Source organism: Phycodurus eques, chromosome 9 (genome assembly GCF_024500275.1).
Source record: "Phycodurus eques isolate BA_2022a chromosome 9, UOR_Pequ_1.1, whole genome shotgun sequence".
NCBI classification, from domain to species: domain Eukaryota; kingdom Metazoa; phylum Chordata; class Actinopteri; order Syngnathiformes; family Syngnathidae; genus Phycodurus; species Phycodurus eques.
Window position 1 is genome coordinate 27,337,814 of NC_084533.1, and position 216,397 is coordinate 27,554,210.

A 216,397-nucleotide genomic window follows, 5' to 3' on the forward strand; every position below is an offset into this window, starting at 1 on the left:
TGCTGGCCCTTTTCCGTCCGGGGGAACATAGTTTCTGTCTTTATTTGCTTTGCTCCCCCACACAAAAACATCACTCGCGTAGAATACAGTACAATAGAATGGAATTGAACAAAGCCTTTATTAGTACTGCAAAAGGGTGCATTATGCTTTCACAGTCGTGGGAAGTAGCAGCATTCATGTGACTTTTGTTTTTGGTTTTTTTCCCAGGAAAATATGACATTTCAACTGTACAAATTATAACCCGACCCTTAATTTATTTTTATTTTTATAAAAAAAAGAAAATATATTTCTCCCTATTGTTGAAAAATAATTTATTTCTTGAAAAGCTGTGTCTTTATCCTTGAAGAAAGGTGACTATTGTTTTTGTGTTGTCTTTTTCCCCTGGAAAGAATCTTGTTTCTTGAAACATGTTGTCATTCGTCATTAAAATCAAACACTTTTGTTTCGTTTAAAAATGGTCATCCTAATTCTCCAATCAATTTGACTCTTACCTTAAAAAAAACAAAAAAACAAGACATTCTGATACACGTTCCCACCCAATGTTTTTGAGTATGAGGTCGCACGAACCGATTTCGACAGTGTTAAATGCTTTTTGCGGCGTTTTTTTACAATGTTTTTGTGCACAACATGCAGACCCTTCCCTGCGATTCCTCTTTCGGCTCCTCTCTCCATCTTTCTTTCCCTTTTGTTGTTATCTTGCTGGCCATTTTCCGCCTCCCCGGCAACTCCGTCCCGGCTTTGTAAATTGTCATATTTGTCTTGGGTTCTTACAGCGCGGCGGTTAACACGCACGCTGGATGTCGCCCAGCAACACATCAAGAGCACACACGCTCAGAGCATCTTTCAATTTCACACCGGGGAAGAAAATAAAAAAAATAAATCAATAAAAAACATCGAGCATCTGAGGGCATACACACTTCTGAAATGACAAATGTGCTCAAACTACCTATAATTGCGTGTTATTGTTATTACTGATATTCATCTATGTGAAGACACTGATCATGTTAATGGCTTCTCACAATAATGATCAATAATGATTGAACAAAGTCGGAAATATGCAACACTTTTGTTTTCTCTCTCAATCTTTGCATGTGTTTACATTTTCAGATGATTTGTCAGGAAAGCACAATTTCCCATCACTGGCGAGCTATTTTTAGAACAGGCCCGTGGCAGACTCACGTGGTCCGTGGGGCACCGCGGGCACCGTGCTGGCGAGTCCTGGACTGAGGTCTTGAGAGTAGGACTATTTTCTCCTGTAAATTTTTTTTTTTTTTTTTTTTTTTTAATTTATTCTCCAAAAGCTTTAACTGGAAAATTTCCACTTCACTCAAGAAAAAATATATAACTTTTTCTTGAAAAATACAACATTCTTGAGAAAAGAGGACTTTTCTCACAAAAAAGGAAAACTGTTTCTCTTGAAGAAAAAAATCATTTTTGACTAAAAAAGAAGACCTTTCCCGTTTGGGGAAAAAATAGATTGTTTTTTTTCTGTCAAAATTCCATTCATATTCTTGGGAAAATGCAACGTCTTGATTTTTTTTTTTTTTTAAATATATCTGTCTTGAAAAATCCTACTTCATGAGAAAATGTGTCCCCCCCCCCCCTAAAATTCATTTTTATTTTATTTTTTTCTGAAAAATTCCCGGCCTTTCCGCATGACCAAGCGACGGTCTTCCCTTTCTTCTAAAATCCAAGCAGCTCCGAGCAATCCCGAAAAAAGATGGTGCTCATGTTGTCGCTTTGCGGTGTTTATGTCAACGAGGGGCCACTGCGAGGCACTTTGTCGCCCGATTCGCTGCGCTCCGAAGCAAGTGATCGACAACGAGCGTTGACATATGACCTCCACTTTTCCGGCGAGCAAATAATTGCGAGCGGCGGATCCCGGCTCGGCGTCTTCACGTCTTTCACAAACACCATCTGCGCCTGGTAGGTGGCGAGCGTTGCGCTGATTGGGACGTCAAATGAATCCCATTTAGGCGTCGACAGACGCAGCACGAGGCCGCCGCCGCCGCCGCTTCACTCGCTCCCGTTTGTCACTCTCCTCCTCTTCCTCCTCTGCGTTCTTCATCGCGCTGCATTCATGACACAATCAGAAGGGGGGGGAATTGTCTTTGTGCCAGAAAAGTTTTGGAAATTTCAAGATTGAATTGACTCTTTGAATTACTTCGATGCACAATTCTTTCCAAAATATGCTTTCCTCACTGGAAATAATGGAAGTACAAATCATTTGTAACAGGTGTAGCGTATATGGGTTAAATTAAAATGTAATTAATTTAGGAGAAAAGAATGGGCTGGAAGCGAAGCTGCAATTTTGGGTTTTTTTCTCGAACCCAAACACACACAAACAATTTCCCATTTGGGGATTTGGGGAGAGGTCGTTGCGAAAAATTTCCAAAATTTGGAACCCTAATCCAGGCTTGAAACGGCAACGCAAGATTTAAAACCCTACTATGAAACCGTAATCTGGGCTAAAATCATAATTTGAAACCCTAACGCTGGCAGGAACCCGTCATTTAAAAGCCTCACCCTTGTTTGAAACCTTAACACAGGCTTGAAATCCTAAATTGAAACACTAACCCAGGCTTCAAACAAGAATTTTAAACCCTAACCCTATAGTTTGGAACCCTACTTTAAACCCTAACTGTTGTTCAAAATCCTAAACCAGCCTTGAAAATCTACTTTGACACCCTAAACCTATTTTGAAAATATAATTTGAAAGCCTAATCCTGACTTGAAACCATAAATCTTGTTTGACACCCTCACCCTGTCTTGAAAAACAACTTTGAAACCCTCACCATTGTCTGAAACCCAAACACAGGTTTGAAACCCTAATCCTGATTTGAAACCATAATTTGAAACCCTAATCCAGGTTTGAAACCAGAATTTCAAATCCTAATGCTTGTTTGAAACCATAATTTCAAACCCTAATCCTGTTTTGAAACCATCCTTTCAAACCCTAATCCTGGTTTGAAACCATAATTTCAAACCCTAAACCTGGTTTGAAACCATAATTCAAAACCCTAATCCTGGTTTGAAACCATAATTATAAATCCTAATGCTTGTTTGAAACCATAATTTCAAACCCTAATCCTGTTTTGAAACCATCATTTCAAACCCTAATCCTATCTTGAAACCATACTTTGAAACCCTAATGCTTGTTTGAAACCCATCCATGGCTTGCAACCCCCCCCCCAAAAATAAATAAATAAATAAATACATAATTATATATATATATATATATATATATATATATATATATATATATATATTAAGAATAAATCCTTTCCATTATATCACAATTTTTAAATTGGAAAGGTTTGAGCTAAATAAAAATTGTGCATAATAACAATAACATGTATACTTGAATTATAGTTCCAGTAGGTCTATCCCTTGATGCTCAGAGGAAACAATTGTCAGATAAGCATCTATTAAAACATTTTTTTTTTTTTTTTTTTTTGTCAGAGTCAAACATAACATTTCATCAACATAACAAGCGAGGGAACAAAGGATGGAGCCTTCCTTAAAATCATCCAATAGACTTGCAGAGAGGAGCACGCGCACGCACGCGGTGGCGTGGAGCTGAAGATTCCATTTATTTGATGAACGAGGCTTGTTTTCTTTTCCCTCTCTGAGAAAAAGAGAAAAAGACGACGACGACGAGACCATCTTTAATCTGCAACCCTCACCTTTGACATTTGCTCACACACGCGCACGGCATGTCACATTACATGTGTGTGCACGTGAAATATGACGTGGCGCTAAAATGCAAACTGGCAGTGATGGGAACAGAACGACATGGCAGCCATAAACCATGTGACCTGGATTTAACCAACGCGGAGCAGTGCAGTGCGTTCAAAGTTGTTTTAGATCGTAAATATAGTGTGTTCAATAGTAAACCGTGCATTAAATAGTAAAAATAACGTGTTCGAAAGTCAACGGAGTGGGGTGTAGTTTCGTCGACAGCGCATCTGCGGCGGGCATTTTTGTTTGCCAATTTGGCAGACCGGTCTGCGCCAAGATGGGCGACGCGACGAGGGCGGGTCCAATTTGGTGACGGAAGGTCAGTCGAAACTTGGGCCCGCTCGGAACACGACTAAATATGTGAACGGCGGAAATGTCCGCATCATTTTAAACGTCAATATGGAAAACTACGCGCGATATGAATATGGAAAAAAAAAAAAAAAAAAGAAATCCACAATGCACTGACTCCCCCAAGAGGTGAACCGCGATCTATTGTGGGAAAACACCGTATACTATACATATAACTAGCCCAAGTACGGTGTTAAATAGTACAAACAATACGTTAAATGCGGGATTCAACAAATAATCATCATCACGAACTATTACGAGCTATTACAGCTTCGGTATGCGGCCACATTAATTGCATCTGAAAACAATTTTGATGCTACCCTGTGATGTTGTCATTACCATGGCAGCGCAATCTTCATCTGCAACAGCTACGACGACGCACACTAAGAGGGGCTTCCAAATTTGCTCCGCTAAGACTCCCAATGTTTTGATTCCGGCTAAGTGAAGTACCGGCAAGCTAATTAGTCCCCGTCTCCCACCTAATTTGCAACAAATAAACAGACATTTCCTTCTGGTGCCGACCAAGCGGGATACTCTTTTTTTCTTGGTCACGGAGATGATGACAGAGATTCCCCAAAGGGCTCTCAATAGTTGACTGCTGGTGGTGAAGAAATATTTCACAGGATGGGGAAGGGGAATCTTTGCCGTCAAACTAGTGCGCGCTCACTCAAAACAGGAAGTCCTTTCAAAATAAAAGCATCCAAATATCAAACAGGAAGTTACTCTTAATTGATTGTAAACAACGCAATAAGTACCAAATAGATGACTGCTTTGCAACTTAAGAAGTTCCCTTGGGGTTATTGGCATATACTGTATATTGCTTTATTTCGGCCAAATTTACATTGGTACCTTGAGATACTAGCGAGACCATTTTTTCCCCCTCTTGATACGAGCCGTCGACTTGCGAGCAAAACTTTGTGGAACCACCGCCGTATGGTGGCAGTGAAGTCATCTCAGCTCAGCTCAGGAAGTGCATCCTCTGCTGGGCCTTTTTGAGGACGGAGTTGAGGTTGATCGCCCACTTCAAGTCCACGAACAGGATCCTCGCGTAGGTGTTCTAGGATGAAGTGCAGTAATTTTGCCTTCAAGTCCGCTAAGAGCAACCTGAACCCAAGTTATTTTTCTTTTCTTTTTTTTTCCCCCCATCGTCACAGTGAAAAAAAAAAAAAAAAAAAAAAAAACGCTGTTTGCATCCTCATCGTGCCACACAATGGGTAGCCTGGCCGGACGCTAAGTAGCTTAGCGACGAGGCGCACGCCGAAGCGAACGGAGGCGGCGAAGTCCCTGAAGCGGCCTTGGATTTGCAAACAGGCAAATGAGGCAAAGAAGTGACCTGAAAAGGCGTATTAAAAACAGTAATCCTGCTCGAAAGGAGCTACCGTGCACGATAAAAATAAACCGGGATTTGAAATAATCCAGAAACAGTCCGCGTCACGTTCACATTGTATGGGTCATGTCAGTAATGCGATTGCTTGTCTGACTAGTCGCTAACGATCGCCGCCACCTCGCACAAATCGAAATAATCCGATCTTCTGCCGCCTCCACTGTTCATTTGATCAACAACTCTACGGATTTGCAATTACGTCCAGGTGAACGGTCTCCGACAGCCGATGGACGCCCGTGAAAAGTTGGCGTCTTCACCGAACTGGACGACGTTAAGGTCTCGCTCCCCGCAGGCGAGAAACGAGAGCGTGGGCCTGATGTTGTCATTATCGCACTTCCGTCCGTCTTCATTCAGCTTCACACATTTAATGCCACCCTGCACAGGAATATAATTAAGAAGATTTGGGGGTCGCACGGAGGCCCCGGCTGATGATCGGCTGGACTGAACCGTCTGTTTGACCTGACAACAACAAGTCCTCATGCGTCATGTACATGTATGTCAAAGACAATTTAGTCTTAAATCAATCTAATGTACTTTTTTTTTGGGGAAACATCAAAGACGAGGTAGTCTTCCAAGAACCCAATCTCCGCGTTTTGTCAAACATCGACGGCAATTTGTTTTTCGACGAACCCAACGTTCGAGGAAACCTCATCTCATCGGAACTCGGCGTACGTTTTCTGCCCACATCAACGACGATGTAGTCTTCGCCAACGCGAGCAATTGTTCTGGTAAACATCAAACATGAGTTTCATCAGAAAACGTTTCGGCCTTCAGGTCTGATCACATATGCGTCGCTTGTTTCGTCCGCTGATCAATACTCACCACTGATAGGCCAGCTCATTGATTAGCCCCGGGGTAGACTTTCCATGTCGCAGCCACTGATCTGACATGAGTTACATCCACAGGTGGACGCGTGGGTGCGTTAAGTAAGATAAGATAAGATAATGCGTGAATGATCTCCAGATCTACACCGCCCAAAAACTGTTATAACACACAAAAAGACAAAAAAAAAAAAAAAAAAAGGAAAAATTGAAAAAGAAATACGCAAATAGGTGAATCCGCAGGTGGCGAGTCTGTGGGGTCAACTGTTTAGCGTTAAGTTATTCAAATATGTAAGTATATACGGTATATAAACACAAGCCTAAACATCAAATATTGTAATATTTGGTGACATTTGAGATGTTTAAGGCTGCTGCGATGACTTTGCCCCGAGGCCTTCGGGGACGACCGTCCATCTCCCGGTTGGCCTGAGAACGCTTCGGGATCCCCTCGGAACGGTTGGACGAAGTGGCCGGGGGGATAAGCGGAAGAAGACGGATGGATAATTAAAGTGAGACTTTTGTCGGGTTGTTTTTTTTTTTCCCAATTGTTCAAGCAGAAAAAAAATATTCACTGAGCTTTTTTGCTTTAGGTTGAAATGCTAGATGGCAAGATTTCTGTTTCTGTGGCTTTTGGATCAACGTTACACTTGCACACACACACACACACACACACACACACACACAAACACAAGTCTGATCGGGGATGGCTTACCTTTTGTCAAATCCCCGCACGGTTAAACTGAAGGCTTAACTCTGCAGATCTTCCAGTGGAAAGCAATAAAAAAAAAGTGGAGTTGTTGTAGCGGCTTGCAGAAAAAGCAGCGAGTCACACCGTGGAGGCAAAGTGACATTTATCGTGTGTCTCTGGATAACAACGCAAGTGCTCCTTTGAGACCTTCCTGGATTTTTGTCCTCAGCACACATTAGGGTTGGAACAACAACAACAACAAAAAAGGCAAAATAGGGATTCAAGCCAAGGTCAGGGTTTCAAGCAAATGTTTGGGTCTTAAACTAAGGCTTCAAGGCAGGGTTAGGTTTTCGAACAACTGTTAGGTGTCAAGACTGGGTGACGTTTCTTATATGATGGTTTCAAGACAGGATTCGGCTTCCAAATTGGGGTTTGGATTCCAAATTAGGGTTTCAAGACTGGGTCAGTGTTTCAAGTAAGGGACAAATTTCCGAAATGAAACATATTATTACAACTCATACTATGCTCGCGAGTGATGTACTGTACTTTAGTATTCCCAATTGATAAGAAATATAACGTCCTTCTTCTGGATATTTTATTTTCCTTCTGTTACCATCTAGTGGTATAAACTTGAACTGCAGGCACTCGCTAATTGGCTTACATTTCGATGTGCTTGTCTGTGATTGGTCCGTGTTCCATGTGTCTTGAGAAACATGCTCCGAGAAACACACTGATTGGCCATTTTTCTAGATTTAAAAAGGTTTAGATTTTCGATGTGCAGTATTAAATATTAAATCTAAATATAAAGTAGACTATTAGAAGCGAATGTGTTTAAAATAAGAAAAAAAATCCCTCAGGTTGAGCGAGGAAGTAATCGAGGACTCTTCGCGTGTTGGCAGTTTCTTTTCGGAAGAGAATAGCAAACGGACCGACGCGTTCATGGACTTTGCGAGTCGGCTATTTTGAAGAGTTGGGAGAGATATTTTGTGTCGAAATGGCGAGTTTTGGAGCGTTTGCGGGCTGTGTGTGCCTCCTCGCGGCCGCGCTACGGCTGGTGTGCGGCGACATTACGGACGGCAACCCGGAGCACCTTAAACGAGAACACTCGTTGATGAAACCCTACCAAGGTAGGAAGTCGTCAACTTTAGCTCGCTTGAATTCAAGTCTTTCTGTTTACAACTCCGGACATAGTTTTAAAACACTCCTCCCAACCCCCCAGATAGATATTATTTACTGGTTACACTAATTTGGCAGCGACTTCTTTAAGCTACCGTGTAGTTAACTAACAATTACGGTGTTGCTTTCCACTCATTTTTCCCCACTTGAAATTGTCTTAATAGAGTCCGATAAAACCGCCCTGCAATTTCCTTTAAGTCCATTAAGCAACATGAAGGGAATTCTGTCAAGTGAGATATTAGCCATTAGAAAATGAACTCGTGCAGTAGGACAAAAAAAAAAAAAAAAAAGGAAACATACCCCTGACAAAATTAGACCAAGAGAAATGATTTCAGAACATTTTCTACAATTAATGCCACCTATAACCTGTACAACTTCATTGAAGAAGAAAAAAGGTTTTCGTATAAATCAAACAGTTTTGATGGTGTCGTTGCACAAGTGTCCACGCCCACAAAATCCTGGCCTTTGAAAGGGGGTGTGCAGACTTGTAATATCCAACTGGAACAGCTGAGGATGGCCATCACTATGGCAACCAACCCCGTCACATTTTGGTGACCACCAACGCATTTTCCCTCATTTTGTCCTGATAATACCGCCGGCTCGCTCCACTCTGGTTGTCGTCGCCACGGTAACAAGTATATCCGGTCGCATTTGAGTTGACAAGATAAAGCCCAATGATCGTAAAAACGGGATAGGGAATACAGGATTTTATTGCAGTAGTCTGCAGTAGTCAGTCGTGAAAGAGCAAATTTGTGTTATAGTCTGATCCGGGCAATACGTGTTGCCTGTCTCAGACGTGTTGTCTGTACCACACCGCTGTTTTTTTTTTGTTTGTTTTTTCTTTGGCCATCAGATATTTACAGTACTACGTCGAAAGACACGCGACAAGGCTAAAAATAAACGAGCTTTTGGATTCAAATATAATGTGTACGAAGGCGACGCGGAGAAAATGCTCTTTTGCGGAGCCGATCGATGACATCATTGATCGGATCGGAGAATTATGACATTAAAGCCGATCAGCATAAAATGTTAAATATTGGCCGATACCGATCACCCCCAGCAAATCGGTGTAAAGTCTAGTTTTTACCGGTTCATATTTGGGTTAGGGTTTCAAATTAGCAATTCAAGCCCAGGTTAGGGTTTTAAACTAGAATTTCAAGGCATGTTCATTGTTTCAGATTACACTTTTAAAACAGGTTAGGGTTTTAAACAAAGGTAAGGGTTTCAAATTATGGTTTTAGATATGATTCTGGCGTCAAGTAAGGGTTGTCTCAAAAGTAGGGTTTCAAGACAGGATTAATGGTTCAAATCAAGGTTGCAAGAGAAGAGTGAGGCTTTCTGGTTAAGAGTTTAAATTATGGTTTCCACCCAAGGTCAGGGTTTCAAAGACATTTTAGGATTTCAAAGTAGGGTTTCAAGACAAGAGTTATGGTTTCAAATGTTGTTGTATTCACTCGCCTGCTGTGTGTTAGGCGTGGGCAGCAGCCCGTCGAGCCAGTGGGACTTCTCGGGGAGCACGTTGGTGACCAGCTCGTACGTGCGACTAACTCCGGATGAGAAAAGCAAGCAGGGATCCATCTGGAATACTGTGGTGAGCACCTTTTTCTCATTACATTGGATGTTGCCAAATGATAGCCCAATCATTTTTGTGATGACCCGCCACTCATTAAACGTTCTATATTGTGTCTATGTATAATATAAACTGTCATCAATAAAGCTTTATTTTCAGTGCCTAAAAGGTTTGAAGTCACCTGTGTCATGTACGGCTGTATTAATCAAATATATTTTCTCCATGAACGGCAGTCCGCGTTGAAAATGTTTTGCGGTGTCTTGCTGTGCAGCCGTGTTACCTGAAAGACTGGGAGATGCACGTCCACTTCAAAATCCACGGGCTGGGCAAGAAGAATCTCCACGGCGACGGCATTGCTCTCTGGTACACAAAAGACAGACTGCATCCTGGTAAGCACGGCTTTTGGAATCACACTTTTTGTGGAAATCGAAGGGAAGTGTAATGATCATAATGATAATGTAAATGTAAACATTCAGGAACATTGTGGTCATACAATTGTGCACGATGATGGGCAAAATGATTTGGATAAATATTGTACTCACGATTAATAACCATGATTATTCGCCATGTTAGGGAAAACATCTGTATTTTTATTGCACTACTTTTCAACAAACAAAATGGAAACCGTTTTACTGTCGGCTTTTGTTTGTTTTAGCTGAGACACAAATGTTCTTGACAGTAAAAAAAAAAAAAAAAAAAAAATGTCCTGACAAAATATCCAGAATGTTGTCCGTGGCGTCTGTGCATTTTTATATGGTGTATGTATAATGTGTATGGAAAATAATTGCAAGTGGGTATCACATATTTCTTGTCCATTTTCTGACATTTGTTCAAATGGTTGAACAGATTAGGTGTGTTACCTTGCTTCGCTGTGCTTCTCTCGACATGACTCGCGCGCTCGACACTTATTCCACCGCATGACTGACTACTGAGGCTCCCGCTGCAGGGTGCGCACTGCGCTGGCTTATTATTCAGGCAGCTTAACGAAGCTTCAACCGAGCGTTCGCCCCCTGGTGGTTGGCTGACGACTGGTTGAGAAAGGGCCTCAAGTTCATATGTCGACCATCCGGCTCGTCTAATCGTGGAAGCCAATATTGGAATCACAATTAAAATTCGCATACTGCTGTGTCACGCTCTCTGCCTCCGTCTTAGGCTCGGTGTTTGGGAACCAGGATCAGTTTCTGGGCCTGTCCATTTTCCTGGACACCTTCCGCAATGACCAGCAAGGCATGGACGTAAGTTTACACCGCACGGCTCCCCGCCATTGATCGCCTCCTCTGTCCTCAGGGCCCGTCTTCTCCGACCACGCCGTCTTCCACGGGCTGGCAGTGTTTATCGATACGTACTCGAACGATGACTCAGTTGACGTGAGTGCTGACCTTCTCGTCAGCATGCTTTCGCCGGTTCCATTTTTTCCGTTAAAACGTCATTCCGTTTTCCCCCTCATTTTATGTTCACGTTAACCATTTCGGTTCGACGCGGCCATTTTAGAGCTGTTTCCAGAGGTCCTTTAAGGACCTTTTGGTGGTGAACTATTTGTGACGCATTTGGTTGTCTCTCATGAGTCGACCCACGGAAAACTTCTCATGAAGCCATGCCTGGGAAAAAAACAAAACAACAGAAAGCCAGGGCTATTTCCAGGGGTCCTTGAAAGACCCTGCCCTCAGGGGTTGACATTATATCCAACCACCGCCAAATTCGCGTACACCATCCCTCTCCTGCCCACACTGGCAGCCTGACGGTGAAAAAGATAGCAAGAAAGGTTTTATAGGGCGTATTTCTGCCTTTTACCGTTGTGTAATTTTCATCTTTTTGCGAACTAAATAAAGATATATATGCAACTGTTAACACCCACGTCATGTGTGTCTTTGTGGGGGGGGGGAAAGACACTTTACATGGTGGTGTAGCTACAAGAAACAAATGACTGGAGGCGTTGCCTTTTAACATCAGCTGTATTTTTTTTTTTTAATTTTAAAGCCAAAGCATATATGTACAGTGCTATGAAAAAGTATTTGCCCCCTTCTCAAATTCATTTTTTTTTATTTGCATAGCTTCCCCACTTTATGTTTAGGATCATCAAACGTGTAAATATCAGACAAAGATAATCCATGTAAACATAAAATGCAGTTGTTTTAAATGGTGATTTTATTTATTAAAGCAAAACATCTGTTCAAAGCTAAAAAAATAAAATAAAATAAAATAAATAAATGCCCCCCTTTTTAAATTGTGAATTAACTGTGGCTAAATAAATTTTTGGGGGGGAAAGCTGAGTTCATTTTCAAAGACCACATCCAAGCCTGATGACCTCCAGAACTTCTCAATCAAGAAATCACATAAATAGAACCTGTCTGACAAAATGAAGTTGGCCAAACGATCTATCCCAAATATTCTATGGACTGACGAGACGAAAGTTAAACTTTTCGGAAGGTGTCTGTCTTGTTACATTTGCCGTAAGTGTAACTCACCATTTAAAAAAAAAAAAAAAAAAAAAATATCATACCAGTGGTCAAACGTGATGGTCTTGGGCTGCTTTGCTCCTTCAGGACCTGGACAACTTGTTGCCAGTTATAGAAAATGCTGGATTTCAGTTGTTGCTGCTGAGGATGGCTCAACCAATTATGTTTAGTGGGCAATAATGTTTAATTTATTATTTTTTAACACAGGGCTAGGTAGCTTTGAGTTATTTTTTTCTGTAATAAATAAAATCACCATCTAAAAACTGCATTGTATGTTTACTTGGGTTATGTTTGACTGATATTTACATGTTTGATTAGGTTAAACATTTAAGTGGGGCAACTATGCAAAAAAACCAAACATTTATACACACATAAAAGCTGGGTGTTTTGGTTTGAAGCGTTTTTAGTTTTTTTTTGCATGGTGTCTGGGGCTCATGTTTCTTTAACCATAGCTTTTTTAATGTTGCAACCTCATCTCAGCATTCTCTCTCACTTTTTACATGAATTTCAATTCCCCATATATTTTTTTTAACATTATTGAACTCTGTGTGCTCCTTGCTATCTTCAGCGTTCCTTCCCGTACGTTTCGGCCATGGTGAACAACGGCTCGGTGAGCTACGACCACGGCAAAGACGGACGCTCGTCGGAGCTGGGAGGCTGCTCGGCCGAAATCCGCAACCGAGAGTTTGACACCTACCTCGCCATCCGCTACTCCAAAGGGAGACTCACTGTATGTACTGAATGACAAATGCTTTCTGGTGAAACATGGCGGTAGAGTGTGTCGACGCGGTGTCGCCGCCCCGCAGGTGATGATGGATGTGGATGACAAGAACGAGTGGAAGGAATGCATCGACATCGGAGGCGTTCGTCTTCCCACGGGATATTTCTTTGGCGCCTCGGCGGCCACTGGAGATCTTTCTGGTTTGTCACGTTTTAACAATTCCATCAACGAGAATATAGTCGTAGGATTACAAGGATGAAAAATAGTAGCACTATGAGGAAAAAAATGCGTACCTGTAATAAGAATAGAATGTTTCTGGAATAATGGCGTAATATTACAAGAAAAAAAAAAACATTGGCGTGAGAAAAAGTGGCAATTTTTCCGGATTGCCATAATATTGCAAGAAAATAATATTAAAAAAAAAAAAAAAAGTGGAAAATGTAATATTACAGCAAAATGATTGTAAGAAAAAAAGCTGAAATAGTACAATTGTTTTTGTTTGAGAAATTAATACACAATCCCATTTTGAGAAAAAATAGTGACACAAAATTATAACATAAGGAAAAATGTGCAATGCCACAAAAATGAAGTTAGAATATTACAAGAAAAAGAATAACTTGACAAAAATAATAACATGACAAAAAGAACTCACATCACAAAAAGTAGTTGTAATACAAGAACAAAAAAAGCAACACAAAATCGTAACATTACAGGAAAAAGTCACTATGAAAAAAACATGCAATTATGGGGAAGAAAATAAACATAACGAGAAAAAAAGTTCCTGTGACTCATTTTGCCATTTTAGATTTTGGTTGGGTACCTAATAAAGTGGCCGGCGTGTCGTTAACTTCTCGCCTCCGTTTGGTAGACAACCATGACATCATCTCAATGAAGCTGTACCAGCTGATGGTGGAGTACACGTCTGAGGAGGAGAACCTGGACTGGACCAAGATCGAGCCAAGCGTCAGCCTGCTCAAGTCGCCCAAAGGTTTGGTCGGGGGCGGGATCTTAAAATAAATAGAAGCTCAGATGGTCTTTTTTTCCCGCAAAAATATCCAATTTTTATCAGCGGAGACACGCTTTGAATCGTAGCCGCTAAAAAAAAAAATGGTCTTGACAAGTAAACCCGAATTAAGCGATGAAAATCGATGAAACGCCCATATTTGGCGCAATAGCAAAATTTCTTTCAAGGGGAAGCAAACTCACAAATTTTGGGGGCAAGAATACGTGAATGCGCAAACCAAAAAAAACCTCAAAAGAATTGTGGGTTTACTTAGCTTTTAAATGGGCAACGCGCTTTCCTCTGCAGACAACATTGATGACCCGACGGGCAATTTCCGCGGCACGCCGCTGACGGGCTGGAAGGTGTTCCTGCTGCTGCTGTGCGCGCTGCTGGGCATCGTGGTGTGCGGCGTGGTGGGCGCCGTGGTCTTCCAGAAGCGGCAGGAGCGAAACAAGAGGTTCTACTGACAACCCGGAGGAGCAGAGGAACGCCCGTCGAACGCAGCGGGGCGCTGGTGATTGACTCTTGAAGCACATTTTAATGTGAATCTTTTTTTCCTTTTTTTTTTTTTTTAATTTCTTTTTTGGGGTGGGGGGTCTAAAGATTGTACAAATGTTCTGGATGGAAGCACTGCATGTTGTGCTGCCATTTTTAATGGCATCCTGGTTGCCATGGCAACAGCACAACCTTCCGCGCCGTGATTTTGATATTTCTTTTTGTTTTTGGTTGTCACTCATCTGTGCTCTCAAACTGGAAACCCGCGTCCTCAAAGTCAGCTGGTTGCCTTCGACTTTGAGCCAAAATGGCCGTCTTTCAAAAAGCATCGTAAACAGTAAACAAGGCTTTTAATTGTTCACCAGGACATAAAACCACTCTTGAATGTGTCGAAAACGTGTGCTGACTGCGCTCTAAAATGCGGTTTAAACAAGCGCAACATTGACCCGCTCAAAATGCAACGTTTGCATTCAACTTTGAGCCGAAATAGCTGTCTTTCTCTCTGTACGTGTTCAAATGTAGTAAATGGGGCTTTTAATTGTTCACCTGGATACCTTTAAATAATCTCAAGAGGGTGCTGGTGGCAATTTAAAATGGGATTTAAATGAGCATTAACTTGTTTGTTGACGCTAAACAACACTGACCCACTCAAAATGAGTCATTTGTTGTCAACTTGGAGCCAAAATGGCCCTCTCTCCAAGTTCAAAGCGACTAAACGGGGCTTCAAATTGTTCAGAACATGTAAAACCACCTTTGAACATAGTCGAAAGTGTGCTGGCGGTGATCGAAAATGAGATTTGAATCATCTCAGCATTGTTTTGTGTTCTCTGAAGTGAAGTGAACAGAACTTTTGAATTCTTTCCTGGGACATAAAACCACATTTAAACATTAAAAAGTGTCCCGATTACGCTCTAAAATAACTTCTAAACAAGCAAAGCATTGTTAAACAGCTTTGATGCGCTCAAAACATGACATTTGTGCGCTCCCTGAGGCATGAAACCACATTTTAATATGTGCAAAAGTGTGCCGGCGGCGATCTAAAATACGATTTAAGAAAGCTCAGCATTGTTTGTTGACAGATGGCCTCAATTTGAGCCGTTGGACAAATTGTTCATCTATGGTGTTCTGGTTAAATAACGAGGGGTTTGTCATGGTTTCCCAGGACTTAAAAACAACGTGTTCAAAAGTGCGCTGGCTGCGATCGAAAATGAGATTTTTCTTGAGGCTAAACCTTCCAAATGAGCCTTTGACTTTTGAGTAATTGCCCACAGGGACTTCAAACCACCACCCAAAATCGAAACAGGATTATATCGTCTCAAAATTGACCTTCACGGGCGTGGTATATTTCAACTTGATTTAAGGTGCGAGAAGAAGAAATGAGCATTGCACTCCACGAGTGTAAACAAGTGAGTGTTATGAGCGTAATCTCTGGTGAAAAGCGTGCGGAAATATGATGACGGAGTTAGTGAATTGAATTGGGTGGCTTTGTACGGTGTGTTTGTTTGGTTACCATATGTGTCTTTGAGGGGAAATGAAATGTTAGTTGGCTTCAAAAAAATGAAAGTTATTTGGCTTCATCTTGTCGTTTTCACGTGCAGCCGGGAGGCTCTGTTGCAATATCGCCCCCTTTAGGTTCTCACCAGAATGCACTGAGGATAGGAAAAGAAGGATTAAAAACTCAATGAAACACTTGGTGACATTGTTGTACTGTCATTTTTTTGGGGGGGGGGTGTTACACTTCTGTGTTTGTCGATTTGTTCTTTGAGTTAGCCAACAAAAGCCACCAGCTCTTCTGAATGATACTTGTGAAGTAATGGTAAGCTCTCGTTAGCCCAAATGCTAACACGATGCATAGTTAGTAGAAACGTACTTATGACGGCTCGTTATAATGAAGTGTAAATGTAGGTACATTACTACTAAAAACTACCATCAGTTGATTTATTGGCCACTAAAAATGGTAAAACTATGAAAGCTAACTGTAAATGAATGGTATGCTCATTTAGCCTTAACTTTCATTATTGTGATTTTTTTTTTTTTTTTTTGGGGTGGGCCTTTGTGGCATTTGTAATATGAGTATTTGTCCACGTGATGGCGATGTAGTTCGCAGAATGTAGAGTATATGCGCGTTCACTTCCGAGCCTGCTTTTCTATTTCTTTTTTCTTTTTCTTTTTTAATTCGAATAAATGAACAGTACTGACTTTCTTCTCAATGACACATGTCTGTGTTTTTCTACAGTCACCTGGTGGTACATACATGTGGTCATGTCATCTTCGGTCAGCAGATCGTCAAGGTGCGTTCAAGATGCTGCGAACTTTCATAGTTTTATGATTTTAAAACATTGGGTTGATAATTGATCATTTTTGGGAGACCTTTAAATGGCAACATTTTGCGAAGGGATGCCGTTCCATTTTTCACAGAGCAGTCACCTTGACTTACATGTCATGTGTGTCGAATATTTTGAACATCCCAGGAAGTTCATCACCATAATAAGTTTGTTTGGAACATTTGCCATGGGAAATAACAATAATCATCATTTATCATTTAGCAAAGGTCAACGTTTATTCTTTTTTTTTTATCATTTACAAATTTCCAAGTAGTAATATTTCTTTTCATATATTATTTTTTGCCAATTCAACAAGTAAAAATAAGAAATAATATTGAACAGCTATATTGTATGATTTCACAATAGCAACCTATTTTTGTCATTTGTATTTGTATATAAACTAAAACAGGTGGAATATTCTTGGCCACATATTTTACCATGGTTCATTATTTTTATTAAAATTACCACCATCCGTACTATTACTACTAATGCTAATAATAATAATAATGATAATTTAATAATTTTTTATGAAAGCAGGCGCATAAAAGCCTAAAAAATGAAAAGCGTAGGCTGGTTGCTGGAGGAAAATGTACAGTGTTGGTTGAAAAGGAGCTCAGAAGAAAAATCATAAAAAGTCGTTTATTTTGTCTCGCTGAAAATTTAGAAAATGCTCTTTACTCAAAACTGACTTACAATAAGTATAGTATAAAATGTTTTCACTGGAAATAAGATAAATTCACTAAGTAAGATTTGAGTTTTTGCAGTGCATATTTTTTTACCTACCTTCTATTTCTTTTCCTTACCTCATACAAGACGATACGTTAGCGCCGCGCTATACTACGTTAGCGCCGCGCTATACTACGTTAGCTTTTTTTCAAAAAGTTTTTTTTTTTTTTTTTTTTTTACCACCAATTAAAAGTGAAAATAGCCAATAATTGGTTTGGATTTGCCGACTAGCTCAGATCTCCCTGAGACGCTAACTTGTCATTTTGATCTGTTTACTCCCTCGTTTTTAGCCCCGACGCCGTCATCAAAACGTCTTTGAAGGTGGCTTAATCGTGGCGGCGGTGGCATTTTGGCGTGAACAAAGTACTCCCCCCCCCCCGCGCGGGAAGCTACTCGTCGGGTCTGAGCCGATGTTAATTTGGCATCATGCAAAATGCTTTGCAATTGTTGATGTCTGATTAGCATCAACTCTTGAGAGGCAGCGATACTAAGCCATTTTTATTCCGAAAAAAATTCAACCAAAGAGTGACGGTTTTTTTCCCCACATCCAACAAATGATCACAACACAGGAGTAAATTGGAGCAAATTGTGCTTGTTGCTTTTTTTTCTTCTTCTTTTCTTTTTCGCTGTTATTCACGTGTTAGCAAAGCTGCTTATTGACCGCCATGTGTGACAGTCATCAATAAGGCGCAATTTACATATTGTCAGCACACAAAGCATCCTGATACACGCAGACTATGCAAGTTTTACACAGGCCAAAACTGAAAAGTTGTCCCATTGTGACAGTCTGCACCTTGAAACATAAACAAGGAACTCATTTGACCCCAAATCTGCCGTCTCGAAAAGACGCTAAAACCGACACCTCCAAACAGACACGCCCACAGATACGATACGGGGTGTGTTCGGAAATGCACGCTCTGCGACACTCCGGACCTTTTACAGATATCGATATGACGGCCCCATGAGGACGTCATGATTCTCGGTGCGCAGCGAAAATGTACCTTATTCGATATACATTCGTAACGTTAGCCATTACATATATTGGAATGAAATTATACTTTTTTTTCACAACCCCTTTTTTACCGGTATACATTCATATAATGTGATTATTTTTTCTTCCCCCTTTTCCTTACACCTATGTATAATACGCTCCATCATTCTTTTTGTATAATTTTTTGGGGAGAAAATGTGGACTGCCAAAACGTTTTGGAAGGTGTGTGTTACATCTGGTGTAAATGTAATACAGCATTTCAGGAAAAAGAGCATCATACCAACGGTCAAACGTGGTGGTAGTGTGATGGTGTGAGGCTGCTTTGCTCCTTCAGGACCTGGATGACTCGCTGTGATCGATGGAATTCTGCTCTTTAACAGAAAATCCTGAAGGAGAATGTTCGATGCCACAGTTTATGGCATCGAGCTGAAGCGCACCAAGGCCCTGCAGCAGGATAACGATCCAAAACATACCAACAAGTCAACTTCTGAATGGCTTCAAAAAACAAAATGAAGGTTCTTCAATTAAAATAAATGTCCACAGCATTGTATGTACGAGGAAATATCAGTTGGGAAAGGGCGATTTAGGGGGGGGTGTATTATACTCGAGAAATTACGGGAGTGATAAAACGAAATGTACAATATTGTGCATGTGTGCGCGTGCATGCATGTTTCCTGTGACACGCTGTTCTCTCTCTCTCTCTCTCTCTCTCTCTCACACACACACACACACACACACACACACACACACACACACACACACACACACACACACGCGCACACCAGAATTGGCCAATCATATACTACTTCCTGCTTCATCTACCATCTATCTATTATCCCAAAGCACACACACGCTCTATTTGATTATATTTGAATGATCATTTTGATATTTCTGTAGTCATTCTGTGTCCCCTCACAGCCACTGGGGGCGTGGTCTTAAAGGATTGATCTGATTTGTTGTGATGTGTATACTTTTTTTGTACTTTTGAATTCAGGATAATCTCATCATTTAAATACAGCATTTTTTTTTTGACTTTTTTTTTTTTTTTTTTTTTTTTTTTTGCTGGAATGTTTGGGGTGTTATTTCACCTGGAGAGCTTTTATTGTGGTGGGCGGTTTCCTCCCTGTGAGCCCGCAATTTGTTTTCATTATGAAGTGAACGTGGCCGTTGCGGATTGACGTGACGCCAACGGTGTTCGTTTGCTCCTGCAGTGCCCTTCATATTTTTAATTGTCCTCTTTCGTCTAATCTCTCCATCTCGCAGGATTTCTTTCACCCCCTTAAAAGTCTCTTTCAGTCGAGCACGTTTCGCACAATACTTTTGTTTAAAAGAACCCCTCCTGTGAATTGTGATGTTGTTTTCTTGTAAAATAAAGGGCCAATTAATTACTGCTCAAAATTCATAACACGAAGCACCACGTTGCTCCTTGAAACACATTCAAAGTCGGCACTTTATTTTCCCACAATGCTTTGGGAAACCGTAGCACTCGTGCCGCTTTTCCATGACAAGTTCCAGAACGGCCGAGCCCTGCTCTGCCTTCTTGTCGCTGTGTTTCATCTTCATTTGAAAGTGCCCAGCGTGTATGTACGTTCGTGTACATTCTGGTCACAAGCTTTGCGTTTTCATCAGCATGGGGTTGGAGCGAGGCTGGTTGGGCGTCGAACCGAGCACCAAACCCTGGGGAACGCCCTGGGACAGAGTAGCAATACAGGAGCGTGCAGTTGTTCATGCAGCTGAACTGGTGTCGGTTAGTCAAATAGCATTTTAGCCTGGAAACATATGTTGGTTAACCCCCCAAATTCCTCTTGGATCAGCGTCACCCATCCGGCGTTGTGATGCATTAACAGTCGGAAAGGCTCCCAGGAGTCACTTCGACTCTGTTCGGGGCCCGCGAGCAATCCCGCAGCTCGGCCCCTCGCTGTCTGTCCAGAGCGCCACCAGATTCCCTCTCTGTGGGCGCCTGCTTCATTTTTCTTTTCATCCCCGCGTGGAATGTAATCAATTCCATTCTCAGGTGGCATGGAATGGATTTGATCCCTCAGGTGGAATGTAAGCAATTTTATTCCCCTGTGCGGAATGCAATCAATTGTCGCACAATTCGCCTCAACGTGGCGCTTCCATCGCGTGCGCTCTCTGAAGAAATATGATCCGGTGTTGGCTGCAGGTCACAGCAGTGTTTGCCAACCTTTGTTGATCTTTCGTGTTGGAAACATTTCACGGCACACCGCCAAACAAAATGTCCCAAAAAGTACGATACTCGTGAATATTCTGACACAGTTTCAAATGTGGGCCTTTGTAGTCGTACACAAATCTATTCTATTGTGTGATTGGAAAACCGGTGGCTCATGGTTAATTGCAGCTTCGGGCGTCTAGTGGACGAGTATGTCATTGTTGTGCCTGTCGCTACATGTCGCTGGCATAGGTAGATTTACAAAGATGCATTATTTGTAGTATGTCAAGATGAAGTGGAACTGCATTTCTTGTCTCCGCCACGTTTCGCTCAGTACTCATTTCACTTCCCCACATTGAAGTCATTTCGCTTTTCCAATTTCAAGCCCATGTTTCCATTTTTGGTGCAGTTTAGATTCTGTGTCACTGTGTTTGTTGCCTGTTTTGTATTCGAAACTTGTGTAGTTAAGAATCTGTTGCCTTGTTTTTGTCTGTGTTGATTTATAGTATAAATAGTATTTGTGCTCTTTTGTGTTATTCTCTCTCTAGTGTTTTCCGTCACGGCTGACTTCTTTTGTTACTGATTTGCTGCGCCTCCGCTGCATTTCTTTCCATTTGTATTTTGCCTGTTTGAGTTCCTTTCGGCATCGAGATCCCATCGTGCTTCGCCCATCCACTTTAATTTTCACCCTTCATAGTATTTTCTTTTTTCTTCTCTTTATTTTCCTTCTGTTGATGTTGTGTTTTCTTATTTGTCTTGCTGATGTTGTCGCGCTCCCTCGGTTGAATGAAATGACCGTTTTTGAAGTTCGGGCTGGCTCTCCTTTGGCGTATACACAATCGTAAACAAACCGGCTAACAATAAACAAGCTAGACTAATTGCCACCTGGCGAGCTAATTAACTAACATGACTAATGAACTGGCTAACAAATAACTCACGTATAACCAACTTGATTGTTTGCAACAGCCAAATTACTTGCCAACTACCTCACGTACAAATAACATTTGTACCATTGTCTAAAAATGTAAATGGAAAAAAAGAGAGCTTTTGCATAATTTGTATTTAATTATTTATGATTGTAGTGTTGATTTATGATTGTTTTTTTTCCAATTGCCGTTTGTTTGATATACAGCACTTTGTTAAAGCTGCAGTTGTTAAAATGCTATCTAGAGTTAAGTCAAACGGAGCTAACATTTCGAGTGTAACACATGACCTAACCTGCCTGCTAGCTAACATATCCCCATATTTGTTGTAGTAGCATACAACGAAAATGGGGATATTGGGATTTTGGGTGAAAGCTTACGATGAACCAATGATGCACTTTTACCTTTACAGGTGAACTTCATTTAAACTTGTCCAAACCTTTGAACGTGCGTCCAACTGTTTGATGTTTCAGTGCTTTTTGCACAACTTAGTGCCCCCTCAGAAGGTTTTCCATCAGTTTTTGATCCTTAAATTTCTAAGGATCTGCACTTATATGGCTATGGCTCTTACCATCTCAACCATCTGTTTTGCAACGTGCTGATCGCGCTCTGAGACACTCCAAGTTGGGCTAGCAGTGTTAGCTTAGCATTACTGTCGAGCTACGTGGTGAAGGTGAAAGCAGTGGCAGTGTGGCGGTAACAGCTTGGGATCCATCAGGATTTGAACTTCCTGGAGGCTCTTCCCTCCTCAGGCTCACCTGCTGCCGTGGCTTCCTGCCCACCTTCTGTTGGGGTTTATTTCTGGAGCTACCACCACCTTCCTCCCACCTCCTCCTCTTCCTCTTTCCTCCCTCTGCCCACCTTGGACCATTAGGTATTTCGGCAGGGATTCCTTTCAGGACCCTTCTTCCCTCCCCTTTCGACCTTCGCTATGGAATCTTCTCCAGTTCATTTCGCACTGTTTGTCAGTGTCACGCCATCCGCCATCTTTGTTTTGTGATCTCCTTCTTTGGGACACCCACCGTGCGTAACTTGGAAAGGTGTGCATAGCTGCCAAAGAGGTGTGACTCATTGAAATCTGAGGCTGGCTGTAAACCATGGAGTGTGGAGTTCTCCTTTGACGTGAATGCCATTGAGATCCATTTGGGGGGAGAAAAAGAATATATATATACATATATATATATATATATATATATATATATATATATATATATATATATATGTATATATATATATATATATATGTATATATATATTCCAAACAGGTGTTTGATGAGCATTCCTCAACTTTTTCGCCACCTGTCCCAGCTTTTTTGGAACGTGTTTCAGCCATAAAATTCTAAGTTCATGAATATTTCCTCAAAACAATAAAGTTGATCAGTTTGAACATGAAATATCTTGTCTTTGTAGTGTATTCAATTAAATATAGGTCGAACATGATTTGCAAATCATTGGAGTCGGTTTTTATTTATGTTTAACACAGCGTCCCAACTTCATTGGAATTGGGGTTGTAGAATGACAGATATTTGTGGAAATGACGGCTTTGAGATAGCTAACAGAAGAGCATATCCAGGCCAAGGGAGGACCGCGGAGTGTCTCACCCCTCCTGCAGTCCTTCTCCACAGGTCCATGTGTCGTCTCTCTGCATGGGAATATTGGACACGACCCACTCGGGCAGCTTCCCTTCGCCTTCTGTCGCAGCGCTAAAGGGCAAGTTACAACATTCTGTACGTTTTATTTTCAATAGCGATGCCTGATATTGTTGCAATTAAGCGTAGTAGTATAGACTATCCCGTTATCATCTTAACGCGAATGAATTTAGATTTGGATATCACGTTTGTATTTACAGGTAATTTAATATCATTTAATTATATAATCAATACTTTCATTCATTTGATTCCATTTTAGTTGTTTTTTATATTTGTCTTAATTGATAATAATTCAAAATCAACTGGTTTCATTAAAGTTAATGTATGGGACGTGGACTAAGATATTTTTTTAGCACCCCTACAAAAAACATCTATGCCTTTGTTGTCACCGTCCAATCAAAAGTAGGTGTCATTATTTGTTTTTATTTAAAAAAATCTTAAAAATGGTGTTTTTGAGTTGGTTTCTTTGTTTGTGTGCAGGATTACGCAAAAGCAAGTGTGGCTCAAGTTTCGGTGGAGATCCGGATAAAGGTACCAATTAAGGATTTTCCTTGTTTATTTTAATGTTTTTTTTTTTTCCTCCTCTCGCCTTGCACAATAGAAATGAACAAAAACAGTAGAAATAATCCATTCAAATGCATGTGCAATGCACATGTCAGGGGATGAATGCGATCGCTCCTCTCGCCACTTATTCACGACAACCGCCACCTTGCGCATTCGAAATAATCAGGGCTAATCCAACGGCCAAGTGTGAGTATTCCAGGATCAGGCCTTCTTATCTTGACGATTCATCATAATGATTTGTCACCCCTACCCCACTCCCTTCTTTAAACCTCTCGCCTCGTTCTTATCTGATGTTGAACACCCAACAGCGCCCGAGTGCTTTGCCTCGGTCGATGTAGATAAGGCCGAGCAGAGCCCACGTCTTTATTGGCATGCGCGCATACTTGCATACAGTGAGCTGACGAGATACCAGCACCGCCCTCATTACTCCGCCTCCAGGCCACGCACTTTGTTTTGCAGTGTTGACACTACACACACACTACACGAACTTTAGCGCTATTGCTAGATTGAGTCCAAACTCGACTGGCCAAGCAGCTGTTGACCTGGAATCAGAATCAGAATCATCTTTGTTTGGCCAAGTATGTCCAAAAAACACACAAGGAATTGATGTACAAATCTGCAATTTGTACATCAGGATCAGGATGATCTTTATTGCAGCGGGAAATTCGTTTTGGATGCGACAGTGTTGTTCCACTTGCATACATTCCAACACAACAGGAGATGGCTACAAATATTTTCGCATAATAGACAACAGATAACATAAACAACAGGCGCAATCCATAAAAGAAACAATGAGATAGTGTGGACCATAAATGTCTCTAAAAAAAAAAAAAAAAAAAAAAAAAAAAAAAATCCTTGTTCTAAACGGCAAAGCAGACATAGTAAGAACAGCCGATAAATAATGCTTTGGAATAAAACAGCGACAGCAATAAGAATGAAAAAAAAATCAATCCAGTAGAATATGAACTAAGCACCTTAATAAAGCAGTTCTACAGAGTGAAAACAGTGGAACCCGTTAGAATGAGCTATTAAATCGTAAAATATCAGATGGCAGTGACTAGATCTCTCCTTGAAACAGTTTCATTCGGGTCTCGGGTTTTCGGAGGTTATTTGTTTAACAGCAAGACAGATTTTTCTATCAGAAAAACAAGGTCAATCATAAATAAACTGGGTATAACACTTACAACTGTATAGCTACTTTTACACCCACCCCCACCCTGTACACAGTGGTACCTCGGTAAAACAGATCCCGATATAATGGATATCGGATAAACCGGACCGTCGGGACTGAACAGTGTGTCCAAAAATAGTTTCCATTTGCCAATTAAAATGCCGGTTAGTTCCAGAATTGGCCGCTGTTGTTTACTGGTGCTGTGGCGCAATGCAGGCAGAGAACGGGACTGACGTCTTTCCAGGTCACAGATATAGAAAAATCCAAATCCAATTCCAAACCACTTGCCTCCCGTGACTACGTGGCGGCCATTTTGATTGTGGGGCATTGACGTGGCGGCCGTGTCATGATGGATTGAGCTATTGTCTGTTGTACATAGACTCGCAGCGCTGAGAGAGAGAGCGACATGTCGACAGTGTTAAGTGTCTGGACTCTGGAACATGCTATTTTTGGCACAGTAACATTTTTGGAACTAGGAAGCACACTAATTCCTCGCGGCTCATGAAAGTGACTCGGCTACGATGAGTTATATACGTCAACAATATCACCATGACCAAGCACCCCAGTGTGGTAAATTTGGAAAAAAAATTGCTTTTTGTAAGATTTATTTAGGCCACGAAAAAAAACCTACAAAACAATCATTCTGTACTGTCCAGCAATATGGGTGGATATGGCCTCAAAAAAAGAAGTGCTTTAATATAACGGACAATCGGCTATATCGGACGACCACCCCCGACCCACCCCGAACCCCCGACCTGATGAGTCCCTTCTTGAAGTTCGACTGTACCTAGTTTTTCGGGATACAAGCCATCTGTTGGTCGATTTATTTGCCTTGTGGGGCAAAATTTGAGTAATGAGTGAACTTCAAATACGGCCCCGCACAAGTGACATGAAGAACAATGATGGAGCAATTATCGCCCTAACCCTAGGTGCTCACAAACGGAGCGGCATAACCGGCCAACCCGATTCCAGCTCATTCATTAATGGATGGAATGGTTTTGAAGTCCATTTTCTCAAATGCTCTAAATGGCAGCATTATTTGAGTGCTCAAAATGGCAGCATTATTTGACAAAATTGCTGGATAATGCTCTGTGAATAACTCCATAAAATACGAAGGACACAGTCGTTCATGCTAATACAAAAAGCTGAACAACTATAACACGGTTATTACACTGTTATTAGACACCTTCCTAAATGATGACGTTTCAATTCAATATATAATCCACAATATTGTCATAAGGAAAATATAAATATGGACACGACACCATAAGGGTAGGAATGGTGTTGAAGGTTTGTTTGTTTTTTACCATGCACTCAAAATGTTATAAAACAAATAACAGAATTGTTTTGTTTAAAAATATGACAAAACACATGTGTAAACAAACAAGTGGTACACAGAACAAATGTTTTGCGTCCTACTGAATTTCAATGTTACTATACAATTATAACAATGATGTAACGCATTTTTTTTATTTTTGCCATTTTTCATTCATTCATCAGCCTTCACTCATCCTTCATGATGAGTTATCAATCCAACTTATAATATGCCTTTTAAAACATTTATTCACCCATGTGGCGCCTACAGTCATAGTAGTTAAATGTTGGCAAGTTGCACAAAGGTCAAACCAGGCCGCTCTGTTTACGTTCTTCCTGGAAATGTTGATAGGGGTCTCAGAATGTTGTGCCAAGATATATATAATCTGGTTTCCAACATTTATTCATTTGGATTGCTTGGAGAGATGAGACAGCAGAGCGAATCGTGATTTCCGTCTTCTCGCTCACCCTCTTTAGATTGTTTACGTTAGCCGTCCTCAAACCGAGAGGGCTAACGACGTCGTTTAAGGTAAATCAGGTCAGAATCTGTTTGGGGGGGGAATTAAAAAAAACCCACAATTGCTTCCCCTCCCTCGTTGCACACAACACAATCACGACCATTTTAGAACATTGCTAGTTACTCGTGTCATTTTAGAAGCAACACAAAATTTGCTCGTCATGAGCGGACCCACCAAAAAGTCTCAAGAAACCATGCACACAAAGTCATACGTTTTGATTTGAATTGGCCATTTTGGTGGCGGAATTTCATGACTCGCAAGAGAAAACGAACCAAATCATAGCAACTCACCTCCAAACCTCCTGAAGCTCTTCATATTTATTCATCTGTGTTTAAATACAAATCCAGTTACTGCAGTTCAACAGACTCATCATTTTTTGGGACTATTTTTTTCTCCGCTAGATTGACACTCCAAATACTTCAATTGTAAAATGTTGTTTGGCAACACAGTATGTTCTTTACCGTGTAGGCAAAATGTTCGTGTACAAGAGTCCCTCTGGAATTCCAGGTGTTGTAATTAGGAAAATCAAAAACATGCTCCTCCTGGAATTTGACGGCATTTTGCATCAATAAAAATAACAACGATAATAATAACTAAAAAGCAGCAGTTCACACAGTCGAGTCCTGGCTGAGACCCGGAGGCCTGCAGACGTGAGGAGAGGGGGGCAGATTTGACAATCTGGGCAAAAGGTGTGTGTGTGTGTGTGTCTGTGTGTGTGTGCGTGTGTGTGTGCGTGCGTGTGCGTGCGTGTCATAGAGGAGGGCCCGGGTGAGAAAAGGGTGGAGATGAGAGCGCTCCTGAGCGAGTGTCATCTTGCGTTGCATGTGAAACCAGTCAGAAGTTGTCCTCAACAGAGGCAAACACTTGCAACTTCATTTTCTAAACATCTTTTTCTTTTTTTTTTTTTTTTTTATTTGTAGTTGCAATTTTTTATTTTTATTTTTATTTTTCCCACGGAATTCGACGTGAACAAATCAAACATGGGCGTATGCCGCTTGCACTGGATTTCGGAAGTTGGCGAGGTGTGAGAGGAAGGAGGAAGGAAGGAAGGCGACTTTGACATCAGGTAGCGTTCGCTTACATCTTGGACAAAAAGTATTGGGACAAAAGGTATTGGGACGCAGCTGCTTTGTTTCTTCGCTAGTTTGTCGGGCATGTTCGGAGGAGGAGTTAAGCGTGAAAGAACGCCTCCGTCGTCACTGATGCGCTCCAAACCTCAAGTCCTCCCTGAAGAGTGACAGCACATTTCCTGTAGCTGTCCCAATACTTTTGGAAATGTATCATGGTGGCTATTGTAGCTCACTTTGCTTATGATAGGCAGAATGACATTCATTATATTTTGATTTTGTGTTCAAATTCAGTCCCCAAAGCCAGTGGCTTCTGGCAACATGACATTTGGTTGGCATGTCTGTCAGTAGTAGACCCATAAAAATACTACGTCGATTTATTTTGGCCATTTCCGGGGGTCCTTCAAAGACAAACGTGTTGAATCCGGTCTCACTTAGGAACATGAAATTTGGTAGATGTGTCTATCATGAGTAACCCCACAAAAAAGTCGCAAGAACTCCTGGCAGAATACGCACAGAAATGCTGCCTTTTTAGTTCAAAGCCGCCATGTTGGGGTTATTTTGGCCATTTCCGGGGGTCCTTCAAAGACAAACGTGTTGAATCCGGTCTCACTTAGGAACATGAAATTTGGTAGATGTGTCTATCATGAGTAACCCCACAAAAAAGTCGCAAGAACTCCTGGCAGAATACGCACAGAAATGCTGCCTTTTTAGTTCAAAGCCGCCATGTTGGGGTTATTTTGGCCATTTCCGGGGGTCCTTCAAAGACAAACGTGTTGAATCCGGTCTCACTTAGGAACATGATATTTAGTAGATGTTTCTATCATGAGTAGGCCCACAAAAAAAAAATCTCAAGAAGCCATGCCAGAAAGAAACAGGAAGTCTGCCATTTTGGTTTGAAGCGGCCATATTGGGCTACGTTTGCTATTTCGGGATCCTTCAAAGTCAAACTTGTCCAATACAGTTTGACTGGAGACAATGAATGTTGGTTTCACATCGGTACTTGCAAGTTACTACGACATATCTATCGTGAGTAAACCCACAAAATGTATCATGCCCCAAAAGACACTGTAAGTCTCTCATTTTTGGTTTGAAGCTCCTATTTTGGGAGTATTTTTTGGCTATTTTAGCAGCAGCAAACAGGTTCAGCCTGGAGATGTTTGTATCGTGTGTTACTAAAAAAAAAAAAAAACAACAACAAAAAAACTTTGCCATCTTTAGCAATGTGTTGAGCAGACTTCTTACGTTGAGTGAGTATAAATATTTTCAAGTTATGAACCCCATTCCCCGCTTAACTGAGCGCTCTCGGTTCCCAAACCGGCAGCAGGCAGCAACAAAAGCAGATAACGCTGTCCTGATTGTCACTATACACGAGCCAGGGTGTACTTGTCTTTTCTCCTTCTCCTTCTCACGTTCAGTAATTATTATTAACTCTGCGGCCCACTTGATTCCTCAGAAAGATTCTGTCCTTGACATGAAGGGCCCTTCCGCAGCGTTGAGCAGCGCTCATTTTCTGGTAGTTGTTTCAGCCAGAGTGCGGGATCCTCTTCTGGTGGGGAAGGCTGATGAATGTGACCGTTAAACTGATGGACTCTCAGGATCCAACGCTTCATCATCCTCAGGGCGAGAGTGGCTTTCCCCCCGGGTCCATCCCTGGCCTCGTTCTGAGGACCAATGCGTACCGTGAGACGGTGTTACTTTTCTACGCGCTAACATAAATGCATTCCCTCGAGGAACGTATCTTCGTTCAATTTTGACGCCTCGGTTGACAGACAGCAGTGCGACTGCGTCTGGCTCTTAACGTTGACATTCGGTGTCACTGTGAAAAAGGTTGACACTTTTAGCAGTTTTCCTCTCGCCTTTGCCGCTGCGCTGGAGTGACGCTGCTTCGTTTTCCTCACAACTGCGCCGACAAGTCGCTATTGCTACGTCTTCCTGAATCAAGTCTGCACATGCGCAGTAAGAAGATGGAATAGTCCATTTGCATGAGTGGAGGGGGGGGGGGGGGGGCAGTAGAAGCAATTATGAAGGAGTCAGCATAATAATTGAAAAATAAAAACGAGGTGATCAATTTACCCGGTAAGAACGGCGATGTTGGGCCAGGTGGTTGCAGCCGTCTACGTATTGGACCCGTCCGTTAACTACGTTTTCTCAGAATGAGATGCACAATTCCAAACTTTTGTTGCTAACCGGAGTTGAATAATCCAGCCAAGAAACTGAGCGGCGGTGCATGTGAACACATTTTTGCCAGACTATTTGGTCATGCCTCTTGTCTCTACGGTCTCTGATTGGCTATTCTTGTCGCACCGTGCCCAGTTGTAAAATATGAATTGAAATGAAATGAGTGGAATAGAAATGCTAATGCTAAAAGTCACTGCGCTAATATCCTTCTCTGCGGTGAAAACATCCAAAAAACAGCAACACAGGCACATAACCGCCTTCATAACATGACTTTACGTCTCTGGACGAGGAAGGCTAATGCTAAAAACAACACTAACCGCAAGGTAATGTGCTTCTCTTTAGCTGTGATGAAAACTCAAAAGCTCATGACTTTTTCCAGACTTGCTTTGCTTTGTTTGGGGCACAGATGCGGGATTATGGTTTGAAGTCATCACGCAAATTTGCCCAATTTAGTATCGGAGGTGTGAAATTTAACACCGTACGCCAAGCTCCTTTGTATCGGAAGCAATTGTCGTCATCACTGCCGTCACAGACCACAGAGAATTATTATTTTTTTTCTTTTTCTTTTTCAAATGTACTTTTGAACAAAACCCTTTTGTCATTTTGGTCTTTTTTTAAAGATCGTCTCCTGAAAGAGTAAAAAAAAAAAAAAAAAAAAAAAGAGACTCCTTTATTACTAATAACATAAAAGTAAATAATCACAGTTTTTGTTGTCGTAACGCTTGTATAACCAAAGGGGGATGTGGCATCGGACAGACGGCGATAATGTTCAAATGACTTAATCGGCCGCTCTCACGAGTAGACGGCCTCGTTAATGGCGTCTGATAACGAGCCCGTCTGGAGGGGGCGGGGACGTAAAAGGAGACACGGATATTTCTTAATATGCATTTTCTATGAAAAGTAGCACAAATGCATCTTAGTGTCTTCAGAGTTCTTTTTTTTATTTGTATTATTATTATTATTTTACAAACACTGAATTCACACAATAGCAGACAGAAAAATACATCTTTTTTTTTTTTCTTTCCTGCGATTTTAATGAATATGTATGAATTTTTGACAGTGTCGGAACTATTGCACGTGTGTACCGTTGTTACAGTTGTATAAAGATGACATTGTAATGAGTGTCATTTTGTAATTAATAGCTCTAAATTCACGGCGGATTACAACAGTATCTTACAGTATTTTTTTTTTAAATTTTAAAACACTGTTAAATAATTATCACTCACAAGTAGATGAACAGTCAATGCTCAGTTAACATGAACAAATTGTAATTTGACTGTATAATCATTGATTACAATTTAATAACAAATCACAAAACAAGTCGATGTACTGTTCAATTACGGTGACATACTGCAATAATCCATAATACGGTCGTATACTGTTGAAATAAAGTACGGTGGATGCGCTGTTGGATTACTGTGTCGATGCTGTCGTCCAAAAATAAAGTACAACGCTGTTAAAATGGAACTACGGCTAATGAACTGACAAGTAATATTTTCACCCAAATTCTTCAGCGGCGCAGATTCGAGAAAGTGACTTCAATTTGATCGTTCGCTTTGGAACTGACATTTTCATAAGTGTTAGTCGATGGCTTACGTTTCGCGCTTGCGTTTAGAGGAGCGGCTTGTTACAAATGTCCCCCCCCAAAGGCAACAAACCGCCGCGGATGACTGACGTGTTTGTGTGGGCTCTCTGTGTCTGCATGTGTGAGTGCGGCGAGAAGCACTTTAACGTTTTAAAGCGCCAACAAGCCCCGCACCACAAACTCCCACCCTTAAAGTCGGCTTTAAAGGATTTACACGCGCTCCGCAACGATGCAATACATGCTAAGTGTGTTAAGTCGTTTATAATTGTTTACCAACGACTTGCAAAGCGTTGGTGACATTATTAACTATGTATCATCCTTTTAAAAGGGCACACTTATATAGTGTTTATAAACGTGCTATTCCCTAATTTGTTAGTGCTTAAGACATAAAATGCGGTAATAGGTGTGGCATAACAATGTTTTATGCAGTGAGCTCACGTTGAAAATGGAAGTCTATAACAAAATATTTGTAACAGTTATCAAGTGTGCATAAACTAAAGGGTTTATAAATGGTCTATGAATGATTTATAATTGTGTTATTACCTAGTTTGTGAAGGCAACAGATGTTTTGACGGGCACGCACAGGGAACGATTTAAACTCGTATCTCAAGGCACCACTGTAGTTTATAACCATTTTTAATAGCATAATTATTAAGCATGTACGAATAGTTTAAAGGGTACCTTTGTAGTTTGTAACTATCTATTAGTGACTTACAAACTGTTTATAACATCATTATTAAGAATGTATTAACCCTTTATAAATGTGTTACTAACTAGTTTGATAAGCAGACAGATCTAAAAGTGACCTTTTTTTTTTTTGTAGTTTATAACTGTTTATTATTGATTTACAACATAGTTACCACGCATGTATAAACCCTTTATATGGTACCCTGTAATGACCCGCTCATAAACACTTTGCAGATCCCAGTTCTGCTTATAAGCCCTTTTAACAACATCGCTACAGGCTAACAAACTCCCTGTGGAATGTTACCAATGTCAGGGAGCCCCGGCAGGACGCGTGACATGTTTCTGAAATGGATTCACCCGGGAAGCTGTTGGGGGGGAAAGTTGAAAGGTCAGAGGCATCGGGCCGCCTGAGGAGATGCGAGAGAAACTCGTAAAGCTGCTAGACTCTTTAGTTATTGATGTATTTATTTATTTTGCCTCCGCCAGGGAGGACAAGTTGGAGCGCAGAGGAGGACGTAAAAAAAACAAAAACAGGTGCGCCAATTTGGGAAGTGTTCAAAGCAGATAGCATTCTTGTCATGAATGAACCATTGTTTCCTTCTTCAAATTGAAAAGCCAAATGAGCCAGATAACTCATCTTTTGCCACGTTTCACTTTTATTGCGCTGAACCTGAGCAAGAATTCCATTCGATTTTTAGTAACAGGCTGGTGACAGGCTTCTCATTCAACTCCACTGCAGCCATTTGGCAGCATTCGATCACAATCGGAAGCATCTTTATTTGCCAAGTATGTCAAAAAACACACACAAGGAATGTGCTCAATGGTCCCGTTACTGTTTCATACCTTTCACCAGACATTAAACGCTGCTGCGCGCCCCGCTCCTCCCCCTCCCTCCTCCGGGCTGTAATGGAGGTTCGAGGTATCGCCACGAGGACGGATTAGGCAACAAATTGAAAACACAAAAACAATCATGAATTCCATTTGAGGCTAATGAACGCTGTCGGCCACGTAACGGAGCCGCATCAGCAGACTTGTTAGCGCCTGCATTCACACGCACACACACACCAACGCACAAACGCACTCACTCGCCATGGGGGAGAGGGGGGGGGGGGGTTAGATTTGCTCATGTTTGTCCACTTATTCCACGCCGGACCATTTAGTCCGCTTTAGAGTAAACGGTGTAAATCGTCATTGCACCTCGACGCCTGTTTCAGTTTTGTGTTTTACGGCGAGCCGCCAAACTTTGCAGCCATACTCCGCCCACACGCGATGGCGAAAACTTCAACCCTCGCAATTTAGCGTCGTCTATCTGTCGACTATGAATCTCGAGGAGGAATTTGTCTTCCCAGGACGCCTTGAAGTGTCCAAAATGACCCTAAAAATGGTTGTTTTCAACCAAAATGTGAGACTTTTTTGGTCGATCAACTCCATTTCCAGGAGTACCTACCTACCAAATTTCATGTTAGTCAATGAAACCGGCTTCAGTGGCTAAATTGAAAACAAACAAACAAATCCGTGCGGCGCTACCAAGCCAACTCTGGGGGTTTCGCGCCTGCAATGCCTTGCTAGACATTTTCCAAAGCAATTGGTGAGCATTAAAGGATGGGGAAAGTCCTCGAAAAAGTCGATGGATTTGGCCAAACAACAATAACAACAAAGCAATTCCTCCTGCTTGCTCGAACGCTAAAAATGTATGGTTAGTTGTTGTGGCAGTGGGAGATTTTCACTTCCTCAGACGTAAATCCGACCGCAATGATGATTGATTGGGAGAATTTGGGCTTTCGGGGCCTGCGGGGGATGAAACACACACAACGCACACACAAGCACACACACCCTCAGGGAGCAACCTGCAGCTACTTGTCGAGCCGGATCGCGTTTCGCCATAGCCCTCATTCTTCCCAGGAACGTCACAAGAGGACCCGCAGCACTTCTGTCACTTTGCTCTGCCCCTAAAAATGTACAAATGGATGTGATTTTTTTTCTTTTTTCTTTGAAATTGCCTTTGCGAAGGTCAAATGAATGCTGCTGCTTCTTCTCCTCCGCCGAGGAGCCCAAATGAAACCGAAATCCAGCCCAGCAGGTTGCGGGTCCTGAAACCTCATCTCCTGTGTTCGGACTTGCCGCGTACAAAATGAATTCCAGTCATGAGTCAGGGAACGCTGTATACTTTACACAATCTAAGTCTTTCAAACGCTGGCTTTAGGCGCACTACACATATCGTACGTAGCCAAGAACTTTTTACGTTTTGCAATTTCTCTTCCTTCAGCGAGCGACGCTGAAATGGAAAACAATTGGAGTCGGCGAGTCTTCGTCCCGCGCAGCTCCCGACACGTTGCGATGGAAAAACTGCGACCGCGTATCGGCTTTTGAGGCTCCGCAAGCAAGCTACTGTCATGTATTCTTTTTTTTCATTGAACCATAAAAACGTTTCGTCACCAAAATGCACACGGACATCCCAACATACGTCCACTGCAACCCCTGAAAATATCCGAACTATCGCCCCGATATTTTGGGTTTCATGGGCGTTAAAGTGTAAGGCGGAGCGCGCACACTGCGCGCGTCACGAATTGAGCTTGTCGGAGTGTTGGAGGCAAAAGGTTATGGAACCAAATGCAGGGAAGCGGGGAGGCAAGATGCTCGTGCAGGAGTCTACAAAAAAACAAAAGGCAAATAAGGCACTTGGAACGATCACAAAAGAATGAACAAAGTTTAAAAAGTAACAAGCAAACACTGGGAATAAACGTCCCACAAAATGAAACGGTATGACAGGATAACCGTCACTGACAACGACAACGGTACGACACAGAAAACGGGGAACTCAATGCAAATAAACTGACGCGACAACGAGGCACACCTGGACAAGACACGAGCGGCTGGAGGCGGCCGATTGGTAGACACGAGCTTAACGAGAGCAGGTGGGAACGGAAACTCTAACGAGCAAGACGACATGAAACAAAACCGAACAATCTACACGACAAAAACACAGATGATGGCAGCGCAAACATAATAGACATTATTCATTTCAAGAATATAAATATTGTATCTGCGGAAGAAACATGCAGCCTTTCGATCTTGAGGCGACGCAACGCTTCAGTGCTCGCAGCGCGAGGGAAGAGGCGGAGCTTTTCTTCTTCGTCGCTCCTCAGACAGATAAGCGTTGAAGACAGTTCATAGATTTGGTCTCATGTTATTTGCAGCACTTTAAATTGGTAAACAATGCATACACTTGACAGACCAACAGTATCGATTTGTGAGAAAATATTTCATTGGCCATGAGAGTTCGGGACATATGGGGTTTTCCGCCTGACAGCGATGACATGAAAAAATAAATAAAGTTGAAATTGTAAAAGACAACGGATTGACTGTTGCATCTGAGACGTCGCGATGCCGTTCACCGCCGATTCCGATTTGATTTGCAGCGAAATGGTGCCAAGTAGTTCCGTTGGTTTCGGTCGCGTTGCTCGCTGTGCGGCGGGCCTTAGAGTGTACCGCCATCCATCGTTGCACCCCTTAGCAAGTCTACGTTTACTGTTTGTGGTTTCCCAGTTATAACCAGCCGAGTGCAACCCTAACTAAAAAGCGGCCCGCTATGAAAACAAGCTCGACACCCCTGGAAATGGTGCGCGCATCAACTGATTGGTGTCTGCGCGTTACCTAAACTAAGAGTGATGCCGTGTTGAGATGACAACGATGCCTAAAATCTCACGGGCCCCGAAACCCAAACAGTGGCCCAGAGCGTGCTAATCTGATCCCGCATCAGCAGCGCGTTGCCTCCGCGCCGCAGATAAAACACCCGCAGCATTATTATCGCTGTCATCGTCGTCATCGCCGTCAACCTCCGCCGGAGCCTCCGGTGCCGGCGTCCGACCCGGACGGGCCGAGCGCCTGCGTGGCAGCCGGGCGAGCGTTTTGCGGAATCCCGTCGGGATGCTTCGATAAGACACGATAGCGCCGTTGGCTTCCATCTCCACTGCTCGCTTGTCTCCGCGCAAAGGCAAAAAGACATCGTTTTCCTTTTCTGTTTTTCCAGCGCTGATCGCAGACGGTGGCGTTGCTGTGCTGGGAACGTTTCGGCGCCGATGAGCGGTCAGGCCTGCCAGCCAGGCGGCCGGTGAGACTTGTAGCTCAGTTCAATTTTATTCAATGTCACAAAAGATTTCTTGCAAACTGCAAGTTTCCCCCTTCAAAGAAATCCCCCTGGAGTCGAGTCACACTTTTACAGCTTCCTCTGCCGTGCCCCAATACACTCCTGGAAGGATTCTTCCTGGATCTTTCTTAGCGCTTTCGTCGCTGCCATCTTGATGTATTCCACGTCTTCAAAACGGGCCCCCCTCGATGACCCTCTTGAGCTTCGGAAAGAGCCAAAACGTCACATGGCGCCAGGTCGGGCGCGGAGAGAGTTTGCTCCAGCACGGTGACGTTCTTCTTGTGGGATGCTCAGGACATTGGGAGTCCACATCGAAGGGGAAAGTAGTTTGTCGCGGTGGTTTGGGTTTGAATTTCTGACACGCCTCGTTTAGAGACACTGCATTAAAAAAAAAAAAAATCCTCCCACCCGCTTTAAAACCATGTAAACTTATTAAAACACATTTGGTCATGTATTTGAACGCACGCACAAAAACAAATAGCAAGCATAAAATGTGCTGTCGGGAAAATACTGGATGGATTGTTGGGTCTGTGTTATACATGCACAGTATGTGCGTGGCGGGGTGGCGTGTGAGCTGTGGCCAACAGCAGCCCCTGCCTGAATGTGCTCATTGTCCGTGTATGTTTTACTGTTCAATGAATGGCTGAAAAGAGCATCGACTGTGGCTCTCCTTTCTTACTTGCAGATAAAGATAAATACATAAAAACAACAAAACAAATAAAATAAATAAAACACCTTATTCAGTGAAATGCGGCATGTGTTTAGCCTTGGCATTAGATTCCCACGGAAATGAGTTCTGTGATGATCGAGCAGGAATCCTCTCAGATGCAACTTTTTGCTGACATCGCAGATGTCAGTGGAATAATTAGATTCTTAAGATTTGAAGGCAGGGGGGGCTTCAATGTTCAACTTGTGTCTTCAATGCCCCAAGGCAACTTTTGTCCTTTTGCTAAATTGCGCTTGCTCAGAGCGAGTCAGAACAAGACTCGTGGCGTTGTGGCGCTGTGTTTGATTTGGTTGCCTTTGGCGGACTGGAGGTGCAGGGGGCAACAGATTTAGGTGTGTGTTTTTACGTGCTGACACACAAGTTGAATCGCGATGCAATGACGATTCAACATTTATGACCAGAGGTTCTTGATTGGATAATTTCCCCCCAAGTGTCAGGAAGTGGAAAACCCTCTTGAAATGACCAGTGTCACTAGGTAGGCTTGACTATTCTGTTACAAACCGTGGAATTGAATTAAGGGACCCAAAAGCAGACTCGACACAACAGTAGCGTACAAAAAGGTTTAATGACAAAAAGATACACATTAAAAAAAAAAAAAAAAAGTACATGCAAAAGGTGACAAAAACAAATGCTACGAATACAAGAAATGAACTAAAAAGATGGACGGAGCCACAGCCAAAGTGACGACGCCAGGAACTAAATTAACAGAACAGAATCTATTCTACACAAGATTAGAAAAACTACAAACTAGCAAAACAAAGAAAAAACGGTATTTATGAAGAAAACCGGATTTAACGAAGTAAGGACTACTAGTAGCAAAACACGGGAACAGGAAATGCGAAAGGCTATCGGAGCAAACAATGTGATTTAGTAACCGTCCTTGTGCTTCTGCTGCACCTAACTACCCTTGCTGATAGTCACAGGTGTGCCACAGGAGGCTCCGCCCACGAGTAATCACCTCGGAAACTGTAGACATTGAAAAAAGCCGAGCACAGAAGCAGAGAACAGGAACATCACACTATCATGAGTAGTCCATGCAAAAAAAATCCATAGTTTAAGGCCATTTTGGACCATTTTTAGGTGTCCTCCAAAGACTAACTTTGTTTGATTGCAACCAAATTTAAACGACGTTCTTGACGAATGGGCAACACTAAATTGTGGGGCGGCGGGGGAATATATTTTTTTGTGATTGCATATGGACTATAGCATTGTGGCTAAAAAATGACGTTTGTCACTGATGTGAGATGAAAGAAGTCCAACTTTTACTTCTGGATGATGTGTGTGACATGCTACGAGTCGGCTTAATTTTTGCACAAAGACGTGTTTTATCGTCAAACATATTTGAGAATGCAGTTAAATGGTGTCCATCTACTATGAAAGAGATCCTTTATCTCTTTGTGTTTTGTGTTTCCTCTTCAGACAAAGGAGAATCAAAATGCTACTCCCTTTGTCACTGCCAGCCTTGCTAATATTAGCTGCAGTTCTGCTAAATGCGGCACAATGTGAGGGAACGGTGGCAGAACTCAAAGCCGGCTCCCCGCTGAGATTCACACACCACCTCTACAACGCCACCATCGACGAGAACTCCGGCACGGGGTCGTATGTGGAGACGCCGGTGAAGATGGGCGTGGAGATGACAGATGCATTCTGGGAAATCAAATATGCGGTTGTCTCCGGGGACGACGGCGGCTTTTTCCAAGCGGAGGACTTCAGGGTGGGAGATTTTTGCTTCCTGAGGATCAAAACTCAACATGCGGCGCTCCTGAACAGGGAAGTGAGGGACACCTACACGCTGACCGTGGAGGCCACGGAGAACACTCAGGAACTCCAAGCCAAGACCAAAGTCTTAGTCCAGATCCTGGACACAAACGACCTCAAGCCTCTTTTTGACCCATCCTCATACAGCGTGGCCATCAAGGAAGATGCTCCACTTCAGTCCAGTCTGGTCAGGGTTAGCGCAGCGGACGCAGACACGGGCAGCAATGCCGAGTTCTACTACTCCTTCACCGTCAGATCGCATCCATTTGTGGTGGACCCTTTCAGTGGCACCATCAGCCTCTTGAAGAAACTCAACCACACCCGCAGCGAGCGATACGAGCTCACTGTGTTAGCAGAGGACAGAACCAAGAAGATCGCTGGTGTTCAGAAATTCGGCAATGTCGCCAAGGTGAGTGTGAAGGTGCAAAAAGCTGCTGCGCCATCGCCGGCCATTAAACTTCCCGCCGAGCCGTCTATCTCCGTAAACGGCACGGTGACGATCAGTGTACGCGTCGAGGCGGGCCTCAAGCCTGTCGCATCTCTCCGCATCGTTGCCGGTGATCCTCACAAGTACTTTGAGGTCATCCCTGAGGGATCGCAGGGATGCCACTTCCAAGTAGTCTCAACCAAGAAGATCATCTGGTCACAAAGTCCCTTTGGGCTAAATCTGTCCCTACAAGCTCAAGACATCAGCTCCCCCAGTTTGACATCCCCCATTACTAAAATCCACGTTCCCGCCTTTCATTACCGCCCCATGTCGTTCTTGGAAGACACCTACAATGTTGTCCTCAGTGAGATGTCTCCGCCGAAAACCTTCGTTGCGAAGGTTTCAGTTGATTCAGTCAATGTTACGTACAGTGTTAAAACAAATCCAGACAGCTCTAAATTCAAGATGCATCCCAAAAGTGGGGTCATCGTTACCAGGGAGACGTTTGACTACGAGGGTCAGAATCGCTACGAGTTTGACGTGCTGGCCAATGAAGGTGAGGCTGAGGCTCACGTTGTGGTCGATATCGCAGACGAGAACGACAACAGTCCAGAGTTCACGCTTACCTCCTATCTGGCCACGGTGGATGAAAACAGCCCCGTCGGCAGCGACATTGTGAAAGTAGAAGCGACAGACAAGGATGACGGGAAATACGGCTTTGTGACTTATGCCATCGCCAACGCAGACAACCAGCCATTCGCAATAGACCCCTTTACTGGCGTCATCTCCGCTACAGAGCACTTGGACTACGAGCTAATGAAGCGCTGGTACCACCTGAGGGTTTGGGCTTCAGACAGCGGCGAGCCGTTCAGTCGGGTCAGCGAGAGCTTTGTGACGATCACTCTCAACAACGTCAACGACAATGAGCCTCTTTTTGAGCGGGTGGGCTGTAATGTCACCGTACCCCCAGATCTTGCTGTCGGACGCACAGTCGTCGAGCTGTCGGCCATCGACTTGGACGAGCTGCAGCAGCTGCGCTACGTCATTGAGTCGGGCAACGAGCTCCAGATATTTGCTATCAACTCCGTTTCGGCCGAGGTCACCCTGAAGCGAGCAATTCCGCCAGGTGTACATTCATTTGATTTAAGAGTCGTAGCCTCCGATGGTGAGCACCGCTCAGAGGCATCAGTTGTCCGGGTGACAGTCACCAGCAGGGGCGATGAGTTAATAATTAGCTGTCACGAAAAATACCTTTTCAAACAGCTCACCGAAAAACTGATCGAGTCAATCAAACCCATCTGGACTGACAACGAGGAAGATTCCTTCTCCGATATTCACATCACAAACAGACACTCCCCCAAATTTGACACCGACATTCCCAGCTCTCTGGATCTTGCCGAGGATTACCCGTTGAACTCCACGGTGGTCCACTTGGATGCGTTGGACTACGACACGGGCTTCAATGGCATGGTCGCATACGCCATCTCAAGTGGAAATGAGGATGGCTGCTTCACCGTCGACACCTTCTCTGGCGACCTTCGTCTAGTTTGTCCGCTCGACCGAGAGAGTAAAGAGTTCTACGTTCTGAATATCACTGCCTATGATCAGGGAGCCCCGCAAAGGTCAGCGTGGAAGTTCCTCGCGGTGAATGTCCTGGACGTCAACGACAATCCGCCGCTTTTCGATCAGCCTAGATGTGTGATTCGCATCCCCGAAAACACCGACGTGGACTCAGTTATTTTTACAGCACGCGCAACCGATCTCGACGCGGATGTGAGCGGGAACGTCAAGTACACCCTCCTGACGTCCACTGTCGTGTTTCGGATTGACGAGGTGACAGGCGAGGTGGTGATCACAGCTCCTTTGGATCGAGAAAGCTCACCCAGGCACGACCTCTGGATAGAAGCCAGGGATCAGTCCAAACTCAATCCCCCAATGGTCTCCACCCTCCACCTCACGGTAGTGCTTCAGGACATCAACGACAACCCACCTATATTTTTAACAAAGGTCTACAGAGTCAAAGTTCCTGAGGATGTACCGGTGGGAACCTTACTGGTCTGGGTGGAGAGCTTGGACTCTGATCTTGGAGGCGGTGGCCTCGTCACCTACAACCTTAAGAACACAGAGAGCGGGATCTTCCGTTTGGAATCCTCCACCGGTGCCTTGACTCTGGAGAGGGAACTGGACTTTGAACGACGCCCGTCATACAATCTCACCGTTCGCGCCGTCGATCACGGTTTCCCGCGATCTCTCTCGTCGTCCTGCTTTGTGGAGATCCAGGTGTTGGATGTCAACGAGAACCTCCACCGGCCGCTTTTTTCTGAGTTTGTGTATGAGGCCGTGGTGATGGAAGGCGCTGCGGCGGGGACAGCGGTGCTCACTGTGACGGCCTCGGACAAGGACGTGGGCAGAGACGGCGTCATCCGGTACCGCATCCACGACGGTTCTGGTCTTGGAGTGTTCGCGATTGAAGAGGAAACAGGTAAGACAGGATAGAAGAAGGGTTGAAATGGTTTACTGATAAACCGTGATCACATTTCTAATGATTACTATTGACGAGAAGAGCATGTTAAACAGCATGGTTAGCACGTTTGCCTCACAGTCGACAGGTTCTGGGTTTGAACCCTGCTGCGTCGAATTTGCCTGTTTCCCCTGTTCTTGTGTGGGTTTTTACGATGACTTCTTACCATATTCTAAATATGTAAGTATAATACTTATATATGTACATTAGCTTCATTGACAAATCCAAATTGTCCATAGGTTGGCATGTGAACGCACAGAAAGTCTGCCATTTTGCCACGAAGCACCTACTTTAGGCTCCATTTGGCTGTTGCCAAGAAACAACGACAAACTTTCCGAGCCGTTTTCGCTAATCAACATGATATGCGGTTGGCATGTCTGTCATGAGGAGACACACACAAAAAAATCTCAAGAAGCCATGGCTGAAAAGACAGGTTTGCCATTTTGGTCATTTGCAGGAGTCGTTCAGAAACAAATATTCACTTACCAACATGAAATTTGGTAGACAAGTCCATCATGAGTAAACCGGCAGTGAAGTCCCAAGAAGCCATGCCTGAAAAGACACAGGAATTTTTTTCTTTCTTATAATAATGAAAAATATTGGTTGACTTCTGCATTGGCATCTGTGAAACTCCAGGAACTCATTTACAATATAATGTATAGCAGGCTACTTTTCTGTCCTCAAGGACATCATGCCGAAATGGCGGGATGACACACAACAGAGGCATTGGACGAGGTGCTTCGGCGTTATTTCCATCAGTGGATATCTTTTTTTTTCTTCCACGCAGAGCAACCCCTGCAACCCCTCAACAAATCACCGCACATTCCATTAGCCTGCTGCTGCACTTACGGCTCAGATAAAATCAGGGCAAATTGGGGGGGGGGAAACAGTTTGTCAGTGTTGTTTCCCTGCTTGAGACACTAAAATGGCTCAATTGTGTCGAAAATGTCTTGATTTTGCATTTTTTTAAGACCCCGTGACTCTTTGAAGTTTCAATAGAACTTGACAACAAACCCAAGAGGAAAGTTTGTCCGATGCGACTGCGTCGTGTGGAATGACACAGTTTCGCTTTATACACTAGACTGGTTACTATGACAGCCGGCGGCAGCGCTAGGCCATTGCAACTCGGCTAACGGCTTCTATTTGAGGAAGCGGAGCCCTGAGTGCGGGGGGGGAAATGACTGTAAAGCATTTTCACCAGCAGAGGCAGCACTTCACACACTCCACTTCGTGTCGGTCACCACGATGATCGGGAGTAGCTAGGGCAATTGCCACTAGATAAACGGCTTCAGCGTCCAGAAGCGGAGCCCAGAGTATGGGCGGATGACGCGAGTGCCCGTTTAAGACAAAAAAATACAAAAATCTTTCACTCTGGGAGGCAGCACTTCATAGACTTCTGCCGCCACTCATACATCAACAACTTCACTGAACAATCAAGTATGTGCCACTTATCAAAATCTAATGCTAATTTGTGCATTGAACAGAACTCAATGCAGCTCTGCTTACCTTATATGTTCATTTTAGTGTTTGATTTTACTGGAGTACCTACTGTCAGTGACGTGAAACTGACTCCAGCAATTCAAATACGGCTGTGTACGCCATACGACGTGTCCGCAGGTGTGATCCGGAGCACTCGGCCGCCGGACCGGGAAAAAGTTCCCCGCTACTGGCTCTCCGTGGCTGGCCACCGACCTGGGTACCGAGCCCCGGGCCTCGCGGACGCACGTCTACGTAGACGTGCTGGACGTTAACGACAACCCCCCGGAGCTTTCCCAGCCCGTCTACTTCGCGGCCGTCCCGGAGAACGCGGACACCGTCACGCCCGTCGCCCTGGTGGTGGCCTCGGACGCTGACGCATCCTCACAGGGGCGACTTTCTTTCCACATGACAGAGTCGCATCGGACGTACTTTGCCGTTGATCACCAAACAGGTTAGTGACATATTCGACTGGCTGCATAGCTTTATCCGGAACCTGTTTGAATTTAGCCTAGTTTGGCTTTTTAATGGATTCAACTGATTATGCGGACGGCTACATACCCTGCACCGATCAGGCCTAGTTTGTCTGTTCAAAGAATTCAGCTGACTATGTGGTCGGACGCGGAGCGTCGTCCGCAACCCGCGCTGATCTGGCCTAACTTTATGTTTGGAAAACGTCGTCCTGAAATAAATTCTGTCTAATTTCTGTGCCTGCGGTTCACAATTTGCCAGTCTGCAATTCGGTGGGTGAAATAATTGCCTTTTGTTCAGAGGATTGAAGTGCGTGCAGAGAAATGAGCCGTTGAGGACTACAGTGGGCTAACTCCATTTTTGGCATATGGCTGCAATAATAACTGCTTCTGGATACTTTTCATAGAAATAGTTTTTTCCTCAGGTTTTAGTTTATTCCAACTATCGGTCTAATTAATCAGCATTTCATGAATGATGAAAAATAACATTCACCGGTACTAACATGCAGATGCACCGTGACCCAAGCCAAAGCACTACTTGTTGCACTGACGAATCAGGAAAAATCATGAGTGTATTAATGGACTCCATTCATTTGTGCACTCATTTTAATCATTAACAAAATGGCGTTATCCCACTCTGGTTCTCAGTAGCTCAAATATGAAATAAGGTTGATAGCATCACCCAACATTCCATTTATGGCTTTTTAAGGACACATCAGTAAAATTAACAATCTGCATCCGCTGATTTCCTGGTTTTCCCGTTGACAAATTGCTGGTGAAATTAAATCTCCTGAGATAAAAGAACAGCGGCAGGCTGCGACATGCCGGCACATCTGTTTAGTGTGCCAGCATGCAGGCGGCATAAAAAAGAAACTAGATGCCAGTTTAAAGAGGCTCACGCAGGAATGTGCACCATTTAGAGAGATTGATTGATTGATTTGGTCTGGATGTCACGCAAACGTTTTGGCTTATAGGCTACCAAAAAACAGAAGATGAAAATCAGTGTCGTGTGCATAACAGACCAGCAGTCGTAGCGTCGTAGGAATACAAAGATTTGTTTTTAGTTGTGTTCCTTGCAAAAGAGGAGAAATTGCATGGTCCAGACGCGTGAATGCAGTATGCGAGGCCCTGCGAATAACACAGCAGTGTGTTATTCGGGGGACCACAAACATCGAGCGCCGCCATGTTCGGTAGATTTTGAGGTCATCCGTGCTCTTATATATACACAGAGCCGTCAACGGTCGGGCTCTGTCCTACTTTGAAGGATCCGGTGTCCTTTGATTGGCCTGTTAGGTCACCGCGTTGTGCCGACGGGCTTTTTTTTCATGGCTGTCACACAAGATTAAAAACAAGAAAATATATAGGCAGTCCAGTGCCCCCAGAATTGCAGAATGCACTTCCTTTTCAGCGAATAGCTGCCTCCTCTGTCCACATTTTGAAAAGCAGTAAAAAAAAAAAAAAAAAACAGACAAGCAAAAACATTTGTTTAGGCCTGATTGTTACATTGGGACCCGCAAAATATACAAAAAACATCCATCCATTATCTGTACCACTTCTCCTCACGCGGGTCGCGGGCATGCTGGAGCCTAACCCAGTTATCTTCGGGCGGGAGGCGGGGTACACCCTGAACCGGTCGCCAGTCAATCGCTGGCCGCACAGAAACAAGCAACCTTTCGCACTCACATTCACACCTACGGGCAATTTAGAGTCTTCAGTCCACCTGCCACGCATGTTTTTGGGATGTGGGAGGAAACCCACGTAGGCACGGGGAGGACACGCAAACTCCACACGGGCGGGGCCGGGATCCAAACCCCCGGTCCCCACAACTGTGAGGCAGATGTGCTGACCGGTCGCCCACCGTGCCGGCTGTCATTTTTTTTCAAGACAAACAAAAAAACAGCATACAGCATTACTCACAGGTATACTCGTCTTCTCTTTGCTCCGTGGAATACAGCGGTGCCTTGAGATTCGAGTGACCCGACTTCCGGGTTTTCCGAGACACAAGCCGTCATCCGGCCGAATCGCTCGATACCAGCGTTGTATGAAGTTTGCTGTCAAAGTCGACGTCAAACAAAGAGAATTACACTTTGTGCACTGAAAACAACTTTCTCCTAGCTTAATGCTAACGCGTAATGAGAAACAGCGTCGACGTAGTCTCTCCAGCGTGACCTGGCTCGTCCGCGTTTTCATAAAGTAAAATGTTAGTGTTCTATTTTTCTTATTCAATAAGACTTTTGAGAAATATTTAGTTAACGGCATTTCCATTCATTTGAATGTCAAGGATGATTTGAGATGTGGGTTTTGAGTTGTGTGGGGTTGGGCTAGTTTCTATTTTACAAAAAAAAAAAAAAAAAAGGCCGAGCGACTTTTTGTGGCATTATTAGAGACTTGCGGAGACTGACAGAGACTCAACCCAGAGCAGACGTTCACGCCTCCGCAGCCATGCTGCAAATGAAGCTAACGGTGTAGCACGTTTGCGACTCGTTTTCACACGTTTGCATTTGGTGGAGTGCAAAAAGCCACCGACATGTAAATGGGCAGGGAAAATTGGAGAGGTTTTTTTTTTTTTTTTTTTTTTTCTTCTCTCTCTCCAGTTTCTGTTGACAGAATGTCACTTGTTCGCTCCCGGCAGCAGCGGGGAGCTGACTAATAATAATAATGGTAAGAAGAATTAAGTCCTTAAGTGGACTCACTGCAAGTCTGAACAGCAGAGGTCGAGTTGGAGGCCGGCGAGGTGTGCCGCGCCTGTTGAACGCAACGCGTTCTTTTGAAATGTCACTCTTGGATGGAAGCAAGGTGTTGAGAAATGGGGACAAAGTGCAGGCGCTCGTGTCGCTGCACGTTCTCCTATTAGGGGATGCCACATGGAGGTGAACGTGAACTTTGACGTGTTTCAGGCCGCCGCGCTGTGGCTACAAGCTGCTACAAGCTGCAGCGAATCCGCGCACATAGCTCTGTTGTTTGTCCGCAGCCTCGGGACGCTAAGCAGCAGCTTTGCATACAAGAGTTCGGAGGGGGGTGCAAACGTTGAGCAGGTGTTGAAAGAGAGGAAACTCCTTGTTGCGGTTGCATTTTATCCTCTGCTAAACCACAGGAATATCTTATAGACTCAGCACATTTTATTTTTTTTTATATTACAAATTAGTATAGAGTAGAACCTCATTTTAGTTTATTGTTTTCGTAAATTTCTAAATATCATTTCTATTCGTCTATTATTATTATTATTATTATTATTATCAGTAAAATGTTCTTCTTTTTTTGGTCTGCATGTTCATATATGGTTTATGTCAAGATGTGTATAAAACATGCTTTAGAGAGAAATACAACATGCATTTTTTATTAATTCATTACATTTTATTTTTCAAACATTTATTATTTTATTTATTTTGTATGAATACATTTGATTTATTTGTGTGTATTTACTTTATTCTTTATTCTTATTGAAGGGGCAGTAACCTCAACTAAAGATGTCCAAAATTTCCGTTATATTTTAAATCTGCATATCGTCTTTATCTGATGCCGTTTACCGAAACGTCGGACACGGTTGCGGTTCCTACCGATCCATTTTACAAACCGAGCTTCCTCAAACGTGCCGTAAACAAGGCAGCGAGCTACCGTATTTGTGATGTCACTCCCGGTCTGCCGCCGATGGCGTTTTCTCCCAACACGGCATGACGTGCACATTGATTCATTCTTCCATGTCATTCTCATTCCACAAATGCAATATTCATCAGAGTTTGACTAATGCCGGGGACATACAATGTATTTTTGAACATATCATTTTGGGGTTTCGTTCCCTTTTAAATAACAAAAAAAAAATAACAATCATTTAAAATGTCAAATGGAATCTATACATGCATACAATACATACAGTGATACCTCTAACGACAAGCATTTTTATTATCGTACAGTCTATATTTGAATTACCTTATCAAATGGGAACCTTTATGGTCAAACACAAAATATTTTTAAATGATTTTGTTGATTGAAAAATAATATTAGTAATAAAAGACTTATCCCCCCCCCCCCCACCCCCCAAAATAAAAAAAAAATTAATAAAAAAAAGTAAAAGCACTTTAATAGCTCATTTATTTTTCAAAAATAACACTATCACAGCAGAGCTGATATGATAAGTGCATGGATAAAATTAAAGTAAAATTGAGTATGTCAAAATTATACTCTATTTTACTCTGTACTATACTAAATGATGTATTAAGCTATACTTGGTAAAGAACGGCAGGGTTGAAAGGTGGGCTTTCCAACCGCACTTCACCGATTAAATCCTATTTACGTGCATTTGTTCCACACTTATGTGTTCAAGGTGTATTTTTCACTTCTAAGAAAGCGTCACACTCTGTGTGAAGTCCCCAAATGGGGAAAATAGGCGACAACAAAACACTGTGATTAATAGGATGATAACGAGCTTTTCATCGTCCTACGATTTCAACTCTTTGCAGCGGCCGTGACAATTGGCGGATGCTGAAAGAGTTTCAAGACGTTGTTAGCATGCGAATGCCGTGTAATGGGTGTCTTTGCGCGACCGCGCACACCGCGCCGCGTCATTTGCATACATTGCTTATGAACGTGGAAACTCTGCATGCTTGGCCAAAAAGATTCCATCTTTAAAAGACATGACAGCGGACTTCCAATAGTCTGCATCCAGCGATCTGCATTTCCATCACTGAGGTTGAAAATGATTTTAATTTTGTGAAAATAACAGAATACATAAAATCAAACAAATAACCGGTTAGCACAGCTGTCTCACAGTCGTGAGGACCGGGGTTCAAATCCCGGCCCCGCCTCTGTGGAGTTTGCATGTTGTCCCCGTGCCTCCGTGGGTTTTCTCCGGTTTCCTCCCACATCCCCAAAACAAGTGTGCTAGGTTCATCAAAGACTCTAAATTGCCCGTAGGTGTGAATGTGCGTGCGAATGGTCGTTTGTTTACATGTGCCCTGCGATTGGCTGGCGACCAGTTCAGGGTGTATCCCGCCTCTCGCCCAAAGAGGCTCCAGCACGCCCGCGACCCGCGTGAGGATAAGCGGTCAAGCACATGGATGAATGGATAAATAAAACATTGCCAACCAGACCATACATTCACTATACGCATAATAAGCTACTCCCGATGGGGTACGATTCACTCCCATTACAATGCATTAAGTTACGATTCCGTCAAAAAAAACACATTTATGATGATGAATGATGACGTGACGCAATGAATTGTTTCACATTTAAGATATGACTTGCTCCAAATATAAATGATTCACTCCAATTACGATACGATTCACTCCAATTAATGTGCGATGCGATGAGTCAGTTCAATTAGACAGTATGTCACTCCAATTACAATATAATTCAAGCTCATTTGCGACACCATTTTCTCCAAGGATGAAAAAGTTCCATTTACTCCAGTGAGGATGTGACGTGTTGAGTCAGTCCAATTACATTACTATCTAATTTACAGTATGACTTGCTCCAAATATAAATGAGTGAATCGTAATTGTTCAGTCGTTGTTATACGAGTCACTCCAATTCCAGTGCGGTGAGTCAGTCCAACTACAATATGATTCAATTTAAATTTATGACACGATTTAGTCCAATTATGCTACAAAACATTTCAGTCCAATTACGATAGGATTCACTCCAGTCAATGTATGATACATTATGATCCACTCCATTTACAATATAATTCAATTCAATTAAGACATGATTCAATTATGGTACGGCATGATTTGATGCCATTTGCTCAAATTATGATGTCATTCACTCCTAGTATGATGTGATCTAATTCACTTCAATTACGATGCAATATGATAAGCTGTGTGTTAGATTTGTTGATAAGATAAAGCTTATCACCAAAAAGACATGATTAATGCAATAGTTCTATTCTGATAACCTTTATGACACGAATACGGTACAAATGTTTACAAATGCCATATGATTCAATCCAATGACGATATGATTCCATCTAATGAATGATATGATTGACTCCAGATACCGCACGATTCACTCCAATTACGATGCCATTCACTCTAATTATAATGTGATACAATTCACTACAATTATTACAATGCAATCTAATAAGCTGCATTCCGAGTACACTATGGTTCAATTCAACGACTATATGCTTCACTTCAATTAAGATGCGATTTAATAGGTTTTACGATAAGATTTAGTCCAATTGCCATGCAATAAGATACACTACAGTTAGGATGTGATGCGTTATGAAACAATTTACCCAAATTAGGATATGATCCACTCCAGTTATGATGGAATGTGAAAATAATTTGATATCAATTCTTAGTATCATTCGTTCAACAATATCATTCGTTCATAGTTGGTATAAAGCCTCTCCGAATGCGATACAGTTCCCGGCGATCAGCTGCTCTGACGTCCACTTGTTGAATGTTGACTCGTCAAGTCGCTCAATAAAGATGAGCGTCTTTGACAAGTCAACATCCGAGTGACAGTGAAGGCATCGTGCGCGACAACACAACAAAAGCTTTCCCAGACTGGCTTTGTTTGTCTTCACGGGGCGTTCACTGGCCCAGTGAAAGCTGCTAATGACTAAAACACACTCGCTTAATGCGCCCACCTGTCCTCACGATAGCCGCCCGAGAGGGGTTGACATTAGGGTTTGTTTGTTTTGCTGTGAAAGTGCATTCATCAATGCCATCGAGGGTTAAAGCTCCCTGATTGTCTCTCAAGATGGCAACGAGATGGGTGTGCTGTACACAGACCGGGCACGAAGGGGTTTCAGGCATTTTTGGTCATTTCCAAGGATCTTACCTAAGTGAACGCTTACTTAAAATTGTGGTGGGTTTGGGGAGGCTGGAACAGATTGACGGCATTTAAAAAAAATATCCGAAATGGATTGGATGCACAGCGCTCAACTCGGTTTTATTTCGAGAGCACCTGGAAAAACAACCAAACGTTGTACACCGAAAGTGCTGTACATAAATAAAAATCAATCGTAAAGCATAAGACAAGCGTACATAGAATAATTTAAAAACGATCAAACTGTAACAAAGTAAAAAAAAAAAAAAAAAATTCAATCAATAAATAATTCATTTTATTTAGTGATGGCTGTCAAGCTACTCAAGTAGTTAAAAGAAATCAAGCAATACGGGAAAAAAAACAGAATATAAAAAATCAATAAAAATGTTAAAGTGAGTAGGCAGTTCGGAATAGGTGTGTCTGGTGTCTTGTTTGGATTTGAAGAGGGTTTTGACTCAGATGAAGCCTCGTGAGGCATCGTAACACTTCAGCCGATTGGTTTCGATCCTTGAAACTCGGTGCGCACGCGAAACCACCTGCTGGCCAAGTGTATAATCACAGGCAGCTGGAGCTTATCCACATGTGTGACACATATTGCATTTTGTCGTCTGTTTTTGGCTCTTGTGAATGACAAAACGATGTTTGACCAAATCATTTCTCAACATAAATGTCACCATTGTTTAGTCCTAGTTTGGCGAAACTAGCTAAGCCGAAGCCCGTGCAGCAGACATGGACGCTGCCATTTGATTTCTCTACTCCCGCAGACAATCTTAAATCGAGCGTCCCTGCAAAAAACGCAAGAAACCTCCATTGACTTAATCCTTTATTTTATTTGTTTGACTTTGTTTGTCCTTCAAACCTTTTAATGCATAAATAATGTCTTTTGTGACGTTATGATGGAAAATGCATCGAACAAAATGTGATGAGCAAACTAAAAACTTGCCTTTGTTGTCATTGGCATTTTATCACACGCTCAGGAAAAGTGTCGTTAACACACGCAAGCATTGATTCCGTGTGTGTGTTTGCACAGGTCTCATCAGCACGGTGAGAGCGTTGGATCGTGAGGATAAAGCAGAGCACAGTATCGAGGTGAGACGGCAGCACCTTTTACGTCACATGCAAGAGCTATTCTTCATTTCCTCATCCCGCTTCGCTGTTATTTTCATGTATGTTATGATCCGCGCTCCATACGATACTCAAATCGATCTCTGAACCCGACTTTCTGGGATGGGGGAAGCCTGCTTTCATGGACATGGACATCTTGGAAATGGGAGTGAGCCCAGTGTTGCACTGACAATCAAGAAAAGTGCTGCTTGCAAAATGAACTGGCCCATACCTGTCGAAATTGGAACTCAACCTTGATTTAGATCAGTATTCATCGAAAACCTATTTCTTTTCTCTATTAATTTCTGCCCTTAATTTAATAATGACCGGAATGGAGTTAACCCCCTCTAGTTCTCACTGGCTGATATATTCTACGTATGCTACAAGTCACTCCAAATAGATGACTGATTCCAATTTTAATATGGTAATATTCGCTCCAAGAATGATATGATTCGCTATATATATACGATGTAATTGACTCCCAAGTGTGATAAATGTTCACTCTTTGATATATGATTCAAGGCAACATTGGTATGATTCACTCAAACTACAATACGATGCGATCATATTATGATATAAAATGATTAACTCCAATCATTCAATGATCCATCGTGATGATACGATGCACTCCAGATACGATATGATTCACTCCAAGTACGATGCGATGCGATTCGCTCCGATTACAATACAATTTCCTTCAAGTGCCACTACGACCACAAATACGACGCGATACAATTCACCAAATTTTGATACGATTCACTTGCTATACCCCATCCATTGTATGGTCAGGTCATCGTGTCTGACAACGGTTCTCCGTCGCTGCGCTCCACCGCCACCGTGGTGGTCCGCGTGCTGGATGACAACGACAACCGGCCCAAGTTCACGGACAAACTTTTCCACGTCAAGCTGCCCGCGCAGCGTCGGCAGGACGGCCGCGTGGAAGTCTGTCGAATGATCGCTAGTGACGACGACGAGGGATCCAACGCCGAAGTGATGTACAAGCTACAAGACGACCACGACGGCAGTTTCCAAATCGACCCGTTGACCGGTGTGGTGACGTCGCTTGGAGACTTCTGGCCCGCGAATTACACCATTCTCACGGTAGTTTAAGCTTGAAATTGAAAATCCGTGCGTTAACAACATATAGAAAACCCTGACAATGGGTTAGGGACCAAGCCCCAACGTAGTAATTGATACCACCTCAATTGTTTTTATTTAAAATTGCCTTTATTCAAAAATGTGTACCCCAAACGACAACCCCAATCCCAATGACGTCGGGACGTTGCGTTGAACATACATAAAAACGGAATACAATGATTTGCAAATCACGTTCAACCTACTAGACTGGCCCGCCTGCAGTCCAGACCCGTCTCCCATTGAAAATGTCTGGCGCATTATGAAGCGTAAAATACGACAACGGAGACCCCGGACTGTTGAGCAGCTGAAGCTTGGACATGATTTGCAAATCATTGTATTCTGTTTTTATTGATGTTTAACACAACTTTCCCAACTTCCTTGGAATTGGGGTTGTATGACCCCGAATATCATTTCAAACTCATTTTAATCTATCTTGTTAAAAAAAAAAAAAAAGTCCGAGGTGTGGAACAAAACAAAGCATTTCCAGCGAAATGCGCAAGTAACAAAGTAAAACAAAATGTGTAAAAAAATATATATAAATAATTCCAACAAACTGTACTAATTGAGGGAAATAGAGCAAATTTTGTACAAATAAATAAATCAAAAGATATAAACGAAAAAAGAACATCCAACAAACTGCATACAAACACAGCAAACTGTGGGAAAAAAAATAGAAAGGAAATGACATCAAAATGTGTAAATAAATAAATAAAAAGTCTAACAAATAGCGTAATCAAGAAAAGTAAAACTAAATGTGTAAAAAAAAAAACACAAAAGGAAGTCCTACAGAGGGTGTAAGAAACAAGGAAAGTACAACAAAAGATGTCAAATCAAAAAAGAGAAAGAGAAAAGTATTTTAAAAAGTCTTAGAAAATATATAGAGTATGTTGATAATATTGACTGTATATGCTAATTGACTAGCATACATGAGTCAGCACACATTAGGCTTAGAACGTGATGACGTCTCTAATATGGCGAGCATTTGCGACACATTTTCCAGATTAAAGCGACGGACGCGGGCAGCCCGTCGCTGTCGTCTGCGGCGAGGCTGGACATCGAGTGGGCGTCGCCCGAGCCCCCCTCCGTTGAGCCCCTAGCCTTCGATGAGCCCCACTTCACCTTCGCCGTCATGGAAACGGAGCCCGTCACTCACATGGTGGGCATCATCATGACGGAGACCTATCGGCTGCGCTGGTTCCGCATCGTAGGTAAGGGATCGTGTCTCGTGCCTCGCAATCTCTTCCGGGTGCGTGGGCGAGCTTTGACCCCGCGGAGTTGACTTATTAGAGTTTTCTGTTTTTATGGCGAGTCATCAAACTAAGGGCAATGTTACTCAACGTACAATTGCAAGGAATTTAGGGATTTCATCATCTACGGTCCATAATATCATCAAAAGGTTCAAAGAATCTGGAGAACTCACCGCATGTAAGCGACTAGGCCGAAAACCAACATTGAATGCCCGTGACCTTCGATCCCTCAGCACTGCGTCAAAAACCGATCTCACCACGTGGGCTCAGGAACACTTCAGAAAAGCAATGTCAGTAAATACAGTTCGGCGCAACTTGAAACTCTACTATGCAAAGCAAAAGCCATTTATCAACAATACCCAGAAACGCCGCCGCCTTCTCAGGCATTCCAGTCTGTGGGCTTAAAACAGTCTTGCAGCTCGTCGCCGACCTCCTAACGACCCTTGTCGTCACAGGAAGCCTTTGAATTGCAGGAACATATTGACTTATGAACGAATAAGAGATTGTGGTCCGATGATCCAAGGTGGGGGCAGTGGTGCAGCACGGTATGCATCCCTTCTGTTCGCCTACAGCAAGTCCAAAGTTTTATGGTCCCCAGTTGAGCAGCGCACATACTGCTGAAAGGTTGGTAGAATTGAGTCCAGCCCGCGGTGATTAAAATGATAATAAGAGCCTCCGAGTGGAGGCTCTGTTACCTAGCAACAGCTGTGCGAATTGTATCACACACAGTACAGTACGTAAAAAGCCATGATAATCGTGGAAATCACTTTCCATATTTACTTTCTTCTTCCAGATTTCTTGACCAGTTGAAACCATTTTTGGCCAACTTTAAACTCTTCACTTCCCCCAAATAACTATTCCCAAACTCCAATTCCAATGAAGTTGGGACGTTGCGTAAAATGTAAATAAAAGCACAGCACAATGATTTGCAAATCTTCAATCTATATTCACTTGAAAGACAAGATGTTAAAAAGACAAGATGTTTCATCTTCAAACTAATATATTTGATTGAACCGAGGACACCAATTGTTGAAGCTTTGTCGGTGGAATTCTGTCTCCTTCTTGCTTGATGGACAACTTCCGTTGCTCAACTTTCCCAGCCTTTGGTTGCCTGTCCCAGCGTTTTGGAAACATGATCCACAAAGTCAATATCAAAGTCCTCAGCTTTCCCATGATGAACATATTTGCTCAACTTGCTTGTTATTCAGGACAACCGCCACCTTGCACAATAGACATAAACAGAATGACGAGAAATAATCCACAGTATAAAAAAAAAATAATAATAATAAATAACACAAATGTAGAAAGTCCATTGCATGCTAATTTACGCACGGGCACACGGGGGAACGCAGTATACATGCCATCATTCCTCTTCCCAGTTTTTCACGATAACTGCCAGTTTACACATTTGAAATAAACTGAAAACTCGAACTAGAATCTACAACGTATAACGAGTCAATGGCGCGCTTGTCAACTGAAGGGACGTGCGTCTACGCAGTGTACATGGGACGGCTCTCCTCACCTGTTATTTAGCCTAACCGAAATGAACAGGCTGAATAGAAATAATCCACAGAGTGAAGAAAAAGGTCATCGTATAAGAAATCTCTTCTAACTGGTGTGGGGTGTTTGTCGTCTTGCTGGGTGTCAGGCGGCGACGAGGAGAAGGACTTTGACATCCAGAGGAACTCGGGCACCATCTCCATCGCCCGCCGCCTGGACGCCGCCCGCCGCTCCAACTACAACCTGACGGTGCAGGTCACCGACGGCCACCACAGCTCCGCCGTGCAGGTCGGAATGTGTAAATACACTCGGTTTGCAGTGCTGTTTGAAAAACATCCCAGCTTGATCTCAAAGCGTTCCAGTCAGATGGGAACAAAAAGCAACAAAGAAAAATGCTGCTGATGCAGTAAGCTACGTTTGGTTTTCAATTATCAAACAGTAATTTGACTTTTTAGATGTAATCAAATGGTTAGGGTTAGTTGGTTTGGGCAGTGGCCCTCAATATTTGTGACCCCCAAAGGTCCTTTCCACGATCAGACGAGATCGGGCATTCTCACAGTACCCTGTTTATTCAAGGATTTTGTGGGTTTTTTTTTGTCAATGCAATTATAATGGGTGTCAATGACCTGCTGATTTTTGCTATTCACAGTCCGGCCCGGTCGCTATCCTTGGCGAATAGCGGCGGTCCATTGTATTTGCATCGCGGGGTTGGGTGTTTCGGTCGTTCCGCTGCCGAAGTGTCCTCGGGCAAAATTGCTCCCAGCGGGCTCGGGTGGCAGCAGCCGCTCGCCGGTGTAACGAATGCGTGCGTGAATGGGTGAACGCGAGCCTCTGTAAAGCGCTTTCAGCCTCTGTAAAGCGCTCCGTTGTGTACGTGAGGCTCTCAGCGCACGAGGTGGCCGTCCGCCACGTGACAGGTGCGCCCAAATTGAAAAATGTTTTCCGTCTCTATGTGTTTAGGTCGGGTCAGCGCGTGCATACCAGGACTCCATGTCGGCGATGCACGGACGGCCTGTGACTAGGTCACTGAGCCTTCTGCTGCGAATGCAATTTTCAACTTTCACGGCCATTTTGTCAGCTGCGAGAGCCTATAATAATACGGGTATGTTCATTGTTCGCCGCTAAGGGAAAAGTGGGGAGAGAAAATCTGAAATTCAAGGAAGAATGCACTTGAAAAATGTGCATTCATTCTCCCTCCAGCCAGCACAATATGCCAGGAGACTATAGCTGTATGAGACCAAGTATAGGCATTTCCTTCAAATTCAAAGGTAAAAACAACAAAATACGCTGAAATTGTCACTTCAAGCTGCAAAAATGAATCTCGTCACATCTGTCACACAACAACAAAATCTCACTTTGAGTGCCATATGTTTTGAGTGAGCACAAGAAGCCGTTCTCAGATGCAGAAATAATGGAAGACTGCATGGAGACAATGTTTGAAGGCAAGCAAAAAGAGGAAATGACAGCTGAAATGAAGCAAATCCCTCTCTCTCAGATTCCACAGCAAACTCTAAAGTACTGGCTGTTGATCTATTTAAGCAGCGGTGTGATGGAATAAAACATACGGAGTCATGAATTGACTTATTCATGGCTTTCTACAACTGCGAACGAGTCGGCCGACGCCACTGATAAAGCGCAGCTGTTGGAGTTTGCGAGGTATTATCATGTTTCAAAAAGGGACTTTGTTGGCCAGGCCAAAATGAAAATGACTTTTATTTAGGTTTGTGTTTTGGTTTGGAATAGTATAGATATATATATAGATATATATATAGATATATATAATAAATAGGATCGTCTTTTCTCAAATTGAATTTAAAATTGAGTTCTTGTAGGCTGAAATGTGTACATTTTTATGCAGGCACCGATGACCAGACAAAACTTCTCTTTTTTCTTTTTTCTTTTTTTTTTATCAGCGCATGAACGTCAAATGGACAAAAAAAAATCAATAAGATGTGCAAATTCAGATATTGCCCAACAATATCACTTTAACTAAAACGATAATAAATTCAATCTTTGAATAAAATAGCAAAGAAAGGAAAATTCAGCCATAAGTAATTTTGTTACTTTAAAAAAAACAAAAAAACTGCTTCTGTGTGGGGCTCTGGATACTTTGTGTGACTGTCGGGCTCTATTTTATTGGTGAAACGGCGAGAAATGTTGCTGGTGGCCGGATTGGTCAAGTGACCGTACGCGAGGCACAAACGTCTTTGACAAAACAAAACAAATAGCGCGAGCAATAATAGACAAATACAAACTAGTGAGCGGAACGTATCCAAATGAATGAAGTAAAAGTAGCACGACCTTCTACGTAACCTTCGTAGAAGGTTGTGAATTCCCAGTTTTATCCAATGCATCGTACATTGTGTAAAGCACTCGGTGTTACATTTTAATGTCTGAAAGTGTGTGTGCTATATAAATCAAGTCTGACTGATTGAAGTTGAAGTTAGAGGCCCAGAGAAAAATGTGAGGACATGAAGAAAAACTTGGAGGATGTTTTTTTTGTTTATTTGACACTTTTACACTTGAATGCTTTCTCACTTGAAGAGAGCGCAAGAGAGAAAACAATGTCTGTGATTGTCTGTATTGCTGAGTCATCGTGATAATAAGCCACCACCTCTATGATATGGTTTCATCTCCTCCATATTGGTTGTCACTCCTTTAATCTTGCTACTCTTTGTCTTTTTATGTTGCTGTTTTCCCCCGCATCCGCAGGCCTACGTCCGCGTTCTGGACATAAACGAACATCGACCCGTCTTCCTCAAGTCGCATTATGAGGTGTGTGCGCGCGTAGGATTATTCTTCATGGAAATAAAAAGTAAAAGAAGCCTTTTGTAACTGAGTCAAAGTTTAAGACTTGTTAATAAGCATGTGATAACATGTAGCGAGATAGCAAAATGGTCAGGGTTTAGGATCAGGGGGCTGAGGTTTTGGTTTTGGAGTTTAGGTTCAGGGATCCGTCCATCCATACATCCATTTTCTGTCCCCCTTATACTCATGCCGGCTATCGTCGGGCAAGAGGCGGGGAACACCCAGAACTGGTCGCCAGCCAATCGCAGGGCGGATTGGATTAATGGTTGTGGTAAATCCGGTGGGGTTCGGGTTTCAGGTTAGGATTAGGGTTACCGTAATTTCTCGTGTGTAAAACGATGTCGAATATAATACACTCCCCCAAAATTGACCCAAAAGTCACGAAACCCCTTGAAACTATGAATAATGCGCTCTAGCGATTTTTGACACATTTTTGGGAAGTAAAAATTTGCATTATACACAAGAAAGTACGGTAGTTGGTTAGGATGAGGGATTAGGGTTAGGATTAGATTTAAAGGGGCGAGAGGTTTTGGGTGCATGTTAGAGTGTAGATTTATGAGTTAAGGTAATAGTTAGGACCATAGTTACGTGTTTGGGGGTTAGAGATTTTGGGTTAGGGTTAGTTTTATGGTTAAGGTTTAGATTAATGGGTTAGGATTAAAGTTGGAGGGTAGAGGTTTTGTTTCGGGTTAGAGGGCAAGGCTTTTTTGTTTTGGGTAAGGGATTAGGATTTAGACGTAGTGGGTTAGAATTTAGGGTTGGTGGGGTAGGAGTTTTGGTTTTGCAGGCCGACCCGCAACGGTTTCAACTTTAAGGTCCCAGTGTCGTTTTCCCGACTGACTCGTCGCGGTGTCTGTCAGGTGAGGGTCCCCGAGGACACGGCGGCGTGGAAGGACATCCTGCACGTGGTGGCGCGCGACGCTGACGCCAACAGCAAGCTGATCTTCTCCATCCACAGCAGCCTGCACCCTCACAGCCACAAACTCTTCCACCTGGACCCCAAGAGCGGCGTCCTGGCCACCACTGACAAGCTGGACTATGAGACCATCCCTCTACACACGCTTGTCGTCATGGTAACGCCTACACGCTTACACTAGGCTGCAAATGAGTTGCTTTTGGGAGATATAAGGCTGTCCACCCTCATAGGTTTTACACTTAAACATCCCCAATGGGTTCTCAGTAGGGTTGAGGTCAGGGAATGATGATGTGGTGTGTTTATATATGCAGCCCCGAATCACAAAAGAGTCTCAATGGGTTTTACAGGCCTATAGTTCACATCTACGACATCCCCTGGTCTAGACGCGGCATATGTGCAAGGAAAATCTCGGGGACAACCCATTTAGCTAAAATAATAATAATAATAATAATAATAATAAAATAAACCTTAAAAAAGGATGACAACTGGAGGATCCCGTTTCTAGAGCTTGCAATGGATACAGAGTGGGCAACATTTTATCACGTTACAATGTTATACAATGTGAGTTAAAACCGCATGAGCGTTGATTTCATGGAATGAAGCGCTCCAGGTCGACAACTCCAGGGAAGTGGCTTTCCTCGCATTTTTTCCTAGTCGGTCGATGTAATCCTTACAGCAATAGCCTCACTTCGATCATCAGCACCTAGCCCAGAGGTCGGCTTCCCATTACAATCAAAGAATGTATTGAAAACAATCAAAAATATTTTAAGTCATACAATGAATAAGTTGCATGAGTCAATGAATACAGTGAAGCTATTTAGATAATAGCTATATTCTATGCGTGTTGCTTTATTTTCCACTTTGCGTCGGTCCATCTTAGATGAGCTCGAGCCCAGAGAAGCCGGCGGCGTTTCTGGGTGTTGTTGATAAATGGCTTTTGCTTTGCATAGTAGAGTTTCAAGTTGCACTTACGGACGTAGCGCCCAACTGTATTTACTGACATTGCTTTTCTGAAGTGTTCCTGAGCCCATCCGGTGATATCCTTTACACACTGATGTCGGTTTTTGATGCAGTGCAGGCGGCATCAAAACCGACATCAGGGATCGAAGGTCACGGGCCTTCAATGTCGGTTTTGGGCCTCGCCGCTTACATGCGGTGATTTCTCCAGATTCTCTGAACCTTTTGATGACATTATGGACCGTAGATGATGACATCCCTAAATTCCTTGCAATTGTACGTTGAGGAACATTGTCCTTAAACTGTTGGACTATTTTCTCACGCACTTGTTCGCAAAGAGGTGAACCTCGCCCCATCTTTGCTTGTGAATGACTGAGCAATTCAGGGAAGCTCCTTTTGGTCACCTGTGGGATGTTCCAAACAAGTGTTTGATGCGCATTCGTCAACTTTCCTTTTTTGCCACCTGTCCCAGCTTTTTTGGAACGTGTTGCAGCCATAAAATTCTAAGTTCATGATTATTTCCTCAAAACAATCAACTTTATCCGTTTGAACATGAAATATCTTGTCTTTGTAGTGTACTCAATTCAATATAGGTTGAACATGATTTGCAAATCATTGTATTCTGTTTTGATTTATATTTAACACAACGTCCCAACTTCATTGGAATTGGGGTTGTAGAATCCAACGGTTGACTGCCACCAATGGAATATACAGTGGCTATTTAACAGCTGCCCTCAATTGCATGCGTTTGCCTGACAGAAAACTTCGCTAAATACGCCTTCGTCCAACCTAGTTTCTCTCTAAGTAACACCCAAATTATTTGACAGTACGATGACATTTGATGTCCCATTTTAGGTGCGCGACCAGGAGATCCCGGTCAAGAGGAACTTTGCCAAGGTGATGGTGCACGTGGAGGACTGCAACGACCACGCGCCCGCCTTCCTCAGCACCCGCTACGAGGCCGCCGTCTCCAACGTGGCACCTGCTGGCTCCGAGGTGGTGCGCGTTAAGGCCCTGGACGGCGACGCGGGCAGCAATGCCGATATTGCCTACTCCCTGCATTCCGGTGAGTGAGAAAAGGCTTGTTTTTCTTACATGTACACGGGTACCTTGACTTATCAGTGCCCCAATTTATGAGTTTTTCCCAGTCACTTGGTCGATTTCTTTTTCTTTGCTTTGTGTTTCGAGCCACAATTTGAGTTACAACCAGTTGAAAAAGTGAGAGTAAAGGGGGAAAAAAATGGAGCAGTACGAAATAAGAGCACTCGCATGGAGCTGCTGTAGGCCACAACTCACGCCCAGACGCTCACATGTTGACAAGCCAACTCAAGCTCCTGTCACTCGTTAGCCACGCCCCTGTAAAGGCACACATCCAACGCACAAATGCTACAGTAACACAATCATTACACTATATTAAAAACAGTATTTGTTTACATTTAAATTGTTCTATCGTGGTTTTTGCACAATGCTGTGCTATATTTCTTCATCAAGAAACAAGTAGCAAAAACAATTCTGCTGTTTTTTGGATTGATCTAATACTGTGAACATTGGGACTTAAAAACAATGTCTGTACGGTCGGCGGTGTCAGGTGACCGCAGACTTAGATGGGCACGTACCATTTTATTCAAAAATGAGTGATTGTTTTTATGATATTAAATTTGCGATTGAACATTGGAATTTTGGGGCGTTCCAAAGGTAATTGGTCATTTACCATTTGCATGCATTTGATATTGGAAACGACTACCCGTTTCATTTTCTTGAGCAAATAAAATACATAAAAAGAACCTGTTAGTGAATTATAGGCCATCTGAACGCTCTAGGACCTTTAATGGCATTTCAATTCAATTCAATGGGGAAAATTAATGACAAACAATAAACATAAGTCCAAGGTACTACTGTATTTACATTTCCCCCCGCCATCAAACGTCAGCCACTTAAGAGCTCCGCTGTAGCAGAGTGCTAAAAGACGGCATGATGACACCCCAAAGGGTCTCGCCAGAGTGCTTCTCGATTCCTTCTCCCCGCTGCTCATTTTATGTTTGGGATTTGCTGGGCTCAGACCAGCTCACCGTAGCTGTTTTATTGTTTCATTTGCGCTCCACAGAGAATGTCACGGAACAAATACCTCCCAGTTTTGGCCGGGGATTTGTCTGTGATCCCAGAGCGCAGTGAAAAAAAATAAAGAGCCTACCTGGGTGTGATTTATGTGTTAGTTCCTGCACAAAACCTTCATCTGCTGCTGAGGTTATTGTTCATGCAGCATTTTCTGCTAAATAAAAAAAGGAGAAACAATTCGCGGGGAGTGGGAAGCGTATGGAGTCGCTTTACAATCAAGTGATTGATGAGCGTGCATCAATACCGATTGTAAAGCAGTTCAATTGTAGCGTAGCGGCGCACCATCACTCGCCCTTTCTTCTCAATAATCTCCCAAATTTACCCCAACAAGCTAACAATTGACCATCAACAAAAGTGTTGTTGAATGTGAAATTGAGGCTGCAAGAAATACAGTGAGCACCTATTTGCAGTTCATTTTTTCGTCAATTCACCTTTTCATGTATTTTTATGCTTTCTGTGATGCCCTATGATGCCACAAAATGGGGCCACTGGCGAATAGGAAAGTAGTAATTCATGTCAAGGACGTATTGTTGAAGTGATACATCTCGATTGACACTGAGATATTTGTATGTCAGGGAGAAGCTAAATTGTTAATGGAAGTTATGGTGAGTCATCGCTGCATGTACACAAGTACTTCCGGTGTGTTTTTTCAAAATTAAATATTCGGCAAACCATTTTTAAAGGATAATGTCATACATTTAGGTTTGAAATCATATGAAACTGTTTTGGGATCGTAGTTTGTTGCCTATTTTTTTCTGATTGAACTCACCCCAGCACTGGCATTCCATTCTCTCCTTTCACACAGCCACTGTCGCACTTCTGTTCCACTTGTGGTAGTACCTCAGACGCTGGAAAATATGTGGTTTAACCACCGCTTTTGTGTCAGTACCTTTCACACAGACAAAGGCCCGGAAAAAGCCAGCTTACGACCCAAAGTGTCAGAGGCAAAACGGTCGTCACCTCGGTCCCGGGTTTCCGCTATCCCCTTTCACACAGCCGCTTCTGTTATCCCTCTGATACTACCTCAGAATCTGCGTAAATTTGTGTGAAGACCATCGATCTTTTCACATGTAATGACAACACAGGAAAAATCCTACTTTGACACTTTCTTTTCTTTCTCCCGGCAGGAAATATCAACAACATCTTCTCCATCGATCAGGTCCTGGGCTCCATCAGCGTGTCCAAACCTTTGGACCTTCAGCACCAGGACCCGTTCCACCTGACGGTGAAGGCCACCGACCAGGGCTTCCCTCAGCGCAGCGACATCTGCTCCGTCCACATCCACGTCCGCATCTCTGACTACACCCCGCCTGTCTTCCACGATGAGGAATATCTGGCAGAAATCAGCGAGCTGAGCGGCTTGGGAACACACGTGGTCACCGTCTCTGCTTTCAGCCCAGCCGCGGTGCATTACGGGATCGAAAGCGGCAACCCTAACGGAACATTTTACATTGACCGATATACTGGCTTGATAACAATCGGAAAGCAGCTGGATTTTGAGACCTGCGCCTCCTACACGCTCAACGTTTCGGCGTCCACCAGTTCCGACGCTGTGTCCAGGACGGCAGTTTTCATCTACGTGATGGATGAGAATGATAACACCCCCACATTTGCGCGGGGCGAGTACACGGGACGGATAAGTGAGGAGGCACATGTCAATGCCCTTGTGATGTCGGAAGAAAACATGCCTTTGGTTGTCGAGGCTTCAGATGCGGACCGAGATGCAAACGCGCTGCTCGTCTACGAGATCCTGGAAAAGGAGGCCGGGAAAATGTTCAGGATCGACGTCAGCACGGGTGCAATCTCGCTAGCGGCGTCACTAGACTTTGAAAGCGTTGCTGAGTATCGCTTCAGCGTGCAGGTGAGGGACTCGGGGGAACCGTTGTTGTATGCAGCGCAGCCCGTCAAAGTCACCGTGCACGTCTCGGATGTGAACGACTACCCGCCACAGTTCACTGCTGCCTCCTACGAGTCGTCCGTCCTCTTCCCACCGGTCCTGGGCACGGAGGTGGCGAGGGTGGCGGCCCCCGACGCTGACTCAGCAGTCTCGTACAGCATCGCTGAAGGGAATCTCCACAGCACCTTTTCCATTCATCCCACCGCTGGAGTCATCACCGTTAGCAATGTGTCGACGTTTAAGCCATCTTACCAGCTGGTAGTCACCGCCTCAGATGGCCTTCACAGAGATTCCGCCTTTGTCAGGGTGAACATGACCAATGTCACCAAGAGTGGTCTGAACCTCCAGCAAAAAACATATTCGGTGAGTGTTTCAGAAAACCTGAACAGTGTGAAAACGTTAGTGGCACTCAAACCGATAGGGTGTTACCTAAACGAGCCTCTTTCGTACTCCCTTTTGAATCCTGTGGGGAAATTTGCAATCTCCAAAACTTCCGGCGTCATGGAGACCACTGGCGTGCCGTTTGACCGCGAGGACACAGACGCCTATGACGTGGTGGTGATGCTACAAGACACAAGAACTCCGCCAAGGACGGCTACCGCTCTGGTCAAAGTCTTTATAGACGACGTCAATGACAATTCGCCTGTGTTCCTCAACCTGCCATTCTCGATGACGATAGCTGAGGACGCGGAACCGGGAGATGTATTATACCAGGCCACCGCCAGGGACAGAGATCTGGGTGAAAATGGATCCATCGTATACTCCCTGGAGGATGATTATGACCTCTTCAGGATCGATCCAGACATAGGTGACATCTCCCTTAAGAGGCCTCTTGATTTTGACGCCCTGAGCAAATACATGCTGACCATCCTGGCGGTGGATGAGGGAGATCCTGGTCACATGACTGAGGCACAGCTCAGTATTCAAATCAGGAACCGGACTAACCCAGTTTTCCAAACGCTTTCGTACCCTCTGAAAGTCCCTGAAACTGTTCCCCCCTTCACGACTATCTTGCACGTACAGGCCAGTAACCCCGAAGGCTATCGCCTGATTTACAACCTGGTGGAGGAAAATGCCTCCAAGCACTTTCATATCGACTTCACGACGGGTGCGTTGACGGTCACCAACCCGCTCGACTATGAGAGCCAGACCCTGCACGTGCTGACTGTGCGAGCCACCGATTCTGTGAGTGGTGCCTTTTCTGAGGCGTCTATCGAAGTGGAAGTCGAAGATATGAACGATAACGCCCCCTTCTTCTCCCAGGAAAAGTACACGGCCAGCATTGCGGAGGGGCTTCCCGTTGGCTCCTCAGTTCTGCAGCTGTCCGCCTCCGACTTGGACTCTGGCAGGAATAAAGAGTTTACGTTTCACATGATGAGAATGGAAGGCAACGAAAGCGATTTCTTCGACGTAGACCATCAGAGCGGATTGATTTTCACGAAGCAAGTGCTGGACCACGAAAGCGCAGATCACTTCCAGTTGAAAATTCAAGTCGTCGACAACGGCACCGTCGCCCTCAGCAGTGAGGCTGTGATCTTGGTAACTGTCACCGACGTCAACGACAATCCCCCGGACTTTGTCAGCTCTCATTTCCAAGCTTCGCTGGACGAGTCAGCAAAGTGCGGCCACATCGTCATCAAGATTCAAGCGTCCGATCCGGACGTCGCAGACGCCAACCGCCTCAAGTACAAAATCCTCTCAGGCAACGAAGGCCGCTACTTCAACATTAATGAGTCTTCTGGGATCATATCCTTCTCCAACATCTGCAAGAGGAACCTGGATCCGTACTACAACCTTACAGTGGCAGTGTCGGACGGCGTGTTCCAGAAGAGTGCGCCGATCAACATCGACATGATCAGCAGCAACAGACACAGCCCATACTTCCGACAGAGCACCTATGAGGCGGAGCTTACTGAGAACGCCGAGGCAGGTACCCGCGTGATCCGGCTGGCCGCCATTGACCCCGACGATGGGCCTTACGGCAGTGTGGACTACACCATCATAAACAAGCTGGCGGACGAGAAGTTCGCCATTGATGCTAATGGGCAGATTGTCACCACACAACCACTAGACAGAGAAAACCCAGACCAGAGGGTAATCGCCATCAAAGTGATGGCAAAGGACGGCGGCGGTAAAGTGGCCTTTTGCACTGTGAAGATCATCCTGGCGGATGACAATGACAACGTCCCGCAGTTCAAAACATCCGAGTACCACGTCGCCATTCAATCAACTCTGAACAAAGGCTCGCCTGTTATTCAAATCATGGCGTACGACGCAGACGACGGCAAAAACGCCGACATCACCTACACCGTAGATGAAGTGGGAGGGGCGACGGAGGACATCATCGAGATCAACCCGTTCACCGGTGTGGTTAATGTCAAGGAAAGCCTGCTTGGCATGGAGAACAGGATCTTCAACTTCAAGGTAAAGGCCCGTGACGGTAGCCTGCCATTCTACAACTCCACCGTCCCCTTGCGGGTCAAAGTGCTCCCCCCCGAGATTCCTCTGCCTAAGTTTGTAGAGCCTCTGTACACATTCTCCACCGCTGAGGACACCCCCGTCGGTACGGAAATTGGTTCGGTGAAAGCCGACTCAAACTTACCGCTCATTTACAGCCTGGTCGACGGCAACACAGTGGAGAGCAACAGAGACAAAGTGTTCAGCTTGGACAAAGAAAGTGGGACATTGCTGCTGGAGAAGACCGTGGACCACGAGAGGACCAAGTGGTACCACATCGACGTGCTAGCTCAGGGTAACCACAATGGCACGGACGTGGCCTCGCTGGTGTCGGTCAGCATCCAGGTGCGAGACGTCAATGACAACCAACCGGTGTTTGACGCCAACCCGTACAGGGCATACCTGGCGGAGAACATGCCCGCCGGAACCACCGTCATTCAGGTGACCGCTAATGACCCGGACACAGACACCAACGGTCTGGTCACCTACAGCCTGGAGTCGCTAGCCGACGACGACGTCAACATCAATGACTTGTTCTCCATCGACGGTGATACGGGCTGGATTGTGACGGTGCGCGAGGCCGACTGCGAGGCTTCCAGGTTGCACCGTTTCCACGTGCTGGCCACCGACCACGGTGGCGACGCCAAGCTGTCGTCCAGTGTCCTGGTGGAGGTGACGGTGACAGATGAAAACGACAGCCCGCCGGCATTCTCAGAGGACGCCTACCACGGCTCAGTGGCAGAGAACAGCCGCCCAGGCGAGGTCATTGTCTCAATGACGACCACTGACGAAGACGTGTCGCTGGAGAACCGCCTTGTGACGTGCTACATAACAGGTGTGTATTTTTTTTATATATATATATATTTGTACTTCAAACTAGAAGTTTACATCCGCTATATAAAACTGTCTGACATTAAATCAGGCTAAAGGTTTCCTGTTTTAGGTCAATTAGGATTACCAAAATGATTTCTATTTGCTAAATGACAAAATAATGAGACAGATTCTTTTTACCCAATTTTTCATTACTTTTTTTCAAAATCAGAAGTTCACATGGATTTCATTCGTATTTGGTACCATTCCCTTTAAACTGTATGACTTGGGTCAAAGATTTTGTCGATCCTTCGACAAGCTTCTCTCAATAATTGGCACTCATTTTTATGCGATGGTCCGGTTCGATCAGGTTCCGCCGACCGCATCATGCAGTATGCGACAGGCCTTAGCTGATTCCTTTTGACTTGCCCATGCTGTTACACAAAGAAGCAACGTGTTTCAGGTGATCCTAGTTCAAAGACATCCACGCGTATGGCCCTTAATGAACTCAAATGCAGTCAATAAAACTGCCAAAGCTTTTGAAGAAATGACAACATCACCTGGGTTTTCTCAAAATGGTTTAAAGGCATGGTAATCTTACTGTATATAAACGTCTGACTTTCAGGAAAGTAATCAAAACTCACCTAAAAATATCATTCTCTCAAATAATTTTTGTTCAACCTAATTGACCTAAAACAGGAAAAGTTCAGACTGATTTCATGTCAAAGAGAGAGGGAACAAAAGGTGTCATTTTTTATAGCGTATGTATACATCTTGTTTCAACTGTTTACAACAAAAACACCCGCCTCGAACCCAAAGTCAGCTGGGATAGGGGATAGGCTCCAGCACACCTGAGACCCTCGTGAGGATAAGCGGTACAGAAAATGGCTGGATGGAAAACAATATAATAACATAGCCAATATCATAGGAAGAGATTGTGTCACTAAACCTGGATAGTGTTTATAAGATCAATCCGCGGCTGTTACTCTTACATTGTGCAGTTGTACCTCATGCCGCATCTGTCGGGGACTTTTTCCGTGTGTCATTCTAGCATCCCACTGACGATTCGCTGACTTCCTGTTCCGATCATGAGGCCAATAGAAAATCCCCGTTAATCGCCTCCTCACTGAGCGCCGATGTGATTTTTATGAGTTCCCGATGAATCACAAAAGACGAGCACTGACAAGCGAGACGCGGGACGTGAATACCAACCGTGTCCCCCGCAGCCAACGACAACAACAACAAAGTCTCACATTAATGCAAATCCTCTGTATTCCCCCCCGCCGCATGCTCCCAGACAGTCCAATGTGCTCGAAAGGGAGCTCACTGTCAAAACACACTTTTTGAAAACGCGTAACCTGGGCAACATCGGAGCTGGAATTATTCATGAAGGCGAAGGTGTTCAAACACTCGCTATTAAATTGTTTGGTCATCATGTGACTCATTCGCCAGTTCATTACCAATACAGAGCGTACAGATCAACATCCAAACACTTTAATATTCGCCGTTCTTTGAGGTAAGAGTTTTTCCCCACACTCAAGCAAGAAGAGCGAGTTCAAACATTAAGGTTGAGGTTAAGGTTCGTCAGTAACAAGGTGAAAATGGAGTTGCGACAAACCACATGGAGTTGCATATCAAATTAAAGCCTGTGATGAAAGATTTCTAGATCTGTCATTATTTTGGCAATATTACCGCGTATGTCGACGCGATTAGAAAAATTTTTAAAAACTCATTGCTTATTAAACCACAACGCAAATGCAACACTCAACCGTGTCAACAACAAGGGCTAAAACAACAAACCACATGGAGTTGCAAATCGAATTAAAGCCAACCAAAGCAAAGCAACCATTAACCGTGACTACAGCCAAGTCTCTTTGATTGAGAAGCAATAGGGAACAAATTTACATGAATAATAAATGTCAGCGGAATCTAAACAAGCTTGCAGAGGGGCAAACAGCTTGAAAAATATTCATGATATGTATGTTTTTCATTCATTAATGCACTAGTGCTCCTAAAGGAGAGTGGAATGTGGGAGAAGGAACAAAGGCTTCCACAACACCCCTTAAGTGCAATGACATTTCAATAACATTATTATTTCCTGGACATTATTCGTAACATCATTCACTGCTATACAAGTGAAAACATGGAAACACATATAGATGTAGTTGAGCAGCCTTAACAGTAAAAATGTAAAAATGAATATATGTGATCGCTAACCACCACCTCGCACAATAGAAATAAACAAACCCACTTGAAATAATCCACAAAGTCTTGCATGCTGCTGCGTTATTCACGGTTTCACAGGTTATTCTAATTGTCGGCCGCAGATGGAGACCTGCTGGGCCAGTTTGCCGTGATCCATCGTGATGAGGGCGAGTGGGGTTTAATCGCCAAAGAGCCGCTGGACCGCGAGGCCAACGCTGCCTACGCACTCACCATCACAGCCACTGACGGAAAATTCCAGACGCCCATCAGCGTGCACGTGGACGTACTGGACCACAATGACAACACGCCGCAGTGCAAACAGGTCATAATTTCACCACATTTTTAGCATTCCTCTGTATCCATGTATCAACATCAGGTGCTCAGCTACAGTATATACTGTATGCGTTAAGGGAGGAACAATATTGTATCCCGATATACATGAATAATATCCCTTTGGCTTGGACCTTATAGCAATATCTCGATTGTGTATTACTGTCAGGGTTCAGTGTCAATGTCAACATTAGCTATTCATAATCTCAATATCACAATATTGTGTGGTAACAAATTATGTTCTAGTCTCGATACGCCAGCATCTGGTATCCATTCCGTCGCTGGCTGAGAGCTAACTACTGTAAATGCGTGTGTTGTAGTTGGGATGTTACTGTACTGTATATTGATATCAGAATACATCATCAAGGGTTGGGTCAATACTGTATTTTGACATCACGAGTCACGTTACATACTTGAATATAATATCGATTGAGAATGTCGACAGTATTATGAGTAAAGGATTTGCAATATACTGTCCATTGATATTTTGATATATCCTATCGTGTGAAACAATACTGTATCTTGATATCATTATACATAGTATTGTTTCCATATACAGTATTTGACAAGGTGGGGAAAAAATAGCATCACGATGTAGCCTTATCTCTCAGTGAATAGTATCGATTCTCGCTGATCAGGTGTCAATACGCCGGCTGGTCGATATCATTCTGTTTTGAGGGTGAGACAATACTGTAGCTCGTGTTGTTATATCTTCGGACAGGCACAGTATCGATATGTTAACATCAGCTAACAATACTCTCACTAGCCAATATCTAATTATGTGTCAAGGGTGGAACAATACCCTATATTAGTATCATGATACATCGTATCGAAGTATGTGCCGGGAGTGGGACAAAATATCGATTGTCACGATGTATCGTTACCTCATAGGGTATGGTAACGATATGTCAGCTTTAGCTATCGATACACTGGCTGGCTGAAATATACTGTGTTTGCTCAGGGTGGGGAATACTGTATCTCGATATTATGATACATCTAATGGTATCAAAAAATGTTCAAGGGGTGGGACAATACTATCTTAAAATCACAATATAATGTTTCAAACTATGTGCTTGTGGTGGAACAAAATATCAATATCACAGTGAATCGTTACATTTCAGGGAACTGCATCGTGTGTGCTAACAGTCACCATGTTGTGTTTTTAGCTCGTGTATTCGGAGGATCTGATGGAGAATTCTCCGCCCAGCACGTTTGTGTTGAAGGTGTCGGCATCAGATGCCGATGAGGGCCCGAATGCTCAGATCTCCTTTAGCACGCACGGTCCCGACGCAGACCAGTTCCATTTGGATCGCGTCACCGGTATGTACCGCCACAGAGACCAGACTCAGCTATTTTGGTAAGGCTAACATCAAACATGCTAGCTAGTCTGGTCAACCAAAAGCATTTATTGACTATTGGTAAATGTTAGCTAAACTTAGTAAGGCTAACATTCCAATTTGTCCTGGTGAAACTATCATCAAATATATTGGTTAGCCCTGGTAAGGCTAAAATCAAACGTAGAGGCCAGGTAAGGATAACGTCAAACATGCAAGTTAGTGCTATTAAGCTAGTAAGGTTGGACCAAGTCATTGCTTTGCAAGTCACAAGTCAGTCCCAAGGCTTTGGCCTCATGTTCCGAGTCAAATCTCAAGTCAAGACATGCAAGTACCGAGCGAGTCAAGTCGCAAATCGTACACTTTGAGTTTTGAGTCCTTTGGAGTCATTTCACCAACAAAATAACAATATATTTGAATATATATAAAAAAAATTAATTAATATATATATATATATATATTATGTACTGCATTTATATATTTAATATATTTTAAAATCCATAGTTATTTATCAAAACAAATTTGATAAACAAGTGCATTGAACCTTTATAAGAAAACTAGGGGGCTGATCAAAATGTTTGCACCTTCATAACCAATTGTCAAGGGGGGGGGGGGGGGCGTAGTTTATTGTCCCTTCAAAACCAATTGATAGTAAGTTTTTTTTCACTTATTCTAGGAAAATGCTAAGCTATGACTTACTTTTCTCACATTATTTCTGAAGTGACATTGAACAGACCTGTCACAAATAAGAATTTGCATCCAGTAGTGCTGCAATTAATATTCGATTATTCCACGGACAATTATATCAAAATAATCAAGTGTAAGGATAAAATATATTTTTGCTTGGTTAAAGAGCAATTATGAATACACGAGAAAAGAAATTCTTCTGCAATTTCAAACACAAATATGACTATATTTAAAACTAAACTAAACTTGGCATTTCTTCAAACACATAAGGCATTAATTGAAAAAAAAAAGAGGAAGGCAAGTTTATAATCTTGTTATAGAGATACAATTTTATCTTGTTGTGGTATCTCAGGCGGAACACAAGGGGGCATGATGTAAAATATTATGTCAAGAATAGGCAAGAAGAATGTCGTTTAATTTCAAATAGATGCTAGCTGTGTGCTGATCGATTGGTAAATAAAGTGAATCAAAAAAGCATTACAGTACAAGACTGATTCTTGAGAACACTACACTGACTAAACCAGACTGGAATATAAAGGAAGCCCGGACAGCGCCCGGCCGGCCCGCCGTGTAACCATTTGCGGGATCGCTCACAAAGCTAGCTGCTAATGCTAACAAAAAATACGCGCGATTCCCACACTGCAGTGTGGAGGTTTTTTTTCTTTTTGCAATAATTAACGTCCTTATTGTAACGTTAAATGTCCTTGTCACATTTAGTGTTGATTTATTTTTTTCCAAGTCAAGTTGTAAGTCTTTTTAACATATTGTCAAGTTGAGTCAAAAGTCATCAAATTCACGACTCAAGCCTGACTCGAGTCCAAGTCGTGGCTCGAGTCCACATCTTTGCTCGTTACGCTATTTAGTCCAGGTGTTAGTCCAACTAGTTAGCCTTATGCAACTATCATAAACAAGCTACTTAACAATAATCTTCCCCTGTCCAGGCGAGCTGTTCACCTTGGCCGTGCTGGACCGTGAGTTAGTGTCGGAGTACAAGATGGTGGCACGCGCGACAGACGGCGGCGGGCTGTCCTGCCAGGCGGACATCTTAGTAAGGGTGCTGGACATGAACGACAACGCTCCGCTCTTCTCGTCCAGCCATTACCGCGTCAGCGTGTATGACAATACTACCAAGAGCACACCCATCTCGGCCGTCTACGCCCACGACATAGACACAGGTACAACCGTAGTGATATCAACATGTGAATCCGTATTGGAATCTATTTTCTTGGTATCGCAATGTATGGAATTGTCTCTTTTTTGTATCCTGTGCTGTTCAGCTGCATGGTCACGATGGTCAAAATGGTGGCGTTGTATCCCTTTTATGTCGGAACAGTTTTGCTGTGTCACAGGGGAGTTTAAAATACTCCCTTTGTGTTTTTTTTTTATCTTGTAATGTTTGCTGGAAATGCAGCAGGACGACAGAAGGACAGAACAGACAAGGGCAATAGGTGTACAAACCAGAGCAGAGCAAAAGATGACCGATCTGACTGCAAGTCATGTTACAAAGGAAAAGACACGGGAAGTCTGCCATTTTGGTTCAACGTTACCATTTTAAATTCAGCCACAAAAAAATGGGTGGTAAAAAAAGTCTTAAAATGCCACGCCCGAAACGTTACAGGAAGTCTACCATTTTGGTTAAAAGTTCCATGTTTGGCTCAGTTACACCCAAATGGTTTATTCTGTCTTGTCAAATACCCTCTCTGGATCGCTAATCCAGTATGTTGTATCTCTCATGGCACAGTAACAATATGGCAACATCAGGTGTTGATACACTCACTTGCCACTGAAATTGTTTTTCGATATCACTACAGTGGATATGGTTTTCGGTATATGGCCCGTAAATGGCCCAAATCATCCTCAAATGGTTGTTTTAAAACCAAATGGCAAACTATGATTCTATTATTCCTCCTGAATCCAGTGCATATCCTTCTCCTGCAGGGCTAAACTCAGAGGTGCGGTATTCCCTGCTGGAGGGCGATGGCGGTTACTTCTCCCTGGACGAGTTTTCCGGCATCCTGCGTCTGGAGCGAGCAATCAGCCACGAAACGCCGCCACGCTTCCAGCTGAAGGTGAAGGCATCGGACGGCGGCCCGCTTCGCCCGCTCCACTCGGTGGCCGCGCTCACGGTGGACGTGGTGTCCCTAAATGACTACCGGCCCGTCTTTCCCAACGCCGAGTACGCCGCCCTAGTCCCCGAGTCGCTGGCCGTCGGCTCTCAGGTGCTCAGCGTGTCGGCGCTTGATGGGGACGCCTCGGTGATGTACCGCATCGCCTCTGGGGACGAGGACGGACACTTCTCGTTGGACTCCAAAACAGGTACCACTGTTTTTTTTTAACGATTTTTAGATGGCCTTAAACTGCTAACGTTTATAGCATGTCAAATTCATCAAAAAGTGACACATTTTCACACATACTTATTCAATTGGAAAATTCAGCCCGTGGAGTCAGTTCCCTTGGCTTTGTTACTCTCTGAACATGACTCAGCCGCAACATTTTCAGAAAAATTCAACCCTCGAATCTATGCCCAAAAAGACACAGAAAGTCTGCCATTTTGTTTCGAAGCAACCGTTGGAGGCTCAATTGGTCAGTCGTGCCCAACCTGATTTTCGTCTTCATTCCGCCTCCGAAGTCAGTTTCACTTTGCAACAATTTGGTGGGCATGTCTATAATCAGTAGACCCACAAAAAAGTCTCAATAAACTATGCCTGGAAAGGCAGAGGATGAGGATCATTTGAGTTCAAAGCAGTTATAATAGTTTTGGATCTTGTTAGTTGTTAGTTTTGGCTTGCCATAAAACATAAAAATCTTAACATGTCCTTAGCATTAGGGGTTATAGCGCCACCTGTTGCATGAGGCAGCCTTCAAGCGGGGAAGAAAGTTGTTTGGGGAAAAGAAAAAAAAAACGTGACTGAAACGTGCTGTTCGGCGTGAGGAATCCAACCAAGCGATGAATAAAGTTGCTTGTTTTTGGAGTTGCGATGCAGTCGAGTTGCCTTGCAGCAGAAAAACAAGCGGGAATGAATTCACGCTAGGATCCATATTTGTCCCCCCAAGGCGGCCTCAGGCTGTGTGTCTGCTCTCATGTTTTGGCCCATTGATTTATGCTAATATTCCGGTGTGTAATATCAAATCTTCATTTATATTTGTGCTTAAATGCAACATACAGCAGTCATTACAATCAGGTTTCTTTCATCCTTTTTCTTCCTTTTGCTTTCTTCCATTTGAAACTGTCATACAAGTGTAAAAACACATACAAAAGTCTTTTTTGTCACCACGGCTGTCTGTTCTGTTGTCGTACTAGAGCGGCTCCAACGACCGGAGACAAATTCCTCGTGTGTTTTTGACAAATTCGCAAGTTCGGCAAATAAAAGATGGTTTTTGAATCCCTTTTTATAACAGTGTAGCTTCACTTTGATAGCAAGCGCTTCCACGTTGAAATGACACGTTGCTTCCCAGAAGAAGCCAAAGAAAAACACACGCAAGTGGAAGTAGTTCTTTGTGACTTGCTGAACTGAGCTCTCGCATGACTCAATCAGAACATTTTCCGAAAAATGCAGCCCTCGAAGCCAGTTTCTCTTAGCAACACGAAATTTGGTAGGCAGATCCATTATAAGTAAACCCACAAAAAAGTCTCTCAAAACAATGCCCAAAAAGACAGAGGAGGATGTCCCCATTTTGATTTTAACTACCTAAGCTATTTTCCACTCAATTGGCCTCGTTGCGCCCAACCAGATCAAATCAAATCAAACCCCAAAGCCATGTGTTTCCCTTAGCAACATGAAATTTGGTTGTCATGTCATGAGAAGACCCACATAAAAAGGTCCCTGCCAACCTTTGCGAGGGTTTTCATAGTTTTTCTCAAAACCTTACAGTGCTTCTGCTACATTCTGAAAGAGTCAGAGTCCAAATTTTACTGTTGCTTTCCCCCCCCCCCCCCCCCCCCCACTGGTATCCATGTCTTCAAGCCAGTCACTAAATGTTTTATTGTTTTGAGCTTCAACTTGTGTCTACTTTGGAGTCAAGCTCCGAAGTTTGTGTTTTGACTCGCTGCCCTCCGGACGCTTCCTAACTTTGGCTCTCCAAAAAAAAATCGTTAAAGGCCTCATCGATCGCCACGCTACGCACTCGCTCTCACTATCTGAGGGCAGCCGTCAAGTTTGGACAGCGCAGATGCGGCGATAAGGAGTTGGAAGAGAGAATCGGTGGGAATACGCCAGCTTCTGCAAGGTTGGCTGGAATCTCAATGAACTCTGACGAGATTATTTTTATTTATGAGGCCACGTACAAAAAAAAAAAAAAAGCAACTGAACTCAACATAGTCCAACCTCGGGCAGGAGGAGGGCGGTTTTTCATTGTCCTTGACTGTTTTGTTCCAAGTTCCAAGTTGTTCCAAGTTAGTGTTGCCGTAACCATGGCAACAGAGTTGCTGAAGCCAAACACGCACACCAGCTATGTGATATACAACAGCAATTCTTAAACGTTTCGGGTCCAGGGACCCTTTACAGATCTGAATTATTTCCCCAAGGACCCCCTCATTATCCTAACGCCAATTCAACAAAATACAAAGCATACCCCAAAATGACATGGGAATTAAAAAGCTGCCTATTTTTGAGAAAGGTTATAGTTACCTACACAAATTATTTTAGAATAAAACATGTTTTAATGTTCTGAGACTTACAGGTGCCGTATTTTGCTAAACCAATTGTTTCTACAACCCCAATTCCAATGAAGTTGGGACGTTGTGTTAAACATAAGTAAAAAACAGAATGCAATGATTTGCAAATCAGGTTCAACCAATATTTAATTGAATATACTACAAATACAATATATTTAATGTTTAATGTTTTTAGCAAATAATCATGAACTTCAAATTTGATGGCTGCAACACGTTCCCAAAAAGCTGGGACAGGTGGCGAAAAAGACTGAGAACGTTGAGGAATGCTCATCGAACATCTGTTTGGAGCATCCCACAGGTGAACAGGCTCCTTGGGAACAGGTGGGTGCCATGATTGGGTAGAAAAGGAGCTTCCCTGAATTCACAAGCAAAGATGGGCTGAGGTTTGCCTCTTTGTGAACAAGTGCGTAAGAAAATAGTCCAACACTTTAAGGACAATGTTCCTCAATGTACAATTGCAAGGAATTTAGGGATTTCATCATCTACAGTCCATAATATCATCAAAAGGTTCAGAGAATTTTGAGAAATCACTGCATGTAAGCGGCAAGGCCGAAAACCAATATTGAATCCCCGTGACCTTCGATCCCTCAGGCGGCACTGCATCAAAAACCGACATTAGTGTGTAAAGGATATCACCACATGGGCTCAGGAAGACTTCAGAAAACCAATGTCAGTAAATACAGTTCGGCGCTACATCCGTAAGTGCAACTTGAAACTCTACTATGCAAAGCAAAAGCCATTTATCAACAACACCCAGAAACGCCGCCGGCTTCTCTGAGCCCGAGCTCATCTAAGATGGAATGACGAAAAGTGTTCTGTGGTCCGACGAGCCCACATTTCAAATTGTTTTTGGAAATTGTGGACGTCGTGTCCTCCGGGCCAAAGAGGAAAAGAACCATCCGGACTGTTATGGACACAAAGTTCAAAAGCCAGCATCTGTGATGGTATGGCGCTGTGTTAGTGCCAATGGCATGAGTAACTTACACATCTGTGAAGGCAGCATTAATGCTGAAAGGTACATACAGGTTTTGGAGAAACATATGCTGCCATCCAAGCAATGTCTTTTTCACGCACGCCCCTGCTTATTTCAGCAGGACAATCCCAAACCACATTCTGCACGTGTTACAACAGCGTGGCTTCGTATTAAAAGGTAAAAGAGGAGTACCCGTGACTCTTCCTGCACACATTTAACAATTTCACGCAAAATGAAAGCAAACCTCGCCGCGTCTCGCAGAGGCCGACACGCAAACTCGAACAAGTTGCAACATTTTGCATCCACCAACACGTAAAATAATTGCTTTATGCCCACAAAAGTGAGCGCTGTAATATGATTTACTTCTTTTACTAGCAAGCACTTTTCACACTTCTTTCATTTCAATGTTTTAAATTGTACCAAGGCCTCATTAAAGCTCAAACCTTCGTCTCTAATGCTCCCACGGCTGTAAAAAAAAAAAAAAAAATGTTTATTCATGAGCCAACATAGAGGCGTGTTCCTCTACTTTTATTTAAAGGAAACTCCATCCATTTTCTGTACTGCTTAAGTGCATCAGGATTGCGGATGCGCTGCAGCGTTTCCCACTTGGTTTCGTGCACAGGACGGGGTAAACCCCAGACTTGTTGCCAGTCAATCGCAGTTCATTTATCGACAAACATTGAGGAAACAGAAATGGTTCTCAACTGCTGTCACCCTGGGACCAGCATTTCCCTGTTGTTGCAAAGTCGTGGCCCACTTTTAAGTTCATTAACACATAAGTTAAGAACAATAAAGATGTTTTTGTCTTGATGTTTTATTGTTTTTTGTTTGTTTGTTTGAAAATAGCCTCGGAAAACACATGTACGAGATACAGTTTTCTATTTTTAACGCTGTTTCAAATGAGTTTGACGTACCACCCAAACCATATTGCTAGCCAAGACGTCCGCTAGCTAGAGGCGGAGCGACACTGTGTTTGTTTACAGAGTAAACTAGTGGCTAGAATGCAAGGACGTAACATTCCCTGTCGATTATATTCGGTGAGGGAACTTGGTACACCTCTATACTGTACAGAAAAAAATCTCAATACGAATACAGTACATATAATTTTTTACGAGCTGTCCTTGACACACCCGAAATGGATCCACGAGCCTCTTTTGGGTCTCTACCCACCAGTTGAGAATCACCCATCAATGAACTTAACATGCATGTGTTTGGAACGTGGAAGCAAGTCGGCGCGCTCCGATTGAGCGAAGTGAGGCTGCAAACCGCGGACTTCCCTTTAAAACGGACAGACAATATTATGGTAAATTAAGACGAAAAAAAATGTCACTGAAATTTGCTTTTTGGTGCCATGCTTAATGTCATGTGCCGCGCTTGTGTGTTTTTGTTTTTTTCTTTGAGTAACGACGTGCTAACACGGCCTCTGTGCCGCTTTGCGGGCATTAACAACGAGATGAATTTGCGTGGCAAATGCAAGTGTTTTGGCTGACTTCTATTAAGGGGGAAACTGATGGTAAGGAACGCCTTTGATAGGAAGGGAGAGAAGAAGAGAGTCCCTGCAAGGCACGGAATGGATGCCGGAGGAATAGAGAAAGACAGAGAAATAACAAGAAAACCAAAACAAAGGAAGCTGTAAAACAAACACAGGTCAACTGAATATTTTATGAGGACATGAAGACCCAATATCTTTGAAGATAGCTGGGATAGGCTCTAGCATGCCCGCGACCCTAGTGAGGAGAAGCGGTACAGAAAATGGATGGATGGATGTCATCTCAATTAATTTCAATAAATATATGTATATATAATTTACTTTAAACGTCAACTGCGATGAAGCGCATGTTGACATCCATAATAATAAAAAAATGGAGAACAACATCGACTGACTTCATCCGTCGCGTTGGCGTGACAACGTGATTTATGGGGTGGGCGTGGCGGGGGGAGGGGGGGTAAATGAACACAGCGAGCGGCTCGGGCATCCATCCATTCTCCGGCGCTGATGACGACTGTCATTCCGCATGAAAAACGTTTGGCATGCAAATGCTACAGGCGCCCAAGTTTGCCACCGCCGTCGTCTCACACACGTGTGGCACAGGTGGCCATTAAAATGTTTAAAACAACACGTGGATGTTGATGCTGCTTCTGTAGATAACCTGCACAACTTAACTGAAAAAAACAACAACACAGATCGTCAAGTAGGGACGTAAAAATAAACAACAATCATGAGGTTGCATAAGTGTGCACACCCTGTTATAACTGGGATTTGGCTGTGTTCAGAATTAACCAATTACATTTTAAACTCAAGCCAGCACACACCTGTCACCATTTAAGGTGCCTCTGATTAGCCCCAAATAAATTTAATTTCGGCTTTTCAAAACAGTTTTTTTGTTTTGCTTTCTAGTAGAAACCTGAATGTTGAAAATGCGATTGTTGAATTCTGAACACAGCCATATAGCATATAGAGAGGGTGTGCGCACTTGTGCAACGACATTATTTTTAGTTGATTATTTTTACTTACGCTGTTAAAAAGATTTTTTTTTTAATCAATGGAGTTGTACAGGTTATAGGTCACATTAATGGTGGAAAATGTTTTGAATTAATTTGTTTTGGTCTCTTTTTTTTTATATATCACAAAAACCTGCCATTTGAACAGAGGTGTGTAGATTTCTTATATCCATAGTAGATAGATTAGGGTCTGAATGTGAATGCCATGTGAAATGATGTTGAGAAGCAAAAATTCCAGAATTCAGGAATGCAACACTTTCTATTTCATTTTATTTTACTTGATGTTATACTCTCCCAAGGGGAAATTCATTTTTTAAAATCTATTTTATACATTTATCTCATTAAATAATTGATTTATTCTGTTACTAGTTGCAAGAAAAAATACATGTATATTTTGCAGCATTTTATTTCATTAAATCATTGGTTAATTCATTGTAATTCAATTCATTCTTAATAATAAAGTGACATCGTCTGTCCTTCTTGCGGAAAAATTCCAATACTTTATTTTATTTGGTGAATGATAAGAGATGAATGGCGCTAAGCTAAAATGCTAGATAATAGAATTGAAAGTAGTAGTTTAACATTCTTAATTATAAAGAAATGTTCACCACTTTATACTAAAATGAAATAAGGGTAAATTACAGCAAAATTACTCAAAAGTTTAACAAATTAATGCACAAATAAAATTTGGTGTCTGCAGGCGTGTTGACCTTAGCCGCCCCGCTGGACTTCGAGGTGTCCCGGGAGTTCTATCTGTCGGTGGAGGGCAGCCGAGGCCGCTCATCGTTGGCCGACGTCACCATGGTGGTGGTCACCGTGAGGGACATCAACGACAACGCTCCCGTCTTCGGCCGTGGCGACTACAGCGCCGAGATATCCGAGGAGCGAGTCCCGGGAAGCCTGGTGATCAAGGTAGGCCTGAAGAAACACCCGACGCACATCCAGTACAGTAGGCCTGTGTTAGCTTGTTAGCTTAGCTCGCTAACAGACCATCGCCGACCAGCTCGCTAGCATGTGTATGTTCATAGTTTGTTTTTTGGCTAATGAGCTAACAGCAGCATGGCATTTGTGCTATATGAATGGGAAAACAAATATTCATTTGGGCATAATAAAAGTGATGTCATAAAACCCGGAAATGTATAAATTAATTAATTTGGCCACTATAAAAAGGACAGTAACTCACTTGCTAGCTTTATTCGGTCGTGTTGCCCTTTGATCAGAGGTGGCAAAAGTACTCACATTGCGTACCTAAGCGGAAGCACAAATACTTGTGTAAAAAAGTGCTAAAAGTGAAGTACTGATTCAACGTGTACTTAAGTGAAACTGCACAAAGCGTGCACTGTACGCAACGTGCACTGTAGCATGACTTTCTCGTATTGGAGTGTTACTATAACTCTAAATGTTATCGGTGAGAAGTTTTATAATTTAGACTATACCATCAATTCCAAATCAAAAAGTGGCGATACATTTAGCTTTCGAGCAGAAGTGTCGCTATTCCGCGTAGCCGCTTGCCCACTTGTTAGCAAATAAGCAATGAGTACAAAAGTAACAAGTCCCAAAAAAAATGTCTGACTGTCCATTATATCCTCTACCCGTTTTGATAACTTGGCACAAACAATTCTCTGCACGCAAAATAAAATCTTTCATTAAAGCTATGGTTGGCTCGACAATTATGCTATGAAAACCACATAGTTCCATAGCTTCGCAAATCTTGTGAACTGAGTAATGAAAAATGCTAAATGAGCCTATGATAACAACTGGGAAAAGAAATGCACCTGACTAGTGTGTTTTTCAGATTAGTACATTGAACTAGCGCACACTTATCCCGCCTGAGCTGTCACGTCGGTCGTGTGAGGGAGATAAAGCGGCAATAACACAGCTCAGTGCCTCGCTGATGGTGGCGTAATCACACGCTATCCTGTTTGACATTTTTCTGCTGACGACTCGCTGCCGCGCACCTTTCGCGCTTTTTGCGTGCTTGTCTTGTGCACTCCACACAACACCTCAACAACGTCTATTTGATACTAATATGTAGCCACGTGCTTTGAATTTTTGAACAACCTCTGCATTTCATCCACCTTCTCCTACTTGATTCGAGTTTTCTCTTTTTCCCTGGATTAACTAGCATTTGCGTAGCCGTCACTCCTGCAAGCTAACAAGCGCCTCACTTTGCTCCAAGAATGCAAATGATTTTATACTTTTTCATTTGATGCTTTTTACACTCCGAGGTTCAACTATTAGTTTAGCTTTAGCATCTGCTCCATGCTCCTTGTGAGTGTTGTCATTTTGTAGTTGTGTATTTGACTGGTTGTCCCATTTAGTAAACGTCTTAATGTGCATCGGCGACTTCTTCTTCTTCACTCTACCCGAGCAGTGGCGTACCAAAAGCGAACATGCAACTCACATTTTGACTCGCAACTCATAGCAAAAAAAAAAAAAAAATAACCAAACAACAGCACGTAACACCAAAACTCAGAAGTTAGTTCACTCCTAAGTCAAGGTATCACTTTTCAGGTACATCGCAATAAATTAGATTAAAGTCCAAATTTTATTTAGTTAGGTCGTTCAATTCAAAAAAGTGAAACTCATAGATGGATAGATAGACGGACAGACAGACACACACACGCCCAGACACACACACGCCCAGAGTTCAAAACAATGAAAATAATTTTGAATGTAGAAATAAGGCAGAAATGTTCCCTCTGTTTTTCTATACTGTGCCCTCTGATTGGCTGAGGACCAGTCAAGCGTGTCCTCCCCCGTTTAAAGTCAGCTGGGATAGGCTCCAGCTCACCCACAACCAATTAGGACAAGCACTATAGAAAATGGATGGATGGGTGAATTATGTTATTAAACAGCTCATGAATATTTAGCTTGAAATGTTGTGTATGTGGTTTCGGTATGTTTGTTTGATAAACGATGGATGGATGTTTGTATGCGTGTGTGCAGCTGTCCCTTGCGCCAAGACAGATGTCTGAGGGAGATGAATAAGATAAACCTTGAAACACATTTAATCTGTTTTTCCATCCAACAATTGCCTGACTCTGAATCGCTGAATGTTGCGCTTGAACAGGTGACAGATTTGCGGTATCTGGGGATTACTTTCGACTCTCAGATGAATTTTAACAGCCACGTTAAAAGGATTGGTCCAACTGTTAGGTCTCATCTTTTTTGTTTTAGAATGATTAGAAACTGCCTGACAAGTATAACTGTGCTTTTATGCTTTTAAATTCAATGGTACTTTCACACTTTTCTTATGGTTCAGTAGCCTGGTCTCAAACAAAAACCTGAGAGTGTCTTTAAAAAACAACAACAACAACAACAAACCTGAAAAATCAGACACCATCACTGCCATGTCTTAAACAAATTCGATGTATAAAGTTTTTCTTGTTCCCTTTATAATCAACTGTTTGAGCTAGTTATTCCTGTCAAAGTCCCCCTCGAGACGGGTGTTGCAAATTAGCATTCGCTCTAAACGATATGATGACACAAATGAGACTTGCATGGGATTCCTGTTCTCACTTGTCAATGTTTTTGTATTTGTCCCTGTAAAAATAGACACAAAAAATAAAAAAATAAAAATCTCCCTCTCTCCTCCATTTTAGGTGACAGCCAGCGACCGAGACGGTCCGCCCAGCAACAACCTGCTGCGTTTCTCCATCGTGAGCGGCGACCCTCTGCGCCAGTTCGCCATCGACCCTCGAAGCGGCGAGATCAGCGTCTGCGCCGGCCTGGATCGAGAAGAGGTCAGTGTGATGCCCGCGTGATGTCATACGTCACAGCATATCATGGCAATCACCAGACACTGTGAAAACATTTTAGCTTCAAATAAGAAATGCCATCATTTTATTAGGCTTTACACAATCGGGATTTTTGGGGCCGATCACCGATCCGCGAGTTTAAAAAAACGATAACCGATCACAAGATGGAAGAACGTGTCTATTTAAATGACCTGTTAACTTACTGTATAAACTTGTGTACTTTATAATACAGTCGGCGCGATCCGCTCTTGTTGTCGTCGCCACGGAAACGAGTGTATCCGGTCGCATTTGAGTTGACAAAATAAAGCCCAATGATCATAAAAAAACAGGATGCTGTGGTATTGGAATACAAGATTTTATTGCAGTCGTCCGACAGTACAATTATGAAAGAGCAAATTTGTCTTTGTAGTCTGATCCGGCGGGCATTACGTGTTGCCTGTCTCCGACGTGTTGTCTGTCCCACACCGCTGAGTTTTTTTTTTTTTTTTTTTTTAAATAACTTCTTTGGCCGTCAGATATTTACAGTACTATATCAAAAGACACGCGACAAGGATAGAAGTCAACTAGCTTGTGGATTCAAATATGCTGTGCACGATGGCGACGCGGAGTCAATGTCTTTTGCGGAGTCATCGATCGGAGCGACGAATTATGACATTAAAGCCGATCAGCATAAAATGCTCATTATCAGGCGATACCGATCAGGCCGATAAAATCGGTGTTATAAATACATTACAAAATCGGTTGTTATAAATACATTAGTTCAAGACTTCAGTTTTGAGGCTAGCTATTGTATGTTTACTTGTTTTAAGAAATCTTGCCGTTTTATTGGCAGATAATTTTGCTTGTATAAGGTTAGTAATATATTTCTCATTTTATTAGCTGTATTTCTTTTTTTTTGTTTTTGTTTTTTTTGCAGTAAGGGAGGTAGGTAAAATATTTCAGAATTCTCGACATGTACCTTTTTGCTTTGAAGTAGTTCTAAAACGACTTGCAGACAATTCTGATGACAGCCACCTGTGACATCAAAAGCTTTTTTACCCGAGATTTACATTTTTCATTCAAATATATTTTTAATTTACTGTGAATAATGCCGATGCTACTTGCCTTTAAATAAAAATGTCTTCAAATATTTTGGTCACTTTTTCAACTTTTAACTTCGAAATACCATAGAATGCGTGGAACGGTGGAATTACTTGTATTATTATTATTATCTAAACTGGGAAATATATTCAATGACCAAATGATTGGAGGAGCTTCCGGTGATGCCATGACATTATAGAGTAAAACATTTACGTTGTCTGTGAAACATTGTGATGCTAGTAGCTGTGAATTCGTTAATTGCGGAATGCGTTCTGGTATTTTGCTAACTTTCTCAACTTCTGACGATGTGAAACTTTCCGTGATGAACTCCTTTAACGATCTTATCTTTGATCTTTTCATGGAAGAAAGTCCAACGTTTGGGATCTAATGAGAAAAGCAACTTAGCTGACCCAAAATGTGAGCGGAATGGACAACAGAAAAACAACAACAACAACAACATGATTGTGAATGTGTTAGTACAGCTAACTAATGCTTACGCACAAGCACATTTATTATGTAATCGACTGTGTTATTATGTAATTAGGCGGGATAAACTCATTCTGCTGTTACATAAATGGTATATTTGTGTCTCTTATGTCCGTCCGGCATCCAGCGTCCTCATTACTCGCTGACAGTGCAAGCCGCCGACGAAGGCGACCCGCCGCTTTCCTCCGCCGTCCTCGTCACCATCACGGTCGCCGACGCCAATGACAACCCGCCGGTTTTCTCCCAGGTCCAGCACAGTCTGCTTTTACAGGTGAGACCACCTTCCGACCTATTAGCCAATCAAAAAGCTGAAGAAAGTCATTTGTGGAAAAGACACAACACGAAGATCTGTGAGAGTTCTCTATTTCACACCGCCTGTACAAAGTGGGATTTTTCCACCTGTGAAGGAATGGGGGTACCAAGTTTCCTGCCAGTATTCCGATCTTTGGAGGCAGCATCTTGGTGCCTGTGTGAAAGGCATTTCCGGAAAGCTCGAATTGGGGTTTAACATAAGTTTAACATAAGACACAAACCTCTCCCGTTCTGTGGTGTCCAATGACAGGGAATGGGGAGACCAAGTAGTATTCAACAGAAGGTAAAGACAATATCCCATATTTACTAGGTACATTTTCTGGTTTGGCTGTGATGCAGCCACAAGGAAGGATCTCTTTTGAAAGGCACCAATGTTTTACCCAAAACTCTTTTGTCCGAAGACGTTCAAATTCAAGTGGTTTCTTCAAGAGAGGCTATTCTGCATGCCAGGAAACCTTCCGTGTCTTTAAAGCTGATTTTACGCCACCTCCCCTCGAGAGGAAAGACACAAAATTACCTGTCCATCTGCCACTTTTACCCACGCAAGCTGTCAAGTCAGACAGACGCTTGTCTTAAAAGTGTTTCCTGCCAGTCACGAAACGTCCGCGTCCGTCTGCCGCACCCGGTCTTCAACTAAAACCTGGAGTGACAAAAACGTTTCTGTCTTTCAGATGCTAGTAGCATCTGTGGAATGCCTTTTTTAACGCTGAAATTCTCCTGAAGAAATGCCTTTTCCAGGTGTGTTTCACTTTTACCAGCTTTAAACAGCTTTAAAATATACCTAATATTTTCATGTCTCTGCAGTAATGATGCGTTTGTCCTTGGTGCTGCTCATTCACCTCGAACAGCGCGCAGATTTATTTATTTATTTAGCGCATTGATTTATTTATTTTTTGTTTTTTATATATATATATATATAATATTATATATTATATATATATATATATATATATATTTCCTTCCGTAAACATGGCGCCTCCTGTTTGTGTGCACGTGCGACGCGACGTCCTGTTTTGTGCGCATGCGTGTGATGTCAAGGACTCGTTCCGTCCACAGTAGAAGTCACATTTGTTTTTGTGACGTGAATGACTACATAAAAAGTAATTCCGAATTGGGCATCAGGCCTCGTAAGGATGTCCCCATCCAACTTTTTCACTTCCTGTCCGATACCGATATTGCAGCCTTGAGTTTTGGCCAATACCGATATCGGTCCGATCCGATTTCATCAATATAATTTATAAAGCGTTTGTGTAGCAATATTCATTATTTTGAGAGTTATAAGTGCCACAAGTTCGATGCTAATTTTCTTTCGCTCGTAAATGGTGTTTCTCATTCTTGTGTTAGCTTTGAGCTCGCAATTTCTGTGCACATAAACGAAGAAAGAATCTTTGTCTGTGGTTTATTTGAACTTTCAATAGGTATAATTCTTTTATATCTGTTTAGTTTTACAGACTGGCGTGTCAATAACCTTAAGCAAGCAACATTCACTATTTCTGCTTGCTACTATGTTAGCACCTTAGCATCCTGTTGTGGGATCTGCATGCCATCCCGGTGCTGCTGTATAGACGTGCTGGAACGCAGCGTGGAATGGACACCCCTAATGCCCTGCAGTGTGAACGTAGTCCAAGTTTGACGACCCACCCTAAAACAGGAAACTTCACCATGTCAGAGCTTGACAAACCTCTCTTTCTTTTGTTATTTTTGTGCAGGAGGGCGAGGCAGTGGGCAGCGGTGTCCTGCAGCTTGTGGTGACCGACAAGGACACACCCCGCAACGGACCGCCCTTCACCTTCCACATCGTCAGCGGCAACGAGGACCGCCGCTTCCACCTGGACCAGGGCGGCCTACTGTCACTGTCAGCCCCGCTCAGGAGGACGAGCCGAGCACAGCGCCGCCTCAAGATTCAGGCAAGAGCCGGGAACGTTTGCCCTCAATTTTTGACACAGCCGCCGTACAGTATTTCAGTATTTTTTATATTTAAAAAGTATCACATCTGCTATAATAACATATCACGCTGGTGTCAACGCACTGTAATCCCAGTCTGGAGATAAAAGGCAGGTTTGATGATGATGATGATGATTGGGTTGCTGTCTCCACACTACTAATGAGCTGATTGTCATTGTCGGGCTGCCAAAACACAGCTGCCCTTTGCCAAGGGGAGAGGGACGGCACGAAAAGGTGACAAAAGGTTGATTTGGCCAACTCAACACTTCAAGCCACATTAACACTCACCGCAACATACGAGGCATATTTCAGATATTTGAGATGTATGGAAGCGAGGCAGTGAGGTCACCGGTCGGGATGAAAACATCAGGATTCGCAGTCGGGCGAGCGAAGACTTTTGAGTTTCAACCTGCTAAAAAAGGTAATGATTTACCGACACTTTATCAGGAGATTATATCGGAGAAGAGGATCTGTCATTTTCCACAGCGTGGCCACGATTGAGGCGAGCCGCACACTTGCAAAAAAGTCTTTAAGCCGAAACCAGAGCATTCTTTTGTAACACGTATTGTTTTATTAATTTCCCATCTCAATGTACACATTTCGTGATGCCATAAACCGCTGACATCGCCTTTAAACTTCGACACAGTGCATCTGGAGAGTATTGACAGTGCATCATTTATTCCGCATTTTGTTATGTTACAGCCTTATTCTGAAAAGGATTCAATTTCTTTTTCCTTAAACCTAAGAAATCACATCTACATAACTATTCACAACCGTTGCCACAAAGTTTGAAATTGTCCTGTAAAACTGTTGAACCATGGGCTCTGCATACTTACTGTATGTACATGTGATTTCTCAGTTTTTTAGTCTTAATAAATTTGCAAAGACTTAAAAAAAACCTACTTTTTTGCTGTTTTCATTATGTGGTGTTGTGTGTCGAATTTTAAAGGGGGGAAATTAATTTGTTTTAGAATAAGCCTGGAACAGGACAAAACCGAAAAAGTGTAAAAAAACAAAAACAAAAACATTTTTTAAAAAGGTGACGTGCTGTGAATGTGTTCCAGATGCACTGTACTTAGGGTGCACGATTTTGGGGAAAAAATAACATTGCCATTTATTTTTTTAAACCTGGGATATATATTGCGATGTGAAATAATACAGGATCAGTGTTGGGGAAGTCACCCACATAACAGCAGCATGAGGAAGAATCCAGGAGAAGGTCAGCTTTGACGGGCAGTGTGAAAGGGGATAATGAGAAGTTTAGGGATTGGTTGAGAAACCTTGAACCTTTACAAATCTTGATTGCAACTATTACAGTGATGGATTCAGATTTGCTATGAAATTGCGACATTTTCAATTTTAATTGCCGTCTCCATACTAGACAGAAAAGGGCTCTTTCAACTAGAAGCAATGTGCTGCCTGACTACTCACTTGTCACGTCCACTGAGAAGAAACACAAACCTGAGGGGTTAGTGGCCTTAAAGGGGACATGTTACAGAAAAGTGCAGGGATCGAAGAAGAAGAATACATAATCTATTGCGAAGGAATTTTGTAGACCGATTAGCTCTGGCTCATGGACCCCCAGGAGTCCAGGCACTCCAATTTGAGAACCAAGTCAAACCAAATCATTATGTTCTGTTTTTATTTACATTTTACACAATGTCCCAACTTCATTGGAATTGGGGTTTGTACTCTGTGAAAAGAAAGTGTTGTTGGATGCGCAGACTGGAATCATGCAGCCGCGTTTGTCCAAAGATTCACGCTTGCTGGCTGCCACGGTAATGCAAAGCCACATTGGCGTGCCCTGCAGTAGAGGAGGCCAGGTGAGCGTTTGCATGAGACAGGACAGTCCCCCCAAAACTGTCTGATCTGGACACTGGCTGTTTAGAGAGGCTCAAAAGTAGAATTGTTGATCTTTGGGCTATTTTGATGCACAGACAATTATCAAGACCTCTTGTAACTGTTGTAATTGGAGTAAAAATGTCATTGTTTCCTTTAGTTGTTTTTGCTGCACTATGATAGAGTTTTGTGTAATAATGTGACTTTACGTTCTGACAGGTGACGGACAGCGGTCACCCTCCGCTCTCCTCCATCTGCGCGGTCACCATCAACGTGACCGAGCAGAGCAAATACCCACCCTCCGTGGTCCCCCTGGAGGTCTTCATCACCACCTTCGGGGGCCTTTTTGCCAACCGCCTCATTGGCCGGCTCCACGGCTCCGACCAGGACCCCCAGGACGCTCTGGCCTACACGCTGGTCTCCGAGGACCCCGTCGGGCGCCGCTTCTCCGTGGACCGGGCTGACGGTAAAATCTGGACGGATGAGAACCTGGAGGAGGGTTCCTACACACTCAACGTCAGCGTGACGGACAGCAGGTTTAGCGTCTGGACGGCGGTGAAGGTCCACGTGTGGTCGGCCACTCAGGGGGCGCTGGACTCGGGCATGACCCTGCGGCTGCCCGGTATCTCCCCGGAGGAATTTCTGGCCGATCATTGGCGAGGCCTCCAGCGTAGCCTGGCACAAGCGCTGAGCTTCCCCCGACAAGAGCTGCACCTGGCTAGCCTGCAGATGCTACCCAACAGTCCCGACTCTGGAGGTTCTGCTGGTCTGGAGGCCTCAGAATGGAGTCGTCCGGCCACTACTGACCAACAAACTAGCAGGTGATCCTCAGCAACTCCATTTGAATCTCCTATCACGGAGGTTTTCCAACTGGGTCCCTGGTCTGCAAACTATAACTTGGGGCTCTGCAAAATACAGTAATTTGCAATAAATTCTGTTGTAACATTTTTAAAATGTGAATGCCTACATATGGGGATAGGTGCAGCAATAAAACAAATTCTTAGCTTTGGGTCCTTGGAAAGACTCAAAAAGTTTGAGAACCCACGTCCAATAAGATCAGAATTCATATCTCATATTGTCCGTTTTAGGCATCCTGTCGGACATCGAGGACTCTCTGGGCCTGGACGTCGTCCAGTTGAGCCACAACGGCTGTCTTGGTACCGGATGTCCGCCGAGGAGCTGCAGGAACGCCATCCACATGCCAGGAGACACCATGAGCCACTTCAGCACCGCCAGACTGGCCTACATCACGCCGCGACACCGCTGGGAGAGCGTCTGTCCGTGTAACGGTATGTCTGTCAGTCGTAAGCCAAATGGAAGGAAGTCACATCGGGAAGCTAGCACTTTAGTAGCTTCAAGACAACAAAATAACCAGTACAATAGAATGATCATAACAAAATAGTTGTGCAATAGTTAGTCGGTCGATGGGCAGAGGTTTGGTTGGTTGGTTCGTTGGTTGGTCGGTCAGGTCAGTCAGTCAGTCAGTCAGTCACTCACTCAGTCGGCTTGCTGGTTGTTTAGTTGTTAGTCGGTTGTGTGGATATTTCATTGGTTGGTTGCTCGGTTGGTCTGTCTGTTGCTTGGTTGGTTAGTCATTCAGTTAGTCAATCAGTCAGTGCCTTAGTTAGCTGGTTGGTTGGAATGGTAGTTGGTTGGTCTGTTGTTGGTTCAGCACTTAGTATGGTAGTTAGTTAGAAGTTTGGTTGGTCGGTCTGGCCTTAAATGAATTACTTATTAAGTTATAGTTGTTTGGTTGGTTGCTGAGGTAGTCAGCTCGTTGATCTGTTGGTCTGTTAGTTATTTAGTTGGTTGGTTGGTCAACTAGTTAATTAGCTCGTTCATTCGTTAGGCAGGTGTGCAGTTGGTCGGTCGGTCTATGAGTTAGTTGTTTAGCTCATTGATGAATACAATCGACTTTCAATGAACTTTGTTGAAGCGTGGGCCAAGGAAGAAGCCATTTTGGTAGAGCTTGCTGTATGTTGTTGTCGTTGTTGTTATCATGTGCATTGCTGCCACCCACAGGACTGGGGTGGAATCACATGGCACGACATCAGGCGGACGTGTTTTGGATTCTTTTGTCTTGCAGGTCAAACTGTAGCAGTGACATTGTGTAAATGCGCTCATGCATTTGTGGTAAATGGGCACGTCTGTCCGCTTCCAGCCTTGATTAGATGTTCCTCACGGAATGAGAAGACGACAACCTCGAGATACTGTACATGTCGTTGCATTCTGCTCCACGAACAGTCGGCGCCTAACTTTTATTTGTTGGCCGTCTGGCGACAAGAAAAGCCTCTTCCGCCTGCCAGATGCGTCAAAGCCAACGATAGCGCCGGTTATGGGGGTGTTGATTTGTGTGGGCATTCCTGCCAGGATTAGCGGCAGTGCGGTTAGAATAAATGTCAGCCGGAGGTTCCTCGAGATAGAACGGCGTTATCCGCTTGTTTTGGAACGAAAGCGTATTTTGACTCAAGCGTCTTAAGAGACTGAAGAGAGATGATAAAACAATCAGGAAGGCGTCAGTTCACATCCTGCCTTTTATTCAACAGCCATGAGCAGTTACTACCTTCTTTTATTACGTCCACTTGAGGAAAACTGTATCTGTATTTTCCGTATTCAACTTGACCTTGACCTTGACCGCTTCCACCCGACAGCTTTCGTGATGCTCCTCAGATCGACCGTCAATACAAACCGAACGCAAACACTGTGTGTGTGTGTGCGTGCGTGCGTGCGTGCATGTGTCACGGTTGACGTCATTTGACATCAGTCAGTCGGAATTCCGACAGTACTTTGGATCCACGACGCTCCGTTAGGACGCGCTAGCTTTTGATGCTGTTTTTTGATGCTCATCAGTAGACCGAGGAAGCAGACTAACGATCAACGCGAATGATCACAAACGCAAACCGACTCCCCTCCGCTTAACGCACATAGTCCGTTGATGTGCCCGTCCGTCACAGTGACTCATCTGGTCGCTCGTCTCTCATTATCGATGTGGACGTTCTGACTTTGAGCCGGCGGCATTTTTGTCTTTCAGCTTTTGGAATGTTAAAAACAAAAAACTTCAAAGGTGCTTTCTCTTTGTTTTTGAGCTCCGCCTCAGTGCCGCGTGTCAGACAGAAGCTAGATCAGAATTGACGCTCGTTTGACGTTTCGTTTCATCTGCGCACGCCGCTGCCGTCTTGAATGCCAACAGGATCCACGCGCACTTGTTGCGCTTTTAAGTGGAAAGGCCTCCGCTCGGATGATATTAGCATCTGTTGTTGGCGTGTGACCATTCAACAAATGCTTGAAACTAGGATGAATCTGCATTTAAAAACTCTCATTTCAAACCCTAACCGTGACTTGGAACCTTAACCAATGTTTGTAGACCTAATTTGAAACCTTAAGCCAGGCTTGAAACCCTAATTTCAAACCCTCACTTGAAACCTTTTTTTCAAACCCTAACCCTTATTCTAAACCCTAATCTGTCTTGAAAGGCAAATTTGAAACCCTTAACTGAAACCCAAGCCTTGACTTGTAACAGTAATTTGAAACCCTAACCATGGCTGGAAACCTAACCCTTCCTTAAAACCCTAATTTCAAGTCCTCCTTTAAAACCCAAAGCCGGGCTTCAAACCATTATTTATCAGCCAATTTGACTGGCCTTGGTCTCAGTACATCTTCATGTGTTTTTTGTCTCAGAATCGGCACTAAGGTTCAAAGACGAGGGCTACCTCAAGTATATCCACGGCATGGATGAGGACCAGCAGGACTTCGCTGTCTCCCTGAGCTTCAGGACCTTCCAGCAAGATGGTCTCCTCATGCTGGCCAACGGCACCGACTGGGGAAGCTTGCAGGTAATCCACCAAGTCTTTTGGCCACCGTAGTCTACGTAACCACGCCTGAAAAGACACACAAAGTCGGCCATTTTAAAGCAGTTCAATTAGTCTCAGTTGGATGAGTTCCAACTTGATAAAATCAAATTCAGCCCCCGAAGACAAATTCAATTTGGCAACGTGATATTTGGCAGACACTTCTATTATGAGTAGACCCAGAAAAAAGTCTCATTAAGGCATGCTTGGAAAGGCACAGTAAATCCACTATTTTGGCTTTTGCATTGCAGCTCTATTAGCCTCAGGTGGCCCAGTTGCAACTGGATTAAAACAACAAATTCAGCCCCCGAAGACAAGCTTCACTTAGCAACATGATATTTGGCCGACATGTTTATCATGAGTAAAACCACAAAAAAGTCTCAAGAAGCCATGCCTGAAAAGACACAGGAAGTCCGACATGTTGGTTTAAAGAAGCCCTGTTAGCCTGAGTTGTCTCAGTTCCAACTGGATTTAAAAACCATAAAAAACGTCCCCTGAAGACAGTTTCATTGAACAATATGACATTTGGCCGACATGTCCATCATTAGTGGAACCACTACCAAGTCCCAACAATCCATGATTGTAAAAACACAGGAAGTCTTTCAATTTGGTTTGAAACATGGATTTTCAGCTTATTTGTCTCAGTTGCACTCAACGGGATTTAAAAAAATATTCAGCCCCTGAGGCCAGTTTCACTCAGCGACATGAAATTCAGTTGACATGTCCGTCATGAGCAGAGGTGCCGCAAATGGGCAAGCAAGCCAGGCAATTGCCTAGGGCACCGAGCTGAAGGGGCTCCCGGGTGACGGCTGACATTGGCCCATTATCAATGACAAAGCACCGCGTAACACCGCGCAATGTGTCATTGTCGAGAACTCCTGCTAGCTGATGCTGGCTGGTGGGCCCCGCCTTCGCGAGAGGGCTGAGATTTGTCCATATCGACAACAATCAACGTAAGCAGACGCTACAATGACACGTGGGGAGTCTGAGAGCTCCCTCATGCGCCCCCAACTAGCAGGCTTGGCGAAAATGAATAAATCCACAGACAACAAAATGAAGCCAACTTATCATCAGGGCAAGCAAAGAGGGAGAAAAATAAATAATAAAAGAAAAGAGGATGATGAAAAGAAAGTAGTGTGATTGTTTTTCTATTACATGACAAAAATAGTGATGCCCGTTTGTCCCACCACAAGCATCAGAAAGGTTTAATGATAATGCTAACATTAAGTTTAATGATAATAGCTAACATTAAGTTAACAGCAGACCGGCTTATAAAAGAGTTGAGACCAAACAATATACAGTATACAGTATCTGTATGAATTTGTTTCACCTGTGTACTAGACAGCCGGATAGTACTGAACGGTGAAACATTGTCGTAGAAGTTATTGTGTGCGAGCGGAGCATGACGGTAAAGTTTGAAAAAGTTGATAACTCATCCAAAGTAAAGTTGTAAGGTAAAGTTGATAACTCATCCAAAAAAAACACAAAATTCTAATAACTCCATGAGGAAAATTTAAGCATCGAAAACATTCAATTTGGTAGTATTTTTTATAAAATGATCAGACAGAAAAACAAGCCATGCCCGAAAAGACTCAATTATCTTTGTGATTTTAGAAGACGACAGCAAATGACTTATTGACAGTGCGCCTGAATGACACCCGCTTGCCAGCCTTGTGACGGCGTTCCCCAAAAGAAGCATATTGAGACTTTTGAAGGTGATCTGATGAGGAAAAAGTCGCCCAAAAAAGAAAAAAAGTTTGCCTTCAATTGAATACGCTCCCGAGCTCGGCACAACAATGCGCCCGTCTGCTCGAGCGGCAGAACGGTTGGCATTGTACACGGTGGCCATGAATAATTCTCTGAGCAGATGAAGTGCCGCGTGATGCCGCCCCTCACGGGGGCTTGTCGCACGCTGGCAGAATGTACAATCACCTTGATTCTAGGAGGGGGGGGGAAACCTCAAAAGGACACCTCATCCCGGAACTGCAGCGCCGCACTCCTGGGTGTTGGATCCGCGTTAAGAAGGCTTCATAGGGAGTGGGATGAACTTCATAGAGAATTTGTAAAGATGGTCATCTGTAGACTCCCACCTCGGGTTTGGGAAGGTTTTGACAAAATCGACACACTCAAGTTTATAACAATGTGTTGGAACATTTCAACAAATAAGCAAACAAAAAAAATGGATGTTACATGCCGAAACTTTCATTTCAGCTGTTCAATGCACCTTAAAAATGGATTCACGCTGCCTCTCAAAGCCGTGTCGGTGTGTGACAGAGCACATAGAACGCCAATTGGAAAGTTTCTCAGTGAATTTTGTCGCTCGGGTTAGCTTGCACGGGAAAACAATGCAAATCCGTGACTTTTTAAACAGTGAAGCAGGAATATGCGTCAATCATATCAGAGCTTTTAATTGGCCCAAAGCTAAGGTGGGGAGTAAAACTGGTTTGTAATGTTTGTTTTATTTGTGCGCTGGTCCAACTATCGAGGTATGCAATTTTTACAAATCACAAAAGGCATAATATTTGATGACAAATTACATAGCGGACCCCGACTTACAGGCCGAAGAACCCCAGGGGTACGGGGCCCCCAGTTTGAGAACGTCTGATCAAATGTATCTGATGCCGAGAAGCCGCACTAACCGTGTGAACGCAGCCGACGTCCTACTTTGCAGAGTTCCGTGCGAAAGGCACAGGCGAGTGAATGCATGCAACGAGTCCCTTTCATTGACAGTCACGGTGCGGGCGTCTTGTTTTTTTTTGTGACGTTTTCCGAGCCGCACGCGGGGAGGGCCTCCCGGCGTTGCGATTGGGAACCAACTGTGCCAGCAAATGGGAGTGCTCGCTGTCAAGATGGCTGCCGTGCATGCCAATGACCTTCAACCCCGTTGGCTGTTTTTTTTTTTATTTATTATTATTACAGGCAAATATTAAGTGAGTTCAACAATGCTTTTTTTTTTTTTTTCATCACAGTGGCGCTTCGTGTGTGTGTGTGTGTCAGTCAGTGAGTGGAAAAACTAGACTTTACACCGCAGGCCGATAATTAGCATTTTATGCTGATCGGCCTTCATGTCATAATTCGCCGATACAATCAATGACGTAATTGATCGGCTCCGCAAAAGACATTGACTCCGCGTCGCCATCGTGCACAGTATATTTGAATCCAAAAGCAAGTTTATTTTTAGCCTCGTCGCGTGTCTTTTGTTGTAGTACCGTAAATATCTGACGGCCAATAAAGTTATTAAAAAAACCATGTCGCCGAGGAACATATTTTATAATTGGAAAATCTCACGGCACACCAACAAACAAAAATGTCACAAAAAGTGGATAGATGAATGACTGTATTTACTTCCTGCCATCTAATAGAAGACCACTCATTTGTTCTGTCTGTCACTATGCCTCACTGGCATAAACAGAGGAACAAAGAGACATTATTTATTGTAAATATACTTTTTAGAGCAATTAAGTACACAAGCATATGCAGTAAATGAACAGGTCATTTAAATCGACACATTCCTTCATCTTGGGATCGGATCGATGCTCGGTTCTCATTTTCTTTTCCAACTCGCTGATCGGCCCCAAAAATCCTGATCGTGTAAAGCCGATGAAAAACCCACAAGTGTCGCAGTTACGCTTCCCTCGCAGTTACGCATTGGAGCCGCGGGTCGTTGACTTATGAAGTTGCGAACACAAGAGTTTTTCTGGTCCCTCCGGAGCGCGGGGGCGGTCTCGATGCCACGCTCCGTGTTGGCTGCTGCTGAATGCTGATGCTGTAAATCCTCCTGGCAACGGAGATGACACCCAGTGATGTCAAATAGATTACGAGGCAAAGTCGCCTCGTGTTCCGCCGCCAGCACTTGTTGGGCGTCTTTGCAGCGCCGCGCCTGCAACACAAAGACCCGCTGTGCCCCTTGCCAACGCGCTCCAACCGACCTGCCCCTCCCCGCCGTAGTGTCGTTCAATCCAGTGGCGCACATGGGCCGAAATCTTGACTTAAAAATCATTTAGTCTGAAGTAGACAACTTTATAAAAATCCAACATGCAATGAACCGAATGCATTTGTCTAATTAGCAAAGAAAATATAGAGTTTGCAACTAAGTAGACATGTTCTGAAAACAATAATGTAGTTTTCCACAAACCTAACAAACATTTTTACAAACATCAAAAACAATTTAGTGTGACCCTTGCGTAAACTTCTGCAATATCAAAGATTTAGTCGAACAGAGTTTTGTAATTAAAGATATAGAGAACCTTGTATATATTTTGCAAACATCAGACAATTTCGTCTGCGACAAACCTCACATACTTTTCCTACTAAAAATCAAAGAAAATGGAGTCGTGTAAAAGTTTTTGTGAACATGAAAGATGCAACAAACCAAGTGCAACAATATAAAAATAAAGACAATATAGTCTGCAACCAACCAAGCATACATTTTATATGAACTTGACCGAACATAAACATCTTGACAAACATCAAAGACAATTTAGTTTGCAATGACCAAGCATACATTTTCTGTAAATCTCAAAGAAATGTTTATCCTATGTAGAAATGTTGTCATCATCAAAGATGCAATAAACCTTTTGTATTTTTTTTAAGTCTCAAAGACTTCTTAAGAGTCGAATTTTTTTTTTTTTTAATATCAAAGAATATGTCATCTCTCAAAGACAATTTAGTCTTCCACGGACCTCTCCTATCATTTTTGTAAACATAAACAACAAAGTTGTGTTCCATAAACCTAACAAAAAAGTAGGAAAAGTGCGTGAGAAAATAGTCCAACAGTTTAAGGACAATGTTCCTCAATGTACAATTGCAAGGAATTGAGGGATTTCATCATCTACGGTCCATAATGTCATCAAAAGGTTCAGAGAATCTGGAGAAATCACCGCATGTAAGCGGCGAGGCCGAAAACCAACATTGAATGGCATTGACAATTTAAAGTGCCACAAATGGTGTCTTTTCCGTAAACACGAACGTCTTCCACGAACCCAAACGCAAAGTAAACACTGCGTCTTTCATCGGTCAGCGATAAAACAACACGATACAACAACATCAAGCGATGCGTGAAAGGCGGGAGAAGATTTGTCTGTGGGAATCAGGAGAGAAAACGAACATCAATAAAACATCACAGCAATGCACTCGTCCTCTTTCTCTTTCCTCGCTCTCTCTCTCTCTCTCTCTCTCTCTCTCTCTCTCTCTCTCTCTCTCTCTCTCTTGCTGCTCCTGCAATAAAAAGCGCCGAGTTTGCACAAAAGCTAAGAGGCTCGCCGATGCCCAGCAAAAAGCTCATCGTGAGCCGACGGCCAACGCAAACGCAGACTCCCGTCTTGTTAATGTTCGCTTGTTTTCCCCTACGCCGACGCAAACATCCGGGGGTCGACGTGACTCCGCTCCGACTCGATGCCGATGACGTGTCGGCGTCGTTTTTGAGTTCACAGTGGGAGGAAGTCGATGGATTAGTCACCATAAACCAATTACTTATGGACGCGTTTCTAAAGAGAAGTGACAATGAAGAACAAACAAGGGAGTTCGGGACCGGCGTCAAATGTGAAAAATGTAAAAAAGAAGAAAAAAAAAAAAAACACATTTGGTTTTCAGGTTTGTACAAATTAGAAAATAGAGTTTGAAAAAGTCTTTGATGTTTATAATGACAAGAAATAGAAGAAATGAATAGACGTTTAACTGGAATCCATCATCTACATCATCTTTACAAAAAGTCTGCATTCACGTTTCGTGTTCGCAAAATTCAAGGAAATGGAGACGAGATCGTCTTTCACTTTTATAGAAATGAAGAAATGAAAGACTAAGTTTATTTTTGGTCAATCGCCATCAGCGCTCAAGACGCTATATCACGGGTGTCAAACTCAAGGCCCGGGGCCCAGATCCGCCACATCATGTAACGTGGCCTGTGAAAGCAAATCCTGTGCGTCGACTTCCTGCTAAAATACCAAAATTACAAATTGTCTTAACCTTTACCGGTAATAACGTTGGAAAATTGCAAACCTGTTTTGTTACCAGTCCCACTTTTAAAATAGATTGAATAATAGTTGAAGAAACTGGTTATCCATCAATTTGATGTGTATTTGTAATAATACGGGGCCATTATACATTTTCAGTACAGCTGCAACCAACAATTATTTTATTTATCAATTAATCTACTGATTTCTTGGGGGGATAAATCAATGCAAAAATAAACAGTAATAAAGTAAAAAATAATTTCCATTCCTTCATTCCAAAACAGGACAATATTTCAAATTGACAGTGTAGAAAATGCATCAACATCAATTGAGTATGTTTCAGTTACTGGTTTGGTGCAAAACAACAGTCGGAAAATGTTGATCGGTGTTTTCAAAAGTAAAAGCAGATGTTTGGAAATACTTATTATGACGAAAGACAAAGATAAGCAGTCTGCTTTCATGGAGGACTACAGCAATCTGAGACTATTTACTGTTTGAGAGGCTGACATTTTGATGATTTGGACAATTCTAAGCTAAACAAGGTCTCTAAACGATTAATCGATGATCGAAATAGTTGTCCATTATTGTGATAACCTATTATTTCTCGATTGATTGATTTAATTGTTGAAGCTCTAATTTACAGTCTATGTTTTTTTTTCCTTTCCAAAAAATAAAGTGCATGTGTAAAGTGCAACTGTGATGGCAGCAGGTGAAATTAATAGAATGTTCGCGGCAACGCGCGAGGCCTGTGAATGCGTGCGCAAACGTGAAAATGAAAGTCACACCGGCGTGGTGACTCGTCGTCCGCTGCGCTGAACGGCATCGAGGTCGGAGCTTCATCGTCGTAGCAACCAAGACGATGCTTTAGGATCATCTCCGTCGTTCCACGAGCGACCCTTCATGACGAGACTCACTTCCAAGATCTCACCTGTATCAACATCTTTTACGATAAACAGCAATGTTTGGGTGCAACGAACTTCCACTTTTTGTAAGGTTAAAATAAAAATGTGGTCGTCACCAAAACCTAATGTACTTTTTTTTTTTTTTGTAAACATCAAAAACAAGTTAGCGTCTTCATTTATTTTTTGGAAGCATCAAAACAATTCAAAGCTCTTCAATCAACCTAAAGTGCGTTTTTGTAAACGTCAAAGAAAATTAGTTTTCACAACCTCGCTTTTTTTTCCTCCCCAGACTAATTTCGCCGAGTGATCGGCCACACATGAAAACTAGTTGCCGAAGTCCACACCGTGCGAGACTTGAGTCGGGTTCGGCAGGGTGGGGGTTTGCAAAACTCAAAGACCGTTTGGAGTCCTCTGCCACACAAACTCTCTTGCCGGGTTTGGTCTTTCGTCCTCAGGTGAGCGGCGGCCGTCTTCACTTCTCCTTCAGCTGCGGCGGGCCGCCTCCGTCCCGGCTGGCCCCGGCCTCCCCCGCGGTGTCGGACGGCCTCTGGCACCGCGTCCTTCTGGAGGTGAGCGCCGCGTCCTTGAGGCTCACCTTGGACCGCCGGCCGGCCGCCTCCGCCGACCTGCCGTCGCCGTGCCGCCTGATGCGCTCCGGCGGGGTCTTGCTCTTCGCCGGGCGCCGATTCCGCGGCTGCCTGGAGCACCTGGAGCTCGACGGGGAGCCGATCGGAGCGGGGGACGCGTCGGAGTGGTCGGGTCTGGGCAGGAGGCGGGCGTTTGGGGTCTACGAGTGCTGCGGTAGGGCGGGACCCTGCGACGACAACCCCTGCCGGAACGGAGGCACCTGCCACGAGGACGGAAGCGGAGGTGAGCGTGTGCCCGCCTGCGGTGGCTTTCCCGCAGAGATCTGTGAGAGAGCCTCCCCTCCCGTTCTGCCTGGGTCACCCCTCAACGCAGCAACCTGCTATGACTGCGGTCGAATTCCACACCTCAATCCCCGCTTTTCTAGAATTCGCTTATTTACAGGCCCCCATTGCACTGGGGCTGCTACTATTGAATCTTTTTAGAATCTACTCTCCTATTGATTATTGATCGAATAATCAAATAATAATTGCTGCCCCACTATCACAAAAAACAACTTTTTTACTGCAAAAATGCATTTTATTCTCAAGTTGGTACTGAGTGTTTGGTATAAATTTGGTGTATAGAATTTGAGACAGCTCAATGCTAGATGGTTAGCAATCACAGTTAGCAGTAGCATGCTAGCAATTACCATTTTAGGTCCAAAAAATGCTAACTACCATTCAACTTATTCATACTTATCATGTTATATGTGCATTATACATCTAACAGTGTCTTTGAAATCACTTAGAAATGCTCCTTTGTCATTTCTAGCAAAGTGTATCATTGGCACGACGCTGCGTCCGTCTGCTATTAATGTCCGTGTGAAACATGGGTTGCTCCGGCGGAAATAAACAACGCAACACATTTTTTTTTGGGGGGGCGGGGGGCGCTGTTTTCGATGTCGGCTGAGCTGAGTTGACCATTTTATACTGACTCCGTAGCCCCTTTCCCACTGGCTGTCAAAGCTTCTTTGCCGCGTCGCTGGTCCGTGTGAAAGGTACAGACAGTAGTATCAGAGGCAGATGAGGAACTGTACAGTATGTAAGGGAATTCTAGTAGCTGAGTCGTTGTGTGAAAATCTGTCGTGGTTTCTACCTGTGGTATGTGGTGTGAAAGTGCAAAAAAAAGTCATGTCGGAGTGAAGAAAAACACCTATTCTTCTATTCTATTCCATCCTTCTTTTCTATTTTTCGTGCCGAGCGACCGCCGGCCATTTAGCAATTTGTCCGTCTCGTTACCGCAGCGCAGGAAAATAGAAGATGACAAAGAAGGTGTTCAAGAAAGAGACTCTTCAGGTCGGAGTCCCGTGCTGACCCTCATTAGCATTTTGGTTTATCGCTAATTGGCGAGCGCTGGGTTTCTTCTTAGCAAAGATAGCAGCTCAGCTCGCTTTGCAATTCAGAGCAGAGCCGATAAAGATCTCGTCTGAAATGCTCAACTTTGACACTCTGTGGCCGTGTGTGTGTGCGTGTGTGTGTCCTGTCGGTGTGAAGACAAACGCAACACAACAAAGAAATCTCTTAAGCGCTTTGTGTTGCTTTACCTGTTAGCGTGTACGGGGTGTGTGTGCGCGTGTGTTTATTAATGATACTTTCCTAGTGTTACTGTGATGTCACTTTACTTATGTTACTAGTCTTGCTTTACCAGTGTCACTGTGTCTTACTTGTGTTACTTCATTATTTAACCAGTGTTTCTTTACTAATGTCACCGTATTCGTGTCACTTTACTCGTATTGTTGTTAGGTTTCCAGTGTTACTTTAATTGTACTTAATTAGTGATATTTTATTGTTGCTACCTTAATTTTCCTTTGCTCGTGCTTTCGTGTTACTGCCCTTGTGTTGCTTCGCCAGTATTGCTTTATGGGTGTTACTTTGCCAGTGTCACGTATGAGTGTTAGTTTTCAAGTGTTACTTGCATTTACTACTTTATAGTGTGACTGAAGTATTTTGCTACTGTTGCTTTTCCAATATGACTTTATTAGTGTGACTTAATTTATCACTTGACTTCTTTCAGTGATGGTTTACTTGTACTATGTCAATGTGACTTTATCAGTGATATTTTTCTCATGTTACTTAAATAGCGATTTACTGTTACTTACTAGTGTTACTTTACCTGTGCCAGTTATTACTGTTATGTTCTAAATGTTACTTTAATGATGCTTCACTAGTGCTACTGTGTTAGTTTTTTTCCATTTCTTCCTCTAATCATGTTAGTTTGACGTCACATTGTTAGTGTCGTGTTACTTTAGTCTTACTTTACAAGTGTTAAATTACAAGTGTGACTTTAGTGTAGTTTACTTCAGCGTTACATTACTAGTGTCGCTTTCGTGTTTCATGACTAGTTACTAGTGCTCAACTCGTATATGGTTCCAATATGATGGCAGAATAGCAGGAGGTTTTTCTTTGTCGTATGGTTTTCTGTCTCTCTCCATGTTGTCGATCTTCCCGCTGGTATTGATCATCTTCTTATCGCTTTTTTTTTTTTTTTTTCATTGTACAGTGTTGCGCTGCAGGTGCGCAGGCTTGTTCCACGGCACCCGTTGCGAGCGGGAAGACAACCCGTGCGCCTCCCATCCGTGCACCCGCGGCCGCGTTTGCGTGCCCAAGGAGCAAGGATACATGTGCAACTGCTCGACGGAAAATGCCGACGCTAGGTAAACTTCTTCTCGATCCAAACACCAGCTTGGATTTTGGAAATCTTCTAGAAATCCGATGTGCCGTGTGCTGCTGTTCCACTCCAGTCCTGTAGGCGTCGGTAATAAAAATCATTAATAATCAACAAAGTAACTAACTAAAGGGCCTATCTCACTGGCGGAGAGGTCGCCGAGACTGCCGAGGGTGTTCAGTCGCGGCGATGTCTGGGAGACGTACAGGTGCTGCCCACCGCCCATTTAAGAGCTCGACAGCAAAAGAAAAGAGTACTTAACGTCACAAATAATTTCTTAGTGACCCAAGTATTCAAGGGGCGAAGCGTCCCGAAGTTTCGCCGCCGGAGCACGGACCCGTGACAATCCTCGAAAAATCAAAATAAAAAATACTGGCGCGATCGTTTTGACATGGCACTTTTGTGACGTTGAGCTACATGAAGCTTTTTCTCTATAGTGAGTGTATCGAGGAGTCTCCAAAAGTTGTGTGGTATTCCTTTACTTTAAGTAGACTCTGTTTGTTTGTTCTTGTGATTTAAATGAAGATCAGACCACACTTTATGACCAATTTATGCCGAAATGTTCAAAATATTTTTTCCTTTTTCCTCCCACTGTATAAGAAGCTGTTCCTCCTCTATTTATGATCTATGCTGCATATACTAAATATTCTGGATAAAAAAATGATCTGCTCATGCTAGCCATGTGAACGGCAGGCATGTAGTAAATATTCAGGCAATATTCAATCTCTTAATCACATGATGGTCTGCACTTCATTAATGCTAACCACAGAGCATCACGTTTGTGTGTGTGTGTGCGTAGATTCGTATGTGTGTGTGTGTGTGCGTGTGTTAAACGAACCCGGCGACCGCTATTCGGCGACGTGATCGGAATGGAGGCCGTCGACTTTTCCCCTCGACAACCTCTCCGAGGGCTAATGTGCCGCTCCCGCCTCGTAATGCTTTTCCTAGCGACTCCCTCACTTGTGCCGCCAACGCGGAGAGGTTGAAAGGTCGATCGCGGGGCGAGCTGACAGGCGACCTCGCTTAGTGACCTCCTCGGGCACTTCAAGTGAGAGCAGAGAGGGGAAGACGTTCAGGACGGACCGACGGACCCGATGTCTGTCAGGCTACTCAACTAGTCGTGACAAATGGACTCCGTGCACGCAACACTTGGGCGGTTGGCGTACACCAGTGCGCTCACGTCTGGTCGCCAGGCAAACGCTTAGTGACAACATGAGAAAACGTCTCGAAACTCAAAACCCCGTCGACACCGAACATAACGGCACGCCGCGGTGTTGGTCGGACATGAAAGGATAGCTCTATTTAAAATAACAAAAACCTGAAATTTCGACCTTGAAGAGTAGCGACACTGAAGCCACGTTATCACACGTTTAAAGATCGAGGTTATTTTTCCCGACCCGGTAGATCAACACAAACGGACACTGGGAACTCGTACCTAACCGAAACTGTGTTGCTTCGCATACGGTCCCCCAGCAACAGCTTTATGTGGAATGTTCACGAAGCCACACCCACAAAACACAGCCTGGCCAATCACGTTTTGGCCAAAGTCAACTCACATGTGACCACGAACATGATAAGAATTGAATTGTTTCAAATGTTACTGTAGTTAATTTCATTTTATGTAACTTTATATCCCTTTATTTTATATTTCTGCAAACAAATTCAGCAGCAAGAGGCTAACCCTGAACTGGATCACAATGTAAATAAAATGTAGTTAGTTAGTTAGTTGGACGGTAAAGTGGTAAATTAGATATAATTAGTAATAATCAGTAATTCAGCAGTGTGTTTGGAGGTTGGTTAGTTAGTTTTGTTGACCGGTTGGTAAACGGTCCCTTAGACATTGGTTGAATGTTAATTAGTTGGTTAGTTAGTTGGAACTTCACTTATTGCATTGCTTATACAGTCTGTTTGTAGGTTGGTTAGTTATGTAGTTAGTCTGTTAGTTGGTTGGTTAGTTAACCGGTCTGTTCGTCAAACGACTACATCGCCAAATCAACCTTGCAGCACTCGTCCACAAGGACACACACATGCAAACACATGCAGGTTAAAAATGTTCTTGTAATGGCCTGAGACACACACACACACACACACACACACACACACACACACATACCAGTTTAAAAAATCTGATACCAGTATTCTACCAGTTGACCGAGTCATTGAATGCCTCCAGTGGGAAGTGTTGGATGTTGTCGGCATGCACAGCGTGGAATTTCGCCCGGGCCCAAAGCGTCAAGAGCCTGATTACGATGCGACATCACTCGCCCGCACGCCGGAGCCGCCTCAGATTGACACGCCAATGGTCGATGGAGCCATGCGCGATCCCGTCTGTAATAGCACGTTAGCGGCGGGGAGCCGAGTGCAAACGGAGGAAACGCGCGAAGGACTTTTGTAATTGTTATTATCATTTTGAATATTAGCGGTTTGCCGTTGCGTTTAAGAATCGCCAGATTGTCGAGTTTCCCGCAGCGTTCAAGAGAGAAGAAGAAGACTTGACAGCCTGCTTCGTGTCGTGCATTGAGACATTTCCTCAATGAAATGGAGTTGTTTCTCGCCGAGAGCAATAAATTCATCTTTCATTTGAATAATGATGACTGACTAAGGTGTTAACATTTTTTCGAATGACCCTTTTCGCACAATCTCCACAAGGACTTCTCTTTTCTCTGCTCTGTCAGCAACATGGGGAGACATTCTTTGTTTTATTTTATTTTGTAATTGTATGAAATGATAATTTTTCAATGTTTTCATGTATTTCTTTTTGTTCTCTGTCTGGGAAGCCCAATTGGAGCCTCAGCCTGGCTTCAGACAGGACTCCAAACCAAGCAGGGTTCCAAGCAAACCGAGCTTGCTTGGAACCCAAGTGTGAAACCTTCACTAACGGTGCTTGAAGTCCTACTGCGAATGTCTAAATCCTTCCCTCGGACTTGAAAGCGTCCCTCTGGCGAAATATTTTGTGCCGGTGACTTCATTGCGCACATCCGCAAGACGTGATCGCGTAACATTTTTAGGGGGGCCCGGCTTAAGGTAGACCGAGCGTTGATTTCGCTTCCCCTCCTTCCCGGTCACGCAGGTGTCACGACGGCGCCGACGTGTGCTCTCCCGACCCGTGTCCCGGCGGTTTCCTGTGCCGAGACTCTTCCGGATCCTTCCACTGCGACCCTCTGCCGCAGGTCAGTCCTCGATCGGGTCCTCGCGGGGACGAGCGAGCTTAACGGCGGCGGTCTGCCGCAGGTGTTGCCGGCGGTGGGCTACGTGGAGATGATGGAGATCGGCGCCGGCGTGCTGTGCCTGCTGCTGCTGGTGGCCGTCTTCGTTTGCGGGCGGAAGCGCTACGTCCGGCAGAAGAAGCGCAAGAACGAGAACGACGCCGACGGGTAACGCGACGCTCGTCTTTACATCATTTACGTCCCGCTTGGCCGTCGCTACTCTGTTGAATTCAACACGCGACAGACCATAATAAGAAGAGAGACGCTCTTTGTATTGATTTTTAAGCAAATAGAGGCAAAACTAGCTGACAAGCGTGGGAGGAGTCAGTTAGCTGGTCAGTTATTTAGTTCACTAGTTGGTTCATTGACCATTCATTAAATCAGTCAATTAGTTAGTGAGTCAGTTAGTCAGTTGGCTGGTTGATTTGCAAGTTAGTTAATCAGTCATTTAGCTAGTTATAGTTATTTTATTATTTACTCCATTTTCAAGAAAAGTCCATCCATCCATTTTCTCGGTTAGTTAAATATTTTGTTGGTTAGTTAGTCAGTCAGTGACTTGATCAGTCGGTTGGTGATTCAGTCGTTATCCGCTCAGTTGGTGGGTTGTTCTGTTAGTTAGTTAGTCACTTAGCTTGGATGTTTGTTTGCTCGTTTGCTCATTGGTTGATGAGTCATTTGTTAAGCTAGTCAATACTGGGTTCAATGGTAAGTCAGTAAGTAAGTCAGTTGCTTTGTCAGTTTGTCAGTTGGTTGGCTCGTAGGTTAGTCAACGAGTCATTTGGTACGTTGGGGATTCCGAGCAGATGCCCGGTGTTGGTACTGCTGGTAGCGGTGGACTACCAGCGCGCATTCCTCAAGTTGGCTATCCGACATACAGTACGTCCACATTGTAAAATGTTAATATTCCACGCGGATGACACGCGAACCCGTTTTTCAGCTACTCGTCGTCCAAGAGCCCGAAAGGTCGCCATCGGAACGGCGGCCACACGGAGCTGAGCTGCATGACGTCGTCCGCCGACGACCTCGACCGCTCGCCCTTCCGTTCGCTGCGTCCCGGCGGCCGAGCGCCGGCCGTCAAGTCGCACGGACCGGCGGTCTGCAGCGTGGCCCCCAACCTGCCCGCCAGACCCCCGTCCTGCTCCGACAACGACTCGGTCAAGAAGACCCACTGGGACCTTGACTATGAAGGTAAGTGTGTATGTGTGGGCGGGCGTGCGTGCGGGCGTGCGTGTGTGCTACACCTCCATCTTGTCATGAAAAATCATATACATACTGGACATAAAGCACAGATGTATTGGGACACATTCCGGCTCGTTAAAAAAATGTAATCAAATAAAGAATTTCAATAACTTAAGCATTGGAAAAAAAAATCCATAAATTACATATATTATAAATTATGATTATAAAAATGATAAAAATATAATTACATGATACAATTATTATACAATTCATCATTAATGAATGAATGATAGTATTTACAACATTTGTTTTATCTATATTAGATTAATAAGAAAATAGCAATCATGATCTTTTTCTTTTATTCATTCATATATTTGTATTCATATATTATAGTTACATTTTGTACTTAAAAGGAGCATTGAATCTAAGAATTTCATTAATGAATACATGAATACATGATATATAATCAATCAATCAATCGGGACTAAGAAAAAATAATAAGACGACAATAGAAAGGTCAGTGTTTCAGACATGTATGAATTCATAATACAGTACACAAGTACATAATATATATATATATATATATATATATATATATATAATAAATGAGTATTTTAAAAAAAGGACAAGAAACAAAAGGGGAATACAAAATGAGAAGAGTGGGTTTGGTATGACACACATTAATTTGAAAAAATTACCTAAAATACAATGATGTTTGTAAAATAACCGGTAAAAGACTAAATACATACAAATGCATAAAAGAAAAGGGAAAATAAAACATGAGAATGAATGCTGAATCCATTAATCACATACAAAGTTAACTCTTATATTCATAAAATGACCATATTTGGTCATACATAAATTCACTATTAGTACTGCACGTAGGCAGGACAGTATCTACTCGTACAGTTCGAAGGTTGTTGTTGTTGTTGGTGTTCATGTTTACTTCTTATTCAACGAGCGTGTCAAAAAATAATGTTCTTGCTGACTTGTATTTCTTCGTACGACTTTAACATCAAAGCCAGCTGTCGCAAACGGGAAGTTTGAGGTAAAAGCCAAAGTGAAAGTGCGACGATGCCGTCCGTCACCGGACGCGTTTGGACGCTCGTTACGATTTATATTCCACGGCGACAACTTACGACTTTCCCTTTTTTTTGATGCATAACTCGAGAGCCGAATTGCAGGCGAGGTCAGCAGCTGCCGTTGTGCCGTCTGTTTACCCCACCAAATGGAAATACCAACGCTTCATTTGCAAAATGCAACACACAAAATGCACTTTTTATGAGGCCTTCGGACTCTTTTGGAGACGCGCGTTACACTTAATACTTTCGACTGAGTGCACAACAACAAACACAAACGAGTACTTTTCTGACGAAACACAGCAATGGCGCGAATAGCCGAAACATGGCCGCGTTAAAGCAAAGCGGACGTAATAATAAGAACAACGACAATCAAAGCCCTCAAAAGACGATTTACGTAATAATATTAAGGGCAACAACGAAAGCGCTCAAAAAGGCGATCCAGTTTCTGTTTTCATCATAATCATAATAGGATGAAGAATCAAACCCCCCAAAGGATGATTTAGTCGCCAGAGTAATCAGTATAGCAATTAAAGCCCCACAAAAGGGAATCTAGCAGCCAAAATAATTAGAACAATAACAATTAAAGCCGTCTATAACAACATCAATTATAATTAAAGTGCCCCAAAAGCGATTTAGTTGCCAGAGGAATCACAATTAAAGCCCTAGGAAAAAATGTGTGCTATAATAACAGTAAGAATAAGACGTAAAGCACTCAAAAGAGCAATTTAGTTTCTGGAATAATAACACGCATTCAAGGCCCATTTACATACCAGAAGAATCCAAATGAAGACCTTCAAGAACTTGCCGGGAGAATCCAAATAACACTTCAAGGTTCCAAAAAGGCAATTTAGCAGCTAAACAAGGTGATTGAATTGCCTGAAGAACAACAACCAAAGTCCTGAAAATGGCCAGATTCATAATCATATTTGCAATGAAATCTCCCTCAAAGTTGAATTGATTACTGTAGAAATCACGAGACTAACGACGAAAGCCATAATTATCGGAGCGTTGACGTTTGTGCGTGCTGTGTCTTCAGTTTATCCCGCTGATCCCGACTACTTCGGGCGCCCCGTGGCCGCCGCCCAGGAGTTCCCTCAGTTTGACATCGTGGAGGACGTCTACACGTCGTCCGCCGTGTCGGACTCGCGGCGTAGCTCTCGCTTCGGCGGCTTCCCGTTCCCGCTGGAGCGCTCGGACCGCCGCGCCCCGCTGCCGCCGTGCTACGGCAACGGGAACCTGGACCGCTTCCTGGACCCCGACGGCGTCCCGCTGCCGCGAACCCGGTGTTCCGACGCGTACGCCGAGACCGGCTACTGCCCGGCGAAGCACGCCGGCGGCTCGGACGACGACGCGGCGGGCTATAAGCGGCTCGGCGTCCGGCTCGGCGTGTCCGGGTCGCCCTACGCCGAGCGGGCGGGGACGCCGCCCAATGTCGCCCGCCCGCAGACGCGCCCCAGCGGGACCGGCGAGCGCAGCTACGACGGCGCCAGCCTGCTGGAGAGCGACTACGGCAGCTGCGAGGAAGTCATGTTTTAAGACAGCTTGTTACGGGATTCCGAGGCGGGACGGCGTCACGGCAGCTTGACGGGACAACCTGGATGTTTTGTTTTGAAACAACCTTTCCTTTGTCAGACTTTTCCCGACCAGCAAATCCGGTCCCGAGCTCATCATTCAATGTCCTGTCAAAACTGACAGGAAGGGGGAATTCAGCGAGTTGAAACTGGCAGGAAGTTCAAATTGACAGGACACTGACAGGAAGTTGACGCTGACAGGAAAGGGACACTCACAGGAAGTGGAAACTGACAGGAAGTGAACGCTGACGAGTTGAAACTGACAGGAATTGACAGGAAGTGGACACTGACACCAAGTGAAAACTAACAGGAAGTGCTCACTAAGAGCAAGTAGAAACTGACAGGAAGTTGAAATTGACAGGAAGTGGACACTGACAGAAGGTTGAAACTGACACAAAGTGGAAAGTGACAGGAAGTGGACGCTGAATGGCATAATAACAAAACGAGGCGTCGCCGACATTTTGTTCTGAGTACTGCCGCGAGCTGCCGTTGCCATGACGGCGGGCGGCTCGTTACGAAATGTCCCGTCCACGATGTCGTCAGCATTTCGAATTAGGAGGCTGGATCCTCCGAACAAGAAACAAAATGGATGTCGAAAAGTTTCTCCAATGAAGTGTTAACGTCCGACTGATTCTCTCGTACAAAAACAATGTCTTAGGTTTTTATTTTGACGTTTGACAGGTTAGCATTATCATTAAACCGCATTTTCTCCTTGTGTCCTTTCACATTAAAAGACTCTATGAAGATTTGAACATGCAGTAATAATTTCAAAATAAGAGTACCCATTTTCATGACAACATTAATTTCCTGCTCCTATGAGTCAGACTGACTTGGTAAACGAAAGCTTGATCTTTTATTTTGAAATCCCAGATGTACTCGCTTGCACCGAATTTTCACAGCGCACCGGAAACTGTTTCGAAAGTGAATTTTAGTGTTGTCATTTCTCAGCAATTGTTTGGTGTCCTTTCACTACAAGAGCTTTGAATCAAAAATGTCAAATTCCTGTTCAGTAAAACGGCTGAGTCTTTTATTTTGAAATCCCAGATGCACTTCCTTTGTCCCAATAGCAGAAGTTTCACAACAGGAGCTTCAAACTGAGAGCGGCAACTCACTTTTATCGTTGTCGTTTCTCTGCAACTGGTGTCCCTTCACATTAAAAGCAAAGATGGAGCCGCAATCCGGATTTCAGAATAAAAGCATTTTTCCTTACATCCGCATGTATTTCGCACTTTTTTGGGACGGAAATGTGTTTTGCGATGATGTGAAGTGTTGTTTTGTGGATAAACGTGTATCATTGTTGTTTTGTGATATTGTGTTGAATGTTTATTTTGTTCCAATCACACATCAGAAAGTTTATTTTTGTAATGTTTCTTCGCTGTGAGATTTTTACTACTTTGATGTACACACCAAATATGAATATAGAAATAAAAGCATCATTACATCATCTGACTCGATCAACATGTTTGTGTGTGAGTCTCTAACGCTGGAACAATTTCACTTCTTCCATAGTTCTGGACTTAAAAATGAAAAACTAACTCACCTAACTCACGCTAATGAGTGTGTGTCTGTGTGTCAAAGAAGCTGCACACGTTCCGTGCGAGTAACATTTGATGAGACATCAAACCGCGTCCATTATTTCGACACCTCAGGTGTGGTCATCATTATCCATTTAAAGAGGCCAACCCGTGTTTGTGCGTGTGTTGAGTTAACGATGTCGGCGCTGGAGGCGTTTCTCATAGTTCATCTTGAATGGAAACTGGGATTAAAAAGTGCAAGTTTCAAGTTGACGTGTGTGACTGTTGCCTTCACATCAGAGGAGCATCATTGCCATACATGGGGGGGGAAAAACATTTCTCAAGAAGAAAAGTTTTTTTTCCAAGGATAAAATTCGGGGGAAATCTCGAAAAAAAAGACTTTACACAGCACAAAAAAAAAGAGAATGAAATTATATTTTTTTTTCTAGGAAAAACAAAGTCATATTTTTTTGGGTTGGGGGAAGTCATTTTTATTTTTCTCAAGAATAAAGTTGGATTGTTTTGAGTAAAAAGAGAAAACGTTGACACGAGGGGCGTAAATGACAATGCAGTCATTAAATCAAGGGGAAAATACTATTGTATTTCTTTCATGAATAAAACAAAACTTTTATGAGATTAAAGTTGTAAATTTGAGTATTGCATTAAAAAAAAAGTTTTATGTTGGAAATTGTTGGAAAAAGTTTTATGTTGGAAATTTTTTTTTTTTTTTTTTGGGGGGGGGAGGAAGACATTTTTGAGAAAAATGGAGGAAGGGAAGGAATTAGACGAGAAATATTACTATATTCTCCTCAGATTTTTCCTGTAAGATTTTCTTTAACTATTTCATGCTGATCCAGTAAAACAGAAAGCACGTCCTAATTTGCATATTCATGAGGTGTCATGAAGGCAGAACGCGCCGACGAGGCGATGTTCAAGTGCGCACATGCAGACGCACGCGCTCACGCGCACACACATTTGTTCAGGGTTGAGCACACACACGCATTCCTGGAAAACCACTCGAGTTTCAGCAGGAGCAGAAGTGCAGTCGTGTTGGTGTTTGTGCGCGCGCATAGTCAACGTGCGTCGCGCGAAGACGGCAGGTCGGCGTCCGTAGGCCGTAACGAGCCGAGAGATGACAGGAGTGGGTGTCAAAGGTCAGGAAACAGCTATTTTCCTGCGCTAGTTACGTGTTCGCGAAATGTGGCCACAAAATGCTTGATGCTACATTCATCCGTTTTGGGCGGAGTCAGGCCGGTGAAGTGCGACATGCCTCACTTGCTTCCATGCTAAATATAACACAATACGCGACGTTCCATATCAGCGCTTCGCAAACCTTTTACGCCAAGTAGCACACCTAAAAAAAAAAAAATACGATACAGACTTCGACAGCTGAGGAGCACTGATTAAATTTAATCTCAAACACATTTGGTTTGGCGGTTTATCCGGATTAGCACGTTGTCGGTGAATGTTCTCGTCATCTGACAAATCTTCTAATGGCCACGATATTCGACCTCGTGTTACACTTCGAGGACATTTCGGGAAACCGATTCCCCATCATTCTCACAGCGTACAATCGCGACGTCGTATTGGCTGCCGTACGGAGAGCAAATTGTGGGCAACGTTTGCAACCGGCACGTCCGCCGCAAACACGAGAGCGTTCGTGACGGTGTTCCCTATTACGCAACCAGTGTCGTGCTTTTGTTTAACTCCCAACTAATTATCATTAGTACGAATGTACATTTCTATTCTATTCAGTAAGCACTTTAGAGAGTGTACTGCCCAAAGGAATCGGTCAAGGGTAACAACAGCCCATAATCTAATAGCTGGCTGCCAATACTGTAATCAAATAACATAATAACTTACATTATTGGCATGATAAATATATATATATATATAGAGTATATTCGCAAATGTAATAACTGAGCCCGTAGCGTAATATTACATTACGTTATGGGCCTATTCCATTTTAAAAAGGGGAAATATATTATGTTACAGGCCGTTATTATGTTATGGGCTTCCACTCGTTTAATATTTCTGACGGGGTTTGGCGTTTTTCCTTGCCCTCTTCGGTTTGTCGTCCATCTGTGTCAGCTGCGAGCTTGAGGCCGACACGGGAGTGGATTTGGAGCGGCGCTCCCTCCCACTCCCACAGATATCGATCCCGTTCCATCCTAATCCCCAGCCAGAATTCGACGGAACCCCGCAAAACCTTCCGGTCACGTTGGCTCCCGCTCCCGCTCCTGCCCAATCCCGTGATCCATTGTGAAATTCACTCACACGCCGCGGGAATCCCCAAAAATGTCAGCCTCAACTGTGAAGCCTTTCAACACTCTTGTGATTAGGAGAATTCTGAATGAACTTGACAGGAGAGCGCACTCGTGCTGAGGATTGGGCGGGAAAAGAGAGGCGCCGTGCCACGAGAGAGAGAGAGAGAGAGAGAGAGAGAGAGAGAGAGACGGGAAGCTAAAAGGCTGGCGCACTAATTCACACGCTCACACGGGGACCACTTGGCGGGGGGGAAACCAAGGCGCGCCAACATGACACGGGGGGACATAAGCGAGTGCGCCGCGCACGTGCGCCGGGGCTCGATCGTGTGACACCTCCACCGCGAGGCACCTCCACCACCGCCTCCACCGCGATGTCCCCACAAGACGCGTAAAAAGATTCCCAAAGGTTTTCCAGCTCCGCCATGTCGAGGCTGCTGGGGCCGCGGCACTACCCGCAGCCGATGGCCGCCCAGCGGCAGCAGTCGGCGGGCGCGTGGCACCCCGCCGCACTGGGGGCCGCGCTGGGGCCGCGCAACTCCACGGCGGCGCCGGGGGCCCCGCAGCAGCATCGGGCGTTCCCCTGGGCGGTGAGCGTCCTGGCCGGCGTGCTGATCGTCACCATCGTGGTGGACGTGGTCGGCAATCTGCTCGTCATCCTGTCCGTCTTCAGGAACAGGAAACTCAGGAAAACAGGTACGCGCGTGCGTGCTTTCATTACTTTTGCTCCCCGACCATTTTACTAGTATTGCTGATGTTTTTTTTTTAATTTGCTCTACTATACTGTAAGTAGTTTTTTCAACTACTTTTACTTCTATTATTTTGCTACCATTTTACTCGTATTATTTAATTTTCAATAATATTTTATTTTGACTACTTTTTATTATTATTCTTATCTTGTTTTATATCTTTTGCTACTATCTTCTACTTCTAACATTTTTTCTAGTATGATTTATTATTTGATTTATTATTATTATCTTTTCTTATCTTTCCATGTTTTTATTTAACTATTTTTACTAGTATTATTTGAATTCCCAATTTCTATTTTTTTTTGCCAATATTCTTTTTTTATTCTTTACATATTTCCTTGTACAGTTACATGTACCAATATTTCTTGTTTTACTCGTATTCCTTGTGATTTAATGTATTATTTTTACATGTACTTTTTAACTACATTTAGTTTTTTAATACATTTTGTTACCACTGCTTTTTCCATCCTTTCTTTTTATTTAATTTACTATCTTTACATTTCCTATCTTTACAATTCCCTGTTTTTAATAGATTCTTTTCATTTCATTTACTATTTTACACATTTTTATCATCCATTGTATTTATTATTTTACACATTTTTATCATCCTTTTATTTTAAAAAATTTTTACGAAAATAATTATTCTTTTTCATAAATATTACTACTACTATTACTACTTAAGTATGATTTATATGTTTACCATTTTCCTATTTTTTTTTATATAAATATTGTGTTTTTTATTACTTTGACTAATATTGTTTTTATTGTTCCTATTTTTACTAGTATTTTTTTCTTTTGGCCTTATTTACATGTATTTTGATTTTTGCTACTTCTATTTGTTTTGTTTTTTTGTAGTATTATTTTTTACTAATTTTAGTCCACATTTTTTACATTTATTATTTTTTTTAATTTAAACCTTTTTTTACTAGGATTATTTTGTATTTTTACGAGAAAATTTATTTACTTTGACTATTATTAGTAATATAGTATTTTCACTTCTTCGACCAGTATCATTTTTTTCACTATTTTTACTTGTATTATTTTCTTACTTTAACTATTGTTTTTTTTTTTTACTTGTAGAATTTTATATTTTTTTTTAATCAATTTTGTACAACTTTTACTAGTATTATTTTAAATCTATTATTTTCAAACTATTTTTAAGAGTGTTGATTTTTGTTTTGATCCGAGTATACTTTTTTGTTTGTATTATGAATAAAATAAAAAAAACGTCAACACTTCGCTTTGCTCTTGGTGACTTGAAAACATTCTTTCCATTTTCAGTAACATTTTATTTTTGTATACTATTTATTCTATTACGTTTGTGATGCTTTGATGCTTTTTTTCCATTTGAAGGTCGTTAAGGGGCTTTCTTTATTGTTGCTTTTAATGTATTTCTGTGAAGTCCAATACATTGAAAAGCACTCCCAAAAAGAAATGTCTTATTATTATTGTATAATAATAATATATAATAATACAATTATATTATTGTAATAATAATAATAACAAGTTTAAATAATGAACATCATTTTATTTAATTGACCAAGAAATTGCCATTTTGTGCTAAATAGCTACTCATCACATTGTCGTAGGAAACAAAATAAATCACACTCCCCGACGACGAGGCAGATCATTGATCACAAAGCGACACTCACTCACGGTGCCGGTGCCGCTCGGCATGCTGGGTATTCCAGCGTGAAGTTCCTCCGACGCGACAATATCGAAGACGACATCTCAGACATGTCGTCATGCTCGACGAGCACCTATGTAAAAAAAAAAAAAAAAAAAAAAGAATTTTTTTTTTTTTATGGCACGTGAATGTTGTGTGTGTGTGTGTGTTTGATAGCAGGGATATACCGTATATCAACACTATTGAACACAATCAAAGAAAATGGAGGCTTTTTCAGTTCACGTTGGATGCCTTTATAGAGAAGAAGGTTCCGGGTTGGAATCTGGCCTATGTGTAGCCTGACTCCAGGTACTTTCATCTCCTCTAAAGTGTCTCTGAATGTCATTTGAGTGGTGTTTTTTTGTTTGTTTGTTTTTTTTTGTCGGTACGTGTCAGCACTGTGATTGACAACTGACGGGCGCGGGGTGTCAAAAGCTCCGGGCCGTCGGCGTTGGAGGATGAGCGTGTGATGGCTTGATGGCGCTCATTAAGCGCCACCTTCCCCGTGACACCAAACAAAATGAGCGAATGGGTGAAAAGGGATGTTTTGCCGTCCAGCTGAATAAACACACAATCACCTTTTATTGTCACGAACTTGCATGCTTGCACACGAAACTTGTTCTGCGCATTTAACCCGTCACAGTGAACACGTACACACGTCAGTGGAACACACTGGAGCGGCTGAAGCGCCCGGGCGGCATTTCGGGGTATCGGCGTCTTGCTCGAGGTCGCCGCGGCCGTGAGTCCGGGGGATGGTCCGGTCGGGGCCTCGAACCTAGGTCCCCCGCGGTGGCAGGCGATGAGCTTAACCATTGGGCCGCACCTTGCTGTCGCCCAGGCAACGGGACTCAGAAATATCAAAGGACATCTCATTTTAGTTTGTAGAAAAATGTTTTGTCAAAAGTGTCCGAGGACCGATACGTGACAACGCCATTACGTCTTGCAATTTGAAGGAGAATTGTTGAAGTTGAATCCAATATGTTTCCAAACGCAAACATTTACTGAACCTGGAAAAAAAGACAAAAGCTGATAAAAAGTCAAAACCTATAGCAGACGCAACGTCAAAAGGATAAGGTCAAAACTGAAGGACAATAGGAGATACACAAAATGGAATCAAAAATCAAGTCGATGAAGGAATAAATAAGTGTCTGAATAAATAATACATGAATCGGTTAAAAGCGAAACCAAACAAGTGAGGAGTTTGGAGCCTCCTTTTAAAAACATCAACAGACCCTGCGGTCCCGATGTCCTCTGGCGGGGGCCGTTCCAAAGGAATAATTGAAAGCACTCTCGGCGCCTGCGAGGGCCGATACGATCGAAGCGTATCAGGTCGATAGGATGGGCCGAGACCTTAAAGACCACCCTTAAAATCCATCCCGAAACGCTCACGCGGCGATCTTAAAAGCGGCGTCGTATGTTTTCCGCCGTCTGCTCTTCGTCAGCACACGAGCAGCTGAGCGGTGAAGCGGTTGCACAGCGGAGATCTTCTTTTTGGGGAGGACTTTGCCAGATAAGCGCGTACACCAGCACCTCCGTGTTCACCGGAGTTGAAAACGGGCGGACTACGGCTATATTCTTAGAAGGATTCAAAACGCAAAATCCAAATCTTCGTGACATGACCGGTCGGTCACCAGCACGGCCGCCACACTCTACCGGACGTCTCGCGACGCTCTCGGAATTCCGAAGCGGGAATTCCATAACCGCCTCGTGCTAGCCACCCACGTACATAACCGCCTTGCTACCGACTTCCGGTACCTAGCTACCCGCCCAGCTAGCTATCGTCCTCCTGCGGCTACCAATCCAGCGCCGCACAGCTTTCTAACCTCCCTCCTTACCCGTCTATCAACCCGTTCGCATACATAAGCGGCTGCCCGCCCACCTACCGACCTCCTGGTGCCGCCTCCCACCCATATTCCTTGCTAACGATCCAGCCACTTTTCGACATCGGTGCACGTTTACACATGCAGGTGATAATGCTTGTTGTCGTTGAGGTGAATACATGCACTTCTGAAAGTCCAGTGAAGCAATCACTTATATTGGAGCATGTGACATCCAGAATGTTGTATTGGACAAATGCTACTCAAAAACATCTGACACAACTTCGAGGCCCCTCCTGCTGGCTGACGTGCGTGATAACTTCTTCATTCTCTCCGGCTTTCGGGGTCTCGCGTGCGCGGCTGCGTTTTATATTTTCTCTCGAGACGTACAGTGCACACGTGTTCATTTGCTCTTCATACCTGGTTGCTCTCAGCTGTTTCGAACGCAGTTCCGGCGAGACTTGACTGAAAACGGTACTGGAGCACCAGTCGCTTAGCGTGACATTTAACGTTAGCTTGGCGCCGGTTTAGCGTGGCTCCGTGGTCCTCTTCTGTTAATTTCTCCTAATCCTCCTTTCGCGACAACGGTACTTGTTCGCTTATTCGCCGCTGTGGAGCGCCGCGTTATTCGCCGCTTTTTGAGGAGCGCCGTGTTCGCCACGGTAGCGGCTAGCAGCTAGCCCGCCACAGCCGCGGAGCTGCCTGTCAGATTTTTTTCTTTTTACACAGGGGCAAATGTGATGACCTCATAACATTAGGGTGATTGGTTGGTAGAGTCCAAATCTTATGTCAGCCAATCACTTGCTGCGGCACTTTAACACCAAGCGTGTGTTAGCCAAACTCGAGGTTAACTGATGGCGCACGTCGTCTCGTCCGCTCGGGATTGCGGACCGTTTGCGACTTCCGCGTAACGTCGGAACACGTGGCAACTGCCCGGGACGAAACTCGAGCAACACGTGGCATCGCTGTATGCAAATGGGTCACCGTCGTTCGCAACCGAGCGATTTCTCCCGACCGCCGGCCGACATTTTCGTCATTCCGACACGCTGGAAGCCGAAAGCGAAATGTGTGACGGTGCGTGAACCGGGCCGGGAGGCGAGGAGCAGATTAGTTTGCGGAGCACGGCGACGTCGGCGGGATAAAGGCACCGCAGGGGTGGCGATCAGGAACATTCCGGGAAAACATCTGCCGCTTACAGCAGGAGATTAGCATATGGCTCGGGGGTGAGCGTGAGTTGAATGTTAATGGAAGGGTTTTCCCGGAATGAACCGACACAACGAGCCGGGAGACGTGCGAGTTTTCACACCACGGCGGGCCCGGCTTTCCGCGATCCCCTTTAACGCGGACCCGCGAGCTTTCTAGTGAAGCCGCGCGATTTCAAGGCCCGACCGCATGCGGGCTTCCAAATTTGTGGAAGAGGTGAGAGGACAACTAACTGCGTGAAGGGAACTGACTGAACCCGGTTTTCTACCCCAATTCGAAACCCTAACCCTTGTTTGAAAACTTAACCCTGGCTTTGAACCTTACCTTGACACGCTAGCCGAGACTTGAAAGCCGAATTAAAACCGTAACCCAAACTTGAAGTGAACTATTTTGAAACTTGAACCCTGTCTTGAAACCCGGATATCGAAACCAAAGCTTTCTTGAGACCCAAATTTGAAACCCTAACCTCAGCTTGAAACTCAAATTCAAAACACTAACCCTTCCTTGAAACCATAATAAGAAACCTTAACTTTCAACTCTAACGCTGTCTCGAAACCCGAACCCAGACTTGAAATCTTCATTTGAAACCTTAAACCAGTGTTGAAACCCTACTTTGCCCATTAGCCCTGACTTGAAAGCACAATTTGAAACCCTAGCTGTGTCCTGGAACCCTCATTTGAAGCGCAAATCCTTGCTTGAAGCCCCAACCGGTGTTTGAAACGGGCCAGCACGGAATGCAGCGCTATCGGGCGCGGATCTCCACGGTGAAGCGCGTGCGAGCGTCTCGCGTCGCTCAGAAGTATCGGAGCGGTCTCGCCGGCACGGAGTCGCAAGCCTCGTTTCTTTTCCGGCTTGGACCTTAATTTGGAAGCCCAGTTTGCAATCCTAACCCCGGTTTGAAACCCTAATTGCAAACCCTAACCTTTGTTCGGAACCCCGTCCATCTTAAAACCCGAATTTGAAACGGCAAGCCAGGCCCGAAACCTTAACGATGTTGAAACTCGATTGGAAACCATTTTTTTCCCCCCCTCGGCCCTCCCGCTCTAGGAAACGCGTTTGTGGTGAGCCTGGCCCTGGCCGACCTCGTGGTGGCGGTGTACCCGTACCCGCTGGTGCTGACGGCCATCTTCCACGACGGCTGGATCGCGGGATACCTTCACTGCCAGGTGAGATGGCGCCCCAAAAAAAAAATGTTTCAAAAAAAAAAAGGACGACGTCTCTCGTCTCCACTGACTGAGGGTGAAATCCGAGTCTGTTTCCGTTGAACCCAAAGTTTCGATTCCGTCTGCGAATGGCAACAGCTGCAAACGCAGCCGGCGTCGTACCTTCTGCCGTCTCGTGGGAGAATTTCTTCTTCTTCTGCCCGTCACTCACTTTATGTCGCTGGCATGCGCGGACGACGGCGATGACACAGTTGAAAGCAGATATTTACGTACAGTATATAAAAAGACATACGCTTTTTCTTTTTTTCTTTTTCTCTTTTTTTCTTTTTCTCTTTTTTTCGTCTAAAATGTAATCCGACTAAACGTTTCCCGTTTTAGGTCACTTAGGATTACCAAAATTATTTCTATTTGCTAAATACAAGAACAAGGAGCTTTTTTTGTTTGTTTGTTTTGTTTTTTGAGGGGGGGGCGGGGAAACAATTTTTCCTGACTTTCTTCAAAGTGGGAAGTTAAACACGCAGTAAGATTACGATGCTATTGCTCGTACGATGCTACTTTTTGGTAACGCTCATTGACTTAAAGCAGGAAAAGTTGGATGTCGCTTCAGACTGTGAGATGGGAAGAAAAAAGAAAAAGCAGGTTTCGATAATGCAGACATCTGGTTTGGAAATAGGATTTAAACCTTAGCCCCATTTGAAACCCTATCTTGGCTTGTAAGCCCAACCCTTGTTTGAAACCCTAACCCTGGCTATGATTCAGACCTCGAAACCCTAATGTGAAACCCAGTCGCTGTCTTGAAACTCTCATTTCAAACGTGAACCCTTGTCAAAAACCTCAACCCTGGCTCCAAACCCGAGTTTGAAATCCTAAACCTTGTTTGAACCCTTAACCCTTCCTCGAAACCCTAACTGCAAACCAAACCTTGTTTTAAACCCTAACCATGGCTTGAAACCCCTCATTTGAAACACTAACGCTAGCTTGAAGCCCTAACCCTTGTTTGAAGCCTAATTTGAAACCTTAACCATTCTTTTTTTTTTTTGATTCGAAACCCTTACCGGAAGCCTTAAGCCTGCCACAAAGCCGTAACGCTCGTTCGAACACGAGCTTGAAACCCGACCCCTCGTTCGAAGCCTTCGCGCCGGCTAGAAAAGCCCGAGTCGGCCGCGGTAAAGCGTCGACCCCGCCTAACTCGGAAACCCCGCCCGGCAGGTGAGCGGCTTCCTGATGGGCCTGAGCGTGATCGGCTCCATCTTCAACATCACGGGCATCGCCGTCAACCGCTACTGCTACATCTGCCACAGCCTGCGCTACGACCGGCTGTTCTCGGGCGCCAACACCGTGTGCTACGTGGCGCTGGTGTGGGCGCTGACCGTGCTGGCCGTGGCGCCCAACTGGTTCGTGGACTCGCTGCAGTACGACCCGCGCGTCTACTCGTGCACCTTCGCCCAGTCGGCCAGCTCGGCGTACACCATCGCCGTGGTGGCGGTCCACTTCGTGCTCCCCATCGCCATCGTCAGCTACTGCTACCTGCGCATCTGGACGCTGGTCATCCGCGTGCGGCGCCGCGTCAAACCCGACTCGCGGGCCAAGCTCAAGCCGCACGACCCGCGCAACTTCCTCACCATGTTCGTGGTGTTCGTGCTGTTCGCCGTGTGCTGGGCGCCGCTCAACCTCATCGGCCTGGCGGTGGCGCTGGACCCCCGGCTGGGCCGCGCCATCCCCGAGTGGCTCTTCACCGCCAGCTACTTCATGGCTTACTTCAACAGCTGCCTCAACGCCGTCGTCTACGGCGCGCTCAACCACAACTTCAGGGAGGAGTACAAGCGCATCGTGCTCGTCGTCTTCAAGTTCCACTGTTGAGGGGGGAGGGGCCTCTTCGGAGGTCAGGCGGGGGCGGGGAGGCCGGCGTTCGGGCGGCCCGACTAAAACGCCGCAGGCGAGATGGAGTCACGCTCGTGATTATAAATACCAGCGAACTGTGACGTTTTCTGCTCCATCGTTCCCATCCGACGGGAGCTATCAAAATGGCGGGAGCACATTGTTGGTGCTCTTCCAAACGATGACATCATCATCATCAAGGTTCATTTGGAAATTGGGGGGGGGGGGGGAGAAAAAGATAGTTAGACTTCTGCTATCTGATGCTGCATTCAGACAGTAGGAAAATAGAAAATTAGGGCTCCGTAAACTCGACTTACTTCGCGGTTGGACTGGTAGTTAACATTTCCCACGTTATTTACATATTTCCCACAAGCCTCACTCGTCACGTTTTGCATATCAAATGCTGCAGTCAAGGAAACCGGCAAACTTGAAGTAGTATGTGCTACTCCGCTAAAAAAAAAACAAAAAAAAGGCAACAAACGAGATATGAAAATATTTTCCACATTCACTACACTTCGCACTTGCTGCTATCTGATTGATGCTGCATTGAAGGAAACCGCTTCGATATAGAAGATGACATAAAGTAGACTTACTGGTTGCACTGGGATGTGAAATTTAACAAAACATTGTTGACGTTCACTGTTTCCCGCGAGCTTGCATATCTGATGCTGCATTCAAGGACACTGGGAAAGCATGTCGTTGACTCTACTGCAGCCATAAAAGACGAGAAACTATATTTATTGGTTTTACTAGTAGTGGTAACAAAAATATATATATTTTTTAATATATATATATATATATATATATATATAAAATACATTTCTGAAGATTGAATGCTTTCAGTGGAAAATGTCCAATTTCACAGCCATCTCAAATGTAACAGACACAACACTGGCAAAAGTAATGGGACACAGCTCTTCATCAATGGTTAATCGATCAGAAGTGCCATTAGTCATGAGTTGTCAGACTCCAATCACTTTCTGGTATCAGATGATGCCGCATTCATCTAAACTGGGAAATACGGCCACGGGAAGCGATTTATATCCAGAAACAAACTATCATAGTCGTTTGAAGGGTGTTGCAGCCTTTCCAATTTCCCAGTCTTCACGAAAGCAGCACGGCAACAGACACTAAATGAACAAAGGTATTGGAACACAACTCAGCTAATTGCAGGTAGTTACTAATCAATCAGATGTTGGTTTAGACATTTGAACACTTAAAAAAAAAAAAAAAAAAAAAAAACACGTCAGTCAGCCCTGAATTTATGTTTACCTTTGACTGAAAGGGAAACATATTTGAAGGTTTGGCTCTAAAAGTGTCAAATTTCCCAGCCGTCCCGACTGCAGCATGTCTCAAATGCTACGTGGACAAAAGTATTGGGATGCAGCACTTCAATGATGAATGCTGAATCACAAGTTCATCAGTGCATCGTCCTGTAACCTTTTTTGTTCCATAAAGGCATGCTGGGAGGAATTTGGGGTGAAAGAACATGCACACAAAAAACAAGAAACAAATAAGAAAATACCCACTGATCCAGACACTAGAAAAAAATAATAACCACATTTTCTTCACTTCTTGTTGGTGTTCCAATGATTTTTTTCCTTTTTGATCCCATCATCCTCCTCAAGGGTTTTCACCTTTGACAACGTTTTGCTCACCAAAAGGTGCAAAAATGTATTGGGTTTTGCTTCGTTTGCCGACGATCATTACGTTCACGCCGACTCTGAATGTGAGACACGAGGACCCAGGGTGCTCCTCCTCCTACCGACCAGTTAATTGGTTCCGACTGCCATTTTGTCAGTGAAATAACAAGGGGCCAGACATTAGTGTGACTCATATCCCACACATACACTTGATTGCCATCACAACATGGTGACCACATCACTGTGTTGGATCAAATCTGAAGGATGCGTATTTATCATCTGCTTCTATTGTGTGTGAGTACACGTAAAATGTATGGTTTTTTTCTTTTCTTTTCTAAACAAACTACTGTCAGGGCTCTGTTCACAGTACTCTATAGCTTTTCCACCGACTGGAACTTCACCCAAGAACTCAGATCTTTTCAGGAACCATTTTCCAAATGGAGTTTTGGGGTCATTTACTGCTAGGTGGGGTCGAGAAGACCCTGCTGTGGGAGGTCCACAAACCTTAGGGGTGGGGTCTTCAGTGCCGAATTTGATGGGACCCTTTTAGTTCCAGGAACTACAGAGACACAGAGCTAAAAGCTTCCAGAATTTGAGGTGGAAAAGCAGCATCGACGACATATTGGAGCGGTCACCATGGAAACAAGTGTCTGTGCTTTTACATAATCAGGAAAAAACAAGCCTCAAATTTGGTCCAGAATGTGAATTTAAAAAAAGAAAAAAGAAAAAAAAAAAAAGGGAGGGGGGGGGGGGTGGTGGTTAATACGATTGTTGATGTGACGTTTGTAAATGAATATTTTTAAAAATGTTACTCTGTTGTGATGCTCCCTCTGCCAAACACACTGTGAAAAATGTTCGGAATGATGCAAACATGTTTATTTTGTTGACGTGATGGTTTGAAACGTTTTTGTTGACAAGTTTTGTTGAAATGCTTTGGTTCACATTTTTTGTCACGCTGAAAAGTGTTTTGTTGACATGCAGGAAGATGTTTTCATTCAAAAAAATTTGACATTTTGGTTGACATATTTTTGTTACATGATGAACCATGTTTTAAGTGTTTTTGTTGACATACAGCAACATGTTATCATTATTTTTTGGACGTTTTAGTTGACATTTGTTGACATGCTGGAACATATTTTTGTGAACATTTTTTTACATTTTTGTTGAAATTGTATTGACATTTTGTTTAAATGCTGAAAAAAATATTTTGGTTGACGTTTCACTTGACATGTTTTGTTGAGGAGTTGAAACATGTTTTAGTTGACAAAAAGATGAAAGATATTTTTGCCGATTCTTGAGTGACATGCTTTGGTCGACAGTTTTGTGGATTTGCTAAAGCAGGTTTATGTTTTGTTGTCATGTCAAATGTGCACAAAAGATTTATGTCATGTCATAAATGTCAAAAGCACAATTTCCCAACTAGATTATGAAACTCCATACGATACCTCACTACTACCTTAACATTTTTACACAACTTTACTTTTGCACTTTTCAGTGAGCAGCTGGCCAATGTTTTACGCTTTGTTTCTGCGGACCGACAAGCACACAATACACACTACACACAGTACTACATACACACGATACAAAAGATGTGCGCAGTACACACCACTCAACTATATGACATACTGACATGACACACAATACACATTTGACAAAAAAATGGGGGCCAAATGGTTGTTAAATGAGTTGTAACCCATTTCGTTTTGTCTCCTCGTCGCCTTCAAATGACCTCGTGACAGCAGTGTTGTCAAAAAGCCTCAAAAGATGGAAAATGTGAAGAATTTTCTGTTGGTGGTGCGTTCAAGGAGCATGGGCCAGCTGAATGTGGGACGCATCACATGACCTTCTTTGCACATCGCCATGGAGACCGCTCCCGCTGAATGTTTTCGTCATGTTGCTAAATAATGCTAACGGAGACGAGCTAATAAAGAGTTCACTGTGACAACGAGCCTGTGTGCCGCCTCGTGTTCTTTCATTGATTTGAGACCCAACTTTCCGCTATTGTCTTTCACACAGCCGCTTACATATTGGTGCTTTTCACACAAAACAACCGCAGAAATTTAACGTGAGACTAGGGGAGGGGGGGGGGGGGGAATAATAAATAAATAACTACACAAAGTTTGTACCAAGAAGCCCCGCCGCCACAAAAAAAAATAAAAGGTCCGTCCGGAACCATGTTTGCGCCACCGGACCAACCCATGTTTCACACGATCATTTATTACAGACGAAAACTGTGTTGGGCTACTGGTAAACTTTGCCAAAAATGACAGTGGAGCGTCTGTAAGTGATTTTTAAGACACTGTTTGATGTGCAATGTACATATAACATGAGAAGTATGCGTGAGCTGAATGGTAGTTAACGTTTTTTGACCTAAAATGGTCATCGCTAGCGTGCTAATGCTAATCGCGATTGCTAACAGTTTAGCATTTAGCTGTCTAGTGACAGTCCTGTGAGACATTTACATCTGATCTTTTGTGTGTTTTATACCAATTATGGTAAAGAAAAGAAAAACACATCCTTGAGATGCTCACTGAGCTAAAATGTCACGAGACTTGCTGATGTGACACATGATCGAAGAAGACAAAAGACAATGATGATGGAAAGACGAATAAACAAAGAAGAATCATACCTTTGAACTTTGAGGCCTTTTCCCACAGAATTGTTTAGTTGTGAACACCAACATTTTTACAAAGTCTTAAAAAACAGATTCAAATGCACTTTTTGTTTTCAATGTTCTTTATTGTTGGCAGGGAGTTATGAGTGGAAATGGAAATGTACAAACAATTTGCATTTGTCTTCAGAAATAAAACTAAGTTCAACACTTAACACTGATGCGTTACACTTGATTGTGATTTATGGTCACCACGTGACGTTTGTCTTAAGCGAGCTGGACACGCAAATGAATGAAAAGTTTGAAAGTCCCTCAGTTACAATGTGGTTACGATGCATGGACGTGATCCAGCATCTTTTTATATATATCCAACATATGGTTCTCACTTTGTGTATATATATATATATATATATATATATATATATATTACACACACGATAAATTGTAAATGACAGTCTTGTGAACATCTAAAAAGATGTGCCGCTTTAATTAAAAAAATAAATGTTTTTAGTACACACTTTTTTTTTCAGTTAAAAGACAATGCAAAAGTGAACATAATAAAAAATGGAGTATTAAGGACAAAAAGAGTTGATAGAATTTGGTCATTGCAGGGTTGTCTTTGATTGGATTTAATAATCCAGTGATCCACCAGTGGGACCCTAATCCTAAACCCAAAATTTAACTCAAATTTAATTCCTGAACCTAACCCTAAATCCTCACCCAACAGTCTAGTAAATCGTGGGGGAGCTAACAATGTGTGATATCAAGTGTATTGACAGAAAACTAAAATGTGGCTGAACGGCAGTGAGCTCAACATTCATTTTGGAATTTGTAACATCTGGAAGATGCGAAAATTTGCTAAAGTGCATTTTTTGATGTTTTCAAATGAATCTCCTCGTGCTGTTCAATTCATGTGTGTTAAATGAATTAAAGGGAAAAAATATCTTTGGTAAACACTGTCAACAAAATGGCCGCTGGTTTCAACTTTGTTTTAAACTGGTCCCGCTGATAAACTCAAAGCACAACCATCTTTTTGCGGTTAAAATACATGCTAGAATGATGGTGTGTCTTTTCTGTCCATTTTTTCGTGCTGTTTTACTGCATAAGGCATTAAAATCAAAGTGCAACTTGAATTTTGTTTATCGGGTCATGGCAAAAAACAAAAATAAAAAGGTCAAAGGTACTAACAAGCGTGTCGGTAAAAACAAAACTTGTTGAGGTAGTTTGACTAAGTGTCAACAAACTCAAATGTAAAAAGAAGCGAGCACCTACCTGACGGACTGAGTAGCGTACAACATGGCGGACACACACACACACACACACACACACACACACACACACACGTACTGCACGGTGATGCTGAATAAAAACACCTGGCCCTCAATAAAATGTCTCGGCGGCGTGGCTACTGGAGCTCGCGTTTGAGCGCGTTGCGGGTGACGATCTGCTCGATGGCCACGTAGGTGCCGGTCAGGAAGCCCACCAGGCCCACCAGGCTGATGGCCAGGTTTTTGGCGAGCGACGCTGGCGACAAGCCCTCGCCCTGGAAGGTGAGCACCTGCAGGATGGGCGGGAAGATGAGCGCCAGGAAGCTGCTGCTGACCGAGCCCACCAGCGAGATGACCAGGTCCAGCTCCGGGATCAGGATGGCGAGGGCGCCTGGCCACCACAAAAACAAAAACCAAAATATTTAAATGATCTTTGTGTATACAAAAGTGCTCTGCTCTCACAAGTCTGCATCGATTATTATTGATTGGACACGACAAGTTGTGTGTTCTTATTGAATGGGTGAAGGAAAAAGTGAGTTCTCCTCTCCCACACGCACGTATATACACACACACACACACACACACACACACACACAGCCATTATCAGCGTCTGACAAAAGAGCTTTTGAACACAATCAATGGCAGGCTGCTGCCTAATTAACCCGAGGGACAACGCCAAGGTCGACTTTCATGTGACAGCGAGCAAAGGAGTCACCCGGCTGTGGAAGGATGCTCTTCAAAACACATTTAAGACTTTCCGAGGCGGGAGCGGAGGGGCCTGGGGAATTGGGGGCCGCCGGGCCTACCCCAGGAGACGAAGCCCAGCTTTCAAGTCAAAGCGTTCAAGTGTAAGAGGGCGGCTAAAAGGCTCGGTCGCCGTCCCCCTGGAGGCGACACTGGCACAATTTGTCCATGCAAGTGACTTTCATGGTACAGAAACAAAGGAAGAAAAGTCGACTGTTTTCTTTTTCTTTCCCGTCCTCCTGCTGGCATCTCAGAGAAGAAGACCACTTAACGCTAATGATGCAACGCTAATGGATGCATGATGTTATGGAAAGTCATCCAACCTCGTCTACAGGCCACATCTCACAGGTCCTCTGTGGTTGTGATAGCTGGCTAAAGCTAACACTAGCGGTGAAAGTAAAATAGAGATGCGCTGTGGTTACGCTAGCAGGCTAAAGGTTACGGTGTATGTAAATCAGAGGTGAGCTGTGGTCCTGGAAGTTAGCTAATGCTAACAGTACATGTAAAATAGAGGAGTGCTGTGGTCATGCTTGCTGACTAAAACTTATGGTGTATGTAAATTAGAGATGCCATTTTGTTGTGGTGTATTTTTTTCTCTTTTTTAAAAAACAAAAATAAAGGTGCACTGTGGCCATGGTAGGTGGCTAAAGCTAACTGTAAATAACTGTGGAAATTAGAAGCTGTGCTAATGGTGTATGCAAAAATGTGTGCTGTAGTTGTGCTAGCTGGCTAAAGATAGGCCTAACTGTGTATGTAAAATAGAGGTGCAGTAGTTAGTAGTTGCACCGACAGGCTAAACCTAATGCTGTGCATAAAATAGGTGTGCCGAGGTATATACACGTGTGTGTGTATATTATATTTATATATATATATATATATATATATACACACACACACACACGTATATATCTATACAAGCGCGCATATAGACACACGTATATACACACACATATACGTGTATGTGTGTATATACGTGTGTAAGCACATACACACGTATATACATATACACATATATATACATACATATACAGACATACACACATATATATACACACACACATATACATATATATATATATACATATGTACATATTTTTATAACTAATACTGTATCTGTTATTTCCTTGTATGTGTCTGACCAAAACATTAATAAATAAATACGACTAAGTGTGGCCATTGCTACTTGAGACATTTACCCATGTAAAACCAGGGCAGCATAAAAAAAATTGCTAAATTTGATTTTTTTTCCTTTCCCAAGTGTCTTTACCATTATTGATCAATTTATATGAAAATGACCCATATAATGTATGTGCGAGAAAAGAAAGCAGGATTGGATGCAGAGGATGGTTTACCTTGGATTGCAAACAGCGCACTTGTGCGGCGTGATTGCCACAAATTGTACGACTCTGAGCATGACAAATAAAGATGTTTTGCTGCTTGTTTAGCCTGCTTTTCATGAATAAATCCATACAAATATCGCCGGGATGATGATTTTGAAATAATTGCCATCTACCATGGGGGCGGAAATGGGACAGCGTGGAGTTCGTTGGAGTGTGTGATCAAGATTTGCGAGGAAATTATAGGAAAACCTTGCACCAGAACATGGGGAAAAACATTTGTAAAAAACAGGACCTTTATTGTAGCGCTGTTTCTCCAGCTGAGGTCCTGTAACTTGGGGGTCCGCAAAATAATTTCCATTAAATTATGATGTATAATTTTTTTTTAAAAAGTGCATACCTATATATGAGGGCTGGCATTTGAATGAAACAAACCAATTCCTCATCCCTACCTTTGCTTTGGGCCAATTAGAGTTGCTGCTTTTTTTGCTTCCATCAACTAAAAAGATTCAAGACAGGCGAGCAACTTGTTCGTGAAAATTTTGAAATATTCAGCTTCTTTGCCTTGAGAATCTCCAACTTGGGAGGGTACAAAACATTTCAAATACACGTTAAGACAAATTATTTATGTTGTTACATGGACAATGTGCAACATGTAACAGAATTTTTTATGATTAAAAAAAAATGCATGTTAGGTTTTGTGAAGACTAAATTGCTGTCGTCGTTAACAAAAACGTTCCTTGAAGAGTGAATGTCTCTGATGTTTTAGAAACATAATTAAACAGACTGATTTTTTTTTTAATTTATTTTTATTTTTTTAACAAACACCCCTAGGTTGGGTTATTATTTATTTATTTTTTGTTACATTTTTCTCTCGTAAGCTGGGACAACTAGTGTTCCCACAAGGTTTACGTCTATAACAATCACAGAAAGTGGACTAGTGCGAACAGTTAGCATGTAAAGAAAATGCTATTCAGTTCAAACTAGAAGTCGCGCCCATAATTCACGCAAAGGCTCATAGGCGCTAGGAATAATGTGGCTAAACATCCACAGCAGTTAATGCTAACATCTGGGGGGGGGGGGGGGCCTCAACCACTGTTCCAGTGACTCAAATGGCCTATTTGGAAAATTAATTGCCCCCCGCCCCTACTTCAGTCTCACAGCGTACTATTTTGAAAAAGCATCTGGACAAGTCCCCTTTTCCTGGTCCCCGAATTCTGCATTCAACACACGAGTGTGCTAATTAAATCACGGGCTGCCTGCAGAATGACCCGCGGACGTGAAGTGCTGCATGTATGCCTTTTATCCCTTTTATTGGCTTATCAACATGCACGTGCAGAATGCTGTCCGCGTGAGCTTTTATAGGCTCCAATTACAGACTAACAAAGGAAAGTCGCGAGGAGAGCGCAGCCAGTGCCGGGGCCTCGGGGATTCTGCCGAGTCTTTGGTTCGAGCCAGGGGGTTTGCGCCCCTGACTCGCTCGCATCGATACTCACGATGGCTGCTTATCAAGAGAAGGTGCACTGCGCAAGCAAACACTTTTTAGAGTCGCTTCGCGGTCTGAACGAAATCCTCCTTTAAGGATTATCAAAATGTTCACTTTTAATTTAAAGTGATCAAGAGGGGGAGATCCAAATTGGACAAAGGAGCCTTTGATTATCAGCGAAGCAATTCAAGCGTTCATGCATGAAACATGATGCAGCCAACGCGGAGCTGGGGTTAGCGAGCAAGGATACTTTGGTGTGTCAGTGACCGTCTGAAAGTGGAGATGAAATCGACTGGGTCAGTGGAGGAAACTAATGTTTTTCAGTGCAAGTACAATAGTCCTCGACTTTCAATTAAAATGGGATTAATTAAAATGTATTCACCACAAAGGCTGTATTATTTTTTTACTTTTTAACAGTCGCACCAACTTTATATAGCACCACTTATACCTTTCACCTTTCAAGGAATCCAAGGACGTACACAAATGTGTCATGCCAAAATATCTTTTAAAATTAATATAATTTGCTAATTAGAAATGTACTGTATGTAAAAAAAAATTTTTTTTTAATTAATAAAATGTATATTCTAGTAAAAAAAAATATTTATTATATATATATATATATATATATATATATATACACATACACATATAATCATAATTGTTTTAGGTCATTACTTATTATGTCTTCACAATGTAGAAATGATAAATATGTCATAGTATACAGCAGGATTTCTCAAATCCAAATCTTCAAGGGCCACAATGATTTTCCTTTAAATGAGTCAAATGTCTTCGGTCACGCCACATGCAATATTATTATTACAGTGCCATGAAAAAGTATTGGCCCCCTACTCAAATTATTGGATTTTTGCATAATTCTGACCACATTAATTCTGACCACAGTGATGAAGAGAGTCATGAAATTATGCTGCTATAAATTAGACCAATTCAAGAAAGCACAAAACGTGAAAGTAGATTTTACCTTCTGTAGCTAGAATGTTAAAAGGGTAAAAGAACCATTCAAAACAGGCAAGGTGCTATTGCATATAAAGTCACTCAAAGCAGATGTCTTTTTTTTTTTTTTTTTTTTTTTAAAAACAAGAGACCCACTTGAAAATGAATCTCAGATGTAGATAGGTGAACCAAGTACACGTACCACTCGATATTTTCTGCCAAGGGGGGAAAGGGTTAGGTGGCTATGCTAATTAAACACAAGAGTGCCCTTCAGACATGCATCCACAATAGCTGATAAAAATGGAAGACAAATATTGGTCACAGGGGAGATGCATGCCACTCCAATCATATTGTTCTTGAATATGTATGAGCCTAATTATGACAACTCAGAATTGTACAGAAAGGTAATTACAACCCCAATTCCAATGAAGTTGGGACGTTGTGTTAAACATAAATAAAAACAGAATACAATGATTTTCAAATCATGTTCAACCTGTATTTAATTGAATACAATACAAAGACAAGATATTTCATGTTCAAACTGATAAACTTTATTGTTTTTAGCAAATAATCATTAACTTAGAATTTTTTGGCTGCAACATGGTCCAAAAAAGCTGGGACAGGGTCATGTTTACCACTGTGTTACATCACCTTTTCTTTTAACAACATTCAATAAACGTTTGGGAACTGAGGAAACTAATTGTTGTTGTTTGTAGGTGGAATTATTTCCCATTCTTGATTGATGTACAGCTTCAGCTGTTCGACAGTCCGGGGTCTCTGTAGTCGTATTTTACGTGTCATAATGCACAATCAACATTGTCCCAGATTATCGCACTACTCGCTGAAGTCTCGGCGCCCTTTGCACAATGGTCATTGCATCGGACTATTGCATTATTAGTCATTCAAACTGCTCTAAGTGCTAGAGGACTCTGCATCTTTTGCACAATTGTCAAAAAAAAAAAAAAAAAAAAAAAAATGTACCGGCTTTACCAGATAACGAGCAACCCTTTATTGTTCAGTGACTGTTTTTTGTCAATGTCTTTATGTCTCAAAAGTATTCTTTGTCAATTGACTGTCTGTTGTCGTACTAGAGCGGCTCCAACTACCGGTGAGAAATGCCTTATGTGTTTTTTTGGACATACTTGGCAAATAAAGATGATTCTGATAATGCGCCACACATTTTGAATGGGAGACAGGTCTAGACTGCAGGCAGGCCAGTCTGGTACCCGCACTCTTTTTCCACAAAGCCACGCTGTTGTAACACGTACAGAAAATGGTTTGGCATTGTCTTGCTGAAATAAGCAGGGGCGTCCCTGAAAAAGAGGTTGCTTGGATGAAAGCATATGTTTCTCCGAAACCTGTATGTACCTTTCAGCATTAATGCTGCCTTCACAGATGTGTAAGTTACCCATGCCATTGGCACTAACACAGCCCCATACCATCACAGATGCTGGCTTTTGAACTTTGCGTCCATAACAGTCCGGATGGTTCTTTTCCTCTTTGGCCCGGAGGACACGACATCCACAATTTCCAAAAACAATTTGAAATGTGGACTTGTCGGACCACAGAACACTTTTCCACTTTGCGTCAGTCCATCTCAGATGAGCTCGGGCTCAGAGAAGCCGGCGGCGTTTCTGGGTGTTGTTGATAAATGGCTTTTGCTTTGCATAGTAGAGTTTCAAGTTGCACTTACGGATGTAGCGCCGAACTGTATTTACTGACATTGGTTTTCCGTAGTGTTCCTGAGCTCATGCGGTGATATCCTTTACACATTGATGTCGGTTTTTGACGCAGTGCCGCCTGAGGGATCGAAGGTCACGGGCATTCAATGTTGGAGGTCACGGGCATTCAATTCAAATTCTAAGTTCATGATTATTTGCTAAAAACAATCAAGTTGATCAGTTTGAACATTAAATATCTTGTCTTTGTAGTGCATTCAATTAAATATAGGTTGAAGAGGATTTGCAAATCATTGTATTCTGTTTTGATTTATGTTTAACACAACGTCCCAACTTCATTGCAATGAACCACAAGGTGTTTTCTCAAGTTAGAAGTGGGCTGAAATATCCCCATTTGGGCAGACAGTGCCAGACAAATACTACAATGCATGAAAGCTGTTGTTTTTCTTCGTCTCGGTGTAAACACGAGTCGGATTGGGGCAAACAGCGCCCGATGCGGAAGTCGAAGTCGTAGTCGACACAGATGTCGCACATGAAATAGTTGATAAATAAACAATAATTGATTAATAAAAGTAGCGAGCGGCATTTTTTATTGTAACGGAATAAAAGTACCGTTTCTTCTTAACATAAATACTCAAGTAAAAGTAAAAAGTATACAGTATTAAAAGTACTCTGACAAGTACAATTTACCCAAAATGCTACTTGAGTAAATGTAACGGAGGAAATGTAGCGCATTACTACCCACCTCTACTAATAAGGCAGCGGTCATAGCTTCACCATAACGTCTTGGCTGTGATTCATAGGCACCTCCTATCATCAGAAAATGTTAATTACAATAACGCTGGACCTAACGCTGTGATTTCATCTGCCCACTTTGGGCTCGGGGGTGCGAGTTCCCATTCATTGTTGCTCGCAGCTTTAATTATGATTGCATTCTGAGTCAGACGGCATTGAAAAGGAAATATTTTCTTTGAGCTCCTATCACATAGGTAAATTAGCAGAGATGTAAAAAAACAGACACACAGTTGCACTGACACTTTGATCCATTTGTCACGGCTGTATGAAGTGCGTGTCAACGCAGCCAGCGGGAATGCAGATGTAAGGTTAATAGATTCCAATCCTAATTAATCTAGTAGCATAAACATGTAAACTTCAATGAGACCATAATAAGATTTGAATGAATGGAAGTCTTGCTCTCATACCGAAGCAGTGAATCAGGCAATGTGACGTGGAGGCGAGGGAGAGTCTGGATGGTTGGTGTTTACAGGCACAACCACTTAGTTCCTGAAATTATGATCAATCAGTGGTAACAAGAGGACTATTGAGTCAATTTGTAGGCAAGCGTTTGCTACTGCTTGGAAATCAAGGAGGCGTCTTTTGCAAGGAAGCAGTACACATTATTACCTCCAGTGCCCTAGACAACAACAATGCTATTACATAGATTTTTTTTTTTTTTTTTTTTTTAGCTTTCTGTGTAAGAGGCACCAAGAATGTTTTGGGACTGCAAGAAATACTGTCGAAATTTAATTATGGATAATTTATCAGGGCCTAAAAAAAAATAAAAAAAATTAAAAAAAAAAAAAAAAGGTAGGGGCGAGGAGGGTAGTACTTTGGAGGGTGGGGTCTGCAACAGAACATCTGAGTTCCAGGAACTACAACCTTTAGATAGGGTCTGGACAGAATTGTGAGCAGTCTTATTGCTTTTCACCTACAGGTACCGGTACTTTATCGCGGAACTTGTGTGTTTGGTACGTGGGAACGACAACCCCAATTCCAATGAAGTTGGGACGTTGTATTAAACATAAAAGTTAAGTGATTATTTGCGAAAAACAATCAAGTTTATCAGTTTGAACATTAAATATATTGTCTTTGTAGTGTATTCAATTAAATATAGGTCGAACATGATTTGCAAATGATTGTCTTCTGTTTTTATTTTTTACGTTAACACAACGTCCCAACTTCATTGGAATTGGGGTTGTATTTACTCAATTTAGCTCAGGGGTAATTTACCAGGACCCAAAAGAAGAGCCTGCTGGGAGGGTAATATTTTGGGTTGGGATCTGCAGAACCTTTTAATTCCAGGAAATTACAAACTTGGACAGAGATTTCTAAGTGTGTTAAAACACAATGTTTTAGCGCATTTTGACCACAGAAGCTAACAAGCCGTGGGTTTAGACCAATGGAACTAGTCTAATTTAGGGGTCAGTTATTGGGGTCAGATGAACCCTTTAGTATGGGGTCTGCAGCGGAGCTTTTTGGTTTCAGGAACTACAGGGTTTTGGATATTTCACCTATGGTCACGAGCTGTGGGTCGACCCGGGACACGACGGAGAGATGTCTTTCGGCTGGCCTGGGAACGCCTCGGGTACCTTGGTTTTACTTTACCTAAATTGTTGCATAGAGGTTTGGAGCAACGCATATAAGAGTTTACTACATCCAATCTTATTAAACTAAAACTATTTTTAAAAAAGAGCCATTAGAAAAGTCCATTAGGTATGTTATATTGAACACACTAATCAACTATTTGTAAAGTCTAAAATCATTTTAAAAATAGTGACATTGTGGAATTTAAAACAGCACAAGGTCTTTAAAAATCAAGGAATAATCTATTACAATGGAATTCAGAGAAAACGTTTCAAGAAAGAGAGGAAAAATAACAGAGAGGAATAAATTAACAGATATGGCAAATTTTAGGATCCAAAAAGTAAGAACCACAATTTAAAAAAATCTGCATATCAAATAATGGAGCGAGACTATGGGACAGACTGAGTGTGGAATTGAAACAATGGCCAAACATCAACCAGTTCAAAAACAAAGACAAACCAATGACCTTGACAAAATATGAGAAGTAGCAGAGCACATTTGTGCAAGTCACAAGCAAGTCTCGAGTGATCACCTTCAAGTCTCAAGCAAATCCCAGGTCACTCTGGGGGGGTGGGGAAAGTAGTATCAATATAAACGTATATGAAATTAAATCAAACGTACTTATAGCACTTTTTATAGATTAAAATGCAACACAAAGTGCTTTAGGGAGAGTGAAAAAAACAGGCAATTAAAAGAGCAAGCAATATAAAGGCACCCATCCATGGCAAGGCACTGAGTACTGTATTTTCACGACCATAAGCCCCACTTGAAAGTCTTAAATTTTCTCCAAAATGGACAGGGCGCCTTATAACGCTTTTATTTTGAAGGTGGCTTTTGCCTCGAGTTGGCGACCTTTTACCGTAATGCCTAATATGAACAAAATTAGCGCCGGCTGGCTTGACTGCTACTTTACGAGTGGAGGCTGGCTTGACAGCAGTCGAAAATGGCACCTACGAAGAGACACGCTTACGAAGCACAGTTTAAACTGCAAGCTATCAGTTACGCAGAGGAACATGGGAATCGAGCAGCCGCGAGAGAATTCAAGATCAACGGATCCATGGTCCGCAAGTGGAGGAAGCAGGAAAACGAGTTCCGCCAAGTCAAGACGACGAAGCTGAGTTTCTGCGGAAACAAGGCGACGTGGCCCGAGTTGGAAGACCAACTCGAGCAATGGATTAATGAGCAAAGAACAGCCGGGAGAGGAGTCTCTACAGTCACCATTCGACTGAGTGCAATAACTCGGAGCTTGACGAAGCTTGTGGATGCTTGGGCTAACGTGTCTGCTGGCACTGTTGTTCGAGCTTTTGTAAAAGCCGGCATTATTTCTGAGGATCCGCACGGCAACGAGACTGACTCCGACAATGACAAGAGGGAACCTGCCGTGTTTGATGGGGAACTTGCCCAGCTGTTCATTTCAGATACAGAAGATGAGGACTGATTGATCAAAAAATAACATGAATACATTGTTAAATACGTCAATAAAGTACAACCAAACTTAGTTTTGCTCCCGCTGCCTTTTTAAAAACACACGCTAGCATTTTAGCGTGCATGCATGCTATCGTATGTTTTACTATGCCTGCGCACAATAATACACCGCGCCTTATGTATGTGTTGAATACAGAAATAGAACCCATAACTGAGACTGCGCCTTTTAATACGGTGCGCCTTCTGGTCGTGAAAATACGGTAGTCACTATTATTATTATTATTTATTTTATTATTATTATTGGGGACAATACAAAACCTATATTTATATGTATAGTAACGAGGTATAGGGGTTTTGTTTGTTATACTTGATCTTTTATCTTTTCTTATTAAAATCTAAGACATTGCTGTTGGTAAAATAATCATTTATGTTAGTGTATATAGCAATAAGGATATATATATATATATATATATATATATATATATTTCAGATTTATTATTGCTAGTTATAGTATCATATTATTATAGGACCATATTGATGTTCTATAAGATAAGGAAGGAGAGATAGGGGTAGGAGAAAATATGTTTTACTTCTTCCTACTCATTTTCGAATATGTATATGTATTTATTTTTTTGTTCCAATATTGTTTGTTTTGTTGGTTTTTTTTACGTTACTTTTTAGCCTGTTGGAAATAAAGAATTCAATTCAAAATTCAATTCAATGTTGACTAATTGTGACATAATTTACCTTAATATGACCGCTTATTACCTTATTATTATTATAATTTTTTAAAAGTAATTAGGTAATAAGTACTCACATGTGAAGACGACCAGGACAGCGCGGAGCAGCAGGTCGACGGCCATCTCCCAACGCTCGGACACGCGAGCTACGGCCGACGGGATGAGGATCTCGGCGGGGACGTAGAACTGCAGGGCGAACGTGATGAAGATGCCGAAACAGTAGAGCAGCTTGACGGCCTGGTAGGTCCTGGATAACGACGTGGGAGAAGGATGAAAGTGAGCACAGGGTACAATACAGTTCAACAAAGAACCAGTGACTTTTAATTTTCTTCTTTCTTGTGTGATGCCACCACAAAAGTACAGCGGAAGAAAAAGAAGGAAGACTGGATGGACCAAATGAGTGGTGTAGCTCCATAGGAAAAAAAATAAAATAAAAAGTTGACTGGACAACACTGCGGAGCGACTATATGCCAGATTCTACTGGAACGCTGATGGAACTGCCTCTTATTCCTTGACTAATTGCGTACACGTGACAATACAGTAGTATAAAATATGGATAACAAATTCAAACAAAAATGTAAATAAAAAAAACACCTTATGTAACAGTTGGATTAAGTGTTCGTCATTCCTGCATGCCACTCTACACGCGTGACCAATCGACCGATGCCAACTCTTACACTTAGGTTGGGAATTACAAAGTCACTCAAAATTCTCAACCACACAAAAAGGGTGCAAAGGTTTAGAAATAAATGCTTCACTGCACTGGTTATTTTCTGATGTTTAAGTGGCACAGGAGGTGTGTTCAAAAGCATTCTCAATACTCTCAATTTGCTGTCTCGCTGGTGTTTCCTTTTTCGAGGCGCTATACAATATAAATCCCCGTTATTGACATTATTATTAGGAAGGGCGTAAGGGAACTTAGTGCTTTTGTTTCAAGCTCGCAACTCCACGCCAGCTGCAAACAAGCATGTGAGTTCCGAAGACATTCACTTGAAGGCTCGATGATTATAAATGCTGACTGTACAATACAACACTTTTTATACAAATGTCTCTCCTGATGAAATATGCTGATTTTTTTTTTTTTTTTGTCATACTGACCTTCGAATCAAGGGCCGGTTAATTATGCCTGTTCCTTGTTAGAGAACAGAAAGTTGTGCAAAAAGTGCTGAATTATTAAACAGTTGGACTTGTGAAAGGTTATAGTGCAAAAGCCGAACATCCCTCTTTTTCGCTCGGTGTGCATGTTCAGCGGCGCACTCAAAAGGTGCCCAGACCTCTCAAAAGCACCAGTGTCTGTAAATGAGACGGGAATAAATGTAGACCATTGTGATCAAGTCATCTTACCAGCAGTTGGGCAGGTTGAGGGTGATGCTGCCGCCGATGTCGGCGCCAAAGCACATGTACCCGATGGTGCCGAGACTGATGTAGAGGAAGGTGACGATGCCCATTCCAAGGTAGAGGACCAGCGGGAAACTCTGAGGCCTGTGCATCTTGTTCTCCAGTGGAAGGACCTGGAAACAACAGCGACAACTCGATGTCAGTGTTTGCAGTTTGTAAGTGTATGTGTGCGCGCAAACGTTTCTTCAAATACCACTCCAATCCCTTCAAAGGCAAAGATGGCCGTCCCGAAGAAGAGCGGGTAGTCTTTGACTCGGCCCACAACCGGAAGGTCAATGGGGTATTTGATGTGCTGGAAGAGAAAAACGAAAGAGAATAAAGATACTGTTAAATTGAACACACTAGCCTCACTCGGGACTTGGAAACCCTATCTCAGGCTTGAAACCCTAATTTGAAACCATAACCATTGTTTGACAACCAAACTAGACTTTACGCCGATCCGATCGGCGTTATCGGCCGATAATTAGCATTTTATGTTGATCGGCTTTCATGTCATAAGTCGCCGATCCGATCAATGACGTCATCGAACGGCTCCGCACAAGACATTAAACTCTGCGTCTTCGTCGCGTAGGAATCCTAAATCTAGTTTATTTTTAGCCATGTCACGTGTCTTGTAGCGCAGTACTGTAACTATCTGACGGCCAAGTTTTTTCAATCTTGTTGGTGAAAAAACATGTCGTCGGTGTGGGACTATTTTGCGATGTCTCAAAACAAACAACACCTAAGTTATTTGTAGTCTGTGCACAACTGAAGTACGTCGTGGGGAACGTCATCGAAATGCTTCAACACAACAAATTTGATCGAGCACCTGAAGAATGCACACGAGGAGCATGCCGCGTTCAAGCAACGCAGCGTGGGGGGAGAAAAAACAAAAACTACAACACCCGTCCATATAGCTGGGACAGTGAGAAAGTTAGAGTAAGCATGTCATTAACGGTATGTATTAAAGTAATTTAATTTTAATTTAATTTAAATCCAGGCTTTAAACCCAAACTAAAAACATGAATTTGAAACCATAACGCAGGCTTGAAACCTTAATTTGAAATCTTATCTTGAAATCCTAATCCTGGGTTGAGATCTTAATTTGAAATCTTAATTTAAAATCCTAACTGAATCATCCTAGCATCTTATTTCAATCATTTACTTGAAGTGAGGCGCAATGATGTCTCGCATGCATGGGGAGAGCGATCCGTCTGTGACTGGAGCATGGTCACTTTGACGGCGTGGCAAAAGACAACGTGATTAAATACAGTATCAGATGGGGATAACCATGGGTGGAATTAAATATGTCCCTGAACCTCATGAGTTGACACGGGACGGAATGTCCCCCGCTTCCCCCGGAATGTTAGAAAAGTTCTGCCAGAGGTGGGAGTTGAAACTCCTTCTGACAGGGGACTCCCATGGGAAGGGAGACCCACGTTGCCTCTTCGGGCTGTGCCCAGATGGATGAGACCCAGTCACTAGGGCGAACGCATCAAGTCCCACCTCCAGGCTTGGCTCCGGAAGGAGTCCCAGTGACTCGCATCCAGGCGAGAGAAAATATTTTCCATAGGGGGTCTTTGAGCTGTGCTTTGTCTGGTCCCTCATCTAGGACCCGTTTGCAAAGAGTGACCCAGCCGGGGGCATAAATCCCTAGACAATGCAGCTCCTAGGATTACTGGGACACACAAACCCCTCCACTACGATAAGGAGGTGTACCTCAGGTTTTTCCGGTTATAAATATTCTGAATCTTTAGTTTTGGTTTTAAAGCTAAAATGTGGAAGCGAAAGACCATTAATAAGACAGCTTTCATTGAATAATTTTAAACGTACTATTCATGTATATTACAGACTTCAAAAAAATGTATCTTAAATTCCTTTGGGATTTACATGTAATCTGTTAAAAGAGGAAGAATTCCCTTAGTCATTCAAATGTTCAAACTACCGTAATTTCTCGTGTATAATGCACATTTCCCTCCCCCAAAAAATTATCAATTTCCCTCCCCCAAAAAATTATCAAAAGTCAATAGTGTGCATTATACATGGGTATAGGAGCAAATGGAAAAAAACTCACACATTTTATAAATGTATGCCGCCATCTAGTGGTTATGAAAAAGCTGTACACTTTCATTTGAAAATGCCACTGCCCAGGGGTACGTATGACTGCATATATGTACAGTTGTGCTCGTAAATTTACATACTGTGGCACTATATGACTGAACAACAACCATCATTAATTTCTTTATGGTTATGTTTTGCCGGCACGGTGGACAACTGGTCCGCCTCACAGTTCTGGGGATCCGGTGTGTTTAAATCTCGGCCCCGCCTGTGTGGAGTTTGCATGTTCTCCCCGTGCCTGAGTGGGTTTTCTCCGGGCACTCTGGTTTCCTCTCACATCCCAAAAACATGCGTGGTAGGTTAATTGGAGACTCTAAATTGCCCGTAGGTGTGATTGTGAGTGCGGACTGGTTGTTTGTTTTGTGTGCCCTGCGATTTGCTGGTGACCAGTTCAGGGTGTACCCCGCCTCTCGCCCGAAGATAGCTGGGATTGGCTCCAGCACGGCCGCGACCCTTGTGAGGAGAAGCGGTATGGAAAATGGATGGATGGATGGTTATGTTTTGTTTGATGATAATGCTTGACGGTTTAATTTGAATACCATTAAAATAAAATTCAATTAGTTTTGCCTTGTCCTTCATGTTTTCTTTAATGAATTGTAACCATCTTACAAATTCTGCCTGGGTAATCAATCATATGAGCACAATTGTGTTTTATAATTTACAAAATAAAAGTAGGGCTGTGAATTTCAAAATAAGAGCAAGTAAATTAAGGAAAGTATTATGAGTTCAAATAAAGTGCTTAACTTCAGAATAATTATTTGAAAAAAAGTAACAAAATGCAGATAATACTTAATGTTTTGATCACGAGTAGAAGCAAAATCATGCATTGTAAAAATTCTTTATATATAGGTAGAGGGGTTTTCCAGAATTTTGAGGTCAGATTTGGGGGTGCGTATTATACATGGGTGCGCATTATACAAGAGAAATTACGGTACTTGTGATTCACCGCCTGAGCCCAACCACCTTACTTTAAATGTCAAAGTGGACAAATAGGTTTTATGCAAATATCTGGCAGGCATATCTCTTTTACGAAACTTGTACTCATGTGGACTACTCTGTGACGTGTCAGCGCAGTAGAAGTAAAAAAAATAAAAAGCTCTCTACCATGATGGAGTAGAAGTAGATGAGGACCAGGCTGGCGGCCATGACCAGGTTGGCGATAAGCGAGAGCGGCGCCAGGTACTTGAGGTTCGGCGTGAAGACCAGTAGGATAAAGGCAGGCAGGAAGCAAAGCATGTAGAGGCGCGAGTCAAAGCTGGGCACCAGGACCTGTGTCTGGTTGCTGCCGTTCACCTGGCAGTTGAAGGTGGTGGCATTGGCCGCTTCCACCACCTGCCAAGGAAGGAAAACGACAGAGGTGTGAAAGCACTTGGTGTACTTTAAAATCCCTGTCAAGTGCAACCAAGTTAAAAGGTTTCGCCTTTTCCAGTGCGGTGCCCCTAAAAAAATAAATAAATACGTCAAAAATGTGAAAGAACAAATTAAGAGCCAAGTCAAAAAAGGGTACTAAAATGATAAGTACTGTGCAATGCCTGAAGAGGGATGATTGAAAACCCTACTTAATTGAGACCTAAACTTCAAACCCTGATTTCAAACCTTAACTTGAGATCACTAATCCGGATTTGACAGTCTTGAAACCTTAACCCTAATTTGAAACCCTAAATAGGCCTTAAACCTTAATTTGAGAGTCGAAATGATTACGCCCTTTGACGTACGTTGTGGTTCCACAATAAGATGTGGACAATGTCTGAAGTGGCCTGAAAACAGACAGGCACCGCCATCTAGTGGCCTTCTTCTGTAATGAAAGACCACTTCTATAAATCCTGCATGGGCTTCAAGTGCAGTGCGAAGCGCTGTCGTCAAAAGTTCACTGTGGCTTTACTTCTCAGTACAAACTCCAAAGAGCCGAGCCGGGATTTGAGGCCACCGGTCGAAGAGCACAGTGACCATAGATAAAATGGAGGTTACTGTAGTTCATGAAAACTGTGTGTGTGTGTGTGTGTGTGTGTGTGTGTGCGTGTTACCTGCTTCACATTGTCACTTAGGAAGACAAAGTAGACGCAGCAGAAGCCGAGCTGGGTGATGATGAGAAATAAGTTGACTGTCCGTCTAAGAGGAGAAAGACACACACGCAATGATTACGACATGCTTACATAGGTGGAGAATTTGTTGCAATAAACACAAAAAGCTGTGTAATGATATGGTGGCGGCGGAGTTCTATCATTTTTTAACCTACTTTCCCCACTGTGAGTGTCTCCTGAGCCACGACACATTCTCCATGCCATACTGGACCGCCTCGCCATACGTCAGAGACTGCCTGTTCATCCTGAAACGGAAAAACCTTTGTACAAAGACATTTACGCAAGTCACACGACAACCTTTCGCGCTGAGCTGGCGCAAGGGGTGGTTAGAAGCTTGATCCAAAATTAGCATCAGTTCTTTGATCTTTCACTGGAAAAGTAGCCACTTGGTGCTAGGAAAAACTAGAGCAAGACTAGCAGCAAAGCGACTTTTTGCTGGTCCAGAAGGAACGAACTGGTCAAGAATCAAGTTTGCCCCTTTCACCCTGAGCTGATTCAGGACTGAAATTAGCAGAGGCTCTTTTGTTTTTGTTATCTTAAATGTAAAAGCAGCCACAGGTCCAACATTCAACGGCCATTTTGCGTCAAGAAGTCCGTGAACCGCTATTGTGAGCTGCTTTGTAAACAGAGATGCACACAATTTAGTGTGCTGTTGAAAACTGAACCAAACAACTCTGGGATCAGCTCCGCGTGACTAGAGGAGTCGTGAAAAAGTGTGTTGAGCTAAGCACAACAGGAGCATCCTGGACAGGCCGTCTCTTGGCCATGGAGCGATGACACACTACACTTAATTACGGTTACAATTTACGAGACAAACAACAACTAACAAGGATGAGAGCACAAAATGCAAGCAAGTTGAGAGCAGAGCTTACTTTGCACTGAGGTGGTGGGAACAGTCGACCAGCACCCTCATACAGTGGACTGCGATGACGCCCATGCACAGCAGGCTGATCGGACCAAGCTGGACACACACGCGACACGACACGCAGAGAGAGACCGAAGACATTTCAAAGGACCTATTTGAATAACCTCCAGTCAACATTGTAAACATTTTAAATCCCTCTTTACTCATTTGCTAAGGTTTATCAAGAGGCTCACATTAGTATCTTTTCACTGTCAGAAACTCTCATGTGATGCGCTGAAATGAGCCAATTCCCAAATGAGATGAATGATTAAGTCAAACTGAAAGCGGCGAGGAACAGGCCCTGAACACACACCACCATGCATGCCGGTCAGGCTGTGCGAGAGTTGCAAGGTGCACCAGATGGAAATCTCAATGCCAGTGTACAGGGGGGAGAGAGGAGGGGGTGCGTCACAGGTGCCCTCGCACTTGCATTGCAAATGTCCCGTGATCAAACCCGGAATTGAGGATAGCGGGCTCCCCGTCCGTCCTTGTAGCGTCATTAGGATTCCCACATAGTTTCTAGGCAGGACACCCCTCACTGCAACATGATTGGCTGCTGCTTTGTGGGAAGGGCAGGCTAAGTAGATGTAAGGAGATGACCATCCCTAACATGCATCACATTTGGATAAAAAAAACCTAAAGTTTGTTATGCTTAGGTTTAAGGATAGGGTTGGGGCTTAAGGCGCATAAGGATGGGTTAAGGTTAAGATTAGGGTGGGTTAGGGTTGGTGGGAAACATGAACGCCGCCACACTTAAGTCACATCTTTTCCTGTCTGGAAGAAATAGGGCGTGTTCTACAGGGATACAACAGCCAATCACAGTGCAGCGGCGCGTGTCCTGCAGCCAGTCAAATTGGATCAGGGCGCGTCCTGCCAGGAAACCATGTGTGAATCCTAATAACGCGTCCGTGTATGCAGCGATAACTAGCAGAACTATAGCTTGATTACATGATGGTTAGAACCCAAACTTGCTTCTGGTATATAATATTAGAATATTGTTGTTGTTGTTCGCAGGGCGCTTAGAATCCCAGCTCAGACTGTCTGCTGTCGAAGTGTCCTTGGGCAAGCCCCGAACTCTAAATTGCTCCGAGTAGGCCCAGTAGCGCCTTGCATGGCCGCAGCCGCCCATTGGTGCATGAATGTATGCCTGAATTGGGTGACCGTGAGCCTCTGTAAAGCACTTTAGGCACCATGATGGTGTAGATAAAGCGCTATATACAGTAAGTGCACTTCCTGATCAGAAAACATCCGTCAACGGGGGCGTGAGGGGATTGTACGAGTATTCGATGGAAAGATCGATAGGATAATTCATTCTAAAATATTCAACAGTGACTCAAATGGCAGCTTCAAATCAAACTTCCTGTGTATTTTCGGGCACGGCTTCCCGAGACTTTTTTTTGTGCGTCTTGTCATGATAGACATGCCTACATGCCTGTTGGCAAGTGAAACAGGCTTTGGGGGTTGAATTCAAAAGGCGGCTCACCACCAGGCCTGCATTCTTGACCGCCAAAGGCAGACCCAGCAGCCCGGTGCCGATGTTGCCCTTCAGGAGGTGGATCAGAGTCTGACAGAAACTGCACAAGGGGATAGATAAAGTCACAAAGTCACTCCCGCGGAAGAGAATTAGTCTTTTGGCAGCATTTCTACGTGGCTACGTACGAGGTACCGGTCCGCGTGCCGATCCTCTCGTAGTGGCGTTGTGTTCTTGAGGGTCCTGGAGGGGAAGGACACAGAGCATCCAGTTCGGATGGGTTTTGATCAGAGAACAGAGACCCTGCAGAGGGGTGAGACGACAGACCTCAGCAGCAAATCATGCCTCCACTCTCCTCTATTGTATACAAATAATATAAATCAGTCTACTACTAGTGGTACGTGAACTCAATGCTTGACTACAGTTCAGCTGTATTTAACTTTTTAGTTCAATACTTTTGTATTTTATGTTTTTTTTTTTGTACTTTCCAATACTTTAACGCAGTGTGAATGTTCAAACTGTATATAATGTGATTCACAATTTTATTTAATTAACTTTTTAGGAATAAACACTGCCTTGTTTTTGATGAACACTTCGGCCTACTATGGTGCTGTATGTTAAGGATGGTGGTACTTGGAGGGCTAATAATTTTTTAGGTGGATCTTGGTGTCAAGATTTTGTGAACAACTGATGTAAAAAGTACAAAAAAAAAAAAAAAAAAAAAAAAAAAAAAAAAAAAAGGAGTTCAGAGTTTTAAAATCAAAAAATTGCCCCATAGTTCGACTGTGCAGGCAAAGGTCTCGACGACTCACCCAGCCTCAACCCCACAAATTTTGGGGGATTTTTGAGCCGCAATTCATTGAATTTATGGCTTTAATCATGGCAAACGCAAAATGGAAGTTTGCTGATGAACGCGTTTTCTGACCGCTGGCTGTCTGAGCGCTCAGGCGTGACTCTTTGCTGCACACAAAAGGGAAGTGCGCGCTAGCTGGTGTGAAGGTGATAAAAAGATGATGTCAACAGGAATGTGCGATCGTCATGTGAGATCTCAATGGCTCAAGTGAACCAGGGCCCCAAAAACACGTGTGGTCACATGACACTGCGGTCACATGACCACCAGGGTTCTGTTTTTCCCTCACAGGCACTCATTTTAAAAGTGCGTCAATGTAAAACCGCATAGAGGTTATGTATGCTATATGACGGCATGTACAAGACAAGCAGTGAAGTTGTTCAACCACCCCCGGGCTTCAGTGTGCTTCTTATTACTTATTAAAAGCAAAACGACATGTACTCAAAATAATCCACAAAGTCAAAGGACCGCTCGCTCAAATTTGAAGCCAACCTGGACCTGTCATAAAATGAATACCGTTATTCCTGCAGTTAGTTATTAATGACCACCATCTTTGCAGCATAATCAAAACACAAGCAAAAAAATTAAGTGAAATAATCCACAGTCAAAGCCCGAGGTCCGCTCGATCTCATAAAAGCCCGGCATGGACGAGTCACATAATCAATGCCATCGTTGAAGGATAACGAAAATCTTGCGTCATAAAAATAAAAGGAACAAGTCAAAATAAAGTCAAAGGCAAAGGTCAGCTGCCGAATGATAGGAGTAATGTTAACTGTCACCACCTTGTGTAATAGATATCAGCATAACGAGTTGAACCAAGCCAAAAAGGCAAAACCTAAACTCAAATGCATCGCAAGCATAACCTGGATGGTTCGTATAATAAATTCCATCGTTCCACGGATTAGCTATTAGCGTTAGCCACTGTCTTGTGTAGAACTACTCAAAATAATTCACAGTCAAAGCCTGAAGTCTGCTCCCTCACATCCCGAGCACGTGAGCATGTTTGTTTTCATGACAACATCAATTTGGATGTTAAAAACAAAATACTTTTGTGGTTGTGGTTGTCATGTAGCCAACGGAACCTCAAACTAAAGCCAGCGCTCAGAAGATGTCACACTTGGGGGGGGGGGGGGGGGGGGGGGGGGCGAGTTTAAACGTAGCAAGCCGCCGCGGTCATGTCAGGAGGCGTGACGTTCACTCGGGGCCTTGACTTCCTCATTTTCAAAGTGCGGTGTCAGACCTTTTAGCGACACCCGCTAATTATCTCAATTCTGTAATTGTACGCTCAAGTCCAAAAACCACACACAGTTCAATAGGATTCCTAGTAGTGCTTTATCTAAACATGTCAAAGCTATGGCGTCTATCTAGAAACAAGGATTACATAATAGGGCCGACGTGTCCGTGGACTTGGTCCGTGTTACAAAAGGAGGCTGCTTTCGCACAAGTAGCACCCTGTAGTGTTTCTAAAATTGGAGACAGTCAACATGAGCTCCAGCGTCTTATTCAAACAGGATAAACTCAGCTGTTATCAATACAGGAGTTGGCAGGAATCCAACGTAACTACTGAACACCCACTGTACATCCGGCATGCAAACAAGTGTGTTGACTAAGGGAAGCATGTTTGCAGTTAAAATAAAGGTAAACATACTTTTTATTTTAACCCCAAATAAGTCGTGAAGAAGCAGGGACAATTTGCCACTAAACATCTTAGGGCGTGCCCCCCCCCCCCAAAAAAAAAGAAAAGACAAAAAGAAAAAAATTGGGGAAAAAAAACAAAACATATAGGTGAATCCGCAGGTGCCAAACCGCGAGTGCGCAGGTGTCAATTGTATATGTATCATTTTCCCGATAGACCGATTATTGGCTTCCACAAAATAAGAACTGTTTTGAAAACTGCAAAGACAATTAATTACATCTTTCACAAACTTAATGATAACCTACCGACTAAGCATTTTTTATTCATAAGAATCAAAGACAAATTAGTCTTTTAATTACCCCAGTCCACATTTTGTAAACATCAAGGACAGTTTTATCTACAGCGAACCCACTGTACATTGATTATAAAAAAAGTAAAGTAAAACTTGACGTACACAGACAATTTTAGAGTAACGGTATAGGTAATGATGTTTTTGGAGACATCCAAGACAATTTCATCTTCATTGACCCTGACCCTAAACTTCATTTTTTTGTAAACATCAGAGACCATTTAGTCTTCAATGAACTCCTCCCACATTTCTGTAAACGTCAAAGAGACTGAAAATCCTTTTTCATACCTTCCCCTCGAACGTCATCGCTGGAGGACATCATGTCGGCGGTGTGCCTCCCAACCTCTCGGCTGCTAAAAGCTGAACGTCAGCGAGTGCAGCATCGACGTCGCTTGACTGCGAGGAAGAAGACAAATGTGATGAATTATTATCAGAATTATCTTTATTTGCCAAGTATGTCCAAAAAACACGCAAGGAATTTTCTCAAGTATTGTTGTTCTGAGAACATCCAGGACTTAGCAATGCTGCATTTGCACAAAACAGGGCTTGAAAGATGCGCACACAACTTCATGTGGAAAAATATGTGACTCATCAAAAAAACAAATTTGTATTATTTTTTTAATTGACGGGACAAAGTGCACACATGTACAGAAACTCTAACCCGTGCGTATGCACATTTTGGAGACAAGGAAATTTAGCCACACCTTTGGTGAGGTGGCAAACTGAAGCCAGATTTTATAATCATGCCTCTCACAGGTCCAGTTTCACTAAATATCATAATAATCACAATAACAACAATGTCCTACAGCTGTGCATACGCAATTTGATAGGTATGATTTTTTTGTTTTGGGTGTACGCCATTTTCAACTTTTGTGCGTACGCACACTTTTTGGTAAGTGAGATAACTTTTAAGAAAACGACATTTTTCAACATTAATCTGTATGATGCCATTTAATGTGACATTTTAAAAGACAAACATATGGAAACGTACAGAGTATTTCCTGCCGGTAGGACTTTTGCGATGGTGAGTAACTCCCACAGAAGGGCAAAGTGTCTTTATGTTGAACAACTCGGCTCATCGCTTTTATAACGCAATGAAACCCCATCACGTTACTCCCATTTCGTATTAAATTAATGACAGTGTAGTCTGCTAGACATATTTAAAGCATTCGTCAGTAAAAGGACATAACTTTTAATAGGCTCGGTGAGCAAATATGAAATACGAACATTTCTTAACATGATTGCAGCGACCACAGTTAGGGAAGAGACCGGTGACTAAAATACTAAACATTTCAAACAGTTCGAAGTAGCCGATAAAAATTTATTTCGCATCATCACACGATTATCAAACGCCGAGAGCAGACGACGTGTTGTGTAAATCAAATCTGCTTTGCAGAGCTTTGCGAGAGCCAGCAGCTGTCAGATGCGTCGCAAGTCGCTTTGTTGTTGTTTTTGTTAAATAGCAGCTAAAGGGGTTGCAAAAGTTGCTCTATATAGCAACAAAATCGTTAAATCACCAACACTCGAGTAATGTCCTCCTAAATGGTTTGCGTCTTCTTCTCTCTCTCTGTCGCTTGGTCAATATTTTGCTTTGTGTTGCATGCAAAAATTCTAGTTAGGAGTGAGTGAATTAGGTACTGCAATGTCTTCGCATGTGGGTAAGGAGAGCCGCAGTCGCCAATGCACTTTTTTTTGACCGAATAGGACAAATGAAAACACTGGCAAGGAGCTGCTGTATGCCACAATTCACGCCAAGAATCTCACACGAAGAGTGACCGGCCAACCCGATTCCAATTCCTGATGTCACTCACTAGGCCACGCCTCTTACAGGCACACTGCCAACATAGTGCGTAAAGTTATTACACTTTCTAAACCAGTTTCATTCTTAACATGATCTTTTATGTTTATAAACAATACGGTGCCATTTTCCTTTATTAAAACAAATAATTCATTTCAATTGGGAAATCGATTTGATAGTTACAAACTTGGTCACCAAACGAATTTAACTTGTAAAGGCACCGCTGTAATTAACATTTCAAATGATAATGCTGACTTGTTGTTTTTTTTTAATCACCGTTCACGAGTGCACCGAACGCGTTTTCGTCTGTGACTGAAGCGCCAAAACCAACCTGCGGAAAAAAATAATAATAATAATTAAAAAAAAAAAAAATGAGTTGTTTGCTCACGACAAACAACTCATGTCATCTTTGATTCCACCGCTGTTTGGTTTTATTTGACATTTGAAAGGCAGCCGAACCCAGGAAGACCCGAACCGCAACGCTGGCGCACATGAAGAACTGATATTATCTCATCCTTTCAACCCAATCCGGCAGCGGGGAGCCTGCCGAACACTCCAATGTCATCCCTCTGACGACCTCGAATCCATTTGGGTGTTGCACGTTTACATCCTTGACAAGCACACAAAAAGAACGAGACGCGGGTGATTTAAAAATACCACTAGTGACGACGAATTACGTGTAAACGACCAAATAATAGCGCTAATCTAAACCTGTTAGACCCTTGGCGGCCATCAGAGAGCGCAATAAGAAATAAATCAAACTAGCTAGCCGACGTTAGCCATCTTTGTTTCCGTCAACACGGAGCGCCACATACAAAATTCCTATTTTGGGGGGGGGTTCCTACCTCGGTAAAAGAAATGTTCGTCTCTGTCGCCCCTCGGTGCGCAGCTTCTGGGGTGGCCGTTAACGTCGCCAAAGAGCTTTCGTGCTCATGTTGCGGTCGTCGGTGGCGAGAAAGCCCGGTGAGTGTGCGCCTGCGTGCGTGCGTGCGTGCGTGCGTGGGTGCGCGCGCGTGCGTGGGTGCGTGCGTGTGGCTGTCACTGAAGAGGGCCAGTGCTGGCCAGCCGTCAGGTCACGTGACACGAAACCGGAAACAGACACCGGTGGACGCGACTTTCCTGTTGCCATAGAAATTTTTCTTAAATCGACGCCTTTATTCATGCGTTAGGGCAACAAACACGTGTCATTTGAAATGGAAATGTGCCAGCCTCCCCCTAACATTTTTAATGTATTTTTATGAACTAAAATTGCCCTAATTTAATGGAAATGTATGTTGTTGTTGTTTTTTATGTGAGCTGCACTTTCGACTCCAGTTGCAGTTGCATTAATGAGTCTGTAGCTGCTCCTACATGGAAAAGTCAGCACAATTTTGCTGACATATTTTTGTTATACGTGTATATACAGTATGCATTCTAAGTTTTATCAGTCCAGTATTGCATTTTATTTTCGTGTTTATACAATTATTTCTTTTTTCTTTTTTTTAATTTCCCCTTCCGGGATCCTCACTCCAGGCAAGACGCTGCATTCAACTTTTATAATAGCATTTATTTTATTCTAAGAATGATTCATGTAGGTCAAATTAGCTTGTGCTAATTTATTGAATGTGAATGTTTTAAAATAGTTATGGAAATAAATACAATAAAAAATAAATGTGAACTAAAATACCCATGAGCAAGTAGTCTTATTTTTATTCAGATTACTTTGGCAGATCTTTTTTTTTAATTCTATCTTTATAGCAATGTAACTATCCGATTGCAAACACAAGATTTATTTTTATTTTTTGGTGGGGGTGGAATGCTGTTTTGCGGCTCAAATCTGGCATAATACAAACACCTGCATACAATCAAGACATTCAAACGGCAAATGAAGAAAAACTATTTAATCGGGGTCTTTATTTGCGCATGTTAGAGAAAGTCGAAAAGCCATTTCAAAACAAATTCTCAGGCCCAGCAAACACAAATCCCGACAGAGTACTCGACTCCTCTTACAGAGAACAAACACATACAACTCACAAAATTCCATTTGTAACTGATAATACATAAAAGACAGGATGTTCTGGATCATTCACATTGGGAACATGCAGTTCTGTAAATACAAAAAGGGGGGAAAGAATAATGAGCCAAAGGTTTATGTAGAATTCTAAAGATATTCCTTGAATACTGCATCGGATGGTGTGGATATGTAAACGAACGATTTCACGTTTATTTCGGAAAATCCTTTCACGAGCTAAAATGTCCACTGAAAGAAACGAGCTGTCATTCAACGATTCCCAACCGCAGTTGCCAGTCATAGAACAGAATCGCTTCGTAAATTCTTCCAAATTTCACACTGAAAAAGTACATTTGTGAGTTAACAGTAATCCCCAGCTAGATCAAAGTTCACGTATCACGGTCTCGCCATCGTGCAGATAGAACCAACGTTTTCGAAACGTTTTTTATGCTTGCGCATTTGTTTTGAGTGACATCAAGAGTCGGAGTTGCTCCTTCCAAGTGTTCTCGTTATGCGTTTGCGCCTTTGACTGTTTGAATCGGCGACTGTGGCTCTTCTTGCCCACACGCCCGAACTCCTTCACTACCTTCGACGTTGATATTCATCAACTGGAATCCAACCGTTTACTGCCACCGACGAATATATTCGTCAAGTACGTTTTTCAACGGGGAAGCCGTGGAAGACGGTCTCGACCGGCGTGGCCGTTAAATTCAGGTTTGCAAACCACTGTGATGACTTAACAGATGCCAGAATTGCATCACTTTGAATTTGAGATGAGATGATGATGATTCGGGGGTGAATCTCAGCTTGTCACGTCAATTAGGAGGGAGAGAAACGCCAACGTGTTGAAAGTCGGACATGTTTAGGCACCTCAAACATGCTTCTGTAAGCTAGCAACAGTCTGTGTTGCAGTAGGTAGCAGAAAGTGGAGTGGAAAAGGCATGCGGAAAAGCCACGAGCCATGCCGTGAGTAAGAGCTTTCGCGGGGTTTTACATCAGTAAATAAAAGATTATTTTGCCATCACAAGCTCTTTCTCGGTCTTGTTTTTGTTGTTTGATCATTTGTGGTGTCACAAAAGCAAAAATACATGAGCGGCAAAGTCACTGTTTTGCTTGACACGTTTGGTTTCACAAAAAGCTCTTTTTTCAGCTTTTTGGTTAGAAATTACCACTACAGAAATGTAAAAAGGTCCATTTTTTTTTCCTCTGGTGAAATCAGAGATTCGATTCATTTGGTCGGTCGGTTTGATGCTTGTTACGGAACACAATATGTTGTGGGTCTTGAAAGTTCAGTCCGAATGCTCCAAACTGGCTGGCAATATGGTAGGTTCTGCTTGGAAAACAGCTGGCAGTGAATTCATTAATAGTGCCATTTTTTTTTTTGGGGGGGGGGGGGTGAGGGGGGTCACTTTTTTGGAACAGCAGAGTATATGATGCAAGAAATCGACCGAGCGACGGGTGGTAACCCGAAAAACTCGCAAATTGGGGCACTACATTAAGGTACCACTTTACAGTGTACTTTAAGAAACCATTTTAAAAAAAAAAAAAGGAAAAAAAATTACGGAGTGGGGACGTGAATGATGAACCGCGATGTAGCGAGGGAACACCGTATTGTCTGTTAGTTTAGCAATGGGACAAGACAATGACACGAGCTCGTGTCCACAGCGATGATTGTTCACAGTCACGTCGGGGTGATGAGTGGCCGCCACTTCAATGTATTTGTGTTCAAAATATCAACGATTCCCTTGGTTGCAGCTGCGGGGGACCCCCAAAAGAAATTGCTTTTAAGACTGCTTGACCTTGTTCTTCTCCTGGTCGTTGACGTGCTGCTGATGCTGCGGCTGGCGCTCCTCCCCGCTCTCCTCCCTCTCCGGCCGCTCGTCGCCCTGCCGGGCGACGAGCAGCCGGCAGGTGAGCAGGATGCCGAAGACCAGCGCGTGGGCGTAGCGCTTGAGGGGGTCGCCCACCAGCTGGTGGAAGAACAGCACGGCCAGCGTGACCAGCAGCAGCACGAAGTTGGCCACGTCCTTGGGCCGGCCCGGGACCAGCGTCAGGACGGCGCCGCAGGCCACCTCCAGGGAGCCGATGATCTTGCGGAGAAGCACCGAGGTGACGCCCATCTTTTTCAGGCCCGGCAAAGCTTTGGCGTAGCTCTTGTACGCCCGTTTCTTGAAGGAAATCACATGGGACGCGTTACGGAAACGCTTATACGGGAACATCTCAATAAATTGGTCGAAAAGTCCATTTATTTCGCTACTCATACTGGATATAGATTCATTCAAATACTTTGCAGAGGGAAAATCCCTGCCTAATTTCTAAAATCATTTTCATTGTTTCTTGTTTGCTTTTTACGTAATATTCTCGTTTCCAGCGATGGGGACGTTTGGGTTTTGCTTTGCTGTGTCAAAGTCATTTGTGTCACAGGCCACACTGTAGTTACGTACTCGTCTCATCATTGTAGTACATTTACACAAGCAAGTGATGGATCACTAGTATTGGAATCAGAAGTCAAGGATAGTAGTTTGTTCAACTATTGTTCAGGTTTCTGTCAAAAAGGGTTTTGGTAACAAACGAAAACAATTGCTTTATATACCTCAACATGTTTATGACAGCAGACAATGTGAAATTTTGTGACAGATTTTAGCAAGAATCACAGAAGTTGACGCACGTTTGATTTTTGCGGGCCACACAAAATGAGGCGGCGGGCCGGATATGGCCCACGGGCCTTGAGTTTGACAGCCGGGCTGTAAACTATCATCGGAGGTAGGAAGACTCGCCGAATATTGTACTCAAGCAAGTCTACTGCTACTGAAGAATAATAGGACTGAAGTCAAAGTCAAAAATGAGTCCGCTAAATAATGACTCGCGTGTCAGAAAACGATTCAAGTTTGAGCGTTCTCATTTCGTGTTTGCGTTTCCGGCTGTTGGTCCCATTTCAATTGACGGACTTTTTTTTTTCTTTTTCTCCCCCCCCCCCCCCCCTCTTTCTTCCTTTTCTTCATGGCGTACGTGAAGCGAGCTCGTAACTCGAATGTTAGCTCGCAACGCTCACAATGCGTAAAACTCGTCAGTTGGCTGTTAGTCAAGGTACTGCTCCACCTGTTTTGTGTGTGGAGAGAGAGAGAGAGAGAGAGAGAGAGAGAGAGAGAGAGAGAGAGAGAGAGAGAGAGAGAGAGAGAGAAAAAAAAAGCATTTTGTGGTCTAGTAGAAGCATTTAGTTTGTATATTGTGGCCATGTCGCGTCTGTGCTTCCACATCTACCGGACAACCGTCACGCGCTACAAGTCGACTACTGAATCAAAAACTGACACCAAACCAAAAAAAAATGTAAAAAAAAGAACTGTGGCGAATATGTCCGTTAAGCGTTTGCTCAATTACGGATTTGTAAGTGCACGTGAATCGTCCCCTTTCTTTGAACACATTCTCGGCCTCGTTTAATAATAGCACCAATATCGTCTTTTTCGGCGTAAAAGAGAGCGTCAAGCGGTTTCTTATTTAGGTCAGCATCCGCAGAACAATGGCGCCCACCACCACCACCATCACCATCACCCACCACTCACCATCTCGCTGTACGCGTCTTTGCTGAGCCTCGGCGTCAGTTTGATGGTCCCCATGAAGACGAAGAACAAGCCGAGGGCGAAGGAGAGCGCCACGATGGTTATCGTCCTCGGGGAGGCCATGTTTGCACGCCGACAAGTCTCGCTGGGCCTGACGACGGATGGCGCCGATGATGCCGATGATGCTGATGATGCTTCTTCTTCTTCTTCTTCTTCTTCTGCTGCTGCTGCCGCTCGGCTGCCTTGCCAAATCGCGATCCCGCACCGACAACCTGCTCGTCTTCAGCGGGAGCGGGCGCAGCCTCTTAAAGGGACAGTCGCGGTATTTATTTTTGAGCAATCACAATGTGCGCAACGCGCCATTAACGTCATTTCGTAACAGTCATTGTATTTATTTAAAAAAAAAAAAAAAAAAGTGTGTCTGCAGACTCAACCACTAGTCACTCATCCATCCACCCATCCTACATCAATAGCCATCACTTAACAAAGAAGGCGTGGCAAAAAAAAATAAAATAAATGGATATACAATTTTTATGTTCACTTTACTTTGATGCACACGTGTCAAACTGGTGGCCCGGGGGCCAGATCCGGCCTGCCACATCATTGTATGTGGCCCTCGGAAACAAAACCAAATTGTGTTCTGGTGTTATACCATTGAGATATTTGCAAGCATTTTTTATTTTTTTTTTGTGACCAATCCCCCTTTGAAAAGAAATGTAATAGCTGAAAAAACGTGTTTTTTTTTTTATAGGCTTCTGATTTCAAAACTGGTTATTCATCAATGTGTTGTGTATACTGTATGTAATTAGAATCTATGTGGTACTCTTTCATTGATACGGGTTCACAGTCGAGCCTGTGACAAAAATGAGTTTGACGCCCCCGCTTGAATGCGTTGCAGGGAAGTGACACGACGGAATGTCCAATTTGGAAAAAACACATGTATCCACTTGGAAGTCATCTTTTGTACATTTCAATTTGTCTCTGGTTTCCATTTCGGTGGAAATCACACAAGATGCCACACGAGCAGGTTTCCTCTGTCATTGTCCTCGATCCTCCTGACGCTTCTTCAGAGCCAGTATGGCTTTTCGGTAAAGATCTGTCAGGAGACGAGGTCTTGATTACAAAAAAAATGCAACATGGGGTTTAGGGTGAAAGTGGGTACAGTGATCCTCACCAAATGTGGCCGAGAGGTCGACGGCTTGAGACGACGCTCCAGGCGTTCCTTCCGTGTTGATCTTGTTCCTCCTTTTAACTTTCGCACCTTTCTTCTTTTTCCTCTTTTGCCCCTTGGCTGCACAGACAAATAATATTGTAGTACTGTAATCCCGCGCACACCCACAGCTACTTGCTCAAAAGAAAAAAGAAAAAAAATAAATAAATCACAGAAGTTGCGTTTGGTGTGCGCGTGTGTGCACTTTCCGAAATGCTCTATAATGCCACAAGATGGCACCAAAGCCTGGAGTGGGCATAGTACTTTGGGCTCAAGGAAGTATGTTGAAGTGATCCATCTCCACTTGGGGGCAATCTTTGTATGTAGGGGGAGAAGCTAAGTTTAGCCTGGGTTGTCAGCGGAAAAACTCACAAGGGTCTTTGCCACACTTTATTTTTCGGGGGTTATGTTGGAGGATGAGTTTAACATTTGGGGGGAGAGCATAGTTTGTGGTATATTTATGGTTTACACCAGGGATGTTCAAACTGAGGGCCACATACAGAAAAATCGAACTAATTGTGTTTATGACACGTGCAACAACAATTCGACATGCTGTAAATCTACAAATGGTAAGCAGTTAAACATTTAAAGCAAAAAAAAATACATACAATAAAAAAAAAAGATGCGATATCAGAAATATCGTTTGAAAATTGCATGACAACTTGTCACATTGAACTCAAAACCCTTGTTAATTAAAAACCATTTCAGAAAAAAAAAGTGTGAGAAATTGTCATAAAACCTTTTTAGCGTTAACAAAATGTATATATTAAAAAGTGGGTCATCTTGTAACATTCCATTTAAAATGTTTTAATGTGAATTGAATTCAACAAAATGACCGATTAAAACATTGATGAAAAATTGCGTGATGAATTTACACAAACAATTACGAAGTGTGAAATCTTGTAACGTTCCGTTATTTTATTTTATTTTTTTATTGAATAAAAAGCTAAGCTTTTGATGTGTTGAATTTGTATTATTAGAATATGCGGCGTGCCACAAATGCGACTGGACTGCGCAGGCAGGTGTACCTAATGTTCCGACCTGCCCTTACCTCTGAGGGGCTTGTGGTCGTCGCGCGGCGATTGCGCATCGGGGGTGTCGTCGTTGGCCTTGCCCTTCTGTCGCGGTCTCGCCTTACCGGGCGGGCCGAGCGCGCTGCCGGTTTTGCGCGGCCGGCCGGCGTTGTCGCGCTCGCCTCGGCCGGGCTCCTCCTCCTCCTCCTCCTCTTCTTCCTCCCGCTCGTTTGCCGTCGCGTCCGCTTGCTCGTCTACGTCGGCTTCGATGAGCCTTTTCTTCCTCCTGGTGGATTTCTTCAGCGTCTTTTTCAGTGTGTTCTCCTGACAATGACAGTTCATCCCGCTAAATATTAGGGCCAGATTGTCGTGGTCTGGCGCAAACCTATTCACCTTCTGCAGTATGTCCCGGATGGGCTGCAACTTTCCTTCCCCTTTGCTCATGTTTTCCTTGTCCTTTGGCCTGTGAACCTGACGGAGGTCCGACTTGCTGCTGAATAACAAAAAGTCACATTCAGGATTCGGGTAATGTCGGTAAAGCCGTGGGAGCAGAAGCCCCCAAACGAGCGGCGATACGATCATTGAGCCTCGTCCGCTCGACGGCAGAAGCGACAATTGATCTGTGCGTCCACTTTTAGCGGGCCATCGAATTGCGAGTGATCTGACGTACGAGTTTTTTAAGATAACAGCCTTGTTTTGTGGGCAATGATTTGTTGATGATTGATGATGAGCTGTTAGATTTGTAATCTTATTTCCGTCTGTTTTTTGTTTTCTTTTAATACAGTACACAAACACGGTAGTATAGTATGTTGACAGCATTGACCATAAAAAAAAACAGAAAAATATGTACACATTGTTAAAGTTTATGCAGAACAAGTCACTGTGTAGTCACAAAACACGACAGAAAATGATTTCGGAGTTAACAAAATCGTCAAACTCAAATTAACGGCTGCAATTGCCAGCTACTTGTTTTTCAAGGGTGGCAAATCTGTCTACCGCGCTGTTGTGACTCAGATGCTGAAGTGTCTTTTTTTTTTTCAATTTAAATGACTGCAAGACTGTGAATTCTTCCACTTCTCGATACATTGCAACACATTGGAATAATAACACAACACCGTTTGCTCCCAAATACATTTAAAGTCGCAGAGATTATAGTTTGGCTGCCTATGTGACGGAAATGGTGGGAGAAAAATATTCACCAAATACTTTTAAATTAAATAAAGTAACATTAAAGGAGCCTTGAAAATGTCTGCGACAGGTTCATTCGGCTTGTATTTATCTCGAGGCGCTCCAGTTTTCCCGAAAAATAGGCCTCACGACGCCACAGCTAACCTTACCGTTTAACCCGTTTACCTCTCTGCCTCGTTTTGTTGATTTTTCGCGGTGCGCTCAATAAAACGCGCGCGTATCCGTACTGTAGCGGCACAAACTCACCGTCGACTCTTGTTTCTTCTTCTCGGCTTCTCCGATTTGCCGTTCCGCTCTCTGGGCTCCGGAGGCCTCTTGCTGTCCCGCGCCACGCGGGCGCACAGCCGCGGGTAATCCAGACAGACGGCTCGCAGCAGCCAGCGGAGGCCTCGGAACGCCTTCCGGTCCGACCGGCGCCGTAGGTCCATTAAGGCCGAACAAGGCTCCTTGCGAGGAGAGGGCAACGGTGGTCGGTAGAATGTCACACAGTCTGATATGAAATGCGCTGGGACTCACAATATGGCACAGAGAGCGGCTCTGGTTGACCAACTTCTCCAATGAGAGCATCTCGATCAGCTCACTTCCCAGCAGGGCGTTCATTTTGTCTTGTTTGTTAGCCAAGCTGTAAAGACGAAAACCCAGACACACTTAGGTTTCTATTTTCATAGAAAACATTTCATTTTTTACGCATATGCATAAAAATGTTGTCCTCTTTTTTTTTTTTTTTTTTTTAATGAGAATAAAAGGAGCATTCTTTTGAGAATAGAAAGGCCATTTCTAGATCATAAAGGCATCCTTTTCCAGAAGGAAAAATAATAATATGATGATTATTATTATTATTACAGACAAAAATGATATCGTTGAAATTCACTTATTAAAATATGACTTTGCTCCCCCGTGAAACTTTGACTTTAGCAAAGCAAAGGAAAGCAAATGTATTTCTGTAGCCCATTTCATACACAAAGTAACTCAATGTGCTTTACATGATTAAAAGCATTTAAAAACAAAGATCAAAGAAAAACCAGCTTATAAACATTTAAAACAGAGAGAAAAATAAATAAAGAAATACAATAAAAATACAATTCAAACAGCATACAGTGCAAGAAATATCACTTAAAAGTGTAAATGCTCTAAAAATCATGGGCAAAAAGAAGAGTTTTGAACCTGGACTTCAAAACATGCACAGTTGGCGCTGACGTCCCTTCTGTTGGCAACTCATTCCATTCGTGTGCAGCGTAATAGCTAAATGCTGCGTCACCGTGTTTGCGTTGGACTCTGTGCTCCGCTATTTGACCCGAGTCTGTCGATCTCAGAGCCCGACTGGCTTTATATCCCGTTAGCATCTCATTCATGTAGTCAGGACGTAAACCGTTTCGTGATTCATAGACCAGTAGCAGAACTTTAAAATCTATTCTAAAGCTGACTGGAAGTCAGCGTCGAGACTGTAGAATTGGAGTCATATGCTCTGACCTCTTTGTTCCGGTCAGCACCGGAGCCGCAGCATTCTGAATGAGCTGCAGCGGTTTAATGCTCTTTTTAGGGATTCCAGTCAGAAGACCATTACAATAGTCAAGTCGACTTGAGATAAAAGCATGGATGAGCTTCTCCTGGTCTGCTTGACGCATGCAAGCCTTCGCTCTGGATGTGTTCTTCAGATGGTAGAAGGCAGTTTTATAGTTGATTTGATATGACCGTTGAAAGTCAGGTCGGAATCTATCAGAACACCGAGGTTTCGGACCTGGTCTCCAGGTTTTTACTAACAGCAATTCTCTTTTTTTTTTTACTGCCAAAAACAATGATCTCAGTTCAACTTTAATATAATAATACGACTTTATCTTGAAAAAATACGACTTTCGGCAAAATAAGTCTTTGTTCTTGTAAAGAATTAAACTTGTTTTTTCTTGATTGTTTTTTTTTTTTTTTTTTTTTAATTCTTAATTCCAATGGCATTTTTTTTTTTATTCCAATGGCATTTAGGGCTAAAGATGTTCGTTATGTTTAATTGGTGTTTATGATTAGCCGGGGTCCTTGTGAAGAAAAAGAACAAAAACTGTGAATATTGCTGCAAGTGTAGACGCACGCCACTAGGGCGTAGTGTGGACAAAGGAAGAAATTGAACATAATTACACCAGGATGGGTTTTCCTGCCACTCTGGGCTGCTTGAGCAGGTCAGCCAGGACCTCCTTGACCTCCTTGATCCTCGGCCGGTCGCCGGAGTCCACCACGAAGACGAAACCGTGCGCTTCGCCGTAAAACTCCCCCCAGGCCCCCTGCGACTCCGACGAGCCGCCCACGTCCAGCAAGGTGACCAGATAATTCTCCACTCTCAGCTCGCTCCTCGCGCAGCCGTGGGTGGGGCCTCCCTCCACGGCGTGGGGGACTGGCGGGGAACGGAGAAGTACACGTCAATGCGGCACCTCCGAAACGGGAAGATGGCGAACACGAACTGAAAACATGGCCACGCGAGCAACCCATTTATAGATACCTCTTAACATGCCTCGGACGGAGGACGTCTTTCCTGCTTTGTCGAGACCGACCACCAGAACGGTCACTCGCCTGCGAAAATCAATCAAATATTCAGCCTTCCAAGTTTCGCGTGGCACGAAATTGACCGAACAATTCACGAAGCTTACACGAGAGGACCAAAACAGAAGAAGAAATATCTCAGTATGATGCAGTTGACTTCCCAGGCGCCGACCGCAGGGACAATCGAAAGCGAGCATTATGACAGCATCCAGTAGACGCTCACCTGATTGGCTCCTGGATTTTGGAGAACCAGCCGCAGCAGTTGCTCATCAGGTTGAACATGTCGTCTTGAAGTGAGCAAGGCGCGCACGCCGGCCACCATTTTCTCTGCGGGCGGTACCTGGAAGCAATTCAGGATTATCAACTGAAACGCTCGCAATTTCCGATTCATTGAAAGAAATGACGTTTTCTACAAGATTCTAATTGATTGAGATGCACCTCAGTGGTTCATTTGGGGCAATGCATAATCAATCGGAGCGAAGCAAAATGTTAAAACCAATATTTGTTCGGGTGGACGACCATGCAGTGTTGCAAAGAAATGGAAATGGGATGTTTGGAATTTAAAAGATGGGATGAGCATGGAAAAAGTGGGGGGGAATACTCGTGGAAAACCTTGGTAAAAAAACAACAACAACTTAAAGCTTATAACAGCTAACAGAAATGAAAAAATAAAACCTCATCAGGAAATCCTAATAAAACACTTAATAAAAACAAATACTCTTATTTTTATTTATTTATTTTTTTTTTTTTTCCCCGAAGCTTTGGAATTTGTTTTCTCTCCTGGCATTTTTCGGATGTCAACTTTTTACCAAATGAAATCTACAAGACGGATTTTGAAGCTACAAGAAGTGACAAACGCTCAAAATGCTCATCAAACTTTGATGCCACGCTCTGCCCACATCAGATGGCGTAGGCGGGAAAAAAAAACCTTGGAAATGTATGTCCACGCATTTGTCTGGGAAAGCTGCTTCTCATCGGGGCGCCTTCGGAGGAATTCCCTAATGGGGAGTCGGTCAAAGTACGAGGCCTGCAATTTGCCCAAAATGACTGCTTCAAACCAAAATGGCTGACTTCCGGTTCAAGTGGCTCCTTGAGGCTTTTTCAAGCATCTTGCATGTCCATCCAATTCCACGTCGATAGGTCAAACTGGTGGCGGGGGGCTATTTTTTGTTTTTTCAAACTTTCTAGGGGGCGCTATCGGGCGAGTTAAAATCCCCTAAAATCCATCGACGGTCACCGAGATACATGTGCCGACCGACATTGGCAGGTTTCGGTACACAGCAGGTGTCTGAGCTCAGCAGACGGCAACAGCGACAAAAACACACACACACACACACACACACACACACACACACACACACACAAGAAGCGGCAGGTCTTTGATTCCAGTGCATCTGTTCTGTCTTTGTATAATCTGCTGAAGGAACTTGAGAACGACCTGCTTTTCCCGCGCCGTGAACAAGTCGACCCATATTTGCTTTGACGTATAAGTCGTCATCGTGGAAGTGAACGACGACAGGTTCCGAGTCACTCGTACAGATATTTGCAAATGTAGAGCCGGTAGTAAAAATGCTAATACGCGCAAAGCATTGATTTAGATGTACAGTATTTTACATTCATACTGATTCTTTTAGTACAATTTAACAATAGGTTTGACATTTCCTGATTTAATTTTTACGACGTAGCAACTTATCTACCTGCGTTTGATATTTCTGTCATACAATCACCAGATATAATATTTGAGTCCAGTACAAGGTACATTTTTTTCAGTATAAATACTGGTGCCTGTCAATACATTGGCATTTCTAGAAAGGTTCATTTATTTCAGTCGTTCAAGTCAAAAAGTGAAACTCATATTATTCCCATTCATTCAACACATTGCAATTCTGACCTAGTTTCTACATTTAAAAATCATTTTGATTGATTCTTGTGTATTATTCAAATGTCTTGACACGGTGAACTTGAGGATTTCGTTAGGTGTACATTATAGGCCAGTCTAGTACCCGCACTCTTTTACTACGAAGCCACGCTGTTGCAACACGTGCAGAATGTGGTTTGGCATTGTCTTGCTGGAATAAGCAGGGGCGTCCGTGAAAAAGACCTCGCTTGGATGGCAGCGTATGTTTCTCCAAAACCTGCATGGACCTTTCAGCATTAATGGTGCCTTTGCAGATTTGTGACTTACCCATGCCATTGGCACGAACACAGCCTCATACCGTCACAGATGCTGGCTTTTGCACTTTGCGTCCATAACAGTCCGGATGGTTCTTTTAATAATAATGAATCATAATTTAACAATGCTGCATACTGTTCAATTGCGCAACATAATTATTACTCTCGTAATCGTGAATAAATGAGGGCTTCGATATGTGTTATTTTTAGCACAGGAAAGCACAGAGCCTAAATCTGAACGTGGGCACTTTGAATGTCGGGACTATGACGGGAAAATCTCGGGAGTCGGTTGACGTGATGATTAGGAGAAAGGTTGCTATATTGTGTGTCCAGGAGACCAGGTGGGAAGGCAGTAAGGCTAGAAGTTTCGGGGCAGGGTTGAAATTATTTGACCATGGCGGAGATGGGAAGAGATCGGGGTTGCATTTGTATTGTTTTTATACCGTGTAGTTTGCAGTACTGGTCACCTTATTTACAGTAACTACATGAGAAGGGGGGATATTAGAAACACCACTCTGTGTAATGCAGTGCAGTTCTTCACCACTATCAACTACCATTAACAATCGAGTATTAATAACTAGTAAATACAAATACACATGACAGTGTCAATAAAATTATGATTGTCGTGAGAAATGCAGAATTTTCGATTCTGCTCTTGTGTTGGATCTCATTGGAGTTTGAAGGCGTACCTAATGAAGTGTCTGGTGAATGACTCAACCGTGCCACGGGAAAGTAGCTTGATGGATTTGTTTCAGCGTGTTTAATACATTCATCCTACGCATACAACGACATGACACGGTAAGAGTTGTCACTCTTAAAACATATGTAGTACTAAAGCTGATCAAACACACGCATTGAATTAAGTTAGCGATAACAAAGACGTGCACCGATTGATATAAAACATACTTCAACCAAACATCAGTGATTGATCGTCGTACATGCGCCGTGCCCGTGACAGCTACGAACATGTGAAAGGAAGTAATAATCATACTTACAGAAGTGGATCTATGTCCATGCATTTGTTTGCGTACAGCTATGCACTAACATTTTGGGCCCGCCTGCTACGACCCTTAATCAGGCTCACGCTAAGCCTCCGCGAGGCGCCACCTGTGTTTTGCTCTCGCAGCCAATCGCGTGCACACGCCGTGACCTAGTAGCTCGGCCTACGGGACGGCACGCTCGGTCCCTCTTTAACGGGCCTAAAGCGTCTTAATGGGGATCGCCATTACGTTAGCTACGTCCAAACGGGCTAAACGGGTCCCGTGGCGGGACCGGGTGATGCCCGAAAGTGGCACCATTGTGGCATGTCGCGTTTGGACACATTTAGGCCGCGTGGACAATGGCGTCACCTTGACAACGAAGACGCCCGCATGTCACATCCCAACGTACATCGTGCTGAGAGGTGCCCAAATTATTATGCATATACAGTACAGAAGGGGTTGTGTTGTATAAACACAAAGGTGGCAAAAGTACACTCAATTTCTACTTAAGAAGAAGTACACACTCTGGTAATTAGTAGAAGTACTTTTACTTGAGTAAAAGTTTAAAAAAAAAAATTTGGAAAAAAAAGAAACTAACGCGTCTATTTTGACAAAGTAAGGAGTAGAACATAAAAGTATCTGAGATCAAACGAAGAAAGTTAACAGTAATGCGTCAGAGATAAATACACTCAGATAAAGTATATATCAAATAAAAAATAAATACCTGAAAAATAGTATAGTAACAAAGTACAGTACTGTATTTGTACTTTGTTACTTCCTACCAGTGAATAAACATTTGAGTTTTGTTCTTCTGGAGGAGTTTTTGCACAAGTTGGATTGAAAAGGAAACATTTCTGCTGTAACTTCATCGTCAGATTTGTATTGGTAAAATAGCATTTTTTAGTTTTTTATTTTTTTTTAAACTTACTCTCTCTATTTATGACAGAAATACAAGTTCTTTGCCACCTCTTTGTTTAAAAAAAAAAAAAAACATTGTATGTAATAATTTCTTTGTATTTTGAGTCATTTCGCAAATCCGCGATGTTACAGAAGCAAACATAATTGTTTTTTTTCACGACACGTTGATTATGCTTAATCATTTGGAACACAATGCAAACAGGGTGAGCAAATTATTAGAAACACTTGTCAGTATGATACATAATTATGATGACGTTAAAAACATTTTTAGGTTTTTAACCAAACAAAGCGAGGGATTGGCCGCCATGCAATTTTAACAGCAAATAAAAACTCAGACGAGACCCGCACATGCTCATAATACATAATAATAATAAACATGTATTATGTTGTTGTTGTTGTTGTTGAATTATATGTGTACTGTATTAAGTTGTTTAAAAGGTTCTCCACCTTGTTGATAGCATGTCAGGGAAGACGAGAGCCAAATAATTTACGTCTTATTTCTTTACGTCATGATTTGATTAGAACACATGAATGATCTTATCTTATTTAACGAGGTAGATTTATGGACAGCAGCATTATTGCATTGCGCGTTACATGTCACTGTGCACGAACACAATGATGCCATTAGCCTACTGCGATGCAAAAGAAACACCACTAGATGGCGTCAAAGTCTCTATTTGTCTACATGGCAGGAAAAAAAAAAAAAGAAGTGAGGCAAGCATATTTTCCATCGTATCTTTTTTTTCCTCCAGAATTATAAAGTGTGTAGTGAAATTCACTAGAAGTTATATTTAAAAAATAATAATAATTTTATAACATCACCCATACTAAACATCTGACATCAATAGTAAGATAGATAGATAGATAGATAGATAGATAGATAGATAGATAGATAGATAGATAGATAGATAGATAGATAGATAGATAGATAGATAGATAATTGGGCCCAATTTGGACAATTTTACTTGGGGGGGTGTACTCACTTTTGTTGTCAGTGGTTTAGACATTAACAAAGGGATGGTAAATTTATACTGTTATTCAAGCTGTACACTAACAACTTTACGTCATCGCAAATTGTCATTTCCTCCCCTGCAAAGATTTAAGATGTTGCCTGTTGTTAGATTGTAATGTACGGTCAGAAAGTAGCTCAAGCGTGTTTGTACTTTGGATGCATAAACATTGAGATTATGGAGGCACGGTTAGTTGGTTTGTTTGATCTCATGAAGTCATTAGACTAATGTCCACAATTCTGGGACCGCCCTCCTCTCCTGCAACCCGCGAGCCTTACGTCATCTGACGCTCAAACACACACACACACACACACACACACACGAGGCAAAAAACCCAGCTGAGGTCAAGCGTAGCCGCCACACCCCACGTTCGCTCCACGTAGCACACATCCCAGTTGATTTTTGCACTCTGCGCGAACCTCTGAATTCAGAGGCCGTCTGTAAGTCGCAAAAGGTCGCGTCGCGCGAGCCTTTGGGCCTCCTCCGTAATGAGATTTCCATCTTCCGCGTTCCCCGCGGGAGCAGCGCACCTCTGCAGTTCTGGAGTCAGTGACCCGCGGCAACACACGCACGAGTAACGATCAGCCTTCATTTGTGCCGTCCGCTTCCTCCTCGCATTTACCGAGATTACGTCCGAGCAAGTCCGCAGCGCGTTGGGGGCGAGCGCTCGGCTCCATTTGTTCCCCCTCCCCCGTAGGAAACAATACAAATTTGAATAATATTCTTCCGGGATCCAACTTGCCGAAAACAAGTACCTATTTGACATTTAAGAGTGTTGTTAAAACAACAAAAAATAAAGTGTATAAAATGAGGCTTCAAAATCAAGCCGTTTTCGTCGCTGTCAAAAATGTGGGCGTGTCCGGCAAAACCACACCCCGCTCGACTGTCAATCAACTTCTACGACCTGAAAAACAGATGCCACGTCATCTAGCGCGTCGTAATTGAAAACTGAAATGGTAAAAAACTAATAAAAAAAAAAAACAGCTTTGTGCAATTCAGTATCTCCAATATTGAGTGTTACGTAGTTGCCAGTCTTCTTGAACCGAACTGCCAAAGTGGCTCTCTTGACCCCGATTTCATGGAACGTGCGTTCCAGTGAGCCAGCGCGACGTGAACAACAAACGAGGACACGACCATGTCAAACGTCAATAAGTTGCAGAGTGACTCACTCTTCGCTTCTCTCTCTCGCTACGACTGGACAGTTCCCAGGACAACAAGCCCAAGGACTCCCAGTGGGCGAACACTAAAAATGGAAGTGCAAAGTAACTGAACTCTCATTGCTAAATGTATCCCAGGGCCAAGTTGTCGGCGTGTTCCTCCACAAGCACGATGATCCGCCACAAAACATTTGTTGCTGACTGCGGTGGAATCGTTCAGGAGGGGAACCACGCACAACCGCTCATGCTGAAACATATTTAAAATCAAATATGCATCATTAAGGAGAGAATATGGAGACAGGTATTGAAATGTAACCATCATGATGGCTACATTTGAAGGCTGCATGGAGCTGACACACTCGTCTCTCTTTCAACAACTTCTTTTTTTTTTTTTTTTTTTTTAAAGCTCAAGACCCCAAATTATTACCATTTTTTTTTTTTCCCCTCCCTTTGACCCAAACCAACTAAAAAGCATCCTCTATTGCCACAACATTATCAACTACACCACACAGAGTCGGAGAAATAATGATTTGTTGATTTTGTTTACAGCCTTAAAAAAAAGAAATAAAGTTTCTATAACTTGTACATTGTGTCTTGTTATACAGTTTGGCTGATACTTCGCTAAACAACCCTAAAATGTTGTTTGTAAGTGAGCACATTTATGAATTCAGCAGATGATCAAATACTTATTAGTATACACTGATGATAAAAAGCACAACAGGCATGAATTTACCACACCAAACAGGAATTATCTGCCAAGAAAATGTATTCCTGCTTGAATAAAAACATCTGTGAGAATAGAAAAAAAAAATCAAAATAAGCGACTTGGGAAAGGTTGATCTTCAGTAATGTGCTGGAGGGCTTTGTCATTGGACACCAATGTAAATATTTACCTCTTCCTGGTCGCAAAAAAAAAGGTAAATGGGAGTGTCGAGTGACACACCTTTATTTACTGTAAATATTGACTCCTCATGAGTGATTTGGAGTGACGAAGTATAAAAGCGGACTGGTTTTGGGGGGTTATTTATGACAACACGTTTATCCACAATTATTTATCAGCACATTTTCACAACGGGCCAACTATGAACTTTAGTATAAGCTATAAACTTTGTATACAAAGACAGTGAGAGGAAAAAGTACGTGAACCCAGTGGAATTTCTCACATTTCTGAATACATTGGTCATAAAAGTTAAAAATAACCCTTTCATTTTGAAAGGCCGAAACCGGATGCGCACGCTTGGTCGTGTTCTCTTATTCTGAGCGGCGGTCCTCTTCACATCCGGTATCGTGTTTGTTTTGTACGCGAGCTTGCTCGTTTGCTTTTTTGTTTTGTTTTGTTTCATAATTTTTATACAGCAGCAGCACGAAAGAGGCGAAAACACATGCAGCCGCAATCACGTCAGCCGCCGCCGCCACGAGACGCACATGTCGGACGTGGGAGGTTTTACGCCTGCGAACTTGACGACGTGACGAGGCACAACTTCCACGCCGTCGGACCGAGCGAGCGAGTCGCTCCGACGCCGGCCGGGGAGCCAACGGCTGCTTTCCCGGCTTCCCAAAGGCGTTTCCTCTGCTTAACGTGGACTCAAAACGTCATTTTCAACACAGGCAAGAGCAATGGCGGCAGGTTGGAGAGACTGTGCCGAACTAATGGACGCTAAAGTTCCTTCGTTTGAATACGTGCGTGCCCTTGGTGGTTAAAGCGGCGGGGGGGGGGGATTTGTATTTTTTTTTAAATTATTATTCTTTGTAAGTACTCACCATGGAGGAGCAGGAGAGGGAGATTTCGTACGCGGAGCCCTCGGCGTCGGACAGCGGGGTGGTGGTGGTGGTGGTGAATCCGAGCCGCGCGCGCCCCCCGCTGGGCGTGCTGCTCGCCACGCTGCTCTACTGCGCCGAGCTGCTCAACGCCGCCGCGCTGTGCGCCAGCTACGGCCGCACGGACGACCGGCACTGGCTGGCCTTCACCGTCGCCTTCATGCTGGTGCCGGCCGCGCTCATCCAGCTCACCCTCATCTTCATCCACAGGGACGTGGGCCGAGACCGGCCGCTCGTCCTCCTGCTGCACCTGCTGCTCCTGGGGCCCGTCATCAGGTCGGAAGGGTTGCTGCAAAGACACACACACAAAGTAGAAATACTGTCTCATGTACTGTAGACCAACAAACAGTAGATCATCTGGAGCATAATATAAGAATACTCCAAGGCATTGATTGTGTATCCTCAGTGAGAACGACTATTATTATGGGTCAGTTCTATGAGTCGTCACGTGTATCCCTATGTGTGTGTTATACTGCCTCCAGGTGGCAGAGGCTTGCACGACAAAAGGAGCAGCACGATGTCCATTAAATTGAAGCACACAAAAAAAAGATGTTGAATTCTTAACATTCTATTTTACCATCTCATCAATACCGTATGTTTTTATAAAGTACAATATGAGCAAGAGCTATTTTACTTTTTACTTTTTTACTTTTGGTTGGTTTTTTTTTCGGGGGGCCGGGACAAATTCAAGACATTTCCATTCATTTTAAAGGGGACAGATGATTTGAGGGTTTCGAGTTGCGAGCGTGGTCACGAAATAAATGCAACTTGTATCCTAAGGCACCACTGATTCAACTCCTTTACTCAGTGGCAGACAAATCACGATCAGCAAGGTCTTGCCTGCTGGCCTGAACGCGATCACAAGCGCTGACCTGCAGTGGCTATATAAAGTCTACACACCCCTGTTCAAACGTCTGGCTTTTGTGATGCAAAAAAAAAAAAGATAAGATAAATCATTTCCAAACTTTGACCAATAACCCGTACAACTCGATTGGGGGGGAAACAAAATCTTGAAGACAGTGGGAGTAAAAATAAACAACAGAGATAATGTCGTTACACAAGCTTTGCTGCAAACCAAATTCTGACAAGATGATTAGGACTGAACTGACGATAGGTCATTCATGAATAAAACCAAATAATGTAACAAAAAAAAAATCATACATTGACAATCACACCATGTTTTTGTGTTTTAATTTAAAAAAAAAAAAAAAAAAAAATATATATATATATATATATATATGTGTGTGTGTGTGTGTGGCGGTGGTTGTGTTGTTTTTGCTCAATGACAATAAACTAACAATCTGATAGTGTTCCTATCTGACGCAAATGATCTCAAAGCGGCGCAACGATCCGTGACGCTGGAAGCCTTTTGTGACGTGTGATGTCCTCTTCGACGCTGAATAAACACTTTCTATTTGATTGTGATGCCACGTCATTCCTGCCTTTTGTCAAGATGAATGTGCGGGTTTGGCACCGAGTCATGCAACATCTTGGCAAATGTGGCTAAAGAGTTTGGGGGAAAAAATAACAAATTCCTGGCCGCGCTTGTGTGTCTTTAGCCGCAACGTCACGTGTATTCGTGTGGCTAAACCTTGGACCGCACTTCGCCACTGGGAAGCCAATAAGCTTCTCGCGACGTGGGCCCAATTAAATCAGGACTAGAGCTGAACGACTTGAGGGAATACCGTTTTTAAAAATGTAAACGGACAATGAGCATGTGACCACCTTAATGATCACCGTGAGCGGCATGTCAGTGAAACAAAGGCCACACACACACACACACACACAGTAGCACACTAGCATTCATCCTGCATTCCGCTTCCTCTGTTTTATCTCCAGCTGATGGGAACACATTTGCCTGTGCTCTCTGTTGCCTTCCTGTGCTTTACTCGGGGATGATTTAATGGCTGAGCTCATGGCCGCGCAGTAAAACAAGCTTCGTACTCGTCCGCAGTTCAACACTCAAACGAGACGTTGCACATGAAACTGCGAGTGCCCGCTAAACGTGGAAAACAAATTGAGGACTTGTTAATCACAGCATAACAGAGCAATCCCAAGATAACTTTCAAATTGCTTTCATTCTGTCAGCGGATACGTAGGAATGTCTTTATCTTTGTTCCTGGGTTGAGTGATGCGTTATCGTGGACTGTCTGGAGAGTCGTGCAGTAGATGTGCATGAATTTGAGTTCCCACGTCTTCTGTTTTCATCTTCCTGAGCTCAGCGAATCATAGCAGAAAGCATCTTACCGTGCACTGGCTGCGCATTTACAGTATTGGTTCGCATGTGCTCAATGTTGCGTTCCGGCCTTGCCGCTCGCGTGCGGAGAATTCTCCAGATTCTCGGAATCTTCTGATGATATTATGGAGCGTAGATGATGAAATGCGTAAGTTCCTTGCAATTGTACGTAGAGAAACTTTGTTCTTAAACTAAACGGACTATTTGCTCACGCAGTTGTTGACAAAGTGGTGAACCTGGGGCCTTCACAACTTGTTTTTTTTTTGAACATGTTGCAGCCATCAAACTCAAAATGAGAGAATAGTTGCACCACAAAAAAAAAAAAAAAAAAAAAAAACAGCGTTTGTGTTTGTGTTTTCCTTCTTCCCGACTTTGGCGAGGCACAACAGGAAGTCGGGCACTATCTGTGGCGACTTGACACCCGCAGCCAGCGCCACTGTTTGTCCAATATCTTCTTTTTCCTTCTTCCTGAGTTTTGAGCGATGCAGCGCAGCAAGCAAAAACAGATACTACTGTCTCCGCGCTCACCATCATAGCGTCGTTATACTTGTACAGTATAAGTAGCATGTATTTTTTTTTTTCAACAGCGAGTAAAGTTGTCTAGCTTGCCTCGACTCGTCCCCCTCAAGCGCATACTCAGCTCGCCAAACAATATAATGAGTGTGTCGCACTGGACTTGTCCCAGCGTGCACTGCTTCCCGGGGTCGCTCGCCATACGCGGTCTCGCTCATTGCGGGCGCTCCCAAACAGGACGATCTCGCTGAAGAGCTGTCGAAAGAATTTCCTCAGAGAATATGGCGACACGCCAGTCACTTAAAAGGAAGTTCCTCTGCGTTTGGTCTCGAAAACAACCTCAGCGTATTGATTCGTTTGCCCGATTTACTGATCAATATTGCCAAGCTGGTTCTCAGGAGCCCGAGTGCACGCAAAGTTTCCCGTCAGTCTGCAAGGGGAGCGAGGCGATAAGTGTGTGTGTCGTCTCGACTCTGCCAAATTTGCAGCCGGCCGGCCAGCAGTGTTTCAAAACATTCCGGCGCAGTTTGGCTGCACTGTCAATCCCCGCTTCAGACTTGCGCGCTCGTCGTCGTTTGTATGAATTCCTTCCTACCCAGAAGCTCCCGGAAGGCTGTAAAGCTTGCGTCATCGCATATGAACAGTGTTTAGTTTGTCCTGCGACTGAACACAGAGAGGATTCACCTTGCAAAAGTTTGCAGGACCGCACCCTTGACAGCGTCTGTTTGGCCTTTCAGCCCTCGGGGAAGTGTCTTTTCTTTCCTCGGGCGGCCCTCTGGTGGAGCTTTAGGATTTTGTTCGACATTCAGCAAATCACCATGTTGAATGAAGCATGGGCTAAATACTTTGTAGGATCGTTTTTAGCCATAGTGACCTGTGCAAATGCATTCTAATTCAATTCAATTCCAAAAATATTATTTACTGATAGTAATCCCCCAAGTGAAAACAGGCTGACAGCGGTTCTTCTTCTGGCAGGTGTTTCGATGCCCTGGTGGTGTACTTCCGAGTCGGCAGGAAGGAGGAGCCTTACGTGACCATCACCAGGAAGATCTACCTGAAGCGGGGCGAGGGCACGCGCACCGAGTGCGAAGTCAGCCGCTCGGAGCGCATGCTGGCCACGCACAGGAACGCCTTCAAGCGCACCACCGTCATCCAGGCCTTCTTGGGCTCCACGCCGCAGCTCACGCTCCAGCTGTACGCCACCATCCAGGAGAAGTACATCCTCCCCATCCGATGTAAGAGCATAGACACAAAAAGTCAGGGATGTGGATTGGGGTTTTGGCTGAAGTTTCAGGATGAACTTCAAATGTACTGTAAATGTGGTGGCGTGGGCGCGATCCTATATGGCACCCCCCTCCATACGCTTACAAAAGAAATGGAATCGTATTGTTTTTCAAATTCTAAAGAAAGGTGATCTCCACCCCCTCCAAGTATGTGGCGACCATTGTTAGCATTTGGCGCTATTAGGCACTATAACCTTTGCAGATGAACTTAATGTGACCTTTTCTAAACTTTTAAATACGCTTGTCCCAACTGTTCAATAAAGTAAACCCTTATTGTTAAAATCTGCCCATTAGTCACCGATCATTTATTGTTGGTATATAAATTGAAACGTTTCATATTCGCAATTCAGTGCCATTAAGTTATACTGTAGAGAGGTGCAGGCATTTTCTTCTCCACTTGAGGTCGCCATCCACACACTCCGCACGAGCACAAACCTATAAAAGGCAAGCATATTCTGTTCAAGTAACGTGAACAACAGCCCAATCGGTCAACGAGTTCCTGCGTTAACTATTGGCGGTGTCTCTCACGCCGACGGTGCAGGCAATGTAGTCGATGAAAAGCATTGTGGGAAGTAGGCCGGCAGATCCTGACGCTTCCCGGAATTTTTTCTCGGTGAGGTTTTTCACGACAGTACTGTCCTGGTAGAAAATCAAGCTAAACGTTGCGCTTTACTTGCATTTGTTCCTCCTGTCTTGCTACGAGTGTGTGCATTAGCTATGCGTCAGGCTAAGGTTGCTATTTCAGAATGTATTGCCGCAAACTCCCGCTGTGGCTTGTGTGTTAAACATGTTCTTTGTATGCTCGAGCTATTTGGTGACCGAGAGTTGAGATGACCCAGTAAACCTTCTTTTTTTTCTGCAGAGAATTTGATCTAATGTGAATCACTGCTGCCAAATTAATATCAATAGCAAATAAAGCGGAGTGTGTCAGAGATGCGCAGGTGAGTCAGCATTCCACTGACTCGTTAAAAAAAAATCCGCAATGCACTGAATCTGCAATAAGTGAACTGCGATATAGCGACGGATTACTGTATTCCAGTACTTTTTACCCAATTTAGAGTAGTGTATATTTTCAAGGTAATTGTACACATTGCTGGATCAAATTTCGATAGAATAAGAACAGGGAGAGGACAGATTGTACACTTGTTGTGCACAAACATGTTTGCCCGCATGCATGACGGCGGAAGCGTGCCAATTGACTTGATGGCATGATTCGGTCAACAGTTTACCAAGTTGTTGTGAAAGCGTGGCATTTCCTTTTAATGAGCTTTTTGTAGTTGCACTTATGTGATTAGAGTCTTAGGTTAGAAACAGGTTTCGAATGACCTCTGTCAATGCTTTAATATCCGTGTGTGGACAAAACCATTTATGAACGAATAAGATTACGCCTGTTTTTGGCCTGATTTAAAAGATTTAAGCAAAAATGGTAATGCGGATTAAAGTGCACATTGAGGAATTTTTTTTGTGTTACCCACCATTTGCATTTAGGCAGTGTGTGTGTTGATGTAATGATGTCTAGTTCGACACAACTGCAGGTCATTTTTATTCGGGGGGGGGGATGCGTCTCGGTGCGACGCTTATTTTACTCAATTCGACGAAACACCCGACCATTCATTGGGGCACGGCAAAGCGGCGGCAACTTTTTGAGAGCGGGGGATAACTTTGCTGTTGAGCAAATGCTCGGATTAAAAGTTTATTAAAGGCGAGCGTTACCCGATTAGGCAGCGCGCTGTCCTAGTGGTGAGCACGTCTGCCTCACAGTTCTGAGGTTTGCGGTTTAAATCTCCACCGTGTGGAGTTTGTGAGTCCCACATCCCAAAAACACTCTTGTTAGGTTCATAGAAGAGTCCAAATCAGAGGTGGGAAAAGTATGGCCACATAACATTCATGAAGCATTTTGTTCTGAAAACGAGTGACTCAAAATGCTTTGAGTCAGTTTTTGTTTAATTCATTGATCACATAAAAATATTTGGTTAGTTGATTGTTAATAAAATGAAAAAAATCATCGGGATAAATCATTTTAAGACTGTGACCTATAACCTGTGTACATTTAAAAAAAATAAAAATAAAAAAAAATTTTAGTTACTAAATGTGCATGAAAATTCACCATATTTTCAAATTCATTATGACAAAAATAAGAATTTTTCACTGCTGCAAAGGGGGGGGGAGTATAGTATCCTTAACCAATCGCATTCAAACTCGTTAAAAGGGGGTGGGTCCATTTAAAGTGCCTCGGATTAACCTCGAATAAAGTTGAGTTGTTCTCGTAGGCTTTTCGCAATGTTGTACCTTCTAGCAGAAGCCTGAATGTTTTGTGCAAACCCGGGGTGTGTCGACTTTTGCTGTCCACTGTAGTCGATCGCGCTGTGTGTTTTTGCAGTGACCCTGATGATCATCACGCAGATCTCCGTCATCTACGGCGCCCTGGTGTGCAGCGTGCTGGCCGTCCAGATCCGCTACGACGACTACAAGGTGCGCTTCCGGCCGGCCGCCTACCTGTGCATGATCCTGTGGCGCGGCCTGGAGATCACCACGCGCATCACCGCCCTGGTGCTCATGAGCACGGCGCTCACCCACTGGGTGATCCCGGTGGGCGTGGCCAACCTGCTCTTCTTCTTCTTCCTGCCGTGGGCCGAGTTCTGGGCCAAGAAGGGCACGCTGACCGAGGACGTGGAGAAGAACTTCTCCAAGCTGGGCACGGCGGTGGTGCTGTGCCTGTTCACGTTGCTCTACGCGTGCATCAACGTCTTCTGCTGGTCGGCCGTGCAGCTGGACCTGGGCCACGCCGGGCTCATCGACCGCAAGCAGCGCTGGGGCCGGCTGGCCGCGTACTACGGCGCCCGCTTCGTGGAGAACCTGCTCCTCATCACGCTGTGGTACTTCTTCAAGTCGGACTTCTACGAGTACGTGTGCGCGCCGCTGCTGGCCGTGCAGCTGCTGGTCTGCTACGGCCTGGCCGTGCTCTTCATGCTGCTCTTCTACCAGTTCTTCCACCCGTGCCGCAGCCTCTTCCGCCACAACATCCACGACTGCCTGCGTTGCGTCTGCCGGCGCCGGCGGGCTGACGCGGGCCGGGCGAGGAGGGCGCCGTCGTCCTACTCCGCCGCCGCCACAATGGTGCTGATGCCCGACGAGCCTCGGGAGCCGCCCGACCCGCGCGACCTCGACAGCGACGGGGATCGGCAGGAGACGGCCATCCTGGACGACGTCACGGAATATCCCTGAGAGATCTCAACAGTAGGCACGCCCTCACAATCCAAAACCGCAAGAAACGATCCAGTTTCACGTCATTGGTCCAAACGTGATTTTATTTACCACAAATAATGTAGCTTTGTTCATCCATCGATATCAATTCAATGATCTTCAATTAGATCAATTGCATCTAGTTCTGGTGGTTTGGTGCTGTGCAAAAAGATACCTTGCATGAAATCTACTTCTTTCGTCACAATTAGGCCAAAATCTAAACGATATTTAAGTCCCGTTTAAGAGCCACCCTTAAATTTAGTCAATTCCTGGTTGAAAACGTTGACAATTCCTGGAATTTTGCAATTCTATGCGGCACACCACCAAACAAAAATGTCACAAAACGTTTTCGCAGTGACTGGACAAAGCCCTTTCCCCCCAAGGGGAAAAATTAAAAATAAAATAACATCAGCCAAAAAAGAAAAAAAAAAAAATAGCTTCCAGATGATTTGATTTCAAAGTCATGCGCAGCAAGTGCAAATGTGCAAAGACTGTCTTCTGCTAACGACCCAGGCTAAACTCAGCTGCTCCCCAACAAACAAAGCTTGTCGCTCAGTCAGGTTATATCAGGTGAAATGACTTCCTTGGACCAATTACTGGACTGCTTTCCTATTGAAACCTTGGTACCACCTTGTGGCATCTGCAAGGATTTCAGAAAGAGAACAAAATCTGCGACTATAGAGTGTGCGGTTTTTAGCAAATAGCCAGGGATACGTTCGACAGAAAGCAAAAATTCTAGAGTAGTCAACTGTGAATATGCGGCAATTACTGCAATGATGATATGGTCTCGATTTACAACCCCAATTCCAATGAAGTTGGGACGTTGTGTTAAACATAAATAAAAACAGAATGCAATGAGTTGCAAATCATGTTCAACCTGTATTTAATTGAGTACACTACAAAGACAAGATATTTCATGTTCAAACTGATCAACTTGATTGTTTTTAACAAATTAACTCAATCATGAACTTAGAATTTGATGGCTGCAACACGTTCCAAAAAAGCTGGGACAGGGTCATGTTTACCGCCGTGTTGCATCACCTTTTCTTTCTACAACATTCAATAAACGTTTGGGAACCGAGGACACTAATTGTTGAAGCTTTGTAGGTGGAATTCTTTCCCATTCTTTCTCGATGTACAGCTTCAGCCGTTCAACGGTCCGGGGTCTCCGTTGGCGTATTTGACGCTTCATAATGCGCCACGCATTTTCAATGGGAGACAGTTGTGGACTGCAGGCAGGCCAGTCTAGTACCCGCACTCTTTTACCACAAAGCCACGCTGTTGTAACACGTGCAGAATGTGGTTTGGCATTGTCTTGCTGAAATAAGCAGGGACGTCCGTGGAAAAGACGTTGCTTGGATGGCAGCGTATGTTTCTCCAAAACCTGTATGTACCTTTCAGCATTGATGGTGCCTTCGCAGATGTGTAAGTTACCCATGCCATTGGCACTAACACAGCCCCATACCATCACAGATGCTGGCTTTTGAACTTTGCGTCCATAACAGTCCGGATGGTTCTTTTCCTCTTTGGCCCGGAGGACACGACGTCCACAGTTTTCAAAAACAATTTGAAATGTGGACTCATCGGACCACAGAACACCTTTCCACTTTGCGTCAGTCCATCTCAGATTAATTCGGGCCCAGAGAAGCCGGCGGCGTTGTTGATAAATGGCTTTTGCTTTGCATATTAGAGTTTCAAGTTGCACTTCCGGATGTCGCGCCGAACTGTATTTACTGACATTGGTTTTCTGAAGTGTTCCTAAGCCCACGCGGTGATATCCTTCACACACTGATGTCGGCTTTTGACGCAGTGCCGCCCGAGGGATCGAAGGTCACGGGCATTCAATGTCGGTTTTGGGCCTCGCCGCTTACATGCGGTGATTTCTCCAGATTCTCTGAACCTTTTGATGATATGATGGACCGTAGATGATGAAATCCCTAAATTCCTTGCAATTGTACGTTGAGGAACATTGTCCTTAAACTGTTCCAACTATTTTCTCACGTACTTGTTCACAAAGAGGTGAACCTCGCCCCATCTTTGCTTGTGAATGACAAAGCTCCTTTTCTACCCAATCGGTGGCACCCACCTGTTCTCAATGAACCTGTTCACCTGTGGGATGTTCCAAACAGGTGTTTGATGAGCATTCCTTCAACGTTCTCAGTCTTTTTCGCCACCTGTCCCAGCTTTTTTGGAACGTGTTTCAGCCATAAAATTCCAAGTTAATGATTTATTTGAGAAAAACAATCAAGTTGATCAGTTTGAACATGAAATTTGAAATTCAATTCAATATAGGTCGAACATGATTGGGGGTTGTACTTACTCCGTGCAAAATCACACAAAGCTCTTATTCTCAGGAAGATGCACAAGTTAATTATTTTGCGTGTCGCTATACTGTGCCGACATAGATGAGCCAAGACACCTTATTTGTCGTGAATACATCCTGTTCAGAGCAACAACGTGAAATTGGATATTTTCTCACAGCACACTAATGTGCCTCAGGACACTAAATCGGGAATGGCTGAATAGAAAAATAGATGACAATGCTCACTTGTAAGAGGTATTCATGTATCAATGTTTATGATTGTGGTTGTAGCATACTGAGAGTTGTTTGAGATATATTGAACCAAAACGACATCATCCTGACAATGACGGCCATTTCTTTTCAAATCTAAGCTAAATATGGATATCATGTTTGAGGGACTTATATCCCCGATCGCCCCAGTGATTCTAATATTTTACCCCGAAACGGCACCACACGGACGACGACGACGACGACGGCGGCCGTGTGGTTTAATTCAAGACACAATTTTTTTTTCAGCGGACTGATATCCCGCCATCACATTACATAGGCGTGTCTAACACAGTACATCTGTAGAGATGACAATATCGTACAAAATTTAAAAAATGGTTCAATTCGCAAAGTGAAGATCGGCTATCGTGTTGATTGATTGAACGGCGAAAAATCCCGAGCCTGACTCCAAAAGACAATTTTGTTCCTTCCAAACCTCTCTGACTTCAAAATTGAGCATTTTTATCTTTGTAACTTTTAGATTGTGCGGGTGTACCTACATAAAAACACAACCGTGTTTGTCGGAGAACTATTTTGGTTGCCTTTCCCTCTGAAGTGGATTTTGCACCCCTGAAGAATGTAGCCTCGGTGGGACAAAGAGTGCCTTGAGAGCGGAACCGCGACCCAAGCAGGTGCGCTACGGACACGTGCCAAAAAAGCGCGTCGGCGTCCGGCCTTCGCCCCATCGCGTGCACTCCAGTTTTCTCCACGACGAGTTCAAATTCACAGGAATTACGATGTCTTCGTCGTCTGCTTGTCGAACCGCTTCGACCGGCTGCGACCGAGGCCTCGCCTTCCGTAAAAACTGGTTTTCGGTTTGGGCGGAAGAAACAAGAAGGAACTCTGGGGGAAATAAACATGGTTGAGTTGGACTTAAATAAGCAAATACAATCACGATTGAGGAACTCAAGGAAAATGTACTCCTCACCCAAAAGGTTTGGGATATTCGCCTTTGGGGGGGAAAGTTCACGATGAAGCTCGAATGCATTTGAATATTTACAGGTGAACAAAATTCGACCTTGTCGGAAGTTTTGAAGCTGTTCCATTATTATTATTATTTTCCTCAAGGGAAGTATAAAGCGTGCCTCCTAGAACAGCTGCACTTTAAATGGTGTGCTAACAATGGATGAACAGTACCACACCCTGGCGAGATTCAAACAGGATGTTATCGTATTGAAAAAAGGAAACCGGAAAAAAAAAACGGGGTGTTATCAGAAGGAAGTGGCCACTGAGGTTAATGTCCCAGTGTCAGTCGCCAGGTTGCAGCAGAGAGACTGGAAGAGTCACAGAAAGGCGTAGCAGTGGACATCCTTGGAAGTTTTCATGGATCAAAGTTCAAACATTTAGATTTTACGGTTTAGCTGTTTGTTTAAAGAAAAAAAGAAAAAAAGAGAGAACAGCAACTTGTGCAGAAAAAGTAGTGAGAGTTGGAATTGTTTGGCATCAGCATTGAAATGTTCAGAAAAAGTCCAATTAGGTTCACCTGTAAAAGTGAGTGCTTGCATTTTAGCTTCATCCTAAAAAGTCACTCCAAAGCGAAATAGCCCTCACTTTTGGGAGTACTGTATGTGGATTGAAAAGATAATGTTTCCAAAAAAAATGAGATCTGATAGTTTGCAAATGACTGATCCACTTGTTACAACGGCGAACAAAGTTAACGTGTTGCCATTTCCGCCACTTGAATGAGCTTCTATTTTTATTTCTCAACATTTCACTCATCATTGTTTGGGTTTTGTTTGCGTGTCTGGTGCCTTGACTACTTTATTGTATGACTTGAAACATGAATAAATGAATAAATAAACCATGTCTTTCGTCCCCGTCCCCCCCCAAAAACAAAAAAAACAAAAGTTGTTGAAGTACATAAGACTAATGATGTGAGCTTTCAGTGTCTATTTTTAAACTGGTTCCACTTCCTCCATCTGAATTCCTGCCAGGTTGGAATGCGGTCCTGCGGCTCCCGAAGGCAACGCTGCGCCTTTTCAGTTTCCTCAATTCCACTCTGGCGTTTTCTGTGCGTGTGTTTACTTCTTTGCGTGCCAGATCACACACACCCACTTTGCGGGAGGAGCCTGCGTCCTTTAAAAGCGGCGTCGGTGCGGCGCTCGATGCGAGGCGCGGGTCGGGTGACTGCGGGCGTTCAAGATGGGCAACTGGATTATTAACAACGGCGTTACGAGCGTCACGCTGGTGAGCCGCTTGAGCTTTTGGGACCGCCGCCTTCGTGAGCCTATTTGAGCCGTTCTGTGTTTGCAGGTGGTGTGGCTGGGCATCAACCTCTTCCTCTTCGTCTGGTTCTATCTCTTCTACGACTTGGGGGATCAGTTCTTCTACACGCGCCATCTCCTTGGGGTGAGTCCTTCAGATTTTTCTTTGATTACCCTCTCCATCAGAATACCCACGAGACTCAAGATGAGTTTTTTGGTTTGTTTGTTTGTTTGTTTTTTTCTGGGGTGGCGGGGGGGGTGACCACAGTCGGCTCTGGCCTGGGCGAGGGCCCCCGCCGCCGTGCTGAACTTCAACTGTCTGCTGATCCTCCTCCCCGTGTGCCGCAACCTGCTGTCACTCGTCCGCGGCTCCCTCGTGGTAAGATGTGCACATCTGAAAATATGTCTTGCGTCTTAACCCATTGAAGGTGTGGTGGGGTACGCCCTCCTTCCCAAACAGTTTGGTCATGTTTTTTTTACTTTATACAGTAACCACATCGTTAAATAGAATGTCAATAATTAAACCGTTTGCGCGTGAGGATTGGCCGCCAGGGGGCAGTATAATACAGTCATTGAGATCAAATAGTACAGCATCGGTCTACATGCCTTGCTCCTCCGTCTGTGTTCACATATCGGTCGATTATTGTGTTACACATTTTCCACGTGGTTGCTCGTCGTTAGCCCGTCTCTGGCATTGTGTTAGCGTGAAGCTAGTGGACATTTTGTGGCGTTAACGTGTTGGGGTTTTCTCCGGGCACTCCGGTTTCCTCGCACATCCCAAAAACACGCGTGCTCGGTTCATTGAAGACTCTGATGGTTGTGTGTTTCTATGTGGCCTGTGATTGGCTGGCGACCAGTTCAGGGTGTACCCCGCCTCTCGCCCGACGATAGCTGGGATAGGCTCCGGCACGCCCGCGACCCGCATGAGGAGAAGCGGAACGGGAGATAGATGAATGAATGAATGAATGAATGTGTAATTATTTGTTTTAGTTTGGCAGTCAACATTTTTTTTGACTATTTCTTTGATCATTTATACATACATTAAAGTTGTCCGAACCTCCTCAGATTCTTATTAATTTCCATACTCTTAGAAACATTTTCTATACGCTTAACACCTTCTTAAACATGCAGCAATGCACAGTAGTACTGTACACTATGTACTTGTATTTTATTCCACGACGATGTGTTTTAATGACTTTTTCTTTTTTTTCTTTTGGTTTTTACATTTGTAATTTTTTAGGCTTGGAAGCATTTATTTAAACCATAAAAGAAAAGAGCATAAACTCAAAATTTTGCGATATTGCTAATTGTGTGCAATATGAATATTAAAAATAATCCGTAATGCACTAAATCCGCAATAGATGAACTGCGATATTGCGAGATGACGAGTCGTAGTAAGTACTGTGTCGTGTAAAAAGGACACTAAAACAAAAAAAACACACTAAAAGCAGAATACAATGATTTGCAAATCATGTTCGACCTATATTTAATTGAATACAACACAAAGACAAGATATTTAATGTCCAAACTAATCAACTTTATTGTTTTTTTGCAAATAAACATCAACTTAGAATTTGATGGCGGCAACACGTTCCAAAAAAGCTGGGACAGGCTCATGTTTACCGCTGTGTTACATCACCTTTTCTTTGAACAACATTCAATAAACGTTTGGGAACTGACGACACTCATTGTTGAAGCTTTGTCGGTGGAATTCGTTCCCATTCTCGCTCGATGTACAGCTTCAGCCGTTCAACGGTCCGGGGTCTCCGTTGGCGTATTTGACGCTTCATAATGCGCCACGCATTTTCAATGCCTTTCAGCATGAATGGTGCCTTCACAGATGTGCAAGTTACCCATGCCATCACAGATGCTGGCTTTTGAACTTTGCGTGCATAACAGTCCGGATGGTTCTTTTCCTCTTTGGCCCGGAGGACACGACGTCCACAGTTTCCAAAAACAATTTGAAACGTGGACTCGTCGGACCACAGAACACTTTTCCACTTTGCGTCAGTCCATCTTAGATGAGCTCGGGCCCAGAGAAGCCGGCGGCGTTTCTGGGTGTTGTTGATAAATGGCTTTTGCTTTGCATAGTCGAGTTTCAAGTTGCACTTCCGGATGTCGCGCCGAACCGTATTTACTGGCATTGGTTTTCTGAAGTGTTCCTGAGCCCGCGCGGTGATATCCTTTACACATCGATGTCGGTTTTCGACGCAGTGCCGCCTGAGGGATCGAAGGTCACGGCCATTCAATGTCGGTTTTGGGCCTCGCCGCTTACATGCGGTGATTTCTCCAGATTCTCTGAACCTTTTGATGACATTATGGACCGGAGATGATGAAATCCCTAAATTCCTTGCAATTGTGCGTTGAGGAACATTGTCCTGAAACTATTTTCTCACGCACTTGTGCACAAAGAGGTGAACCTCGCCCCATCTTTGCTTGTGAATGACAAAGCTCCTTTTCTAGCCAATCACGGCACCCACCTGTTCCCAATGAGCCTGTTCACCTGTGGGATGTTCCAAACAGGTGTTTGATGAGCATTCCTCAACGTTCTCAGTCTTTTCCGCCACCTGTCCCAGCTTTTTTGGAACGTGTTGAAGCCATCAAATTCTAAGTTCATGATTGTCTTTGCAGTGTATTCAATGAAATATAGGTTGAACATGATTTGCAAATCATAGTATTCTGTTTTGATTTATGTTTAACACAACGTCCCAACTTCATTGGAATCGGGGTTGTATGTAAATATATATATATATATATATATATATATATATAAAACAACAAACACATTTGATAATACCTTACAGTAAGTCTTGTGTTTGTATATGTGAATTTAAATGCGAGTCAACCACTCCAACTTGTTCTTGCACTGCAATTTAGGGAGGTTGGAATTTTGACATTCAATGAAGTGATGAAAGTTTGATGCTGCTTTCATGTTGTCAATTTGTATTTTATTTTTCAGTGTTGCAGTCGTAGTTTGAGGAAGCAGCTGGACAAAAATATCGACTTCCATAAGCTGGTGGCCTACACGATTGCCCTAATGACAGGTGAGCTTGTCGGGCAGGAAGGGGGGGGGGGGGGGAAAAAATAAAATCACAATCTCTGGCGTAGCGATAAGAGATGACTCGGTTATGGGAAACGGAGCTGTGGCACTGCCGTGAGTGTTTGTTTACCGCATTCCTCAGTGTGACAAAAGTCATCAGATGTCATCTTATCTGTTTGTCTTTGCCCGGGAAGTGTACTCATGAATGGCCTTGGTGTTGTTTGTTTATGAAAGATTATGAAAAAGAAAAAGGCTGCCGCTTGAAAATGTTGTTTTTCAAACGGGATGTATATCACTGAGTCCTATTACACAGTGAACAGCAGAGCGAAAAGAGGTGAGAAATGACCACTTCAGTATTGACACATTCACGCTAGAATGCCAATAAGATAAAACTGCAAAGACTGGCCTGACGAAAGAAGAACAAAAGGTCACGAAAAGGGAAATATATCACTTAATCCAAGCAAAATGATCCGCCGATAGAAAAGGAACATCGGGCCCGTTGCGGTTCGCTGCGCCACGTCGTGCCGAGAGCCGTTTCTGCTTCGTTCGAGCGTCAAACTATGACAGACCGCTCCTAAAATTGCCCTCGTGAAGCCCTCGATTTTGATCCAGCTCACGGCCGTGAACGCGACGGCGCGCTCGGTCCCATTTGACACGCGCGTCTTTTTTTGCGCCGACAGCCGTGCACGTCATCGCCCATCTCCTGAACGTGGAGTGGTACAACAACAGCAGACAAGGCGACTACGACGAGCTCAGCACGGCGCTGTCCGACCTGGAGGACGCGGACAACACCACCTACCTCAACCCCATTCGCATCACGAGCCTTGTGAGTCGTCACATTAAGAACCGGGACGATCGGATGACTTGCATCGTTGGCTTCGCGAGGCTTAGACGTCGTTTTTGCGTGTTAGGATCCGCAGCAAATTCCCACTTACTTGGTGTTCACCACCATCGCCGGCGTCACGGGGGTCATCATCACGCTGGCGCTCATCCTCATCATCACGTCGTCCATGGAGGTCATCCGCCGCAGCTACTTCGAGGTCTTCTGGTACACGCACCACCTCTTCATCATCTTCTTCGCCGGCCTCGTCTTTCACGGCGCCGGGTAAGAGGACGCCCGCCGCCGCCCGCCTCGCTTCTCGTTCGCCGCCAACTCTCGGCCCCGTTTGCCCTCTTCAGGCGCATCGTGAGGAGTCAGAGCAACGAGCGGCTGCACAACTTCACCGTCTGCAAGGACCGCATCGCCGAGTGGGGGCGCATTCCGCAGTGCCCCGTGCCGCAGTTTGCGGGTGGCTTTCCGCAGGTCGGTCGCCGGTTTGGACAACTCGGTGGGAACGGTTGGGGGGGGGGGGGGGGGGGGGGGTGTTGTAGGGATGTTGAGCTTTCAGGGGAAATCTCCAGTCAACCTGAAATGCAAGGTAAAAAAAACAAGGGTTAGGGTTTCAAGACAGGGTTATGGTTTCAAAACTGGGTTAGGGTCTCAAATTAGGGTTCCAAGACAAGGTTAGTGTTTCAAAGTAAACTTTCAAGACGGGGTTCGGGTTTCAAAATGGGGTTCGGGTTTCAAAGTAGGGTTTTAAAACAAGTTTAGGGTTTCAAATTAGGGTTTGAAAACAGTGTTATGGTTTCAAAGTAGGGTTTGGGTTTCAAAACAGGGTTATGTTTCAAAATAGGGCCACTGTATATACATATATGTGTGTGTGTGCGTGTTTGTATGGTATACTTTACTTTAACGTTTTTGTTTGCTGGTGTGCCGTGAGATTTTTCAAATGTAAAAAAAAAAAAAAAGTGACTTGGCTCAGTAAGCTTCAACAGAAGCTAAAACTGCACACTGTATTTTTTTTCCGATTTCCCCCCCCCCCAGACTTGGATGTGGGTGATCGGCCCGATGATCATCTACCTGTGCGAGCGGCTGCTGCGGTTAGTCCGCTACTTGCAGCACGTCCGATACCGAAAGGTAACGCTTGACCTCCTGCCAAATTTCGCGGCGACATCGTCGACCGAGCTGGCCTCGATTTTTTTCCTCCTTCCTCCCTTCAGATCGTGATGCATCCGTCCAAGGTGCTGGAGTTGCAGCTGGTCAAGAGCGGCTTCAAGATGGAGGTGGGCCAGTACGTGTTCCTCAACTGCCCGGCCATCTCGCAGCTGGAGTGGCACCCGTTCACCATGACCTCGGCCCCCGAGGAGGACTTCTTCAGCGTGCACATCCGCTCGGCAGGAGACTGGACCGAAAAACTCATCAGCATCATGCAGCAGCTGCCCGAGGGAGCGCAGGGGCCCAAGTCAGTTCATTTCTCGAGCGAGTCGCTCGTATCGAAAGTATTTGGGTCGGGAATGCTGACAGACGGCTATCCACGCGAACGCTACCGTGCCTCAAAACGATTGACAAATGCTGAGACGAACGTTTCCACTCTCGCTCCTTTTCCAAAATATGTGCCGTTGGTGTGCCGTGTTCACACTACTGCCGCTGCGCGTCCAAAAATGAATGACATACTGAATGCGACCGTGTTACTGCTGAGAGACATTTGCTCCAACGCTGCAGTGAATCAAACATATTTGTGTTAGTGCTGAGAGATGATCACAGACATTAATGCTGCGTGTCTTTGTTTGCGAATGCTGGGAGATAAACATTCACACTGCATCCACCGCAACTGAGTGGATGCAGAGATAGTCGTTCGCATCAATGCTATTGCGAATGCCGAGACATAAGCATCCGCGCAAATTCTACTTACTGTGCCTCCAAAACATTTGACTGTGTGAACATGCGCATTCGCACTCCATTATTTCCCGCATCCGAGCACTGACGAGGAATCTGAGCGAGCTCTCAGCATGATGCCGGTTGGTTTTCAGGCCAAATATTGGCTCGCCGTTCGAGTGTCTTTGCTGCTGCTTCCTCATCAGAATGGGCGTGGACGGGCCCTTCGGCACGGCCAGCGAGGACGTGTTCGACTACGACGTGGCCATGCTGGTGGGCGCGGGAATCGGCGTCACCCCCTTCGCCTCCATCCTCAAGTCCATCTGGTACAAATTCAAGCAGTCCAACCCCATTCTGCACACCCGGAAGGTAAACGAGCGCCGCCACGTGACCGCGTGTTGCTTTTGTCGTCATCTCCAAGCTTATAAAGCGGCGCCGTCACGCACTGATTTGGAACCGGATTGTTTCGACACTCCGGTCACGTCCAACCGGTTTACGTGAGACCGGGTTCATCGGCTTTGCACTTATTACAGCGGCAATTGTTTTTAGGACGTTTTAGGGTTGAGTACTTTGGCTCATTGACAAAGCAAACAACATTGACATTATTCAAAACAAGTTTAGCTTTTTTTGGGTCTTCTTTTCTTGGATTTGCTTTCTCTCTCTTGCTACCATTTTTATTTTCTTTCCTGATAATGTGAAAGTCAGCACTTTGTCCACTCAATGTTCCTCGAGACAAAACATGTAAACCCAATCCTTAATGAACTCAAATATTAAAATGTTCAAATGTTAACATAGTAATATAAAACATCAACCTAGTACACAGCATTGCCATGTATCAACTTCCACAGAATGTATTTTTTCTTTGTAAGATCATAAAACAAGTGCTTCCTCTTGGGAACAGAAAAGTCAAAAACAGCCATGTAAATGCGGTCTGTAATAAATCAGCATTTTAAATGTACAATTTAACGAACCGTCATACCAACACGTGCATTTTCCCCAGAATTATCCTGTATCAGCTCCCAAAGACATCATAGAAAATACATATTTTTTCATTAAATTAGAAAATGAATCCTCCCGCTTGGAAAAATGTCCCTTTAGACAAAAACACGTAAAGATTTTTCATGTTCAACAATTTCACTTAATGAAATCAACGATCAAATTACAATAAGTTTTATATTTATATCGATTGATTTTTTTTATTTTATTTATATAACTCTCAGAAACCGCAAAAATAAAAATTGTCTTGACAAGCTTGAATTAATCGATAAAATGGATTGCTGGTCTATTTTTAGAATTGGTCCCCCCCCAACTTCAGTCTTGACGACCATAAACGTCACAGATTTTGTTGGTGTGTTTTCAAACAAAAATCCCCGCCGTCTGTTGTTCCAGTTTAGTGAATATGTTCCACGCGGACATTTTCACTCAGCAGACTGCGGCCATGTGACGCAACCTGACCACGCGAACGCACCCTGATCCTGATTAAGTCTTTTGCAAGCGCCTCGTTGTTGTCGTTGTTTTATTTCTGGGCTACTTCCTGGTTTCAGATCTACTTCTACTGGCTGTGCCGAGAGACCAACGCCTTCGAGTGGTTCGCCGACCTTTTGCAGGTCCAAGAGAGGGAGATGGAGGAGAGGGGCATCGGGGACTTCCTTACCTACAAGCTCTTTCTGACCGGATGGGACCAGAGCCACGTATGTGTTTGTCCCTGTCCCTATCCCCCCCCCCCCCCCAAAAAAAAAAAAACACATTTTAAAAAACGGTAAAAGTGACAAATACAACAGAAGAGAATTAAATACCGACAACAGCCACACCATTTCATCTAATGAAATTCTGTTAGCTTGATGCGAACCTATGTATAATGCGAAATTATTATTATACAGATGGGCTAATCAGGAAAAAATGTGAAATTAAGGACGAGTCGCCCCCCGTGTCAAAATTGGAACCTCGACTTAGATCAGTATTGATGAGTAACATGTCTTTTCGGGAGTTAGCCCACTCGAGTTCTCAGTGGCTTATGTGGTCTCTCATTCGCGTGTTGTGAGTGGGTTTGGAACCGGACAGAACGGAATGTCATTTTGGGCGCTCATGTGGTCTCTCCTGTTCCCTTAGGCCAATCACGCCATGGTGCACTTTGACCAGGAGACCGACGTGGTCACTGGTCTCAAACAGAAAACTCACTATGGAAGACCCAACTGGGACAAGGAGTTTGAGCAAGTCCGCAAAGAGAACCCCACGTAAGATCCTCATTTTGACTCTGAATTACCGCCGTGGAAAAATAACAAAATCTCCCTCAAATCCCCATCTTTTGCGTTTGATCTTCAGCGCTGTTGTGGGGACGTTCTTGTGTGGCCCGGTGGTTTTGGCCAAGGTCTTGGCAAAGAAGTGTGCCAAATACTCGGACGTGGACCCGCGCAAGACAAAGTTCTACTTCAACAAGGAGAACTTCTGAGCTGGGGAAGAACAGCAGCAGCAGTTTCCTTTGGCAAGACCTGTTGGGGAATGTTCCTCAGCGCTATTTAAGAAAAAGACACGCTTAAAAAAAACGTTTGACCACAATGCGGGGCGTGTTGTTCCACTGGTGCGCATTCTACCTTTTCTACTTTTGGTTTAGTTAACACCACAAACATACTTAAAGTCACTCGAGCAGGGTCTTCTAAACAACTCAAAAGCCCTGAAATTGTAGCTTACAAGAAAAGTCGCAATTTTACACTTACCTATTACTTAATAATAACAAGATGAAATCACACAATAGTGAGAACAAAAGTGTCGGAATTGAAAAATATAATTACATTGCCACAAAAAAAGCTGATTTCCCAGATAAACGGTTGTAGTACGACAAGAAAAAAGTATTCATTTTAAAGGAATGAAGTTACATTACAAACAAATTTTTTTAAAGGAATAAATGGACAAGACTGAGGCAAAACAAGTTATATTTTAAACCAGTGGCAATATTGTGAGAAAAGTCAGATTAAAAGAATTTTTTTAAATGTAAGAAACATTACATAAAGTTCGTTTAAAAGTATAGTCACAATATTAAAAAAAAAAAAAGTCATTAATGTAAAAAGTTGTTTTTAAAATTACAGTAAAAAAATACCTTGGAATTTAAAACAGTCTTATTATTACAAGAATAAGTGAATTTTAAAAGAATGTTATAAGAAAAGACACAATATGAGGAGAAAAATAGTAATTTTAAAAGAATTCACATTCTGAAAATAAAATAGTTGCGGTTTCAAAAGAATAGTCACATTATTACAAGAAAAATATTAGCAAATTTTAGTCCCATTCTACAAATGTATCCGACCACCACTCGAAAAGCCCGTTTGCTGTGCTTTGACGATCAATAAAATCCAATTTCCCGTGGCTTTGGGAAGCCCTCCGCGCGTTCACACCAAATGCTGCAGTCCAGTTTACATTTTGTAATGTACATACTTATTTTGCATGAAAGTAGTTACCTCCGTATCGTTTGCAAATGTCCTGCTTTCGCGTTTGTCATGTGATCAAGGCCATTAAATAAATAAACATGCACTTTCTTTTGTAAATACGAGAATTTATTGCTAAAGAGCTATGAACGAACGATCACGCCCTCACAGTTACTGCTAAACTAAACCGATGAGTCACCGCTGCTTGCTGCAAAAGTATCCGACTCCAAAGTGAGGAGGAGGAGGAGGAGGAAGGGGAAAAGTCGAGCGGCGTGTGATTAACCGTCCACTCGGGCCAATGGCAGTCGTGTTGAAACTCCTTTTAAATGAAGAATTAGATTTGCATTACTGTTCTCTTGACACTGAAAGAAATAAAATGCTCAAGTTTTTTGTAACTTTTTTTTTTTTTTTTAATTATTGATGAGAGATGGGGACAAATAAAAGGATGATGTGGTGATGCTTGTGTACACATTTTTTGGACTCCATAAAAAGAAAACTATACATTTATCCAAACTGATGATGACACAACTTCAGGTCGAGGCCAGAACGCAAGTCCTAAAATGAAGAAAGTCACAGCATTATAAAAATGAAATTGTTGATTATGAGAAAAAGAATAAAGTACAGGGTGCATCTCAAATTAGAATATGGTAGAAAAGGTTCGTTCAGCACATCAATTCAAAAAGTGAAACTCCAATTACAATATAACTTCATTAAACACCGGAAAATACATATATACACTATATTGCCCAAAGTAGTTGCTCACATATGAACTTAAGTGACCTCCCATTTGTAATCCATAGGGTTCAATATGACATCAGTCCACTCTTTGCGGCTTCAACTCTTCTGGGAAGACTATCCACAAGGTTTAGGAGTGTGTTGATGGCCATTCTTCTCGAAGTGCATTTGTGAGGCTCTCAGTCTCCTCCCGAAAGTCCACTATCGGTTTGAGGTCAGGACTCTGTTCTGGCCAGTCAAGGTCAACCACACCAGACTCTGTCATCCATATCTTTTTGGACCTTGCTTTGTGCACTGGTGCAGAGTCATGTTGGAACAGGAAGGTGCTATCCCTAAACTGTTCCCACAAAGTTGCTCTTGGTATGCTAAAGCATTGAGAGTTCCTTTCACTGGCACTAAATCCAGCTCCTGAAAAATAAGCCCGCACCACCAAACTTTACACTTGGCACAACGCAGTCAGCCAAGTCGTGTTCGCCTGGCAACCGCCAAACCCAGACTCGTCCATCAGATTGCCTGACGGAGAAGTGGGATTCGTCACTTGAGAGAACGCGTCTCCACTTCTCGAGTCCGCCGACGGCGTGCTTTACACCACTGCATCTGACGCTTGGCATTGCCCTTGGCGCCGTACGGCTCGGCCGCGGAAACCCGTTCCGTGAAGCTCTCTGCGAAACGGTCTTGAGCTAATCTGAAGACCACATGAAGTATGGAGGTCTGTTGCGATTGACTCAGCAGAACGTTGGCGGCCTCAGCGCCCGCTGACCACGCTCCGTCAGTTTTACGTCGCTGTCCTTCCCAAACGCATAATACAGCTGAAGAAAGTTCACGATTGGTGGCATCCTATCACTGTTCCACGCCGGACTTCACTGAGCACCTGAGAGCAACTCAATCTTTCACAAATGTTTGTAAAAAACAGTCTGCATGCCTTGGTGCTTGATTTTATACACCTGCGGCCATGGAAGTAATCGGAACACCTGATTCCCATTAGTTGGATGGGTGAGCCAATGCTTTTGGCAATATAGTGTATATGTAATTTTCTAATTTCTTGAGATGCTGACTTTGTTTTTTCTTTTTATTTGTCGTCATAAGCTATATTCCACAAAATGATACAAATAGAATCAGGAAAATGTTCATTCTGTGTTGTGAATCTGCATGTTTTACTTTTGAATTGAATATTGAAATGAATTCAGAATTTCACCATTTATTCAGACACACCTGTATAGTACAAACAAAAACTACGACTATACTACGAGCAAAAATACTGTAGTTGCATATAAGGATAAAGTCATATGACTATGAGTAAAAGAAAAAAGTAGTTACATTAAAATAATTCTGTTGTATATTAAGAGACAATAAGTTCAAAAGAATAAAGAATAATGTTTATTTCAAAGACTTTACTGTATTTTTAATGAATAGAGTCAACGTGACCAGAATAAATTTGTATATGAAAAAAAAGTACATTTTAGAAAAAAAATATTGAATGATCAAATCTAATTATCTTACAAGTTGTGATCTTACTTGAGTAAAATTGTATTTTAGGAGCATAAAGTTGTAAATTAAAAGAAAACAAATACCAAAATCACATTTAAAAAATAAACTTTGAAAAAAATATATTCTAATTTTCAAAATAAAGTAATAATTGTATATGAATGAAGATTGTTAATCGAATATGCATTATGACGAAAAAGTCAATTTTAGAAAAATTTTAGTATCATTTTCAAAGAATTTTTTTAAACAAGAATGTAGTTATGAAGTGATATTTTGTCACAGTAGCTTATTTGCTGTACTACTCGAGTGGCTCCAACTACCGGGGACAAACTCCTTGCATGTTTTGAACATCCTTCGTCAATAAGACGATTCTGATTCTCACGAGAGGAAATTTGTATCGTGACAAAAAACTATTTTAGAAGAATGAAGTTGCAAGTTTCACTTTGACCAAAGGAATGCTTTGCCCTCATCTTTAGACATTTGCTACTTAATTAAGTATTACTTAAAACCCCCTGCAAATAATAATAATAGTAACCTGATTAAGTGAAGAAATTCTCTTCAAGTGTATATATATATATATATATATATATATATATATATATATGCACTCTTTTTTTAAAATGGAGCCATCATCATGTGTTTACTTTTATACTACATATGCGCACAAAAAGTTACCATGCAAATTTTTTAAATGTTATTACAATTTCAAAGAGCAAATATTATTGAGGTTTACGTGCACTTGACCTTTTCAGCCTTTATACACAACTGTCATGTTTTTGACTTTTGTTCTCCATGTGCACAAAATGTTATTTTTAGTAGTTTTATTGCTCAAACAATGTGACGTGACATTCGACATGTTTACGTGGCATGAACATTTTTTTTCAAAATTGTCAAACTACTCTTACTTGCGTATTTCTAATTCTTACTGACTCGATATCGGAGCACTTAAATCAATATCGAATCAAATCGAAGTGCAACCTAAAGCTTCTGGCACTTTTGAGATTTTACAGAATGTAAAGTGTGTCATAAATAAAACATTATTATTGAATTTGTAGTTACTGTGAAGTTACATTTTAGCAGAAGTTGGTGTGTGTTTCTGAGAAAGAGCTACACACGCACCGAAATCGGCTGTTTTGGCGGGAATACGCGCTCGGGGGCGGTGGTCGGGTTGAGTGCACGGACCGCGCCCGGGCACGCTACGGGACAAGCGCGCCGGTCGAGCGCTACTTACCATAATCGATCAAGGTGCGCCAGTGGTTTTCTGAATCTGTTCTTTGAGGATGAGGATGCTCTGCCTCTGCTCGGGGGGCAACATGGCGATCTGTTCCGGGGTCAGCTGCAGAACCTGCATGATCAGGGCGGCCTGCAAAGGGGGATCAGTATGATGTGGCTGCACAATGAGGCTCGTAACTTGAACAACTTGGAAGTTTGGGTACCACAGTTTTTGTGTGCGTGTATTTTAGTGGAATATATGGTCGAAGACAAAGAAGATGTTGAGGAACAATAATATGCATGCCTTCTCCTGGTCCTGTGTAGAAACTTGGTTCTGTCCCGGGCTGAAGCCGCTGCCGCCTCCTCCTGCTCCCGACGGAGGAACTCCTGGCATACCGGGACCCTGTGGAGAAAAACATGACGGACGTTTGCAGTGTTTATCAGACTGCTAATCATTATCCAGGTTAGACAGTAACCCTATTACACATGAGTTCCCTTGCTCTTGGCATTAACCACAGTAGCATCCAAGCTTATGCAATACAACTATTATGCACACTCATACATATTAGGCATATCCATAAATGCCGGATATACTATCAATACAGAGTCAGGTGTATTATAATTCATCAGTGTCACTAAAATACAACACAGGAGACAGCTTGAGCCTCACACCTGATGAAAGGACAAGACGACTTTCACTGATAAGTGCACAGAAACGAAGTAAAGGAACGTAAACACGGGCGCAGACGTTTACCGGCCGTGTGGCGAGGGCTGGGTTGGGCCCCATGTTGTGCGGGATGGCGCCTTGCATTCCTACCACCATGGGAACCCTCTGGCCCGCCACGGGGCCGCGGGGGTCCATCGCTCTGGGATCGCGGCCTGCGGGAAGACGCGCAAACCGCACAGATGGATTGATTACAAAAATATGCGGCTCACAAATCATACCGTGCGCACAGGTAACAGCTTATTAGCAGTGTGCTTTTGTTACAATAGACTTCAGTTCCGTTTCCTGGTTTTCACTTGGCGTGCTCAGGTGTCAACACATAAGCGCATCCAGAAAGCATACTCAGTGCTTCACTTTTTCCACTTTGAGTTATGTTACAGTCAGTGTGGGGCGGTAACTAATTACATGGAACTAGATTACATGAGATGAGATTAGATTAGATTGTAACCAGCCATTGTGAGTTTGCATCATTCATTCTGGCTGGCGCCTATATTCCGCCTCAAGCTAACACGAACGCCGCACTGCTAACGCTCGCCGAACCAGTCAACGAAATTGAAAAGAAAAAAAAAAAAAAAACACCCGGACTCACCCCTCATTATTCTCGGGGACTTTAACAAAGCTAAACTCAACCACAAACTCCCTAAATACAAGCAGCACATCGACCGTCCTACCGGGGAAAATACAATTTTAGAACACTGCTATACAGCGCTAAAAAAACGCATACCGTCGTCTGATCACTGCTTCATTCAACTTCATACCGACATACAGGCAAGAACTTAAATGCGCGAAGCCTACAGTGAAAACAGTGAAAAAGTGGACCAACGAAGCAAAGCTAGAACTTCAAAGCTGTTTAGACTGCACAGACTGGAGCGTCTTTGAAAATTCAGCCGGCAGCCTGGATGAATATACGGACACTGTCACATCCTGTATCAGTTTTCTGTGAAGAGGGGTGCGCGCCAACAAAGTCACTTCGCACATTCAACAACAAAAGCCGTGGTTCACTGCCAAACTTAAGCAGGTTCGCCAAGCTAAGGAGGCCGCACATGAGCGCGGGGACAGGGCCCTGTATAATCGCGCGAGAAACCAAAAATAATGTGAGTGTCTTTTTAAATGCCTTCATTTTGTGGGATCTAGGTGCCAAGGAGTTGAAGTGAGTTGAGGAGTTTCACTTCGTCTAAAGGAGTGCTTTGCCCTCATCTTTTAGCATTTAGGTCACAAGTAACTTTGTTTAAGTGGGTTGAAGAAAAACATTTTTTTATTATGGGGTGTTGTGTGAACAATTTTAGGGAAATTAATTGGATCAATTTTGCAATAAGGCTGTAACATAACAACACGTGACAAAAGTACAGTGCTGGAAATACTTTGTGAAAGTTGACAAAATTCCGGTGCAACAATGGAGTGCTTGTTGCAACACGGACACTTGCGCTTACCTCGGGTTTCCATGGGGGGTCCCCGCTGCTCCATCATAGGGGGCCCTCTGGGGTCACCCATCATATTTCGCGGCTCTCCCATGGGCGGCCCCCTCATGTCCATCGGTGGTCCTCTCATGTCGGGCGGCGGTCCGCCTCCCATCGGGCCCATGTGCACTGGTGGCGCGGCGTGGGGCGGAGGCGCTCCCATGTAGCCTCGGCTGAACACAAAGTTCCCGTTGGTCAAGCCATCGGTTGAACTGGACGCGGCTGGACCATCGAAAAACAAATTACAGTGGCTACTAACCCTAGCACACCTACTGACGATGGAAATGGCTGGAACAGAAAAATGCAACCCCTGGCGTTCTTCAAACTAGTTGCAGAAGCACGCACGCCGCGCGGACGCTTCAGCGGTGTCACTAATATGCACCTCGTATACTCACTTGGGCTCGATGGTGTCTCCCGTGACCGACAGCAGGCTGCCCCCTCGGGGATCGTTGGGGCCGTCGCCCAGCAGACCCCTGGGGGGGATACCGCCCCCTCCTAAGGGAGAACACGCAACATGAAAACGCAAATACAGAAAGGATGACGACAGAAAATACACTGCCCGGCCAAAACAAGTCACCATCTCGTTAGGTTAGGAAAACTTCATTAAACACATGCAGTTTAGTTACTGCAGAGGCTCCTCGGTTTACGACTGTTAAGTCATAATTACAGTAAATATTCATATGAAAACAATTAAATGGTACACAGCAAATGTGATGGTAAATGAATTTGCCTTCTTATGCGGACTAGTTCATTGCGCACCATTTGTAACCCCTCTGAAGTTGTTTGTCGTTTCAAGCACCCGTGTTGGTAAAAAGGCTCACATTACGGCCCGCCAAAAAAGGGACCAACAACTAAAGATCTTTTGCCGTCGACTATGTGATGAAAGATGAGAGTTACAGTCGATTAATTGATGACGACATTGGTATTTTTTCAGGTCGGTGTACCGGTCCCCAAACCTTTATTGCGCCACTGACCGGTTTCACGTAAAAACATATTTCGACACAACGGGCAGGAGATTTCATTGCGCCATAGTGCGCCATCATCCGGCAACGCCAGCAGACGGGCGAGTCACAAGTCCTCCGTAGAGTGTAAACTCTAAATTGCCCAATTTTAATAAAAGATGCCAAAAACACATGAGCAATTAGTCAACGTCAAGCATTGAACGTCGGCGAGGAGTACGAAAGCCAACTGGTCGACTAATCGCTTCAACCCCTACTGCCAAAGCAGCAAGTCAGCAACTGGATAAACGACCATGACTGCTAAAAGGGAGTGGCCAGGAAGAAATTGTCAGGGGTGGGGCGAACCTGAAAGAAGCTGCGGAAAAGTTCTTTTTTCAACCTCCGGAAGACTGGAAACAGGTCACGTGGTCTGATGACTCCACAGATGATAAAAGGCGTTACGGAAGTGCGATAAGGAAAAGCTGCTCAGGTCTTATGTCGAGCAACAATTACGCGGGGAAACCCCTTTAAAGGAAATCACGAGCAGAGGAATAATTAAGCCGTAGGTTTTTACCAGCAATGGTATTCTTCCCTATTGATAACAGAACAATGCAGGCATTCATGAGGCGCGTCTTGAAACACGGACGTAGACGTTCGCGTCAGAAAGCAAAATGTAGCCTAACAAAAAGTGTGGGGACTTTTGTTGGCCGAGGCAGTGCATTTCACAACGAATCCACAAAGTTACCATGACAGAAGGAATCAAACCAAAGCGAGGGGAGGAACAATCGGGATTGGAAAAGCACAGCAAGCAGCTTGATGTTACAGCACAACACACACAAATGAAGAAACAGATCAATTATGGTTTCAATGAACACTTCTTACTAAAGCAACTACTGTATTACTGGGTGTGGGACCGTTTCTGCCAGAGGTATGCGTGCAAATGTGAAGCAACGGGTGTGTCTGTGTTAGCTTCCCATTTCAGACTAATTACACCGTTACGGATAATGAATGCTAAAAACAGCACGGTGCTGTCAAGAAGAGATGGCCTTATAGCGCCTGCCTCCATGTTGTCACTCTTTGAGACGACTTTAGCCAATAAAAGCTCAACTGTTTGCGACAAGTTTAAAGGGCACATTTGCACCCCGAAAAAAATCCCGATCCGCTACTGTTGAATACATTTAATAGGCGCACCTTCTTCTCCTTTTCCTTTGGGCTTGTCCCTTCAGCGCGTCATCTTTTCCCATGTAAGCCCATCTCCTGCATCCTCCTCTGGAACACCAACTGCCCTCATGTCTTCCCTCACGACATCCATCGACCTTCTCTTTGGTCTTCCTCTCGCTCTCTTGCCTGGCAGCTCCATCCTCCTCATCCTTCTACCAATATACTCACTATTTCTCCTCTGGACGTGTCCAAACCATCCAAGTCTGCTCTCTCGAACTTTGTCTCCAAAACATCGAACCTCGGCCGTCCCTCTGATGAGCTCATTTCTAATTTTTTTCCAACCTGGTCACTCCGAGAGCGAACCTCAACATCTCTTCCCCCTCCACCCCTCTCATTCATGCACATATTTTCTGTCTTACTTCGGCTAATCTTCATTCCTCTGCTTTCCCGTGCATGCCTCCATCTTTCTAACTGTTCCTCCACCTGCTCCCTGCTTTCACTGCAGATCACAATGTCATCTGCAAACATCATGGTCCACGGGGATTCCAGTTTCACCTCATCTGTCAGCCTATCCATCACCACTGCAAACAGGAAGGGGCTCAAGGACTGATCCCTGATGCAGTCCCACCTCCACCTTAAATTCATCTGTCACACCTACAGCACACCTCACCGCTGTTCTGCTGCCCTCGTACATGTCCTGTATTATTCTAACATACTTCTCTGCCAGTATACAGTGGCGCCTGCTTTGACTTGTGATGAAAAATTTGAGCTAACAAACAATGCACACCTCCATAGGTGGGCTAACGAATAGCATGTGTCGCCGTTTTATAACCCTTTCATCCATCCGTCCGTCGTCTCCCTTTAAGCAACGGATATTTGAACACAAGCCACGGAGGACAAAATGTACCCAGATAACATAACACTCACAGGGATATATTCTTTATCCTCTGCGAAAAACAACTTCCATAACCTCTTGTGTATAATGCACAGTTTCCCCCCTCAAGAAATCACCCAAAATTGATACTCCGAGTCAGATTTTCTTCAGCTAGCTGCTACCCAATTGTAACTACTCTCATTTTGCACTAAAACGGGCCGTACGAGGGACAGAAAAGGGAAAAGTTGCGGTGTACAAATCACAAGCTCACTGTGCTGCACTCGATCGCTCTTCAGCTCGGTGGCATCTCCATGTGAGGTTCCACACCCGCGACATGAGAGAAATGCCATCAGCTTGCCAAGTTCCTCTCCCAGATTCTCAACTCACACTCAATTGTCTTACAGCTCCTCTTTCTACTTTCTAAAAAAATTTAAAAAGTCCCACTGTGCGCTAGAGACGCTTTAGCTCAGGGGTGGGCAAAGTATGGCCCGCTCTGTTCTTTATTCTTGCCCATGGAGCATCAGGAGTCCTGTAATGTGTGTATTAATCTTAGCAATTTTCTCCTAAAATTGCTGAATTCAAATGTATTTACTCATATTTTAACTAAGTGATCTAATTAAATACTTGGGACATATATCTATTGTAAATAAAATGAAATTAGTAAATTATGTAATATATATATTTAACAGTTTGTATTTAATTGGTACGTTCTAAGTAACATTTAGCGTAAAACAAATTGACATACATTTAACATTGTTTTTTTATTTATTAAGTTGGTTAACTTAGACAAAATACAAAACAGTAAAATAAAGCATTTTAGATTTTACATTTGATTAAATAATTGGGTAATTTATGTGAAGAAAAATAAAATGGTAAAAACTACTGTACATACATGTATTTTATTTAGAAATTGGTTAAATTAAGAAATTTAAAAAATAAAATCACAAAATTAGAATGTTTTCTTAAAATACACATTTGACGTACACATTTCATCAATTTATCTCATTGCGACTAATGTACAATATACAACATGTCCACAAGGTTTTGACTGATACACATATATTTTAAAGGAAGCTTAATATAGCCAGTACAGTAAGCTTGTATTAATTTTATTGATTAATGTATAATTGATCAAATGAAACAGTAAAATATTTTACATATACATTTAATATTAATGTGTTGCAAATAAAAATTAAATACACAATTTTACAAATAGATTTAAAATTTGTTCATGTAAAAAGAAAAAAGACATTGTGTATATTAATGGTTAATTAATTGTAGTGAAAATAATTACAATAAAAATTTAAATATGACTATTAAAATGAGCTATTATACATAGTTTTTATTTTTTACACCACATCTTTCCATTTTACAAATTACGGAAGCGCATTACATTCACTTGGTTTAAAAAAACAAACTCCTGTTTTTCTGAGTAATTTCTTCGAGGGCTTTGTTTTTTTGAATATTTTTTTCTGTTTTTCTGACGAATTTTTTTTCCACCTGCTTTTCTGACTATTTTTTTCTGTTTTACTGACATTTTTTCCCCCCACCCCCGACTCATTTTTTTCTGAGTTATCGGGACACATCGAACTCACTCAGAACCCGCGAACTGCAAGTGAGTCTTTGCGGACGCACTAATGGCGGATTACTGCTGGGCCGGGATTGCGCTACATATGCCGGTGAAACCGATTCCGGAGCCTCAGTTGCACACCATGCGGGTCCAGTATTTTCATCGGTCTCCTGACCGTCTGTTGAGTCACCACGTAGCCACCCTGAATGCATTTTAAATGCATCATCTTGTATCCATGGAGCATACCATATCTGTCCAACTGATTCTGGACAAACATTGTTGTATCTAGCAGATCTGAATGGGCTTTCCTCCTGAACAAACGCAAAGTCCGCAGGTGCCTGCGTATTGTCGACAAACTAATAAAAATACCATCTATGTGACTCAAAGACAGGAGTATCTCCCAGTGTCTAAAACCCATATAAAAATAAAACTTGATCAAACTAAATAAGACGGTCATGTTGCTTACTACGGAGTCCGCAAAGAGTCACTTGCAGTTCGCAGGTTCTCGCGTGAGTTCAATGTGTCCCGATGACTCAGAAAAAAATAGTCAGAAAAACAGGTGAAAAAAAATTGTCCGAAAAATAGAAAAGAAATATGCAAAAAAAACAAAGCCCTCAAAAAAATTACTCAGAAAACTTTTTTTTTTTTTTTTTTTTAATCCAAGTGAATGCAATACACTTCCATAACAAATCAAGCGGGGCCCTTTAATACCAAAGTTTGCCCACCCTTGCTTGAGCTGATGTTAGCACACATGCAACCAAACATCACCAAAGCGTTCGCGGTGTCGGACATTCTCCACCCCAAACCCGACTGCGGCACCAACCGAGGGAGGGGGCGGTGATACCTTGAGGCCGATCGATTGCGGCTTGTGCAGACGATCCTGTGGGGGAATGCTGAAGGTTTCCTGAGCCAGCGTTAAAAAAGTGGAAAAGAACAGGACACAACACTCAAAAGAGCAAAAGCGGCACTTTCAAAGCATTGGGGAAGCGTGCTGGTGACAGAGGCCGTGCATGATGGGATGAATTCCACATGTTGAATGAGCATATTGTGTTTATGTGAAACCTTTACGTTCCCATGAAAGAGGCGCTATTTATTGTAATGAGGCTCTGGCGCCCTCTAGGGATCTCAGTGAGAAAGGACGTGCAAAGCATGCATGAGCTACACAGCAGGTTCCAATGCTATCCAAAAGTTGACAATTGAAAACCCACAAATACTAGATTCGACATCTCCCACCCCACACACACACTCAAAATACGCGTGCTTTTCCCACAATCTTTGAACGCATTATAGACAAACAAACGCAACATTAAACAATCATTCTGCAACTCATTTTAAGGTCAGTGTACTTACCAGTAAAGATATGAAATTTTAGTTTCAATTTATGATGTTTGCAAGCTAAATACAAATGGCGTGCAACAACTAGTTTAAACAGACGGTTAAAAAATAAACAATAAAAAGGGTGGGTGTGTTGGGGTTGTACCGTAACAGTTTTACGGTCAGGTGTGATTGGCGTACTGCGGTGAGTGTTGGGTGCGCTGCATTTCTCCCTTGTACTGATTTAAACACATTCACATTTTAATCATTGAGAACTGATTTTTTTACGTACAATTATTTACATTTTATGTGCATTATGGTCCCTCTAGTGGTATGCAAAAGAACAGCTGCCTAAGTACAGTTAAGTTGCAGTTAACTTTTAAGTCCAATACATTTGAATTTAGTTTTTGAGAACTGTTTATTATGAAACATTTATTTTGGTACAATTTGTATTTAACTTTTATATGCCCTATTGAAGCATAGATTTTTATTTTCCTATATTTAAGCATAGTATTAACACATTACAGTGGCTTACAATAGTATTAAATATACTTAAGAGGAGTAAAACCTCTGTTTCATTTTTAATTAACAATTAGGTCTACCACTACTACTGTAATTTAATGCTGGTCGTAATGGGAGTACTTAAGAGATATTCTACTAAATAGTTATTCTACATTTTCTCTAAATAACCATAGAGTGACACTAACAAGTCAGTATTACTTAACTCTCCAATTCGATTGGTTTTGAAAAAGCTAAATCATAATTATAATGAGCTTATGAATTGGAAGTGCCACGTCAATTCAGACGATATGGCATAAAAACACGTGACAGCTGCAAAGCAAGTGGCCCAATTTAAGGGAACAAGCGACGGATTATGACCTGGAGGGCCGGCGGGTCCCGGGGCCGGCCCGGCTCCAGGTCCAGGTCCAGGGACGACGCCCATGTTGGGAGGCTGCATCATCGGAGGCGCTCCATTCACGTGCATCCCGACCTGATAACATAACGGTGCGGGGTAAATGACCCGAAAACCAGCAGACAATCCAACAGCTTCTTCACTCTTGCCATTAACTTCTTACAGTTGACTTACAATGTCATTGCAACATGCTGCCAATTTTCCACATCTCTGATGGGACAGACACTTCTGCATTATTTGTGCACTCACTGTTTTATCACGCTGCACTATTTACATACTGTTGTTGATTACTATTGGCCAATCGGGTGTTTGAGAACTCTCTGCACCATTTGCACAATCGCCACTGTGCTAGATCATTGCAATATAAGTCACTTTAAATTGTTTAAATTGCTTGAGGACTCTGCATCATTAGCACAATTGCCATTATATCAGCACCGCTACACTAGTGGTACACTTTCATTGCACAATGACTTTCCGTACTTGTTGTCACACTAGAATGCCTCCAACTACCGGAAAAAGATTCCTGGAGTCACATATTTGGCCAATAAAGCTGATTCGGAGTTGTAATAAGGGGTTACAAGGAATTCACAACAAAGTAGGCGAGTAATAACCTGCAGTTCAAAGACAAAACGAAAGGGTCAAAGAGATATGTTGAGATTCTTGGGAAATAATCAACTCATACTGCTTTACTCTAATTGAATGCATTTTTTAACCAGATTTTTGATCGGTAATTTCACACCAAAACGTACCCCAAAAAGCCAGTTCCCCCCAACACACACACCAAAAAAACTCAGTTTCTCCAGAAATCACCATCCAATTTTCAAAATTTGTGGTCCATACCAACCAGGCTTAACAATTTGACAGACTTGCCATTTTTGAGAAAATGTGTCATGTTTCAACTTCTATTTGTAAATTAACTAGTCGCAGTAACTGCAGAATAAACGTGTGCCAACACAGTAATACCTACAAGGAGTATTAATGACTAGTCTTGTAATTGTAGTACTTGGTAACTACTGGTCCATAAAGAACTTCTGTAAATTACTTACAAGTAATGACGTAGAAAGAGATAAATTGCATGTATGTAGCGTCAAGAAAAATACAAAACACATATGTAGTAATGGCGGTACGGTGGACGACTGGTTAGAGCGTCTGCCTCACAGTTCTGAGGAGCGGGGTTCAATCCCCGGTCCCGCCTGTGTGGAGTTTGCATGTTCTCCCCGTGCCTGCGTGGGTTTTCTCCGGGCACTCCGGTTTCCTCCCACATCCCGACAACATGCGTGGTAGGTTAATTGACACCTCTAAATTGCCCGTAGGTGTGAATGTGAGTGCGAATGGTTGGTTGTTTGTTTGTATGGGCCCTGCGATTGGCTGGTAACCAGTTCAGGGTGTACCCCGCCTCCTGCCCCGATGATAGCTGGCATAGGCTCCAGCACTCCCGCGACCCTAGTGAGGAGAAGCGGCTCAGAAAATGGATGGGTGGACATTGGTAGTAATAATCACTTATTGTTCAGTCATAAGTACTTCATGTACATGTAATTTAGTAATAGCACATAGGGTATTGTATGCATGTATAACACCATACAGAATACTCATGTAGTTCAAAAGGAATGACCACTTACTGGTTGTGAAATGTATTAGTAATAATAAATGCAGTAAGGACAATCATTTGGCTCAGTTGTAACTTTTTCTACTAATGTACACGTGAACAGTATTAGCGTGCAGCAGTTAACAACAGCCTTGTGCCTACCACAGGCTGCTGCTGTGGGGCCGCCATGTTGGGCAGGGCAGGTGGCGGATTGACCGGCGGTGCTCCTCCCCCTTGTCCGCTCGAGATGAGCGGCTGGGTTGTGGTTTGGCGGTGGAGCATTTTCTGTAAAAGTGGCACACTCGTTGAGAACTGCACAGCAGAGTTTTCGCTGAGGAAGACTTGAGGCAGAGCGGAAGGACAGAGGGAGGTCTCTCACCAGCGCGATCTCTGGATCCACAATGCGCATGACTACCTGGGCCTGCAGCAGGGCGTACGCCAGCTGAGGGTTCTGCAGCAGCATGTTCCTCGCCTCCTGAGGACTGTTCTGCACACACAGCTACACAGACAGGAAACACATTTTGACAACCCTTATAACATTACAGCGACTACACGTTACAGAGCAGCGTTTCCTAACCTTCATTAAGCCAAGGCACAAATTTGACATAGTGATGGGCGAGTACTGATACCAGGTATCTGAATAGGGCCGATAGCGGCCTTATTTCAATGTAGCCGGTACTTGTGAAGGCTGCCGATTGCAGCCGCCGATACTTAAGGCAAAAAAAATTAAGTCATCATGTGCGTCACAAACACAGGTCTGTGTTCAGCATTATGTGTCGTTGTGTTCATTAGAATTTTATGTATTAAAAGTACGAGTGGTATCGCTACTCGGTGAGTACTCAAGAATGAATACTTTTACTGGAATCTGTCTGAGAAAAAAGTGGTATCGAACATCCCTAATTGGACGTTACAAAAATCTCGCAGCACAACACCAAACAAAATTGTCAACAAAAACGATATGTAACCAAGTCATATGATCGCATCACTCTGTGCCCGTTTACTTAAAGTTATTCGAGATGTGAGCCATCAACCGGCCGTCTGGTTTGTCTTGTGTTGCGAGCAACACTGAGTTACGAGTGCTAGCTATGGTGGCAGCGAATGCCACGACCATCGAGAGATGAGCAATTCTTGAAGTTTACTGTATAACTAAACAAAAAAGATAATTACAAAAAAAAAAAAAAACACCGTCTCACTAAAGCCCCCTGGCTTAATGCTAACACAACACAAAATGCTATAGATACAACTAGCATCGATATGGAAATTTTAAACCTTTAAACAACTTTTATTTGAAGACATGCGGTAAGCAACACATGCAGACAGCGCATACAACAATACTCACAGGCATATATTCTTTATCCTCTGCAAAAAATGACTGTTATTGCATCTTATTTGCGACAGTCTTCTGTGTTGCGTCATTAAATCTACTTTAGCATAATACATGTATTATACTAACCCTGGTGGCCAAGGAAGCACACAAGAATGAGCAGCAAAATGCCCACTCAATAACCGTATTTTCACGACCATAAGGCGCACTTAAAAGTCTTACATTTTCTCCAAAATGGACGGGGCGCCTTATAATGCGGCTCGCCTTATTTGTGCACCAAGTTCCAAAATCTGTAAATGTTGTGTGACTTGGACGAGCGCTCCGCTTGACTCACTGGGAGCATTTCCTGCCAACACGTTGCTTATATAGGAGGAAAGGCGGACGTGACTGAGGACAGCATGGCTGAATGGACGAGGAGAAAATGAGAGAGTGGCCCAGTGAGGTGTACGTAAAGAGACCGGATGGTTTTTTTGCACGCGTCACCGTCCCTGTTGATCTGTGACTCCATGCGCGCCCATCTCACAGCCGCTGTGAAAAACCAAGTGCAGCAAATGAACTCAGAGCTTGCCGAAGAAACTCCAACCGCTGGACATTGGTGTAAACAGGGCCTTCAAAGAGAAGTTGCGAGCGGCGTGGGAGCGATGCATGACAGATGGCGAATACAGCTTTACTAAGACAAGTTAGCGAGTTACGCCACCATATGTGAATGGATTGTGGATGCCTGGGCTAAGTATCTGCTTTGACCGTTGTCCGAGCTTTCGCGAAAGCCGGCATCATTGCTGCCTAGCCACCCGGCAACGAGACCGACTCTGACGATAACGAGGAGGAACCCGGCGTGTTTGATGGAGAACTTGCCCCGCTGTTCAATTCAGATACAGAAGATGAGGACTTGGTTGGATTTGTGGATGAGGATCGATCAAAAAATAACGTGAGTACATTGGTAAATACTTCAATTAAGTACAACCGAACTCACTGTTTACATTGTTAAATACTTCAATAAAGTACAACCGAACTCAGTTTTGCTGCCGCTGCCTTTTTGAAAACATACGCTAGCATTTTAGCGTGCATGCATGCTATCGTATGTTTTAAGCTAGCGTATGTTTTACCATGCCTGCGCCCAATAATACAGTGCGCCTTATGTAAAAATAGACCCCGTAACTGAGACTGCGCCTTTTAATACAGTGCGCCTTATGGTCGCGAAAATACGGTATTATGAAGAAACTGCTTGAATTTTTTTACATTCTATTTAACATTATTATGCTATGACTATGTTTTTATATAGGTTTTTTTTTGGGCTTAAACCACAATTTCAAATAAAATTGAAGCAAGCAATGATGAACACACCCTCACACCACATGGCGAACCCTCAAAAATGATCAAACTTCGACACCATGCGCCGGTCACATTAGATGCGCTGCGAAAATTGGTGAGTTTTGGGCCATCATGCAAGCAAGTGGCACTTAAAAAAGACGATTTGGAAGAAGAAGAAATTCCAAGTGGTTTGCCTGATTATCGGTCCAATTTAACAGGGGGGTGGGGTGGGGGCAACATAAGCATCCCACCTTCATCTGTTTCATTAGTTCAAACATCTGTTCAGGTGGTAGACTGGCCACAGCCCGGCTGATGGACTCGGGCGCCTCCTCTGGTGCCACGCTGTCCCCAAATGGAGACTCGAGGATGGGCGCTCCAGTTCCCAAACCTGTTCCCATACATATTGACACAATCACCTCACAATCACCTCACAGCACAAAACTACAGGATCGCCTAACATGTGTGACTTAAAAAAATGCTCACTTTTAAGCTCTTCCTTGTTTTTCTCACTGGCGGCGTTGTCAACACGCAGAGCTCGACCATTGAACTCTCTGCCGTTGAGGTTCCGCATGGCACTGAGTGCAGTCTCCTGGTCTTGATACTCACAGAAGCCATATCCCTTTGGTTTGCCAGTCTCCCTGTCATACACTAACCTGAAAGCAAATATAGAAAACAAATTGTGAAAAATGTATCTCTTTTAAATCACTATTGTGCTTTAATCTAAGTACAGTTGCAGTTTACAGATAGAGAAGATTACATAAACACTAAAAAGAAAGTAGTCGAGGCTAGACTCAGGACAGAAGTGAGTATTTGCGAGCAACAGTATGTTTTCATGCCTAGAAAGAGTACCACAGATGCATTATTTGCCTTGAGGATGTTGATGGAAAAGTACAGAGAAGGTCAGAAGGAGCTAAATTGTGTCTTTGTAGATCTAGAAAAAGGCTATGACAGAGTACACAGAGAGGAACTGTGGTACTGCATGCGGAAGTCTGGAGTGGCAGAGAAGTATGCTAGAATAATACAGGACATGTCCGAGGGCAGCAGAACAGTGGTGAGGTGTGCTGTAGGTGTGACAGACGAATTTAAGGTGGAGGTGGGACTGCATCAGGGATCAGCCCTGAGCCCCTTCCTGTTTGAAGTGGTGATGGATAGGCTGACAAATGAGGTTCAACTGCAATCCCTGTGGACCATGATGTTTGCAGAAGACATTGCGATCTACAGTGAAAGCAGGGAGCAGGTCGAGGAACAGTTAGAAAGATGGAGAAATGCACTGGAAAGCAGAGGAATGAAGATTAGCCGAAGTAAGACAGAATATATGTGCATGAATGAGAGGGTTGGTGGGGGAAGAGTGAGGCTACAGGGAGAAGAGATAGGAAGGGTGGAGGACTTGAAATACTTTGGGTCAACCGTCCAGAGCAATGGTGAGTGTGGTCAGGAAGTGAAGAAACGGGTCCAAGCAGGTTGGAGGAAGGTGTCCCCTGTGTTACGTGACAGAAGAGTCTCTGCTAGGATGAAGGGCAAAGTTTATAAAACAGTGATGAGGCGAGCCATGATGTACGGTTTAGAGACAGTGGCACTGAAGGGACGACAGGAAGCAGAGCTGGAGGTGGCGGAAATGAAGATGGTGAGGTTCGCTCTCGGAATGACAAGGTTGGATAAAATTAGAAATGAGCTCATCAGGGGGACGGCCGAGGTTCGATGTTTTGGAGACAAAGTTAGAGAGAGCAGACTTAAATGGTTTGGACACGTCCAGAGGAGAAATAGTGAGTATATTGGTAGAAGGATGATGAGGATGGAGCTGCCAGGCAAGAGAGCGAGAGGAAGACCAAAGAGAAGGTCGATGGATGTCGTGAGGGAAGACATGAGGGCAGTTGGTGTTCGAGAGGAGGATGCAGGAGATAGACTGACGTGGAAAAAGATGACGCGCTGTGGCGACCCCTAAAGGGACAAGCCGAAAGGAAAGGAAGACATAAACACTACAAAGGCTAACAAAGACGAGTGAATGAACTCACCTGAAGCTGACAACAAGTCCGACTTCTGAGAAGATGTCTTTTAACTGTTCTTCGGTTGCTTCATAAGGAATATTCCCCACTAAAACATATACAAATACGTAAGTACTTTGGCGATCTATTTGACTTTTCTTTCGTGTAAGAAGTTTAACTTGAGCTACCACGAGCCTACTGTCTGTATTAGCTACCTAGCAAAGACGGACCTTTTTTTTTAAAGAATGTGATCTGTACAATAGAGCTTTTGTAACCGAAGAAATACGGAGGGAAACGATTTACCAAACACTGAGCGTAATGAACGGTCGACGGCTGGGTCTCTATTAGCAGCCGCGGCGGCAGCGGCGGCAGCAGCAGCGGCAAGGTTCGCCATTTTGAGGGGGGGATAAAAATGAATGCGACACACGGAAGTAGCTAAGGGTACAATCTCCTGTTTCCGTTCTGTAGGTTAGTTGAAAAGTTAAGTGAAAAGCGACCTCTGTTGCTCTATTTAATTAAATCTAACGCTTAGAAGACCAACAGTGACCCACAGTTGCCACGTAATAAAGAGTAAAATATAACCATACGAATAAATTGATCCATATGTTCAAACCACAATTTGGTTTCACACACAAATGAAGCAAAAATGCTGATTTAGCATGTTTATAAGCATGCGTAGCTTGCTACTTTTTGAGGCCCACTCTACTTTTTTCCTAAACAAACTTATTTCCCTACTTTTTGAAAAGATGCCTATTCTGTTGCTTCTAGTCTATGAATTGGATGTTTTGTTTTTTTACTTCTGAACAAAGACCCTGTAACCAGTCCTGAAGGTTTGAACCCAGGGCACCAAGCTTGTAAGTAAGATGTTGTTACAACTAATTTTGGTTTTTATTTTCTCACCACAGTGCCCTGGCTTTAATGTTTGATCATTTCACGCTTAAAAAATAAGATAAAGTGCAATGCGTCTACCGTGAAATAGAACTCGTGTACCACAGCAACACGTCTGCGATCACCAACACAAGGTGACGTATCAATGTTAGCTAATTTAATATAGCCGACCATCGCTGTTAGAACGTATTGTAATGCCTCCACAAAGCGTTAAAGATAGACGCAGCTGCCAGTGCACTTTCAATCGCTTTATTGAACAAACAGTAACAAAAGAAAGAAAGGCGTAATACAATTATAGTTTGAGCTTCTTTGGCCACAAATTACGCCCGGGCACTCAACGCAAAAATTGGCTTAATTTGCGCTAACGACAGCCAACTACGCTGTCATTCGCTGGCGCACGTGTCACTCACCAAGTCAGGCCCCGCCTATTAAAGCCACAGACATGCAAAGTCACAAATACTACAGTGTTGAGCGTGAGGATGGCGACCCCAAGTAGACAAAAATAATACCTGCTCCTCACCTGCTTATTTTGTATTGGTATGTAGCAAAATCTATTTTTATCTGATGACTGTATTATTGATGGGACAATTTGAAGAATACTTGATTCTAAAAATATTCAATAGCTGCACACGTAATAAAATTGATTGTTAATCAGTTGTGTCTTGAAGCAGCTGAGTCAAAATGTAGCTTGTTGCAGTCAGCAGAGGTTGGAATTTAGCCTCGAGACAATGCCATCATTATTTTTGCTCATGCTTTGTTTGAAAACAAAAAAAACTCGTAGCCTCCAGGTAGGGAGACCAGCAGCCATTTTCGACCAAAGTCCTTCAGCATGATGAAGGGCTTCCAGTTGTGTGCCGAGCGGGGGGGGGGGGGGGGGGAATGCAACTGTTTATCATGTGGGATGCAATCGCACACCTTGAGAGGTTTAGCCAGTCCTTGTAGATTCGTGCCGGCTCAAACACAGCAGCCCTGTGTTATTAAACAAGACAGATTCATATATGAGCTGGATCAAAATTCAAGGCGAGCTTGCTCTATTCCGTGGGCACCCAATATGATTGACAATATGAGCAAGTAATGCCGTGGAGCCGTATAATATGTTTTCCACGGACATGTGGACACTTATTTTATACAGTGGATATTACGGAGGTGACAGTTATTGAGATGAGCGAGAAAGAGTGAAAGGTGTGGTGTAATAAAGCCTCAAGGTTACCTGGATTTCTGGCGATGACAACACTTTAAATATATTTAAATAGGCCAGGAAAAGAACATTCATCAGTAGGCTCTTAATAAACCGTATTACTTTCACGCGACAGTTTTGTTCTGAGCCATTGAACAGTGCATAATACAGCGGAACGTTTAAAGTCAAGGTGCCTTATGAGGTTGATGAATTTTCAGTATTATCGAGGAAAAGCACAACTCAGATGTCTCACTAAGCCCGTGGACTTGGAGATCAGCGTACCTCGCGAGGCCTCAGTCCAACCGGCATCAAAGGATCGACTCTGCGTGCGTGCTTTGCTTTTTCCAGTGCTTTTGCTTTATTGTAAGAGAAGCAGCAGCCTCAAAAAGTTAAAAAAAAAAAAAAAAACGGAACTATACCGAACGCAAACGATATGTAAAGTAAGTGGACTCTTATTCAAAATACAGCAAGACTCGCTTGAATGGCGCCCCCCCCCCATCGTGTTGTGGTGCACATTCAATCGCTTCATTTTACCAACGGTAACAAAAGAAAGAAACACGTCATACATTCATACACAAGCTGCTATGGCCAAAATTGAGGCACCTGACGCGCTAACTGGCTAAAATAAGCTAACAACAGCCAACTAAAATCTCATTCGCTGACACGCACGTCACTCACTGGGCACACACGTTCAAATGTTTTGGTCAATTTCAGTTCGTCTTTTTTAGTCAGTTTCAGGGGGCTATCTTTTTTTTGGGGAGGGGGGAGGGTCAAGCCCAGTGGGGGGGGGGCTCCTTGAATGACCCCCCCCCCCCCCCCCCCCAACATATTTTTTTATTGCATCTATTCTACTGAGGACAACACCATGAGGGGGCACAAATTCCATAATAGCACTTGTATGAAAATTTTACAATTTTAATATCAAATATTAATAAAGATTTTGGGATGGAAACACTCAGAACAAAAAGATGTATCCAAAGACATTGGAAGTAGAATAGTTCTGGAATGGGATGTGTTCAACATAAATGTACACAGTGGTACTGTAGCATGGAGGTGTGTGAAACAGTGGCATACTGTGACCTCCAGCACCTTTGCGTGGTCACGTGTGTGTCATGTTCGGTCGTTACAAAGAAAATCAATCACTATTCAACGTGTTACCACATGCTGTACATTTACTGTGTAGTGCGCACTCTCACTTCACACTGGTTAAAAGTCTCCACCCCCCCGTGTGCGATGTAAATCTGAGCCTTGGCTCAACGAACAGTGGCCCCGATTTGCTCAGCGGGGTTAAGCCACTTTAACAGATTGCCAAGGTGTCCTGACCTTACGTGCCATGTGCTGGCATCTGAGAAACGCGGCTGGGAGACAATACAGACATCTGTAAAGTCGTTTGTAAATGCCAAATCCACACGAACACAGGTACTTTACATGTATATCTTGCCCACTCCACAATCAATGATTTTTTTTTATTTTCCACAAATGATCTATTTTTGTTCCTCTGTCTATGCCAGCGACATATAGTGACGGGCAGAACAATTAAATGTTTTCCACTAGGTGGCAGCAGGTACAATGAACTTAGTATCCACCTGTTCCAATTCACCGATTAAGTACAGACAAGATCATCCTTATTCAGTATCTATAGTACTTTTCGCAACATTTTTGTTTTGTGGTTTTGTTTTGTATCTAACACGCAAACTCTGAAAAACTGAGTAAAAACTGTCAAAATTCTTGGCCACTTGCTTGTACAAACGGTATTTTGGAGCCTGAAAACGCACATTTTAAAAGTGAAGGTGGTAACAAACATCTTCCCGCTCTAGTAAACGCTGAAAAATGCGCACGTCTAAAATTCACTTTTATGAATAATGCAAAGTAAAGCCACGACGCATTTGCAACCTTGATAGAATTTCAATACTTAATGACAGAAGTAAATTTGATCACATTCATTTTGTCAGCTATTTTTTTTTTTTTTTTTTTTTTTTTACTAATTAACAGCACAATAATGGAATGGCCTTAGATAGATGGGTTGATAGATAGATAGATAGATAGATAGATAGATAGATAGATAGATAGATAGATAGATAGATAGATAGATAGATAGATAGATAGATAGATAGATAGACAGTCTCCTATTTCTCTCCTCTCGTCGGCTTGTGTCGCAGTGCCAAGAGGACGTTTGAATATTGTCACGTTGGTGTAAATGATCCAATGAATGATGGGCTAATTCCATTTGGCTGCTTCACTTGCGGGGTCTTTATCTTGAGCGTTTCGCACAATGCCAGCGTCTCAACTCAGCGCCATTATTAATATTAACACTTGGGCTTTTCCAATCCCACGACAGTCAGAAAACGTCTGCCGCGAGAAAAGGCCCGTGCCCCATAAGGCAATTCAACAGAATTCGATCTACAAAAGAGGTCTGGTGATCTCTGAGGGTGTCAGTGCAGTTTTGTTTTTGAAATAGCTTTTCAATTGTAAACTCAACTTCCACTATTAGGCTAACATGGTCAGCAAGGTCACGTGTGAGTGACATTTTTGTAATATTGACTACATGATGAGTTTTTGCCTCAGGTTTTATTGACTGAATGAATTTAACCCACAAATGAAAAAGAAAAATCAATGATTTCACCAAAGGTATTTTCATATTTTTTTCACATTTGTGCTTTGTTTGACTGTTTCAGTGAATGACCGCACTAATTTACTGCAATTGTATGTCCCGTTTGTATGAATGACATTGCGATTGAAGGCCGAGCAAGTAATGACTGCGCTTGAAGGCAACACGTCCAACTGAACACACGGGCAGACTTACAATTCGCCAAACGCAGCGAATTGCCTGGGGCCTCAACTAGTAGATCTGAAACTAACAATTCTTTTAATAATCAATTACTATGGGGATTTTTTTTTTCAATTAATCAATGAATTGGATTTAAAAAATATATATATTTTTTTAAATAGGCCATTATTTCAAATAAACAGTGCAGAAAATGCACAAACATAAATTGTTTATGATTCCAAACCTAAATCCAACATTGGTTGATTTTCAAACGATATCACACACACACACACACACACACACACACACACACACACATGGAAGAAACTTGGGAGTCACTTTTTGATTTGGAATTCACCCTCACAACCCAAACAATAAAGTCGTCCAGTCATGCTTCTTCCACATACGCACAGTAGCCAAAATTAAACCGGACCGTGAGCAATTAATCCATGGACTAATGTTCTCCAGGTCAGA

The 216,397-nt window shown here is 43.3% G+C and overlaps 9 protein-coding genes across 19 annotated transcripts; 5 read left to right on the forward strand and 4 right to left on the reverse strand.

Moving 5' to 3' along the window:
- The first annotated feature begins 7,733 nt into the window (after positions 1–7,733).
- Positions 7,734–19,001, forward strand: lman2 (lectin, mannose-binding 2). 2 transcript variants are annotated; one of them, XR_009769234.1, is made up of 10 exons: positions 7,734–8,109; positions 9,631–9,749; positions 10,000–10,117; positions 10,881–10,963; positions 12,753–12,914; positions 12,991–13,105; positions 13,774–13,893; positions 14,215–14,422; positions 16,640–16,694; positions 18,825–19,001. XR_009769234.1 is itself a non-coding variant. In XM_061686384.1 (8 exons), the coding sequence occupies exons 1-8, from the start codon at positions 7,977–7,979 to the stop codon at positions 14,373–14,375; spliced, it is 1,011 nt and encodes a 336-aa protein (XP_061542368.1). In that variant the 5' UTR covers positions 7,734–7,976; the 3' UTR covers positions 14,376–16,155. The 2 variants fall into 2 exon arrangements, 1 of the variants encoding a protein (XP_061542368.1); XM_061686384.1 differs by lacking the exons at positions 16,640–16,694; positions 18,825–19,001 and having other exon boundaries at positions 14,215–16,155.
- An 8,506-nt stretch (positions 19,002–27,507) lies between these two features.
- Positions 27,508–112,128, forward strand: fat2 (FAT atypical cadherin 2). Its single transcript, XM_061686709.1, is given in 31 exon segments — positions 27,508–27,819; positions 36,304–36,384; positions 38,567–41,814; positions 43,471–43,532; positions 43,534–43,783; positions 51,604–51,662; positions 52,467–52,778; positions 53,815–54,022; positions 55,710–55,849; positions 58,274–58,336; positions 59,230–59,442; positions 61,098–61,308; positions 63,485–67,546; positions 69,849–70,048; positions 71,223–71,376; positions 73,019–73,252; positions 74,016–74,393; positions 80,928–81,139; positions 83,833–83,973; positions 85,682–85,825; positions 87,576–87,773; positions 89,869–90,402; positions 90,404–90,470; positions 90,738–90,938; positions 93,328–93,482; positions 100,806–101,220; positions 103,477–103,630; positions 106,712–106,811; positions 106,873–107,015; positions 107,785–108,035; positions 110,145–112,128. Coding segments are annotated over 30 exon segments (13,041 nt in total). The 5' UTR covers positions 27,508–27,819; positions 36,304–36,352; the 3' UTR covers positions 110,645–112,128.
- A 2,658-nt stretch (positions 112,129–114,786) lies between these two features.
- On the forward strand, positions 114,787–122,915 carry mtnr1al (melatonin receptor type 1A like). The gene is made up of 3 exons (XM_061685695.1): positions 114,787–115,153; positions 120,940–121,058; positions 122,265–122,915. The coding sequence occupies exons 1-3, from the start codon at positions 114,883–114,885 to the stop codon at positions 122,913–122,915; spliced, it is 1,041 nt and encodes a 346-aa protein (XP_061541679.1). The 5' UTR covers positions 114,787–114,882.
- A 4,381-nt stretch (positions 122,916–127,296) lies between these two features.
- Positions 127,297–152,764, reverse strand: slc36a1 (solute carrier family 36 member 1). Of its 2 annotated transcripts, none has more exons than XM_061685694.1 (12): positions 152,611–152,764; positions 150,256–150,363; positions 147,321–147,375; positions 147,145–147,235; positions 145,630–145,718; positions 144,913–145,002; positions 144,701–144,785; positions 143,781–144,008; positions 140,773–140,871; positions 140,526–140,692; positions 139,259–139,428; positions 127,297–128,846 (listed from the first exon to the last, which is right to left on the reverse strand). In XM_061685694.1, the coding sequence occupies exons 2-12, from the start codon at positions 150,287–150,289 to the stop codon at positions 128,593–128,595; spliced, it is 1,362 nt and encodes a 453-aa protein (XP_061541678.1). In that variant the 5' UTR covers positions 150,290–150,363; positions 152,611–152,764; the 3' UTR covers positions 127,297–128,592. The 2 variants fall into 2 exon arrangements, with proteins under 2 accessions (XP_061541678.1, XP_061541677.1); XM_061685693.1 differs by having other exon boundaries at positions 147,321–147,435.
- Positions 152,765–153,630: 866 nt separating this feature from the next.
- On the reverse strand, positions 153,631–157,452 carry tmem35 (transmembrane protein 35). Its single transcript, XM_061685741.1, has 2 exons — positions 157,316–157,452; positions 153,631–155,923 (listed from the first exon to the last, which is right to left on the reverse strand). The coding sequence occupies exons 1-2, from the start codon at positions 157,433–157,435 to the stop codon at positions 155,540–155,542; spliced, it is 504 nt and encodes a 167-aa protein (XP_061541725.1). The 5' UTR covers positions 157,436–157,452; the 3' UTR covers positions 153,631–155,539.
- An 872-nt stretch (positions 157,453–158,324) lies between these two features.
- On the reverse strand, positions 158,325–171,732 carry arl13a (ADP-ribosylation factor-like 13A). Of its 3 annotated transcripts, none has more exons than XM_061685740.1 (10): positions 171,248–171,732; positions 163,473–163,589; positions 163,209–163,279; positions 162,851–163,103; positions 161,240–161,345; positions 160,970–161,169; positions 159,929–160,028; positions 159,574–159,859; positions 158,487–158,603; positions 158,325–158,408 (listed from the first exon to the last, which is right to left on the reverse strand). In XM_061685740.1, the coding sequence occupies exons 2-10, from the start codon at positions 163,529–163,531 to the stop codon at positions 158,350–158,352; spliced, it is 1,251 nt and encodes a 416-aa protein (XP_061541724.1). In that variant the 5' UTR covers positions 163,532–163,589; positions 171,248–171,732; the 3' UTR covers positions 158,325–158,349. The 3 variants fall into 3 exon arrangements, with proteins under 3 accessions (XP_061541724.1, XP_061541723.1, XP_061541722.1); XM_061685739.1 differs by lacking the exon at positions 171,248–171,732 and adding an exon at positions 166,417–166,492 and having other exon boundaries at positions 159,929–160,025; XM_061685738.1 differs by lacking the exon at positions 171,248–171,732 and adding an exon at positions 166,417–166,492.
- xkrx (XK related X-linked) lies at positions 170,758–182,369 on the forward strand. Of its 3 annotated transcripts, none has more exons than XM_061685737.1 (4): positions 170,758–171,580; positions 175,029–175,288; positions 177,717–178,239; positions 178,342–182,369. In XM_061685737.1, exons 1-4 carry the CDS (start codon positions 171,249–171,251, stop codon positions 178,559–178,561), a joined length of 1,335 nt encoding a protein of 444 aa, XP_061541721.1. In that variant the 5' UTR covers positions 170,758–171,248; the 3' UTR covers positions 178,562–182,369. The 3 variants fall into 3 exon arrangements, with proteins under 3 accessions (XP_061541721.1, XP_061541719.1, XP_061541718.1); XM_061685735.1 differs by having other exon boundaries at positions 170,758–171,166; positions 171,241–171,580; positions 177,717–182,369; XM_061685734.1 differs by having other exon boundaries at positions 177,717–182,369.
- Positions 182,370–182,476: 107 nt separating this feature from the next.
- On the forward strand, positions 182,477–192,963 carry nox1 (NADPH oxidase 1). Of its 2 annotated transcripts, XM_061685727.1 has the most exons (13): positions 182,477–183,335; positions 183,402–183,497; positions 183,621–183,731; positions 186,312–186,396; positions 187,073–187,218; positions 187,304–187,497; positions 187,572–187,695; positions 188,257–188,349; positions 188,433–188,674; positions 189,294–189,456; positions 190,632–190,778; positions 191,197–191,321; positions 191,410–192,963. In XM_061685727.1, the coding sequence occupies exons 1-13, from the start codon at positions 183,291–183,293 to the stop codon at positions 191,534–191,536; spliced, it is 1,698 nt and encodes a 565-aa protein (XP_061541711.1). In that variant the 5' UTR covers positions 182,477–183,290; the 3' UTR covers positions 191,537–192,963. The 2 variants fall into 2 exon arrangements, with proteins under 2 accessions (XP_061541711.1, XP_061541712.1); XM_061685728.1 differs by lacking the exon at positions 183,621–183,731.
- Positions 192,514–211,489, reverse strand: cstf2 (cleavage stimulation factor, 3' pre-RNA, subunit 2). 4 transcript variants are annotated; one of them, XM_061685731.1, is made up of 14 exons: positions 211,395–211,489; positions 211,122–211,200; positions 209,593–209,762; positions 209,361–209,497; positions 206,854–206,973; positions 206,637–206,759; positions 204,856–204,967; positions 203,507–203,566; positions 198,515–198,614; positions 198,093–198,292; positions 196,693–196,817; positions 196,243–196,341; positions 195,958–196,089; positions 192,514–193,061 (listed from the first exon to the last, which is right to left on the reverse strand). In XM_061685731.1, exons 1-13 carry the CDS (start codon positions 211,483–211,485, stop codon positions 195,967–195,969), a joined length of 1,539 nt encoding a protein of 512 aa, XP_061541715.1. In that variant the 5' UTR covers positions 211,486–211,489; the 3' UTR covers positions 192,514–193,061; positions 195,958–195,966. The 4 variants fall into 4 exon arrangements, with proteins under 4 accessions (XP_061541715.1, XP_061541713.1, XP_061541717.1 ...); XM_061685729.1 differs by having other exon boundaries at positions 209,361–209,507; positions 209,591–209,762; XM_061685733.1 differs by lacking the exon at positions 203,507–203,566.
- Between the last annotated feature and the right edge of the window lie 4,908 nt (positions 211,490–216,397).

What these genes read in the sequence shown, in the direction of transcription:
- slc36a1 (XM_061685693.1), bottom strand. Translation starts at nt 150,289, where the DNA reads ATGATGTCCTCCAGCGATGACGTTCGAGGGGAAG. An exon ending in TAAGTGACAATGTGAAGCAG is followed by an intron (nt 144,009 to 144,700) that starts GTAACACGCACA and finishes CTTCCTTGGCAG; the next exon opens with GTGGTGGAAGCGGCCAATGC. An exon ending in CCTTTGAAGGGATTGGAGTG is followed by an intron (nt 140,693 to 140,772) that starts GTATTTGAAGAA and finishes TGTTGTTTCCAG; the next exon opens with GTCCTTCCACTGGAGAACAA.
- xkrx (XM_061685734.1), top strand. Translation starts at nt 171,249, where the DNA reads ATGGAGGAGCAGGAGAGGGAGATTTCGTACGCGGAGCCCTCGGCGTCG. An exon ending in CTCCTGGGGCCCGTCATCAG is followed by an intron (nt 171,581 to 175,028) that starts GTCGGAAGGGTT and finishes TTCTTCTGGCAG; the next exon opens with GTGTTTCGATGCCCTGGTGG. An exon ending in GTACATCCTCCCCATCCGAT is followed by an intron (nt 175,289 to 177,716) that starts GTAAGAGCATAG and finishes GTGTTTTTGCAG; the next exon opens with TGACCCTGATGATCATCACG.
- mtnr1al (XM_061685695.1), top strand. Translation starts at nt 114,883, where the DNA reads ATGTCGAGGCTGCTGGGGCCGCGGCACTACCCGCAGCCGATGGCCGCC. An exon ending in CAGGAAACTCAGGAAAACAG is followed by an intron (nt 115,154 to 120,939) that starts GTACGCGCGTGC and finishes CTCCCGCTCTAG; the next exon opens with GAAACGCGTTTGTGGTGAGC. An exon ending in CGGGATACCTTCACTGCCAG is followed by an intron (nt 121,059 to 122,264) that starts GTGAGATGGCGC and finishes CCCGCCCGGCAG; the next exon opens with GTGAGCGGCTTCCTGATGGG.
- nox1 (XM_061685727.1), top strand. Translation starts at nt 183,291, where the DNA reads ATGGGCAACTGGATTATTAACAACGGCGTTACGAGCGTCACGCTG. An exon ending in CTCGTCTTTCACGGCGCCGG is followed by an intron (nt 187,498 to 187,571) that starts GTAAGAGGACGC and finishes TGCCCTCTTCAG; the next exon opens with GCGCATCGTGAGGAGTCAGA. An exon ending in AGCACGTCCGATACCGAAAG is followed by an intron (nt 188,350 to 188,432) that starts GTAACGCTTGAC and finishes TCCTCCCTTCAG; the next exon opens with ATCGTGATGCATCCGTCCAA.
- cstf2 (XM_061685729.1), bottom strand. Translation starts at nt 211,485, where the DNA reads ATGGCGAACCTTGCCGCTGCTGCTGCCGCCGCTGCCGCCGCGGCTGCT. An exon ending in AACTAATGAAACAGATGAAG is followed by an intron (nt 206,974 to 209,360) that starts GTGGGATGCTTA and finishes CTGTCTGTGTAG; the next exon opens with CTGTGTGTGCAGAACAGTCC. An exon ending in TGGATCCAGAGATCGCGCTG is followed by an intron (nt 206,760 to 206,853) that starts GTGAGAGACCTC and finishes CCACTTTTACAG; the next exon opens with AAAATGCTCCACCGCCAAAC.
- lman2 (XM_061686384.1), top strand. Translation starts at nt 7,977, where the DNA reads ATGGCGAGTTTTGGAGCGTTTGCGGGCTGTGTGTGCCTCCTCGCGGCC. An exon ending in GTTGATGAAACCCTACCAAG is followed by an intron (nt 8,110 to 9,630) that starts GTAGGAAGTCGT and finishes GCTGTGTGTTAG; the next exon opens with GCGTGGGCAGCAGCCCGTCG. An exon ending in GATCCATCTGGAATACTGTG is followed by an intron (nt 9,750 to 9,999) that starts GTGAGCACCTTT and finishes CTTGCTGTGCAG; the next exon opens with CCGTGTTACCTGAAAGACTG.
- tmem35 (XM_061685741.1), bottom strand. Translation starts at nt 157,435, where the DNA reads ATGGCCTCCCCGAGGACGATAACCATCGTGGCGCTCTCCTTCGCCCTC. An exon ending in AAGACGCGTACAGCGAGATG is followed by an intron (nt 155,924 to 157,315) that starts GTGAGTGGTGGG and finishes ATTTCCTTCAAG; the next exon opens with AAACGGGCGTACAAGAGCTA.
- arl13a (XM_061685738.1), bottom strand. Translation starts at nt 166,436, where the DNA reads ATGGACATAGATCCACTTCT. An exon ending in GCAGGAAAACCCATCCTGGT is followed by an intron (nt 161,346 to 162,850) that starts GTAATTATGTTC and finishes TCGTCTTTACAG; the next exon opens with CTTGGCTAACAAACAAGACA. An exon ending in AGAAGAAACAAGAGTCGACG is followed by an intron (nt 160,029 to 160,969) that starts GTGAGTTTGTGC and finishes TTTGTTATTCAG; the next exon opens with CAGCAAGTCGGACCTCCGTC.